The sequence below is a fragment of the Acomys minous genome, assembly GCF_964271855.1.
Source record: "Acomys minous genome assembly, chromosome: 6".
In the NCBI taxonomy this organism is placed as follows: Eukaryota; Metazoa; Chordata; class Mammalia; order Rodentia; family Muridae; genus Acomys; species Acomys minous.
The window spans coordinates 121699535-121972437 of NC_140487.1; the positions used below are offsets into that span (position 1 = coordinate 121699535).

General features: G+C 49.0%; 8 protein-coding genes and 1 pseudogene across 20 annotated transcripts; 5 read left to right on the forward strand and 4 right to left on the reverse strand.

Moving 5' to 3' along the window:
- Positions 1-57710: 57710 nt before the first annotated feature.
- UBIAD1 (UbiA prenyltransferase domain containing 1) lies at positions 57711-68821 on the reverse strand. Its single transcript, XM_084785140.1, has 2 exons — positions 67928-68821; positions 57711-59747 (listed from the first exon to the last, which is right to left on the reverse strand). Exons 1-2 carry the CDS (start codon positions 68454-68456, stop codon positions 59260-59262), a joined length of 1017 nt encoding a protein of 338 aa, XP_084641266.1. The 5' UTR covers positions 68457-68821; the 3' UTR covers positions 57711-59259.
- Positions 68822-73137: 4316 nt separating this feature from the next.
- MTOR (mechanistic target of rapamycin kinase) lies at positions 73138-191248 on the forward strand. The gene is made up of 58 exons (XM_084786680.1): positions 73138-73255; positions 75974-76149; positions 77658-77766; positions 78406-78638; positions 79596-79796; positions 80993-81127; positions 83500-83775; positions 83865-83973; positions 87695-87881; positions 88734-88862; positions 89638-89882; positions 90292-90507; positions 91060-91265; positions 93712-93834; positions 94479-94568; positions 95020-95112; positions 95884-96018; positions 96234-96363; positions 97599-97849; positions 108192-108278; positions 110428-110595; positions 111219-111331; positions 111529-111691; positions 113084-113176; positions 114631-114777; positions 119248-119390; positions 121194-121356; positions 121467-121612; positions 141585-141660; positions 144090-144229; positions 150718-150818; positions 153586-153701; positions 154793-154870; positions 155053-155160; positions 159965-160090; positions 160163-160294; positions 165766-165881; positions 166886-167003; positions 169746-169994; positions 170562-170662; positions 171465-171561; positions 171877-171975; positions 172316-172438; positions 172541-172723; positions 173692-173826; positions 174017-174191; positions 175366-175501; positions 176474-176621; positions 177572-177694; positions 178949-179031; positions 181028-181100; positions 181480-181554; positions 181839-181974; positions 182820-182885; positions 184445-184525; positions 184712-184792; positions 188302-188407; positions 190380-191248. The coding sequence occupies exons 2-58, from the start codon at positions 75988-75990 to the stop codon at positions 190393-190395; spliced, it is 7650 nt and encodes a 2549-aa protein (XP_084642806.1). The 5' UTR covers positions 73138-73255; positions 75974-75987; the 3' UTR covers positions 190396-191248.
- ANGPTL7 (angiopoietin like 7) lies at positions 123564-131467 on the reverse strand. Its single transcript, XM_084786747.1, has 5 exons — positions 130578-131467; positions 128433-128533; positions 127722-127916; positions 126939-127137; positions 123564-126745 (listed from the first exon to the last, which is right to left on the reverse strand). The coding sequence occupies exons 1-5, from the start codon at positions 130924-130926 to the stop codon at positions 126576-126578; spliced, it is 1014 nt and encodes a 337-aa protein (XP_084642873.1). The 5' UTR covers positions 130927-131467; the 3' UTR covers positions 123564-126575.
- A 1042-nt stretch (positions 191249-192290) lies between the features above and the next one.
- Positions 192291-218656, forward strand: EXOSC10 (exosome component 10). The gene is made up of 25 exons (XM_084786715.1): positions 192291-192430; positions 195228-195364; positions 196496-196619; positions 198095-198199; positions 198455-198620; positions 198799-198913; positions 199876-199951; positions 200109-200219; positions 200566-200709; positions 201194-201384; positions 202248-202404; positions 204814-204962; positions 205087-205137; positions 205871-205982; positions 209264-209314; positions 209456-209534; positions 209626-209732; positions 211957-212052; positions 212270-212344; positions 214335-214422; positions 215125-215201; positions 216447-216618; positions 217134-217195; positions 217990-218066; positions 218539-218656. Exons 1-25 carry the CDS (start codon positions 192320-192322, stop codon positions 218567-218569), a joined length of 2664 nt encoding a protein of 887 aa, XP_084642841.1. The 5' UTR covers positions 192291-192319; the 3' UTR covers positions 218570-218656.
- Positions 218657-222139: 3483 nt separating this feature from the next.
- SRM (spermidine synthase) lies at positions 222140-225258 on the forward strand. Its single transcript, XM_084785141.1, has 8 exons — positions 222140-222415; positions 222702-222822; positions 223166-223258; positions 223885-224038; positions 224389-224472; positions 224545-224690; positions 224777-224899; positions 224975-225258. Exons 1-8 carry the CDS (start codon positions 222249-222251, stop codon positions 224993-224995), a joined length of 909 nt encoding a protein of 302 aa, XP_084641267.1. The 5' UTR covers positions 222140-222248; the 3' UTR covers positions 224996-225258.
- An 11574-nt stretch (positions 225259-236832) lies between these two features.
- Positions 236833-252541, forward strand: MASP2 (MBL associated serine protease 2). 5 transcript variants are annotated; one of them, XM_084786518.1, is made up of 11 exons: positions 236833-236929; positions 237012-237234; positions 237347-237524; positions 238151-238288; positions 240666-240862; positions 241134-241281; positions 243356-243474; positions 246528-246606; positions 249574-249705; positions 250189-250263; positions 251198-252541. In XM_084786518.1, exons 1-11 carry the CDS (start codon positions 236925-236927, stop codon positions 251956-251958), a joined length of 2055 nt encoding a protein of 684 aa, XP_084642644.1. In that variant the 5' UTR covers positions 236833-236924; the 3' UTR covers positions 251959-252541. The 5 variants fall into 5 exon arrangements, with proteins under 5 accessions (XP_084642644.1, XP_084642646.1, XP_084642647.1 ...); XM_084786520.1 differs by having other exon boundaries at positions 250189-251310; XM_084786521.1 differs by lacking the exons at positions 241134-241281; positions 249574-249705; positions 250189-250263; positions 251198-252541 and having other exon boundaries at positions 246528-246605.
- Positions 252542-253489: 948 nt separating this feature from the next.
- On the reverse strand, positions 253490-265693 carry TARDBP (TAR DNA binding protein). Of its 8 annotated transcripts, none has more exons than XM_084786528.1 (8): positions 265374-265520; positions 264100-264351; positions 260665-260828; positions 259422-259562; positions 257100-257270; positions 256577-256694; positions 255485-255623; positions 253490-254764 (listed from the first exon to the last, which is right to left on the reverse strand). In XM_084786528.1, the coding sequence occupies exons 2-7, from the start codon at positions 264335-264337 to the stop codon at positions 255568-255570; spliced, it is 888 nt and encodes a 295-aa protein (XP_084642654.1). In that variant the 5' UTR covers positions 264338-264351; positions 265374-265520; the 3' UTR covers positions 253490-254764; positions 255485-255567. The 8 variants fall into 8 exon arrangements, with proteins under 8 accessions (XP_084642654.1, XP_084642652.1, XP_084642656.1 ...); XM_084786526.1 differs by having other exon boundaries at positions 256568-256694; XM_084786530.1 differs by lacking the exon at positions 253490-254764 and having other exon boundaries at positions 254785-255743.
- LOC311600153 (large ribosomal subunit protein eL33-like) lies at positions 257334-259349 on the forward strand (annotated as a pseudogene). The gene has a single exon. The product of its transcript is annotated as a large ribosomal subunit protein eL33-like (transcript).
- A 6208-nt stretch (positions 265694-271901) lies between the features above and the next one.
- Positions 271902-272629, reverse strand: LOC311599765 (large ribosomal subunit protein eL27-like). Its single transcript, XM_084785737.1, has 2 exons — positions 272493-272629; positions 271902-272198 (listed from the first exon to the last, which is right to left on the reverse strand). The coding sequence occupies exons 1-2, from the start codon at positions 272616-272618 to the stop codon at positions 271914-271916; spliced, it is 411 nt and encodes a 136-aa protein (XP_084641863.1). The 5' UTR covers positions 272619-272629; the 3' UTR covers positions 271902-271913.
- Between the last annotated feature and the right edge of the window lie 274 nt (positions 272630-272903).

Sequence of the window (272903 nt, forward strand, 5' to 3'; positions counted from 1 at the left end):
CCCTCCTCCCCTCCCCCCTCCCTCCCTCCTCCCTCCCCTCCCCCCCTCCCCCCTCCCTCCACCCCTCTCCTCCCCCCTCCTCCCCTCCCCCCTCCCTCCTCCCTCCCTTGTAGCAAGTAACCAATGACATCACAGCTATGCTAACAGAGAAAGCCTGCCGAGGTGGGGGGGGGGGACACGACTAAATTTTAAAAAGGAAGAAGAAAGAAAGAAAGAAAGAAAGAAAGAAAGAAAGAAAGAAGGAAGAAATCCAGAGCCAGCTCAGATTGCTAAGTGGCCAGCAGCTGGAGGACGCTGGTGAAAACATCTCACATAAAGAACACTAGTAGAATCATCTCACTTGGTGTAACTGACACAAGGGTCCAACTAAAACACTGATCAAAGCAAGTACTTGCTGTGTGGTGGCCACACCCTCTCTACCTCATCCCCTCAAGCTGACGCCCAAGGAGGTGCCCTCAGCCCTTTACCCTCCAGTCTTGGGGCTTCCCATCCTGCCCCTCTTCACCTCCACAGGCTCTTAGATTTCCATGATACCCACACCAACAAGCAGCAACCGAGACAGCCAGGTACCACAGAAACCTTACAGCACCTTCCCCACGTCTCATGCCAGACTGAAAGCCCCTCCATCATCCAGACTCTGTGGTAAACTGGCTTCTCCTCAGTCCTCAGTGCCCAGCTGACGCACCACCGCCTCCAGGAAGCCTTCCTGGCCTCCTTTCTCACCAAAACGAATCCTGATAAAGTTAGCTACGTCTTGCAGCGCTCCACCACTGTGTAAAGCACCTTGCTTCCAGCGTCACCAGGGTTTTCTCGTGTGTGTGCGTAGACATGCATGTGCATGGGTGTGTGGTTGAGGTGTGCAGGTGCACATGTGGAGGGGAGGGTACAGGTGCTTGTGCATATAGAGGCTACAGTCAACATCAGGTACCTTCCTCAAACATTCTCTGTCTTACTTTTGAGAAAAGGTCTCTCACTGAGCCTGGGGTTTGCAGACTCAGCTAGATTGACCAGCAAGCAAGCTCCAGGAATCCTCATGTCTCTTTGGTATGGACCACCATACCTGGATTTCACATTCGTGCTGGGGATCAGAACTTAGCTCATCGTGTTCCTGTGGCACAAACTTTACTGACTGAACCTTCTGTCTCCCCTACCTGTGCTGGGGTTTCCAGGGGGTGAGGCCTAAGCTGCGGAGCAGGAACTGGGTTCTGTTCATTTCCAGGTTCTCTGTGCAGAGCACGCGGCTCACTGAGCATTTGGAGAGCTTGGTGGATGTTGTGTACAGCGGATCGGGCTGTGAGGGAATTGCAGACAAAGGAATAAAGGTGAAATTCTAGGCTTGGGGAGCTCAGCATGTGTGTGTGTGTGTGTGTGTGTGTGTGCGCGCGCGCGCGCGCATAGGTGCGCATGCTTGTGTGTGTCTGTGTATGTGTGGTATATGTGAGTGTGTGGTGTGTGGGTGTGTAATGTGGTTTATGTGTGTGTATGTGTGCATGTGTGTGGTGTGTGATGCGTATGTGTAGTGTATGGTGTGTGTGTGTGTGTGTGTGGCATTGTGGTGTGTGTGGCATTGTGGTGTATGTGTGGGTGGGTGGTATGTGTGTGTGGTATGTGTGTGGTATATGTGTGTGTGGTGTGTGGGTGTGGGTGTATAATGTGGTTTATGTGTGTGTGTATGTATGCATATGTGTGGTGTGTGATGCATATGTGTAGTGTATGGTGTGTGTGTGTGTGTGTGTGTGTGTGTGTGTGATATTGTGGTGTGTATGTGGGTGGGTGGTATGTGTGTGTGTGTGGTATATGTGTATAGGGTGGTGTGTGGTGTGGCTTGTGGTGTGTGTGCACATGTGCGTGGGGGTGTACGTGAACTACTGAGTACCACTGCGTCCTTCTCACCACACTGCACAGGTACAAACTCCCTACCCATCTGTTTGCAATTTCCTGACAAGCCTGATGTCCTGTCCGACGGCCAAGTCACGCCCCACAGCATGTGTTCTGGTGTGGAGTTCCTACAGTCCAACCTCTGGGCTTGTAGGTAATTGAGCTTGATCATGGCAACGGACCAGATCATTTCAGGGCTAGGGTGGATGCAGAGAAGAGAGGCTGGGCTTGGGGGACCTCACCTCTCCACAAATCCTAAATGAAGACGTTAGAAGACAGCCGACGCTTGCAGCCCACTGACTGATGCCAGAGCAGCCCTCAAATGTGGGTCAGGAAATCAGCAACTGGCAAAACTGTCCAGCTACTCTGCTGTCCCAGGGGATGTCTGGGCAGGAAGACTAGGGGAGCTGAGAAGGGGAAGCCATGCAGCCACATCTTGCAGCTCAGAGCACACCCACAAGCCCCTTCCTTTTCTTGACCCTCCCCCCCCCCCACAGGGAGAAGCATCACCCCCTCCTAGGACACTCCCCTGTCTCATGCCACAGCCTCCATTCCCATCTCTCTTAACATCTTTTCACACATCCTGCCCCGCTAGCTCACAAGCCCTTTGCTTCAGGGCCTATGTCCCATCACCTGTGCACTCAGCAGTTGGCAATCAGGGTAGGATGGGAAAATTGATCTAAGCGTAGGTGTGGTAGGTATGGCCAGGAGAGAACTACTATTGGGGAACTCTCGCACTGTAAGTGCCCATCTGAGCCCTTCTCATGAGTCCATCCAGCATCCCGTAGCTAATAATCATTGCTAAATGATTTTTATGATAAAAAGAAGAGGAAGAAGAGAAGGAGGAGGAGGAAAAGAAAGAGGAAGAAGAAGTAGACATTTTTGGTGGCTCATACCAGTATTCTGATAACAAAGGCAGAAAGGTACTAAGGTTTAGGGCCAACCTGGGCTAAATGAGGCCCTGTCTCAAAAGAAGGAGCTGAGGAGACGGCTCAGTAGGTAAGTGCGCTTACCCGAGGGCCTTGGTTCAAGCCCCCCCCACCCCCCAGCACCCACATAAAAACTCAGGTATGGCCTATGGCCGCAAGTGCCGGTAACCCCAGACTGCAGAGTAGAGGTCTGAGGACCCCAGGAGCTTCCTGGCCAGCCACTTAGAGAAAATGGCATGCGTCCACTTCAGTGCTAGGCCCTGTCTCAAGGTTACAAGGTGGAGAAGAGTGGAGGCACACGCACGTGTTCAGCTCTGGCCTCCTCATATGTGTGGCCATGTAACTGCACTAACACACTCATGTGCATGCTCCACAGATGCAGGCTTTGAACTTTTCCAAACCTACTTACTTTATTTGGGGTTCTTTAATGTTTCTACCCCTTCTAACCCACTGACCCTAGGCAGGAGAGAGAAAGAGGTTAATGGCAATAGGAGATGTAGACCTTTTTAGACTCAGTTGGAGCCGTTCCACTGACATAGTCTGCAGGAGTCCAGCAGGCCAGCAATTCAGCCACGGGGACTGCAACTGCAGCGCAGCAGCGGGAACCTGGAACCTCAAAGTGTTCTCTGGAGCAGTTCTCTCTAAGAGCATCTTGAAGTGGAGCGATGAACAGCCAAACAATAGGAAGCAATGCCAAAACCCAAAGGCCCTGCCTCCTGTTTGGGGCTTATACATACATACTCTCTGTCTCTGTCTCTGTCTCTGTCTCTGTCTCTGTCTCTGTCTCTGTCTCTGTCTCTGTCTCTGTCTCTGTCTCTGTCTCTGTCTCTCTCTCTCTCTCTCTCTCTCTCTCTCTCTCTCTCTGTCTGTCTCTCTCTGTCTCTCTCTGTGTCTATCTCTCTGTCTCTCTGTCTCTCTGTCTGTCTCTGTCTCTCTCTGTCTCTTTCTGTCTCTCTCTGTGTCTATCTCTCTCTCTCTCTCTCTCTCTCTCCCAGAGTCCATACTAAGATGTTTTTCAGCTGGCAAAGACCATGCCCCTGCAAGAGGTGGTTCCTCTCCTAGTAGACAAACATCACCTGTTCTCTCACAAGTCTGTTCCCCATCCCACACTTGGGATCAAAGCAAGCACGTGCTTACATCCACTACACACAAAGAAGGAAAAAAAAAAAGAGAGGGGAGAGGACAAAGTGGTAGAGGAAGAAGGCAGCGTACCCAAGTGTCCCTGCATTCTAAACCCTTAACTCTTCTCTCTGGCTTGCAGCCTCCAGAGGGTGTGCCACACTCCGAGCCTCGGTTTCCTCACCCTTAAAATGAGGCTGGAGAGACAGTTTGGCAGTTGAGAGCATTTGCTGCTCAACCGTAAATACAAGAATCGGGATCCAGCCCTGACGTAAAACAGCAGGCGTCATACAGAAACCTATAACTCAAGCTTCAAACAGGGCTGAGGCAGGAGGATCACTGGGGCTTCCAGCCTAGCCAAGGAAACACAAATTCCAAGTTTAGGGAGAGACCCTGCCTCGAAGGACTATAGTGAGTGTAATAGAGGCCATCCACTTCTCTCTTCTGGCACAACCTCAGAGGCATGCACACACACACACACACACACACACACACACACACACACACACACGAATATGGGTGACAGCTCCACTTAACCTTGTTGTTTTAATTGAAAATCCCGGATCATTCTATTTTACCAATAAAGTCTTAGGAGTCAGATGCTGTGGTGAAAAGACAGGATGGAAGCTGTAGCTCTCAAATGCTGTTCCCAGAAGGCATCAGTTATTAAAGGAAAATCACAGTGTCAGGCATGTGATAGTTCCCTACAAGTATTTGTCAGGGGTACCTCAGAGACCCCACTCCGCCCCACCCCCCACCCCCCAAAAACAAAAGCTAATGGCTCTTGATTGCCTACCATAATGAGATAGTAAAATTCTATTGCTGAAGACATCGCACACTTTGGTTACAGGGCATAAATAAATTGATCCGGGGTGCTGGAGAGATGGCTCAGAGGCTTTTCGAGATGATATGGGTTCAGTTCCCAGCACCCACATCAGGTGGGTGAACACAACCAGCTCCAGGGGATAAAAGTCCCTCTTCTAGACTCTATGATCATGGCATAAACACTGCACACACCCACACAGACACATACACATTAAAACTATAAACCTGAAGCCAGGCATGGTGGCTCACGCCTTTAATCCCAGCACTCAGGAGGCAGAGGCAGGCAGATCACTGTGAGTTTGAGGCCAGCCTGGTCTCCAAAGTGAGTCCAGGACAGCCAAGTCTACACAGAGAAACCCTGTCTTGAAAAACCAAAAAAATAAAATAAGTAAATAAACCTGGAATTAACCAGGAAATTTCCTCCTTGCCATCTAGCAGCCCAATTGAGAAAAGACGTCAGTGGTTTTACCCAGCACTGGCCCCTGAATACTACAACACCAACCTTCCAGGAGAGATAAACCCACTAGTGCAATAGTAACGTGGCTGTAACCAACCACTTTCCCCACCCCACCCCACCCCCTTGGATTTGAGGCCTGTCTGCTCTGCAGGAAGGAACTTGTACCTGGTACTATAAACCTAGTAAAAAAACAAACAAACAAACAAACAAACAAAAAACAAACAAACCCATGACCTGGGAGTTCAGAGGCCCTAAGGGAGAACATTCTACTGTTTTTTGCTAAATGATCGTGTTGTTACGCTGCCTTCTAAATATCTGTCTACAACAATAGAGTCTTCCCTCTCAGCCTTGGTCAGAGAAAGCTTCTTCCTGCAGTGGACAGAAGTCAATGCAGTGACTCATGACTGGTCAAAGATCTGAAAATCAGTGTCTGTCAAGTGTTCCATCCTTAAAGAGATATCTTTGTTTTGTTTTGTTTTGTTTTTTTCGAGACAGGGTTTCTCTGTGTAGCCCTAGCTATCTTGGACTCACTTTGTAGACCAGGCTGGCCTCGAACTCACAGCGATCTGTTGGCCTCTGCCTCCCGAGTGCTGGGATTAAAGGCATGCGCCACCACGCCTAGCTTAAAGAGATATTTTATATCACCCCCATTCCCACCCCAGAGCATAGGGGGCATCACTTAAGGGAAGAAAGAGTGTCAAGCTGAGGGGTGGGGAGGTGTGCTGTGAAACGCTGTCTTCTGGACATGGCATGGCTACTGCACTCATGAACTCATGCTGCGGTGGCTGCCTGCCTGAGAACTGCCCAAGAGGAAGCCTGTGGGGACCCCAGCATGGAAGGGAGAGGGCTCCAAGGGCCCGCCCTTAGGGGAGGAGCTTTGGGCAGCTGATGGCTTCTGAGGAAGGACAACCAATCTTCAGGTGTGGGACCTCATGGAGATTACCTACGTGCTAGTGGAAGCCTCACATCCATGTGCCTACAGGCAAAAATAACAGGTGAGTTGTTTTTTTGTTTTTGTTTTTGTTTTGAAGTAGAGAAGTGTAGGAATGGGTATGTTGGGTGGGTCTAAAGGAAATAAGATAGGGAGTGCAAGTATATATAATCAGGGTACATACATGAAATTTAAAATATCGATTTTTTTAAAAGATTATGTTATTGGTTTTTTTTTTTTTTTAACACAAGTTGGCCTTGAAGTCTCCATCCTCCTCCCTCAGCCCCAGTGCTGAGACTATGTGTCTCCGCATTGGGCTCTGTTTTGTTTTTCTTTTGGAGGCCATTCCCTCCCCCAGCTCCCTGGGACCTAGCTCCCTTGTGCTGCAGGGATCTAATGAAAGGGTCATGCAAGAGTGCTGTCACCAACAGCCACTAAGCTCCCCCGGAGACAGTGGTGGGTCTCTTTTGGAGGCTTCAGGACTGCCTTTGCTGGACTCCCTTTAGCTCAATGGGCCTTGGGTGTGTAAAGAAGCAACTCTGCCTCTCTGTGGGCCGCAGGAGAAGCTCCAGCGCAGAGCCTAGCCGCTCTGGGAGTGCATAGGGCAGCCCTGGGGTCAGCACCGGAACCCAACTCTCCCTCACCCCCTCTGGCTCTGAGGGTGAGCAGGTTCTCACAGCTTTCCCATATCCTTTGGCAAGTGGTATCCTGGGGGTTGCGGGGACATTCTCAGTGCTTTCCCTTGCAATTCCAGTTCCAGGGGGATCTGAAGTCCTCTTCTGAAACCCATGGTCACGTACACATGTGATTACATCCACGCCAGACACCCTCAAACGCACATGAATAAAGTTAATTTTTTAAAAACTTATTTCGAAACAGAGTCTCTTTACGTAGGCCTGGCTGTCCTCAAAAGCACTATATGTAGACCAGGCTGGCCTCAAACTCACAAACTGCCTGTGTCTCCTGAGTGCTGAGATGAAAGGTCTGCACTACCACACATGGCTAAAAATAAATAAATAAATAAATAAATATTTTTAAAGGAAAGGAAAATGCTGTTTTTAGCCACATGTGGTAACACTGCCCTGAAGTTCCAGCACTAAGGCTGAGGCAGAAGGATCATAAGATCAAGGCCAGCCAGGGCTAAGTAGTAAGTTACAGGTCAGCCTAGTTCACCAAATGGGTTCCTATCTTACAAAACGAAGACTAAGAAGAGTAAACCCAGTGGGCAGAGCACAAGGCTTGGCCTTCAGTATTGCATGCGTGGGGTGCGGTGGCACACGCGTATGATCCCAGAGCTTGGGAGGGGGAGACTAGAGAGTCAGAAGTTCAAGGTCATCTGTAACTACGTAGTGAGTTTGAAGCCGACCTGGGCTACCAGAGACCCTTCCTAAATAAATAGAAGAAAAAAAAAAAAAAAGAAAAGGCAGCCTTTTATTGCACGTGGGATGAAGGGTTGGAGATGTGAGGAAAAACACCAATAGGTGGGAGGTGATGGGGGGTGTGGGTGGTGAGGGGGGTGGGGAGTGATGGGGTGTCGGGGGTGAGGGGTGATGGGGTGCAGGGGGTGCAGGGGAAGGGATGACAGACACACACTGACAGCACAGCAGGGGTCAGGGGTTTGCCTGCATACCAGACAGAACACCCCAGGAACTGCAGCATGAATCTCCTGCCAGCGGACAGAAGTGAAGAGGAGGGAGGCCAGAGGAGGCCAGGCCAGCCTACCCTGGAGAATGGCCTCTCGCTCCAGAAAGAAACAGCCAGGCCAGGGGGATGAATGGCCTTGCTAATTGGCCATTTTGTATTTTATGTATTTTCATTAGCAAGATAAAATAACAACTAATCGTGTAACTGTCTCTTGGAAAATAGATGTTCCTTAGGTACCTGTGCCTCGGGGCAGCTAACTAAGCCGATGCTGCTGGCCGGGCTCTGTGCTTTCTACAGGGTAGGGGCTAAAGTCTCAGGGTCATCTGAACTTGTAACCCAGCCAAAGAGCTGGGACCTAAACCAGCCCCTACCTGGGGTCCCACAAAACCCCCCAAAGACACTTCTGGAAGAACCATATGTTCTTGCTTGGCCAGAGAGAAGGTCTTAAACATTTGTCTCCTCATCCTGCAAACCTTGTGCTCCTTCCATCTCAACACAAGTGCTTCAGAAAGCGGGTAACTGGAGGGGAGCCGGGTCTCCATGGTGACCCATCCATCCACTTAGTGGGGCCCATCACAAAGAGGAGGCAGGGCTGAGGAGGTTTGGTTGGTTGAGGAAGTGGGGTAAGGGAGCCTGGTTACCCAGGCAACTCCCTGAGGTCCTAGCCAAGGGCTCAGGATCCCACACATGAGGACTGGGTGTTGTCATGGAGATCTCCTGGCAGCTTTGCCAAGGAGGAGGTCCTTCCAGGTCCCCTCTTGGCCCTCAGGGTCTGGGACAGGAGGTCAGAGCTCAAGATCCTTTCAGAATGATCTGCAGAAAAGAGTAACAGCTTGCTGGAATAGAAAGTTCCAGAAAAGAGAGTGTTCTCCCCCCTGCCTCCCCCTCAAGGCAGGCCCTTGCTCTTGACCTGCCTAGAGAAACCTTCCAAACTTCCTCCCAGTGACCTGCGCCTCTGTCTCTCCATCTCTTGGCCCTCTTTTCTCAGTGATGCTGAGGAGTTCAGGCAGCGAGCTTACCCATGGGTCTCCATGACGACCAACCAAGCCTTTGGTCTCCATGGAGACAAGCCCTCAAAGTTGTTCTTATTTATTGGGAATTTCAAAGGATTTCACACACTTCCTTGGCCAGGCTGGGCATTTGAGAACTAGAGGCAGAACCATTTCTTAGTCTTCAGAAAGGGGCCGAACGAAGGTCGAAAGGTGCTGACGACAGCTAAAATGTGCCTTCCAGGCAGCCAAGAGGCGGCCCTGCTTGGAGCTGCAGAGAGGAAGAGCCGTTTCTCAGCTTTCTCCTAGCCTGCCAGATGCCAGGGGGAGGCTCTCAAAAGCCACTTTGCAGCCACCATGCCCAGGGTAATTCTAACCACAGCTTCAGAAGGCCCACAGAGCAAATGAGGCACAACCTGGTTCTCATTAAAGAACTCACAGGAATATATGGAAAGCCAAAAATCGAAAAAACAGAAGACGAGGAGGAGCTTGGAGCCAAGAGAAAATAAGATAAGAGCAGCCAAAAATGATGCACATTCTACCAGATATAAACTCTGAAAAGTGACTCAAATTCAACTCTGAGCTTCCTGGTAGCCATAGCGAAGAAGGAAACAAGATGCGAAGTCTCTGAGACGACAGTTGATGTTTTGGGAAGGCATGTTGGACATTAGAAGGATCACGTGAGCTGTCTTCTCTCGGGCTGGCCCCGGCACTCTGCCTTAATATGTTCTTCTTGCCAACCCTAAGTTGTTAGTGTTCCCTTTCTCAAGTCAAATGAGCTGTTTAACTCATGCTAGGTGATTATGTGCGATTTATTCCCAGTCTAGTATATGGCACAAACCCAATAGAATCCATCAGAGTAAAGAGACCTGGGTGAGATTTATTAATACAATCATATCAACCAGGATATTTTGAGTTGCACATTATAACAGCCTTGACTCAAAATGGCCTTGCCAAATAGAGGATGTGTCATTCCATAAAACAGCAGGGGCCGGGCATGGTGGCTCACGCCTTTAATCCCAACACTCAGGAGGCAGAGACAGGTGGATCGCTGTGAGTTCAAGGCCAGCCTTGTCTACAAAGGGAGTCCAGGATAGCCAAGGCTATGCAGAGAAACCCTGTCTCAGAAAACAAAACAAAACAATCGAGTCTGAAGCAGGGCAGTCCCTGGCTGGTAAATTCTGCCCGTGTCATCCAGAATCCAGGCGCTGCCCACCTTTGAGCTAGTTAGCCACCCTCAGTGTGCTGCTAGCTCTGAACCCTCAGTGGTGGCTTTCAGGGTTCCAGGCATCACGTGTAGCAATGTGTCAATTTGGGATGTGGATTACTCCCAGCACTCAGAATGCAGAGGCAGACGGATCTCTATGAGCTCTTGGCCAGCTGAGTCTATACAGGGAGACCCTGTCTCACTGTTACCAGAAGCCCTGAGCCTATTTTCCTGGCCATGTCTAGGTTACCTGGTCCCTGTAGACTGCATCCAGAGCAAGGTGAATATGGGAACAGACCAGCCATGTTTACACTGAGTCACATGGAGTGGGAGCTTCAGGGCCAAACTGAGACTTGGCCAAGGACAAAGTGGATGAAGGGATGTTGGGAGGGGGGTTCTTTTGTTTTGGTTTGTTTTTCCAGACAAAGGTTCTCTGTGTAGCCTTGGCTGTCCTAGACTCGCTTTGTAGACCAGGCTGGCCTTGAACTCACAGTGATCTGCCTGCCTCTGCCTCCCTAGTGCTGGGATTAAAGGCATGCACCGTCACACCCAGCTGGGAGGGCGGTTCTTAAGAAGCAACCAGAAGGGATGATTTCTGACCTGCCAATCTAAGGAGGTGCCCCTGGAATCCACCACCAAGAGGCCAACCTGACAGGAAGATGGTGAAAGCTAATTGGCTGGTAGAGGCTCAAGAGGCGCTGAGCCCTTGTGAGGGCATCCCAGGTCCAGGTGAGGGGGACCTTCATCCTCCAACACTCTGTCACTGTGAGGAACTGCCTCTGAGCTGTGTTCTGGACATAAAGGCATAGCAACTCAGAGGACTGTCCTTCTCCAGAGGGAGTGTTCTGTGCAGCCAGCTGGCCATTAGAAATAAAAGGACCAAGAATCAGAGAGAAGTACACAGCTGTGATCAGGGAACCCCGGAACATGTGGCCACAGCGCCCACTGTAAAAGGGACTTTACTTCCCATCTGGCTGGCAGCAAGTACTTCGAGGGCAAGGGTTGGTCTGCCATGGGTCAAAATGTCCTGGGCTCGGGGGTGGGGGGGGGGGGGTGGGGGGTGGGGGTGGGGGTGGGGGGCCAGGGGTTCAAAGAAGACAGTGGTATGGTGGGGAGCTCTGAGCAGAGCTCAGGGCCATGAGGTAGATTTGGGGGGTGAGTAGCTATTCTTATAGGTCTCAGAGAGGGTCCAATTTCACAGTAGGAGCCTGCAGCTAGGGTGTCTTTGATTCCCTGGCTCTCCGTGGGGTGTCTGTCTCTCCGGGCATGCCAGAATCAAACTGTGAGGGCGGAAGGCTGCAATACAAGGGACCTGAGCGGCGGAGGGACCTTCGCCACAGCACACTGACTGCCCAAGCGGCCACTCAGTAGACTGGAGCTGAACAAACAAAAGGAAGCTTCGTGCCCTGGCATCTCCTGCTCAGAGGAAGCTGGAGGGTGGGGGCTCCTCTCATCCTCAAGTGGCGCAGAGGCAGCCCCCACCCCAGCCTACCCTAGAGGATTGGGGGCAGGGGGGCAGGTGTCAGGTCACTCTGTTTCTAGGGCAGAGGCAGGATTTGGGAGGCGTATCTGTAAGTCAGGTGGTGGTGGGGGGCAGAGGGTGGGGCGCCTCTCAGGAACTGTGTGTCCCTGTGAAAAGCACCTCAACCGTTATATAAAAGCTGCCAATGAATTCATAGCAACCCACACTGGGCCTCACCTCCCAAAGGCTCCTACAGACATAACCTCATGTGTTTGTCACAGCTACCCACAACTTACTGAGTGTCACCTTACTGCCTCCATCACCTCAAGTGAAGGAAAAGCACAGGGAAGTGAATTCACCTGTCTGACATCAAATGGCTCCAATGGTTCAGATCCCCTGAGGTCAGGTCCCAGTCACTCCCCTGTGTACATCAGAAGACCTCTGACTCCCTGTGGTCCGTAGGCTCCTGCACTTTGAGCTCAGTACAGTGAAAACCGGGTCCTCTTTGCTCCCTTCCAGGGCCCGATGCTTCATCAGGGGGCGTTCACACTCTTGTCACCCTCCTTCATGGTACATGGCTGGTGGTGGCGTTTGCCTACCTATCCAAAGTTAGGTATGACGAATCAGCTTTGGCCTGTGACAAAGTGATGGAAGTGACACAGGACGGCAGTGCACAAAAGTGGGGGAGGCTTCCCAGACTGGGAGTAACAGAGGCCTGGGATAAGTCATTCCAGTGGGAACAAGCTATGAGAGGGTGGAGCTGGAGGTGGGGCTTCCATGGAGACAATCCCAGCCACAGCAGGGAAGGGAGAGGAAGGGGGGGGGGGGGAAATAGGAAGGAAGGGAAGAAAGTGAAGAAGGGAAAGAAATGGCATTAGGAAAGGAGAAAGGGGGAAAGAAAGGGAAGGAAGAGGAGGAGATGAGAGAGAGAAATTAGGGGATGTTTGTTATTGCCCATGACCTGACTGGGTCCAGCACGTATTAGTAAGTGCTCAATAAATTTAATGGAATAAAATAAGAGTGCTGGTGAGATGCCGCAGAAGGTAAAAATGCTTGCCTCCAACTCTGACGATCTAGGTTCCAGACCAGAGGCCCACATGGTGGAAGGAAAGAACTGTCCTCTGACTTCACTGGGCGCTGTGATGCACACATGCCCAATAAGAAAATAAATAGAGGGGACAGGAGAGATGCCTCAGCAGTGAAGAAAACTGGTTGCTCTTTCAGAGGACCCAGCTTCAATCCCCAGTCCCACAAGGCAGCTCACAACTGTCTGCAACTCCAGTTCCAAGGGAGATCTGACGCCCTCTTCTGGCTTTTGTAGACACTGCACATACATGGTACACAGACAATTCATACAGGCAGAAACACTTGGGTACCTAAAAGTAAAAATTAAAAATAGATTTAGAGGAAAAAATAGATTTAGATATTTTTAAGAAGGAGGAGGGGAGCTAGCATGAACAAGACCTGTGCAGAACCACCCACCCATCCCCCACCCCCACCCCCACCTACCTCCACCCCACCTCCACCCCACCCCCACCCCCACCCCCACCCCCTGAGCTGGACAGGTGAGAAGTGAGACTGGCAGTTCCGAACCTGGAAAACTTCCAGAAGCCCATGAAGGCAATGCAGTGCTGAAGCAGGGAACATCCTTCCCTGCACTCTCTCCCACTCTCTAAGACAGAGACAGAATGTCCCAGAGGTGCTCCTGTTACCTCCCCAGCTATGGACAGGGTGGCCCACAGCCCAGAAGGAGAAAGGCTACTGCCCCCGCCGATGGAGGACTGTTTTCTGCCAAATGAATAATTCATTGCAAATGACTTTGAGATGAGTCGAGGCTCCATGTTGCCACCTGATTATGTGTACCATAAAAAGCAATGACAGTAATTTATCTCCTTTCCCTAGCAGGGCGGGCTGGGCAGGGGAGGAAAGGCTGCATGCCTGGTGTGGGGTCAGGAATCATTTCTCTTAGCAGTTAGGCTGCAAGCTGCTGACACCTTTACTGATTTGATATTAAATAATTCCAGCCTTGGTCTCCAAGCAGGGGGAGGGGTCTGACTTGTCTTCCCTGGGGGGAGATCTCAGGGGCACCAGAGAAGCAGGGCCAGTGGCCAGGGAAGAAGGCCCTGCGTGGTTTGACCTCATTAGCTGAGCCACGAGTTGTCTTTCTTTTCTCTACGATCTTTGGAGTGAGCCACAGCCCCGCACTGCAAGTGACAACCTCGACCTCACATCAGCTGTGTGGGCTGCACAGAGGCAGTCAGCAAGGACATACTGTCAAGGGATGTCCTCAGTCTATCAACTACAGGACATCAACTGCTAAGAGGCAGGAGCTCCCCTGACATGCCCACCACTACTGATACCCCGCCCCCCCCCCCCCGCCCCAACCCCCACCCCACCCTAAAGGCACAGGAAGTTGGTCCTCCCATCTTCATACTGGAAACATCACAAGGCCTTCACCTCCCAGATAAACTTCTGATTTTCTTTCTGTTGTTTAAATTTTTTATTCCATATGTTTTGAGTGTTTTGCCTGCACGAATGTCTCTGTGCACGTGTGTGCAGTGGCCCACAAAGTACAGAAGAGGGTGTCAGATACCCAAGAAATGGAATCACAGCTGCTTGTGAGGCGCCATGTGGATGCTGGGAACTGAATCTGGGTCCTCTGGAAGAAAACAGCTGGCGCTCTTACCCGGCACTGAGCCATCTCTCCAGCTTCAACACTGAATTTCTGAGGTAAGGTAAAAGTTTAGTAAGATCAATAAAATCATTTAGGGGAGCTTTGGGGAAATTTTTTTTAATTAAAAATTTTTATCCTGAGATAATAGGTTTGTCTGTGGTTGCCCCCTTTACTCAATGACTATCTCCCCAGTGATAATATCACAGAAAACTGTGTTGCAATATCATGAAGAGAAATTGACATCGTAATCCATCCACCTTGTTGGTTTTGCATGTACTAATCTGGGTGTCTGTGTGTGCATTTTTATGACGTGTGGCTCTTCACACACACACACACACACACACACACACACACACACACACACACACACAGAGTCGATGCACATTGAGTCCCATGTTTTATTTTGGATTCTCCCCTCCTTAGCAGATGCTCACACCGGGCTGGTGGGTTAGCAGGTAGTCTGTCCCCTCACTGGACAGACCCAGACTTTCCCAAGAGTCACCTCTGCAGCTGTAGGCCAGTTAACCAACCTCGCTAAGAGTCGACAAGAAGCACATTCACGTTGCTTGCTTTAGAGGTGGATGGAGCTAGGTGTGGCAGAGCGTACCTGTGTTCCCGGGACTTGGGAGGATGAGGCAGGAGGATGGAGAGTTTGAGCCTGGGCTATGTGGTGAGTTCAAGGCCAGATTGGTTTATATACAGACACCTCGTGTCAAAAAAAAAAAAAAAAAAGGAAAAAAAACCAACTTAAATCAATAAAATGAAATGATGGAACTTGCTAAATATTGGAGACAACGGAGGTGAGAGGTATGCATAGCAAAACGGAAGTGGCTCCTGGGGTCAAGGTGTTGTAGTTTGCTAAGTGGAGGGGAGAGAACATCAAGTCTCTGCCTTCAACCTCAGGCCCCCACTGTGCATGGGTCCCCTGCCCCCCTCACCCCCCTACCCCCACCCTTCCTCCACCCTTCCTCCCTAAACATCACTTAAGGACTTTCAAGCAGTTTCCACAACACAAGACCAAGGACAAGGGTGACCCAAGGTTGTCTGTCCCTTGAAGACTCACTGTGTGTAAAGGTGTCACATGGAAAGGAAGTTAAGGCTCCTGAATCAAAGCAGTTCATGTCTGAAGCCTACAGTGGACATTGGAGCTGACTTAAATAAGCCTGCTGTTATTTCCACTTGAGAAATCTATGGTGTCTCTCTCTGGCCATCCTCCAGTTTCCAGTACAACAACCCCAGCCTCACCGCCAGGTGTGTGGACCCATCCCTGGTTGGCAAACGCACACATGGATGGCTGCACGTGCAGGCGCGTGCACTCCAGAGCTGTGCACTCATAATCCTGTGCAGGGTGTCATCCTTTGGGAGGATGGACTGTGAATGTCAAGGCCGCCCTGTGAGTGTGGGTTCCTGCAGAGCCCATCCCTCACCTGCGTCAGGCTGGAGGGAAGCAGCAACACAGCTGGCACGCAGGCTCTTTGATTATTTATGAAGCTTTCGTTATTTCACGTATAAATAATCAATGACTGCAAAGCGTGGCCGGCGCTGCCGTGGAATATTCATGAGCAACATTTGTGGGGATTTCGGCAGCTGCCTGGGCCGCAGATGCAATGGCTTGCATGTGCAAGTGCGCACACGCCACAAATTTTGTAAAAAATCGTGATAATAAAGATTTCATCTGTCAGACTCCAGCCTTGTCTCCAGGAGAAAGGAAGCTGGTGGGTTCTGGCACTCAGTGTCTGGGCCTGGTGTTAGCTGGAGCCCCCACACCAGGCCGTAGAGAGGGGAGGCTACAAGTCCCAGCCTCTCAGTGAGGACGTCCTGTCTGAGACAGATAATCTGCTGTTACCCCCAAGTTTCACCAGCCCTGATGCTGAATCAAGTTCTCCCAGCCAAAGATGAGTGGTCCTTTCCTCCAGTGCTTCTGAGGCAGGCCTGCCAATCCTAGAAGAGGATGCTTTGAGGGTAAGGACTCCCTAGAATCCAGAACAAGGTGGAAAACTGTCCAGTGGGCAGGAGGACCGACTCCAGGTTCCCCACTAGAGGAGGTGGCCTGAGCCGATAGGACCAGGATGCTCCAAGGCTGGCCCTTGCTTAGTTCTTTGACACCCCCCCCACCCCCCCGCCCGCCGCAACAGACTTTCTGCTCTTTCCAGCCAGCACATAGCTGCTGCTGCTGTTGCTGCTACTACTCCCTAAAAGCTGGGCTAAGCCATTCCTTTGGGCTTTGGAGACGTAGACACTCTACTTCTGTCCCACCTCCCACTCTCCTCTGTCCCACACCTACATTAAGCTGTAAACTGTGACAGTGGTAGCTTAGCGCTGAAGTCCCTTCTACTCCAGCTGTGCCAGCTCCTGGCTGTGTGCCCTTGGGTAAGTTATTTAGCCTCTCTGTGTCTATGTTTCATCTTCTAGAAAGGTGAAGTAACAGAAAAACAAACAAACCCCCCCGACCTTGTAATAAGAATCAAATGTATTAGTACAGTGAACATGCATGGCCAGATGCCTGACTAGAGGCCTATCTGAAAGTGGACAGTCCCTCACGCCCCTGACATGCACAGTTCCCCATGCACTGAAGTGGGCAGTCACTTGTACTTCAAAGGGGGCAGCCTTTTGTCCCTCTATCATAATTGCAATATCCCCAACACTTTGAAAACAAACAAACAAAAGACTGTCTAAAAGCTCATTTGGCAGCAAACTCATCGCTGAACTGGCCTTCGAGGCTTTTCTATTTACCACATCGGTGAGCCTTGTCTCCTGTACTTTGCTATTGAAATAGGAGTCTGCTGGAGGGAGGCATAAATACAGAAAACATTAAGTTTCTAAAATCTGGGGAGGAAAAAGCCAACATCTGAAATGCAGTTGGCCCCAAAGGTTTCTCTCAAGAACTGGGGGGCTGACAGCAGCCACTGACTTGACCCTGGTGTATCTATCTGTTCATAGAAAGCACCTAGCACTTAGGAGGTGGAGGATGGAGGATGGAGCATTGGGGATCAGCCTGAGCTACATAGTGAGATCTTTTTGACTCAAAACAGGAAGTTGAGAAAGCGGCTCAGTTGACACAGTGCTTGCCTAACATGCACATGGCCCTGAGTTCAATCCCCAGCACCGCACAAACCAGCCCTGCAATCCCAGCCCTCGGGAGGTGGAGGAGGCAGGAGGATCAGAAGTTCAAGGTCATTCACAGCTACATGAGAGAGTATAAGGCCTGCCTGAGGCACACGGGATCCTGGGAGGAGGAGGAGAGGGAGGACAAGGGGGGTGGGGGACAGGAGAGGGTGGGAAGAGGAAACGAGGACAGAAGAAAAAATGAACAGTGTCTGGTACCTCAGACAAAGCCAGCTTTATTCAACTCCATGTCTATGACTGACACACAGCAGTGCTCCCTAAATATTGGTGGACATACTGACTGTGCCCTGCTGACTCTTCTCCAGAGAGTTCTGAGCCACAGACTCAACTTAAACCCTTGCTGTTGGTGGGAGAGCAGAGTTGAAGTCTCTCCCGGCCTCCTCTGGGCTCCCTTAGAGGATGGGGCCACAGGTTACCAGGCTGCCCCCCCCCCTTGCTCCTGGTCAAGGCACCTGGGCCTCAAGGGCAGGCCTGCTCTTCCGGGAAAGCAGGAGGTTGATCTCGCCCCCCCTCCCCCACAGCCAACCCTTCCCACAATAGAAAGGCCTGTAAGGAAGGAGCCATGCCATACAATGAATGGAGGCGTCACCTTTGCTGGATGGGGAACAGGCAAGCCTGTTCAACTACACATAGGAGACTCACACACAGTAGACGCTGGGTCCCCTCCGCCATCATCACAACCCAGGGGCAGGGCTCCTAAGGTGGGGGGCACTAGTGGCCACATCCCACTCCTCTACCCTGGAGTCAGAACCAAAGGACAGAGAGACCTGGAATCCCCCGTTGGCAAAAGTGATCCCAGCAGGTTAGCACTTACCACAGGTCAGATGACAGGGTCGGGTTAGGGCTAGGGTTAGGGTTAGGCCCAAGGCTCGGTGATTTTTTTTTTTTTTTGGTTTTTCGAGACAGGGTTTCTCTGTGGAGCCTTGGCCATCCTGGACTCACTTTGTAGACCAGGCTGGCCTCGAACTCACAACGATCCACCTGCCTCTGCCTCCCAAGTGCTGGGATTAAAGGCGTGCGCCACCACGCCCGGCCGGCTCGGTGATTATTACAGAAAAGGTGGCAGGAGCTGGGACCTGCTCCCAACAGGGTCCGCTGGGATTATACCACTGGCCCTAAGTGGTCCTGCTCTGTCCCCCTCTCCTGATCCTCACTGGTTCCCTGTCTTTATTCACTGCCCAACCCTTGCTCATCCTCTGGTTTCCTAGCCCCTGAACAAGCACCACACACACCTCCCTTACCCTGGGGTGGGGAGGGCGGTGCATATCTGACCTGCTGGACCTTGAAACCAAGCTGAGGAGAGATGACTCCCCTTGGCTAACCACTTCCATCCCAGCCCATTAAACACAAGGAGTCGCAATATGATCCTCATCTGGCAGCTACAACAAATCCAACCAGAGATTCAATCAGCCCCAGATACTCCGCTCACTTTCAAGATGGCGGGGCCTCGGCTACACAAAGGTCAGGCAGGCTCCAGGCAGCACTATTTTTGTTTGTTTGTTTGTTTGTCTTGCTTTTTAATGACAGAGTTTCTCGTCAGTCATGGACTTACTTTGGAGGCCAGGCTGGCCTTGAACTCAGAAATCTGCCTGCCTCTGTCCCCCTGTGTGCTGGGATTACAGGTGTTTGTTTTTTGTTTTGCTTGTTTGTTTTTCAAGACAGAGTTTCTCTGTAAAACAGCTCTGGCTGTTCTGGAACTCACTCTGTAGTCCCAGCTGGCCTCGAACTCACGGAGATCCACCTGTCTCTGCCTCCCAAGTGCTGGCATTAAGGGCATGTGACACCACCGCCCGGCCTCCAAGCAGCACTTCTAAGGCTACACTGATCACCGTTTGTAGGCCAGCGACATGGCTAGCCTATAAAGCAAGCGGAAAGAGAGCTGCCACAGGTTCAAGGGCAAGATATCACACTCAGAGACCAGCTTGTTCCTGCTCCCACTACCCAGAAAGGACCCAGAACCACTTGCTCCTACAGCTGAGTCAACACATGTTTTCCTCTTATAAAACCAACCCCATGCAGGCTCTCCAGAACTCCGAGGCTGCATCTGAGCTCAGCAGGAAGGAGCTCTGTGATTGATTAGGGATGTCTGCCAAGGCTGCAGTCCGGGAGACAGTGGTGCATATGCCATGTGTTTGCCTGCTCTGCATTCATCACACCTCTGGTGCTGGATTTGTTATGTTGTTTTTTTGAAGCAGGGTCTCACTATGTAGCCTGGGTTGCTCTCAAACTCACCATGATCTTCTCATAGGCATGTTCCACCATACATACTCAGTGTGGCTTTTTGGAGAAAGACTTCATCAATGGTAGAGTTAGACTCCATGTGTCTGTCTGTCTCTGTCTCTGTCATCTCTCTCTCTCTCTCTCTCTCTCTCTCTCTCTCTCTCTCTCTCTCTCTCACACACACACACACACACACACACACACACACACACACACTTGGAAAAGAAGACCTTTTACAAAGCCACTCATAAAATGGTGGTAGGCACATCCCTTTGCTCCATGCCATATGGCCTGCATGCCTCTGGCAAGCACAGACCCTGTTGAAGCTTCATGGCCACATTTACAAAGCGGAAATGAAGTCGCCAGGTTGGTACAAGGGCTCAGACTTTAATCTCCTCTCTATCCATGGCAGTAAAGAATGTTTTTAATTAAAAAAAAAAATCCAAGCTGCCTGCCATGGATCAGAAACACATAGCGAGCAGGAAGGTGCCTCTGGCGAGCTACTCGGCAGGTCCTGGGCAGGTAGCCCAGACAAGAGGGCCAAGTCATTCAGATCAGTAGAACTAAATGACCTACCATGGCAGGTGAGCCGCACTGTTAAATGCTGCTGGAGCACCACGATTCCTCGGGCAACAGATGTAATTCTAACCACAAGCTACCACTTCCTCCTTAGCTAGCATTCCTGACCACTTGCCATCCATCCATACCTCTCTTCCCTGTTCCTCACTCACCAAGCCCAGCCCTGCCTCAGGGCCTTTGCACTTGCTGGTCCCGCTGCCTTATACGACTTTCTGATGTTCTGATGCCCCTGTAGCTCCCACTGCTACTTCCGAAGGTCTCTGTTGAATTGTTATTGGATCAGAGAAGCCCTATTCCAGCAACTTATACGGATCGGACCGCTGCGGCTGGAGAAATGGGTCAGTGGTTAAGAGCACTTGCTATTCTTGCAGAAGGACTGGGGCTCAGTTCCCAGCACCCACATGGTTACTCAGAACCATCCATAGCTCCAGTTCCTAAGGATCCTTCTCCTTCTTCTAACCTTGATGGGCACCAGGCATGCTCATGGTTCACATACATACATGCGAGCAGAACACTCATATACGTAAAAAAAAATCTAAATATAAAAATAAAACAGGCCTTCCCCTGGACAACTCTGTTTGCCTGTTTGTCTGTCTGCTGTTTGTTTGTTTGTTTGTTTAAGGCAGAGCCTCAGGTACCTCACATGGTTTTTGTGGTAACTGGGATCAAACCCAGAGTTGTGTGCCTCTAGGCAAATGCTCTTCCAACTGAGCCGAATCCTAGTGCCCCTCCACTCTTTGTTTGTTTGGTTGGTTTTTGTTTTTGTTTTTTTTTTTTTTGAGACAGGGCTTCTTTGTGTAGCCTTGGCTGTCTTGGACTCGCTTTGTAGACCAGGCTGGCCTCGAACTTACAGAGACCCGCCTGCCTCTGCCTCCCAAGTGCTGGGATTAAAGGTGTGCGCCACCACGTCCGGCTCCCCTCCACTCTTGACTATCATTATTCAGCATCAGGCACTCATCCTGCCCCTCTCTCCCTAGGCAGAGTACAGGTCCCCTGAGGACACGAATCCTGTCCGTTTTATGAACTGCCCTGCCTGTATCCAGTGCCTAGAACAGCTGAGCCCTGGGCAGGCCTCCATCGCTGTGTGTTGAGTGAGGACCAGGCATTCAGTTTAATGCTGATGACACTGAGGTTGGAACAGTCCATGCCTGGCCCAACAGGAGCAGCTGTGCTTTGGGGAGTCCTCAGTGCACTCAGCCACACAGAGCCCCGTGTGACTCCTTCTGTAAACTCAGAGCAGTTCTGCCCAGCAGGACTGCCCCTGCTTTACAGACAGAGACCAGCAGGTGGGGTGACATCTCTCACATCAGTGCAGGGGGGGAAGGGGGGCTGCAATATTATACTCCATGTGTCTAAGCCCCTTTGGTAACTTCTGTGCTTTCCTGGATCTCCCCCGAAAAGCAAAGGCCTCTGTGTTGAATGGACCATTTAGACAATCCCCTTATCTCCACTGGACAGAATTCATCCAGATTTTTTATTTTATTTTATTTTATGTGTCTGTGCCTGAGTGTGTATATGTGCATCATGTGCATGTGGTGCCCAAGAAGGCCAGAAGAACGTGTCACAGGCAGTTGTGAACCGCCATGTGGGTGCTGAGACTCGTAGCTGGGGTCCTCTGCAAGAGCAGTGCTCTTAACTGATGAGCCATCTCTCCAGTCCCCAATCCATACGGATTTCGGACGCCGCAGCCTGACTCCCCCGACTTGCTTCACATGCAAGCTGTCTCTCACCATCCCACGTTCCCCAGAGCTACCCAAGGCCAACGGAGACACCTTGCTAAACCTGGAGAGAGTGTGTCCGTGGGCTTCATGCTCCATCAGCTCTCTCTGCCCTTTGTCCCTTCCCAGGTACTTGCCTTGCCATGGTGATTCATGAGCCCTGTCAGTGTGCAGCCTGAGCCACAGAGACAGCTAGAAGCGGCAAGGTTGTGAGCGGCTGTCCATCAGGCCAACGGGGGTGGGGGGGTGGGGGGGTGGGGGGGCGGGGGCTGAGGGCTGGTCAGAAACACAGGAAGGCAGGCAAGCAATCCAGACCCTCAGGGAGACAGCGGATCCTACGGAGGCACTTGCCACACTCAGTCCGAGGGCAGCGAGGGCGAAGGGGGCTGGCTTGCAGCAGAACCAGGGAGATGGGGCATGAAGACACAGGAATTGTAGCGTAATAAAGACAGTGGCAGCAGGAGCAGGAGACAGGAAGGGTTAGACGAGTCGGAAGCAGCCCTGGGGTTGCTGAGTCTCTTTATTGCAAAGACAAAAGAAAACTGCAAACGACAGGTGGACAGACTGGGTTAGTGGGATGTACTCTTTGGTAGCTGTGTTGAGGACCCAGTTGAACTCACCACCCAGGTAGCATTCCTCACCAACCCATCTGCCAGGTGCCAAGAAAGGCCAGCCTCTGTCCCTGAGGCCCCCATCTGCCCATCTTCACAGGCTTTCTCATTAAACCTTGAGGCTTCTCACCTCTTCCTCATTTCCTCAGCGCCTCCTATGAGGCCTTCTGCCTCTTGTCCTATTTGTCTCCCTGCATTTGGCTTTTTGTGGCCTTTGGTGACATCTGTCTTTACCGGCCTCTGCCTGGATGTAGATTCCCTTCCACATGATCCCATCTTTTAGGGGCGGGCTGGCCTCTCTAATGCACCCATTCACTGGCCAGAGGGGCCTCAAGCCATCAGGCTTTGCAGAGGATGAGGGAGCACCACCTTGCTCTCAGCTGTGGGAAGTTGGCACAGAGCTAAGTTACAGAAGACAGGCAATATACCTCACAGCTTTCTTTTTTTCTAGAATAGAGTTGATGTTTCAGGCCAGGCCTTGCTAAATGCTGGGACACACACACACACACACACACACACGACAGACGACAGACAGACACAAAGAAACACAGAGATGCACACACAGTGACAGACAGACATATAGACACAGACATAGTAACAGATAGACAATCAGGCAGACACAGTGACACACACAGTGACACACAGAAACACACAACAAACTCTCTCTCTCTCTCTCTCTCTCTCTCTCTCTCTCTCTCTCTCTCTCTCACACACACACACACACACACACACACACACCAGACAGACACTGTAATAGACATACCTGCTCTGAGAAGTTAAGATGGTTTTATAGCCAGACTCAAAGAGCCAGGCACAGTGGCTCACACCTTTAATCCCAGCACTGGGGAAGCAGAGGCAGGTGGATGGATCACTGTGAGTTCAAGACCAGCCTGATCTACAGAATGAGTCTAGGACCGTTAAAAGTCAAGGCTACACAGAGAGACCCTGTCTAAAAAAGAAAAAGAAAAAAATCACATCTCTCTAATGGACACCCAGAAACCAGAGACTCATTGTAGCCCCAAACCCAACCTTTCCCCACAGAGCTGCCGCCCACCAGGCTCTAGAAACTGAGCCAGGTAAGGTGCCCCTGGGAATGTCCAGCACCCCAGAGAGGACAGAGGACCCCAGACATTACCCTCCCCAGATGGCAACAGGCGGGGAGGGGCAGCTCCTTCCCTGTTCTCCAGCGATCGAAGGAGAAGATTTATTCCTGGGACACCCTGTCAGCCGGAAAGCTGTTCTCTCTCCTCTTGCTCGCCAGCCCATCTGTTTCCAGGCCCCTGTGAATCCTTTGTTTCCGACTTTCTTTGTACACCCCTTGATTTATGACACTGGGTTTGAATATCTCTTCTCATTTAACATACTTTGAAGCCCATTGGAGTTGTTTCAATAATAAATCAGTCTCAATAAAAAGCAAAGTTCCACCTGCTTATGTAGGACCTAGAAAGTGGCCTTTGTGGGACTGGTGAGGGCAGAGAGGGTGGTGCGCCCCCTAGGGGCTGGAGTGCACATGACAGTGGCCACCCTGAAATACAGACAGGGAGGGTGTCTTTAGCATACACACACCATGTGCACACCATGTGTGCATTCCATATAGTGTGGGTCACTTACTCACCACAAACGCACCACATGTTTACTGCCTGTGCATTGTTTGTATACCACATGTGCACTGTCTGTGTGTGCCACGAATGCATCGTATACACACTATGTGTACCCACCCTGACACACTCAAACAAGGTTGCATCACTGAATGAGGTCAGCAGTGTGAGTCAGCTCCCCACTAGCTGCACCTCCTGTTTCCACCTCAAGACTTCTCATGGGGAGGAGGGGTTCCTCCTCGCTGGCTGGGCCACCGCAGCTGAGGAAGGGCAGCATCATGAAGATCTTTTTTTCTGTTCTCCCAGGCCTGGGCTCTTCTCTCTCCTGGTTCCTGGCTCTGCCCACTCAAGTGATCCTCTCGTCTTCATTATTGATGAATTTTGTGTGTGTGTGTGTGTGTGTGTGTGTGTGAAGGCCAGAGACCAAGGTTGGGCGTCTTCATCTATTGTCTTTTCCCTGGTTCTTTGAGACAGCATCTTTCACTGCACCTGAAGCGCACCAACTCAGCCAGCATGGTGGGTTGAATGGTAGATGTCCCTCCATAGTCTCAGGAATTTGAAAACTCAGTCCCCAATTTGGTGCTATTTGGTAAGGCTTAGGAGGTTTGGTCTTCCGGGAGGAAGTGTGTCACTGGAGGAGGGCTTTGAGTTTTTAAAAGCCTCGCGCCATTCCTGGTTCACTCTCTGCTTCCTGTTGGTAGAGGTGTTGAGACGCGAGTCCCCCGGCTTCTTCTTCCTCTGCCGTGCCTGCCTGCTGGCACGCTTCCCCCAACCATATTGATGATGATCCCAGATCCCTCTAGAACAGAAGTTCTCAACCTGTGGGTTGCGGCCCCCTTTGGCAAACCTCTATCTCCAAAAAAAGATTTACATTACGGTCCGTAACAGTAGCAAAATCACAGTCATGAAGTAGCAGCGGAAATCACTGTATGGCTGGGAGTCACCCCAACCTGAGGAACTGTATTAAAGGGGTCGCGGCAGCAGGAAGGTTGAGAACCACGCTCTAGAACCATAGCTCCCAAATAAATGCTTCCTTCTAGAAGTTGCCTCGGTCATGGTGCTTCATTACAGCAATAGAAAAGCAACTCGGGCTGGAGAGATAGATGGCTGAGAGGTCAAGAGCACTGGCTGTTCTTCCGAAGGTCCTGAGTTCAAGTCCCAGCAACCACATGGTGGCTCACAGACATCTATAATGTGATCTGGTGCCCTCCTCTGGCCTGTAGGCAGAATACTATACAAATAATAAATAAATAAATAATTTTTTTTTTTTTAAAGAAAAGCAACTCATGCAACTGGAATGACTAGATAGCAAGTCCCAGAGACTCCCTCTGCCCCTCCCTCCTCAGCACCAGGTACCCACCCCACACCCAACTTTGTCTGTGAGTGCCAAGGATCCAGGATCAGGTCCTCATCCTTGCAGGCCAGGCACCTTGCCCACAGTTAGCTCTTCTCATCTTGAACTAGTACCCAAGGGTATGGCTGAACTTCCGCCTGCTTCCACGGGAGATCACAGCATCCAACTCCATCGCCTGCCCCAGACCCGGTTCTACCACCCCTACCCCCATGAAGGCTCTGCACTATAGAAATGCCTACTCAAAGCCTGGTGCAGTGGTGCACGCCTGTAATCTCAGCACTCGGGGAAGCAAAGGCAAGGTGGGTTGCTATGAGTTCCAGCCTGGTCTACAAAGCAAATCCAGGACAGTCAAGCCTACACAAAGAATCCCTGTCTAAAAAAAAAAAAAGAATATATATATATATATATATATATATATATATATATATATATATATATATATACACACACACACACACACACACACACACACACACACACACACACACACACATATATTAGATGTGCCCACTCAGGTGTGATGGCAGCCTACATCTGGGAAGACAGGCAGGAACCACCTAGACCCATACACAACCCTGTCAGGCTTAGCTCTGTGACCTTAGGCAAGTGGCTTGACCTCTCTGATATCCATGCCCCATCCTGTGAGGACAGAAAACTCATGTTCCGCTCAGCCTGATGCAGAGGAACTACCAGGAAGGGGTTACTGGCTCCTGCACCCAGGAGCTTCCTGGGAGGGGGAGGGAGCAGGAACTGCAACTCAGGGATCTCAATTTATGGCCAGGACCAGGAACCAACAGTGATGCTGAAGGCTACTTGGAGTGTACTACGTTCTCCTAGCAGTGGGGGATGTCAGAGAGGAGGCTGGAAGGACTTAGGGGATGTGACTTTTCACAAGGCCCCACACCAGCCCCTATAGAAAGAATGCTTTTCTCTGGCACTGGGAACTGTGGCCCAGTTAGGGATCTGCTAATGAGCTCCTCAGTTAGGGATCTGCTAATGGCCCAGTTAAGGACCTGCTAATGAAACCCTCAGTTAGCTCAGGGTTGGCTGAACGAACTGCACATCTGCAGCCTCACCCCAGGTCCCCAGAGCTGAACTTGAGAACAAGAGGTCAGAGGGACACAGAACAGGGGCCCTGTCTTCATTTCAGGCACAGAGTGGGGTGCGCTAGAACCTGAGTGACCAAGGGGCCAGAGCTTACTGCCCAGGGCTGGGTACTTGGATCTGGGGATCAGGCCAGAGGGGAAACTGGGCTGAGCAGGATCGGAGAGAGCTGAGAGGGGCAGGGGTGCCAGTCAGGGAGGGAACCCCAGGCAGACCAAGGGGTTGGGGTGGGGGCAAAAAGCAGCTGCAAGCTGGCCTATCCCAGACAGACCTTGGAGGACCACCGAGTCCCGCCAAGTATGTGGCCCAGAATCTTCTGCAGAGGCTGGTGGTAGGGCTCTTCATCTCCTCCTCTCCCTTGGCAACCCCTTGGAGATGCTCTCTGCAGGGATCAGAAGATGTTCTGAGAGGTGACGGCATGCTATGTTCCCCTAAAAATAACAGCGACAGGTTCATTGCTTGTTGAGAGAGAGAGAGCTGTTCAACTCTCTTGATGGTTCTGTTGGTGCCTCTAGGCCAGTGTTTTCTCAACCTGTGGGTCACGACCCCTCTGGGGTCATGAGACACTTCACAGAGGTTTCCTAAGACCATTGGAAAACACAGACATTTACATTTAAGGTTCTTAACAGCATCAAAATTGCAGTTATGAAGTAGCAACAAAAATAAGTTTATGGTTGGGGGGGTCACCACAACAGGAGGAACAGTATTAAAAGGTCACAGCAGTAGGAAGGTTGAGAAGCACTGCGTCAGGCCCTCTGCCCTCTAGGACCAGGGCTTGTCTGGGTGCCAGGTGAGGCGTTTCTTCTCTGACCATGGGCAGCCACTAGTGGGCCTGGGTACCATCTGCATCTCCCTTTCCTTCTTGTTTCCCTCTCCTGCAGATTCACCTTTATTTCCATCCCTAACATCCACCCTAGGGGCAGAAGGAAGAGGTGTGGGCAAAGATCTCCTTCCCTAGTCTTAGAAGCCAGACTTTGTTCCTCTTGGCTGTGGTCTTCGTGGGAGAGGCATCCTAGTGCCCTCTCCACCTGCCTTGACAGCCCACTCAGCAGAGGCTGACTGCTCCACACGCAGGAAGGCACAGGATCAGCTAAGACCCCATTTACAAGCCAGGTCTAATGGAAAGTGGCGTACTTGCCTTCCAGAAAATAAGGTATGGTTCCCCAGTGCGTGCCCACCTTGGCTTGTGACAAGGCATCCTTCTGTCTCCCTTGCCGCTGCCCTCCCCGCCTCCTGGCAGGTGTTACTGCGGTTATTAATAGAAAGCTGCTTCTGGGGCAGCCGGCTGAGCAGGTGCATCCATCTCCCTGGGAGTGGCTGTCACCCCAGGGTTCTGTGCAGTGCCTGCAGCTCAAGCAGGGCTCTTTGGTCTTATCCTCTTTCCCTCCATCTCCTAAGATTGACATATTGAGGCCTAAGGGCCAGAGGAAGCTGAGCTGCCCATCAGGGACATTCCTGGGAGAGTCTCTCGTCAAGGCAAAAGGTTCACTCCTTTCTTTTATTCATTCAGCAAGCATGTATTGAGCATCTACTATGAGGTACACAGCATTCTCAACCTTAGGGTCACAGCAGTAGATGGACACCATCCCAACCCCCTCCTGTCTCCCAAATACAAAACAAGCCAATAAGTGTAATTTAATTTTTTTTTTTTAATGATCGCCGGGTATAAGGATGCAGGCCTGTAATCCCAGCACTCAGGGAGGCAGAGGCAGAGGCAGAGGCAGATGGATCTCTGTGAGTTCAAGGCCAGCCAGGTCTACAAAGAGATCACTGTGATTTATACAGCCAAACAAAGGAGGAGGAGCTGGAGGAGAGCGGGGGGAAAGGGCTCCATATAGACAGGGCCGTCTTCATTTTGAGAGCCACTGTGAGTCTGTAGCAGGCTGAGGAGAGGAGCCTGAGGGTCTCCACACACCCCTTCATCCAATACAGTAGCCCTATTGTCCTCATCTTGCATTAGTGTGGTCATGTTCCTGATAATTTGAGCCCTAGGGCTCTGTGCTGGTTTTTCTTATCCCTCCCTGCCAGCAAAGCGTGTTCTCAGCACATAAGTGATGTGCCAGAACACCAAACAGTCGCCCAGTAGCCACTGAACCAAATAATTGAAGCGCCCAGCATCGATGTGCCAGGTAGCCGATATGTGTGCAGTCCCTTTGGGCACGCTCCACGTCCAGCTGGAGTCTCCAGCCCTCGCCACCCACAAGGATTGGTGGCTGAGAGTGAGTGTGTGGGGAGACGTGGGGACCGGGAGGTCTGCGGCCAGGTAAGTGGCGGTGCTGGAACTAGCCAGGACAGAGTGCAGAGGAGGATGCGCTGGCCTCCCTCTGGCCCCTCCAACTTCTTGTACAGAGTTAATAAAACTGCAGCAAGGATGACCCGGAGGACATGATTTACTTGGGCCGGGGAAAAGCTTTCAATAAGGTCCCTCCATAAAAGGCCATTAAGGGAGTGGAATAACCAGAGGCTAAGGGGGCAAGTGTTATGGATTCCAGAGTGGTTTAAGCAGAGGAATTAAAGAGGCATTCAGAGCGCAGTGACGTTATTAATAACCACGCGGGGCGCGTGCAAGCCTTTTCCTTCCTGACTGGCCTTGCAAGTCCTGACTCCTCAGCTGGGGTGGGCACTGAAGAGTTCTCCCCACCTACATGCTGGACTTGTATTGGGAAGGATGGTAAGGTGTGGGGGGGGGGAGCAGGGTCCTCTAGTCACATGCTTCCTTAGGGAGGAGTCTGGGGGGGGAGCGGGGAAGAGAGAAGGAAGGGTGGGAACCTTGATGAGTACGTGGCCAGCCTCCAGCTTCAAGCCTTGCTGCCAGAGAGAGTGCGTGCAGTTGTCGGCCAGGGGAGGAGGGTCCCCAAGGAAGGTGAGGCAATTGTCTCAGAGTCCCTGGGACTCTGATGAAGACAGGCTACAAGAAACCTAGTCTTCACCAATCTCCCCAGCTTGGTCACACCCATTATTCAAGGCTCAGCCCAAGCTACATCCCAGAAGCCTCTTTAAGCTACACCCCTTTTATTCCCTTCTCTACATAATAAGACAAAGACCCCACTTCCAGAAGGCTCCGGACCAGCCAAGGCCAAACAAAGCCTACCTCCAAAGCCAAGCACTTCCTGCAGGTTTCTGCCTGTATCCATGAAGGCAGGTGGGACACGGAGGCCTCTGAGAACCTTGGCCCCGATGTGAGGGGTAGCAGAGTCACCTGCCGATACTCATGCTGTGCCACCTGGCTCTGTCCTCTGCAAGGTCTGCTGTTTCCCAATGTAGCTCTCCTGCCCACATTAGCATTCCTTTGAAAACTTTTCCCACCCTTCAGTGTTCCTTAAATGTGCACGTTAACTGGCAGGATGACTTGCCTTCCTCCACACAACCTCATTACACTTAACGTGGCCATCCTCTCCGCTTAGCCTCATAAACTGAAGGCAGCTGCAGAAGAGTCCCCTAGGTCTTGGGGCTTGAAGCCGCAGAAGCCAGGTGCCCACCTGGAGGGACACAGCTAGGAGTGCTAGCCTCTTGACCTTGACCTAGCCAGGCCTCTGAGGCAGCGGTCCCTTCCCAGTTAGTACCTGCAATTTAGCCTTGAGCCAGTAACCTTCCTAGCTTACAGGTGAGCAGTGGCCACTAGCCTGCTGTAACCAGGCTCATGCCGGGATTTGAACCCAGGTATTTCAGTCCAAAGCCTGGGACACCGCTGGTCCCTCCCAGAGTGGTCTGCAGCAAGTAGGTGAGGGGCAGGAGACAGTCTCATGATGGAGGCAGCCATCGGGGACAATAGAAGGCAAGAGTGGACATTTATTATTCACAGCACTTTGTGTATAGTGTCTTTTGAGGCAGGGTCTCGTTATGTGGCCCCTGCTCTCAGGATGCTCACTATGGAGACCAGATTAGTTTCAAACTCAGAGAGACCTACCTGCCTATGCCTCTTGAGTGCTGGGGTTAAAGCCATGAGCCACTGTGCCTGGCTCTGAGAATAACACATTTGATTCTCATGGTAACCCTGTGGGTAGTTGATACACAGTGGGTGAGTCACTTGTCCAAATATCTCTCTTCCCCCCCCCCCTCTCTCTCTCTCTCTCCCCCTGCACCCCCCTCTTTTCTCATGTGTGTGCACACCATACTGGGGATTGAACCTCAGTTTTGTGAACTGCATTCTAAACTCCTTAAAAAAGTGTGTGTGTGTGTGTGTGTGTGTGTGTGTGTGTGTGCACTTGCATGTTATATGCATGTGTGGTATATGCACGTGTGCAGGTGTGCTTGGCCACAGGGGTGCATGTCACACCAGAGATTGATGTATAGATGTTCCCTCCCCCCAAATACTTCATTATCATCTTCTTGGGGTTGTTTGTTTGTTTGTTTGTCTTTGTTTCTGTTTTGAGACAGGCTTTCTGTGTGTAACAGCCCTGGCTGTCCTGGAACTCGCTCTGTAGACCAGGTTGGCCTCAAACTCACAGAGATCCTCTGCATCTCAAGTGCTGGGATTAAAGGCGTTCGCCACCACCGCCCTGCTCATCTTCTTGGGGGTTTGTTGGTTTGTTTGTTTGTTTGTTTGTTTGTTTTTCTTTTTGAGACAGGGTTTCTCTGTGTAGTCTTGGCTGTCCTGGACTCACTTTGTAGACCAGGCTGGCCTCAAATTTACAGATCCCGAGTGCTGGGATTAAAGGCGTGTGCCACCTCATCCAGTTCATCTTCTTGTTTTTTTATTTTATTTTATTTTATTAATTTATTCATATTACATCTCAATGGTTATCCCATCCCTTGTATCCTCCTATTCCTCCTTCCCTCCTATTTTCCCCTTATTCCCCTCCCCTATGACTGTGACTGAGGGGGATTTCCTCCCCCTGTATATGCTCATAGGGTATCAAGTCTCTTCTTGGTAGTCTGCTCATCTTCTTGTTTTTAACCTTGTTAGTCACCTTGATGTTGTGGCTAAATTGGCCAGTGAGACCTTGCCCCATACTCTCTTCCCTTCCCCACCCTCCCCATTCATTCTCCCCACCTCAGCACTCCCACTCAATTCCACCCTCCCTCCACCTGTCTGCCTCCTCCCCATAGTAATGGGGTTAAAGGTACAGATGACCACATCTGGCTCTTAGTTGAGTACAGATCGACAAACGGAACTCAGGTTCTCATGTAAGAGGACTCTACCCATGAACTATCTCCCCAGGCTCGCGCGCGCGCGCGCGCGCGCGCGCGCGTGTGTGTGTGTGTGTGTGTGTGTGTGTGTGTGTGTGTGTGTATGTGTGTGTGTGTATTTTTTTTTTTTTTTTTAAAGAAAAGGGACTTCACTAAGTTCTCCGGGCTGGCCTGAACTCACTCTGCAGCCAGCTAGGTCTTGAATTTTGATCCTTCTGCCTCAGCCTCCTCAAGCTGGGACTACAGGTCTACACCATCAGGCCCAGCTTACACGCTGCCCTTGTCACCCTCCTTTCTCCTCGATGGCTCCAGAGAGGCCCATTTTTTAACTCAACTCTTCCATGTGGCCTTCTAAGAAGCTTATAATTCCCTGTCCTGAGTCCAAGGTGACTTTTAGATCCTTACCCCCTTTCACATGGCTTCGGTGGAGATGTCAAAGAAAGGGTTCTCCACACTTAGCCCTGTCTGTACCCCACCCAGCCAAGCATCACTTGGTCACAGCCCCATGGGGTAATGGGTACCGGGCATTTAAGTGTTTGTGGCCAGAATCCTTTGAGCTTTTCCACCAGGATGGAGGCTCCCACCGGTCCTGCTGGGACAGCTGTTTTGAAGCAACCAATGTCTAACTGGTGAGCGAGGACGGTGTCCAGGGGCTTCAGGCTCTGTGCTCCTGTCATTAGGAAGACATCATCGGCACAGGAAACCCAGACGACTGCCTCAGCTCCCACCTCTGTTTGAAGACCTCTTTCAGACAGACCTGTAAGAATCCAGGCCAGCACAGAGACTTCTATCTCCCAAATCTGGACACTGTCCCTGTCCCTGCCTCTGTTGAGGGTCCACTGTGCAGTTTGGGGTGGCAATGACACCTGGTGCCTGAGTTTGCTGTACAACCCTCTTTCTTGGTGGCCTTGCTGACTGGGAGGGAGGCAGAGTTGTGTGGGACTGGCAGGAGGCAGGTAGCATGGGGTTGCAGGTCAGAAGCCACCTTGCTACCTCACTGGGACACAGTAGTCTTGGGACCTCCCTGATGCGATTTACCAGACAACGACAACCTTTAGTGTCTGCCTGGCTATAATCTCCTTTATCTTAATACAATCTTTCCTGTTGAACTCTCCAGAGCCCCAACCTCTATTCCCAACCTCTATGGAAGGATTTTTTTTATATTATTATTATTACGATGTGATACTGTGATTACTGTCGAAGTCTCAGTCTTTGTGGAGGGGAAATTAATAAGTTTCTCTTAAGCACTCAGCACCCGTCTGCATACCAATGAGGCTGCCCGGTTCCCCCATGGTGGGAGTCAATTACCAATCTGGCCTCTTGCCCAATAAGATCTGGTAGTTCTCACATCTGGGGGAGAGCTGGCCAATAGGACCCAGCTCCGGTCCCAGCACCTCAGGCAAGTGGAGAACATCTCCCAAGGGGTCAAGGGGCTGCCTCGCTCTGCAGCTGGTTGAGCCGCAGGGCAGGAGTTACAGATGTTGGGTCTCGGAAGCAGAAGAGACCTCAGTCGTCAGCTCGGTCAAGCCTCTGAATTACAGGCTTGGACCTGCCACCATTATATTGACAGCCAGTGTCAAGGCCGAAGCCACTGTCCCCAGCGTGACATCAGCCACTGTCCCCAGCGTGACATCAGGTTCTCTAACTCACTCCCTCCCTCTGCAGGATGTGTTTGCCCTCTTGCCTGGCTGAGATGCTTCCTGCAGCATCATTTGTCTTTGTCCTCTCCTAATTGGACTAGAGGACTGACAGGCAGAGCCCTCTATCTCCAGAGGGAGAGGAAGTGAAAACACAGCCTATCCCCAGCAAGCCTGTCCCCACCTGGTACCATCATGCTCAGCTCCCTAAAACATGCCACCGGCTGGCAGCCTGCTGGGGCAAGCAGGGCAATGAACAAACAAAACCAAAACCCATTCCTTCAAGCACCACCGCTTTCTCCAAGGCTAGTGCGAGATGCCTGGGCTCAAGGGTGCCAGGCAGCGATAGGGAGGTTGTAAGAGCTTTGGCGAACACCTGTGTGGGGAGGATGGCGCAGGCCCTAGAGTTAATCCGTGCCAACGGAGTGATCCATATTATTCTTTCAAAGTAAATTAAACCCATTCGTCACTGTAATTAGCAGAGCTGCCCAGCAGGGCTGTAGCCTGGCTATCAATACATTGGCACATGTTCTTCCCATGGCCTGGGTGACCTTCCCACAGATGGCCAGTGCAAGAAGGCTTGGGGCTGGCTGCCAGGCTCTGCTGGGAGGGAGAGAGGGAGAGGCCTGGGTACTTTGGGCAGGGCAAAGGCCACTGCTTCTTCATATGTCTCCTTGACCTTAAATTCTCTTCGGATGACCCGGATGCTCATATCCCACCATGAGGCAGGGACTTTGTCTACCAGAACGGTACTGGGCTCACAGTCAGGGCTGAGAGATACTTATTGAACGGATGGAAGGATCGGTGGGTAGATGGATGGATGGTGGGATGGGTGTGTGGATGGATGGGTAGATGGATAGAGATGGAAGATGGATGAGGAAAAGTGTCAGTCCGGGTTGGCATTACCTGGTTGCAGGGCAGGAGCCCGGCAAGCAGCGTTGGGTATATATCAGCGTCCCCTGGGTCTCTCAGCTGAAAGCCTTTGAGCCTAATCTGTGCTCCTGTGTCCCCTACCTTGGATTCAAGAGAGACAACTGGAGGCAAATGGGCCTCAAAGAGAGACAGCCAGACAGCCAGATTTCAATGCCATTTGATCCCTAGATGCAGCCCTAGACTCTCCTGCCTTGTAAACTCACTATACAGCCCAGGCTGGCCTCAGTTTCCCAGTGCTGGCATCGCAGGTACGTGCCAGCACCCTATACCTGATTTACACAGGGTACAGGGTATTCCAGGGGAAAGCTCTTTTCTCACTAAAGAATGGGAGCAAAGGGGGCAGGATGGACAGGCAGGCTCTTGGCAGGAGGGAGGGAAGGCTACACACAGAAGGAAGCCAGTGTTCTTCCAGGAACCCAAATCGTCCACTAGTTCCCTGGAATCTTTGAGCCCTGTTCTCCTACCACAGCCTGGCACATATAGGCACCTTGCTGGGAGCCCAGCCATGAGGAACTAAATCCTCATGCACATAAAAGTTCTCCTGGGACGCTGTGTTTCCCACACTGCAGAGTTCGCCTCTGACTCGCTCGCCAGTACAGTCTCTCTCTCTCTCTCTCTCTCTCTCTCTCTCTCTCTCTCTCTCTCTCTCTCTCTTCCCACCCCCCCTCCACACTGCCCTCAGTCTTCAGGGACAAGAGAAGAGAAAGGAGAGGAAATTGATTTGCAGGGGAGGTTGCGGCACTGGGGACCATGTCTGGGTTCTGAGGCATATAATCCAAACCACCAGCCAGTTCCCTAGCAGCCTTTCCCGGGCCCGTTCTTTGTAATTAGTCTGTCTGAGCCTTTAGGGCAGACCCCAGGAGATCATGCAGGAGACGGTGGGCAGGAGGCCTGAGGCTGGAGAGCAAAACAGACGGGAACCCCTGAACCAGCCCCGGGTCATCAGGGCTAGTCTGTCTTTTGCAGGGCAACCTTTGTCTCCAGTGCCTTCCTCTCTGTTCTTTCTGCTTCCTGGTCACCACAAGGTGAACAGCTTCACTCCATCACAAGCTGTGACGTTCTGCCTCCACAACAAGCCAGAACAAGAAGTAGCAGGGTCCCGTGCCCGGCATCCAGCCCTTGCTTTGCAGTCTAGCTAAGCCAGCTGCCAGTCTAAGACGCCAGGGCAAGCCAGAACCTACAGCTAGTCAGCCCACAGCCTTTACGGCTAAGTGGCTGCCAGTTAGGGCTGGGGGTGGCCGGAAGGAAGGAGTCTCCTCATCTGTCAGGGAGTAAGCATTTGTCTCCGCAGCCTGAGACATCACAGAGGCTCCAAGAGCCCTGAAGTGTGGACATCTCCCTGATGAACCATTTCCCTCATATCCTGAGCCCCTACCCTCCCCTCCCCACCCTCAGAGCTCTAAGCCAGCTTCCTGGCCAGCTGCCTCCCGTTATTCTTGAGAACCAATGATGGCCAAGGTTGACTATTTTAAAAATAAAGAAACCTAGATTCTAAAAAGGAAGGTGGCCTAGCAAAGTTAAGCCAAAGGGGGCTATAAAGTAGATTCAGGATTATGTGTCCATAATCCTAGCACAAGAGAGGCTGAGGCAAGGGGATCACAAGTTCAAGGTCAGCCTAGGCAATTTAAAGGGGAAAAAGAACTGGGGATGTGTCTCAGTTGGAGGGCTCTTGCCTAGTGTGTGTGTGTATGTGTGTGTGTGTGTGTGTGTGTGTGTGTGTGTGTGTGTGTGTGTACCTGTGTTCAGTTTCTAGCACCATAAAAACAACAACCAAGGACCATGTACGATGTGGACCTAGAACTTCTGCTCAGATGTAGTAGATAGTCACATAAAGTGAACAAGTTATAAATAAAAAATAAAATAAAATAACAGCTCCTAAGACAGGGAAGCAGGTCCCATCCTGGTCACCTTCTAGCTGTGGCAGATCACTTCTATCCCATGCCCCACTCCAAAACAAATGCTTTTAGTCTTGTTTTGTTTTGCAGTTGTAAAACTCAACCCCCCCAAAAAAAATCCCCCAATGGCTAGGATACATTTTAATATGGATGTATATCAAATATTTATTCAAGGCATAGAGCTACGATGACCAGCTCTAATTGTCCACAAAGAGCAAGCTACGATCACCTGGGAAGAGTCTCGGTGAGGACTGTGTTGAGCTGTGGGTGTGTCCGTGGGGGACTGTCTTGACTGCCTTCATTGATGTGGGAGGACCCAGCCCTGAAAGTGGGCGGTACCACCCCCTGGTTTGGGGCTGTGTAAGAGTAGAGAAAGCTAACTGAGCACTAACCACGCATGCGTGTTCATCTTCTCTCTGCTCCATGATTGCAGCCCATGTCTTACACTTCTGCTCAGTGACTTCCCCACGGAGGTGGACTAAAAGCTGCAGTTGTGAGCTAAAATAAACCCTTTTCCCCTTAAGCTGCTTTTGGCAAGGGTGTTTTTAATCACAGCAACAGAAATGAAACCAGGACAAGTGTTGACGATGTCACTCAGCGCTCAGCCTGACATAGAACTCACAAGTATGTCCTGGAACGAACCTCTTCGGCCTCGGCTTTCTTATCTGTAAAATGGTCAGGGTCGGGAGTAATGATTAGAATAATGTAAAGATGAATCCTGGATGAAGGGCATGGCACGCAGGGCGCTGCTGACCCTCTGTGGCAGGTCACTGGGCGCTGCTATTACTGTGTCTCATTAGCCAGAGAGAACCCTGCTCTGGTTTCTCACTTTCTGGCAAGCGGGGCTTGAAGGCTTTTTTCTGCCTGGCCTCCTTCTGGTGCCCAGGCTTCCTTTCCACCTCACAAAAACATCTGGAAAGCTCATTCTCGCTTCCCTTATAGCTAAGATGAACAAAGAGAGCCCATAAAGTCAGCCTAGTGCTTGCAGGTGCTCCAGTAGTGGGCAGAGCTGTGTGGCCTGCGCTGTCCCTGGAGACTGGCTCAGGAGGAAGGAACCCCTCTGAGCACCCCCCTGCACCCCCTGCTGTGGTCTCTGTGAAAGTACGAGAGAGGCTCAGAATGGGGGCTGCTGGGAAATCTTATACAAAAGCTCCCTCCATTTCCCTAATTTTCCAAGGCGACGTTTTATGGAGACATCTGTCATCCCGCCTAAATCTACTTCCGAGGACTTGAGCCGTCACTGATGTAAAACTAATGAAAGGTTTATGAGTTCCCCAGCTCCAGGTAACTGTTGTAACTCCCTTTCAAGCCGCGCTGTTCCAACAGCATCCGCAGAGCGGCTGTGGGTCTTTGAAGCGGAGAGGGAACCTCAAAGGTGGATCATTTTAACACCTTCCTTGGAGGAGGGAAGAAGCGGGTCTGGGCTGCCTCCTCCTCCTCCTCCTCCTCCTCCTCCTCCTCCTCCTCCTCCCCTCCCATCATGCCCCTGATGTGATCAGGGAGGCAGCTGCTGGGAGTCCTCAGGCGGGAGACACTTCCAGAAAAGACCACATCAAAGAGTCTGGACACAAGAGTGGTTTTGGCTGCACAATACATAGAGGTCCTTAATGCCACCGAACTGTCCCCTTAACAATGGGCACAGGAGAGAGTTTGTCTTATGGATCAGTTAACACAGTCTTTACATCTTTCACCATTAGCTGTGCTCATCGCAGTCCCCGAGAGACTCCATTTTATGAACCTGCCCAGGACAAAGCTGCTACATGGTGACCCAGAGTCTCTGCAGGTGTCTAACGCCTATCTTCTCTGCCTGCTCTGCACCCCAATCCCTATTGGGTGATTGGGGCTTCTTTTGTTGTTGATGTTCTGAAACAAGATCTCACCGGGTAGCCCAGAGAGAGTGACAGAGTGAACAAGGCTGAATGGCCATGTTGTGCTATGATCCATCCTCCGAAGTCACTATGTCGCCTGTATTCCTAACGATCAGCCTCACGGCTAGGCTGCCCGGGTCCCTCAAGTGTCTATCTGCAGCCACTGCCAGAGCTGTCTGTCCCCCAGGATCCTTTTTACAGAACCACAATTTGAGCAGCGTCTGTGTGGGAAGAAGACCCTCACTGCCCGCTTCATCCATCCCCTGTAGCAAACCTCTCTTCTCTACACCTGTTCACTGCCACACCTGTCTCCAGAGACGGTTGTCACCAGAGACTAGAATGTGGGGGCCGCGGGAAACAGAGGCCCACCTTTATGGGAAACCTGCTTTGTGTGAGGTTAGCCCCAGCAATGGGAAAACGCTGGGTCCTCCCAAAGTCTCCTTATGAAGAAGGCGCTCTCTCCCATTTTACAGGTAAGACAACTGATAACGCAGAGGGGATACGTAGTTTGCTGATGCTGCACAGCTCTGAAGCGGCAGAGCTGAGGGAAGAGCTCAGTGATCCTTCATTGCAGCTGTGAGGAGAGCCTCAATTCACTTTCCGTAAGGAAGCCACAGTTAGGCTGGTGAGATGGCTCCGAAGGGAAAGGCGCTTTCTCCCAAGCCTGACAATCGGGGGACATACGTGATAGAGGCTGAGTGTTCACACCTGCAAGTTGTCCTCTGACCTAGACACAGATGACCTGGCACACGTGTGTCCACCCATATACATGTAACTTAAAATGAGAAAAAATATATTTAATATAATAATACTAATAATTTTTAAAAGATTTATTTATTATTATGTATACGGTGTTCTGCCTGGATGTACATTTGCAGGCCAGAGGAGAGCATCAGATCTCATTATAGACGGTTGTGAGCCACCATGTGGTTGCTGGGAATTGAACTCATGACCTCTGGAGGAGCAGTCAGTGCTCTTAACCTCTGAGCCATCTCTCCAGCCCAATAATAATAATTTTTTAAAGGTCTGAATGTGGGAGTAGCAGGCTATGCATCAAAAGGTAAGGTATACAGGTGGGGAGGGAGGAGGGTGGGTGGAGCCAGGCTGACCACACCCTGCCGTGACAAGTCCATCCCTCTTATTTCTGCACCTGAAATCCCGTCTGTGTTTTTGCCCCCTTTCTAAACACACTGCCTCCCCACCTGTGTGCCTTGACCACCCTGCTGTCCCAGTGGCTCAAGGCTGGCTTGGGAGGCTCAGCTCTTGCCACTGCTGCAGCTGGCTCTGTCCAGCTGTCTAATAGAGAGATCTGAGAGATGCTTCGGAGAGAGACTCTGCAGAGCGCAGGAGCGCTGTAGATTCTAATCCTTTTCGTCTTTAATCTTTTTCTCCTCGGCGGCGGCGGGCTCACAGGTTTCACTGGCTCCGCGGAGTTCGTTCCTTCGTTCAGGGGAGATAAAGCTGGGCAGCCACCCCTCCCACTGCCTGTGACATGTGACAGGTGGAGGCTTAGGATAAACAGGATTGGCTTCCGGAGGCTGAGGAACTTGATGGGCAAGGGGTGGGGGGGGGGGGGGAGGCGGGGCCGGAAGGGGGGGGAAGCGGGTTGGAGGATCCAGACAACTCAGTCCCAGCCTTCATTTCTTCTATTTCTGGCTAGTCCTGTGGAAAGTCCACGAGGCCTCTGGAAGGACTAGGGGCTGAGAAAAGGAGAGCACTTATTACCCATAAAGTGCCCAAGCCAGGCAGGCATTCACAGACTGAGGCATTTGAGGCAGATGGTCCAGAGCAGGGCCTTAAAAATCAGACAGTGCTGGCAGCAAATCTTAGCTCTGCTCTCCCCTGCTATGGGGAGGTAGCCAGTTGTCTTGAGCTCTCAGAGCCTGCGAGGTTTTTCACAAATCAAAGCCGACTGCCATAGCAGAGGAGCCTGCGGGGGAATTCTGTGTCCCCAAATGCTCACAGACACCCCACACACACACACCAGCCTTCCTCCCCAAAAGCAAGCTGACAAAGAGGCTCTCTGGCCTCTGAGCACTGGCCAGGTTGACAAGCAAGGCGATGCGGGTCATTAAGGCATCTTTCAGGCCAAAGAATCCCCACATAACAAATTCATTGTGCGCAATAAAGAGCTCAGCTGCACCCTGCTCAGGGCATTTGAAATCCGAATTGCTGCTTTGGCACTTTGGAGGCCCAGAAAGAAGAAATGAGCTTGGGGTCTCTGGGAAAAGACCTTTAAACCTGCTTCAGAAGTCACATTTGTCTGATTGTTGCTCCCCTGTCCTTCAGGGAGGAAAGGAAGAGGCCGGATCGGATACCTGGTGAGCAGAGAAACATTGAACAAGGAATAAGAAGGTTCAGGAAGAAAGGGTGACAGAGACACGCCAACAGAGGAACCTCGAAAGTGATGTCACCAGAGCAAGGATGCACTGGGGTGGTAGGTGAACAAAATGACCTACTTGGGGCTACACGGACAGCCCCAAAACTGACCACAGGGACCAACCAGGAACTTGAGTGTCCTACCAAGCAGGCTCTGTCCTCTCCTGCCCACTGTGAAGCAACATACAGGCCCCCTGTTTCTTCCCAAGGCTGCCACACATACATACATTGAGCATCCTCTGGGTGTCAGGGAGCAAGGAAAAAGGACTGAGTTGGTGATGTAAGTCATGTCCCATGCTCTACGTAGCTCACCAGCCTCAGGTATCCATGAAGGAATAGAGGATCCTAGGGTGCCTAAAAAGATGGGAAAAAATTTAAAGATGGGGCTGGAAAAAATGGCTCTTCCTGAGGTCCTGAGTTCAATTCCCAGCTACCACATGGTGGCTCACAACCATCTATACCCTCTAATGCCCTCTTCTGGCATGCAGGTGTACATGCAGATAGAGCAATCAAATACATTAAAAAAAATTTTTTTTTTGTTTTCAACGAACCTTCAGGGGGGTTGCAGGGAGTGTTGCACAGGGGAGTCACCTCTTAAAGGAGGAATAACCTGGGGAAGCAGAGAGACAGGGAGAGCAGGAAGGCTGCTCCAGGCAGGGAAAACATCACCACCACAGGCTCGGCGGTGGTGTGGTCAGGAAGCCGCAAAATATAGAATATATCTCCCTTGGTCAGGGTAGATGGGCCAAGAAGATGCTCAAAGGGGAAAGGCTCTTGCTGCCAAGTCTGGTGACCTGAGTTCAATCTCAGGATCCCACAAGATGGAAAGAAAGAACAAACTCCACAGAGATGTCCTCTCATCTCCACAGGAGCACTGTGGGGTGCTCGTGTCATGGCCACTCCCATTAATTATTTGTAAATTAATTTTAAAAACTAAAAACCTTTATGAACACATCAAGTGGCTCCCAAGCACCTGTAACTCCAATTCCAGGGGACCTGACACCTCTGGCCTCCACAGGCGCCTGCAATCACATGTACACGTACATACTCATAGATGGACACATACAGAGAGGTTTTTTTTTTTTTTTCGTTTTTTGTTTTGTTTTGTTTTTTGAGACAGGGTTTCTCTGTGCAGCCTTGGCTGTCCTGGACCCACTTTGTAGACTAGACTAGCCTGGAACTCACAATGATCTGCCTGCCTCTGCCTCCCGAATGCAGGGATCAAAGGCGTGTGCCTTCATGCTGGGCTCTTTTCAATTTTTTTGAGACAGGCTTCTCTGTGTAGCCTTGGCTGTCCTGGAACTCATTCTGTAGACCAGGCTAGCCTCAAATTCACAGAGATCAGCCTGCCTCTGCCTCCTGAGTGCTGGGATCAAAGGCGTGTGCCACCACCACCCTGCCTGAAAATCAAAAACTTTAAAAATAAAACCAAAAGAATTGAAATCAAGGTAGGGAGCGAGAACACGGCTTAGCAGTTAAGAATGCATTACCGTTCTTGCAGAGAACCCAACTTTGATTACCAGCACTCACTATTGCCTTGACCTCCAGCTTCAAGGGGTCCTATGATCTCTCTGGCTTCCTTGGGCAACTGCACACAAATACACACACACACACACACACACACACACACACACACACAAATACACATAATAAAAAAAATCTTAAGCTGGGTGACGGTGACACACACCTTTAATCCCAGAACTCAGGAGGCAGAGGCAGGGAGATTTCTGAGTTCGAGGCCAGCCTTGTCTACAAAGTGAGTTCCCAGGACAGCCAAGGCTACACAGAGAAATCCTGTCTCGAAAAAAACCAACCAAACAAACAAACAAGCAAAAATCGACCTTTTAAAATCAAAGTGGAAATGTCGGAAAGGCATGAGGAAGGCTTTTTTTCTATTAATTTATTCATATTATATCTCACTGGTTATCCCATTCCTTGTATCCTCCCATTCCTCCCTCCCTCCCATTTTCCCCTTACTCCCCTCCCCTATGACTGTGACTGAGGGGGACCTCCTCTTTTATGAGCACACACTTCAGGATGTGGACACCCTGGCTGTGCCTGCCCGCTTCACACCTTACCAGTATTTATTCACTTTTCTGTGGAAAAACATCCTCCACATTCATCAGCAGTAGACACATAGACATCAGTAAACATCTCTAGCTTTGCCAGTCTCTTGGGGTGGGGGAGGTGTCAGAAATTGGGGCAGCATGGTCCAGGCTTCCTGTCAGAGACCTTGTCCCCCCAACAGGACTCTCCTCACACGGAGGCAAGGCTCTCCAGAGTGAGTGGAAGGGAGAACAAGGCTGGATGATTGTGTTATCTACAGCACCGGGGGATTACTAACATGAGATCGAGGTATGGCAGCCACCTTCCTAGGGCCATGTGAAAACTGGCTGCTGTTGAACCTCCACAGAAGCAGGCACATCCCCCAAGGCTGGCTCTTCTTGCAGCATCCAGCATACTTTCCAAGGCAGCTTCCAATAGTGACCTGCCCTGTGGGTAAGTGATGGGACAGAGCTGGTGTGGACTTCTTGGAGAATGGGACCTGAGGGTCCAGGAGGACCATGCTCCCAAGCCACCGATTCGGCCAGGATGTAAGATCAAGTCCTCTTTGACCGCTGCTCAACTTCCCTCATGGCCTCTACATGGTTACCCACTGTGAGCTCATGTGTTGCGTGTTTGGTCCCTCGGCTGATGGGAATCTTTAAGAGGGGTGCAGGTGGAAGATGAAAGCCACTGTGGGTGTACCTTTGAAGTTTATACCCGATCCCCACCCCCCTCTCTCTCTTTACTTCCTGTCCACCATGAAGTGAATAGCATCCTCCATGCACCACCTCCCACAATCACATTCGAAGCTCACCAAGGTCCAGAATCAAAAAAAGCCGAGCACTACGAACCGTGTCCCTTGAAACTGTGACCTAAATTAATGCTTCTGCCTTTGAGTCATTCTCTCCATTGTTGTTTGTTTGGTGAGATGGGGTCTCACTACACAGCCCTGTCTAGCCTTGAGCTCCTATGGGCCTGCCTGCTTCCATCTCGCAAATGTTGGGATTAAAGGTCTGTACCACCGTACCCAGCCCCTCACACGTGTTTTGGTGACAGCGAACATATCTCCAAAACAGACCTGAAGCGTACCCTTCAACTGATCCCTGATTCTATGCCAGCTGGGTGGTCCATGCTTGGCAGGGACCATGTACACCAGTGACATCCACTCAGGAGCCTGAAAACTGCTCCAAAGTTAGTGACAAAGTTAAAGGCGCCTCGGGAGGTTACCCATGGCCAGACTGGGTCCTGGCTTGCCCCTCGGCTGTGCCGTCTTGGTGTAATTGGAATGCCAGGCAGCACCTGCAGACAATTTTATCACACTCTGTATAATGTGTAAATACCATTAAGTTAGACAGATTTTCTCATTAATTCTCAGTCCCAGTGACAGACCAGGAATTAACACAATTGATTTTCCAGTCCCTACACATTATCAATCATCCCCCAGAACTTAGTCACATCCCGTCTGCTCCACCTGGGCCCTGGCATCTATTTGGAGGCTTCAACATATATTAAACTAATAAAGAGCAATGGGCACTGTCGTGCCAGCCCCGAAAACTAGTGAGAATGAGGAAAGAAACAAATCCTGGGGAGAAAGTTGCTTCTAAAGCTTCTAGACAGAAGAAGGGGCGGAGCCATGGGGAGGAGCCAGTGGAATGTGGCCCTGGCTAGCGAGTGCTCCAGTGTGCGTGTGTGTGTGTGTGTGTGTGTGTGTGTGTGTGTGTGTGTGTGTGTGTATGTTTTGTGAATTGCTGTGTAAATAAACCACCCCATGATTTATTGGCTTAGGATGACAGCTATTCATTTACTCATGGCCCCTGTGAGTTGTGCTCTCAGTGGCTATGGCTAGCTCACAGCTCATGGCTGGGACATGTGCAGCTCCCATGCCTGCCTCATTCTTGTGGTGCTTGGTGCTGGCATCTTCTGAGTGGCAATAGGGACCTCAGCTGGGTGGTTCATACTCTGCTTCATGTGGCCTCTCTTCCTTAGAGAGGATTGAACAGACGGTCCACTCTGTGGCTGGCTCTAGACGTTGCAAGACGGCCAGGATGAAAGCTGTAAGACTCTGAGGCCCAGGGATGGCCTGACATCACATCTTCCTGAAAGCTGTAAGACTCTGAGGCCCAGGCATGGCCTGACATCACATCCTCCTGAAAGCTGTGAGACTCTGAGGCCCAGGCATGGCCTGACATCACATCCTCCTGAAAGCTGTGAGACTCTGAGGCCCAGGCATGGCCTGACATCACATCCTCCTGAAAGCTGTAAGACTCTGAGGCCCAGGCATGGCCTGACATCACATCCTCCTAGTAAGTAAGTCAAAAGCCTGATCAGGCTCAAGAAGTAGGAAGGCTCGAACTCTTGATATGAAGAACAACAATGACAAGAGCTGGCAAGATGACGCAGTGGGTGAGGGTACTTGCCACCAAGCCTAATGACCTGAGGCCAATGCCTGGCACCCACAGTTAGAAAGACCCGAGTCCACATACATGGCATGGCACCCACACACATAAACAAACTAAACAAAAATAATCAAAATTAAAATAGAATGATGGAGGCATCTAGAACAGGGGTGTAGCCATGGGAACGGGGCGGGGCATGGGGGTCCCTGTTCTAATGTAGCATCGTGGGAATTGGTCTGGGGTCAGAGTCGGGAGCCTCCTATGCCCCGAAGTTTCCTTTTGATCCTCACACTAAGTTGTGATGGCTATTCCTAGCTGTCAACTTAACCACAGCTGGAATTAACTAAAGCCCAAGTGGCTGGCTACACCTGCGAGGGGCTTTTTTCCCCTTCATTAAACCATCTGAAGTGGGAAGACCCAGTTTCAATGCAGATCTTCTGAGGTGGAAAGATGCATCTTCAGTCTGGGCCATCCCTTCTGCTGGGAGCCTCCATAAAGGACATGGAAGGACGCGCGCTCTCTCCCTCTCTCTGCCTGCTTGCTAGCAAGTCCATTCCTTCACTGGCATTAGAGGCTCCTTCTTCAGGATTCTGACATATACTGAAGACCAGCTGAGACAGCCAGCCTCACGGACTACTGGATTCTTGGGCCTCTGCTGGTAGGCAGCCATTGTTGGGCTAGCTGGATCACAGCCTAAAAGCCATTCTAATAAATCCCATAGATATAGATATAGATATAGATATAGATATAGATATAGATATAGATACAGATACAGATACGGATATAGATATATTCCACTTGCAAGCCTGAGTGGAATTTATCTGTCCTTACTGCTCCAGGTCAGCCAGCCATGTGATACGTCAGCATGTCTTCAAATGGGTCCTACAGGGTCTAGCCACCCTCATGACCTTATTGTTCATGACCAGTGCTGAAATACAGTCTTACTTGCCTATCTACCAGCCACCTGCTGGGGACATTTTCACAATAAAAACATTAACAGACACAGAACACACACTGGGGTTGTCTTTCCTGTTAACCCTGGCTCTGTCTCTAACCGGCGGCGACTCTAAGCTGCCCAGGGAAAGACAGAAGCCACGGGTATGGCTGGACCATGGGTTATGGACTTTGGGGCACGCCTTTAATCACACCACAGAGCCCGGACCAATCTCTGTTATATATACCGGTTCTGTTCTCTAGAGAACACTGACTAACACAGCACCAGAGAGAGAAATGATGCCCAGAGCAGGAGTCTGAGCAGTGGTGGCATCGGCGAGGGAGACAATTGTGTTCCATCGTCTTCACTCCTGTATGACTTCCCTGGTGACCAGAATGTACCAGGGCCACCTCAACCTCCAAACCTGAGTAGTCCGTGCTCAGAAGTTGCCGGTGAACTTTAATATTTATTAGGAGAGCAAACACGCTGTCAAAAGCAAATCGCTCCCAAACAAGAGCACACTGTGACTGGGCGTGGTGGCACAGGCCTATTAGGAGGGTCTATGAGTTCAAAGCCAGCCTGGTCTACATGGTAAGTTCCAGGCCAGCCTGGAGCAACAGAGTTACATAGAAAGACAATGACAACAACAAAGCAGTGCACGCTGTGGCTGGGGCGTGGTGGCAACAGCTGGAATCCTAACACTGAGGAAGGATAGAGGGCTGGCAGCCACCAGCACAGCTCTAGAGCAAACCGCCTGTCCAAACAGGAAAAAAATAAAACAGCTCATGATGTAGAAGACACTGATTTCACACCCAGTGGAGAAGAAGCCATTGGGAGAGCACCCACTGCCTTCTGTTCGCTGAGACACCACTGTGACAAAGCATGCACAGTCAAGCATACGGCTCCTCGAGCAAAAGCAGCCACCTTTACCGGGGTTTTGAAAGAAACCTTTGCATGAAGGTGTCGCACACTTCTAGAAGGACACTCGCGTTTTAAGTGCACCACTCACTTTCGGCAGAGCAGTCACATTGTAAGTGTCTCATTCAGTAACAAGCAAACGCACCCGTTTAACCAATGCCCCCACGCTCCCAACAGGAGCAACTGAGGTACTGACTTCTGACACTACAGGTTAGTTCTGAGTAGGACTGTGCTCTCGGAGGCCAGTGACCCAGGCTCCAGGCTGTGGCTAAGGCACTCACCATACTAAGCTGTTGGAGCAGAAGTCCTGTTTGGGGACAAGGAGGTGGCTATCTAGTGTCTCAGGGTTCTTTAATCTTGTTTTCTTTCTTTTTTTTTTTTTTAACACATGGTTGTTCCTCCCCCCCCAAGGATTTATTTATTATTATGTATACAGTATGCATCAGATCTCATTATAGATGGTTGTGAGCCACCATGTGGTTGCTGGGAATTGAACTCAGGACCTCTGGAAGCACAGTCAGTGCTCTTAACCACTGAGCCATCTCTCCAGCCCTTTAATCTTGTTTTCACATGTCCATCCCTGACCAAAGTTCTTTGCTCCCCAGGGCACGTCTTTTGCACACAAAAGGGGATGGGAATGTGGCCCGGTGGTACGTACGTGTGAGGTCCTGGGTTCAGTCGACAGCACCACAAAAGGAACGTGGATAAAACTTACTATCCAAGCAAGGAGCCAGGGGTGGGTAAGTGGGAGGAAGAGTTGGGCGAGGAAGAGAGGACTGCCAGAAGTCAGCCAGCCTTTGAGGGCTTCTGGCCACTGGCCTTGCATTTGCTCCTAGATTGTGTTCTCCACTCAATCCCCTTGTCACTCGGGAGGTGGGAAGGAGTTATCCGACTCTTGTGTCTGCGTCAGGAAGGGCTGCTGGAGAGGACATCAGGAGGACAGGGTCTGGGAGGCTTCCGGAGATGCTCCACTGAAGTCCTCAGTGCTTTCTGGGGCAGGAGAAAGAATGTGAGCCTCAGGGACTGGAGGCGCAGGCTGCAGTCACCGCTGTACAGGCCCCTCACGCCCCACCCCACCCCCCACTACAACTCTGGCATTTAGCAGCTCAGCACCCACTGAGAATTATCCCTGATAATAACTGTCTTTATGGAATCATTTAAGGTGAATTTTAATGGACTTCACAATGTGATTTCCTCCCCCCGCCCCCCCCCTCCGGCAGAAACTCTCTAGTACAAGAAGGTAACATGGGCTCTAAATATTAAGAAGTCAGGGGTTACCAAGGGTTGTCTCTGTCTGTTGGACACCTCCCTGGTTAACTAGCTTCCTGACATCCATCAGGTGAGGGGACAACAGAAATGCCCAGTCCAATGGCAAGCTTCTATCATGGAAATTGTCTGGATGGCCACGTAACAGGGCACCTATAATCCCAGTACTCTGGAAACAGAGGCAGGGGGATTGCCGAGAGTTCAGTATTAACCTGATCTATGTTTCTAGCTCTAGCCAGCCAGGTTACACTGTGAGACCCTTATCTCAAAGCGAGAGGTAAAAAGACCAAAACCAACCCAGGGGGAGCAGCTTACTTTCTGCCCTTGGCAGCCCCTGGTGGGGACTGGGCTCATCTGCAGCCAGTCCTCTGCCCAGTGGGGAAGACAACAGACCCCAGCAGGGGCAGCGCAAGGGCAGCAGGGGTCTGGGAGGTGAACAAACAGCTTAAGCCTCTACCCCTGTTACTGGGCCCCACTGAGATCCGAGGGACAGAGTTGGATCAATTTCTGGGCATCCCAATTTTGAGGGACAGTCAAACATGACAAAATGGTCCTCCCTAGTCTTCCTTGTGCCAGATCAGTCTTAGATCTCTGCTAACCCTGAGGGTCTCCAGGCAAAAGGGGGACATCTGGTAAAGCATGGAGTTATGCTTTAGGTCCTCCTGCAGGAGACACCCCCCACCCATAAGTCCCCAGCATTCCTGGGACATCTCTCAGGTCTTCCTTCCCAAAGCAACATCCACGGCTTGATGCTTCTCATTCCCCCCCCCCCCATTTGAATCTGTTCATCTTGTGCACCAGGCCTGACCCTCTGCTCTCTACAGTGATACACTGGGTTTGAGAATTTCCTCGGTTACATACCAATATTTTTAGCACGGACCTCTGGGAAATAGGATGCTTTCCGTTCTCACGGCTGACGGATGGTGGAGCTCAGGGCACTGAGGCAGGTTGATGCAGAGCTGTTCAGGGGCAGGAAAGGCTCCAAGCTCCCATTAAATCACGGTCCTGGCTGAGCAGACATAAGGGGTGCGTAGCCTTTTTCAGGAAATGTTGTACTTGCAAACCTGCATGCTGCGGCCAGACAATGTTCTCAGTAGGTGCATGAATGATGTGTGCATGGGAGATGGGTTAGATGAATGCATGTGTGCATGGATGCATGGATGCATGGATGCACGGATGCATGGATACACGGATGCATGGATACACGGATGCATGGATACACAGATGCATGGATACACGGATGCATGGATGCATGGATACACGGATCCATGGATACACGGATGCATGGATACACGGGTGCATAGATACACAGATGCATGGATGCATGGATACACGGGTGCATGGATACATGGATGCATGGATACATGGATGCATGGATACATGGATGCATGGATGCATGGATACACGGATGCATGGATACATGGATGTATGGATACATGGATGCATGGATACACGGGTGCATGGATACATGGATGCACGGATACATGGATGCATGGATACATGGGTGCATGGATACATGGATGCATGGATGCATGGATGCATGGATGCACGGATGCATGGATGCACAGCTAGATGGATAAGGCCCAAATGAGAATGGAACACAACACCTCAACCCCGGACCCTTTCCAATACTCTAAACTCTGGGAGGCAGGAGGCCAGGAGGCCCAGCATCCCCTCTCTCTGACTTCAGCTTTGGGGCCAGTCCTGATGACAGACTGAAGGCAGTTCCTCCAGAAAACAGTAGTCCTCAGTACCCAAATGCCCACTGTCACCATGGTAGCTTCTCCCAGGGCTTTCCCAGAAGCTCTCAGGGCAGGGGCTGGTCCTCCCACACACCCATTCCCAAACCCCAAGTCTTTCAGGAGCCTAGCCTTCCAGAAAAAGCCTGACTAGTCACATGATTTCTGTCTCCGTTGCTGGCTCCCCTTCCAATGTTTAAGTGCCTATTAGGGACAAAGAGACAGGAACAGAGAACAGTAACATCTGTTTTTGCAACAAGCCAACGACAATGTGGATCTGGGGGTGGCGCACCCATCAGCACTGGGCTCAGATGCAGTCCTGCAGCTGTGGAAGCAACTGACAATCATCATTTTTCAGGGAGATTATCTCCTAACCAGTGGCTCCTCACTTGTTGCCAGTTAGCCTCACCCGGGGAGCCATCTCTAGCCACTGTTGCCTTGTGAGGCAGATCGTGCTGGCCTCTGGGTTGTATTTGGCTTTCTGGCGGGGCTGATCTCTAGTTTCAAGAGGGTCCTGGAAGCCACAAATCTCCCAGCCTCAGTCCTTGCCTTCGGGAGGCTGAGGACCAACAGAAGGACTGCTGGCCCATGCTACAGAGCATGGACGGAGCACGGAGTGGAAAGAGCACTGGTTCAGCTCTGCCGCTGCTGCTGTGCTGGATCTGAGGACAGCAGCTGCAAGGGGCTAACCCTGCTGGAAGATCCTCCATTTCCTCGTTAATAAACTGGGCCGTGGCATTGCTCAACTGTGACAATCAGCTTGCATGAACTCAATCTAGGTGACAGGGCGGAAGAACTGAAAGCCGGAGGGTGCGATGTGTCAGCACGCACTTCTGTAGGTGTCTCCACCCAAGGCTGCTGCAGCCCCGAAACTGGCTGCAGATCTCAGGGATGGCTGAGGTGACTTGCAGGGGCAGCCGCCTACTGTCATCCCTCTCTCTAGTGGGCCTCCTGTGCCCTGCCTCTTCTCCCATGCTCTTAACTCTTAGAGCAGCCAGCTTGGGAAGCTGTTTAGGTGCCAGAGAGCAAAGGGGGTTCCTGAGGGGAACTGAGAAAAGGGTTATGGAGGGGAAAGACAGATGAAGAAGGAAGAGACAATAGCAAAAGTGGCAGCTGTGGCTCTTTCAACATTTTGAAACATTTAAATTGAAAACGAGATTTATATTAGAAAAAAAAAATCATGCCTCCCCTCCTGCCTTCAAAAGGGGGAGCAGTGGCAAAGAAAAGACTTTAACCAATGAAGTGCTGCATTTAGGGTTCGGAGAACTGAGCTCTGTGTGGTACTGCCACTGGGTGGCTAGGTGACCTTGGAGGAGTCACCTAATCCCTCAGACCCGTTTTGGCTCAAATTATATAGTCTCCTCAGGACACAAGGGCACTGGGTGAGAGACCCAAGTCATCCTCCCAAACCCTGGCTTTCATGACTGGTGTGTAGCTGTGACAGGCTGCTATTACTCCACCAATAAGAGAGATGCATGTCCCCAAGTCCCGGGGCAGGCAGTAGGTTCCCAGGGCAGAGCCGAGCTTCCTCAGGAGACAGGTCCTCCTGAGGAGGCAGGGCTTTTTCTCATAGCTCTTGCTGAGCCAGCTCCATGGCATCTACCACATGGCCTGCGGCGCAGATTACACAGGCTCTGCCTCTCTTGAGAGATTTGCCTATCTTCGCCTTCATCCTGTCCCCTGCTGCAGTTTCTCTTCAGGGAGGAACGGCTCTTCTCAGCAGAGCAGCCAGGCCCTGCATCCAGCCAGCAACAGCTCTGAACTGACAGGATAAAGAACAGCTGTATCTCTCTGCCTCTGCCTAGAGATGCTCTGGGCTATCAGTTGCTCACAGCCCTGTGGTTGCTTTTCGCCACCACCCCTCCCCGCCAAACTGCATGGAGATTGGTTATCTGGTAATTGATATTGTTCTACAAGGTAGAGCTCATTGCATTCGGTTCCAAGAATCTTTGATGCTTACCAAATACCTGGGACACTGTCCTAGTTCAGACTAAGGGGGGGCCGTGCACATCCAAATGGTCTCATATGGATGTGCACATGCACAGTTAAAAGATAATACTAACAACTCTGGTAAAATGGACTCGGGCATTCTGGAGATAGTCCTGCCTTGTTGACCTCGGACTATACCCCAAGATGTGGCCTGGAACCTAGGAGATCCCAGAAGGCCCTCTGCAGGTATAGGACAGCCTCTTTACCCAGCGTTGCTCCAGGTGGGCCCCAGAACTGGGGAACATTTAGATGAGAAGCCACAGGGACAGCCTCTGGCCCTGAGGCTAGGGATCTCAATTTTCCCACCTGGACAAAAAACAAAAACAAAAAAACAGGCTTGGCTCTCTCCTGTAAGAAAAGCTCTGAATGGGTTGTCCTTGGTTGCTACAGAAAAGCGTGTGTTGATGCCAGCGTGTAGCAACCATTTGGGTGGCCTGACAAAATAGTAGAAAGCCAGGGACAACAGAAACGGACCCCACATCCACTTCTCAGTAGGTGCAGGCTCGGGAGCTTGCTTCTTGCGATGCTCTCCCCGGGCCTCATCACTCAAGGCCACGCATCTGGATTTGGCACTGGCAGCCTGGACTGATTAAATGTGCTACCATCCCCTTCTGCTTGTTTCTCAACAAGGTATCACTCATTTCTCAGGGATGTGGCACATCTTTGACCTTGGCAGGGATGAGGCACATCTGCCTCAACACAACAGTTGTCTGGCTATGTGACCAAAGAGATCGAAGGAAAACTGCCAAAGGCTGGGCTCAGCAGCAGGCAGGGGTTTTCTCCAGCTGTGAGGACAGGCCCGCCAGGCTACCAAGCACCTCTCCTGGCTAACTTTTCCTAGCAACCCTGAGCTCTACTCATGGTCATCTCTTCCCAGAAGCCCCTCCTGGTCGGCTGCAATCAGCAGCTGATGTCTACCTTCAGCGCGCCAGCTCTGGCTCTCTGCTGTATAGCTGACTATAGGACTATCTTTCCCTAATGCAAACACACTCACCTAACGGGGCAGTGTCCCCACAGCCTCCACCCACGTAACTCTCATGGGTCCAGCAAATCCTGATCCCTCCAGCTGAAGGTTTACTCAAGGGCCCCTGGTGGCTGGCTGCACTCTCACCAGGCACAGCCACTGTTTCCACCGCCCTCTGTTTCAATGGCCTGGTGAGTACTGGAAAAACGAGAAGACTGAGGGCAGATGGAAGGGCGGGAGCCCAAATTTAACTTGAGACTGGACCCTCCTCTCCAGCTGAGGTGAGCAGTCATCAAAGATGGACAGGATCTGGCTTGAAACTTTGACTCCATCGCCCAGAGTAATGTAGACTTACCTCTCTCTTATCACAGAGGGCCCCAAGGACCTCACTTTGAGGGAGGAAATACTCGTAGGCCAGTGTTAAGACAGGATCATCTCTGCCACCTGGTCTCAGGCTGTCGCTTGCCCTTCTTGGAATGTCATGTGGAAGGCAGCTTAGCTCACTCTGAGGGGAACTACCTTCCTGGCCTGTGGCTTCTGGCGACATCACTCCTACATCTGGGAGCCTTAATTGACCACTGCGGCCATGGGAAGGCTATGTGGGACTCCAGTCCTCTGAGGCCTCCACCACTGTCACACCTGTTTTGCCTTCTTCACACCTCCCATGAGTGGATGGGGTCCTCATGTTCAAGATGCTGTAAGGTAAGCAGAGACAGGACAGGAAGACATGGGGGCAGAATTCACACGGGCACAGGCTAAGGTTTGAATGAGTGACTTGGGGAAGTTTAATTATCTCCCTCTTCTCAGCTTTTTGTCTTTTGGAAAAAAAAAAGGCCTCAATATCCTATTCATGGAGCTGTTGGGAACATTAAAACAATGTATGTAAAAGCTGGGTGTGGTGGCGCACGCCTCTAATCCCAGCACTCGGGAGGCAGAGGCAGGCGGATCACTGTGAGTTCAAGGCCAGCCTGGTCTACAAAGTGAGTCCAAGATGGCCAAGGCTACACAGAGAAACCCTGTCTCGAAAAACCAAAAAAACAAAACAAAACAACAACAACAAAAACAATGTATGTAAGTTTCAGGACAACACCTGGCACACAGCAAGCTTGTAATAAACGGCAACTTTATCACTGTCACTCTCTAATTTATCCAGCACCTTCATTATTTACAGGCTTCCAGAAACATGAGCTAGGCCTTAAGAGATATTCACAGTTACTGTCGTTTTTTCCCTTCCACATCCAACCCTGATGGAATTCACCTGTCCTTACTGCTCCAGGTCAGCCAGCCATGTGACATGTCAGCACAGTCTTCAAACCTGTCCCACAGGGTCTAGCCAGTCCCATACCTGTCACTCCGTGACTAGCTGTTGAATCCCACCTCGGTCAGTTGTGCCCAGCATTGTGCACAGGCTGAAATAGTGGAGTGTGACTTTAATCACACCACAGCGCCAAGACCAATTTCCTGTTACCCTCCCTAGAGCTTGGTCCGGAGCATGTGACCAAGTCATCCCCTGGCTGCTCTAGTGTTTCTACATCTTGGGAGGTAGGAGAGTGGCTCACACTTACAACTGCCTACCTCTGCCGGTGAGCTCCCTCCTGAGCCCAGGCTCTGCCATCAGGGCCTCAGGCAGGGCCTCACCAGGTCCTTTGCCGTCTTGGCTTGGTCATTCCCCAAGGGAGGGCTGTCCCAATTTGAAAAAGAGCACATCACAAGTGTCAGCTGGCTGCGACACGAGTGCAGGTCCTTGCCAGAGGCACACTTTTTACACCAGCCTGCATGGTCTGCAGCCAGTAATGAGAGAGGTTGACAGTCCATTAGCCGTGGGCACAGAGGAGAGCAGCTGTCAGCCACCTCGCTTCAAGGGCCATTGAGGGTGAAGGCAACTACGTGGACATGCGTTTGGCTGCGTGTCCGTATATAATTTTTGAAAGACAAACAAAGCAGGGAGGGCATGTCAGTTGTCAGAGCTGCGATGACAATTAGACATTGAAACGTCAACATGTTTCTTGTGCCCTCTGTTTCCAACGCTCAGGGGCAGGTCTGAGAAGAAACTCTTAACAGAACAAGCATTTCACAGGATTAGGAGACCCCAGTTGGTTCATCCAACCTCTCTCTGATGTGACTCTTGGCAAACTCTAGTGTTCTTGCCAAAAAGCCACCTTTTTTCTTGAATACCTCTAGGTACAGGCAACTCACCACCCCACTGGGTTGTTTTGAACACACCCCAACTGCTGTTTCCACTCATGGCTAGAAAGGTTCTTTTTTAACACAAGAGCTTGAACATAGCATCTGCGTGGCCTGGCTTTACCCTTTGAACACTACATACCTAGCCCAATCCCTCTTCCCCAAGACAGGACTTTTTTTGTGTGTGTGTCTCCTTTCCAAGTCAATGTGGTTTTATGTGCCCTCATCCTCCTTCCAAATGCTTCTTGGACAAGATCTGGTTTGTCAGTAACACCTTCAAAATATGGTTCCCACATTGAGGAACTGTAAAATGTCTGCTGCAGCTGTTACCCTTGCAACACACACACACACACACACACACACACACACACACACACACACACACATACACACACACAGAGAGAGAGAGAGAGAGAGAGAGAGAGAGAGAGAGAGAGAGAGAGAGAGAGAGAGTGTGTGTGTGAGTAGTTGGCTTCCAACTCTATCTTCATTCATTTTGCATTCCATACACTGTCAAAGGTCCTTCTGAAACAAATCCAAGTGTATATTTCCACGATATGCCCTGGACCTGTCTCCACATTGACTCTCTACAAGGCAAACAAGGTGTCCAGGTTCAGACCCAGACCATGAAAAGTGGCCAGTGCAGGGATGGCCAGGACTTCTGCCTCCTTGTTCTGGACTGTCACATCCTTCCTGCTCATCTTCTGGATCACACTAACCTTCCCCAAGGTCATCACTGTGTTAGCCTGAGGCTAGGGTCGGGTCCCGGGGTGGGTTTGGTTATTAATACAGAAAGTACGACAGCATACATGGGGTTCACAGGTCCTCCCCCTCCAGCCCTGAGCATCTGAGATCTTCCAGGTGAGACATTGTGCAAGGAAGGGCTCAGCAAAGGTATGGAAGGAGGGCAGCTCTGAGCAGCAGAGGTGAACGGAGAGGCTACAGAAAGGAAAGTTCACTGAACCTGGGCAGAAATGGGTATGGGGTGGCAGGAACCAGTGTCCCCCACAGGCCCATGGTACCTGTGAGCAGGAAGGGGCATCTTGAACCCTTCAAGAGAAGCAAGTTGAGCCGGGTGTTGGCGGCGTACACCTTTAATCCCAGCACTTGGGAGGCAGAGACAGGCGGATCTCTGTGAGTTCGAGACCAGCCTGGACTACAGATCAAATTCCAGGATAGCCAGAGCCGTTACACAGAGAAATCCTGTCTTGAAAGACAAAAACAAACAAAGAAAAAACCCAACAACAACAAAGAGAAGCAAGGTGAATTCCAGGCCTGAACCCCAGCACCAGGTCACAGAGAGGTGACCTCAGCTGGTGAATGGAAGGACTATAGGCCTAGCTAAAATCTTGACTTCTGGCACCCAAGAGACTGAGGGCTCCCCATGGCCAACCCTACAGGCATAAGAAGATCCTGAGGTGTCCAGAGCTGGATTCCCTGCTACGCACTGGGTGAGCAGAATACATCTGACTCAAATGGTAAAGGTGTGTGACCTGGTAGCCTAAAGTCATTCATAAACCCACAGCTGCGTCTGCTCTCATGTCACACGCCAGCATCTGGGAGACCTGAGTATATCGCTCTGCATTTCTCCAGGCTCACTTCTCTTGACCTAACTACTCCATGAGCATCCTAATTATCAGTCCTTCCGGAAGCGCTTCCTCCGAGGTACGTGAAAGCTTCCATTTGGGCTGCCGTACTGCAGTTGTTAATAACAGATAGTCTGGCTGGGCGAAGGGCAGAGGGCAGGGCTTGTTCTAATGCGCTGCTGAAGGCTGCCTTGCCGGCCCCTGACAAGCTGAGCCCATCAGCTCTCTCCCTCTGCGCACTCAGCCTCGGGGATTTATCTAACTACAGAGATATCCATCCACATATCTCTGCCTCGTTCATAAGGATATATTGTCAAACGCCTAGTCAAAACGTAAACGCACTCCATCTACTACAGGTTCCTAATCCATCAGCACGGTGACCTAGCAGAAGAAAAATGTGGAGGGGAGAATGGAAGGAAATGAGGTTAATGTGGTCTGGCCCAGCTGCCTCTGAATGGTTCCTGCCACCTTTCCTAAGTGCCTCTGGCCTAGTTAGGGTTACCACTGCTGTGGCCAAACACATGACCAAAGCAACTTGGTGAGGAAAGGATTTACTTGTCTTACACTTAAGTTATTTTGGGTTTTTCGACACGGGGTTTCTCTGTGTAATAATAGCCCTGCCTGTCCTGGATTCTCTTTGTAGACCAGGCTGGCCTCAAACACACAAGAGATCCACCTGCTTCTCCCTCCCTGAGTGCTAGGCTTTGGCTTAGCATGTTGCTGTTCATTACTGGAAGACAAAACAGGAACAGGGCAGGAACCTGGAGGCAGGAAGGAGCTGACGCAGAGCTGATAGAGGGGTGCTGCTTACTGGCTTGCTCCTCATGGCTTTCTCAGCCTGTTTTCTTTCTTTTTTCTTTTCTTTTCTTTTTTTTTAGTTTTTTAAGACAGGGTCTCTCTGTGTAGCCTTGGCTGTCCTGGACTCATTTTATAGACCAGGCTGGCCTCGAACTCACATCGATCCACCAGCCTCTGCCTCTCAAGTGCTGGGATTAAAGGCATGCGCCACCATGCCCAGCCTTCAGCCTGCTTTCTTATAGAACCCAGGATCACCCACAATGAACTGGGCCTGCCCACAACACTCACTAATTAAGAAGATGCTATAGAGGCTTCCCACAGCCCACTCCTATGGAGGTGTCTCTCAGGTGAAGCTCCCCTCTTTCCAGTGACTCTAGCTTCTGCTCGAATTCATTGCTAGTAATAAGGCGTCCCTCCACCACTCTGCCCTGTCCCAAAGTCCTGGAGTGAGTTTTTTTTCTGGACACGGGGTCTCACTGTGTATTCCTGGCTGGCCTCAAACTCTCAGAGATCTACCAGCCTGTCTCCCAAGTGCTGAACTGCCATGCCTGGCAGTCCCTGAAGTCTCTGCGCACGCCACAATAAGAGAAGCAAGAGGAAAGCAAAGAAACTCGAAGCCACTGTGATGAACACTGTTTCTTATTTTAATTAGCCAATCTACAGGAAACCTTCATTGAATCTGGAGACAGAATACAAATTATGGTGGCATGTATACAAAATGTGGCCCCAAATATGGCCTCTTGGGATTATATATAAAAATAGACATTAAAACCTACACCTGAGCATGGTGTAGCAGCTCGCATGGTTCTGTGAGGGTAGCAATGTGTCAGGCCTGGCTTGTGCACAGTGAGAGCCATTGGTCCTCCAGGCTCTGGGTAACAATGGTCAGCCCCAAGCAGGGGTCACAGGCACTTCTCCAAAGACAGGACACTCAAAAGCACCAGATGCTACAACCCTGGCATGCTGGGGAGGACAGAGCAAGAAAGGACCACTCCTTCCCTAGGCTTCTGAGCCCCGATCCAAGCTCAGGGACCCCAGACCTCTGGTAGACAAACCGCCTTAACTTCATGAGAACTCTGGGCAATTTTAAATTATGTTTTCCCCAAGGAAGTGCGCCAGTGCTCAGTCAAGGTGGTTTTGTGCAGGCCAAGAGCCTGGATACCCTCCAGGCCAGCTGATTACTGAGTAAATCACAATAGGCTGCTGTGGTTACCTCAACACAAGATGCTACAACAGGAGACAGTGAGACACCGTTCATCGTTTGGAAGTGACCTCATGAAGCCACTCCCTGTCTGGACCAGACAACAGAGAGCAAGGAGAGGACGGACACATATTTCATAGCTCATTCACTGACAGAGCCTCTCAATGTGGCTGAGTGTGGCCAGGACTGTTGTCAATGGCTTGTACATTCAGCAGGCCATCCTGTGTCTCTGTGGACAGGGACAAGTGTCCCTTACGCATGTTGTTACTTTTGCCCACAGTCTGGACACTACCACTTCAGGTCCCAGTAATTACTGCCATCCTAATGGGTTCGAGGGAGGGGAGCAGTCCCCTGCCCCCACTGTGTTGTACCGAAAGCTTTTCTCAGCTGCCCCAGGCTTTGACTGTCTTGCTGCAGGGTGATCTGACACTTTCCTCAACAGTGGTGATGAGTGAAAGGAGAGATGAAGGGCAGAGACGTCTGAACCACCACCTCCACAAGATGCCGGGAGCCACATGGTTGTTAATGAGGGACTTTCTCTAGCAGGCAGCACGTTCATTTGGGGGACAGGTGCTCTGTGTTAATGGCACCTGGCACCAATTATTGCCATTTTCTATGTGCCAAGGTAACAGGGCAGTACTGGGCCTTATCGCTATGGCTCTTTGGGGACACACAGCTCCTTCACAAATTGTTAGGGCACACTGTCTAGAGAAAAGGGAGATGGACCTTCCGTCCTAACGTGGCCTAACAACACCCTCTAGTGGAGACTATAAATAACACAAGGAGAGTGTGTCCAATCCATCTACAGACACTACAGCAGTTTCATATCTTTATGAAGATAATCCCAACACATAAGGTCAGGAGTTCACAGGGATGCTGACCGCCCACCCTAGCCAGTGAGGCCTCTTCTCAGTCTCCGGCTTCTGCACACTCTAAGAGGGTCTGTGCTGTGGGAGGAGCGGCTGGCCTCCTCAGAGTCTGGGCAGGCTGCCTGCTGGTGCCAGGATGATGCCAAAGACATAGAAAAGCCCCAGCAGGAGGTTGAGCTTGGCTGTCCTCTGGGGCAGCTTGTTGAAAGCCTGGCTGCGGAACTGCCTCTCGAGGGAGAAGGCCATGGGGATGGTGAGCAGCGGCAGCACCAGGCTGATGCTGCAGTGCGTGGCCAGGATGCTGAAGATCAGGTAGGGCAGAAAGAGCAGCGTGTTGTAGAGCACATAGGAGAAGGTGGGCCCGATGAGGATGGCCAGCGTGACGATGCCAGCCTCCCGGTCAGATTCCATGTCCCTGGTGTTGTTGGAGTGGAGGATGGCCTCCGTGCTGAGGGCCAGAGGGATGGCGTAGACTAGAGGGAAGATGGCCAAGGACCCCACCTGGACAGCATAGGCGAACATCACAGCCAGCGGGCCGAAAGTGATGAGGATGATGAGGTCTCCCAGGGCCACATATTTGAATCCGATTCCTGCGGCCAGAAAAACCAAAGAGGCAGTGTGAATCACGGGCTGGACACTGAGGCGCTGTCTAAGAGATGGCCATGTCTGGAAAGAGGCTATGAGGGTGAGCAATCACTGGGGAACCCCAAGTTACCCAATACAGACTCAGCTTTCTAAGCCCAACTACCAGGTACCTACCAAGTTGGGCTGTTAGGATTTGTCCCAAAAACAAAAACAAAAACAAAAAACAGCTTTTGCCACAAAGTGCCCTGAACTCTGCTGCACAGAGATGACATGAGCCCAAGAACATGTAAACGGTTTTGTGATCCAGTGCATTGATTTCTTCTGCCCTTCTCCAGCCCTGAAAGGCAGAATGGACGTCTTGCCTCCCTCCCCACAAGTCTTTCTTCTGGTTTCAAAGAGGCCAGTGAAACACTGTAGCATTTCACAACCCTGTGCCCTTGAAGAGAAAGAGCCTGTTGGGCTGGAGAGATGGCTCAGCAGTTAAGAGCACTGACTGCTCCTCAGAGGTCATGAGTTGTTCAATTCCCAGCAACCACCTGGCTTGTCACAGTTGGCTGGCTCCCCAATGCTTGGCACTAGGGCTGAACTGAACAGAGAGCCACAGTGACCAACATCCCAACCTGGTATTGAGGTCGGAAGTTCTTCCCACTCGAGACTGGACCAGGTAACGCCCTGAGCAGTGGTGGGGGCTGGCCAGAGAGATGCCCCAACCTTGACTGCTACAGAAGCCTGTGGGGCCTTTGGATCTATGATGCTGTGTGGCATGGCCTCGGGTTATCTGATGACATTTTAACTAGTCCAAAATGACAGGTGACAATGGTCTGCACGGGATCAAAAACCACAGGCACCAAGGACCAAGATCTGGCCGACTTCACAGCCCCAGAAGCAGCTGTGGGTCTGCTGGCACTCAACGAGCGCCCTGTTGTTCTGAATGCAGCACCCCACAGGCATGACTCCTCAGCGACCCAGCACAGGCAGCCAACTCCTCAGAGCAGGGTCGTGTGCTGATGTCTTGGTTATCTGAGGACATGTGCCCGGGAGGACGTTCCTTTGAGAGAACAGCAGCCCTGAAGCAGGGAGCCCTTGCCGCTTGAACACACTGCAGGTACTCAGGAAGCCTCCTCCCAGGCCAGCCCAGCATGATGCTCCCCGTCCTCACTTACACTCTCTGACCGACACACCATAACAGGACTCAGGCCAGGGAGGAACTGACCTGTAGCTGGATGCTGCAAAGATCCCTCCCTCAGATCAGCAGACAAAAGTGACTTGAGGCAGCTCGTTATGGATTCTCAGGCCTGAGCATGCTCACTGAGTTCCTTTGTCTTCTTGTTATCACACACTGGCCACAGCCTGAGCAAGCTTCCCCCCACACTCTGGGCTCGCTCACTCCTTGTCTGGACCCCCCTCACTTTCCACCGCGTGACTATTTGCCTACCTCTACTACAAAAGACATGGTTTGCTTGCTTCCTCTTCCCCAGCAGCTGAGATACACGGCTTGTTTCCCCTGTTGTTCTTCTCTCTGACCTAACATAGCTGTGGTCAAGCTTCAAAACCAAACAAAACACCCAGGACAGACCTGGGTTCGGGCCGTAAGTAGGTCCTCCACCAAAGCCAAGCACAAACGCACACCAAGAATGAGAAAGGCCTGGTCATCTTGAATTTATCTGATGCAAAAAAGTGACTGAGCCTTTGGAGACAGCACTTTCTCAGTGTGAGAGACATGTCCCAGGACCACAGGTGCCCCGAGTCAGAGATGTGACCCATATGGGAGTCTCCTCTTAAGCATTCCGACCCCTCCTGGAGATGGCACAGTGAAATAATGGGCCCATTTTCCATATAGGAGCCAGAATTACTCTGTTAAGACCTACATCAAAAAGTTGGCCAGGGCCAGGTGGTAGTGCATGCCCGTCCTTCTAGCACTTAGAACACAATGGCAGGAGGGTCACTAGTTTCTGGCCAGCCTGGCTGCACACTAAGAGGCTGACTCAGAGAGGAGGCTGGCAAAGCGCAGAGCCACTGGAAGTCTCATGGCGCCGTGGGAATGTGAGCAGCAGAAGCACTTCTGAAAGGGGTTGGCAGCTCTGTAGAACTAAACGTCACCCAGCGGAGGCCACAACAGCTACACTTCCAGGCATTTACTCAAGAGAAATGAAAACAAATACTCATAAAAAGACTTGAACATGAATGTGCAGTCACAATAGAAAAAGAGATACAACCCAAAGGTCCCTGAACAGGTGAGCAGAACAAAAGTGTGGCATGTCTCTCAGCAGATGCTGCTCCACAGTGAAAGGAGCTGCTGACGAGCATGACAGCACCGTGAGCTGTGGAAACTCACACTGGGAAGAGGGGCCAGGCGTGGTAGGCACTGCTTTAATCCCAGCCCTTGGGAGGCAAAGGCAGGAGGCTCTCTGAGAGCTGGACACCAGCTTGGTCTACATAGTGAGTTCTAGGCTAGCCAGGGCAATAGAGAGAGATCCTGTCTCAAATCAAACAGAAAACAAACAAACAAACAAACAAACAAAGAGAGTTCATATTGCAATAAGCAAAGTCATAAGAAGCCCAAATGGAACTGTTCCCTCTACACAGCACCTGAATCAAAGAAACTAGAAGACAGCTGCGTGTGGGTGGGTGAGGGTACAGGGGGGCTGGTGGGAAGAGCCTGAGGAGGCTTTGGGGGTGATGGAGACGCAAGGACTACAGAGCTGTTTACATTTGTCAAGGTTCACCAAACCAAGCGTACGTAAGTGCATGTCAATTATATACCACTAAAAACCAATGTTCAAAGAAAATCTATGTGGGCCGAGGGATGGCTCAGCAGTTAAGAGCACCAGCTACTCTTCCAGAGGTTCTGAGTTCAATTCCCAGCAACCACATAGTGGCTGACTACTATCTATAATGGATCTGATGCTCATTTTCTGTCATGCAGGCATACATGCAAATAGAGCATATATATATACATATATATCATAAATAAATGAATCTTTAAAAAAAGAAAGCAATCTATCGGGTTGGAGAGATGGCTCAGTGGTTAGGATCACTGGCTGCTCTTCCAGAGAGCCAGGTTCAGTTCCCAGCACCCATAGGGCAGCTCACGACAGCCTGGAACTCCACTTCCTGGGGCCCCAATGCTCTGACTCTGGGAACCTGCAAGTACCTGGTGTGCATCCATTCATGCAGGCAAACCACATGTGCACATAAAGTAAAACCAAATATTAAAAAAAGAGAGATAAGCCAGATTATGCTCAACACATGGCAATCTTAGTTGTTCACTCCATGAGTACTTCACCTTAAGTGTGTGGCGCGTGTTACATACACATATGCATGAATGTGCTTGTGTCTTTCTCTATCACACTCCACCATTTTTTCTTTTTTATTTTCTTTTTTTAAAATTTTTTATTTTTTGGTTTTTTGAGACAGGGCTGTCCTGGACTCGCTTTGTAGGCCAGGCTGGCCTCAAACTCACAGTGATCCACCTGCCTCTGTCTCCCAAGTGCTGGGAGTAAAGGCGTGTGCCACCACGCCTGGCACTTGGCCATTTTCTTTCTTTCTTTCTTTCTTTTCTTTTCTTTTCTTTTCTTTTTTTTTTTTTTTTTTTGAGGTGGGGTTGGGTGTACCTTGAAGCCCAGCTACCGCGGCAGTGCTGGAATGACAGACATGGCACATCATCTGGCTAACTGTGTAATTTTAAATAAGATAATAATCAAGCCTCTCCAAGAAGGTGCAGAGGCGAAGGACAAGGAAGAACATCCCAAACAGAGAGACACTGGCACCTGTAAAGTGCATGCCTTGACATCCTAGGTCCAAGAGGAAAGACGAGGGCAGGGCAGGGCTGGGGAGGGCAGAGGTATGCAGACGATGCGGGGTCCTGAATGTGTCCCTAACAACTCGGCTTTACTCTGAATGGGGTGGAAGCTACTGAAGAGTGTTAAACAGAGGACGGCCAGCTGCAGTCCACTAACAGGACCAGTAGGTGGGTGATGGGCTGACAACAGCCTGAAAGGGATGAGGGCAAGATGCAAAGAGACCGTTAGGAGCTTCTGCAATACTCCAGGGAGAGGAGCTCAGAGGAGTCAGGACATGGGGAGAAATGGTCAGGTCTCAAAGAGACTTTTTTTGGGTGTGGGGGCTGTTTTTTGGGGGGGGAGTTGAGACAGGATTTCTCTGTGTAGCCTTAGCTGTCCTAGACTTGCTTTGTAGACCAGGCTGGCCTTGAACTCACAACGATCCACCTATCTCTGTCTCCCAAGTACTGGGATTAAAGGCGTGTGCCACCACGCCCGGCCCTCCAAGGGATTTTTAACAGAAACACAGCTCACTGATGTGCTAGGTGCCAGACATAAGTCTAGTCGAGCAGGGCGTGGTGGCGCAAACCTTTAGTCCAGCACTTGGAAGGCAGAGGCAGGTGGATCTCTGTGGTTTGAGGCCAGGCTGGCTTACAAAGCAAGTTCCAGGATAACAATAGCTACACAGACTAACCAGATTCCAGAGAAACAAAAAGTTAATAAGGATGCTCATGGCTTTGGGCTTGAAGAGCTAGAAGCATGAGGTTACGAGTGGGCTCAGTGCAGCTCAGTGCAGCAAAAAGCAGGGATTTGCCTTCAGACATGCTGTCAGCATGACTAGGCGCTGGGCAGGCAGGGTGTGGGTCACAGGTAAGGCACACATGCTGTACCACTGAGGAGAGCACAGCAACAGGCCAGAGCCCAGTCTCCCAACAGAAGCCGGCTGTGAGCCTGGAGTTTATAAGCCTAGAGAGAGCTTGAGAGTTACCACTTACCCAGTGAGACTGGCTATCATCACCAAAGGAGCCATGGGGGAAAAAAGAGACCCAAGGGCCCTCTGGAGGCTGAGGAGTGGGGAGAAGCCAACAAAGATGGCAATGGGCAGCCAGCCTGTTCTGGTTGCTGCCCCGCTGCCCCTCTCTCGGCACGTGCTTCAGTCTCCCCTGGACCGCAGACCTTTGCCCTTGCCAGCCCTTCATTCAGGCTGCAATCAGACAGACTATTTCTAGCCAACGGTCAGTTCTGTTTCCCTCAAGTCTTGGTTAAAATGTCACTTAAGTAAGGAGAATGCCGTGATATAGAGAATTCCGGAAGGCTCACGTACTCAGGAGTTAGTCCCTGAGCTGGCAGAATATTTTATTTTTAACATTTATTTGTTTTTATGTGTGTACATCTGTGCCTCTAACTCACAGAGTTCTGCCTGCCTCTGCCTCAAACTTTTTTCGGTTGTTTTTCTTTTCTTCCCCCCCCCCCCCCCGTTTTGTTTTGCTTTTTGGTTTTTATGAGGCAGAGTTTCTCTGTGTACCCTTGGCTGTCCTGGACTCACTTTGTAGACCAGGCTGACCTCAAACTCAGGCAGACATCGCCTGCCTCTGCCTCCTTGAGTGCTGGGATTAGGCGAGTGCAACCACACCTGGCTTGTTTTTGTTTTTCTCTTTTCTTTTCATTGGGGGGATGGGGGTGGATGTGAGACAGGGTTTCTCTGTGTGGCCTTGGCTATCCAGAAACTTGCTCTGTAGACCAGGCTGGCCTCCAACTCAAGATCTGCCTGCCTCTGCCTCCTGAGTGCTGGGATTAAATGCTTACTCCACCACCACTCTGCTGCCTCAAACGTTTTAATAGCCCTAATTTTACAAGTGCCTGCTGGGTAACTTCAGTCTCTTGCTTTTCTTCCCATTCCTTCCTATGGTCCTCATCTTCCTCTCCTCTTAGGCAGGAGGGCTATCGGGCCTGGAACTGGTCCTCCGCGCTTTCCACCAACATTCTCTCCGAAGATCTCACCAACCCTACAACTTTATCTATAAGCCAATGACTTCCCAATATCTGTCCCTCTAGCCGGCCTCTTCCATAACCTGGGCTGCTTTACCCAACTGCCCACCTCACATCTCCACTTGGGAACTCCAGCAGACATAAGATGTCAAGTTGATCTCCTTTCCTCAAAAAACTGTGCCTTTCGCCCCTGTGTGGTATGGTGACATCAACTGTACTTTTCCGGTGGCTTGGGCCAAACCTTCTGAGTAAAGTTTAATTCTGTGGTATCTCTACCTAAGATCCAATCCACTGGCAAGCACTGTCTACCTCCCAAGCCCATTCAGAACTGACTCACTGCTCCACGGCCACCACCCTGACGCAGGCCACCAAACACCTCGCCTGGAGTGTTCAAGGGCCTCTGACTTGGTCTTTGCTCTTCCACCCTTGCCCAATACCACAGCCAGAGAGAGTCTTTCAAACCATGGCATCACACTACTGTTCAAGATCCTGCAATGGCTCAGGCACTTCAGAGTAAGGAGTGCAGACGGCCTATACAGGCTGCAAGCCTCCCTCCCTCCCCAGACAGACCTCTCTTCATGTAACCCCCTGGACTACTTCCCTCATAAATAAGGTGTATTTCTTCCTGTTCCTCAAAGTTGCCAGGCGCCGTGGCATTGGCTGCTCCCATTACCTAGAGTTGTAGAACTCAGACGTCTACATGACCAACTCCATCATCTCTCACTGCCTTCAATCTAGCTCAGGCGTTCCCTCTTGAGAGAGGCCCACACCACCAAACTACTTAAAATAGTCATCAGGGTCCTCTTCCCTGCCCCATGCCATAGCACTTACCACCTCTTTCTTTTCTTTTTGTTTTTTTGTTTTTGTTTTTGTTTTTTCTGAGACAAGGTTTCTCTATGTAACAGAGCCCTGGCTTTCCTGGACTCTCTTTGTAGACTAGGCTGGTCTCGAACTTACAGAGATCCACCTGCCTCTGCCTCCCAAGTTAAAGGCATGTGGCACTTACCACTTCTTACACCCAGTTGTTATGCACTGTATTAAACTTCAGTTAATGATGGACCAGACACAAGATGGTCTCAAGAGATTAAAAGGAAAGGTTACAAAAAGAAAGATTAAATGCTTATGTTAATGGTCTACAAAGTTATTATACTATGCTATCTTACTGCATATTAACTTTTTTTTTAAGTGCATGCACATACATATGTAAGAGAGATCTGAGGGCAGCTTTTAGAAATTGGTTCGCTCCTTCTACTTTAGGGGTCCCAGAGCTCAAACTCAGGTTATCTGGCTTTGGCAGTCAGTGCTTTAACCTGCTGAGCTATTTTGCCAGCCCACACTATTTATTTATTTATTTTTGGTTGCTTTAAAGATTTTATTGATATGTGGGTGTTTTTCTGTGTGTATGTACACATGTGTGCTGAGGCTCCACTGTGTGTAGCTGGAGCCCACTGAGGCTCCAAGAGGGTGTTGGATCTCATGATGCTAAAGTTAAACGTGTTTGTGAGGCACTCAACATGAGAGCTTGGAACTGAACTTCCATCCTCTGCAAGAGCAGTAAGAGATTTTTTTTTTTTCCTCTCGAGACAGGGTCTCTCTGTATTATCCTTGGCTGTCCTGGACTCACTTTGTAGACCAGGCTGGCCTCAAACTCACAACGATCCACCTGCCCCTGCCTCCCAAGTGCTGGAATTAAAGGCGTGAGCCACCACACCTGGCACGAGTTTTGTTTAATGCATTTAAGTTTCCCACATTTGGGGAAATCGAAGGGATAAGCTCACCTGGGAAAACCACCTTTGACATCAAGGTATCCCCCCTGCCGGGTGTAGGAGTACTTTATTTACACGTACGCCTGCATGCTATAAGAAGGCATCAGACCCCATTAGAGATACTTGTGAGACACCATGTGATTGCTGGGAAACTCAAGACCTCTAGAAGAGCAGCAGTATTCTTAACCACTGTGCCATCTCTCCAGCTCTCTGCAGTAAGGGATCTTAGAGGCTAAGCTATGTCTCCAGCCAGTGAGCCACGTACATAATCCACTGCCACACCAGGATTTTCAAAACTTAAGGTTTTCAAAGTATCCATGACACACATATTTTGGATTTCCAGTCAAATGGCCCTAATTTAGAAAGGCGCCACGTGTAGGACGTGATGGCGCACGCCTTTAATCCCAGCACTCGGGAGGCAGAGGCAGGTGGATCGCTGTGAGTTCGAGGCCAGCTTGGTCTACAAAGCGAGTCCAGGACAGCCAAGGCTAACACAGAGAGACTCTGTCTCAGAAAAACAAAACAAAACAAAAAACAAGAGGGAAAAAAAAAAAAGAAAAGAAAGGCGTCTTTGACACTTCTACAATTCCTATGTAAAGTAGCAGTTTCCAGTTCAGGAAGTTGGGCAGGAAACAGGGCAATTCTTACCTCCTGTGTAGAGAAAGGAGCCAGACAGGCCTCCAAAGTAGATGAGAGCCAAGTGTTCCAGTTTTAGAGAGGACAGGTAGTAGAGGCAGGCGGCACAGACACAGCCCAGGGTGTAGAGGAAGACTCCAAATCGCACAACATCCTGGGGCTCCAAAATTCGGTCCACCAGAGTCCTGTCATCGCTCTTTTTGTGGTCAATGCCCTTGGAAAAGTCATAGTAAGTGTTGACCAAATTGCCGGCCCCGTGCACAGCCAGGACAGCCACCGCACAGCCCACCAACAGCCTAGGATCCAAGACACCCTGGGATCTGTAGGCCAAGGCACTGCCCAGCGCCACCGGGGTGAGAGAGGCACTGAAGCTCCAGGGCCTCAGGGCCAACACATAGGAGGCGCACTTCTGTCTCCAGGATCGATGTGGCAGTCTGTCCTGCTCGGCCCAGTCGCTGCCCAGCGGGTCCCTGTCCTCGACCTTGGTCGTCTCTCCTGCCTGGATATTAATCTTCTCTCCCAGGGCCTGCACCTCAGCCATGGAAGCTACACGGGGCTAAAGTCAATTCTCAAAGTGAGCCACTCCGGGGCACCGCCCCGGGACGAAGATAAGAGGGGGAACTGCCTGGCCTGACCTTTCTTTGGTTCCGCTCCGGGACAGGGTTTGGGAGGCGGTAAAAAAAAAAAAAACTGCAGACAGCAGCGAGCAGGCCATGCACCGCCACGGGGCCGACGGCTCTGCCCGACCACCTGTCTCCCCGGCCGAGGCCGCACTGGAGTCCCCTTTCCGGGGCCACAACTCAACAACCCGCCCCAGTCCGCAACCTCCAGCGGGCCACCGGCGCCGCCATCTTGTGCGTCCGCCACAGGAGGCCGGCCGGAAACCCAGGCCGGTAGCCGCCAAGGGCCCCGAAAAGACCGGAGAGGAGGGGCGTGGTGGCCGGAGAGGGGCGTGGTCAAAGGCTAGAGCCAGGGTTCAACTTCCTAAATACAAGAGTCACTGGAAACAAACTCTCCCAACTTTCAGGGGAAACTTAGCCCGCCAAGGATTTCAGGGCGTGTCGCTTTGCGATGTACTGGGCCGTTTCACTTACTGAAGTTAGAAATTAGACTCGGCCGGGCGTCGTGACCCACGCCTTTAATCCCAGCACTCGGGAGGCAGAGGCAGGTGGAGCGCAGAGTTTGAGGCCAGCCTGGTCTACAAAGCGACTCCAGGACAGCCAAGGCTATATACAGAGAAACCCTGTCTCGAAAAACCAGAGAGAGAGACAGACTCATTGTAAGGTGGAAGATTGTCCCAAGAAATCCTACATTGAAACTATTGTGCGCGCGGGTGGTGCACGCCTTTAATCCCAGCACGTGGGAGGCAGAGGCAGGAGGATCTCTTTGAGTTCGAGGCCAGTCTGGTCTACAGAGTGAGTTCCAGGACAGTCAAGGCTATACAGAGGAACGCTGTCTTGGGGAAAAAAAAAAAAAAATATATATATATATATATATATATATATATATATATATATATATTGGGGGAGTGCACATGTGCTAAGTCAGAGGACAGCTTTGCAGGGTTAGGTTCTCGCCTTCGGCCATGTGTATTCTGGGGTTTGAACTCAGGTCTTCAGGTTTGGTGGCAAGTGCCTTTATCTCTGAGCCACTGCGCTGGCCCTTTCTTACTTTTTGACACAGCATCAAATGTAGCCTGGAATTCAAAATCCTTCTCCTTCAGTTGTTTAAGTGTCAGGACTATAGATGTATAAATATTTGTTAAGGACAGCCAAGGCTACGCAGCAGAGAAACCCTGCCCCAAAAACCACAAAAACAAAAAAACAAAAAAATTAAAAAGTGGGGAGGTGAGAGATAGATTCAGGACTGCTCTCTTTAACCAGATTTAAGAGGTAATACCTGGCCAGCTTGCTTCGAACTTGGCTCAAAATTGTGGTAGTAGGTTTATTCTCACCTGATGGAATTAATAGGTCTCAGTGTGTCACTCTTTTTATTTTTATTTTATTTTATTTTATGTGCATTGCCATGAGGGTGTCAGAGCCATAGGATCTAGAGTTACAGACAGTTGTGAGCTGCCACGTGGGTGCTGGGAACTGAACCCGGGTCCTCTGGAAGAGCAGACAGTGCTCTTAACCACTGAGCTACCTCTCCAGCTTGTCACTCTTGCTGGTATGGGACTCTTAGAGATCCATTTGTTTCTGCCTCTGAGCGCTGGGTCCTAGAATATTTAAAACGATTAAAAATACAGAGTCAGGTAGGTGTGGTGGCACATGCCTTCAGGGCCAGCACTCCAGAAAGCAAGAGGGTCTCAATGCATTCAAGGCCAGCCTGGTCTACACTGTGAGTTTCAGGACACTGGGGAATACATAGTAAGACCTTGTCTCAAAATACACACACACACACACACACACACACACAAAACAATAACAACAACAACAGCAAGTTGAGGCTTGGGCGTGGAGGTGAACAAAAGCCAGCATAGTCTCAGAACCTTGACAAAAGTTCCTACTTGCTAAAAAAGTCATTCTTATTATCTCTGGCAAATGGTGTAGCTCGTCCATTAAAATCTGACTGTGGTGTCTATCAGCGAGTCTAGATTTATGTTTGCCTTTAGGCTCCCTCAGCCCCTGCTCACAAGCCCCGCCCCCGCTCACGGGCTCCTTCTCCATCCATTTGTGTTTACCTCCCATCCCCCACGCCCTGCAGCTCTTCTCTAGCCTCCCACGAGATAGCTTTGGTAGTTTGGAATAAAGTTCCTTTTTTCACCTCCTGAGCATCTATTTTGGCTTCTTTGTTGCACCCATTTCATTCATTTTGAAGCCAGCTAGCCCCACCTGGAACTCTGCATAGCAAGTTTAGGCCAGCCAGGGCTGTATAGCAAGACATTGTCTTAAAAAAAAAAAAAATTAGGCATAGTGAAGAGAAATACCTCATTTCACTGTAGTAAATTACCTTAACCAGGGTCTGGAGAGATGGCCCAGCAGCTAAGAGCACGGATTGCTCTTTTAAAAGACACAGCTCACAACTGTCTGTAATTCCAATTCCAATGAGATCCAACACCCTCACACAGACACAATTGCACATAAAAAAACAAAAAGAAATCTTTGTTTTTGTTTTGTTTGAGACAGGGTTTCTCTGTGTTTAGCATTGGCTGTCCTAGAGTTACTCTGTAGACCAGGCTGGCCTCGAACTCACAGCAATCCGCTTGCCTCTGCCTCCTGAGTGCTGGGATTAAAGGCGTGCGCCACCATGCCAGCTTTACTGATGATATGATTGGTTGAGAAGGATATACTGCCAGTCTGGAAATCTTCTGCCTTATGATGAACTCATGACCTGGCCAGAATCACCTGTGCTTACTCAGCTTGGGCAGATTTTCTAGTTTAAATGATTACCTAACCCCGACCCCCTTAGGAATTCCCCTAAAAGCGTTTAAAAAGAGCCTACAAACTCACCCAGGTTCCGCTATAGTGTCTAAATGGTGACCCCAACATATTGGATCCTGCAGAATAAGCTCTCTTTTGTTGTTTGTATACTATTTGAGTCTGGGGTCTTTTCTTTAACACCTTCTGGAGCCTAACAACAGTTTCACATGTTTCTTTTAATATTAATAACGTATTTAGTGCTTCATACAATTTATTATTTTGTTTTGTTTTGTTTTGGTTTTGGTTTTTGGAGACAGGGTTTCTCTGTGTAGCCCTGGGTGTCCTGGACTGTCTTTGTAGACCAGGCTGCCCTGGAACTCACAGCGATCCGCCTACCTCTGCCTCCCAAGTGCTGGGATTACAGGCCTGTGCCACCAGGCCTGGCTCATTCAAATTCTTAATTCAACGGGCGTGGTGGTGCACGCCTTTAATCCCAGCACTCGGGAGGCAGAGGCAGGCGGATCGCTGTGAGTTCGAGGCCAGCCAGGTCTACAAAGCGAGTCCAGAACAGCTAAGGCTACACAGAGAAAACCCTGTCTCAAAAAACAAAAAAACAAAACAAAACAAAAATCTTAATTCAAGATACTTCAGAATTTTCAGTGTTTATTACAACACTGATAAAAAATAAAGATGTAAACAAAAAAAGATGTGCCTAGCCAGGCGGTGGTGGCGCATGCCTTTGATCCCAATACTTGGGAGGCAGAGGCAGGCAGATTGCTGTGAGTTTGAGGCCAGCCTGGTCTACAAAGAGAGTCCAGGATAGTCAAAGCTACACAGAGAAACCCTGTCTTGAAAAACCAAAAAACAAAACAAAACAAAACAAAAAAACAAAAAAAAGAAAGAAAAAGAAAAAAGAAAAAGAAAGACAAATCTTAACTATTTTCAATTTATTTTTTACATTTTTATAAATTTTTAATTTTATATACTGGTATTTGCCTTGGTGTTTGCCTGCATGTGTGTTCTGTGCTGGACTTATAGGCAGTTAGTTGTGAGGCTGGGTTTCTCTGTGTAGCCTTGGCTGTCCTGGGTTAGCTTTGTAGGTCAGGCTGGCCTTGAATTCACAGTGATCTGCCTGCCTCTGCCTCCTTGAGTGCTGGGATTCATTGAAACACGTTTTTAAGGAGCGCTCCTTTAATCCCAGCACTCGGGAGGCAGAGGCAGGTGGATCTTTGTTTGAGGCCAGCCTGGTCTACAAAGCGACTCCAGGACAGTCAAGGCTACACAGAGAAACCCCTGTCTCGAAAAAACAAACAAAAGAAAAAAATTTATTTAAATTAGTTCTTGGTGATCGTCTCTCGAGAATGAACTCAATAAGTAAGGCAATTTGGGGGCAGTGGAAATAACTACAAAGTTGCAAATGCGTATTAAATTTTACAAAGGAGAAAGAATGAGTCGCTCAGTAAACCGATTCCCAGTGTGAGTTCCTGCAGTAATTCGAGGGCGTCAGACAGACAGACAGACAGACGCCAACCTCTGCCCAGCTCTCTCAACAGGTCAGCGTGGGCCCTGGACAGCAGCTCCACACAGTCACAACTCTTACGGAGGGGATCCGTAGTAGCGACGGACCGGATGTGTGCGTGGAAGTGACCGAAGTCAACTCACGACTGATTGGCTCTCTGGAATATTCCTAACCCTGCCTTTGCCTGCCACTGGCCGCGTGTTTTGTCTATTTGAACAATCCCCACCCCACCCCCCCGAGAAGCCGGTCCCGAAGCTTCACTTCTTCATGATTATTGGTCCATGATCCTGTCCATCTTCAGTCACGGGCCTCTGATTGGTTATAGGGCTTGTGAGCCCGCCCTCCCCTTCCCGGGCCTAGAGGACAGCTGGGAAGGCGGGTGGTGGGGCTTGGGGGGGCCCTGGAAGCGGCGGTACCGGCTCAGGCGGCGGCAGCTGAGGCGGTGGCCGAAGCCGCGCGGTGAGTCTGGGGCCTGGAGTCGAGCGCTTGCGCCTGGCGGGATGTCCAGACTCACGGACAGTGTGGGCCGTGCTGGGGGGGGAGGCCCGGGGAGCCGCCTGTCTTGGACCGTACAGCGCCTCCGAACCATGCCGGGCAACCCGAGCGGTGTGCACCTCGCCCTCGGGGAGACCCCTCGGGTCGCCCGATCTGCTCCGGGCCTGCCGTGGCGCAGTTTGGTCTCCTTCCCGGTCTCAGTCACCCCTCCAGAACCATCTACAGACGGTGGACCTGCCCCCCCTGGGAGATCCAGCGTTGGGACCAGCTCCCTGCACCGCACCGTGGAGACCTGTCGCGGGGCGGGGGGACCCAGACCTCCGAGCTCACGCAGGCTCGGCCCCTCTCACGCCCTCACTTGATGCTTCAACTTGAATTCCCCCTCCTTAGCCGTGACCCAAACCTTTGGGATTTGTGACTCCGAGTAGTTACTTTGAATCCAGCCTGGGGCAGCTGGCTTGTGGGTTAAACCCTAAAGTGACTCTTTCTAGTTACTTTCGTGAGAATAGAATTCCGTGTCAGCCTCCTTCCTGCTGTGTTGTGCACACACTCAGTGGTGGTGTCTACCTCCTAAAAGGGTCAGAGTCCTTTTATAGTATTCTTTTTTCCCCCCCTCAGCAGTGTAGTATTTGAAAGCTTTTCAAAACTATTCCTCGTTTTGTTTACCTGCCCCTCCCCCCTCCCCCAAGCGTGACCTTGAACTTGTGATCCTCCTGGGCTGAAAGGTGTGTGACATCATGGCTTGGTTATGTGGCGCTGGGGATTGAACCCAGGGTTCTGTGCATGTGTCTCACATTAGGCTGTGTCTCACAGACTCATTGAAAACCAAGGTGCTTCAGGAATTGTGCTTGTTTGTTTTTTGTTGTTGTTGTTGTTGTTTGTGTGTGTATTGTGACAGGATAGATTGTTACTCCCATGGCATTGTGGGCTGGCCTTTTTTTTAATGGCCACTTTCCCGAGGGAACAAACAGCACGGAATTGAGGAATGAATGGTCTTTTTTAGCTCACAATTTAAAATGTGTTGCCCCTTCCTGGGGCCTGGGGAGCTTTTGGCATACAAGCAATGGTGCACATGTCAAAGTCAAAACAAATTGTAGGAGTCAGTTCTCTTCTTCACCTTAGCAGCAAGAATCTTTAGTCACTCAGGCATCTTGCTAGCCAACCCCCCCCCCCATACTCCACCCACATTTGGTAAACTCTACAGGTTCAGAACCACTAGGTGAGAAGGGCAGCTGTGCTAGGACTGTGTACAGCCGTGCTGCACCATACCACAGCCTGTAGCCACATGGAGCTATTAGCTACTTGAGGTTTAAATCAGATTGGGATAGTTAAACAAACGCCAGGTTTTGGAAGCTTGGTCTCAGCAAAGACTAGGCAGGCCCGGAGCAGATCGGGCGACCTGAGGGGTCTCCCCGAGGGCGAGGTGCACACCGCTCGGGTTGCCCAGCATTGTTCAGAGGCACTGTACGGTCCAAGACAGACGGCTTCCTGGCACACACACCCCTCCCCCATCCCCCCCATCCCCCACCCCCCCACCCCTCCACCCCCTCCCTGCACAGCCCACACTGTCCGTGAGTCTGGACATCCCACCAGTTCAAAAAGCATCAAAATGAGTTTTTTTTAAATTACTGGGTTGAGTATAATATGTCAGTTTCACCTGTTTATCGTTTGACAACTAGAAAATTTAAAATTAGGTGGGGCTGGCAATATCTCAGCGCTTAAGAGGACTTATTACTCATCCAATGGACCCCAGTTGGTTCCCAGCGCCTTTGTCAGCCCTGTGACTCCAGCTCCAGGGGATCTGATGTCCTCTCTGGCCTTTGCAGGCATCTGCATATAGGTGGCATACACTCGGACAGGCATGCATAAGTAAATATAAAACAACAAATAGGATTGCCTGGCTTGTATTATGTTTCTGTTGGGCAGGGCCGCTGTAGAGTAGTCGTCGCTGTCCTGCAAATGGCAGCTGAGGAAAGGAGGAATCGTAGTCTTAGCTCTCTGTCTGTCTCCCCGCTTGTGGTACCTGACCCATGGCCACATCCAGTAGTCAGAATAGTGAACAAGAGCTGCACTTCCGGAAACACAAGGTAGCTACTTTCTTCCCTCATGGTGCGTTGTCATAGAAGCTGAGGACTCTAGAAGTGTCTCCCTTAAGGAATCTAACTTTGCATCAGGACTCACGCTCAGGTAGTTTCTCCAGCCCCGTACCCGGCACGAGTGAGTGGAAATCTATGTTAGGAAGTAAGATGCGTTTATCACCAAAGTTTACGGACTAGTGAAAGGACGGATATCAGTTTGGGAAGTGTGCTTGCCCAGCATGCACAAAGCTCAGCTTGGGGCCCTAGCACCCTTAAAGTCCCAGCAGTTGGCGGTGGAGGCCAGATAGCAGTTCCAGGCTGTCAGCTGCATAGTGAGTTCAAGGTCATACAGAGAATATAAGACTTACTTTAAAAAAAAAATTTTTTTTTTAAGTGGCCAGCAAGATGGCTCAGTGGACAAAGGTGCTTGCTCCCAAGGTTTGACAGCCTGAGTTTTCTCTCTGGGATCCACAGGAAATAAGGAGATAATTAACTCCTATAGGCTGTCCTCTGACCTCCTCACATTTGTCCTGTGCATACGCACACAGAAATAAATACATGTAAAAAAAGTGAAAGTAATATTGAAAGATGTTCTTCTCCAAAGAACCCCAGGTCAAGATGCTCGGGACAGGCCCCGCGGCGGCCACCGCCAGTGCTGCCACGTCCAGCAATGTGAGCGTTCTGCAGCAGTTCGCCAGCGGACTGAAGAGCCGGAATGAGGAGACCCGGGCCAAAGCGGCCAAGGAGCTCCAGCACTATGTCACCATGGAGCTTCGAGAGGTTGGTCTTGCGTGCTTTGGGGCCAGTCCTTGCTGGGTACCCGGGTTGGTGTGTGCCATCTCTGGCTTAGATCACTGCCACAGCTCAGGGAGTACTTGGGAGGCCACCAGCGTTCATGCCCCTGCAGTGGCCAGGCTCCTCTGCAGCGTTGCACAGTTCTGTCACACTGATCACACTTATCTTCCCAGGTCAGCTCTTTGTTTTATTTTGCATGATTTTTCCCCCTATCAGCAGCCCCTCGGTCCTTTGTATCTGACAGCAATCAGAGTGAGTTTGGAAAGTTGATAGTGTAGGACTCTCTAAACAGAGACACTGACCTGCTCACCTTTGTCCCACTGATATTAGGGCGACTTTTAAGACAAGCTTTTCTGGTAGAGAATCAATGTGCAGTTGCTAAGTAAACAGAGGAGTTATGTGATCAGTTGCTCTTCAGTTTAAAGCTATAGAAATAGGTGCTAGCTTTGTCTTTGGTTTGAACTGTGTCAGCCCCCACAGCCATCACAGGTGAGGGGATATGCCAGCCCCCCACAGCCATCACAGGTGAGGGGATATGCCAGCCCCCCACAGCCATCACAGGTGAGGGGATATGCCAGCCCCCCACAGCCATCACAGGTGAGGGGATATGCCAGCCCCCCACAGCCATCACAGGTGAGGGGATATGCCAGCCCCCCACAGCCATCACAGGTGAGGGGATATGCCAGCCCCCACAGCCATCACAGGTGAGGATATGTCAGCCCCCACAGCCATCACAGGTGAGGGGATATGCCAGCCCCCCACAGCCATCACAGGTGAGGATATGTCAGCCCCCACAGCCATCACAGGTGAGGATATGTCAGCCCCCCACAGCCATCACAGGTGAGGATATGCCAGCCCCCTACAGCTATCACAGGTGAGGGGATATGCCGGCCCCCCACAGCCATCACAGGTGAGGGGATATGCCAGCCCCCCCACAGCCATCACAGGTGAGGGGATATGCCAGCCCCCCACAGCCATCACAGGTGAGGGGATATGCCAGCCCCCCCACAGCCATCACAGGTGAGGGGATATGCCAGCCCCGCACAGCCATCACAGGTGAGGGGATATGCCAGCCCCCCCACAGCCATCACAGGTGAGGGGATATGCCAGCCCCCACAGCCATCACAGGTGAGGGATATGTCAGCCCCCCACAGCCATCACAGGTGAGGGGATATGCCAGCCCCCCACAGCCATCACAGGTGAGGGGATATGCCAGCCCCCCACAGCCATCACAGGTGAGGGGATATGCCAGCCCCCCACAGCCATCACAGGTGAGGGGATATGCCAGCCCCCCACAGCCATCACAGGTGAGGGATATGTCAGCCCCCCACAGCCATCACAGGTGAGGGGATATGCCAGCCCCCCACAGCCATCACAGGTGAGGGATATGTCAGCCCCCCACAGCCATCACAGGTGAGGGGATATGCCAGCCCCCTACTGTCGTCACCCATGGGAGGATAACAGGGATCTGTTCTGTGCACTCTTCCCTACAGATGAGTCAGGAGGAGTCTACTCGCTTCTACGATCAGCTGAACCATCACATTTTTGAACTGGTTTCCAGCTCAGATGCCAATGAGAGGAAAGGGGGCATCTTGGCCATCGGTAAGGATAGTGTCTGGTAGCAGCGACTGTTAGGGACACTGCACAGATCATCTCTGTGCTCACTGTACGTTTCTGCACTTGCTGAAGGAGCTATATCTAGTTCATCTTTATTTTTAAAAGATTTACGGAGCTTGTACCTTTTGGTGCTCGTAGACAAGTGCTGATTCTAGCGGAAGTCCTGGGACATGGGCAAAACATACTCTAGGATGTGACAGCCGAGTCTCTGAGCTGGTAGGTCACTCCTGTGGCCAGTTTGCCAGGGGTGAGACTAGAAGCCTGGTTTTCGTTCTTCTGGCCTATGTTGCCTGTTGCAGATCTGACTTTACTGTAGACCAGGGTTTGGCAGTAGAAATGGGTGCTGTTTGCCCAAGGGCTGGCCATGAGTCCCGTGAATTGTCACTCAGTCTTAAGTGTTTTCTATCTTAGAAAGGAGATATGCAGATGTGTTCAAATGACACCATTTTGATTTACTTACATAGTTCTGGAACAAAAGCCCAGTCTACTGGTTCAAATGAAAAACCTCCTTTTTACATGGAGAGCTGTACTGAGAATGGAGTAAGGGCTCGCTCACCAGCATTTAGTTCCAGGCCACATGCGTTCCAGAACACACCACAAGGTCACCTTTGCTTTCTTTTCTAGCCAGCCTCATAGGAGTGGAAGGTGGAAATTCCACCAGAATTGGCAGATTTGCCAACTACCTTCGGAACCTCCTCCCCTCAAGTGATCCAGTTGTCATGGAAATGGCATCCAAGGCCATTGGCCGCCTCGCAATGGCAGGGGACACTTTCACTGCTGAGTATGTGGAGTTCGAAGTGAAGCGAGCCTTGGAATGGCTGGGTGCTGACCGCAATGAGGGCCGGAGACATGCGGCCGTGAGTGTCCACAGCCAGGCCTGGGGAGCAGTGGTGCTTCCTCGTGCTTTGTGTCCTTCTGAAGTTTGTCCTGGGAAGGGACTTCAGGGTGGGAGGTGGAAGAGTCAGTCTGCTGGAGAAAGGTCTGGCAGTGGCTGCAGTGGGATGAAGCATCCCCAGCGGCTGGCCAGCCGGCCAAGGAAGTAGCATAGACATTAGCCCTGGTTAAGGCTTTGTCATTCACAGCTTTGTAGCTTGGCAGCCTTAACTGAAGACACTAGTCTTCTCTTAAATAAAAATAGTAACAAAATTGAACATCAAACATGTGTTCTCTGGGGCTGGAGATAAGAGCACTGTCTGCTCTTCCAAAGGTCCTGAGTTCAGTTCCCAGCAACCACATGATGGCTCACAGATCTGGTGCCCTCTTCTGCATGCAGGTGTACGTAATAAATAAATAAATAAATAAATAAATAAATAAATAAATCTTTTAAAAACAAAAACAAAAAAGGTGACAACAACAACAACAAAATGTGTTCTCATCCAGTAAATAATTATTGACTCTACTGGATTGCAGACATGGTTCTAGGCTGTCCATTTAGTGTTAAGAAAGCGTTGAACATCTGCCTGCCCTGATGCATTCTGCATTTGTCGGCAGCCAGGTGGTGAACACTGAGGTGCTAGGTCTGTTTTCCTTTGCCTCTTCTGGTGCCAGGCTTTCCCAGATAGGAGGGTGGGAGATGCTCTAGGATGACAGGGGTATGTTCTGAGAGAACAAAAGTCCTGGTAGGGGCTGGGTGTGGTGTGGTACACCTTTAATCCCAGCAATCAGGAAGGCAGAGGCTCTGTGAGTTCGAGGCCAGCCTGATCTACAAAGTGAGTCCAGGACAGTCAAGGCTACACAGAGAAACCCTGTCTTGAAAAACAACAAACAAACAAAGTTCTGGTAGGAATAGCGTTCTCTTTGCCCTTCTCTCCCAGGTCCTTGTTCTCCGTGAGCTGGCCATCAGCGTCCCCACTTTCTTCTTCCAGCAAGTGCAGCCCTTCTTTGACAACATTTTTGTGGCTGTGTGGGACCCCAAGCAGGCCATTCGAGAAGGGGCTGTGGCTGCCCTTCGTGCCTGTCTCATCCTCACCACCCAGCGGGAGCCGAAGGAGATGCAGAAGCCTCAGTGGTACAGGGTGAGGAGATGGCTCCACATTAGCCACTAGCAAAGCCCTTTTGCTTGGAGAATCACAGCTGGCCAGGGAGCAGGCCTCACATTTGTTTGGGCCTAGCATGGTATTCTTCTGGTCACTGTGAATCAGCAGTTTTTTATTGCATTTTCTTAGTAAAGATACATTGGTAACCACACCATTATTTTATGCATTGCTCAGCATGAAGATGTGTCAGTCAGACTGTGGTGGCCGTGGTGACTGTGGTGACTGTGGTGACTGTGGTGGCTGTGATGGCTGTGGTGGCACACTTCTGTAATCCAAGCACTTGGGAGGCTAAGGCAAGCAAAGAAGAATTGGGCCTGAGATGCACTTGAGGTTCTCCTGCCTCTACCTCCCCAGTGCTAAGATTATAGGTGCAAACCGCCATGCCCAGCTCTGTGCCATGCTGGGCGGTGAACCCCGAGCTTCATGCATGTTAGATCAACACTGCCAACCGAACTGCATCCCCAGCCTCTGCACCGAGGCCAGGTGTGGTGGCCGACACCTTTAATCCCAGTACTCGGGAGTTGGACAGGCAGGTCTCTGACTTTAAGGCCTTCCAGGTATGTAGAGTGAGACCCTATCTCTAAAACAAAACAAATAACATTTGATAATTGAAATTTTGCCAGCAGTGCCCACATCATCATCACTTCAAAATATAATTAAGCAACCAAGATTAAGTCCTGTAAACAAACAAAAACTGAGTTCAAGCCAATCTGGGATACCTGATGAAACACTGTGTCATAACGAGGATAGCAGCTGCTGTTTCTGAACCAGTGAAGTGGTTGCTCCTGACTTGCAAAGGCCTAGCTCCCTCTGCTCCGGTGTCCTGAGTCTGTGCTGAAAGCTTCTGCCAAGGAAATGCATGTCACAGAAGGAGCCTGAGTATGGGAACAAGAGACCAGGCTGCCTTTCTTGCCTTTGCTGTGTGACATTGGACAAGTCACTTAATTTCTTTGGGCTTGTTTTATGTGGCCACCAAACAGAGGTGACAATGGCATTTCCCTCAAAGGCATATTGCAGCATTGGAGCTAAGTTAAACAGAAGAGCTTCTAAGTCAGTGTTGATGATAGCACAAGGCACTTCAGCAGGCTCTGGAATGCTGCCGAATCTCTGGGTAGAGGGGGTAAGCTGTGTTTTCTCCTTGAACACTCGGTACTAAAGGCACTCTCTGTCCTTAGCATACATTTGAGGAAGCAGAGAAAGGGTTTGATGAGACCCTGGCCAAAGAGAAGGGCATGAATCGGGATGATCGAATCCACGGGGCCTTGCTGATCCTCAACGAGCTAGTCCGAATCAGCAGCATGGAGGGAGAGGTGAGAAACCGTCTGGGGGGCCCAGGCTCCTGTGCCAGCCTGTCCGCAGGCAGGGAAGCCCTGTCTTCTCGGGGCTATAGACAGCCAGTCCTGTGGAGACTGTGAAGCAGGCAGTAAGATGGAAGGGTAGGAGGAGGCTGAGGTGGCGCCATCTGAGGGAGAGCCTCATGACGTGACTGAGGGACTGTATTCTAAGCAGAGGCTTTGAGGGGGGAGAGAGTTTGGCGTGGGAAGGACAGCTGGTATATTATGAGCAAATGAGAAGAGGAGATGGTGTCAGAGAGGGAACAAGGTCCAGTCAGGCTCACTGTTGGTGGTCAGCAGTTTTATTTTAATTGCAGGCATAGACGTCAGTGGTGTGCACACGGGAATCATGGGGTGTTAGGAATTTCTGACACCTCTGAGTGCTTGTGGGGAGCAGTGTGTGGAGAGGTGGGAATGAAGTCAGGGAGTTGGGTTGTTAGGTCAGTTTAAAGGTGGAAGGACTTAGCAGCCAGTGAGAGAAAACAGGAAGGGCTGAGTCCATGACGGCCTGAATGCACAAGAGCGAAGCACTGACTGTCTCTTTGTCTTTATGTGAAGCCATTGTGAGGTCTTTACACCAAAGTGAGCCAGCAGAGGAGGCCTGTGTCACCCAGGAGCAGGCAAGCTACAGCTTCCTTGCCTTCCTTGGCCACCAGCAGCCCACGCGGCCCTGGCACAGGCTTGAGGATGGTACTCTGAGGAACACCAGACCTCTTGATCAGTTAGGCTTTTGTAGTTGAGGTCACATCCTGGTTGCTGCCGCAGGAGGCTCCTGGAATAGTCTGGCTGGCTTCAGTGAGATGTAGTGACGCAGATAGTGAGAAGACAGGAAGTCAGGATATGAGGGAGTAAAACCCCCCCATCTGTGAGACTATGTGGATCTGTTGGGGAGGAATGTCACCCCAGGGTCTAGACAGACAGTGGTTGGTTGGTAGTAGCTGTGCCTGTGTCAGGGCAACATGCGGGGTAGTAGGAGATGTGAATGCCCCTGTGCAGGGCAGGTGAGCGGGAGACGCTGTGGGCCCAGGTGGCAGCTCTCATAGGGTGTACGGAGCCATTGAGTAGTCTTGGTGTGCAGTGGTAGGCTGTTTATAAATTCTGAAGAGTAACTTAAAAAAAAAAAAGAGCGCGAGCACGCGCGCGTGTGTATGTGTGTGTATGTATATGTGTATACACGTGTGTGTTGTGTGCATAGGAGTGTGGAAGCTATAGGATTTTTTTGAGCAAGGTCTCGCACTGAACTTGGAGCTCAGTGACTCAGCAAGACTAGTTGCCCAGTGCCCCGGAGCTCCTGTCTCGGCCTCCCAGCACCGGGAGCCCAGCTGTGCTGAGAAGTCCGTGTCTGCTTCTGTGACTGGGGGAATGGAGTTGCTTTGTGCTGAGCCAGGGAAACAGGAGGAGAGAGCAGAGGTTTGGAGCCTGTTAGGTGCTTGTTGGGCACCTGCATGACCTACTGAGTAGTTTTAGGGAGAGGTCTGGCTAATGTGGGGCCAGAGCAATGTGGGGGTCACTGCTAATTCAAGTCATGACTGGGTGAGAACCACACATGACCTGGTGTAGATGGAAAGAGATGGAGTCTATGAACTTGAGTCGAGAGACGAGGAACCAGGGGCGATGGGGGCAGCTGGGAAGGAGGAGCACGGGCCAGAGGGTGTGGGGCTCAGAGGGGGAGCCGATGGTCTCATGCAAGAGATCGCGGTGTGTGAAATGCTGCAAATATTCAAGCGAGATGAGGACTCAGGGGTGGTCCCTGGATTGACAGCCAGGAGCCTTCAGTGGCACTGACAAGAGGGGCGTGACTTCTGAAGAACGTGAGTATCTGTGCCGAGAAGAGCTGCAGACTGTGGAAGGTGAGCTGGGGTGCGCACCCCTTCAACAGCCGCTAGAGCAGCACTGCCAGGCACCTTCTTCCACGCCAGGACAAGGATTCTGAGAAAAGGATTTGCCTGAGTTTCTACTCAGCTTCAGGGAAAGAGGTTAGAATGTTCTTGCAGGGTGCCAGCATAGGGCCACCTTCACCTTCGCAGGAGCAGATAGTCTCAGCAGTCTGCATTGAGCCTTCCTGAGCCTGGCAGGCAGGAGGACACCTGGTGACAACTCCGGGCAGGTGGCCTGCTGGGGTTCCCTGTGCTCGGTAGAAGGTGGTCTTCCGCCTTTGTTAGAGCTGGACCTGGTCCTCTGCAAGGCTCTAGGAAAATGGTAGTCCAGATGAAGAGCGGCCCCTCTGCTTTGCAAGGAGTTGCTCCTCAGGGCTGGGCAAGTGGATTGCTCTGCAGATTCACACTGTCCAGGGCAAAGGCCGCTCATAACCAACATGACTGTTTGCTTCCTTCCTTGTACCTGCATAGCGTCTGAGAGAAGAGATGGAAGAAATCACTCAGCAGCAGCTGGTGCACGACAAGTACTGCAAAGACCTGATGGGCTTCGGGACAAAGCCTCGGCACATCACCCCCTTCACCAGTTTCCAGGCGGTGCAGCCCCAGCAGTCGAATGCCTTGGTGGGACTGCTGGGGTACAGCTCCCACCAAGGCCTCATGGGATTTGGGGCTTCCCCCAGCCCTACCAAGTCCACTCTGGTGGAAAGCCGCTGTTGCAGAGACTTGATGGAAGAGAAATTTGATCAGGTAAATGGCAAACGGCCCTTCCTTCTACACCCCCCACCCCCACCCACAGCGCCCTCTCCCCTGCCAACGCTGTGTGCTTCCTCTCGCAGGTGTGTCAGTGGGTGCTGAAATGCAGGAGTAGCAAGAACTCACTGATCCAAATGACAATCCTTAACCTGCTGCCCCGCTTGGCTGCGTTCCGACCGTCTGCCTTCACAGGTGAGGCTGTCCTCGGAAGGCACACCCTCTCCAAGGCCTCTCAGACAGACTTGGCCGCGGTGCTCTGGGAGAGTCAAGTCCGCCTCTCCTGGAGTAGCGCTGGCATGGGGCTAGTCTCGGGCGCTTTGCCTCCTGCCCGCTTTCTCCATTCTCTATTAAGAGACCCAGTGGCAGTCAGCATGTGTAGGGAAGAGCTAGGCAGGGTGGGCACACATGTACAATTTCAGCACCTGCTGTCCTTGACACAGCAAGTTTGAGGCTAGCCTGGGACACTTGACACTGTCTCAGACGAAAACAAAATAACCACAGTGTGTAGTGGAGGGCCAGTTCTAGACCAGGACATCACGACTGAAAGCCAGCATCACTGCTTGTGCTGGGCGTGATGGCTCATGTCTGTATCACAGGCCCTGGGAGGCTGAGGTGTGGGACCATCTAAAGTTCACAGCCAGTCCAGGCCTCAGTGAGGTCAACAGAAGGGCACTACAGGTCCATGCTGACAGCAGCACCTGCCGGGAGAGCGGCTTTAGTAACCCGCTTTTCTCCATGGTGATCACCGAGCATCTCACCCCCTGTAAGGAAGAGGGGTGTGGGTGACCTAGAGGCAGGTCCACAGGTGACAGATGGTGACTTCCCGTATGCTGTGCTGTCCTCAGTGGTTACTAGAGTTGAAGCACAGGTCTTCCCGTGAGGCCTTCCCGAATGTTGCGGCCAGAGACACTGTTTTCCCTTCCATCACAGTCCTCAGCTGTAGGAAGCTTTGGTGATGGACCCAGAAGGAATCCTGCATGGGTCCATTACTTGGAGACCTTTGTGGGTGTCCCCTTCCTGACTAGTGAAAGATACAATAATAATCCCTGCCTCCCCCAGTGAACAGCATGGGAATGCCTGGCACAGAGTGGAAACCAGGATTAGGTTATCGTTGCCTCCTGGAGCTACGTCAGATCCGTGTTGGGAATGAGGAGGTACATACGATAGTGCACTAGTTGCCTATTTATTTGTATTTAATGTCCCTCCCTTACCTCCTACTGGGTGGGAGTGGACATTGTCCCAAACACTGTGGCAGGTTGCCTGTTGTAGAGGAATGTTAATTCAGAACACAGCTGTTCTGGCAAGAGATCACATCCAAAGACCTTCTAGGTCTATGTGATCTGGCTGGAATACAGAATCATGCCTTTAATCCAGGAGACAAAGGCAAACAGATCTGAGTTCAAGGCCATTCTGGTATAGAGCAAGTATCAGGTAAAGAAAAGCTTAGGTCCGGGTGTGATGATACATGCTTTTAACCCGAAACAAAAGTAAAGTTAGTTTGTAGAAGGAAACAGCCATGTTTGAAAGTGATGTCTAATTGAATGGCAGAAAAGGTGACGGGTCAGAGAAGATTTGGCAGAGTAGGATACGCCCAACTCCCATGAGCAGAGAGAGGAAAGGGAAGCTACTTAAGAGGTGTTTTTATAGAGAGAGGAGGCGGTTTTACCAGGACAGTAATAGAGAGATGGGTTGCGGAGAGAGAACTCAGGTGAAGACAGAACGAGCCAGACATCAGCAGATCACTAAGTTAGTTTGAGGCCAACTGGAGCAATTCCAGACCGAGAGAGAAGCCAGATTGAATAAGTCAGTTGGGAGAAGAGTTTGAGTTAGAACAGCTGAGTTGACCCAGCCAGCCCAGAGCTCAGAAAGAACAAGTAAGGGTGAGCTCATTCAGCAGTCTCAGGGGCTGAAACCATTCTAGGCCCAGGGTAGATTGTACAGAGGCTAGAAGCTTCCTGGACTAGGCCTAGGCTAGCACGAGGCACTAAGCCTCCCAAGCAACAATTGAGCCGGGAGAATAAAAGTTACGCTTACAGCCTGTGTTTTATAAGCGTTCAGAACCAAGTAAGAACAAGTGGATAAAGGGAAGGTCAGCCTGATCCTCAGCGTGTGCCATTTCCAACATGGGTTCTCCCAGGACAGGGAAGGCATGGAGAGGGCTAGATGGTGAGCTGTGAAGCAGGTTGGGTCTCACAAGTACAGTGTGCTGGGTAAGGACCAAGCAGTCGCCTAAACTTGCTGAGCCAAAGAAATGGTGGAATGAAAATCACCCATAATTTTTAAATGTTCCCTTCTGTCTGCTGGATACCAGCAGTGTGTCTCCTTCCTAGTGACCAGAGACACCTCTGAGCAGCAGAGCTTTAAGTATCTTGGGTTGAAAGTCTCAGGTCAAAAAGTAGGCCAAATTTGATCAAAGTCTGGCATGCTGAAAAAACAGCAGGATACATTCAGGGAACAGCCTTGCAACAATGTACAAAGACAGAGGCCTGTGTGTATATTCTTTTGATGTGGGTTTGTTGTTTGTTAAAATATATCAGGGAAATTCAGTCTGGAGAGCCACCATAATTGTGCACCTCCATGCTGACGTGTCTCTTATTAAAACTCAGTCATCTCCTGAACTTCCCAATGGTGGAAGCTCTGGGAATAGCAGAAATACCCTAAAAGAAAATCTAAAAGAGAAAATACACGCTGGGCATAATACACAAATAAATCAAAACATTACCCTAAGGGGCTGCGGGATGGCTCAGTAGTAAAGACACTGGCCACCACACTCAAGGACCAGCATCAGTGGAAGGGAAGGAGCGAGAGGAAAGAATCAGGAAAGTTCTTTGTTTTGAAAAAATAATAATAATTCCAGTGCACAGTGCCTAGAAGTAGCAGCTCCTGCATGCTGCTGATGTAAACATGGTGAGGATGCAGGTGTGCTGCCCAGACCTCAGACTTAAGTCTAACTCTAATGTATCTGCAGTAAAAAATCTTCAGCCCCTTAGCTTTTTTGTTTTTGTTTCTTGAGACAGGGCCTCACCTTGTAGCTCTGGCTGGCCTGCAACTTTATATAGACCAGGCTGGCCTTGAACTCACAAAGCTCCACTAACCTCTGGCTCTCAAGTGCTGGCTCCTTAGCAGTTTGTGAAGAGGAGCATGTACTCTTCCCCTGAGTAATACTACTGGAGGGTCCAGCAAGCTGGATCAGCAGAAAAGGTGCTTGCCACTAACCCTGGGGACCTGAATTTTACCCCTGGACCCACATGGGGCAAGGAAAGAACTCATTCCACAAGTGGTCCTCTGGCTTCCACATTCACACTGACAAACACCTCAACAACCCCTGCCCCACCCCCGCCACACACACATAAATTATAATTTCAAAAGAATTAGACTAATGGAGACGACTGTATGATACTCTCCTAAAAGACATACCTGAGGAGTGACTACCAGGTGTAGGGTGTCTTACAAAGTTCATCCTTTAAAGCCAGTGTGAAGGCACACACCTTTAAACCCAGGGAGACAAAGGCAGGCGGATCTTTGTGAGTTTGAGGCCAGTTTGGCTTACAAAGCAAGTTCCAGGACAGCCAGAACTGTTACATAGAGAAACCCAGTCTTGAAAAACCAAACAAGTTTCTCCTTTAAAAATTTAAAAAAGATTTATTTATTATGTATACAGTGCTCTGCCTACATGTGCACCTGCACACCAGAAGGGTGCACGAGATCACATTATAGATGGCTGAGAGCCACCGTGTGGTTTCTGGGAATTGAACTCAGGACCTCTGGAAGAGCAGTCAGTGCTCTTAACCTCTAAGCCTCCAGGCCTATCCTATAAAGTCTTAGTATCCTTCCACTGGGTTTCCTTAATGTAAATTTGAGTGCTGTGTAGGAACGCTGACCCTGGCCATGTGCTCTGCCTTTTCTGTACCAGATACCCAGTACCTCCAGGACACCATGAACCACGTCCTGAGCTGTGTCAAGAAGGAGAAGGAACGGACTGCAGCATTCCAGGCCCTGGGGCTGCTTTCTGTGGCAGTGAGGTCCGAGTTCAAGGTCTACTTGCCCCGCGTCCTTGACATCATCCGAGCAGCCCTGCCTCCGAAGGACTTTGCCCACAAGTAAGCGACTCTGTCAGGTTTTCACTGTGTACCCTGTTCACGTGGAGAGTAAGAGGCACCATCCGTGTGCACAGCTTTGAGCCCATTCCACACGTTGTTGTGCTCTGAGGCGTGGCAGGAGGAAGAGAGTCCCTCCTCACTTGAGTTCAGGCTCTTCAGGTGTGACTGTAAGTATTCAGAAAGGTGAAATCCCTGTAGAACGTGTCGAATGTCATGCATTCTCTAGTCTGGCTCTTTCTTTGGCATTCAAGTCTTTCATTGGTAGCACGTTTGTGGAGGAATATCCCTGATTTGACCTGAAGAGACCAGATGGTCATCTTTTCCCTCAGTTAACACACCACTGGGTAAAACAGGAGCAAAGCCTCTGGCAGCTCGCCAGATGGAGAGGCCATGACGCTCCTGGGGAGTCAGCGCCAACAGCATTGAGTTTATGTTCCCCTGGATGTTTGTTAGGAAGGGTTGCTCTAGTGGATTCAGAAGCCACGTCCTGAAACGCAACATTCTCATCATAGGGAGACATTTCTTTCCATGGTATACTTATATGCTACTCTGGTTACTGATGAGCACACACCAGTTCCTTGGTCAGCCCCACATTAAGTATGGTGCCTCTTCCTGAATTCAGAAAAAGAGAGCCCTTCTGTAAGATACGGTACTGCCATCTGCTGGAGTAGTGTTTTAAATACATACCCACAGAGACTGATGGGCTGGAGCCAGTAGAATTCTGCAATAATCTCCACCCTCACTCCTGGCTGGCCCTGCCTAAATAACTTGCCCTGCTGGCCCCAGCATGGCCTTGAGGTGGGACATTATGAATGTCTTTGTGTCTAAAGTAGCTGCTCTGTTTCTCTGCAGGAGGCAGAAAACCGTGCAGGTGGATGCCACAGTGTTCACATGCATCAGCATGCTGGCGCGGGCGATGGGGCCAGGCATCCAGCAGGACATCAAGGAGCTGCTGGAGCCCATGCTGGCCGTGGGCCTGAGGTGTGTGCCAGGGGCCTGTGACTGCCCAGCCTCAGCGGTGGGCCTGGTGTGGAAGAGAGAGGGGCAGGCTATATGTGTACTGATTGGATAGGCAGGCTAGCTCAGGGTGAACACACCGGTTAGTTATGAAGCCCAGTTTCCTCACTAGCTACTTCTCTGAGCTTAGATTTTTTTCATCTGAAAATAACAATTTATGCCCTCTAGGAGAGCTCAGGAAGTAGCCACTAACACAAGGCCTGGCATGAAGGCAGCACTTTTTTTGTTAGTTTTTGTTTTTATTTTTGTTTTTCGAGACAGGGTTTCTCTCTGTAGCCTTGGCTGTCCTGGACTCACTTTGTAGACCAGGCTGGCCTTGAACTCACATTGATCTGCCTCCCTCTGCCTCCCTCTGCCTCCCGAGTGCTGGGATTAAAGACGTGTGCCAACATATCCACCCTAGGCAGCATTTGTTAAGCATGCATGCGTACTTTTGCTGTTATTACTGGGAAGACTGCTTAGCCTCCCAAAACTTCATCCCATCCCCTTTGAAATAAGGAGGATGCTTTCCCTCTGCCTCCTGGTTATTGACTGAGACTTGGTCTCTGGTGACTTCATATTTTGTAAGGTCTCTTTGGTGAAAACCAGAAATGAGTAGATGATTCTGAAATCTGAGACAAGGCCAAGGTAGTTCATCTCTTCAGAGACATAAGCAGTGGCAGGTCCAGTAGTCCTCCTGCCTAGAGCAGATGGTGTCACGTTCTGGCTGTGTGGTGACAGATCCCCTCCTCCTCCACAGCCCTGCGCTCACTGCTGTGCTCTATGACCTGAGCCGCCAGATTCCGCAGCTGAAGAAAGATATTCAGGATGGGCTCCTGAAGATGCTGTCCTTGGTCCTTATGCACAAACCCCTCCGGCATCCAGGCATGCCCAAGGGCCTGGCCCACCAGCTGGCCTCCCCCGGCCTCACCACCCTCCCCGAGGCCAGTGACGTGGCCAGCATCACTCTTGCCCTTCGAACCCTTGGCAGCTTTGAATTTGAAGGTAAGAAGTTACAGTGGCTCTTGGCGAAGTGTAGAGGATGCAGTGGACCTGAGAAGGGGATGAGGGCACCTACATGTCTGCATCTGTAGAGTCTCCATGACAGGGTACCAGATGCATAACAGCCCCTCCTTCCCAGGCTTTTCCTGCCCTGTGCTTTGTCTCATGATGTGTTGGGGCAGATGGAGTTAGGAAGCATGCATTGCTTCAGAAAAAACACATCAGGGGTGGAAGCTCAGGATGGCATTCCTCGCCTTCCCACTGACCCGCAGCTGGGCGGGGACTTACTGCTTTAGAATGCATACATATCTGATAGTTCCGTCCTGTGACGGTGTGGTGTTCTGTGCAGTGGACCTGGAACCCTGTCCCAAGCAGCAGTGCTTATTCTTCCTCCCTTTTCCTTTGCGCCCAGGCCACTCTCTGACCCAGTTCGTCCGCCACTGTGCGGACCATTTCCTAAACAGCGAGCACAAGGAGATCCGCATGGAGGCTGCCCGCACCTGCTCCCGCCTGCTCACGCCCTCCATCCACCTCATCAGCGGCCATGCGCATGTGGTTAGCCAGACTGCGGTGCAAGTGGTGGCAGATGTGCTCAGCAAGCTGCTTGTGGTTGGGATAACAGATCCTGGTAAATCTTATGCTAGAGCGTGAGATGTTTGCATGTTCTCTAACAATAAACACCAATAATTTCATAGGTAGCCATTTCTCTGCTAACTTATTAGACTTGGCTCCTCCAGTCTGTTGGTGTAAGACAATCTATTTTCACTTTATTCCTGTGAGTAGATTAAAAAAAACAAACAAACAGGGGTGGGGCAGAAGGTTAGATGAAGAAGGTATTTTGGGGTTCTCCCACTAGGGCAGTAGTTGTCGGCCTGTGGGTCTCAATCCCCTGCTTTGGGTGGGTTGAACAGCCTTTTCACAGGGGTTGCTTAAGGCCATCAGAAAACACAGATACTTACACTGCAATTCATAGCAGCAAAATCACAGTTATGTAGTAGCAACAAAAATAATTTTATGGTTGTGGGTCACCGCACCCGAGGAGCTGTGTGAAAGGGCTACACCGTTAGGAAGGTTGAGAACCACCACCACACTGGCATGGTAGCAGCAGAGGCAGAAACTGGGAAGGGGCTGGAAGGATGGGGCCCTGAAGAGCTGTTCAAAGACTTGTTTGCTCTTGCAGACCCTGACATTCGCTACTGCGTCTTGGCATCCCTGGATGAGCGCTTTGATGCCCACCTGGCCCAGGCAGAAAACTTACAGGCTCTGTTTGTAGCTCTGAATGACCAGGTCTTTGAGATCCGAGAGCTGGCCATCTGCACTGTGGGCCGACTCAGTAGTATGAACCCAGCCTTCGTCATGCCTTTCCTGCGGAAGATGCTTATCCAGGTAATGGGTGACAGGCCGCAAGGGATGGACCTCCACAGTGAGCGGAGGAGGAGGAAGCTCTGAGGACAGGGATGGGAAAGAGAGATGGAGATACCTGACTGAGAGTGGGCGTTTCCCAGCTTGGGTTTGAGCTCCAGTGTGAGCCTCTTGTCAGCATGATGTGATGTGCCTCTGGTTCCAGCCTGACCTCTCAGGCAGCTCATCTGTCTCTCTGGCACATCATCCCCAGTGAGCCAGCATCCCGGCCTTCACTGCATCTGCTGCAGGGGTCGCAGGCCTCCTGCTCTTCCTGTCTTGCTTCTGTCATGCTTCTCTTGCTAATAGTAGCCAGGCACAGAGGCCGCCAGTCTTAATATGTGGGCGTGATTCCCACACGAGCCTGCGGTCATTGTGCTTGGTCAGGGGTCCCTGGCTTTTATTCTTACGTGACGTGAGATGTCTTGCTTCTTTCTGCTGTAACCTGGGCCCTTGAGTTTTGTCTTCAGCTGCCCTGTAAGTTCCTTGGCTTCCGCGAACGATACCTGTTCAATCCTTCCCACCTTGGCATGTCCTCCTGCCTCTTTTGAAGTAGATGGGTTGCATAACACTTGAAGAACTTAAACACAGAGTGTCAGTATGTGCCACGCACCCTAGAATAGTGTCATTTATTTGCTGTTTGCCACAGTAAGACATGGCTGCAAATGAGATCATCAGGTGACAAGTTGGAAAATTGTACTTTGTCGCCACCTGTGCTTCAGCCTGGTGACTCCTGCTTTCACTGCTGGCCCACGTTAGGGAGTGCCTGTTACTTCAAATCTTAAGACACCTAAGGCTCTGGGAAGGAAACCGCCACTACTGAGCCTACCAGGTCAGACGGTGCTAAGTTTGGCATGGAAATACCTCCTAATGAAAACAAGAGTTTGTTCATTCAGTCAGGATTGGATGCACACCTCCTCCTTCCCATATAGCACTAACTAGTAGCAGTGTGTTGGTGATGCTGAAGCAGACACAGAAGGCTCATACTCAGCCAACAGGCCAGCTCATTTTCCTGATGCTGGAGCATGTGAAACACCGTCAGATGAGTTGACCATGTGCTGCACTTAACCCTTGAAACTTAAAAAATAAATAGGGGGCTGGAGAGATGGCTCAGTGGTTAAGAGCGCCGCCTGCTCTTCCAAAGGTCCTGAGTTCAATTCCCAGCAACCACATGGTGGCTCACAACCATCTATAATGTGATCTAATGCCCTCTTCTGCAGCTAGAGCATTCATATACAATAAATAAATAAATTTTAAAAAAAAAGAAACTTAAAAAATAAATAAAATTTAAAAAAATATGTATTTGTGGGGGCTAGAGAGATAGCTCTAGTTAAGAGCACTTCCAAAGGTCCTGAATTCACTTCCCACCAACCACATGGTGGCTCACAACCATCTACAATGTTCTGCCCTCTTCTGGTGTGCAGATGTATGTGCAGGCAGAGTATTGTATACATAATAAATACATATATTTATATACTATATATGTCATATATTTAGACTATGCAGGGAGGTTGAAAACTAGGGCCTTGTATGTATAAGGAAAATGCTGTCACTGAGCTATACCTCTAGCCTTTAAACTCCGAAACAAGGGGGAAAATGTATCTTTATATTGGTGCATGCCTTGGCCTCTCCCTGAAGTCTGGTCCCTGGCCACTGGTAGATGTCACAGTGGCACAGATGGCTCTGACTCTAGCCTGGCCAGCACTATATCTGCTAGTTGTCCTCTGCTTCCTGGGGCACGTTCCCTGCAGTCACCCTGCATCCCGCTCAGCCCGTTCTTGTGTCACTAACCCTTTTTACTGCTGTCTTCTGTGACTGGAGAAAACAGGCTGTCAAGGTAATACAGAAAATCAGTTATGAGGTTGGCAACTAAGACATTTTGTTCCCTGCAGACTCTTCTGAACCGCTGACTAATTGGGCTTTGTGGTGTTATTTCAAGCATGCTTACATTTCCTTCCCTCAGCCATATCCAGAAGTCTGTGTGCATTGCTGATGTCTACTTGACCCTGAGTGCAATATGCCAATATGCTAGAGTTTTAGGAGTACGAGAAAAGGCCTGGCAGCTGTGGCCAGTGGCGCCTAAAGACCCTGCACTTCCCTCGTCTCCATGTGTCAGGTCACCTGTGAAGGTTTCACAGCTGTTGTAACAGTCCCTTGGGCCCTCTCTTTGGTCCTCTGTCTGGCTCACGGTACTCACCTCTGCTGGGTGCTCCTTTTCCAGTACTGAGGACTTGGTGCTGCTTCGGCGGGAGAAGGGACAGCCAAGGCTGTTGTGGTTTATAGATCCCCCTACCTGCTGAGTGTCCATTGGAGACGTGGCATGTTGGAAGCTGGTTCCCCCCCCCCCCCCGGATTCCTGACACATTTCCCTGCTTTACACAGCGCTCTCCATTCTGTCCTCGGCCACAGTTATTACCTTTCTTCCCTACAGATTTTGACGGAGCTAGAGCACAGTGGCATTGGCAGAATCAAGGAGCAGAGTGCCCGCATGCTGGGGCACCTGGTCTCCAATGCCCCCCGACTCATCCGCCCCTATATGGAGCCTATCCTGAAGGTAAAGTGTAACGCATGGCCAGAATGGCGCTTTCACTCTGCCTCGTCTCGGTGTTTAGGAGGGGGGTGCTTCAGCACTGCTGCGCTGAGCCCAGTAGATCATGTCTTTGGTCCAGGCTTATACATGGCACTTTGTGTTAAGGAGTGCCAAGAATCTCATCAGTTGCAGGAAAGCGTTCTCCCTTGTGCTTCAGGCTCATCATCAGATGGGCTTGGGAAGGAGAAGTAGATAAATACCACTTTCCCCAAGTGAAGAAAAATGAGCTTTGAAACACAAGCACAAGTTCAGATGTGACTATGTAGTCACGTGAAGTTTCCTGTGTCTAACACGTGCAGCTGGAGGATGATAGGCAGGCAGGGTTGAAAGGGCACACGAGAGACAGCTTCAAATTGTGCTGCTTCCTGGATTATACACTGGGCTTGTGTGTGGTTTGGAGAAAAGCTTGGAAATCCACAGTCCCGAGGGCCAACGTCCACAGAGCCTAGAAGTGACTTATGTGACTGGTCATACAAGGGCTTTTGTTTCTGGTGTCAGGGATTGAACCCAGAGCTTTGTGTGCACTGGGAGCTGTGCTGCCCTCTAGTGATGAGCTATCTCTCCTACAGCCTCCCGTCCATACTCACTTCTCACACCTTCCTCTACAGGCTTTAATTTTGAAACTGAAAGATCCAGACCCTGATCCAAACCCAGGAGTGATCAATAACGTCTTGGCCACTATAGGAGAACTGGCTCAGGTGAGGGAACAACTGTTTTCCATAGGCAGAAGGAAACTCTTTAGAGCTGGGGAAAGCCAGAATACTTCTTTTTTTTCTTAATATTTTATTTAATTTTAATTTATGTGCATTGGTGTGAGGGTGTCAGATCTTGGAGTTACAGACAGTTGTGAGCTGCCATGTGGTTGCTGGGAATTGAACTTGGGTCCTTTGGAAGAACAGGCAGTGCTCTTAACCACTGAGCCATCTCTCCAGCCCCTCAGAATACTTCTTTTCCTCTTCATTTGTTTGTTTGTTTTTATTTTTGTTTAGAGATAGGGTCTCACTTTGTTGCCCAGCCTAGCCTCAAACTCACAGTATTTCTCCTGCCTCAATTTCTAGAATTTTGGAGTCCCAGATGTGAGCCACCACCCCTGCCCAAATAATGTCTTAACACCATAGTGTCTCATCCCTGCGCTGTCTTCACTTTCAGGTTAGCGGCCTGGAAATGAGGAAGTGGGTGGACGAACTCTTCATCATCATCATGGACATGCTCCAGGACTCCTCCCTGCTGGCCAAAAGGCAGGTGAGCACCGCTATTGCCTGAGCGAGCAGGCAGACCCATGGGACCAGGGGCCTGTTCCTCTCTGTTCACAGCAGTGTTCCCAGTCAGTACTTTGCACAGAGCTTGACAGACAGTAAGTGCTTGACATGTTCTTTGAATGTGGAAAGAGAGTCTCAGAACAAGCATTGGCTTTCCCGACCAGTCACCCACAGGTCATGTTCCCTCTGTGTGGAGGAAACTGCAGTCTGGTTGTCAGAGCCTGGCTCCTGGGGGGCGGATGCAGGCTTGGACTCTGCTTGTGGAGGCAGTCGGCTTCCGCTCACCCTCCTAGCTATGGAGGTGATTAGAGCAGTCCAAAGTGAAGAGTAGTCCCCACTGCCTTCTGTGGTTCCTGTTGGTCAGTCAGTGTACAAAAGAACCGCATTTCCTCTGAGAGATGTGGGACTATTCTTTATGGGTTGTTTGTTTGTTTGTTTGATTGATTGATTTCTGAGGCAGCGTCTCACTTTGAAGTGCAGGCTGGAACTTACTGTGTGGTTAGAACTGGCCTTGAACTAAAGGCAGCCCTTCTACCTCAGGGTCCCTAGTCCTGAGAGCACAGAAGTGAGCCATTACAGCGCCTCCACCGCCGCTGGTCCGCTGATTGTAGGTTCATGATTCCTCCTCATGGTTAGTGAGCTAACAGTCTTGTAATTGGCTCTGGCATCTCATTCCTCTCTCAGTGCGAAGAATATACCTGCACGTTCTTTTTCCGTACTGAGTCAACAAACATGTGGCCTTTTGTCCATTCAGGTGGCTTTGTGGACCCTGGGACAGTTGGTGGCCAGCACCGGCTATGTAGTGGAGCCCTACAGGAAGTACCCCACTCTGCTTGAGGTGCTGCTGAATTTCCTGAAGACTGAGCAGAACCAGGGCACACGGAGAGAGGTAAACAGCCGGGGCACCCAGGCCTCAGAGGTTGACAGGACCGTGAGAGAGGAAGTGACAGTGACCTGCCCCACACTGGGCGGGGCTTCTTATCTGTCTTTGCTTTGTTGATGGAGACGGTGGTTTGGGTGGGAGGTATGGAGTCTAGAACAGGAGAGGTGTGCAGTGGATCCTGTTTAATCAAGTGTGCTCGTCTCCTTTACTTTCCTACCCAGGCTATCCGGGTGTTAGGGCTCCTCGGGGCTCTGGATCCCTACAAGCACAAAGTGAACATCGGCATGATTGACCAGTCCCGGGATGCTTCTGCTGTCAGCCTGTCAGAGTCCAAGTCAAGCCAGGACTCCAGTAAGTTAGAATGCGAGAGCTGTCAAGCTGGCCACGTTAGCGCTGGGTCAGATAACTGAAATGATAGAAACTGATTCTTGGTGCCCGTGGTCCCCAAATCCAGCAGGGTGCCGCACCCAGTAGAGCTGGAGTTCTCGTGTCTGTCTAGGGTCTTTGTCAGGGCTGACGCCAAGTCTAGATGACTTTTGCCACCAGTGAGGGAGGTGGGAGTCACCCTGACTCTGCTGTCCACCTGCCGCTCTTTGTTGGTGCCCCTTTGGGTTTTGTTTTTATTCCTTGGCACCCGTGGATGGGGAAGACAGCTCCTGTCTTCTCTGCTTTATTTGAGGGAAATCAGGACATAGAAAAATCAGTAGCCCCCATAAGCCCTGGCCTTTCTTCTCCTAGTCTGACAACACAGACCCATTGCCCGGGACAGGTAGCCTGAGAGCCTGGGAAAGAGGACGGCATACTAGTGCCTAGTCTTACCCACTGTCCACCGAGGCAAGCCTGCTTACGAAAGTGAAGGTTCAACAGTGGGTCTCCCAGCTGTTCTAGCAGAATGCGGCTTTCCCAAAATGAAACCATTTGTTCCCAAAATCTCTATAGATGTGAGAGGGGTTTGTTTGTTTGTTTCCTTCTCCATTCTGGGTTAAGGACGTGTACTATGTTGTCACCCTTTGGTGGGCCTTGACCCAGCGCCCAGGCCGAGTGCTTGTGCTCCTCAGCGGTGCCTGGTACCCAGTCTCTCCCTTGCTTCCATCTTGCCTCCTCAGTGCATGTTACAGTTCCCAGGACAGAGCCCGTGTTCAGGGTCTGGCATCTGCCTGCTAACTTGTCTGCGTTCCCTGTGGTACTAGCCAGCTGTGGAACAGATGTTTGCCTAATTCAATTCTCTTTATTTTCATTTGGAGAACTAATTATTTTTATTGATGGGTTCAGCTACGAAGCTGTGAACTGTAGTGCTGAGAAGCTACGTTAAACCTAGCAATTTAAAGAAAACTCATCTTACACTGTTTTAGGCTTTGGTAGTTTAGGTAATAGAAAAGCCAGAATGGGTTTTGCTCCTGACGGGGAGAGCCTACTCATTGGTCCCTAAAGCCCCATGCTCCATCTTCACGGCAGTCAGAGCGTAGCAGAGAGAATATGTACATGCTGATGTCTCTGAAGAGGCTTTGCTTGCTGTTAACTATGCTTAGCCTCACACCAGAGTCCTGTCACCAATACTTATGACTCTCTTTGTCACCTTGTCCTAGCTGACTACAGCACCAGTGAAATGCTGGTCAACATGGGAAACCTGCCCCTGGACGAGTTCTACCCAGCTGTGTCCATGGTGGCCCTGATGCGCATCTTCCGAGATCAGTCCCTCTCTCACCATCACACCATGGTGGTTCAGGCCATCACCTTCATCTTCAAGTCCCTGGGGCTCAAGTGTGTACAGTTCCTGCCCCAGGTCATGCCCACGTTCCTTAATGTCATCCGAGTCTGTGATGGGGCCATCCGGGAAGTAAGTGCATAACCCTTCCCTGCCTGTCTCTGCTCCGCACACAGATGCAGGCCTTCTGTGCCAGGCTCCCTAACTCTGCACACTGCCTGTCTGAGAGCAGTGCTTCTCCTCCCTTCTGGCTTGGCCAGTTCTCTACTTCATCCCCACAGGAGAGCTAGAAGATGAACAACCTAATGGAAGGGACAGCACTGTTCTCAGTCATGCTGTTCAGTGTGGAAGGGACTGCAGTCCAGATTTCTGCTTGCTTCCTCATGACTAGATTAAATCATACTGAGTTGTTTAGTCTTTAAGGTTTAATTTAATTTAATTTAATTTTTTTATTTTTTTATTTTTTTATTTTATTTTTGGTTTTTTTTGAGACAGGGTTTCTCTGTGTAGCCTTGGCTATCCTGGACTCGCTTTGTAGACCAGGCTGGCCTCGAACTCACAGTGATCCACCTGCCTCTGCCTCCTGAGTGCTGGGATTAAAGACGTGCGCCACCACGCCTGGCTTGCAGACTAAGGTTTAATTTTATAAATTTTAATTATGTGTAGGTGTACATATCTGGGGGTGGGGTGGGGAGGTGTAAATGTGCCCATCGAGACCAAGGCCACTGGATACTGCTGGAACTGGAGTTAGGCTGGTGTGAGCCTGGTGGGATTGCTGGGAATCAAACTTGGGCACTTTGGCAAAGATGTGCTCTTACTCGCTGAGCCCGTTCCCAGGCCCAGCACAACTTTTTGATTGAACTCAGGGCCTCTGACCTGCTAGACAGGAACTCTTTCTCTGGCTGCATCCCTTACCCCTTTTCAGCTTTTTATCCTGAGATGTCAGTACATTTTGAAGGATGGCTTTGAGCCCTGAGCCCAGGTCAGCCTTAATCCTAGAGTCCTGGTGCTTCAGCCTCCCTGGTAGCCGAGGTTACTGTACTGCGGGGCTCTGGGGAAGGCGAGGCAGCATCACATTTTTAGTGACAGTCCTATATAGATGGAATAGCGTAATTCTTACTCCGTCTACTGTCAGTTTGTCCCATTATTGTTGGGCCTAAGTTGGAGCATGTGATCAGTATCTGGCAGATCTCTCTCCTAAGGTTTCCCTTCTTTCTTTGTCACTGATAAGTAATCTATGAGGTCACTCTGGAGTGTGAGCATGCTGTTCCCCAGCTACCCTTCACCCCGTGGCTTTAGCGTTCCTTGGGAATCCTTGAGGTCAAGTACTAAGCTGGTGGCTGCATCATGACTTTTGAGTTCTGTGGTTTCTTCTTACTTTTACTAGCAAGTCTTTTTGTGTACTTGTGCCTTTCCTCTCTTCTTTCTCGGCTCTTTATTTTCTCTCAGGTGGAGAATATGAAAAGTGGCTCCGTGGTGTCTGGACCCATGCTTGCATTATGTGTGCACCAACAGCTCAAGGCAGCTTGTAGTTCTTGCTGGTCTTGGACTGCCCCCTGAGGCAGTGCAGCCTTGCTGTGCTTAGAGACCTTAAATTCATTATCTTTCCCTCTGCGCCCATTACCAGGTTGACTTATAGTTAGAGGTAGGTAGTAACTTTTTATAAACTGCTTTTGTGTCTGAAGTATAGAAAGGGGCTTTTTGTTTGTTTGTTTTTGTTTTTGAATCTCTTTTTGGGGTTGCCCAGTTGATCTCAAATTCCTGGGCTCAGGATCTTCCTGCTGACACAAGTAGCTGTGACTCGAGTAGTGTGCCACCATGCCTGGCCGGAGGCTCACTTTTGTGCTTTGTTCCAGTAATTGCCACCGTCATTAAATCCTTACTAACTCCGTTAGCTACAAATGCTCCCAGACTTTCATTGTAGATAATTACATATTCTGAAAAATAAAGAGAGTTTGGATATTTTTTCATTTTAAACTATAAATCATTTATTACTTTTTTTCTCTTTTTTTTTCTTTTTTTTTTTTTACTGCAATGCTGGGTCAACCCTGCAATGCTGTTTCAACCCTGCAATGCTGTTTCAATGGCCTCAGAATGCAGATCTTTAATCTTGTTTTTGATTTTCATTCTGACTTTAACTGCTGTTACAATTTTACCACTAGTTGTAACTGTTACTGAAGGGTTTGGATTAATGCTTTTCAAATTTTTTAAACATTCCTTTAGAGTCTTAAATTATTAAAAGATTTTTTTCTTTTTAACCATGAGTTGATACTTAATTTACCAAATGTCTTTCCTTTGTTTTAATAATCATCTGCTTTGTTTTATCTTTTCTCCAATATCTTGGTATGTTGTATTATGTTGAAATAAGTTCTAATATTGAAACACAGCCACATATACTTGTGTTAAAACCACTCTGGTTGCAACAGATTTTTAATCTATCTATACTGTATCTGATATTAAATTTAAATTTTTACATGAAATAGAATTGGTCTGTAGTTTTTGTAAACTACAGACTCAGAGATTTATTTAGCTTTCTTCTCATTCTTGTGAGCAGGTCTTGGGCCTGGTTCAGCCTTTTCTGTGAAACCATGGCTGTGCCTGCATAGTGACACTGTCATCATGAAGATGCTCCTGCTGTTTGCTTGCTTCTCCATATCTTGCTGGAGAGTCATCTTAAGTGGTTTTTTTTCTTTTGTTCTTTTCTTTCTGTTACATTTCTGTCTTATATCTTTGTTTTTAGTTCATGAATTTGTTCTTTATTACTTTCCTCAACCTTTTTTTCTACTTAAAGAGTTGGTACTTCTGAATTGACGACAGATAAAAATGCTTGTTACACACGCCTGATGATCTGAGTATCACTCCCAGAATCCCTTAAAGATGAAGGAAGAGAGCTGACTCCACAGTCATCCTCTGACCTCTGTGTGCATTCTGTGGCATGCTCAGACCTGTTCACTTCAGTAGTAAATAATAGTGTTTACAAAGCAATCATGTAATGGGCAGTGGTGGCACGCAAACAAACAAGCAAACAAACAAAAAGCCGGTCCGGTGAGCATGGGAGTTAGTGTGTGCCTGTAATCCCAGCAGTGAAGATGCTGGAGGATCAAGTGTGGTCCAAGGCCAGTGTGGGTCATACAGTGATTTGCAGGTTACATAGATACTCTTATATTAGACAAGTAGGTCTTTGTTACTACTTGTTTCTTTCTTATTTTGGGGTTTGTTTTTTTGAGACAGGATTTCTCTGTGTGTAGCCCTGGCTGTCCTGGAACTCACTCTGTAGATCAAGCTGGCCTGGAACTCAGAAATCCACCTGCCTCTATCAACTTGAGTGCTGGGATTAAAGGTGTGCACTACCTCCACCTAGCTTTTTTTTTTTTTTTTAATGTGTGTGACTTGGAGAGGGCAGAAGGTGCTGGATCTCCTTAAGCTGGAGTTATAGGCCTACCCGCCACTGTGAGCTGCTCTACATGGATGCTGGGAACCAGAGTGAGTCCTCTGTAAGCTTTGTGTGCCTCCTAACCCTAAGCCACCCAGCACCCCCGTTCTTCCTGTCTAAGTCAGTCTGTTAGAACTCTACATTTCTGGGAGGCAAACTCCCAAGTATTGCTTACATAGATGCATTGAGAGTGCTTGCTGTGCAAGTCTGGATCTGGGCTTGGTCCTCACCCATGTGTGACCGTTTGAACTGTAGCTCCTTCATGCCAACATCACATTGGTGTTGAGGCAGGGGAAGGATCACTGGGGCTAACTAGCCAGACCACTGAAAAGCAGCAAGCTCCAGGTTCTGAGAGATTGTGTGCGTATAGCACACTCAAAAATGGTAGATGCAAATGTGTGCGCTCACACACAGGCACAGTTTTACTGCTTAAACTGAGGTAGAGGTGAGGAAGATGCCACATTGGGTACAGTGCTTGCTGTGCAAGCATGGAGACCACATTTTGGATCATCAGAGCCCATGTAAATAAAGGCCGGGGGTCAGGGCAGCCCCTTCAGTCCCTTCAGTCTTCGTGCTTACAAGGCAGAGACAGGGAGTCCTCAGAACAAGCTTCGCTAGTGAGATCAGCAAGCTCTGGGTTTCAATGAGCAGCTTTGCTCTACTGTATAAGGTACAGAACATCCAAGGGAGACACCTCATGTCAACCTCTGACATCCACATGCACACCCACACATATGTACATGTACCCCCCACACAGGTCTTTATGTGCATGAGTGTTTCTGTTTCTATATACCTAACTTTTCCTGGAGATTTCATATAATTGATGTTATATAATATGAGGTCTTCTATGCCAAGCTTCTTTCTTTCTTTCCTTTTTTTTTTTGGTTTTTTAATTTTTGGTTTTTCTGGCTACCCTAGACTCACTTTGTAGACCAGGCTGGTCTCAAACTCGCAGTGATCTACCTGCCTCTACCTCCTGAGTGCTGGGATTAAAGGTGTGTGCCACCAACACCTGGCCTCTCTCTCTCTCTCTCTTTTTTTAAAGATTTATTTATTTATTGTATATGAGTGCTTTATCTGCAGAGGAGGGCATCAGATCACTTTGCAGATGGTTGTGTGCCACCATGTGGTTGCTGGGAATTGAACTCAGGACCTCTGGAAGAGCAGGCAGCACTCTTAACCTCTGAGCCATCTCTCTAGCCCCTCTCTTTTACTACAAGATATCTTGTAGCCCAGTCTGGCCTTGAACTTGATATGTAGTCAGGAAACCTTGATCTTAGCCCCTTGCCTCCACCTCCCTGAGTTCTGGGATCACAAGTGTGTGCCACTGGTCCCAGTTTATACAGTGCTGGGATCACAAGTGTGTGCCACCGGTCCCAGTTTATGCGGTGCTGGGATCACAAGTGTGTGCCACCGGTCCCAGTTTATGCAGTGGGGGATCACAAGTGTGTGCCACCGGCCCCAGTTCATGCAGTGTGGGATCACAAGTGTGTGCCACCAGTTCCAGTTTATGCAGTGCTGGGATCACACGTGTGTGCCACTGGTCCCAGTATATACAGTGCTGGGATGGAACCCGGGGCTGTGTGCTAACTAGACAAGCAGCTCACCAACTGAGCTATGTCTGCAGACTCAGCAGGGCACCTCTGGGGTTCATCATGCTGTGACATATAGTAGTAGCTTGCTACCACCTTGCTGAGTAACCCTGAGTTCTCACTGGTGTTCAAAAATAAGTCCATTCCGTGTTCTAACACCATGGTTTCTTCTTTCACCCTGATTATTCATAAGTGAGTTTGCAAACTTACAAGGTTTGAAAATTTTGGTATTGATTTCTAAGTTAATTGTATTGGGTTTTTCGTGTTTGCTGAAATTGTCTCAGTGGTTTAGTTGCTTCATTGATTTTTCACAGATTTCCTGTATGTTTGTTCTTGCTACTGTTATCCACAGAGTTTTACACATATCATTAAACTGTGTTTAGACTGTGTGTGTGTGTGTGTCTGTCTGTCTGTCTGTCTGTCTGTCTGTGTGGCATGTACCTGAGAAAGCCAGAAGGCACTGTGATACCCTGGAGCTAGAGTTAAAAGTAATTGTGAACCACCTGATGTGGTTGCAGGGAACTGAACATGAGTCCTCTGTGAGAACAGTGTTCTCAACCACTGAGCCATGTCTCCACCCCATCTTTTAACTATTTTTAAGATTATGTTTTTAAGTTAAGCATGGTGGTGCTTGGTTTGATTCCAGCACTCGGGAGGCAAAGGCAGGCAGATCTGAGTTCAAAGCCAGCCTGGTCAACAGAGTAAGTCCAGGACAGCCAAGGCAACACAGAGAAACCCTGTCTTGGGGAAAAAAAAAAAAAGATTATGCTTTTAAGTACATGCAAATATGTTATATTATCCTAGGAAATTGAATATTTGATCATTATGTAGTAACCCTAAAGGTCTTGAATAGTGCCCTGGATTCTGACTACTAATGCCACTATCCCGACTCCAATGATGAGAGCTTTCTCCTATCCTTTACTTCAGCTGTCTTCTGACTTTGGTTTTGTCTAGTCCCTTGTAGTATAATATAGTTAGATTAACTTCCTAGTCTTAACTTTAAAACCTAGTGTGGATTTTGTTTGTCTGTTTTTTGGTGGGAGTGGGATGGGTAAACCCAGAGTGGTCCCCAGCTCTCCATCATCCTGCCTTGGGTTCCAGAAGCTCTGGGATTACAGTAAAGCCTGCCCTGGAATCAGTGCGTCTGGTCCAGCTGCTTCCCTTGTTCTGTTGGATTTGGGTTCTTTCTGCCACCTTAGGTGTACTTCCTTCTTGTCCTATACAAGTCTGCTTACCTGGCTTTTCTTTAGTGGTGAAGTTCTTGTTTCTTTTGTTTTGTTTTATTCTGCTTTGATTTTAAGACAGGGTTTCTCTGTGTAACAGTCCAGGCTGGCCTAAACTCACTTTGTAGACCAGGCTGGCCTTGAACTCACAGAGATCCATCTGCCTTGCCTCCCAAGTGCTGAGCCATCATGTCCTGCTGAGTTCTTGTCTTTTTTTTTTTTTTAAGATTTATTTATTTATTATTATGTATGGCAGTGCTCTGGCTGCATGTACGTCTGCAGGCCAGAAGAGGGCATCAGATCACGTTATAGATGGTTGTGAGCCACCATGTGGTTGCTGGGAAGTGAACTCAGGACCTCTGGAGGAGCAGTCAGTGCCCTTAACTTCTGAGCCATCTCTCCAGCCCCGAGTTCTTGTTTCTTATATTATCTTTTGCATTCTACTTTTGGTTTCCTTTTTTGTTTGTTTGCATTTCAAGACAGGGTTTTTCTATGTAGTCCTGGCTGTCCTGGAATTCTATAGAGTAGGCTGGCCTTGAACTCACAGAGATCCACTTGCGTCTGCCTTTCAAGTGCTAGGCCTAGAGGCATGTGCCACCATCCTTGCTTGTGTTTTATATTCCTATTTTGATTTCTATAAGCATTTTTAACAGACTCACACTTTCAGTGTGATGATAGCTATTTTTCCCTAAATCATGATTGGCCTAAATCATTGCTTCTTGTTTCTCTGGGTTCTTCGTGGTGGTCTCTTTCTGGATGTTTTGTGGTTGTAAGTCGTTTTCACTTAAGCACTCCCGGAAACAGCTCTGGACCATCTGGGAACAGAGAGGAGAAATGTGCTTGTGCTTCAGCCAAGTGACCCAGAACAACTTGAAGTTAAGGTCTGGCTTGGTTCCCAGGCCACCAAAGTAGTTAGTTAGCCCATTGAGAGCAGGCCTGAAATGGCCAACTCTTCCAGGAGAGGTTTCTATCTAGACCTCACATTAAAACTGACAATTTCTTTGTCTCCTTTTGCCAGTAGAAGGGTTTTTGTTTTGTTGGAATTCAGTGTTTCTCATTGTGTCTCTCTGCCTCTTTCTCTCTCTTGTAGTTTTTCAAGACAGAATTTTTCTGTGTAGTCTTGGCTGTCCTGGAACTCACTCTGTAGATCAGGCTGCTCTTAAACTCAGAGATCCTCCTGCCTCTGCCTCCCAAGCTTTGAGATTAAAGGTGTGTGCCACTACTGCCATATTTTTCTTAAGATATATCCCATTAAAGTTCTGGGTTTACAAAAGATTCTGATAATTCTTTTTTTAATGCATTAATTTCTAGTTTTTCGCAGTGGGAGATTCCAGAGATTTATTTAGCCTGCTGTGTTTCAGAAACCCATACACAACCCGTTGTTTCAGCTCTTTCTCCAGGCCATTCGGTTCCAGGTAGCAGGTGAACTCTTATCTATGCATGACAGATATGCAGTACAAGCTGTGCTTTAAGTAAATCACTAAATAAACCAACAACATTGGTCTTTTCTCCTTTATTTTACTTGGAAAGAATCTAAGGGAGAAGAAAAGGTGGTGACTTGCGAGTCTTGCTTCTGCGTGAGGCACTCCATGCTTTTACGTGGCCACTCCTCAGGCATTGGCTGTCTGGCTTCCCTGCCCAGGCTGGCCAGGAACCAGGAGGCTCGTCCCTGTGTCTGTCTCGTGGTTTTTCCTGACCCCTGGTACTCTAGCGCCCTGCTTTGCCTCTGGCTTAGGCTTTCCATTCTTTCAGGTTCATGTAACACATTTAGCTGACAAACCATTATGTCTAGAGTTTCCTGTTCCGTGATCCTGTCCATTAAAATGCAGCAGTGACCCCATGAGGGGCTGAGATAGGTAGGATGGCTGTGCTGGGTCCAACACTTCAGCAGCCACGAGTCTCCCTGTTAGGAAACTGGGCTGCCCATGAGCCTGACTCTGTGTCTTGTTCTCATTTCTGCAAGTGATGAGACCCAAGAGTGTATAACTTAATATTTTATTTATTTGTTGTGATAGGGTCTTGCTAAATAGTATAGAGTAGCCTTGAGCTCACTATGTAGCCCAGGCTAGCTGGAACTGTTGATCTGCCTGCCTCCACCTCCTGAGTATGGTAAACACAAGCATGCTGTACTGGCTGTTCAAAGCAACACTGTTTACTCGTCCCCAAGGGACTCGGGTTTCCAAATGAAGAAAAGAATGCAGTGCATGATTCTGTCCAGCCTTGTTACTGGAGAGGAACAGAGAGGGCTGTGAAGTCCCGGGTTACCTGTCATAGTCAAAGGATGTTACAAATATGGCAAAGATGAGTGTTCAACTCAAAAGTCGCAGGGCAAGCTGGATGGTGGTGGCGCATTCCTTTAATCCCAGTAAGTGAGTCCAAGACAGCCAAGGCTACATAGAGAAACCCTGCCTCAAAAAAACAAAACAAAACAAAAAAGTCACAGGGCTTCCTTTCCATAGCCCTTCCTGGTCCCTGCTTATTTAGTGGGTAGCATCTCTTCTGACAGTTTTAGTTTGCCACCTGCTGGGTTTGGTGGTTCACACCTATGATCTCAGTACGTCACTGTTATGACAAGAGGCTAGCCTGGGCTAAGGGACTCTCTGAGTTTGTTGCTCTTTTGGGGTCATAATTTCTTTGAGCTATCTTAAGACCTAATTGAGAGCTGGATGTAGTAGTGACATGCCCAAGATCCAGCACTAGGGAAATGGAAGCAGGAGGACAGACGGTCGGGGCACCTTAGCTACAGCAAGGTCAGGGCAGCCTTAGCTACAGCAAGGTCAGGGCAGCCTTAGCTACAGCAAGGTCAGGGCAGCCTTAGCTACAGCAAGGTCAGGACCACCTTAGCTACAGCAATGTCAGGACACCTTAGCTACAGCAAGCTCAGGGCACCTTAGCTACAGCAAGGTCAGGGCAACCTTAGCTACAGCAAGGTCAGGACACCTTAGCTACAGCAAGGTCAGGGCACCTTAGCTACAGCAAGGTCAGGACACCTTAGCTACAGCAAGGTCAGGGCACCCAGCTACAGCAAGGTCAGGACCACCTTAGCTACAGCAAGGTCAGGACCACCTTAGCTACAGCAAGGTCGTCAGGGCACCTTAGCTACAGCAAGGTCAGGGCCACCTTAGCTACAGCAAGGTCAGGGCACCCAGCTACAGCAAGGTCAGGACCACCTTAGCTACAGCAAGGTCGTCAGGGCACCTTAGCTACAGCAAGGTCAGGGCCACCTTAGCTACAGCAAGGTCAGGGCCACCTTAACTACAGCAAGGTCAGGGCTACCCTAGCTACAGCAAGGTCAGGGCCACCTTAGCTACAGCAAGGTCAGGGCCACCTTAGCTACAGCAAGGTCATAACCAATCTGGGCTGCATGACAGATACTGTCTGAAAAAAAGTAATTGATTTCTTACTTATAAGTTGGTAATAATACCCACAATGAGGAGTTTATATTTAATTTTTATTTATTTACTGGGACAAAGTCTCAGTATGTAGCTCTGGCTGGACTATAACCCACTATGTAGATCAGTCTGCCCTTAAACTCTAAAACCCACCTGCCTCTGTCCCTTGAGTGCTGGGATTAAAGGTGTGTACCATTACACCCATATTTTGGAAACTAAGTAGTAGCAAAATTAGGGCCAAGTTACATTTGTAGTTGGCTAATAATTTCATGCCAGGTATTGGTTTGGTTTGTTTGTCTCTCTATGTAGTACTGTCTGTCCTGGGGTTTATTATATCAACCAGACTGGCCTCGAACTCACAGAGATTGAAGTGCCTTTGCCTCTCAAGTGCTAGAATTAAAGGTGTATGGCACATGCCTGGCCTCATGCTCATTTTTTAAAGTCTTTAATAACTAAAAATCCTATGCGCCTGACATTCATACTGGGCAGAGCACATTCAGCCCCTGCTCTGGTGCTGGGCTCGTAGGGCCTGGAGTAGCACCTGGGACAGTCTGAGAGTGCAGTGCTGCTGTCCGCAGTTTCCCACTGAGAGGCGGGGTACAGGAGGTGGCACGGCAGTGTGAACCAGCAGTTCTGGCTGTGAGCTCCTGCCGTGCAGTAACTGGCTGTCCTAGTGTGTAAGGTTCCGGCCCCTTCACCACTGCAGGTTTTAAACATACTTAAATTTCAGTGGATGGGATGCTATGGAAACCAACCCCATAGCTGCCTGCCTGTGGGTAAGCCTGTGGGCTCTGCACCCTTCAGCTGCTAACTTGTTGATCTTGTCTGTTTCAGTTTCTGTTCCAGCAGCTGGGAATGCTGGTGTCCTTTGTGAAGAGCCACATCCGTCCTTACATGGATGAAATAGTTACCCTCATGAGAGTGAGTACAAGTTACTGCTTTTCCTGCTCATCTGCAGTTGGGTCAAGGGATGCCCGGCAATGAGTTTGAATAACATGGGGATTTCTTTCTTGAGTTCCTGTGGACGTAAGGCTCTACAGTGTCTGTCAGCCACTAGATGCGCAGGAGCAGAGTAGGTGGGGACTGATGCTGCAGGCTCCCAGCTCCAAGTACAAGAACAAGTGTGAAGTCTGAAGAGAAACCCTGAAGTAGTTGTTCTGCTAGAGACATTCTGGAATATTTGCTCAACACACAACAAAGCACCATCGCGTCAGTACTGCAGCGGTGCTTTCCTATTCCCTCCAGAGCTCAGGAGGGGAGTGGGGATTGGTTTTTCCTAGGCCTGTGAAGTACCATGGTCACCTAAGGGGCACTGAGGACCAAGGTAACACTTTGCCCTGCAACCTCCAAAGACATAAATGTCGCATGATGTCAGTGGCATCTGAGGAAGGGCTGGGGCCTTGCATTTCATAGCATGCATTAAGCAGGTGCTAGAAGCACCCTAATAATAGAAACACCATTTTCTACTGTTCTGTGCAGTTTAAATGATTGCATTGGGGAGAGTTGCTTTGTAGTTAGCTTGGTAAAAGCAGCAGGGCCAATATCAAAATGGTTGACTCCCCCAGAGGAACTTCCCAGCACCTGGGTTCAGAACAGAACAGCCTTTACATGTATAAATCATTAAAAGCTGCTGTGTTCCCATTTTCTACCATGGAGGCCTCAGTACAAGGAAAAGTTAAGCCAAATGCTTAACTGCCCCATGAATGGCCTTGGGAAAGGGAAGACAGGAAGGAAACAGTGTGCTCAGGGTAGGAAGCTGAAGCCCTCTGCGTCACCACCCCCTCCAGCCTCCCTAAAAGAAGTCTGACCAATGCACAGGGGCTCAGGGAGGGGCCTCGCCTGCAGACTGCAGCTTCAGTTCCGTCCCAGCGGAGAAGATACAGCAGGTGCTCTTCCTTTGGCTGTTGATCCTGACGTGTTAATGAGCTCCCTTGAGCCCGAGAAGAGAACAGTCTGTAAGCAATGATGTAGCCTGCATCCCTAGGCAGGCTGCTGGCTTCTGAGTAAAGAAACCTCTGTGAAGAGCCCGTGGTGATATAGTTTGGAAACTTTCTCTGAAGAGCGCGCAGTGCAGTCCACGTGAATGAACATCAGACAAGCAGAGGCCTAAAACCTGCACTGTTATTATTGAGAGAAACACGGGTTTTCTAGAGAGTGTGTTTTCCAGCTGCAAGTTTAAGCAGCACTTCCTACTTTGGTTTCCCCGTGTTCTTACTGACTGCCCACGTGCAGAGGTCAGGGCCTGAGAGTGTTGATATGTATGTGCTGCCACCACGGCAGAGTGTCCGATACCATCCAGGCTCCTGCTCCAGAGGCTGTAAACAAAGCTGTAGGCCCCTGTCTTTGAGGTGACAGCTTTCATGGAGTCAGACTTGGGCCAGTTTGCAGAATCTGGAGTCATTGGCTAGGATCTTACATCAGTAATTTCTGTGGATTGTCGTTGCATGGATATGAAAGTATCTACTTTGTTGTGGTATCCAGGCCTGATGGACAGATTTTCTAGGGAACAGGTGTCACATACTGCCCAGCCAAGTAATAAATCCCGAAAGGCCATGAAATCTTGTTAATGCTTGAGTTGTCTTCCGAGAGAGCAGATAGAACCCTAGTAACATATGGGTCAAAACCACATCAGAGCTCGTTGAGTGGTGTTTTACTGTAGATAGTTTAATGACTAGAGTATTCCAAGTGCCCGGATTGGTTCTAGGGATCAGAGATGAGTTGGGCTAGTCTCTTGCCTTTAAATAGTCCAAGTCTAGCTGGAGAGACTTGCAGAGCAAATTTTCATATTGGGAAGGAAAACTAAAATGGGGTCCAAAAGAGTGACAGGCGAGGGCATAACTCAGCAAACAGTGGGGCTCTAGGCAGACAACTGAGCGAGCACAGCCTGGAGGAGTTGCCATCCACACGTGGGAAGCGCAGCTTCGTTTGTCCCGTGGCTGTGGCCATGTAGGCAGAGGATGATAGGAAGAGGTCTTCTGGGCAGGCGGCTCATTACGTTTTGCCGTCTCATTTCTAGGCTCACTTCTCAGCAAACGAGCCCCTGACTGCCCTTCTGTCTCCCCCTCTGTAGGAATTTTGGGTCATGAACACGTCAATCCAGAGCACAATCATTCTTCTCATTGAGCAGATTGTGGTGGCTCTTGGAGGGGAATTTAAGCTCTATTTGCCCCAGCTTATCCCGCACATGCTGCGTGTCTTCATGCATGACAACAGCCAGGGCCGCATCGTCTCTATCAAGGTAAGCAGGTGGGGCCCTCCAGACAGTCCATGCATGATGGCTGAGCCATGAGACCCTGTTCTGGGTGACAAGTTGATGTGTGTTCAACAAGACCAAGTCTCAGGAATACGGATACCTAGCACTTGCAGTGTCTTTCCAGAATGTTCAATCTTCACTTGACTATCCGTCTGTTTTGTCTCCTTTAATGGAGTGGTCTTAGTAAAGGCTCCTCTCCAGCCAGCTTTATTATTTGGCACCTGATACACATCCGCTGAAATAAAGCAGAGAGAGCAAAGCCGCATGTACTCATATAAAATAAGGAGAAACAATGTCATCCAGCTGGGCGTGGTGGCTCATGCCTGTAATCCTAGCACTCAGGAGGCAGAGCAGGTGGAACTCTGAGTTTCAGAACAAGCTGGTTTACAGAGCGAGTTCCAGAACATCCAAGGTTACACAGAAAAACCCTGTCTCAACAAAACAAAGCAAAACAAAAACAAAAAGAAAGAAAGAAAGATTGTAGTGGACAAAGGCTCTTTAGCATCCCTGAAGAGCTTTGAGTTTTCCATATACTGCTCCAGGCATGTCTTGGGCTACTTGGTGCCTTCTGTATTGGTTCACCACCAGGCTCTTGCTCACTTTTGCAGCTTTTGGCAGCAATCCAGCTATTTGGCGCCAACCTGGATGACTATCTGCATTTGTTGTTGCCTCCAATCGTGAAGTTGTTTGATGCTCCTGAAGTCCCACTGCCATCAAGGAAGTAAGCACCCTGTTTTGCCAGGCCATCTTCGTGGTTTTGTTTTTTTCACTGCCCATTATTTTAGTTCACAAATGACCCATATTATGGAGATCTTGTTGCTGCCCTTCTGGGCTGTATATCTGGGATTCACTCAGCACCTCACAGCCATTCCTTCCCATTCCTCGGTGCTGTTGTTACTCAGCTTGCTCTTGTTGCAGGGCAGCGTTGGAGACGGTAGACCGCCTGACAGAGTCCCTAGATTTCACTGACTATGCCTCCCGCATCATTCACCCTATTGTTCGGACACTGGACCAGAGCCCAGAGCTGCGCTCCACAGCCATGGACACACTGTCTTCACTTGTCTTCCAACTGGGGAAGAAGGTAAGATGGGACTCCTGAGTGGACCCATGTTATTGTACCTTTTTTGGGAAGAAAAAATCTGTGAACATTACCAGTTACTAGCACATAGGTCAGTGTATAAGCCTCCGCCACTAGTGGAGAATAGGAAATTGTTTTCATTTTTATTGTTCTTCTTTGTTCAATTTTAATTGAAGCACCTGCGTGGGTTAAGTGTTGTTCAAGAGATAACCTTGCAGGAAATGGCTGGGGCTGAAACTTAGGTGGTAGAGTGCTTACCTCGATAATGAAGGAAGCCCTGGGTTCCAGCCCACTGCAGCGTAAGCCTGAGTGCAAGCAGGAGGAGCAGGAATTCAAGAGTACCCTTAGCTACAGCCTGAGGCACACGAGACCCTGTTGCTGAGATTTAAATTAAAAAAAAAAAATTTTTTTTTCGAAAGGAAAGCAGAAAAACAAAAATTTGGGGGGGGGGGAGGGTTTTTTGAGACAGGATCTCTCTGTGTAGCCTTAGCTATCCTGGACTTGCTTTGTAGACCAGGCTGGCCTCGAACTCACAGAGATCCACCTGCCTCTGCCTCCCTGAGTGCTGGGATTACAGGCGTGGGCCAACACCCAGCTCAAATTCTTGTTCTTATAGCACATACATTCCCGGGAAACAAAGTGAGTACACACACACACACACACACACACACTGTGTGTGTGTGCTAGGTAAAAGTGGGGAGAAATGCTGTTCTATTCAGGGTAGATAGGAAAGACTTTTCAGATGGGCTGTCATTTAAACAGAGACCTGACTCCAGTAACCCCAGCTCCAGAGACATGCTTACCTGGAGACATGCTTACCTGGAGGCATGCTTACCTGGAGGCATGCTTACCTGGAGACATGCTTACCTGGAGGCATGCTTACCTGGAGGCATGCTTACCTGGAGGCATGCTTAGCTCCAAGTACACAGGGTGCGGTGGGCAGCAAGAGTTTGTAGCACAGCTGGAGAACAGAGTAATCCCCACAGTGATGTGGGAGTACTTTTAGCAAAGGTCTTAGAGATTAGACAGGATGTAAAGCAGAGGATCTCAAAAAGTGGTCCCAAGGTAAGCGCCATCAGAATCCTTATGCCTGGAAGCGTCTTTGGAATACAGAATCTTGGGCTCCATCTGCTGATAGCTGATAATATTTTAAATTATGATTGTCAGTGATATGTGGGGAAATGAACTGCAAAGAACCCTGGCCACCGAGGAAAGCCAAATAGAAGGCAATGGGGAACTGGCCTGGAATTATAGCTGGGGTGGTGGGAAAAGGACTTCTAGGGACTAGCAGAGAGCCAGCCAAGCACGGAAAGCTATACAGTGGTGTACAGCAGTGCACTCTATTATGTGTTCTCAGAATAATAGCTTCTGCTGTCCTGTTCCTTTCTGTCATAGTACCAAATTTTCATTCCAATGGTGAATAAAGTCCTAGTGCGACACCGGATCAACCACCAGCGCTACGATGTGCTTATCTGCAGAATCGTCAAGGTGAGCAGGTACCCTTCTGCTCCAAGGTCCTCGGCATCTCTCCTGCTTGGCATTCTTGTCATAGCGAAGGGCAGACCATGTCTAGCTTTTTAACCCTGAGTAGGACTGGCAGACATGTCAGCACTGTTTGCTGTGTGGTTTCAGTTGAAGCTTCTCATTTCTGCCTATGTGGCTGAAAAGTAGCCACACATAGCACAGAACTAAAGAGTCTGGCCTCAGTCCAGTTAGATCAGTATACGTGTTTTGCCTGCATGTCAGAAGAGGGCACCAGATCAGTTGTGAGCCACCATGTGGTTTCTGGGAATTGAACTCAGGACCTTTGGAAGAGGAGGCAGTGCTATTAACCTCTGAGCCATCTTTCCAGCCTGTGAAGGATTAAAAAAAAAAATTATATATATTTTTCAAAGCCCTGGCCTTGAACTCAAAGTGATCTGCTTGCCTCTGCCTCCCTGAGTGCTGGGAGTAAAGGTCTGCACCACTATACCCAGCTTTTGATGTGGGCTGTTTTATTAAAGCAGTGTTTTTGTTTGTTTGTTTGTTTTTGTTTTGTGTTTGTTTGCTAGTTTTGACTTTCTGCCTCCCTTTGGGCCTACTAGTTTCTAGGGACTTTATTAAAATGTTTACTCTGGTGTGGAATGTCTGAGGTCAGGCCTGGTAACTGTGTTTTAAATGAGCTCTCAGGTATGAATGTGATACTTCCGGCCCATGGACCACACTTTGAAGATCTAACTTTTGGTTGATTTTTTTTTTTTTTTTGGTTTCTCGAGACAGCATATATATATGTATCCCCAGCCTGTGAAGGATATTATTATTATTATTGTTATTATTTTTTTTAAATTATTATCATCATCATCATCATTATTATTATATGGGTGTTGCAGGCCAGAAGAGGGCATCAGATCACATTATAGATGGTTGTGAGCCACCATGTGGTTGCTGAGAATTGAACTCTTGAACTCAGGACCTCTGGAGGAGCAGTCAGTGCCCCTAACCTCTGAGCCTTCTTTCCAGCCCAGGACTTTTTGTTTGTTTCTTTGGTTGGATGGTTGGTTTTGTTTGGTTTTTCAACACAGATTTTCTCTGTATAACAGCTCTGGCTGTCCTGGAACTCGCTCTGTAGACCAGGCTGGCCTCAAACTCACGGAGTTCAGCCTGCCTCTGCCTTCCGAGTACTGGGATTAAAGGTGTGTGCCATTTGTGCTCTCAACAGTTGACCACTTTATTCTTATCACAGTTTGCCTTTGCCTGTTTTTTATGCCTTACCCATTAAAGGTTTGTCAGTGACCCACAGGGAGCTTAGGTGTGTGTGTGTGTGTGTGTGTGTGTGTGTGTGTGTGTGTGTTGCTTGTTGAAATTCTGCCTCTTCCAGGTAGAAATCTGAGGTTCAGGAATGTTTTGTAAGCTGGAAGCATCTAGTGGAGATGGAGGTGTTTTCAGTACATCTCTGCTTGCAGGGTTACACACTTGCTGATGAGGAAGAAGACCCTTTGATTTACCAGCATCGGATGCTAAGGAGTAGCCAAGGAGATGCACTGGCCAGTGGACCAGTTGAAACGGGACCCATGAAGAAGTTGCACGTCAGCACCATCAACCTCCAAAAGGCAGGTCCATTGTTTCCAAGGGGATTGGGAAGCACAGCTCTGGTTTGCTCTGTCATTCAAAATTTTCATCTCTTACTACCTTGAATTTAAACCAACCAATGAGCTTTGTTTAAAAAAAAAAATTGCGGGTGTGGTGGTGCACACCTTTAATCCCAGCACTTGGGAAGCAGAAGCAGGTGGATCATTGTGAGTTTGAGGCCAGCCTGGTCTACAAAGCAAGTCCAGGACAGCCAAGGCCAACACAGAGACACCTTGTCTCGAAAAACCAAAAAAATAAAAAATAAATAAAAATCTCAACATCATGAACTTGGGACATTGTGTCTAACTCTTCTACATTACTTGTTTGCTTTGGTTTTTTGTTTTGGGATCCTTGTTGCTGTTGCTTTGTGGCAGGGTCATACTATGCAGCCCTGGCTAGTTCTGTACTCACTATGTAGTCTATGCTGACCTTGAACTTGTAGCCATCCTCCTGCCCCATCCTGCCTCATCCTCCTGATTGGTGGCATTACAGGCATGTGCTGCCTGCCTGCTCATCAGACATGTTGTTGTTGTTGTTGTTGTTGTTGTTGTTGTTGTTGTTGTTGTTGCACAGATTGGCCTCTAATTCATGCTCCTTTTGCCTCTGCCTCCTACATGCTGGGATTGCAGCAGGAGCCACTTTTAATTTATTAGATTTACTCCTTTTATTTTATGAGTATTTGCCTGCATGTGTGTATTTGTACCACCTACTGCCTAATCACAAGAGTATGCAGAGGTCAGAAGAAAGCACTGGCTCTCCTGGAAGTGGAGCTATGGGTGGTTGTGAACCACCCTGAGGCTGCTGGGAACTAAACTCAGCTCTTCTGCAAGAGCAGTAAGTGCTCATAGCCGCTGAGCCATCTCTGCAGCCACATTTAGCTGTGATTTTTTTAAATGTAGAAAATAAAGGTACCTTTTGTGTTTCCTCAGAACTTCAGTAGGGGGACCTTTAGTTGCAAATAGCACTGCCGTGAGAATAGCTGACACCTCAGTTTCTTTTCCACAGTGCTGCTGTGGTAAAATACCCCAGCTAAAGCAACTGAGGAGATGGATGTATTTGGCTTACAGTTCCAGAGGGACATGGTCCATAATGGTGGGCAAAGGCAAGACAGAAAGCAGGAAGCTGGCTGGTCACATCGTGTCCACACTCAGCAGAGACAGACAGGAAGTGGGGCAGTGATGACACCGAAGGCCGTCGCCCAGTGACTCCTGTCCTCATGTAGGTTCTATAGCCTTCCAGGCAGCAGCACCAGCAAGGGAGCCAGGGGCCAAACACCTGAGCCTGTGGGGCGTTTCATAGTCAAAGCACAGCAGCTGGTAAGCCCTGTGGTAAGCGGCTAGCATTAAATAGACCCGGGCTAGATTAGTTTAGTTAGTTAGTTTTTTTGAGACAGAGTTTCTCTGTGGAGCCTTGGTGGGCTTGCTTTGTAGACCAGGCTGGCCCTGGCCTTGAACTCAAAGTGATCTGCTTGCCTCTGCCTCCCTGAGTGCTGGGAGTAAAGGTCTGCGCCACTATACCCAGCTTTTGATGTGGGCTGTTTTATTAAAGCAGTGTTTTTGTTTGTTTGTTTGTTTTTGTTTTGTGTTTGTTTGCTAGTTTTGACTCTCTGCCCCCCGTTGGGCCTACTAGTTTCTAGGGACTTTATTAAAATGTTTACTCTGGTGTGGAATGTCTGAGGTCAGGCCTGGTAACTGTGTTTTAAATGAGCTCTCAGGTATGAATGTGATACTTCCGGCCCATGGACCACACTTTGAAGATCTAACTTTTGGTTGATTTTTTTTTTTTTTTTTTTTTTTTTTTTTTTTTTTTTGGTTTCTCGAGACAGCATTTCTCTGTAGCCCTGGCTGTCCCGGACTCACTTTGTAGACCAGGCTGGCCTCAAACTCACAGCGAGTTTGCCTCTGCCTCCCAAGTGCTGGGATTAAAGGCGTGCGCCACCACCGCCCAGCGAAGATCTAACTTTTATAACTTTGCCGCTAATACTAAGTACGGAATTGTCTCTGCTGGCCAGCTTTTTGCCATGTATACCATCATATATTTTCCTAAAAGCAAGCCATTTTAAAGCTTCTCTGGAGAACCTGCACAGAATAACCTTAGTTATTTTACCAGTTTTCAATACGCCAGGCTGCTGATTTTCCACATGTTTTGCATCCAACATCTCTGGAGACTAAGCAGGTGCCAGGTCCCATGTCTACCTGGTGCCTTTCTCTGTCACCGTTTCTCTTACACCCAGCTTAAACAGTAGAGGTTTATCAGTAACTTTGCTCCTCCACAGAAGCTAAGAAATGCTTGCTGCTTTAAGATCAAAGGGGTCAGACGTCCATGGGCTAGTAGGAGTGCTACCTTTCCTCTGGGGACTTGCCAATTGCTACTTCAAAGGAAGACCAAGGTTATGAGTCACAGAGCACTGTCACATGGTTATCAGGACTACCTGGGAACACCTCACACAAGGGGAAACAGGCAAAGAGGCCAGAAGTATATCTGCACCCGAACAGAGGCTCAGAGCATCTGTCCAGGCAGTCCCCCCTACTCTGGAACTCTTCTCTGCTTTGTGAATGTCTCCTTAGGAATGGTTGGGGGTTTGTTTTGTTTGTTTGTTTGGGCTTTTTGAGACAGAGTTTTGTTTGTTTGCTTGCTTAGGTTTTTCGAGACAGGGTTTCTCTGTGTAGCCTTGGCTGTTCTGGACTCCTTTGTACATAGACTGGTCTTGAATTCACAGTGATGAGTTCTGCCTCTGCCTCCTGAGTGCTGGGATTAAAGGCGTGCACCACCATTCCCAGCTTTCATGAATGTTTTTAAGAAATTATTTTTTTTAAAGACTTATCTATTTATTATGTATACAGTGTTGTACCTGCGTGTACATCTGCAGGCCAGAAGAGGGCATGAGATCACATTACAGATGATTATGATCCACTATGTGACTGCTGGGAATGGAACTCAGAACCGCTGGAGGAGCAGTCAGCGCTCTAACCTCTGAGCCATCTCTCTAGCCCCAAGAAATTTTATATATATATATATATATATATGGTATTTGTGTCTGTTTGCTTGTGGGTACGTGCTTATGCGTATGGGTACCCATGAACACCAGAACAGGGCATCTGATGCCCTGTAGCTGAAGTTAAAGGTCATTGTGAGCTGCCTGATGTGAGTGCTAGGAGCCAACTCAGATCCTCTATAAGAGCAGCATATGTTCTTAACTGAAGCCATCTCCCCAGCCCCACTATCCAGGACCTAGAAAATTGACATAAACTTTTAACAACCCAACAACAGGAGGATTTCTAGTTTATCTTCCCAAGAGAACAGATGAAGTTCCAAAATCCTAAGCAAAAACCCTCCATAGTTGACTTTTTTGTGTGTGTTTGGTTTTTCATGACAGAGTTTCTCTGTGTAGCCTTGGCTGTCCTGGACTCACTTGAACTCACAGTTACCCGCCTGCCTCTGCCTCCCTGACTGCTGGGATTAAAGGAGTGCACCACCATCCTAGGTCCATAGTTGACTTTTGAATTCGTTTTGTTGAAAGTAAAAATATGCTTCCATATAGTTATGTAATAATAACTAGGGGTTAATGCATTTATCAAAAATTTTGAAGTTTCTTCTATTCTGTGTTGCTGGGAATCAAATCTCTTTATTTTTGAGGTACAGTGGTACAATGACACTCAGACACTACACTAGTGTGATAAGCACTGCTAAAGTTCTTAGGTGTATTAGTAAATCCCTAAGATGCTCTATGAAGTGGAAGCTGACACGTTCATTTTATAAAGAAGGAGACAGACATAGGCTACTAAATAGTTGCCACGATCAGAGAGCCAAAAGTTACATAACTGAGACTTAAATTCAAGGCTCTGAGTTCCTGGTGTGGCTTTGACCTTTACGCTAGACTGCTCGGGAGCCTGGAGTTCCCACTTACCTGCCCAGGCTGCCCAGGAATACTTTGTGATGCCAGGGATGGAACCGTGGGCCTCGCACATGAGGATCTCAACCACTAAGCCACACCTCAGCTCCACAGAGCCAACTTGCTGTCTGGAGAGGTTATTGCTTTGAGTAAAGCCCCTTGGTCCATCTGTTGTGGCCTTAGCTGTGACCTGGCCACTTTCCTTCTATCTGTGAGTGATTCTTCTCTGTCAGATGAGTTGTGCAGAGTGCCCAGCTCACTTCTGCACTGCAGGCGGCCTTTAGGCTTCATTGAAGGCACTCAGTGTCACAGACCTGTTCATGCTGGCTCTGCAGAGTCCAGTGCTAATGGCCCATCCTATACTCTGCTGCTTACAGAGGCCACTGCTTTTGCTTTGTGTGTTTTAATTAAATACCACTCTTGTTTATGCTCTGGAGGAGCTTTATCATACTAGGTATGATTTTACAAACCAAAGTAGAAGAGCAGTGACATAGGTGGCAGTGCTTTGCAACTGGCCCTTCAAGCTAATGGCTTCCCATTGTCACCTATGCTATTGCAGGCCTGGGGAGCTGCCAGGAGGGTCTCCAAAGACGACTGGCTGGAGTGGCTGAGACGGTTGAGTCTGGAGCTGCTGAAGGACTCCTCATCGCCTTCCCTGCGCTCATGCTGGGCCCTGGCACAGGCCTACAACCCAATGGCCAGGTGTGGTAGGATGAGCCAGAGCGCTCTCTGCCTGCCTCCACTTCTCGTGTGCAAGGCTTTCTTTTGGACATTTATTGTTTATAGTAAAGCATAAAATGGTAATTTAATTAATGGACAACCATTTTCATTAGCTGACTGCAGAAGCAGGGCATCTTACTCAGTTTTGTCAGCAGAGCTGGTTTGCTGTGTATATTTAGTAGTAGTCATGGGCTCTAAGAATACAGCTTTGATCCTCTAAATTATTTTATGGATTTGTTGTTGTTTTGTTTTTGGTTTTTTGTTTGCTTTTTAAAGATTTATTTATTATTATGTATGCAGAGTTCTGCCTGCATGTAGACCTGCATGCCAGAAAAAGACACCACATCTCATTACAGATGGTTCTAAGCATCAAGTGGTTGCTGGGAATTGAACTCGGGACTTTTGGGAGAGCAGCCAGTGCTCTTAACCTCTGAGCCATCTCTACAGCCAGTTTGGTTTTGCTTTTAATGTTTGAAAAACCATGTCTAGAAGTTCTCTGTCTCTACTGTGTGGCTTACACATGCCCAGCTGATGTCCCATGTCACTCTTCTGCCCAGGTCACCTCTGAGCACAATGTCATTCCCAGAGAAGCTATGGGTGCTTACTAACTTACTCCCAAATTTAAACATCAGGGATCCATTGTCACCTCTGAGTAGATAAGGAAAGCTTATTTCTTCTTCATTTACGCTAGACTTGTTCAGTCAGATTAGAAATTCAAATTTGGGGTGGTTTTTTTTGTTTTGTTTTGTTTTCTGTTTTTCTTACCAAATTCCAAAATTATACTCACTGGTCTAACTTAACCTTGAAATGTGTAGCATCAAGTGAAGAAGCATCAAGTTCTAACCCATCCTTTGCAGGGACAGGGTACAGTTTCCAGTCCCCTCCCCCCACAGGCCACAGTGCCCAGAAGAGTGGAGTGGAAGGCGTGGTAGAGGCTAGATGTGGGGGGAATCCATCCACATGACACTGTGGTGATTTCAAATGGTGGTGTGATCTTGGAAATAGCTCTTTTTCTGTTGGAGACTGGCCAGAAGTCTTATAAGCCTTTGTGTAGATGCTCTCTGCTGGTGCTTTGGGTTTGCTGTCATCTCTCTTGTGTAATTATCCAGTGAAACATTCTGAATATGCTTGGAAAGCAGTAACAGATGCTGCCTTTGCCATTTTTGATCTTAAGAATTTGGACATTGTCCAGGAAGTATTCCAAGGATCACGTAAGGACTGTTGCTTCCTAAATCTGCTCATTTAGAAGGGAGGAGAAACTGCCAGGAACAGAACTGTGAAGACAAGCTAGTTTGCTACGTTCTCTTCCCATCCCACAACCCCATATTTCCAGTGTACCTGCCCTAAAAGATACACTTGGCGTTGCCAGGCTTGACGATGCATGCCTGAAGTCACAGCAGTTGGGAAGTTGAAGCAGGTGGATTGCTGTGAGTTTGAAACCAGTCTGTGTTACAATGTGAGACCCTGGCTCAGACAAACAAAATGATTAATAATCAGTAGGTACATGCGGTTCTTTTAATTTAAACTTTCCTCCTTGTTCTCCATAGTCAGGTATTTAATGACCAGCAGTTACTATGCTGCTTGAGGAAGGTTAAGATAACATCCAGCAAATTCTATCAGGCAGCACTGCAGTACCACAAACAGGTTGATAGTACCTGTGGCACCAGGCAGAGGGTGTGTGTGTGTGTGTGTGTGTGTGTGTGTGTGTGTGTGTGTGTGTGTGTGTGTGTGTGTGTGTGTATGTGTGTGTGTTCTAACACCCTCCTCTGTCCCCTGTGCTTACAGGGATCTCTTCAATGCTGCGTTTGTGTCCTGCTGGTCTGAACTGAATGAAGACCAACAAGATGAGCTCATCAGAAGCATTGAGTTGGCTCTCACTTCTCAAGACATCGCCGAAGTCACGCAAACCCTCTTGAACCTGGCTGAGTTCATGGAACACAGTGACAAGGTGAGACGTCCCCTCTGTCCCAGAGGACAGTGATAGGAGCTGGTGGAAGGGGAGGGCGTCCACGCAGCCTCTGTGCTCCACCTACCACGTTCCTGTGCTTTACTCTGTAGGGCCCCCTGCCACTGAGAGATGACAATGGCATTGTGCTGTTGGGCGAGCGAGCTGCCAAGTGCCGAGCATATGCCAAAGCACTGCACTACAAAGAGCTGGAGTTCCAGAAGGGACCCACACCTGCCATCCTGGAGTCCCTCATCAGGTAGGCTGGGAGCACTGTTGTCGTCTCCCACTGCCCCACTTCACTGCAGTCAGCTGGAGAATTCAGCTATATGACATCTGCCATCATGTCTTGCTGGCGCATATGAATATATGCTTACAGGTGGCTGTCAAGCCCTAGTTGTCACATCTGTCAATCCTTACTGCCCATACTCCTGTTGTTTTCCAATCTATTTTTTCTTGTTCCACTGAAATCCATAGAAACAGCTCTTTGGCCACAGCACCTGGGAAAGGCAGGTGGGTGTCTAGGTTAGCTAATGCTCTGAGTAGGATTAGGGCGCCCTGATTCCCGGGTTGCAGGGGCCACCCAGAGGCAGGGTGAGGTTTGCAGGCTGTGTCTTTTAGTGTCTGCTCTTCCTCCTTTGTAGTCCTGTGACTATAAAGAGCAAAGTTTGAGATGCAGTGATATTTCCTCCAGATTCCTAAGATGGTGTTAGGTCTTCTGGGTATGGAAAGGAAAATTGCTTAAGTTTTGTGCTGTTAGAATTTACAAGCATCCAGGTGTAATGGCGCACGCCTTTAATCCCAGCACTTGGGAGGCAGAGGCAGGTGGATCTCTGTGAGTTCAAGGCCAGCCTGGTCTTCAAAGCAAGTTGCAGGACTACACAGAGAAAACTAAACAAACAAACAAAAAACAAAAAGGAAAGAAAGAAAGAAGGAAGGAATTGCAGGCAGCTGGACCGTCAGCCTCAGCTCCTGGAGAACTGCTCGCTTCCCCTGCTGATTAGAGAGAATGTTGACTCTGGAGTCTAACCCTCTCCATGGAGACGCTAACATGGTTCAACACTTACCTGGCGATAGCTCAGGACAGATCAACAGCTAATAAGCTGCTGGGCAGGCCGACAGACCCTGTGTTCATTCTGCCTTTAGCAGATGCCTAAAGGTCAAATGGAATCTTGCGTCTGCCCAGATCCACTGACACAGAGACTGCTGGTGTCTGAAGTACCTTGTGGGAACAGTTACAGATGTGCCATCCTTCAAAGCCTGCTTCACAGGAAACAGCGTCCTGCATTTCTCCCTTGTCCTCTCACTTGCACAACCTCATGTGGTAGCTGACAGAAGCCAGGGCTGCTGGCTGGGCGGGTAATTTAACTTCAGAGAGCTCATTTTACCCCCTGCAGCCTTGCTGACTTTTCTGAGACGTATTTGAAGCTGCTCATCCCACCCTCTGCTTTCCCTCGTATTTGAGACAATCCTAGAGACATGGAAGTTAGTGCAATGTGTAACAGAAAGATACAGTAAGAATAGAAAAATGCTCACTAGCTTTTTAAGCCAGTGTAATTGAAAGTGATCTTAATTCCCTACAAATAGCTTGTGGGTTTGAGGTGTTTTGTTTGTTTTTCAATTGTAAGTTCTGTTCTAAGGGAAGCGTGTGCTCTAAGCTACTCAGGCCTGACCAGCTGACAGCCGCTAGGGTGGCCTCCTGAGCCTCCCCAGTTCATTTCTTTGCTTCTGTCTGTAGCTTTCACGTCTGCCATCTTTACTAGGAAAAGTTGTTTTATTGCTTCTGGGGGTTGTTGGGTCCTTTTTGTTCATTTGATCTGGCTTTGGGTTTGTTTGTTTTTGAGAATGTGTCTTCCTATGTAGCACAGAGTGTACTTAGACCCCTTTTGCCTCAGTCTCCTGAAGGCTGTGATTATAGCTGGTCTCTGCTCTACTGCTGTTGAGAGCTGCCCCCGAGTGCTTCCCCACGAGGTGTGGTGAGACATCAGACTCCTCTGCAGTCCTGGCCCTGTGAGCTGTATGTCCACTGTGTGGTCTTGAGGATGTGGCTCTCAAGTCACCGACTGAATTCCTTTCTTTTTAATGGCTTCTGAGTCCCTGCCCCTCTCCCCCAGCAAACTGTAGGTGTCCTCTCTGTTTGACTGTTAACACCCTTCTCCCACACACAGTGGTTGATGATTTTTTTTTCCTGCTCATATTCCCCTAGCTAATTTTTCTATTCTCAGAGCTTATGATAATACATACACTTACATTAACCAGCTGTGTCTTTTTTTTTTTTTTCTGTTTTTAATAAACAAATTGCCCTTTGAGCCAGATGTGGTGGTGCACACCTGTAATCTCAGCACATAAGAGACTACTTTGGGAGGATTTTCTGTTCTGGTTCAATCTGTCTTTTTCCCACCTGTTGGCTTTCTTACCTATCTGTTTGAGGGCAAATTAAATCCCACATGTAACCTCCAAGCTGGGCCAACATTGAGGTAATATAAACTACTGGAAGCTCACGTAGATGAGAAAATGTAATCACTTCTCAGGGGAACAGTGGATTAGAAGGAATTGGGTTTTAGGAAACACTGTAATAGCTGCGGGACCCTGTTGGTTATCCAGTGCGTGAGGCCTGTTAGCCTGCTTCCTGTTGTTTGAGACAGGGTTTCTCTATGTAGACCAGGCTGGCCTCGGCAGAGATCTGCCAGCCCCAGACTCCCAAACGCTGAGATTAAAGGCATGCGCCCCATTGCCCAGCAGCCAGCCTTACTTTGCTCAGTAGAAGGGAGAATTTCATCAAAGCTGTGCACTCCCTGCCCTACCCAACATGTCACTTCCTTTGAATGTCTCTGATTGAGACATCTACATAATAAAAACAAAGACTGGTGCTGCTGAGTGGATTGTCAGGCTGGTTATGTACGTCCTCTGTGTAGCACGGTGCTTTTATGTACCTGACCCCTGTTCACTTCGGAAAGGGCCCTGTCAGAACAGAGTGCCCTTGTCTTCAGCAACAGCACCCTGCTCTGCTTCTGGTTCCTGCTGGTTCTGCCTTCTCTCTGGTGAGAGGCTGGGGGGCGCAATCCTTATGTCCACCCCTCAGCTGGTGCTAGAGATGTGCTCGAGAAATGGAGGAGCTAGGAATGCCTTGTTTGTTCTTCACTCTCCCTATCTCTCTCTTTGAGAAGTTTCTTGGTTATAGGGATCTTATTGATCAGCTTTTCTGTGTGGCTCCTTGCTCTGCGCACTCCTGTGAAGCCTGTCACTGATCCTTCAAGCCATGTGCTACTGGCATCTCATTTTCCTGCCCGCCTGAGGAAGTTCCTGTCTGAATAGCTCTCCTCTGGGAATCCCTACTTTATGCAGCTTCCCTTCTCACTTTAATTCTATGAAAAATCCCTATGGTTCTTGTTCATGAGGGCAAGTGGACTCCCAGCAACCAGAGAACTGTGGGCACAGAAGCTGATACATGAGAGACATGGCTTAGCTTGTACTGATGGTTCTTTTGGTAAAAGGCAACAGCCCTGGATGCCCCTGTGGTGAAGGGAGGAAGTAGAGCATTTCTGTGTAAAGTGTTCTGGTGTGGGGGCTGCCAGTGCTGGGCTCTGCATGGCTTACGCCCTTCCCCCTGCTCTTTCGCTGTCCTTTATTTTGGGGGGTTGGGTGGGGGTGTTCCTTTGGTTTCACTGAACAAACTCTAGGTTTACTGATCACTCTGACTTTTCACCTGACATTTTTACCATGTTCTCAGTGGTAATAATAAGAATTTAAAAGAACCCTACTCTGATCTACCCAATGGACTGAACATTCTGGGGAATGACTTTGACATGAACTCTGGTGCTCCATATTTGACCACCTCCCCTTGGTGAGGAGGCCTGGTGGCACTCAAAGAAAGAAGAAGCAGGATATCAAATGAGACTTGATAGCCTATGGCCATATAGTCGGGGAGGAGGTCCCCCTCGGTCATAGACCTAGGGAAGGGGAATAGGGTGAAAGCAGGAGGGAAGGAGGAATGGGAAGATACAAATGATAGGATAACAATTGAGTTGTAATCTGAATAAATTTTTTTTTGTAATCTGAATAAATTAATAAAATTTTAAAAATTAAAAATAAATTTAAAAAAGAATTTAAAAGAAAGTACTCAAGTTTTGTTAGTGTTTATTGTAATAGAAAATGATATTTTGAGTGTTTAAATCAGAAACTACAATTTTTTATTTGTACAGAAAAGATGAAGCATAAGCTTTTAACCAAAGCACCATCTACCTTCATTTTCCAGACATTTCTCTTAACCGACAGTGTTTTTAAAGGGGATTTCTTTGAGTCTATTTCTTGCAGAATGAATAAAAAATGGATATGTTTGTTGGCTGAGATTGTTTTAAGGCAGTATTGTGATAACCCAAACCCTGTGCTCACCACCCCACTGGTCTTCCCTCCCATGTCAGACCAGAAGCATGCCATGCAGTGCTGTCTCCTGAGCCAGGCTTGTGACTGCAAGGCCCATGGCCCTGGAGACTCCTTGAAGCAAGTCCAACCTGGACAGCTGGTCTTCAGCCCCCACAGTTTTGTGTCTTAAAAATCCTGTAAGCCAGCCATGGTGGTGCACGCCTTTAATCCTAACACTTGGGAAGCAGAAGCAGATAGATCTCTGTGAGTTCAAGGCCAGCCCGGTCTACATGGTGAGTTCTAGGACAGCCATACTATGTAGAAAGACCCTGTCTCCAAAAGAATAACAAAACAAATCCTATAGACAGAGGAAGTGTCTTGGGATTGAAGAATAGGAAGCAATGCTCCGCCAGCCGCTTTGATTTCTCCCATCCCCTCTGAGAATCCCAGTGGATCTTCTTACTTCTTCTTTTCCCTCGTGTCATCTAAGCCTCGGTTAGGGAAAGTGGGCAAAGTGATGTCAGGATTACTGTTTTCCACAGCTAAGTCATGTGGAAGATGAGCTGCTGCTGTGGACCATCTCAGTCCTCCCCGCTGTGGCACCTGTGCCAGGCCCCACTGGGTCTGACTGTGTCGCCATTTGCTAGTGCATACGGTTTGGGTGCGTGTGGTTCTGTTGTGTGTGCGTGTGCTCATGTTGACGGCACAGATAAAGTTCTATCATGCTGCTTAGAGAGTGGCTTTTCCTTGAAGATGATAGGCATCCCCTTCCTACCCTTTCCCACCCTCTTCCCATCCTGCTCTGCCCTCCTCAGCCTCCGTGCCTCACTTCCATAGCGCTGTTCTGCAGCAGCCTTCTCTTAGGGTTTGAAGGCTTCTGGACGGATCTTCATTTCCACCCGTTTGAGGGAGTAGTTGGCTCCGTGCCAGCCGTACCAGCTGATGCCATCCATGTGCTTCTTGTGCTCCCCCAGGCGATAGTACACCCCGTTGAGATTGGAATCCGTGCAGCAGTTATACCAGTAGCCACCTGGCATGAGAAAGAAACAGAGGAGGCTAGTAGCCTGGGATGCCCTCCCCAGATTGTGGCCGACTGATGAGGTTAAATTAAAGCTGCTAGCAAAGGGACCAAACAGCACCGCCAGAGCCCCAGCTGCACGTCTGCAACCCTGCTTTGTCCTTGGTGGGACTGTGGCCCGAGCCCTCCCGCCTCCCAGCCTCACCTTTGCGCAGCTCTGCACACTTGTCCAAGCAGTTATCGTTGTCCTTGTCCTTGGTGCTGAAGACCGTGTTGTTATGATAGAGGAGGGCGTCCTTCCCCACGTCGCCACTGTAGTTCCCCAGGGAGAGGCGGTAGCTGTTGAGCTCGTTGCCCAGTGCAAAGTGGCTGTACTCTGCATAGCGTGCATTGCCCTCCCAGTCCTGGCAAGGAAGAGCAGAGCCTTAGGGAACCATAAAGGATGTCATTTCTGTAGGCCCTGGGCCCTTCTTCTCACTAGCCTCACAACCAAACATCTCTTCACAGGTGGAACTCTGGTCAGACTATTACAGTTCACCATGTTAGCTGCAAGTCAGCAAACAAGGTCTGGACTCACCATGTGACCTGGCTTGTTCTCTGTGTACCCCTTCAGGTCTCGAAGGGGCAGATGTGTGATTTTTATTAAATCTCATTCTGAGATGCTGTAGGAATAAGTGGGGACATCATGCTTGAAGCCATCTCGAGGGCCACCACCCAATGTCACTGAGGTTTGTACTTAAAAAGATCCCAGAACAAAGATGATGGTGTTTCCATCCCAGTAACTGGGTTTACCCTGTTCTGGCTTGGGTCTTATAGTTTAACTATGCTGAGAGATAGAAAGAAAAAACTTTTTTTCCTTAACTGCACTGAAGCTTCAGGAAAACTGCTGCAGTGACTCTACACACCTATAGTGAGTAGACTAAGGTGGTGCCTCAGACCCATGTGTGCAGTGGGCCCCAGCAGTCAGGGCCTCACAGCTTGAGCTTACCTCCAGCTCCACGCGGAGCCGCGTTGGCTGCCTGGTAAGCCGGTGGATGTGTTCATTCCCCAGCCAGAAGTCCCCTCGGATGCTGCCAAACCCCTCCTTGTACTGTTTCCAGTCTTGGTAGAAGGAGACAAGGCCACTCTTGCGCCTCTGGATGATGGTCCAGCCTCCGCCTGAAGTTTCCATGTCACAGAACACCTGAAGCAGAGAGGATCCTCTGGGCAGGGGCAGGAGCTTGAGGACAGACTCCCGCACCTGCGTGCTATGCCTGCAGTGTCAGTAATCATGTGTTCCCTGCAGACTGCAGCAGAAATAATGCTCCAAGGTGGAGGGCTGGGGCCCAGTGGTGGTTAGCGTGGGAATGCATGGCCATAGGGCTTGGGGCAGTGTGAACACAACTTAACTGGGAAAGTCAGGTACCTGAGTGTGCCTCCTGCTCATGTCTCCTTCCCTAAAGAGCAGTTGCTCTAGGACTTTGAAAGAACTTGAACTAGTTATGCATTAGTAAGACTTAGGAAAGTTGATATTTTGATGATTTAAAAAAGTAGATGGCTGGAGTGGAGGGGAGAATCTCAGACAGCGTTCTCATAGCTCCATCGTGTGGTGCATTGGCTTCTCCAAAGTTCCCTTTCTGTAGACCAGACCAAGTCCTATTGTCTCTGTGCCTTCTAGGTCTGGAGGACAAAAGGTAGGATGTGGCAGTAGGGACCTCACCTCTAGCTCCGGGCTGCCCAGGAACTCATCAGGAGGCAGCTTGTATACTCCGGATATCCGGTAGTTCTTCTGGTAGAGGGAGGAGCAGTCATAGATGGCATCTGTCAGGGGAACATGCTGAGTGAGCTGAGATTTGGGCCCCAGGGCATACCTGTTACATCTGAATTGGATTAAAAGCCAAGGCTTTACTTCTACCCCAGGGTGCCCGTGGCTTTAGAGAAGTGGGCCTCAGGATTGAGGGGGCATGTTTAGGCTTCTTGGTTATGGGGCATTGGATTAGGGAAGCCCTTCCTTCACCTGTGCCGGGAAACCAATAAACAGGAAGCTTCAGGTTAAGTCTGAGTAAGATACCGTGCTGTGGTGGCCGTCCATGAACTCTAGAAATGCTGTCGTCTGCGAAGACCCTGGGGCAGCTGCCCTGTCAGTAGCGTCAGGCTAGAGGCTCAGCCCTGAGTACCTCACAGGGTTTGGTTTGTTGTTTCTCAGGTAATAGCTACTGCTGACTGGTATTGGATTTAAGGGAGACAGATTTGAAATCTTATCCCCTCTCCAGTCGCACATGGCTACATGCTCAAATGAAAACTAAACCCCCAAGGAGCCCTTTGAGACTGATCTCTGAAAGTTTTGATAAAATAAGGAAATGAGCCTTTCCCACTTCCCCGTGGGCTTGATTTAAAAGCTTCCTTGGCTGCAGCTCTGTACTGGGGCTTCAAAGAACAGCTGCTTCCAATAGAGCCTGCGGCTGTTGTCCTGGAGACGCTTCCTGCACCATTGTCAGGGACTGTTTCCTTGATGGCCGCTGGGCTGGAGTCTTAGAAAAGCACAGGTGGAAGCAGGAAGTTCCACGTGCCTGTTTCCTCTCAGAGCCTGCTGGGGAAGGGGAAATGAGGTGCACCTCACGCCCTCCCAGGCAACTTCTAGCAGCAGGAAGTGCAGTCAGCTTGGCATCTGGCCTGGTCTATGTGACCAGTTTCATCTCAGGGACCAAATGAAAGCTCGCTTTTCTGGTAAATGAGAACACCCCCCATTCTGTTCCCAAGCCAAGAGCGAGGAGGCCCATGCTTAGAAAGCGAATTGTGTTTGTTTAATTACTTAACAGATTTTTCAGGCTTAACTTCAGATAAAACTTTTCCTTTATCTGAACCAGGGGTAGCCAGGATCTTACTAGAAGCTACTCATGTCTTCTTGACTTGGTTTGTTGTGCAGCAAGCATTAATGAGAAATGCTTCATCTATAGAGTATGCTCATTCCAAATGTTTTTCAGTAACCTCAGAAAATTAGAATTTTCTCTGAGCAGCAAATTCATTTATTGTCTGACAGGTTAACCAGTAACTGAATGTTGTTTTCCCTAAGAACTCATTGCATGGGCCTTATTTTCAGCCATTAAAGATCAGCATTACAGCATTACATTTACTTGTTCTCTGTATCATCTGGGAGAGTTTTATTATCAACCATGGGAGAAAATAGATCAGCACTGTAGACTATCAAGGACTCTATCCTTTCTTGAGCACAGAGGTTTCCTTCAAATGGCTGCAGGCTATGTCTGACCTGTGGAGTGAGCTATGTGGCGTTTGCCCCATCCACACTAAGTCCTAGGGATACCAAAACACTGGGGCGGGGTGGGGGGGTGGAGACTTTGCATCTAGAGCAGCAGCTGGTACAGTCTGTAGTTTGTTCCTGTTTCCTTTATGGTCTGCCAGCTCTCAGTAAAGTAGGATAGTCGGGCCACAGCAACCGGGAGTGACTTCGGTCAGACTTCATGCTTCAGAGGGGAGTTCAGGCTCCTCAGTTGCTGAAGTTGGTGTGAGTCAGACAGACTGGAGCCAGCATGATAGTTCATGCCTTCAATTCCAGTGCTTGAGAGGCTAAGGCAGCAGGATCCAGAATCTAGGACCAGCCTGGGCTACATAGTGAGTTTGAAGCCAGCCTGGGCTATGTGAGACTTTATCTCAAAGAGAGACCTTTAGGTGCTGGCTAAACTTGCCAGATATCACTAACCCAGAGAATACAGTTATAGATAGCACCCCACCCCACCCCCAGGCCCCTTCCTTGAAGTTGCTGTGTTGAGCAGACTATGCAGAAGCAGTGCTGGGGCCAGCAGACCCTCAGCAGGAGCGTAGCGCAGAGTATGAGGACGGCACGTACCTGCCGAGGTCTGCGTGACAGTCTGTGCTGCCTGTAGCTGCATGATGTCGATCTGGTTGTTCATCTCCGAGTACTTGCTCTCTGCAGCTGTGAGCCGGGACTCCATGCGCTTGCTGCCACTCTCCAGCTCCATCACCTGCATGACCACACTGACCCAGTCGCTCTCCTGCTTCTTGCTCAGTGCGCCCAGTAGACTGCTGAGATTGGCCACCTGGGCTTTGAGCTCCTTCATCTCCTCACAGCAGGCGGCTGCTTTGAGCTGTGCCTTCCGTTTAGGAGGCTTCTGCAGCCACGCCGGGTGGCTGGCAAAGGCCACGAGGATAATGCAGAGCCAGGTTGTCCTCAGCATTGTCTGTGCGTCTGTTGGGCAGGTCTTCCTCCTAGAGTCTGTAGCTAGCGGAGGTGGGAGCTCAGCTTTTGACTCACTGTGGCAGTTTTCTCCTTCCTGGTGGTCTCCTTCCTCTGTGCACTTTCTTAGCCTCTCTCAAAGCTCGAGTTTCTGAACTGGATCTCGGTGGGTATTCGAACACTTTCCTTCCCAAGTCTGAATGTTCCACCAAGGCAGCATCTTAAATATTTTTAGTGCCTGTACCTCCACCCCTGCCATGGCCCTGTGTACTAAAGCCCCTCCCACTCATCTGGAGGGTCAGGTGCCTGTTGAGTGAAGTCAGAGTAAACTTAGGCCAGAGGAGAAGAGGAGGGGGCAGGGCTGGGGTTGGTTTCCTTGTCTGCACAGTCTCTGGGCTCCGTCGGGGGCCGTGAGTTTGTCTGCACTTGCGCCTGTTAGACGATGCCCCTGCCAGGCACTGGCTCAGCTCTGTCAGCAGACAGGCAGAGGGCAAGAATTTCCAAAGCCCTGTCTGACGCTTACATAACATACACCGAGGGGGGAGGTAGTGAGAAAGAGTTGGGGCTAAGACTGCTGAGCTAGGGAGGCCTGCTAAGGTAATCCATGCTGTTTACTCAAGGTTCTGGCTTATTTGGGCTAAGATGAGTTTTAACTGGGCTGGATACGCCTTTTTCTGGTCATCATTCAGTGTTTTACAAAATTCCTGTTGAGCCTGAATTAATAGTTTGTATCTGTGAGGCTGCTAACTTTTTACACACTTTCCTTCCAAAAAGATCACTTGATGTTTTTTACAAGGAGTTGTCATAGCTTAGGACAGAGAGCAGGACTCAGCCATGCCAGACATGGTCTGTCAGTGTCTGGGCAGCAGTGAGTAGGCCTGACCTTTGCCAGACATTCAAGCTCAGAGAAAAGACTCCCGGCACCTAATACATCCAGATCAGGAGGCTGGGTTCCCTCTCTCCATGCAGTGTGCTTTGCAGCTTGCTCTTAGTCCCCCTGTAGCTACATGTAACTTTGTCTGAGGAACGGGGTTATTACAGCTTGTATACCCTTTACTTGAAGGGCACTGCTCTTCTAAAATCATGTAAAAACATGGAATTTCTGTCCTTACGCAGGAGCTCTGTCTTTGGAACATGTGTGTGCTGTGTGTATGTTGGTGGCCACTGAGGCATGCAGTTGACCTGATACTCAGCATGGGTCCCCCACAAAACCTGACTGTGCAGCTCTGCTTACTGTAACCGTCTGAGCCTTTTCCAGCTGGGGTTTCTGGCTCCTCAGAAGGTGATTCTGTTCAGGCAGCTGGAGTTACCAAGCAGGCTCACATTTCTGAATGAAGAGGCATTAGGGGCTCAGATAGGCCACAGTTTCCTCTCATCTCCTGTCTTTTTTTTTTTTTTTTTTTTTTTTTTTTTTTTTTGGCCTCTTTGGGGATCAGGATGTTACTAACGTCTTTTAGATTACCTTCTGTGAGGTTCTGATTGGCCCTGTGCTAGTCCCTGCTCTCTTTATTTTCCTTAGTGAATACTAGTGTGATAGGGAAGTATAGTCTTCATTGGTTCCATGGAGCTTATTAGGGTTTAGCCTCATTCAAAATCCGCTAAGAGCTCTTTAACGTAATCTCATGTCTATCTAGTGATGCTGTGTTTAAGCCATGACTCACACAAGTGTTGTGTGCCATATGAATATATAAGGAACGTCCCAGAACTGCAGTGTCATGGTGCCATGGGGAGCACTGGAGACAGGTCAACCCTTCAGTACGTGTGGTGAGCCAGCTGGTGACCATCAGGCGGAGAACATTCAGATTTTGGTCCTTGCCTCACACCATAGGTAAAGTCTCAGCTCTGCATTTAAGTTCTGGCTGTGAAGGGAAGATCATAATGCGGTGGTGTAGGAGATGATCTTCAGACACCGGAACTGCCAGCACCAGGGAAACCGTGCACAGGCCTAATATCCCCGCACTCAGAGGGCAGAGGCAGGAGGATTGTAAGCTTTTGACCGTCTGAGATACACAGCAACTTCAAGACCACTCTGAGCTGCGTGGTAAAAAGAAAAGGAAATGCAGGCCTGGAGAGATGGCTCACGGTAAAAGCACTGGCTGCTCTTCTGAGGGTCCTGAGTCCAACTCCCAGCAACCACATGGTGGCTCACAGCCACCTATAGTAAGATCTGGTGCCCTCTTCTGGTGTACATGCAGACAAAGTACTGTGTACATAATAAATAAATACATCTTTAAAAAAGAAAAAAGAAAAGGAAATGCAAGAAAGTAGTCATTTCTTTTCAGAAGACAACACTGAGAAGCGTAGGAGGTCAGGCGTGTTCGCAGCATGTGCTTATGTGTATACCGGGTCCAGTGAGTATAAGCCTTCCCACACGGTGGAGCAAGCGAGTAGGCCAGAGTTCATGGTGGATGAGATCTGAAAGGCCCATAAATACACTCAAGGCTCCGACATCTTATGAATCAGCGTGGAAGTTTACATTTCAGCCATAACACGATGCCACTACACACCAGCCAGAAGGGCAAAGGTAGAAAAACTGAAAATACCAATGTCGACAGAAAAGTGGATTGTTTAGGTTTTCATGTGACTACTGAGGGAGCTGTAAACAGTGAAACCAGCATGGTGTCTTACAAGGCTGCGCATAACCTGTATCCTGGCAGTTCTAGGTATTTTTCTCTCCAGCAGACACGTTCAGGAGTGTTTGTAGAAAGGCCACTCACAATACAAGCACTGAGGGCTGGAGAGATGGCTCAGAGGTTAAGAACACTGTCTGTTCTTCCAAAGGTTCAATTCCCAGCAACCACATGGTGGCTCACAACCATCTATTACGAGGTCTGGTGCCCTCTTCTGGCCTGCAGGCACACATGTGGACAAAATACTTGCTGTACAAATAATAAATAAATCTTTACTACAAGCACTGAAATCACAGAAACATCCATCAGCAGCCACCCACCCAGGCCAGCTGCACTGTCTCACACAATGGAATTGCTGCCCCACAACAGGAAGGGAAAACTGCTGTGGCATGCAACAGCATGACATGTCTCACAAAACTTAATGTTGAGTGTTGTTCAAAACTAACAAGCAAAGAGCTGGGAGACGGCTCCGGGGTTAGCATCCCCTTTTGCTCTTGCAGAGGACCAAGGCTTGATTCTCAATATTTGTATGGTGGCTCACAACTGTCCATAACCCCAGTTCCAGAGGATCTAATGCTCTCATCTGTCTTCTGCAGGCACAGCCATGTATGCAGGCAAATCACTCATACATATAAAACAAAAATAAATAAATCTTAAAAAAGGAAAGAAAGAAAGAGCAGCAGGCTAAGTGTTAGAGATGAGTGACAGTCACCCTGGGAACGGGATGGTTGGAGGAGGAGCCGTCTGGGAGTTGCAGTGCGCTGCCCTGAGTTTTCTTGGTCTGGTAGAAGTCCTAAGTATGTCTTTCTTGGATAATCTGTCTGCCTGTGCACTTAGGGGCATTCTTTCCTATGTACCTCTTCTAGAAATTTGTTTGAAAATAGATGATGTGAGCCAGGAATGGTGGCGCACACTTTTAATCCCAGCACTCGGGAAGCAGAGGCAGACGGATCGCTGTGAGTTCGAGGCCAACCTGGTCTATAAAGAGAGTCCAGGACAGCCAGGACTATACAGAGAAACTGTCTCAGAAAGAAAAAAAAATTAAAAAGATGATGCATATAAATTATGGGGACAAGTGTCTGCCTGGGAAGTAGGCATAGTGTATTTCAAGCATTTCGTGTCATCTCCTTGGGAAAGTCCCTCCTGACCCCCAGTGTGCAGTCTGTGCTCATGCTCTTCTCTTCTCCAGTTGCTTTGTTTTCCTTTTCTTCCTGTCGCCATTATGTTCACTTTGCTCTGTCCTTTTTGATCTGCCTATGGCACTAATCTGTACCTCTGTAAAGGACAGGCCCTCTATCTGTCCACTGCAGCAGCGGCATCTGGCACTCAGCACAAAGCCAGGGGGGAGTACCTTACTGGGACCTGCCAGGTGGAAATGGGACTCCGAGGGGAGGATGTTCTTCCCCCGGTTCCTGTTCTGGGACTTATGGTCCTGCTTGTCTCTGGCCATAAAGCGCATGGGTGGTGGCACCACCGCCATCTTGAAATGCTTTGGGACATCTCACTGCCTGTCAGTCTTGCTATTCAGGTATGGTGTGTCATCTCTCCTGAGCCTCCTCATCAAAGAGATTTCTTCTTTCCTCTGACCTCAGAAGGGACATCAATATGCCTACAGTGTGGCCCTGTCCCTAAGAGAGTGCAGGGCCAGCCCACATTGCTTTTCTACAAGGTGTATTAGAAGCTGCGTGGCTACTCCATGCCATCCTGTTTGTGTTCCTCAGCTGCCTCCATATGCTAGGGAAGTCTCAGAGGCCAAGGTCAGATCTTGCCAAAATACCCAATGTGCTTTGTGTCCAAGTAGATGAAACTAGCTTCAGGATGAGCCTTTGAGCCCTCCCTGTCAGCTTCTTTCTTGGAGTCTCCCCGAGCTCTGAATATGAAGAAGCAGAAAAAGGGAGAAAAGCTTCCAGACATGATCAGAAGACGGGCATGCTCACGGCTGCAGACGAGAAAGATAACAGCCAATCTGTCAAGAAGCGCTGACAAAAAAGATAAAGTTGGAAGTAATTAACTAGCTGACATGCTGGGAGCAGTGCGCCTGCCAATAGCTCTCTAAATCAGCCAGAGCTTTGGAAATGTGACAGCCATTCATCACTTTTACAACATGCCTCTGACAGGCCCACAGTTGGAAACCTGGCCTGCACAGATTGTGTGTCTTGACACTCCAAGGCTTGAACTAACCTGTGCTGCATGCTGGGTTGTAATAGGTACGTGGCCCACATCTTTCCAGAAGATGCCTACAAGTAGTGTATGCCCAGCCTTTAGCCAGGCAGTGCTTGGCCTCCAGGAACCGTCCTTCCAACATGAGCACGAGCAATCCCTGACAGGATGCATGGAGTTGGGAGTGCATGCGCAGCTTTCCTCTTGCCTGGACCCGCCGGGTACCCCTGTCAGCCAGCTGGATTCCCTTGCTGGTCCCTTGCTGGCATAGCATTAAAAAGAATAATGAGGGCAGTTGTGGTAGTGCCCACCTGAAATCCCAGCACTACAGAGGCTGAGGCAGGAGAATAGCAAGTTTAAGGCCAACCTTGGCTGCATAGTGAGACATCTCAAAACTCACAAAACAAAACAAAAAAGGAAGTATGAAATAACTTAGTAAAGTAGAAAATGCTTGTTGTGTGCAAAAGCAGAATGCAGGAGCCTATGCTGGGTATCTACATATGAAATATATTTAATTAATATGCTAGTTAGGGATTGTTTTAAAATTAAAATAGTTTTGTAATAAACTTCTCTACCCATAACGTTTCTTTTCTTTTTTTTTTTTTTCTTTTAGATTTATTATTAGGTATACAGTGCTCTGCCTGTATGTACACCTGCAGGCCAGTAGGGGACATCAGATCACACTATCGATGGTTATGAGCCACCATATGGTTGCTGGAAATTGAACTCAGGACCTCTGGAAGAGCAGACAGGGCTCTTAACCTCTGAGCCATCTCTCCAGCCTCCATAATGTTTCTTAATTTGGGTTGGGGAGACTAGAAATAGAGTTCAGTGGAATAGCTCTTGCCAAACCCATGTGAGGTCCTGGGTTCAGTCACCAGCACTTTGTGCCACCAAAGAACATGTTTGCCTCTCTGCACCTTCCTTCTCCACCAAGTTACAAAGATGCTTTGTCAGGTGTGGTAGCTTAAGCCTGTCTTCCCAGCACTCTGGCTGACACAGAAATATTACTATTAAGTCCAAGGGCCAGCCTGGGCTACATAGGAAGACTATGTCAGAAAACCAAAAACTGAGCAAACAAAAACTTTATAGAAGACACACTCACCGTCAACAGTTTCTAGAAGGTAAAGTTTCCCTGTCCTAACCGACCATTTACTCTGCTCAGTCCTGAGGATCCTACAGTCTTACTGCACATTTAGCACATCCTCTAGACAGAACAGGCACATGGCAGCTGCCCCAAGGGATGGAGGAGGATACTGTCGGAGCTTTTCCTGCTGAGGGGACTCTGGCATCAAGACATCAGGAAATAGCCACTTGACTTGTAGTAACTTTTTAAATTTTACGATCTTTCTACCTCAGCTTCCCAAATGCTAGGATTATAATTACGTGCCACTGTACCTAACACTCAGATTTGGGTTTTGTTGTTGTTTGGTTTTTTCGAGACAAGATCTCTCTGTGTAGCCTTAGCTGTCCTGGACTGGCTTTGTAGACCAGGCTGGCCTCGAACTCAGTGATCTGCCTGCCTCTGCCTCCTGAGTGCTGGGATTACAGGCATGCAGCCCAACACCCAGACTTTTAAAAAGATTGATTTGTGTGTGTGTTGTGTTGAGAGGGAGGGAGCGAGGGAGAGCATGCACATTTGTGCACTATCACACATGTGGAAGTCAGTTTTCACCTTCCACACGTGAGTTCTGGGAATCAGCCTCAGGTCATCAGGCTTGGTGACAAGTGCCTTTACCCACTGAGCCGTCTCACATTTTTCAGGTGATTGGTTCTAAGACCTTAGAATTTCCCACCATGTTCCTTCCTGTCTGCGTTTAAATGACTCTACCTCGCCTCCTCTGTGTTACGTTTCAAACACCCCTTTGCCTGCTGTCTTACTGCAGTCCTTCCATCCTGGACTTATCTATTCCAAAAGAGACTGTTGGGGTTAATCACTGGAAGAGCGCTTGCCTAGCTAGCACAATGCCCTAGGTTTGGTTGTCAGCTCCATGGGGGGGGGGGGGAGTAGTGGGGGAGGGGAGATTCTTAAGGTCCCTAAACACACCATTCTCTTGTTCCAAGCCCGCCGAGCTGCCTAGTGGAGACCTGGCTTTGCAGGGGGCACTAGATGATCCTGTTGTTTCTCTGTGCTAGGCACAGAACTAAATTAAGACTCAGTGCTGGGAGAAGTAGCAGGGGCGCCTGAAGCAGGTCTATGCCGTGAAAACACTGTGTGATGTGGTGGTAGGGACCCAAGGCAGTGTTCCGCGCCAGCCACCGTGCCTGGTCACGACATGCCGGTCCAACCATCTCCTGCCAGCTGTGGCTCATGTGTCATCAGGCCAGGGCCAAGGGAATTCAGAGAATTCTTCCTTGACAGGGAACCAAGTGAAAGACAGACAGCAGTCTGTTCTAGAAGGAAGGCCCAGGGCCATGTAGAAGCAAGCAGTAACGTTCTCATAAATTCCTGATGGAGCACCAGGGAAGCCAGGCAATGCGGATGGAACACACATGCTCCCTGTGTGCCTGGGCCTCCGCCCTCCAGGCTTGGTGTGGAAGGCTCTCCTTCACTTGCTTTTAACTCCCCCGAGGTGAGTTCCAGGGCAGCTAGGGCTACACAGAAGAACCCTATCTTTTCTTTTTTGATTTTTCGAGACAGTGTTTCTATATGTGTAGCCTTGGCTGTCCTGGACTCACTTTGTAGGCGGGGTGGCCTCGAACTCACAGAGATCTGTCTGCCTCTGTCTCTGTCTCCCTAGAGTGTTGGGATTAAAGGCATGCGCCACCACACCGGGCTGAAAAACCCTGTCTTTAAGATAGATAGATAGACAGACAGACAGACAGATAGACAGACAAAAATGAAAAGTCACAGAGGGCCAGGCTGAGTGGGGAGGGGAGTGTCACAGGCACCAAGGAATCTCACCAAGTGGTCCCTCTTCAAAACCTGCTTTCCCAGCCTCAGGAAGCAGAAGTCTGAGAGGAGGTGCCCTGTGTGATCCGCTTGACTGGGAAGACAGAGGCAATTTATTGCCGTTACTCATTAGTCCCACTCAGCCTCAGAGAGTTGGTTTCCTCAATTAGCAAGAACATTCCCAGTCTTTAGCTCTTGAATTCAGCCCCACTTTAAAAAGAAAAGAAAACCGTCTTAGGAACAAAATGAATAGGCCTCTTTTCCAGCTGACTTTGTTTCCTAAAGGCCAGGTCTGTTTATGGACTCTGGCTTTAATTTGCAGGTAAGCAGTTTTGACTTGCTGTGTAGATTTGTAACTGTGTAGGGAAGCACCTGAGTAATCCCAGACTACAGTCACCCCTGCTGCTTCTGTTAGGACAGCTGTGAGCCTCCTACTTCTTAGCTCCTAGGCACCAGCAGAGTAGAGGTGGGAAGTCTGGCTGACCTGTTGCCTCCACCCACTTTCTCCGTGAGGGTGTGGCTACCCAGCCCTCCGTCTCTGACGTTGTTTCCTACCGTGTCTTCCACTACCTTAGTGAGAGCTGGTTTGTAGTGCGTATTCCACTGCTGTTGGGCTGAGTCTAGTGGAGAGAGACTGGAGGGCCACACATGGAGGGGTTACGGAGGGGCTTCGTGACACTCCCACGAATTCAGAAAAGTCTGAACTTGTGCACTAGATGTTGTCACTTCCTAATTCTGATTAATTGTTAAGCTCTCTTTTACTCATAGTTAGTGGTGGAATGGATTGGGCAAAGGCATTTTATGTGGTTTTGGGTTTGGTTGTTTGTTTAACCACATTGTCAGTGAGTCTCAAAGTAAGCCAAGTGGCTTATGATGTTTATAGTTTATTCTTGAAGTAGAGTGTGTTCCAGAGCACAGGATTAGAACAGTTGCTAAAGCTGGTACGGTGCTTTTCAGGTGTTTTTTCGTCGTTGTTGTTGTTGTTTTAATCTGTTTCTTAAGAGTTAGTGCTCTGGTTAGAGCACTTCACCTTCCCTGTCAGGACAGGTTCATCCTGCCAGGATCTCCTCCCACCAAGGCCACTTAGGAGTTCACCACCAAATACTGAGACCATGACATTCTCACATAGCAGGGAGTGTGTGCTGTCTTCCTTTTTCCTGTTGTTTTAGCTTCCAAAACTATTGTTAAAGAACTAGATGGTGACAGAGCTGGGCTGAGTAATGCTTGTCAGCGATGCAGTTCACCCTACCCCGTGAGAGCCAACCCCTGAGGCCAGGGGACTCACGTGCCGTGATGCGCATGTAGAGCCCACGTGCGCATGTACAACTTGCAGGAGTCCATTCTTCCCTTCTACTGTGTAGGTCCTGGGGGTCAAACTCAGAGTGTTAGGCTTGGCAGCTAGTGCCTTGAGCCATCTTGCCAGCCCATTCCCCACTTCTTAATGAGGCATCTGTTTGCTCCAGATGTTAGGGAGAACATTCTGATTCGGTCTGAGTCTAGGGACTTGTTGCCTTTCCTTGGCTTGGTGTCTTCATTAGTAAGAGGGAATAAATCCTAACCTTTCTTTCCTGATTTTTCTCAGGGAAGTGAGGCCAAAGGAGTGATGGTTAGAAGGATTGTTAGAAATGTGCTTTGTAAACATGAGGCATTTGATTATTACTTTCACAGATGTTAGCGTCTCTAGTTCATCAGCCTTCTGGGCAGTTCCTTTCAGTTTCATTGGAAAAAAAGTGGTGGAATTAAAAAAATATGTATTCATAACAGCAACCTCTTGCCGTGTTACCAAGTCCTGGAATTTCCCAAAACCATTTAAAAATTAATTCTGCTCAAGTAGACAGTTTGTACTTTGTGCAATAAACTAGATCCATGCTCGTTCAATCAGCCAGGATTCTCAAGTTAGTATGTCACATGTTGGTGTTTGCCTCCCGGTAACTGGATACAACCATTGTTGCCTGCCCCAGTGCTCTCCCCATTCCCTGCCTTCCATACCATAGCAGGCTGTGTGTAGCATTGGCGTAATTGCACAAGTTCCTCTTAGAATAAGGGACTAAGGCTTGCAGTTCTCTTGCTTCTAGGGTCATCTTGGTAGCCTCTGATTAGTTAACTGTAGGGACCAGGCCTCGCAGTGGCCCTGCGCATCAGCCGGTGTACAGTTCTCCATCCTGTGGCCCCAAGACTACCTGAAGATGACATCAGTAAAGTGGAACCCCAGGGAAAAGCATCTAGATGCTGATGGCGAGCGCTAGAAACTGTGTTCCCACAGGCTGACTGCAGAGGGAGGGGTTGTCCCCGAAGAGGGACCAAAGAAGGCCGTGGACCAGAGAATTGTGGGCTCTGGCAGATGAGCGGTCAGCATGAACAAAGAGCCTGGAGATAAAGTTATTTTTAAAAATATTTCAATGTCAGTGAGTGTTTGCCTGTATGTGTATATGTGCACCACATATGTGCAGTACCCAAAGAGGCCAGACAAAAGTATCAGATCCCCCAGAACTTGAGTTACAGTCAATTGCCAGCCATCGTGTGGGTGCTGAAAACCAAACCTGGGACTTTTGTCAAGAGCAACAACTGCTCTTAACTACTGAACCATCTCTCCAGCCCCAAAACATTCAAATGTGTGACTGAGAGTGTAGCTCAGTAGTAAAACACATGCCTTGCATGCCCAAGTGAGGCTTTGGACACACACTGCCTACCAGACAACATCGAAAGGCAACCAGTGTCTGCTGTCTAGAAAACAGGCCCAGAGCACCACATACAAGCGTTTACTTACTGTCCCTCAGACCAGAGACAGGAAATCAAAACCCTTTCTCAGAGAAAGTCATTCAGGCCAAGCTTTCCGAGTGATGACAGGTGACTGATAGCCCCTGTGTCTGTGAGAACTCATCCTCCGGATGCTAATGAGCCATCTTGCCTACAGTGTCCCCGGACCTCTCACCTCAGATACATGAGTGTAACTATTTTTCCTTTTTTTCCCCTCAGCATTAATAATAAGCTACAGCAACCTGAGGCAGCTTCTGGAGTGTTAGAGTATGCCATGAAACACTTTGGAGAGCTGGTAAGTGCCTTCTTTTTCCTGCTGGAAAGGCAAGAAGTAGAGACCACCTGGAGAAAGTTTCTTTCCTTAATTTGTGAGGCTGTAAATCCCAGCACTTGGGAGGCAGAGGCAGGTGGATTGCTGTGAGTTCGAGGCCAGCCTGGTTTACAAAGCGAGTCCAGGACAGCCAAGGCTACACAGAGAGACCCTGTCTCAAAAGAAAAAAAAAGAAAGAAAGAAAAAGGAAAACCTCATTACCCTGTGTTAGAAACTGCCTGATTCCCCAAGAGGAAAACATAAATGCATCCTCTTAATTTATGTCTGACACCGGGGGACTTCCTGTTTCATTATTACTTATATAGCTGCTTCTCTGCTGCCATCCTTGCCTGTCATAAACAAATCATTCCCATGCCTCCTTGCGGCTTAAGAGGCTGCTTTGATTATCCCTGAGTTTATAAAGCACTAGCTTAATCAGCTAAACACTGGGACCCTGGAAGGTCAGGAAACTCTGGGTCTATATATTTGATGGGAGCCTTTTATTAATTGTGTAGATCACTTACAGCGGTTTGCCTTAATCAAGAGGCAAGGGTTTCTAGCTGATTGTCTAGCATTGTGCCTCATTGGACTGAAGCATCAGGCGATCTTTCACTGTCTTAAACATATATTGCCTGTAAAAAAACCAAGGACAGCCTCTCTCTAGGTGATGACAGAACACAAAGAATGCTATCTCATCTGTCTTTGCCACAGTCCTTGTTTGCAGAAGGCAGGAAGCACACAGTGTACTCCCCAGACCATTCTGTACTCTACTGCAGTAGCCCTGGAGCTTAGGCCCCTGTAAGTCTGATTGAAACAGGGTTCTTTGCACATCTGGTGTTCAGGTGATCTGCCAACAGATGGCTCATACTCCAGTGCTCAGAGTGCCAACCATAAATGAACATCTCCGTCTTCAGGTTCTGAAGGTGGCCATTAGCTCAGGATTATTGCTAAACCGTGGCAGATTTTCTGTTATATTTAGGTAGCTGAATCATATTAAGCTTGACAATGGTTTGCCTTTTCTTGGCAGAGCCTGTGCTTTCTCAGCACAATTTATGTAACAGCAATCTCATTAGAATTTTGTGTGATTCATTGCTTAAACCTTATAGTTTCTGCAACCCATTGCAATTCAAAATGTCCTGCCCCCTGCTTGACCTGCTCCATATGCTGCTCCCTCCACTTTCCGCCAGTTCACCAAGTGTGCGCAACACATTAGTCATTGGCTGCTTGTGTAGAAATCCAGCCTGGGCATTTATCTGGGCTGCCCTTCATCTTGAGGTATTTCACTACTATGTCTCTGTAAGCCATTCTTCTCCAGGTTCTCTTTCATATGTAGGCAGAATAGAGACATTATTCTTGGCTTAAAGGATGCAGGTTAGTTTACCTTACACAGATAGGCTGATCTCAGCAACCCCACTGGTGCATGGGCAACAGGGGATGTTGGAAGGAAATGCAGTCAACATTGCACAGTAGAAATGACCTCATTGCCCAGGTTCATCAAGGAGAGGCTCCTTCATTCAGCAGAGTGGTGGTTTCTTCTGTATCTGCTGTATAAACATGAGTTTTATCTAAGAAAGGGGAGAAAGGAGCAGGGAAACTAACGTGGACCCTGTGTATATCATCTGCAAGTCTACCTCAGAGTCATGTTGGTCTTTAAGGACCCTCTAGAGAGCCAGTGGCCTGGCCTGGTACAGAAATAACCTCCTACTGAGCTGATGAAGAGACTCAAAGGCAGACAGAAAACACATAAAACAGTCTCTGATCATTCTGGTCTGGAGCTTTCAGACTGAGCGCCGTTACTCATGTGGACACCGCTCAGCATCAGCGTGGCACTCCGTCTGCCAGGATAATGGAATCCCTCCACTGGCCTGGACACTGGTAGAAGGGCCAAGTGCTACATAGAAGGGAATGTTGGATGGAGGACTGTAGAAGGATGAAAGGTTGTCCAGAGAATTTTAAGTAGTAGTGTTCTATTGTATTTTAAATTATTTCCTGAAAGTTTAGAAATGCATTAAGAATGCAGAGAATCAAGGGCTTCTAAAAAGAAGCAGCTGTGGCCTGGGCTGACAGCCCAGTGTCAGCAATGCAGCAGACTGGAGTGCAGGAGCTGTGGTTGGGGGTCCCTCTTTCCCTGCATGCTTCCCCCTATGTACTAATATTCCCCATGACCCCTGGAAGTGGCGTGGGGGGAGCTGGACCTTCCATGTGCTCTCAGTGTATCTCAGGATTCAGGATCAGTCATTAGTGTGCCCAGGAAATAGCATCTCTACCTCTGCCAAACAGCCTACCACCAGATAAATTCTTTTTCAGCCTAAGCTCAGACATGCTGATAAGGGAACTAACTGTGTATAGACTATAGTACAGCATAGGGACGAGTGTGGGCACGCAAAAGCATAACCCTTGCTCGCTCTCTGCAGGAGATCCAGGCCACCTGGTATGAGAAACTGCATGAATGGGAGGATGCTCTTGTGGCCTATGATAAGAAGATGGACACAAACAAGGATGACCCGGAGCTGATGCTGGGCCGCATGCGCTGTCTTGAGGCCTTGGGGGAATGGTGAGCTGCCCTGGGTTAACCTGAGTGGCCAGGAGAGGCTCATCTCTCCAGTGAGCCTTCCCCCAAACTGTCCTCACCTCAGACTCTTGCTCTCTGTCACTTGCTGCTTTCCTAGGAATCATCTGTAACTTAGGTGTTTGTAATCTCTGTTCTGCCTCAGCACAAGATTGGTTTTGGCTCATTTTTTGTTGTTTGAGTTACTCTCACTCTGTAGCCCATGCTGACCTGGAACTTGTTATCTAGCCCAAACTGACTTGAGCCTGCAGCAATCCTCCTGCCTCAGCCACCCTAGTGGTAGGATCACAGTTGCGATGCACTGTCCCCAGCTCCATTGTTTTATGGCTTTTTATTTTCTCACCCATATAATGCTCCAGGCAGAAGAGCTATGTGTCTCTAGCACCGCACTGTCTCCCTCCTCCTGCTCTATGCTCCTGGCCTTCGCTGATCTGCTAAAGAGCTCCTATTCTACAACTTTAATTTTGAGGCTGGAGAGATGATTCAGCAGCTAAAAGCACTGGCTGGCTACTCTTGCAGAGGACTTGGGTTCAGTTCCCAGTATCCACAGAGCATCTGACCACCTTCTGCCGGAGGATCCAGTGCCCTCTTCTGGCCTCTTCAAGCACTGCATGCACATGGTGCCCAGACATACTCATGTAGGCAGGACACCCATACACATAAAAATAGAAATAAATAAATCTTACATTTAAAAAAAATACTAGGAATTGGTTAGCTCTTGTTGGGCTGGGCTGAGTGTGGTGTTGCACACCTTTAAGGCAGGTGGATCTCTATGAGTTTAAAACTAGCCTGGTCTATAGAGTGGGTTTTAGGACAGCCAGGCTATATAGAAAAACCCTGTCTTGAAAAACAAACAACAGGGCTAGGTGTGGTGGTGCACAGCTTTAATCCCAGCACTCGGGAGGCAGAGGCAGGTGGATCGCTGTGAGTTCAAGGCCAGCCTGATCTACAAAGCAAGTCTAGGACAAGGCAACACAGAGAACCCCATCTCGGGGGAAAAAAAAGAGCCCAAAAAGAAAACAAACAAGCAAACAGCAACAGCCAAAAAAGAATTTCAGATAGACAGAGGTAGGTAGATGCCTCGGTCAGTAAAGTGCTTGCTGTACACAAGCATGGGGACCTGAGTTCAGAGAAGCCAGGCGTGGCAATGTGTATCTGGCCACGATGCTAGAGAAACAGGCAAGTGGATTCCTGGAGCTTCTGGCCACCTAGTCCTGCCAAGTTGGTGAGTTCTGGGTTCAGGAGACTGTTTGAAAAAATCAGGGGCAAGAGGGCAGGCTGGAGAGATGGTTCACAGGTAAGAGCATGTGCCGCAGAGCCTGAGGACCTGCATTCGTATCCCAGTGCCCACATAAAAAGCCGAATGTGGCACAGTTGTAGTACCAAACTGTGGAAGGTAGAGGCAAGAGGCTTCCTAGTGTTTACACTTCCAGCGTAACTCGAGGCTCAGTGGGAGACCTTTTTGGGGGCCCAAGAAAATGGCTCAGCTGTTAAGAACATTGGCTGCCCTTGCAGAAGACCCAGGTTTGATTCCCAGCACCCATATGGCAGCTCACAACTGTCTGGAACGCCAGTTCCAGGGATCTAGTACCCTGTTCTGGCATCTGTGGACACCAGGCACACATACGGTGCTCAGACACACATTCAGGCAAAGCACACACATATATCACTTTTTTGGTTTTTTGGTTGTTTGAGACAGGGTTTCTCTGTGTATCCTTGGCTATCCTGGACTCACTTTGTAGACCAGGCTGGCCTTGGACTTATAGAGATCCGCCTGCCTCTGCCTCCCGCATGCTGGGATTAAAGGCGTGCGCCACCACCACCTGGCATATATCACTTTTTTATAGTTTAAACAAAAAACCGAAAAACCGTCTCAAAGTAATTAAAGTAGAGAGTGAGAACACAGAACGCCCGACGTTCTCCACTGGCCTGCACGCATGGACACAGTGCACACCTCTGCATATGCACACACATAACCACAGGTGTACACTGTCGTTCAGTCATTAAGATGGAGAGCAGTGCAGGAAGAAACCTGACATTGTCAGTTAAAAGTAAACATATGTGGACAAAAGGCTATACTGCATGATGCACTACAGCTTCTGTGATAAGATGTCTGTCTGTTTGTTTGCTTGCTTTATATTACTGGGGAGAGTTTGCCAGGGTGGAGGGCTGTTATGAGGGGATGGGGAGAGGAGAGAAATTTTGGTACATGCCATGTAAATCATAGATATTCAATAAAAGTATAGAAAAAAAAAAATAAAAATAAAAAAAAAAAAAAAAAAGAAACCTGACATTGACCTCTGGGATCTGTACATACACATGAAGACAAATAAATTACACACAAATAGCAGGTGGAGGACAGATAAACAGACAAAAAAAAAAAAGAAAGAAAGAAAGAAAGAAAAGAAAGAAAATTGTTTGTCTAATTATCCAGAACTATGAAAAGCAAAAGTTACTTTTTTATTTATTTTCATAAAAGAATATTTTTTATCCGTTCCTCAATGAATGAAATAAACATTCTATCCAAATCTGCAGCATTTAGTTTATATAGCTCAGGGTGTTTCAAGTCCAACAGGTATTTAAAAGGTCACTGCCTGGTACAGTAGCCACTAGCCACATCTAGCTATTTTAAAATTGAATAAGACTTAAAGGCAGTTCTGCAGCCGTGCTGGACACACATCAGTACCCAGAAGCGAATGTGAGCTAGTGGCTCCTTCATCGGACAGCGCTCCAAAACTCTCCAGCTTCTTGGCAAGCTCTGCTGGACAGCTCTGGTCTGGAGGAGGAAGGGATGTTCAGAATGAGACATGTTACTTAAAATTAGGGTTTTGTTGTTTTCTACCTTCAACTCTGCATCCTACAACCATATCTTAGAAGAAAGATAAAACAGGTATAATTATTTTTAAAATTTAGATTTGATCAGTTCTGAAATGCTTTAGTTTTCTCTGTGGCCTTTGAATTGCCTGCTGTGTTGTGACTCGAAGCTACTTCTTCACCCATTTCTGGGTAGACTTGCTTGGTGTCTGAGTTGCCCAGTCCTCGCTCTTCAGAGCTTGTTCTCCTTCCTTCCTTCCTTCCTTCCTTCCTTCCTTCCTTCCTTCCTTCCCTTCTACAGCCACCCTCTTCTGCTCCTTGTCCTCCTCCCTGACCTCTCCCTGACCTCTCCGTGACCTCTCCATGGCCTCCCCTTCTCTTGCTCTCCCGTTTCAATTGGAGATGGACTTTTCCTGACAGAACCAAGTAGGAACATCTTGGATGCCTTGGAAAAGCAGAGATGTGATTGTGTGTGTTTGTTGTGTTTTCAAGACAGGGTTTTTCTGTGTAGCCTTGGCTGTCCTGGACTTACTTTGTAGACCAGGCTGGCCTTGAACTCTCAGAGATCCACCTGTCTCTGCCTCCCAAGTGCTGGGATTAAAGGCGTGCGCCACCACACCTTGCCAGAGATGTGATCTTGTCCAGTCCTCTTAAAGAACAGACACACAACCTGAGGTCTCCTGAGGGTGAGTGCCACCAGCCTCTTCCTCCACAGTTCCCACTCCCACACGCCTCCAGTTTCCTGGGTTCTTTCCAGTTTTATAATTACTTACAAAGTCTGTAGGGCTAGTAGTGCTGACCTAGGGCTTTAAGAATGTGGAAGTCTAAAAGAGACCTTAAAAGAGATGAAAGAAGCAGAATTCCTTCCTGGTCATTTGCAGGTTTCTGATAAGGCTTATTTAATCAATTCTGTTTAGAGTGCAATTTCTGAATTTCTTTCTGTGTGAGCATATATTCTGAACTGCCTGAGGCAGGCGTTCACTGAGGGCGCCATCAGAAACAACTACAGGGAATTAACAGTGAGAGTAGTAGAAACGCCCCTTCTCCATGCTCCGTGCCTTCTGGATGCTGACTAGATGTGGAGCCCAGCATCTTGGCCCTCCAGACACACTCACTTCCCCACAGTCCCTACACTGAGTCGCTGAGAACAGATCCCGTGGGGTTGCGAGCACAGGTGGCAAGCCAGTGGACTTCCTGCCACAGTGCTAGGTGGGAGGTCAGGCTCCTAGAGGGGCAAGCTTTTCCTCAAGTGGCTCAGATATAGTTTGGCACTTGCCCCATGAACTGTATCTTATTTGTTTTTGTCATGTCTCTGTCACCTGTCTTTTAGAGTTAGAACTCACTCAATGCATTCTGCCTTCCCATCTGTGCCAGCTGTTTGTAACCGAGGTGATCCCTGCCTGTTTCCCCATAGTGAAGGTGTGTCATGTGCGCTCAGGTCCTGACAGGCCCCTTGCACCGCTCTGCTTCTTTCTGCCTCTGGGTAACTATCTGTGGGAGAATTGCTGAGCTCACTTCCTTCTTGCCTCAAGTTGGAAAGGAAAGCAAAATCCCTTAGCCTATAGCACAGAAACAGTAATCCTCACACCAGTAGAGGGAAGGTGTCATGCCTGTGGCCACCAGCCATTAAAAAAGGAGTTCTGAGCCAGGAGGGTGGCCCGGTTAGTAAGTACGAGGCAGGTAAGCACGAGAACCTGATTTGAATCCCTAGTGCCCATGGGCACAGCTGAGCTGGGGAGACGAAGGGCAGATCCCTGGAGCTCCCTGGCCAGCCAGAGAAGCCAGCGAGCGAGTACAGGGCCAGTGAAACTGTCTCTGTGAACGAAGGCCAACACCATACAGAGAAGATACAGCAATAAAAAAATTTAACAAATTTTGAACATTGAAATTCTAGCCCTGGTTGGATTGTTTGCAGATAATGGAGCTTTCTTTCTTACCTTCGGGAGATCTTGGAGTTGTCTTAACAAAGATGCACCACTCAGCTGTCCTATCCTCTGACCCACTCCACACATATAAATAAACCAGATGTCAATGTTTAATTTATTTATTTAAAAAAGAAGACACTGGGCCCTCTAATAACAGTATAGCCTATGTCTCATCAGGCTTCTAGACAGGGTCCCGCGGAGCTTGTGCTGGTTTTGTTGAATTTGCAGTGTACTTTCCAGAAGGAAAGGTGAAAGAGATTCCTAGCTGTACCTTGAAACTCAGGGGCTTGTCCTAGCTCAAATTTTGTCTTTTCTGTCTTGCTCTCTCACTCTCTTTGTAGGCTGAGGTTTGAGGCCAAGACCTTACACTCTTGCCAGGGTTTACCACCAAGCTACACCTCCAGGCCCATAGTTTTACTTGGCAGTAGGAAGTCCCTCTTTTTGTCGGCATGGTGACTGACACCTGTGATGATTGAGAGTCTGGGACAAGAGAATTGCCTCAACTCTGAGGTCATCCTAGGCTGCAAATAAGTTGTAGGTCTTCTTGAGCTACACGTGAGACCCTGTCTCAATAACATGGGAATTCCTATTCCTTGGTGTGGCTCTGTTCTTTTTGTATATTGGGGCTTTTTCATTTTAGTTTAAGTTCTGCTTATGTGCGTGAGCATCTTCTCCGCATGTATGTAGGTGTACCACATTCGTGCCTTGTGCCCACAAAGGTCAGAAGAAGGCATTGGGTCCCAGGGAACCAGAATCATAGACAGTTGTGAGCCACCACGTTGGTGCTGGGAACTGAACCTGAGTCTTCTGGAAGAGCAGCCAGTGTTCCTACCCTCTAAGCCATCTCTCCAGCCCCTGGTTGAGAGATTTCTTCAGCCCTATTCATATCTCAGTAACTAGCTGTCATATGTGTATGCCAGTAATCCCAGCACTTGACGGGTAGAGACAGGAAGATCAGGATTTCAAGGCCATCCTTGGCTGCATAATGAATTTAAGACCAACCTGGGCTACATAAAACTCTATGTCAAAAACAGACAGATAGGGGGCTGAAGAGTGGCTCAGAGTCTTCCAGTGAGCCCAGGCTCAGATCACACCCACATCCAGGAGCTCACACCACCTATAGCCCCAGCTCCAGAGGATCCAGTGACCTCTTCTGGCCTCCACTGGCACTTACACTCACATGCACAATGTCACACATACAAATACTCATTGTTTGTTTAATTTAAATTAAGAATTTTAAAACCCTCCTAGTGGTTTCCTACACCCTGTATACCATTCTGAAAATAAGTGGCATCCAGATGTCTGGTTGAAAGGGACCTTTCTCTTAAACAGATTGGGTTCATCTCAGGCTGAAGTCATTCATTAGCACTTAGAAGAGCAGCCCTCAAAAATGAATGTCTGTGTCTCTTAGATTGTTTTCTCTGTAGACCTGCCAGAGAAAAAGACCCTAGACTGTACTGAAAGGAGAGGAGTTAGCATTTCTGAAGGCACCAGATGTCCAGGGTGTTTTACATCTTACAGAGTTAGACACTGCTCTGCTTGATAAGCCTGCAATTGTGGGCACTAGACCCTAGAAACAACAAGTAAGCCATTCACTTCTCCGTTTCCAGCCTTCTAAGTTGAAAGCAGACCCCTGCTGTACCAGTTTCTATGGAAGCCCAGCTAACCCAAAGGAGGGTCATAGGTTGTGGAGTGAAGTTCTACTAAGCTGACCACGTGTTTCTCTTCTTCCAGGGGGCAGCTTCACCAGCAGTGCTGTGAAAAGTGGACTCTGGTTAACGATGAGACTCAGGCTAAGATGGCCCGGATGGCTGCAGCAGCAGCATGGGGTTTAGGTGAGGCTGGGGACTCTGTCAGAGAATGAGCTGAGTGATGCAAGAGATAACAGTCTGTTGAAACGTAAAGGCCATCTGTACTGATGTGCCCATGCCCTCCAGCTGTCTGCTTTCACTGTGGTCTAGACATGAGTCAAAATGGATCTTTGTGGGAAAGCCGAGGAAGACAGTGAGCTCTGGGTAAGATATCACCTCTTACAACTCAAGGACTGCACTCACGTTAGACACCAGTGCCATGTAGCAGGCTATGCCTTGTGCTTCTGACTGACCTGCTGCAAATCAGGCTTCCCTCAGCTCTTCTTAAATGTGATATGCTAGGCCACCTTCTAGAACTCAGGTAACACCTCACTTGTGTTTGATGTAAAGAATACAGATCAGTAGGTAAATAGGGTGAGGTTCAGTAAGGTCCACAGCACAAAAGCATCTTCCTCTGAGATTGGGGTACACTGTTTCCCTGTCAGCTACTGTGTGGTACTATTCCAGGGAGACGGGAACAGGACAACAGACCAAAGTAAGGATGCCTCCAAAGTCCAACCTGATAAATCACTGTGGGGTTCCTTACAGCAATATAGGTAAAAGGGGGGGGAGGTCACTTATAAGAGCAGACATGACTCGGGGAGCGCTTGAGCTAGGAAGCAGTCATGAGGCCGGAACCTTGAGGTTCATGACACAACTTGCAGGTATGTAAGCCAGCGAAAGCCTCTTCACGCACCTCAGCTACTCTGCGTGTCGTCGCTTCTTCCTGCTTGGGGGGTTGGGGAGAGAGGGAAGGAGAGCATATGATCACTTTCAGGAACTTCCTGGAGCTTTTGAGTTTGTTTACTTCATGAGTTTCAGAGCTTCCCGGCAGGATGGAATCTTTATCTCAGAGGAAATTGCTGTAGTACAGCAGCTTGTGGATATGTTGCTGCCCTAGTGTCTTGTGCCCCACAGGAAACTCCCGGGTTTTAGGAGCTCTGTGACAGGAAATAGGGATGACTGGATAGATTTCTTTATGCCATGGTGGAATTTGACTTTGCTTTAAACAAAATGCTAGTTAATTCTTCCATGTTATAAGTAACATGTAGAAGTCGTCACATCCCCAGGCTGGCTTATAGCTTAGCCGTTCCCCTCGTGATCGTGATCACCTCATGATCATATGTTGTTAGGGCACCACCCGTCCTCCCTGTGTCTCAAGTAGGAGGGAAGGGAGCAGGTAGTTGCCTCACTGGCTTTATTTCCTAATATTTATGTAAGTCTTTCTCTACATCTGTGTAATGGAGTAGCGTACTAACGCCCCATTTCAGTGGGAGAAGTGCCCACTGTCTTCTCTAACAGTCAGAAACGTTTTAACCGTTCTGTTTTACCTGCTCTCACTGCCTGACACTCGAAAACCTCCCTGCTTCTTCCACAGTGTTTTTGTTTTTGCTTTTTAAAATACTTTAACTATGTAGCCTGGCTGTCCTGGAACTCACCTCCTGCCTCTCCCTGCCCAGTGCTGGATTTAAAGGTGTATACCACTATGCCCGGTCCAGATATGTAGATTTTTTAACACTAAGGCCCAGCCGAGGCTTGGCAATTCTTTGTTCGTTTGTTTGTTATTAATTATGTCTATGTGTTTGTAGCTGTAGGCATGTGAACGCCTGTGTCAGCAGAGGCCATAGGCTCAGCTCCTCCTGGAACTGGAGTCACGGGTGGTTGTGAGGCCCTCGGTGTGGGTTCTGGGAACCAAACTCTGGTTCTCAACAAGAGCAGTGTAAGCTCTTAACCCCTGAGCCGTTCCTCTAGCCCCCAGCTTGGCAGTTCTTGATGGGATGGGAGAGGAGACAGGATGTGGCATGTGTAACGCTTCCCCTGAGAGCCCAGGGCAAAGTAGCAGCTGCCCACTCCGTCCTCTCCCCAGTCACAGCACTTCCTTGCTTTGCTGTCGTAAGCTCTGGGCTGCGTCCAGAATATCTTTTAAAAACAAATTGCTTCCTGAGGAGTCATCTTTTGCTGTCTGCTTTTGCCCAGAGGCATTGGTAATGGATGAACCAATAGTTGGGAGTGGAATGCTGGAAAATGCCTTGTAAAAACAACAGCCCTGCAGTTTGCACCTAATGAGGCTGATATCTTTTCTACAGATGGTGTTGGCAGGTGTGACATTTGATGCCTGCTCAGCTCGGCAGGGGAAGTACATACCTCTTCCCTGTGCAGCCATTTCTCCGTTCTAACATGACACAAGAGATCACTGTGCAGTGACCCAGCCCATCTCTCTGCTGTAATGGATTGTTTTAAAATATTTGCCTCCTCACTCCTGAGGCAGGGATACTACCACAGTGAAAAGGGCAAACAGTTTATCAAAGTCTCTTCTCTAATTGTATGATGGCCACTTTCAATTGTTTAGAGGAATTTCAGTTGTTTAGAGGAAAATGTAATTTCCCAGTATTTCATTGAGCTGTGAGGTGCTCACTTGTGGGGAAGAATGTGATTTTATCTTACTGGGGAAGCTGGAGGAAATTGTCTAGATTAATAAGAGGCAGCACTGAGCCCATCTGATACACTTACTGGCTCGGCACTTAGGCCTCCTTCTTGTCTTGTGATGCTCCCTGGGGCACCAGCACAGTCCCTTGCCTGGAAGACAGACATGGTTTTGTGAAGTCACCCCCAGAATAGATTGCAGGGCTTAGCAGGTACATTGGGCTTGTGTTTCTGTCGAGCTAAATGCAAGTGTCAGCAACAAAAGTTGTTGCTGCCTGCAACTCAGCCAGCTGGCCATCCTGGTGTTTTCTTGTGTTTGTGTTCCTAGGCCAATGGGACAGCATGGAGGAGTACACCTGTATGATTCCTCGGGACACCCACGATGGAGCATTTTACAGAGCTGTGTTGGCCTTACATCAGGATCTCTTCTCCTTGGCCCAGCAGGTGAGAAATTGTGTATCTAGATCATCCAGCAAGAAATAAATTAAACAATGTTACTGTGACTTTTTGGTTTCTCAAGCACATGTCTGTGACAGTCAGCATTAAACTTCAGCTGTGCTCATGTCTCTGGCCTCTGTGGATGGCCTTGATACGTGTGTCCGCTGAGGAGACACCAGCATGCAGGCAGAGCTCGCGCCGTCTTCCTACGGCAGGTTGTAGACTGCACTGCTTGGGCAGTGGGTTCTTGGTCATTGTTGATCATTTTAAACACCTTGCCTAAGTTCTCCGTCTAGTGAGAGGATCTGTAAATTTCACCAAAGGAGGACTTGCTGCAAAGCCAATGGTCTCTACTGTGCTGGAGAAGTCTGTCTTCCGGCATTCGGGTAGCACACACTTGCAGAATGCATAATGAAATGGCTGCGTCCACCTTGTCAGACACCAGGCTGTCTTGGATGAGGCGCTCAGTAAATGATCTGAGCACTTCAGAGGTGCCAACATAGTAATTCTTCCGAAACATTCAGAAGAAGAAAAACTCCACAAGAGGGGTTTTAACTGATAGCACAGGGACAATTTGGACTGTAATCCTGTGCTGTCCCTGTGCTGAAGTGCTTGACAGGATCCCAGATCTGGGTCTTCTGGGTTGGTAACAGAGGTGCCCATTTCCAAGGAGAGCATTGCAGAGACACTGTTTGTAGGACAGGGGCAGCTTGGGAACCAGAAGTGTTGCCCACCCTGGAGCCACTGTCACATCCAGTCTGTTTTCACAGCATGACCATCGAGGAAAGTGAAAAAAAGGCAGGTCCCCAAGAGCATCCCCTTACCACGCAAGATGCAGTGATTCTGTCCCATAGCATCTGTTCCCTCCTGCCACCCAAGCTTGTGAGCGTTACCTGAGCTTCTGCGTGTGGATGACACATGCCACTGTCTTTGATGAGACGCCGAGTAGTGCCCTTCCCTGCCATCGAGATTCAGGAGAGTTTCTGCCCTTCTGTGGTGAATGCTCTGCTCCATCGCTGCAATCAAAGTGAGAGCAGTAACTTGTGTGAAGCCCCAAATGCAGAGCCCAGGCCTAGAGCTGCCCTTTTCTCTTCTAGTGCATTGACAAGGCCAGGGACCTTCTGGATGCTGAGCTGACTGCCATGGCAGGAGAGAGCTACAGCCGAGCCTACGGGGTGAGTGTTGAGTGATCTGCACTTTGTCGGCATCTGTAGTTTTAGTGAGTGGGCTGTAAAGGACACAGTAGGTTGCTGTTTCTGGGGTCAGCACATACCCTAACACTGGGAGGAATGGTTCAGGTTCTACTTGGTGGTTATTTGTGGGGTAATAAGGTTGGAATGTGATCTGCTTCCATCAGGCCATGGTTTCTTGCCACATGCTGTCCGAGCTGGAGGAGGTTATCCAGTACAAACTTGTCCCTGAGCGACGGGAGATCATCCGCCAGATCTGGTGGGAGAGACTGCAGGTAAGTTGGAGGCAGCCCCAGTTCTCCTCCCCCTGCCCAGAGCCTGCAGAAGCACTTGTACCCCCACCCTCTTTTCTACTCTCCTCTGCTACCTCTACCAAGCAGAACCTTCCAAGGCTTTATCATCTTAGCTATACTGTGAGAGAATGACCGATCAAGCAGCTTCCTTTCTAGAAATGGAAGAAAGAATGTTTAGCAAGGGACACTTGGACACTTGAGATCATCCATTTGAGGCCTCCACACAGTGCCTGGAGAGCGACTCGCTTTGCCACTTAATTTACCACGTCTGCATATACGCTTAGGATGTGCGTCTCTCCTGGCTCCCAAATGACTTTACTGTGTGATCCAAACTGAGATCCACCCCTCTGAGTGTGCCTACTGAGAGCCGCCCCTCTGAGTGTGCCCACTGAGAGCCGCCCCTCTGAGTGTGCCCACTGAGAGCCGCCCCTCTGAGTGTGCCCACTGAGAGCCGCCCCTCTGAGTGTGCCCACGAGAGCCGCCCCTCTGAGTGTGCCTACTGAGAGCCGTCCCTCTGAGTGTGCCCACTGAGAGCCGTCCCTCTGAGTGTGTCCACTGAGAGCCGCCCCTCTGAGTGTGTCCACTGAGAGCCGTCCCTCTGAGTGTGCCTACTGAGAGCCGCCCCTCTGAGTGTGTCCACTGAGAGCCACTCCTCTGAGTGTGTCCACTGAGAGCCACCCCTCTGAGTGTGTCCACTGAGAGCCACCCCTCTGAGTGTGTCCACTGAGAGCCGCCCCTCTGAGTGTGCCTACTGGCCACAGACATCCAACTTACTCAGGAGTTGCTGAATGCTCCTGCTCCTGACAACTCTTCGGGTCAGACGTGTCCTAGCACTTCCGTTCAGACCTCACAGAGACTTTCCTAAGGCTTCCACCAGCACTTTAGTGTAGCACTCTGGATCATATAGCGTTATGAGGAGCGTCACCTCTAGGCCTGGGAGGGTCTCAAGTGCCTCTGGAAAGAGCAGCCTGTCTTCCCAATCCTTGAAAGTTTGGAGGGAAAGATGTCAGCAAAGAAAAAGAGGCGAGGGGTGTGGTTCAGTGATAGAGCACTTGCCTGGCATTCCCAGGGCCCTGAGTTCCATCTCCTGCACTACACATGAGAGCACACACTGCTCAGAAACCACATGTGTATACACACACTGTTCTTAGAAACCATACACCTGTGTGCACACGCTGCTCTAAAATCCACACCTGTGTCCACACACTGCTGGAAGCACTGCCCTCCCTGTTGTCACAGTCACTTCCTTTAGTTCTAAGCAATCCCTTCTTGGCTACATCCACACTTAATTCCCACTTCTCTCTCCAGACCACTCAAAGTTTATGCCTCCAGGCTTTTTAAGTAGGCTGTGACAAACCTGTTGACTCCAGGCTGCATTCCTATCTAGGGAGCTCAGGGCACATTCCGCTGGACAGGACAGAGACTGGGCACAGTCATTCGTGGCTCTGAAGGAAGCACATACAGTTCTTCTACATGTTTATTAGTAATTATAAAATGCCCAGTGAATGTTTTGATGGAAAATTGTCTCCTGGGCACCAGAAAGAATTCCACAAGGGAAGCACTTCCTCCTGGCTTGTGCACACCCCAGTGTTTTCAGTGCCTGTCATAGGGTGTGGAGCTTCCAAATCAGGGAGCTGGTTGATCCCCAGACATTCTGACATGGAGAACTTAGAGGGACAGAGTTGGAAGGGGCATGACGGGGTGAGAAGGAAGGGGAGGCTCCTGCTGGCTTCACTGAGTTAGGGCACTGCCTTCGCCTTCCTGAGCCCTGTCTTCAGACAGCAGGATGCTTTTCAGCCCACAGAGAGCTACCTGCTGACAGCATGTGGGGGAAGGTGGCCGTTGATGAGAAATAATCAAAACAATCACTCGGTGGACTTCCTCCTGTTTTCCTAACTTTCCAAATCATTGTTGTCACCCTCTTGGGCTGGGAAGTTGTTATCCAAGCCTGGAAATAGAGTTGCCTTGCTGGAAATTTGGCTGTGGAAGATGGCATGCCGTCAAAACACTCAGTGAGCTTCTGGGGCTGGACAGCTGCCATGCTTGTGGTCAAATTGTTTCATATCCTTAAAACCACTGTTTGCCACAGGGCTATTGAAGAGGTCAGCCTTAGCTCCATGTCTTTTTGCCTCAGATTCCCAGGTCAGGCCCACTGTGCACCCTGTCACATACAAAAGCCAGAGGTCACTGTCACTGGGCTTTGGGTGTGTGGAATTCACACATGAGGTGGTAGATATCAAGAACACATCTCCCTCCTGAGTGTGAATTTTATCAGCAAGGGGAGAAAAGTTCACTGAACACTTAGCAGTCATTGATACAAAAATCAGTGTAGGGTGAGACGATGGCTCGGTTCTGAAGAGGCTTGCTACCAACCCTGTTGTCCTGAGCGGGAGTCCCTGGGGCCCATGTGATAGAAGGAGAAAACCGACTCCCTCAAGCTGTCCTGACTTACACACACACACACACCGCAGCTTAACCTCTGTGATAATGACTAAGTTGCCTGGGTTTTCTTCTAATTATAAAGAATTACATGTTAGTAAATTAATTACCTCCTTTCTTTTCTCTTGGTTTGGGGAAGGGCTTTTTGTTTAGATTGTGTGTATGAGTGTTTTGTCTCTGCACCATGTGTGTGCTAATTTCCATGGAGGCTAGAAGCAGGTCTAGATCTGCTGGAGCTAGGATTACAGATAGTTGTGAGCTGCTGTGTGGGTGCTGAGAACCAAACATAGGCCCTCTAAGAGCAGCCCGTGCTCCTAACCACTGAACCGTCCTTATAGCCCGTTTAGTTTAGTTTATTTTTGAGACATGGTCTTACTATGTCGCTCTGGCTAGCCTGAAACTTGCTGTATAGACCAGTCTCAAACGCACAAAGATACTCCTGCCTCTTTTTCCCAGGTGCTGGGGTTAGAGGCGTGTCCCACCAAGGCCATAGCTACTTCTTTTTCATTCTGTATTTTTTTATTACTTTATTTTTTATGCTACTTCCTTTTCTATATGTGGTTTTTTTTATCAGACATAATAAAAATGAGGAGAGAATCTAAGATAGCCAATGACATGCCACCGAGAAACTACAGCTATAGAGGTGCAAGCCTAGGCTTTACTAACTTTAGAAATATAAATAGCATCAACTTATCAACAATGCCATTTGAAGTTTTAATTGTTTAAATATCTTGTACACTTAGTCTTTTGAATTTTGTTTTTTGTTTTTGTTTTGTTTTTCTGGTTTTTCGAGACAGGGTTTCTCTGTGTAGCCTTGACTGCCCTGGACTTACTTTTTAGTCCAGGCTGGCCTCGAACTCAAAGCGATCCACCTGCCTCTGTCTCCCGAGTGCTGGGATTAAAGGCGTGCACCACCACGCCCGGCGTCTTTTGAATTTTGAATGATACATTTTAAATTTAACTTTTGATCAGTGATAGTCATCTTTAACCAGAGACTAAAACAAAATATTAAGACTACAAATGGTGCTGGGTGGTGGCAGCAGTGGCTCCTTTAATCCCAGCACTTGGGAAGCAGAGGCAGGCAGATCCCTGTGAGTTCAGGGCCAGCCTGGTCTGCAGAGTGAGTTTCAGGACAGCCAGGGCTACACAGAGAAACCCTGTCTAGAACCCACTCACCCAAAAAGAAAAAGAAAAAGACCACATGTGGCTGGAGAGAGGGCTCTATAGCTAAAAGCACTGGCTACAGCTGGAGAGGAGCAGGTACTGTTCTAAGCACTCATGTAGCAGCTCACAACTGTCTGTAACATAGTTTAGGGGATCCAGTGTCCCCTTCTGGCTTATCTGGGGATTAGGCACACATGTGGTACACAGACATACACTTGCAGGCAAAACACCCATACAGGTAAAATAAAATTATTAAAAGGAGGCATGAGCCCAGAGTGGTGTCACATTGTTTTAATCCCAGCATCCAGGAGGTAGAGACAGGCAGATCTTCATGAGGTCAAGGCCAGCCTGATCTACATTAAGTGAGTTTCAGGACAGCCAGGGCTACATAGTGAGACCCTGGCTAAGAAACAAAAGGGCAAGTGAAACAGAACACTAACTTTGACTTCACTACTTGGGAGCTGGAGAGATGACTCAGTTGGTAAACAGGCACTATGTAAAAATCTAGGTGTGGTAGCTTGACCTTTAATCCCTGCCCTGGGGAGGCAAGATACAAGAGCATCCATTGCTGCCAGCCAGTCTAGCTGAGTCAATGAGCTCGGGGTTAGACACTGTCTTGGGAAATAAGGTGTGAGAAGCAGTTGAGAAACGGTACCCAGAGTTGACCACACATACACACACACTACATTGGAAACAACAAAATGGCTTAACAATAAAAGTGCTTTCTGCCATGCCTGCCTGAATTCAGACCCCAGAATCTACATGGTGGCTCCCACAGACTGTCCTCTGACTTCTACGTGCATGTTGTGGCTTGTGCATGCCCGTGCACACACAAACAAATAAATGTTAAAGAAAAATATTTTTAAAGAATAGATTATTCACAACCCACAAGAAGTTTAAATAATTTAATTTGTCCTTTACCACAGTCCTGTGAAGTGATGCTATTTTCATTCTGATCCACAGATCAGGCAGAAAGGTTAAGCAACTTTCCCAAAGTCACAGGGTGATTGACAACACCGGGGCTTGGCTCCAGGCGCCATACTCTGCTGCTTCTCTGATTGTTGACAAGTCTCGGGGAGGCAGCTCATTCATCTCACTGTTTCAGAGAAGACATGGCTGTTGCTGTGGGTTTTCAGGCAGAGATGAGGACAGGTCTAATAACCTTCCCTTCTGAATGTTCCAGGGCTGCCAGCGCATTGTGGAGGACTGGCAGAAAATCCTCATGGTCCGGTCCCTTGTGGTCAGTCCTCACGAGGACATGAGAACTTGGCTCAAGTATGCAAGCCTGTGTGGCAAGAGTGGCAGACTGGTGAGTAACCCCCAGCCACAGGCGTGGTACCCTGCCCTGCTTCTGTTTGTAACTTGCCCTCTTGTTTTTAAGGCTCTTGCTCATAAAACCTTAGTGTTGCTCTTGGGAGTTGATCCATCTCGACAACTTGACCATCCTCTGCCAACGGTTCACCCTCAAGTGACCTATGCCTACATGAAAAACATGTGGAAAAGTGCTCGCAAGGTATGTTCCCTGCCCACCCAACAGAGACCACTGGGTGTTCTGTGCCAGACGGTTTCAGTGTCCTTATACCTCCCCACAGCGTGGGGGCTTCTTCCAGCTTCACATGACTCAGCCAGGTAGAGACATCCACACCTGTGGTCAAACGGTGTGAGTAGCCACAGTTGTAGCCATTAGTATCTGAAAAGCGCGGGCCCTGAGAGAAGGCCAGCCACTTGGCACTGAAGTCCCATCTTCACAAAATCAGACGAGAGCTCTTAGAAGACCAACCAGGCTTCCTTCTCAGACTTCTGGTCTCCTGTCCTGTCATCAGTTTGGACTCAAATACAGGAAGAAATGCTGTAGCAAGAGGGGCGCCTCCTGAAGCCGGCGTACGGTTCCTCCTCGTGTGCAGACAAGGAGATGGATGCGCTCTTGATTTTTGCTTTGGAACAATTTCTGGATAGTGGTGACAGTTTACAAAAACACAGGCCTTGAAGGCAAGATCATACCTGTTTGTGGTCCCTCATCATCCTTCTCAAAAGGAGAGAGAGCTCAGCCTTCTTCTCCACTGCGGTCTTGACGTGGTTCCCCTAAGGTGGTTGACTGGTGTGGCTTTGAGTGCCACCCAGAACAAAATCAGAAGCCAGGCTGCTGCTCTTAACTGGGCTCCACCTCCTCGCTAATCACCCTGTCCTCCCAGTGTGCAATTTAGGGGTTCCTTTTGTTTTTCAGTCTCTGAGCGTCTGGGTCAAAGCCTAACCTCCTGAGCAAAACAGAAGAAGCTGGCTCTGAAGCCGCTGTTTCCTCCTGGGTGTGCCCTCTAAGTGCTGTCTTCTTGAACAGAGCAGAAACCTTTTAGATACGTTACCCAAGCAGCAGTTTACTTCAGTGTAATAACCACAGCCCAAGTTAGCCACAGCATGCAGACTTTTCTCAGCTACACAAATTCTGAATTCTGATAAGATTCAAGATTTAGAAACCTACCTAAGGCCTGACATGGTGGTGCACGCCTTTAATCCCAGCACTGGGGAGGCAGAGGCAGGTGGATCTCTCTCTGTGAGTTCAAGGCCAGCCTGGTCTACAAAGCAGGTCCAGGACAGCCAAGGCTACACAGAGAAACCCTGTCTCGAAAAAACAAAACAAAACAAAACAAAAATAAAGAAACCTACCTAAAGAGTGAATTTAGACTTCAGGGCAGAGAGAGCTCTTGCTGTCACAGAACCACAGTTCAGGGTCTGCCCGAGGAGAGCGCCATCTCTGTCACTGCTGAGCCTTCCTTCCTCACTGTCCCAAGCTCCTTTCTCTCTGCCTTCCCAAAAAAAGTAGTGACTAGAGGTCCTGCCCTCAGGAAGGTGTCAAGTTCCTTGCTAAGATCCTAGGCAGAGCCTAGAGGTAGGCTGGGCTTGCTGTCATTCCTGCCCCTAGGCCACAGGAGCACTCAGACAGCTGCTGACCTCAGCTCTGAGGGCCTGAAAGAGCCACCCCTTCCTCTCTCATAACTGCTACTTCATTTGCTGAAGGGAAGAAATTACTTTTCTCCTCATTATTTCCAAAAGAATAAAGGAAATTTTTAATAGAATGTTTTGAATTTCATGCGCTGGAGAGTAGAAAGATGGTGGCTTCATCCATACTTCGTTAACTTAGGGCAACGCCCCCCCCCCACCTCACGCCTACCCCTGACACACACACACACACACACACACACACACACACACACCAACACTGTTCCAGACGTTTGTTTTTCCTCAGCTCCTTGTTAGGGCCACCACAAAGTTTAAACTGTCACCAGAGGGAAGAAAAAACTGAAGCTTCCTGGATTGCCTGTAATATACAGCGTGTGGGCCTGCGGGCTCTGGACACCTGGCACCACAGCTCCTGGTGTCTCTGGCCTGCTCAAGGACACTCGTGGATGCTGACTTAGCAGTCCTTTCAGTGGTTAGTCTGGTCGGGGCTCCCTCCCACTTTCTGTGTAGTCACGCTGAAGCCTGGTCAGTGTAGCCCTGCTAGAAAAAGACCAAGGAGACACATGGAAGAAAGATGTTGGAGTGTAGTTGAGGCCACAGTGAGCAGTGGGGCTGGGAGGGCGGTGTCTGTAGAGAGCAGGAGCCCTACCTTTTCTAGGCATGTCAGTGTGCCTGCCCCGTCCTGATTCATGGCTTACCTGTGCGTGCTGTGCTCTCGCCGACTCGCACGCGCATATGCGTGCTTTCTCTCTCTCTTACTTATTTTTTGCTTTTACTTTTTAATTTGTTCTTCAATAATTTCTCCCATGCCCCTATCACCCCACTTCACCCCCCTCCTCCCCACAAATCTCTCACATTCATGTCTATTTGTTTTGTGACCCACTGAGTTTGACCAAGGCAGTGTGCTGCTGTGCGTGGCACAACAGTGGGTGCCCAGCTGTAGACAGTGATCCCCTTCTGCAGAATCCATTACTAGCCAATAGTTCAAAACTAAAGGGAAGGGCCGGGTGAGCCCCTCCCCTTCCCACAACTAATTGTTGATGGGTCAGTCCTGTGTGGACCCGGTGGCAGTAGCCACAGCCGTTGTGAGTTGATCCTCACAATGTTTGTATCAAATCTAAAGGATGGTATTTTCGAGCTTTTCACTCTGTGTTCTTGCTCTTACATAATTCCCTACTCTTAGTCCACAATGTGCAGAGCTTAGGGGTGGAGGTGTAAAATATGTCATTTAGGGCTGGACAGTCACCTTTAGTATCTTGGGAAGCTGTGAGCCTCTGCATTTGTTGCTGTCCATCTGCAAGAGAGGTTTCTCTGATGAAGACTGAGAGCAGCTTTTGTAAGCTGTGGCTGTAAGCATAGATTCTTAGAAGGTATTTGATTGCTATGTTAGTTTTGCCCAGAAGGACAAGGACAGATGCCATATGTTTTGGTTTTTATGTGACAGTCTCACAGTGTATTCTAGACTGACCGGCCTTGAACTTTTTTTTTTTTTTTTTTTACATTTATTTAGTGTGTGTGTTTGTGCATATGTGTTTGTGGGAGTCACAGGGAAGCTTACTGGAATTAGTTCTTTCATTCTATCATGTGAGTTCTAGGAATGAAACTCACGTCGTGTGTGTGTGTGTGTGTGTGTGTGTGTGTGTGTGTGTGTGTGTGTGTGTGCGCGCGTGCGTATGTATGTAACTGCCTTTACCCTCAGATTCATCCCTAACCCTGGCTTTGCATTCCCGGTCTCTCTACTTCCAACATCCAGGGCTGGAGTTCCAGGGCTATTCCACCATGCCCAACCTCAGTATTTTTATCCACAGTTGGTTGATTCCCAGAATATGGAATCCACAGATACAGACTGGCATCTGCTTATTATCTGGCCCTTTACAAGGAGAGAGAAGATGACTCCTACATCAGAGGGGTAGACTAGAAAACTTAGGATATAATATATATAATATATATATGCAATATATATATATTATATATATATATATTTTTTTCCTTCTACCATGTGGCTCCTGGTGGTCAAACCATGGTTGTCAGACTTGGTGGAGGCACCATTCTTTACCCTTGGAGACATCTCACTGGCCAGAACATGAGTTTTCAATGTGTATACACAGAATGATGCTTGGAGGGATATAAGCCATCATCCCCGGGTTTTGTTAGTAAAGTAAGCCAGACACAGATCCACCTGGCTATGCCTCCCAAGGGCTGGGATTTAAGGGTGTGTGCCACCACCACCCAGCTAATTCATTTATTTTTAATTAATTTTGTTTGGTTTTGTTTGTTTTCTTCTGCTTTTGGCTTTTTGAGAGAGGATTTCTCTGTGTAGCCTTGACTGTCCTGGATTCACCTTATAGACCAGGCTGTTACAATAAAATATATCTGTATCTGGCCTTGAACTCACAGTGATCCACCTACCTCTGCCTCCCAAGTGCTGGGATTAAAGGCGTGCACTGCCAATGCCACCAGCACCACTGGCTTTAATTACATTTTTTTCCTTTTTTGCCCGAAATAGGGTTTTAAAGTCCTGCAGCATCCTCAGTGCAACATCATGCAGTCTGGAGCCTACATCCACCAGGATATGCTCACAGGGTACTTATTTGATGTGGGCTCCAGATTTTTTCATTTTGTTTTTGTTTTTGAGGCATAGTTTGCGACAACCAAGCTAACCCAAACTTTCAGTCCTCCTGCCTCAGCTGAGGTCAGCATGCCACCATGCATGACTCTAAAACACTATTTTAGGCAGAGCATGGTAGCGTATGCCATTAATCCCAGCCCTCAAGTAGCAGAGGCAGGTGGATCTCTGTGAGCTCAGGGCCAGCCTTGCTGAGCTTCAGGGCAGCCAGGACTGTAGAGAGGGATTCTGCCTCAAACATAAAATAAACAAAAAACCTGTTTTTTTAGTACTAGTTGATTTCTAACATTTAAAGTATAGAGGCTTAGTCATTCCTACTAACCCAGAGAGTTTTGCTTTCCATCCAGGCTGTTTTCACACTGTGGCATGCTTCTGTTATGGAAAACTTTAGAAGTTTTACGTGACTTACCAGAAGAATGCCTAATGCTTCTTGATGTTTCTGCCTTTTCCCATCCTTCTGTAGAGAAGCATGCATAACCTTGGCGGCACTCTTACATGTGTTTCTCCCCCTTGTTAGTGTTTAGACTGCACCACATTTTAATTTATACTTTATATGTTTGCACGCTCCATCTACCTTGGAAGCCTTTTAACAGTTCTAGGGCCGGGGCTCTAGCTCCATGGCAACAGTGCTTGCCTGGCATCCACAAAATCCAAGGTTTAATACCCGGCACCATTAAACAAAACCCAAAACTGTGGCCCTATGCATCAGGATGCTGGTGTTTCTGGATGCAACAGGCGTGAACAATATCTGGGTCTGGCCTCAGATCGCCCCTAATCAGTGCAGCTGTCTGCTCCTACCTCAGATTCCCACTGCTTGCCTCCTGTCAGGTCCCAGATCTAATGGCCGGAGGATGCTATAAAGACTCTGCTCCCAAGCCACCCTGCTCACATAGTGGTCTGCACAGCTAGCGTCTTTTCCCTCTTCCACTCGGGTGCATGAAAGCCTTCTCTGTTTTATTTGGGTTCCTATCTGATCTCTAAATCTATACTTTTGCCATGGTGAAGCATCCATACTAAATACTAGCACATACTAATACATATTGAAGTCTTACTAGCTAGAAACAGCTCCCATCAGCCTGCTCTGCCTTGGGGCAGTACACTGTTAGTGAAGGAGTACTTGTTTGCCATTGCGTCATATGAATTGTTACCTGGGTTGGCCGGGCATTCAGGTTTCCCAAGACTTATTAAAGTGATAATTAGAGTTGGCAGGGGAAAGCTAAAACTGGAGTAAATCATGAATGTTCTGGAATAGCCCGGCTCTTTTCCAGTGGCATGCTCTGTTTCCTGTCCAGTAGGGTCCTCACCCTGTATTTCAGGGTGCTCTTTTTGGAAAGTGCTGACTTAGGTCCCTGACGGGTTGGGCAATGTGCCAAGTGGCTCTCTGTGCCTTTGTCCTGCTCCAGATCGATGCCTTCCAGCACATGCAGCACTTTGTCCAGACTATGCAGCAGCAGGCCCAGCACGCCATTGCCACTGAGGACCAGCAGCACAAGCAGGAACTGCATAAGCTCATGGCCAGGTGAGCCCTGCCCACCACCAGTGCTTCTGCAAGGGCACACTCATGGCTCCTGGAGGAGCTTGCTGCTCACGTCTCTCACTCTCCCACGGAAAGACCTCAGGCAGCCATCAGCTTATCTGCTGCCGTCTCTGCCCTTACTTCCCAAGGCTTTGGCAGCAAGAACATGCATGTGCCGGCCTCCAACTGGTGTTCACCTGCGGGATTAAGCTCCTTATTCCCAAACACATTTTTAAATCTTATGTCTGTGTCTGTGTGTGTGTGTGCACGCATGTGCGTTCGTGCATACATGCGTGTGTGCATATGTGCGTGCGTGCGTGCTCACAAGTCACAGCATGCTTGTGGAGCTCAGAGGACATCTTGCAGAGGTCAGTTCTCTTTCCCTATCTTGAGTTCTAAGGATGGAACTCAGGCCATCAAGGTTAGTGGCAAGGGCCTTTTCCCACCAAGCCCCATAACTGACTCTGGTTCCTTGTTTTAAAATGGCACCTACACTGCTAATTCCAAGTGTAGCTATCTCTGAGTCTTGGTAGGTTAGTCTCTCTGCTCTTCATTTTCTGACGTGTAAAGGAGTACTGTCACCTATTTCCTAGGATGACGTGAGTGGTGTAGAAGCCCAGCGTCAAGCACAGAGAGCAGCGGCGAGCACTAGTGTTGGTGCTGTCTGGAATGGAGGAGAGGAGAAGGGGGAGGGGAATCAATGAGAAAAAGTGGTCAGCAGCTGTCCTCCACAAAGCGTGGGGGCGGTAGACAGATCCATGCAGGTACACCTGTACCAGGTGCCTAGCGTGTGCTGTTGTTGGAAGACATGGATCCTAAAGAAAAGACGCCTCTAAGGGGTTTTCTAGACCCCTTTCCTTCTTCTCACAGGCTTGAACATCTATCAGTTGCCCCCCTGAAAGCAAGAGTAACTGTCAGAAGTCTTTAGGGCACCCCCGCAGTCTGCTCTTCTCCTTCCGGGCCTTTGATGAGAGGGACCAGCAGGGGTCTTGCTTCTCTGTTTTCAGGTGTTTCCTAAAACTTGGGGAGTGGCAGCTGAACCTGCAAGGCATCAATGAGAGCACCATCCCCAAGGTGCTGCAGTACTACAGCGCTGCCACCGAGCACGACCGCAGCTGGTACAAGGTGAGCGAGGGCCAGAGCTGGCTCCCAGCCCCTCAGTTCTCCACACAGTGGGCCCTGCGTCCTGCACCCTGTTTGAGTTCTCCCATGTTCTCACAGGCACAGCCAGTTCCCTGGAGGGCCTGGAGTCTGTCAGAGGCCCAAGGAGCCTGTGCTTTCCTTTATGGATTCCAGAGAAGCTAACTGGGGCTTTGGTTTAAGGAACACTTCCTGTGATGCCCTTGTTCTGAGTGGCACTAGGGAGAGCCGCAGCCGTGTGACAGCCTCTCGGTGACCTGTCATCCTAGGAACATGTAGGCGCCTGTTTGACCCCTTGTCTTCCCTTGGCACTAGGGAGAGGCGTCTGTTTGATCCCTTGTCGTCCCTGGGTCATCTGTAGCGCATGCTTCTTTGTAGCTTCCACCCCTGGCTGTTTCTCTGCTGGGAATTTTGAGTTTTCGTTGGGAATATCTAACATCCTATTATATTACCAGAAGCCTTTCTAAAAGACAAACCATAGAAAATGTACGAAAGAATGGCTAGCACGCAGGTGCAGTGGTGCATGTCTGTAATCCCAGCACTCAGGAGATAGAGCCAGGTGAGGTCTACTGAGCAAGTCCAGGATAGCCCAGGATAGCCAAGGCTACACAGAGAAACTCTGTCTCAAAAACAAACAAACAAAAAAGTGACTAGCTAATAGAAGGGTTATTCCTGACTGACTAGCTGGTGCAGGGGCTATTCCTAGAAGCCTGTGTCTTTAGGGAAGCACATACAATTTTTTATTTTAATTTCAATTTATGTGCATTGGTGTGAGCATGTCAGATCTTAGAGTTACAGACAGTTGTGAGCTGCCATGTGGTTGCTGAGAATTGAACCCGGGTCCTTTGGAAGAGCCATCTTTCCAGCCCGCACATACACTTTTTAAAATTCTTTTTCTGGGGGCTGGAGAGATGGCTCAAAGGTTAAGCACACTGGCTGCTCCTCCAAAGGTCCTGAGTTCAACTCCCAGCAACCACATGGTGGCTCACAACCATCTATAAGGTGATCTGATGCCTTCTTCTGGTATGCAGATGTACATGCAGGCAGAGCACTGTATACATAATAAATAAATCTTTTTTTAATAAATAAATCTTTAAAAAAATAAAAAATAAAATAAAATTCCTTTTCTGAAGACTTCCAGTTAATATCTGCTTGTTATAGTAGTGTCATCAATTTCTTTCTAAAATCTCCACAGTTACTAGTAATTTATAAGTGACTCCCTCTTGGATCAAAGTTGACTTGAAGACCATAGAAACATTTGCAATAAAAACTATTTATCCTCTGCAAATGCTTCATGCTGATCTGAAAACTGTGCGCTTTGGCTAGGATGTAGCTCAGTGAGACAGCATCTGCATAGTGAGCCCAAAGCAGTGGGCTCTACCCCAGCAGCATACACATGCATGTGAGGGCACATGTGCATCCACATATATACAGAGCATGCTCTGTGAGAGGAACAATTTCCCCTCTCTGGATAGCTACATATCCAGGATTTGAAAATAAGTCCAGTAAAGTTTTGCTTAGTGGGAACCTTGTTGATCAGAACCGTCTATATTGCCAGTTCCAGGGGATCTGGGACCCTCTTCTGACTGTCACAAGCACCAGGCATACATGTGCTACACCAGGCGGAACACTCATCAACATAAAACAAATCTAGAAAAAACACCTCAGGAAACCCCACTTTTTTAAAAAATATTTTTATTTTTACTTTTTAAAAAAAAGATATATCTTTATTTAATTTTAGTTTATGTGCATTGGTGTGAGGGTGTCAGATCTTGGAGTTACAGGCAGTTGTAAGCTGCCATGTGGGTGCTGGGAATTGAACCCGGGTCCTTTGGAAGAACAGACAGTGCTCTTAGCTACTGAGCCAACTCTCCAGCCCCAGAAGCCCCACTTTCTCACAGACGAAATAGGCTGCCTTGGCCCAGCACACCTGCTCCACTGTCTTGTACTCTTGGCCAGCTACCCTCTCTCTGCTTTGTGGGCCTCAAGCTGCAAGCACATGTGTTTCCTTGGACTCTGAGCATGCCATCCAGGTCCCTGCCTTTTTTTCCCAGCCAGGAGGATCGACTGGCACCACCTCTTGTTCCCTTCTTTCCATCTGCAACTTCTCTTTAAGGCTTGGCCAAGCCTCTTTCTCATGGAGCCCTTCGGATCACTGGTACTCCTGTTGCCCACCTCTTCTGACCCCATCTGCCTTGCAGAGTCCATAGACCTTAAAGTTAGTGAGCAAGCGCCCTTGCCTACACTGCCCCTCTAGCCACAACCTCACAGTGCTCACCATAAAGCCTGGTGCCATCAGTGCTCGTGCTCAAAAGGTGAACACATGTCATTGGCTATAGCAATGTCCCCTTCCTGAGTGTATGTAGAAGTAGAGTCTCAATTCTGCTGATCTTGAGGCTGCATCCTAAGGGTGGACTGAGGACATTAAGACCTGCCTTGAGGGCTGGAGAGATGGCTCAGAGGTTAAGAGCACTGCCTGCTCTTCCAGAGGTCCCGAGTTCAATTCCCAGCAACCACATGGTGGCTCACAACCATCTATAATAAGATCTGGTGTCCTCTTCTGGCAGGTAGTCACACATGGAGGCAGAACATTGTATACATAATAAATAAATCTTAAAAAAAAAAAAAAAAAAAAAGACCTGCCTTGAATCCAGCCTTCTGCTCTCTGGGCCTTGCCGTAGATCAGAGCAAGCCTGTGTCTGCCTGATTCTCACCCCGTGCACCTAGGCTTGGCACGCATGGGCAGTGATGAACTTTGAAGCAGTGCTGCACTACAAACATCAGAACCAAGCCCGTGATGAGAAGAAGAAACTGCGGCATGCCAGCGGGGCCAACATCACCAGTGCCACCACTGCTGCCACCACAGCTGCCTCTGCTGCCGCAGCCACCAGCACCGAGGGCAGCAACAGTGAGAGTGAGGCTGAGAGTACCGAGAACAGCCCCACCCCATCTCCACTGCAGAAGAAGGTCACTGAGGTAATCTCCTCATTCAGAACTGGCCAGAGCATAGCTCTGAGCAATACATAGTTGTGAAGCTCGTAGACGCCTGAGACTCTCTCTGAGGCAGGACGGGCCGCACACACTGACTGGCCATCCTTACTGCATGCCGGAAGCTGTGCCCCCGGGCTGCTGGCATGTTTCTGCGTCAGAGCTGAGGAAAGGCTCCGTGTGGTGCTTCCCACAGCGGTGAGCTCATCCTCCCAGGGCGCTGCTCCCATGTGTGGGTGGCTGCTACAGCTGCAGGGCCACTCTGAGGCCAGGGCCTTGGAGATCTGACCTCTGCCCTACTCTTTCTCTGTCTACCTCTGCTTGGCCTGTCAGTCCAGACTGCAGCAGGGCAGCTGGAAAGAACAGAGCAAGCGTGGTCAGGACGCCGTAGGCCTAGGTACAATGATGAGACCTGCTGCTGTTGTGGAGTGCATCCTGGATGCCATGGGCTCCTCAGCCATAGCATTCTCACTCTTCACGACCCTTTGAGGCAGCTGCCATCGGTGTTTACAGATGAGAGAGTTGAGTGTCACTAATACACTTGTGTTTCGACAGGATTTGTCCAAAACCCTATTGTTGTACACAGTCCCTGCTGTCCAAGGCTTCTTCCGTTCTATCTCCTTGTCGAGAGGCAATAACCTCCAGGATACACTCAGGTATGTAGGAAGGGGAGGGTGTGACTCTGAACAGCCTTGTCAGTGCCAGGACAGAGAAGTGGCTGTCTGGTGTCTTCATTCCCCCATCTGCTCAGTAAGTCCAGGTCAGTGTATGGACCTTTCTCCTTCTGTGCCTGGAGACACATGACACTGAGAGCCGTGAGGATGGAGGAGGAGAAGTGAGAAGGGGGGGCTGTCTCACCTTCACCCTAGGGACTAACTGGTCTGACTCAGCAGCCTCGCCGGGGGCCGTCCTGCAGTACAGACCCTGTCTGGCTCATCTCTGCAGCTGAGTTTGTGTCTCAGTGACCGTGACAGAGAAGCGATTGGGCTAATCTTTAGAGGGCCCTCATGAGCTCTGCCACCTGTTACAGCCATTTACAGCCTTAAAGATTAGTAATGGGGGCTGGAGAGATGGCTCAGAGGTTAAGAGCACTGACTGCTCTTCCAGAGGTCCTGAGTTCAATTGCCAGCAATCACATGGTGGCTCACAACCATCTATAATGTGATCTGACACCCTCTTCTGGCCTGCAGGTGTACATTCAGGCAGAGCGCTAAACATAATAATAAATCAATAAATCTTTTTGCCAGGCGTGGTAGCGCAGGCCTTTAATCCCAGCACTTGGGAACCAGAGGCAGGTGGATCACTGTGAGTTTGAGGCCAGCCTGGTCTATAAAGCAAGTCTAGGACAGCCAAAGCTACACAGAGAAACCTTGTCTCAAAACAAAAACAAAAAATAACAATGAAAAACAAACATGATCTAGGAAACTCAATTCCCTGTGACTTCTCCTGTCTCTGCAGAGTCCTCACCTTGTGGTTTGATTATGGTCATTGGCCAGATGTCAATGAAGCCTTGGTGGAAGGGGTAAAGGCCATTCAGATTGATACTTGGTTACAGGTGAGAATCCGGTGACAGTGAGCATGGGCCACGTGGGTCATAGTAGCCATGCCATCTGTATCATAAGCTATAAGGAAGCACAGCATAGTCCCAAGGGCCAAACTGTATCTTCTCCCTTGCTTGTGCCAGGAAACTGAACGGCTGCATCATTGCAAGAGCTGCTAGACCCAAGCATACTCCTGAAGTCCCATCACGTGGGGGGAGGAGGCAAAAGGGTCATGTAGCCTAGGCTACCTGAGACCTTGTCTCAAAAGCAAAACAAATCAGCCAGCTTTCCTGTCTAACGTGCTGCATATTGTGTCTTCTACACACCAGGTTATACCACAGCTCATTGCGAGGATTGACACACCCAGACCCTTGGTGGGCCGGCTCATTCACCAGCTTCTCACAGATATTGGTCGGTACCACCCCCAGGTACGGGCAGACCCTGAGCATTTTCTCATGAAACCACTGGCCTCTGGTTTGAGGGCTAGCCTCACTGACCTCTGGTTTGGGGGCTAGCCTCACTGACCTCTGGTTTGGTGGCTAGCCTCACTGACCTCTGGTTTGAGGGCTAGCCTCACTGACCTCTGGTTTGGGGGCTAGCCTCACTGACCTCTGGTTTGGGGGCTAGCCTCACTGATCTCTGGTTTGGGGGCTAGCCTCACTGACCTCTGGTTTGGGGGCTAGCCTCACTGACCTCTGGTTTGGGGGCTAGCCTCACTGATCTCTGGTTTGGGGGCTAGCCTTTGCAAGTGTCCCTCTGTTTGCTTAGGCCCTCATCTACCCGCTCACGGTGGCTTCGAAGTCCACCACGACAGCCCGGCACAATGCAGCCAACAAGATCCTGAAGAACATGTGTGAGCACAGCAACACCCTGGTCCAGCAGGCCATGATGGTGAGTGAGCCTCCAGCCAGCAGCCTCTGTCCCCGGTCCCCAAGTCACACCTTCCCAATCATAGCTTTCCTGTGGTGCCCCTTCCTTCTCCCTTTGACCCAGGTGAGTGAGGAGCTGATTCGGGTGGCCATCCTCTGGCATGAGATGTGGCATGAAGGCCTGGAAGAGGCATCTCGCTTGTACTTCGGGGAGAGGAACGTGAAAGGCATGTTTGAGGTGCTGGAGCCCCTGCATGCTATGATGGAACGGGGACCCCAAACTCTGAAGGAAACGTCCTTTAATCAGGTACGGGATCAGAACATGACAGGACATTACGCTTTCCTCACCACACTGCTTTCTCTCTGGCCTGTCTACTGTCCTTAAAAGTTACACCCAGTACAGGTCATAGCATAGAAAAATAATCCCAGTATTTTGTGCATGAGAATTACAGAATCAGGGCCAGCCTAGACTTAGAACTCATGCCCAGGAAAAAAAGCAAAACAAAACACTAGAAACGTAATTGTTGCAGCAACCTTTCTATTTTTTAAATAAGTAAATTTATTAGCTTAAAAAAAAAATACTTGTTTATTTGTTTGTTTTTGTTTTTCAACACAAAGTTTCTCTGTGTAGTCCTGGCTGTCCTGGAACTCACTTTGTAGACCAGTCTATCCTGAAACTTAGAGATCGCCTGCCTCTGTCTCCCAAGTGCTGAGATTAAAGGTATGCGCCACCACCACCTGGCTATTTCTGTGTTTTATGTAGATGGGTGTTTTGTCTGCATCTGTGCAAACCAGAAGAGGGTATCAGATCCCATGGGAAACAGTTATAGATATGAGCTGCTGTGTGGCTGCTGAGAATTGAACTCAAAACCTGGAAGAACAGCTGTTAAGCTTAACCACTGAGCTAGCTCTCTAGCCCCCTAAGTTGCTTTCATTTTCATGACGGGCTGGAGGGATCAAACCCAGGCCCTCACACTTGCCAGGCCAGCACTACCCACCAGGCCACCCCCTCCGCTGTTGAAATTGTAACAAAGTTTTAACCAGAAACTCACAAGATTCCTCCAGGCGCTATCTTATCTCTCCCTGCCTCCCTTTTCCGGGTAGGTCACCCTCGTGCCCTGGGAGCTCAGGGTTTGGACAGCACAGTCCCTGCTGCTCAGCCGTTCCCTCATGGTACTTTCATACCCCCTCAGGCACCCTTGGAATCCGTGTGGTCTGCTTAGGGCGTTAGCCTCCTAGGCCACCGTGGTAACTTTGTTCTGCTTTCCGTCTCAGGCGTACGGCCGAGATTTAATGGAGGCACAGGAGTGGTGCAGAAAGTACATGAAATCAGGGAACGTCAAAGACCTCACCCAGGCCTGGGACCTCTATTATCACGTGTTCAGACGGATCTCCAAGCAGCTGCCCCAGGTAGGCTCTTGAGGCTCCCAACAGGGTGCCTTGTGAGCTCTTGGGCTTATCCTGCATGTCTTCTTCACTTCTGCTGGAGACACTAGGACCAGCAATTACTTCTGGCCATTTACTGAAAGAAAAATAATTAAACTGCATTTCAGTTTCCCTTGAGAGGCCGAAGTCTAAACTCTTCCCTAACTATTCACAGCTAACATCCCTGGAGCTACAGTATGTTTCCCCCAAACTTCTGATGTGCCGAGACCTTGAACTGGCTGTGCCAGGAACATATGACCCCAACCAGCCAATCATCCGCATTCAGTCCATAGCCCCATCTTTGCAAGTCATCACGTCCAAGCAGAGGCCTCGGAAGTTGACGCTGATGGGTAAGGACCCAGCCCAGCTCCTGTACCCTGCCTGCGTTCCCTCCCCTCTTCTGAAAGGGAGGACAGTGACTCTCCTCCTGTTACGTCTTACAAGGCTCCCATTTGCCCTTGCTGCACTTGGTGCAGTGAAGTAGCAGATGGTCACCCTGGTCTGACCATTTGGGTGTGGTGGGCAGGTATGGGCATCCGAAGCGAACATGGAACATGACAAGCTGCTTTGAAGACAGAGCTTCTGCGCTCTTGAGTGTTCCTGATTTACTGTCATAAAACGAGCAGACAGAACTTGGATTCTCACAGTATGTTAGAGTATGTCAAGGTGAAGCTGCCTCTAGAATTTCTTTAGGAATAGAGTGCTACCAACCCACACAGCCAAGGGAGGCCCTAGAGCTCAGAGGGCATTGTGAGGCCTCCTGCCCTTGTAGGGAGGCAGGCAAGGGGAGTGAAGCAGATTCCCGTTCTGTGTCCCTGGCTGACTTGTCCTATGTGGGACAGGCTGGCCACAAACCTGAGGCCTTCCAAGTACTTACTGTATTGCACGTGCCACCATCCACGCCTGACTTCCTTACTCGTGAGAGAGAGAGAGAGAGAGATTGTATGTGCATGTGACTACAGTGTCAAAGATAGAAGAGGGAATCAGTATCTCTATCACTCCGTGCCAGTTCCTTTTTAGCACAGGATCCCTCTCTGAATATGGGGCTCTGGAGCCCTCTTTGTTAGGCCAAAAGCAAGTAAGTCCCCGCAATCCTCCTGTCTCTGCGCCACTTGGAACTAGGATTATAGGACAGGAAGCTTATTATATGATTGATGGGATGAGGCCCCTAGTCCCTCATGATTACTCCCTTTAATGTGTATGGATATTTTGCCTGTATATGTCTGTGCACCACATACATGTCTACAAAGGCCAGAAGAGGGTGTTGGATCCCCGGGAACTGGAGTTACAAATGGTTGTGAGCTGTCCTATGGGTGCTGGGAACTGAACCTGGGTCCCAAGAGACGTTGGGACCATCAACAGAAGAGCTGTTCTTTCCTCAGTCTAGGACACGTGCTTGTCTAGGGGGACAGTGTGACTAGGAGAGGAGGGCGGATTCCCTAGGGCCTTGGGAATAGCTGGTAGTCTTGGGCAGTAGTGTGAGCATCTCTGATCTATCCCAGTGGCTCCCTCTGTTTCTCACAGGCAGCAATGGGCACGAGTTTGTTTTCCTCCTGAAAGGCCATGAGGACCTGCGGCAGGATGAGCGAGTGATGCAGCTCTTTGGCCTGGTGAACACACTCCTAGCCAATGACCCTACGTCTCTTCGGAAGAACCTCAGGTATTCAGAACACTGTGAGGATATTTGAACTCTTAGGAGCCTTGGCATTTCATGCTACAATGTCCATGTAATAATGCGTCTTTACGGTACCTGAGCCAGGTATGATGGCACATGCTGATGACCCTAGAGCCTGAGAGGTAGAAGCAGAAGGATCAAGAGTTCAAAGCTAGCCTGGGCTGCATAGAGAGCTTGAGGCACCTGAACCAAACGTGAGACGTCAGTATGGTAGCCCACACCTATAATCCCAGCGACAGAAACAGAGGCAGAGACAGGAGGATTGCTGCAAGTTCAGCAGCATGGTTGACCAGGGAGTTCCACACCAGCCAGGGCTACTTAGAAAGACCCTGTCTCAAAAAGACCAACCTAACATTAAAGTTTCTGGCAAGAGCACCAAGGTACCCAACACAAGCAGATTCTCAAGACATTTTAGGGGGTCCCACTGTGAAATGTCTTCAGTGAGCTCAAAGAACTCAGAATGGACTGGGCATGGTGACACACGCCTTTAATCCCAGCACTCAGGAGGCAGATGTCTGAGTTTGAAGCCAGCCTGGTCTACAGAGCAAATCCAGGACGGCTGGGACTACACCGAAAAGCCCTGTCTCAAAAACCAAGCAAAAAAAAGGACTCAAAGGGAATGCTTTGAGATTAGACTCAAGATTTGACACATATGGTGTTCTGCCCTGGACCAAGGCCAACAAAACCCTGCCGCGCCTCTGACCCCTAAGCCCATGGCTGTTCCACTGAGGTTACTTTAGCACTACAGTTACTCGATGCTTCTTCCACAGAGGTGAGCTTGTGAGGCAAACTGAGGACCACTACCATGCCTTGGCATCTTTCCGGGTGCCTTCACAGAGGGCACCTCAGTCCACACCTTGCAGCTGGGAGTTGAGGAAAGGCATTGTGTGTCCTAAGCTGGTTAAAGGTGCACTTCTGTTCACTGTGTAATGACACCTGCCTCCCTATGGTTGCCAGCATCCAGAGATATGCCGTCATCCCTCTGTCCACCAACTCTGGCCTCATTGGCTGGGTCCCCCACTGTGACACACTACACGCCCTCATCCGGGACTACAGGGAGAAGAAGAAGATCCTCCTGAACATTGAGCATCGCATCATGCTACGGGTACGTGCTACCGCTACACCAACACCCTTGAGCCCCGGGGGCACCCATATTCCAGGGGACCCACACCTGCCTGGTGGGGTACCACTGAGAAAGCTATCTGACGAAACCACTGTGGAAGAATGCTTAATGAAATAACTTATAACTCAGATAACTGCTGAGAAACAAGGGAAGGTCAGCAAGAAGACTCGGGGGTAAATGTACTTGCTATATAGGCCTGATGCCCCCAAGCCCACAGTGAACAGAGGAGACCAGCGTCCAGAAATTGTCCTCTAACCTCCACATGCACACAGAATAAATAATACTTTTTTTATTAAGAAAAGTCATTGAGCATAGTGATGTACACCTTTAATCCTAGTACTTGGGAGACAGAGGCAGGCAGCCTAACCAACCTGGTCTACATAGAGAATCCCAGGACATCCAGGGCTGCATAATAAGACCTTATTTTAAGAAAGAAAAAAAAAAATAGGGGCTGGAGAGATAAGCCAGTGGTTAAGAGCATTGGCTGCTCTTTGAGAGAACCTGGGTTGAATTCCCAGCACCCACATGGTGACTCGCCACTGTCTGGAATTCAAGTTCCAGAGGGTGCAACATCCTTACACAGACATGTGTGCAGGCAAAACACCAATACACATGAAATGAAAATAAAATTTTCAAAATTTGGAGCTGGAGAGATGGCTCAGCGGGTAAGAGCACTGACAGCTGTTCCAGAGGTAGCTCAGCAATTCCCAGCAACCACATGGTGGCTCACAACCACCTGTAATGTGATCTGATGCCCTCTTCTGGCCTGCAGGTGTACATGCAGCCAGAGCGTTGTATACGTAATAATAAATCTTTTGAAAAAAACATATTTTTTTCAAAATTTTAAAAAAGAAAGGGAAAGTAAAATAGAAACCACATTGTATTTCTTGCTGTTGTTTCCTTTCTCTCTTGGCTTTGTGGTCCTGATTCAGATGGCTCCTGACTATGACCACCTGACTCTGATGCAGAAAGTGGAGGTGTTTGAGCATGCTGTCAACAACACAGCTGGGGACGACCTGGCCAAGCTACTGTGGCTGAAAAGCCCCAGCTCAGAGGTATGGCCACAGATACTCACACATGACAGGATGTGTACTCCTTTTTGTTGTGGCTAAATAAGGAATTTTCACTGAGTTTAATGAAAAGTTTTTTGAAACCTGATTAGATTGAGGATGGTGGTTCATGCCTATAAACCCAGCATTTGGGAGGCAGAGGCAGGAGGATCACCATGAATTCAAGTCCATCCTTTACTACAGAGAGAGTTTTAGGACAGCCTGTGCTATGTATCAGATCCTGTAACTCCAGTGCCAATGGATTCAACATCCTCTGGCCATCTCAGACACTAGGCATGTATGTAGCGCGCATACACACATACATGCATTCATACACATATAAATAAATCTTTTTTTTTTTTAATGAAGTAAAACTGGATGGGAGAGGTAGCTTGACAGGTTAACTCACTTGTTGCCAAGCCTGACAAGCTAACTTCAGTCCCTGGGACCTGCGTGGTAAAAGGAGAGAACCGGCTCATACACGTTGTCCTCTGACCTCGGCTCCAGCACCATAGCATGTGCACATGCCTCCCAGACACTCACACACAAATAAATAGTTATGGTATTAAGAAAGTGTTCGGGGCCGGTGGTAGTGGCGCATGCCTGTAATCCCAGCACTTGGGGGGCAGAGGCAGGCAGATCTCTGTGAGTTCAACACCAGCCTGGTCTACAAACCAAGTCCAGAACAGCCAAGGCTCCACAGAGAAAACCTGCCTCAAAATATAAAACAAAACAATGTTTAATGATCAGCTACTATTTTACTGTTTACCAGAATCCATCCTCTTCCCCTGCCATAAGAGACTGCACTTTGCTTACACACTGGCCTCAGTCTCCCATGGAGATTATCCTAGAACCATCTCGTGCTCTCTGCCTATTTTTCTTGAAAATGAACCATTAATACAAGTCTCTTCACACTGACTATTTCTATTTTGTTTTGTTTTTCTACCACATAAATTTGGGGACCAAAGTTTGTTTTGCAGCATAGTTTGTAATCCTGAATCATCTATCCTAGCTGCTTCCTGGTAGAATTAAGAACAGTTGTCCTAGACCATGCTGAGACTATGGGTTATAAAATGCTGGTTCGTGCCAGGCATGGTGGCGCAAGCCTTTAATCCCAGCACTTGGGAGGCGGAGGCAGGTGGATTGCTGTGAGTTTGAGGCCAGCCTGGTGTACAAAGCAAGTCTAGGATAGCCAAGGCTACACAGAGAAGCCCTGTCTTGGGGGGAAAAAGCTGGTTCATGTGTGCTCTTGTGCTACAGGTGTGGTTTGACCGAAGAACCAACTATACCCGCTCCTTAGCTGTCATGTCAATGGTTGGATACATTTTAGGACTTGGAGACAGGTGAGTGAATTTAATTTGTTTCTTTCAGTCTCTTTCTCCAGTTGTCTTAATTGTTTCATTTTGTTTTCTAGTGAAGCATGTGACCACTGAATAAATAACTATATTTCATTTATTTATATTTTGTTTTGTTTTGTCTTTTGGTTGGTTGGTTGGTTCATTGATTGGTTGGGTTTTGGAGGGAGGTTGTTTGTTTTTGTTTTTGTTTTTTAAGACAGAGTTTTTCTTTGTAGACCTCAAACTCACAGTCATCAGGCTGTTTTTGCCTCCCAAGTGCTGGGATTAAAGGTGTGTGCCACCACACCCGGCTTATATTTTATTTTTTGAAGGACAAGCAAGCATGGTTTTACTGAGATGTAGGGTAATAATACCCTGAACCAGGCAGGGATTCCCCAAAGTAACTTACTGGCTTAACAAACTGACTAATCACACTGTTCTAAGACAGATCATTCTCCATCTATAATTGAACCCAACCAAAGCAGAAACCTTGTATTATACAAAATACACTTCTTGTTTGTTTGTTCTTGAGACAGGGTTTCTCTGTATAACGGCTCTGGCTGGCCTAGAATTCCTTCTGTAGACCAGGCTGGCCTTGAACTCACAGAGATCCACCTGCCTCTGCCTCCCAAGTGCTAGGATTAAAGGTGTGTGCCACCACCTCATGACTACAAAATACACTTCTAAGTGTAACCAAAGAGCTAATTCAGGGCTGTGGATATGATTCAGTGGGATTGCATTTGTGTACCTAATACAAAGTCCAGAGTTTGATCTCTAGTGCCTCTACCCAAAAAAGAAAGAAAGAAAGGAAGGAAGGAAGGTGGATACATGGACAAGGAATGTTCAGACATTGTCTAATAAGAATGTAAACAAAATTGGTTCTTTGATGCCTATTGCTTTTTTTCTTAGTTGTGTTTCACGCAGTTGAGAATAAAATTTGTTCTGTGCCCCCCACCTCCAAAACTGAGAGCTGAGGTGGGAATATCGCCTGAGCCCAAGACCTTTTTTTGTAGATGGGTCCTGAGCCTGAGATTTTGAGATGAGCTTGAGTATCAAAATGGGATCTCGTCTTTCAGAGACAAGACCAGTGGGCCAGCGTGGTGTGCAAGCCTTGACTCCAGCGCACAGAAAGCAGACATGGGCAGCAGAGTTCTAGGACAGCCAGGGCTACACAATGAGACCCTCTCTCAAAAAAGGCCTCATTGGCTAAAAGGGCTAGAAGTGCTGTTCCCCGGGGCCTGACAACCTGAGTTTGATCTCTGGAACCCACATGGTGGAAGGAGAGAACCAGCTCCTGCAAGTTGTCCTCTGCCAGTCAGACAAGAGCTGTGCATTGAAACACACACACACACACACACACACACACACACACACACACAGTGTAATGTAAAACAAAGTGCAGAGCTCTAGAAAGTAGTAGTTTGAAATCTCTGAAATCCTCAGAGAGATACCTTTGATGAAAGACTGACAGACTAAGAAGGGCTTACACTGACCCAGGGCTTTAAGGAGTCAGGCCCTGGTAGGAATGACGGAGCTGTGCAGCTCTTGACATAAACTACTTTCCTGGGCACCCAAGATCCCAAGAGAGTTAATGCACGGGCAGATAATAAATATTTTAGGCTTAGCCGTTAACCCAGCACTCGGGAGACAGAGGCAGGCAAATCGATGTGAGTTCGTGGCCAGCCTGGTCTACAAAGTGAGTCCAGGACAGCCAAGGCTACACAGAGAAACCCTGTCTCGAAAAACAAACATTTTAGGCTTTGTGAGCCATGTGGCCTCTGCTGCAAGCACTTCCTCTGCCTTTGTAGCTCATAAGCAGCTTGTGGCAGTGCAGAAATCTGTGAGTAAGGCTAGCTCCCACAAACCCCCGAGTCACACCGGTGTGTGGGGGCAGGGCTCACCTGAGAGTGGGCCTTGGCCAGCCCCTGGCCTGGAGCTGTTGTGGTGATTGATTCACTGGGGCTGCTTTCTTCATCCCTCCCTGCTCTGACTTGTTTCTCAGACACCCATCCAACTTGATGCTGGACCGGCTGAGTGGGAAGATCCTGCACATTGACTTTGGGGACTGCTTTGAGGTGAGCACTGAATGAAGCTGACCCTCCTGACAGTTTGGGAAACTTGCCCCAAAGACCTTCCCTTCTCTCTTAGCCTTGAAGCGCCTTGGGCAAGGACTCCCCCACACTCTCTCATAGAAGAGGGGTCTCCTGTCCTTCAGCTATGTTCTGGCCAAGGCCAGGCAGTGAGCACTTACCCTTTTTCTCTTTTTGTTTTCCTGTGTCATCTTTCAAATCTCTGTGATAAGTGCCCTCTTACTGAATTCAGTAGGAACTCTTATGTCCTTGCTGTGATGGAAACCAGTGCGCATGACGGTGAGAGGCCACCCACCTTCACTTGGCCTCAGCTAGAGGATATAACCTAACCGTGGATTTGGCTTTTCCTTTAATAACCCTATAGGTTGCTATGACCAGAGAGAAATTTCCAGAAAAGATTCCATTTAGACTCACAAGAATGTTGACCAATGCTATGGAGGTGAGTGGATCCTGGGGACACATTGATTTGAAGTGGGGCCATTATAGTTACACCCTTCTCGAAGGACAGACATGCTTGTTAGAGCGCATCTCTTCCCCTAGGTGTCCATGTAGTTTCTGTAGCAGGTCCTTGTCACTGTTAGGAATCCCTTTGAAAGTCAGCATTGCGTGTTGTATCTGCACTGGCCTGGGTCTGTGCCCCTGCAAGGGGACAGGCCTTTGGTCGTAAGGTGCCACCGAGCCACTGCTAGTACTCCTGGCTGTGTGTCTCTGACCTCTCTGCAGGTTACGGGTCTGGATGGCAACTACAGAACCACATGCCACACGGTGATGGAAGTGCTTCGGGAACACAAGGACAGTGTTATGGCGGTACTAGAAGCCTTTGTCTATGACCCTCTGCTGAACTGGAGGCTGATGGACAGTAAGTTTCAAATACATGGAATGGAGTCCTTTTTTGTTCCAAGCCACTATTTAATTTGTGGGCTATTTAAATTGTGTGTGTGTGTGTCTGTCTGTCTGTCTGTCTGTTTGTCTGTGTTTGTCCATGTGTGTCTCTGACAAGTACAGAGCAGCTCTGGGAACTGGGAAGGATTTTCAAGCATTTTTATGAGCTGCAGGACACTCCCACTTAGCTGTTTAGTGAGATAAGGATTCTGGATAAACTATACCTTGTGATTTTTGTTTGCCTGGGCTGTAGAGTAGGAAGCTAGTGTTTTAGTGAGAAACACACAGCGTTGTGACTGAGGCTGCAGCGTCGCCCCTCTTTTCTACGCCCTGGAAGATCCTGCCTAACAAGAGGCTACTGATGCTTTGAGTAAGCCAACGCTCTCCGTGTCTAAGTCAGGTGTGCAGTAGAGAGCATCCAGGTTGCACATTCACCATTATGGCTTTTGAAAAATTATGTTTTAATCCCAGCACTTGGGAGGCAGAGGCAGGCAAATTGCCGTAAGTTCCACGTCAGCCTGGTCTAGAGTGAGTTCCAGAACAGCCAGAAAAACCTTATCTCAAAGAAAAGAAAAGAAAAAAAAATTATGTTTTTGTGATCATAAGAAAATACATTTTCGCCAGGAAGTGGTAACGCACACCTTTAATCCCTGCACTCGGGAGGCAGAGGCAGGTGGATCCCTGTGAGTTTGAGGCCAGCCAAGGCTACACAGAGAGACCCTGTCTCAAAAAACCAAAAAATAAAAATAAAAAAAGAAAGAAAATACATTTTCAATGAACTTTCTTTCAAGTCTGAAGTGCTTCCTAACAATTCTTTCCTAGCCAATACCAAAGGCAATAAGCGGTCCCGGACAAGGACAGACTCCTATTCTGCAGGCCAGTCAGTAGGTGAGTACATCCTAGGGAAAATGGCAGACCTGTAACTTTGTCTAGAGGGTTTGAGGCCATTTTACCTGCATAGCAAGTTTGAGACTAGCCTGGATTACATGAAAGCCAGTCTGAAAAAAGGGAAAACGGGCCTGTCAAGATGTTTGCCCCTGAAGCCTGGTGACCTGAGTTCAATTCCTAGAACCCACAGAAAAGGTGGAAGGAGAGACTGGCCCATGAGATTGTCCTCCGACCACATAGGAGTTGTGACATTCACTCTTCCCACACATATTCATTCACATAGTAACAAATAATAAATGTTTACAATAATTAGAAACTAATTGCTTTATGTTACTCTTTCTAAAAATTCTTTATATATAGCTGGGCATGGTGGTACACGCCTTTATTCCCAGCACTCAAGAGGCAGAGACAGGTGGATCACTGTGAGTTTGAAGCCATCATGGTCTACAAAGCGAGTCCAGAACAGCCATGGCTACACAGAGAAACCTGTCTCGAAAATACCAAATATGGGCTGGAGAGATGGCTCAGTGGTTAAGAGCACTGCCTGCTCTTCCAAAGGTCCCGGGTTCAATTCCCAGCACCCACATGGCAGCTCACAACTGTCTGTAACTTCAAAATCTGACACCCTCACACCAATGCACATAAATTAAAGTTAAATTTAAAAAAAAAACCAAATATATTTATTTTTGCATGTGTATAGGGGTTTTGCCTGCCTGTGTGTATGTATATTTCATACATGCCTGGAGGAGGCCAGAAGAGTGTGTTGGATCACCCAGAACTGGAGTTACAGATGATCGTGAGCCACCATGAGGGTGCTGGGAATAAAACCAGGGCTGTTAAAAGAGCTACAGTGCTCTCAGGTACTGAGCCATCTCTCCAGCCCTATGTTATGCTTCTCTGACTTGAGTGCTGAAGATGTAGCTCAGGAGAGTGCTCATAGCATGGGTGAGCGCTGAGTATAGCCCCAGGGCAGCTCAGTGGGTCAGGCGCTGACGGCCAGCCCTGCTCACCTAAGTTTCATTCTCTGGACACACATAGTGGAAGGAGTGAACCAACTCCTACAAGCTGTGACCTCCATACATGCTCCCTCCCTCCAACACACATGCACAGAAATAAATGTAATTGTTATTTTAAAAAGAATAACAGGCTGGAGAGGTGGCTCAGCAGTTAAGAGCACATACTGTTCTTCAGAGGATTGGAGTCTGGTGCCCAGCATCGCACCAGGTGGATCACAACTGTCTGTACCTCCCACTCTAGACACCCCAGGCACCTACACCCCACATGGGCATGCTCACATGCAAACACACACACATATAGTTTAAAATGGGAATAACTTTTTAAAATAGAGTAGTAGCCAGGTGTTGTGGCACATGGAGGTAGAGGCATGAGGTTGTCTTTCCCTACATGGGGAGTGCACAGGCAGCCTTGGACACACGAGACTTGTCACAGAAGAAAAAGAAAAAGCAAGCAAGAAAGAAAGAATTAGAAACTAATGGCTCCTTACTGTTTGAATCATCTGCTAATTGAGGTTTGGATTCTTTCTCCCCCCCCCCCACTAGAAATTTTGGATGGTGTAGAGCTTGGAGAGCCAGCCCATAAGAAGACGGGGACCACAGTGCCAGAGTCCATTCACTCCTTCAGTAAGTCTATGCCAGTCCATTGCAGATAACAGCCACGCGGACCCACAAGGCGAGTAGCAAGGCTGCCTTCGAGAGGAAAGGGTCCATGCATTTTGCTGTGTGCTGAGGACAGAGGTGCATGCACAGGGTAAGTTTCCTCAAAGCAGGGCAGCCTTGGACCTGTTGTTCTACTCCTGTGTCTTTCAGTTGGAGACGGTTTGGTGAAACCAGAAGCCTTAAACAAGAAAGCTATTCAGATTATTAACAGGGTTCGAGACAAGCTGACTGGTGAGTGTTTGAGGGTTAAAGGGACACAAAGCCCAGTGAGGAGAGTGATCTCCTGGTGGATGGCCAGCCCACTGTCCTGGGACTCCTTTCCACGTGGCTCATAGGTGGCTTCAGTATCACCTGACATCTCTTAGCCTCATGAGCTCTGGGAGTGAAGAGGCTCTGTTGGAGTCTGGATGGATCCCAGAACCAGCCAACTCCAGGAGCAAGTCGCTGGCCTCCTGGTGTGATGCTGGCAGGCGCCTGGCCGCTTCAGTTGGCCTTGCAGCAGTCATGTACTACAAGGATGGAAGGGGGGCCGTGTAGGATTTGGAGAGGAAGCTACCAATCCATACTGATCCTCTTTCTTCTGTGGGGTGGGTTATTGCATGGACAATGCAGCCAGGAAGCCAGAGACCCCATTTCATACTCCCTGTGTGACCTCTGAACTCATTTCTCCATCTGAATTATGACAAGAAGCCCTGACAGAGCATATGAACATCATAGGAAACATGGGATTCCAGGCACTGGGCATCAGAGCCAGTCAGTTTTGTAGTCAGGGGTGCTTAATCAAGTGCCTATGTGTACTAGATGCTAAAGGAACCATACCAGTAGGAACAGTCCACTTCCCTGGCTGTTCAGGGCTCAGAATCTAAGGGGGAACAGTGTTGCTAAGTGGAGAAGAGGTCTCCACAGCAGTGGTGCCTTGTGATAGCAGGGTTTAATTTAATTTGGAAGTTCCCTAAGGAAACAATTAGAGCTCAAGTTTACAGGAAGAGTGTACTAGTTACACTTCTATTGCTGCTGACCAGACACATGGCCAAGGCGACTTCTAAAAGAAAGCACTTATTTGGAGCTGAAAGCTTTAGATGGTTAGTTAGGGCCCATAACCATCATGCTGGTGAGCACAGCTGCAGGCGGGCAAGCATGGCGCATGAGCAGTACCTGAAAGCTTACATCTTGGTCTACAGCTCTGAGGCAGAGAGAACTAACTGGAAATGACGTGAGCCTTTGAAACCTAAAAGCCACCCTGAGTGACTCAAGTCCTCCAACAGCACCACACCTCCTAATTCTTTCCAAGTAGTTCCACCCACTGGAGACCAAGTATTCAAATATATGAACCTGTGGGGACCGTTCCCATTCAGATCTTCACAAGGGGTAACTAGAAGGACATTGTTTCAGGCAGAGAGAGCAGTGTACACAGAAACCCTTTAATGACAGCTTTGGTAAAGAAGATTGCAGGCTGACATTCTGGCCCAGAAAAACAAAGTGTGTGATGTCTGGGCAGAGCCTGAGGCTCGCATCCTATATCCTGAGGACAGTGGAAAACCACAGAGGCAATAGGGTAGAGTTGGTGAGGAACCAGGCCTCAATTTTTGTGTTGTGATCCCACCTTCACTGGCTGGGTGGACCTTGCATCAGAAGGAGGGCATGAAGGTGCTCTAGTGTCCAAACAAGACAACCATTGGTAAAGGCCTCAGATGCGAGAGGGTGGTGGTGGTTGTTGTTGTTGTTGTTTTTCAAGACAGGGTTTCTCTGTGTAAAAGAGCTTCAGCTGTCCTTGACTCACTTTATAGACTAGGCGGGTCTCAAACGCACAGCGCTCTACCTACCTGTGCCTTTCAGTGCTGGTATTAAATAAAAGTGGTGTGCACCATCACACTTAGCTGCAAGAGATCTTGAGGAGGGCAAATCAAAGGCTGGCCTACGGCTGTGGCTAAACAGAAAGTCCTTGCCTGCTACTCATAGAAGTAGGTTAGAGCTCTAGTACCATCCAAAATAAAATAAAATTAAAAAGCCACACAGATGGCTGTGGACACAGGAGACCTGAGACGGTCAAAGATGACTCCGGATACTGATGACCATCCGAGAGCTGCGTGGAGCCCTATAGCCAGACTGAAGTTGTTGAAGAGAGTGAGGTAGAAGCAATGAAATCTGAGCTGTAGCAAGATTCTTGAGCAGCTTATGCAGGGAGGAGAGGACTAAGTGAGCAAATTAGCAGCTTTTGTGGGCAAAAGTCCTGGGTGCTGAGATCCACCTAGAGTGGCTGCCTCACGGTGTAAAGGACTCTTCCACCCAGCCATATGCGCGTGTTTCAAGTTTTTCCTCTATAAGGAGGAATGTGTATACAGAACTGAAAAGGCCATCATTGTGACACACACCTTTAATCCCAGCACTCACAAGGCAGAAGCAAGCTGATCTCAGTGAGCTCCAGGACAGCCAGGGCTACACAGACAGAGAGAGGGAGAGACCCTATCTCAAACAAAAAACCTGTGAGGAGGATGTAATCAAAAAAACTCCGAACAAAGACTTAAGTAATCAATGCTTCAAACTTGTAGGCGAGCAGGATGGTCGGACCCTGAGCATAGGGCTTGGTGTTCAGGAGAGAGGAAGGAACTCCTGGGATACAGGAGAAGAGGAATTGATGTAAAGAAGCCAGTCTGCAAACTGCCTCAGGACCCCAAACTGAACCTCAGGAGGTGGGGGCATTTGGCCAGGGTGAGAAGTGGAGAAGCTGTGGTGTTTGTGGAGATTTGGAGGACTTAACCACTTGGTCCTCGGGGTACTAGAAAGGCTAAGTGTGGTAGCTCACACCTGCAATACCAGCAGGAGACCAAGGAGGAAGATTGTTGAGAATTTGAAGCCAGGCTGGGTTGTAACAGTGAGTTCCAAGTCAAAGTGAATAAACAAACCTGTGACTAAAGCAGCTGGTTGTGGTGGTGTACTCCTGCACTTGGGAAAGCAGGAGGACCAGGCATTCAAGACCAACCTCAGCTCCATAATTCAGGCCAGCTGAGGCTGCATGCCACCCCGCCCACTCTCAAAACCCAATAACAACAAAATACTTCATCTCAAAGAAAAGAAAAAGAGGCAGGTTGGGCAGAGAGCCAGATTTGATTCCCAGCACCCATATGGTTCATGATTATAACACCTGACCCCAAGGATACATGGTAGACATACAGGCAAAACCATCTAGACACACAAAATTTTAAAACCTTAAAAAAATGAAACCAGAAGTGATGGTACACATCTTTAATCCCAGCACTTGGAAGTCAGGCAAGTAGTTCTCTGTGAGTTCAAGGCCAACCTGGTCTATAAAGTGAGTTGAGAAGCCCAGAGCTATTTCCCTAAGAAACCCTGTCTTAAGTTGGGTAGGGGGACCTTAAAAACAAAAATCAACCAATGCATCAAAGAAGCCTTGTCAGCTGGCCAGGCTTCGGAGTCTATGTAAAGGCAAGATCCTAACTGTCCAGTGGAAACGCTGATGGAAGCTTCCTCATCCACTTTTCAAATCAGATTTTGGAATAGCACCATTAGCCACAGCTTTGACATCTTCACCGTCTTTTAATTGGATCCATATTAAGAGATCAGCGTGCTTGCAGGTGACACAGGTGAATTTCTCAGTGCAGATGTGCTCTGTCCTTCCTGCTCCAGTGACTGTGTGGCCACATAGACAGCTGAGCCAAAGAAGAACATGTGCTGTGTTGATGCCAAGTGCAGTCGACAGTGTTTCTGCTTCTGCTTCCTAGGTCGGGATTTCTCTCATGACGACACCTTGGATGTTCCAACCCAAGTGGAGCTGCTTATCAAGCAAGCAACATCCCACGAGAACCTCTGCCAGTGCTACATTGGCTGGTGAGTGCCCTGGAAAGAAGCTTCATTGGCCTTGGGGGTGGGGGTGGGGGGCAGAGCTGACAGCAACAGCCCCGGGGTGGGGCATGGGGAGCAGCCCCAACATTCATACAAATCCCAGCAGAAGTAAGAAACAGGCATCCCAGCACTGGGAGCTAGGCAGAGGTAGATGGATCGCTGTGAGTTCAAGGCCAGCCTGGTCTACAAATTGAGTCCAGGACAGCCAAGGCTACACAGAGAAACCTTGTCTCAGAAAAACAAAACAAAACAAAACAAAAGTTTGAAAGCTTTCCCAGGCTGTAGTCTGACTTGTTCCATTCATTATTTTTTTTCTGTTTTTTTAGTTAAAAGACCTCATTGTGACTTAATGTGAGCCAGTCTCCCTATAATTGGCAAATTCTTTTTTTTTTTGATTGGTAAATTCTTAATTTCTTTTATAGTAATTTTATATTATCTATATATATATTACCAAAGGTTGTTTTAGGCAGACTAACTTTGTTATTAATTTTTTATTTTCTGGAGGCAATGTCCTGTAGACTACATATAGGCGGAAGCCTGCACTCTGCCTGTTGCCAAAGCTACTGTTTCTGAGTTTGCTGAGGGGCAGCTGTGTCATGAGAACTCTGGGGCTGTCTAACTTTTTTGCAATTTTCACAGTCACATGGCAAGGAAGAGCCCCAAATAGAGTCAGACAATTTACTTCTTTGAGAGGAGAAATAATTTTCTGGGGAAAAGACACAAATGAATCATAATGTTAAAAAGTCCTCTCTCCCCCCCACCCCCCAAATGCAGCATGTAGAGATCAGAAACTCAGGGTGAAAGACAGAGCGATGGTGAGAACAGCACTGACGTAGCTGTGCTGGGCTGTGCCAAGCAGCTTCATGGCTCTTGCAGCTTTTCTTTTTTTTTTTTTTTTTCCGAGACAGGGTCTCTCTGTTAGCCTTGGCCGTCCTGGACTCACTTTGTAGGCCAGGCTGGCCTCAAACTCACAGTGATCCGCCTGCCTCTGCCTCCCGAGTGCTGGGATTAAAGACGTGCACCACTACACCCGGCTTCACAGCTTTTCACTAGTCATGGCTGTGCCAAGCATAGTGGCACTGCCTTCAGTGCCAGCACTGAGGATGAAGAGGCAGGCGCATCTCTTAAGTTCCAGCCAGCCAAAACTACAAGGGTAAAATCATATCTCAAATATAATTAAGCTAGCAGTTAGGACCCTCTTGAAGCCTCAAACCCAGAGATGAAAAGATGATTTGGTGGAGTGGCCATAAAGGACAGTTAAGGGTTATGTCTCTTTAAAGGTTTGCAGTCTCTGAAACCTTTATCAAGTCTCTTCATAAAACTACTATAAGCCAGGCATGGTGGCGCCTGCCTCTAATCCCAGCACTTGGGAGGCAGAGGCTGGTGGATCACTGTGAATTCAAGACCAGCCTGGTCTATAAAACCAGTCCAGGACAACCAAGGCTATATAAAGAAACCCTGTCTTGAAAAACAAAAACAAAAAGTGTTTAGGGACTGGAGAGATGGCTCAGAGGTTAAGAGCACTGGCTGCTCTTCCAAAAGTACTGAGATCAGGTCCCAGCAACCACATGGTGACTCACAACTATCTAGAATAAGATCTGGTGCCCTCTTCTGGCCTTCAGGTGTACATGCAAGCAGGACACTGTGTACATAATAAGTCTTTTTTTTTTTTTTTTTAGTTATGGTTATAATTGGCAGGGTGCCTTATTTATCTGTAATTCTTTTGGATTTTTGTTGTCACTCCAGAGATGCAGAAGGGCACAGGAAAAGTCAGAGCAATGACTAGAGAGAGAAAGGTGAAGAGAAAGATTTATAATCCTGGATAGTTTGGGCAGACATTTGAGAGAGGGGCAGACGTGTCTCTCTGGAACATCAGGGCTTTAGCCCTGGACTGGAGATGTTGACTGAGTCCCTCGGCTCTGATGACTGACCATGCCTTTGCTGTCCACCTTCCTAGGTGTCCCTTCTGGTAACTGAGGCCTGGCAAACCACTTCATCTCTTCAGAGGCTTTTGTGCCTTGGTCTGTGCTTCCAGTGGACTGAAACCATGTTCATAAAGTTGGACTTTGTTTAATATTTTGAAATGTATATGAAAAGAACTACTGTATATTCAAAGTTGGTTTGAACCAACCTCCTAGCTGCTGTTGAAAAGATACTGTCAGAAACTCAAGGCTTGATTAGGTTCTCGGGACCGTGAAACACAGTGATCTACAGAAAGTAGATCTACAAGCCTTCATGTTTGGGAGAACAGAAGATGGATAACTGAGAAATACGGGTTTTGACTTAATGTACAAGAGAACTCATCATAAGCATTTGCTGACAGAATAATCTGGTTGATCCTCTCGCCCTGGGGCCTGGGGGCCACTGAGCAGGGGCTCCACCAGCGAGGACACAGACTTCGGCGCTCCACCTGTCCTGTTACCTCACCAGTCCCTGGACAGCAGTGGCAATGTTTGCAGGATAGGCAAAGTGAGTGAGAAGATCTGTCTCCTGCCTGACCCCGATGCTGAAACTCAGAAGACCTGGCCTTCCAGGAGGGGCGTTTGCTCAGATGCCTGGCCGCTGTGGATGAATGGCTGTGCCAAGGCTCTCGCTGGCCCTGCTGTGTTCAGTGAGGGATGGATACCTTGTGTTTGCAGCGAGGGCTCAGAGCACAGATGCTGTGGAGGTGCTGATCACAGAGGGACACACTAGAACCGGTTGTGCGTTATGAGCAAAGTAAATCTCCAGCTAAATACACAAAGTATAACGGGAAGCCGTGTCTACACACCATGTTGTATCTGAGTAATTTTTGTGCCAATAAATGACATCAGAATTTTAAGAACATGTATGCGTATGACTGGCTTTCTGTTCATTTTGTAAATTCTTTGAGTTTTGGATAAAACTTAGTGGTAAGCCACTAGCCAAAAGGCACAGGTCCTCAGGTCCCACAAAGTAAAAGGGACCCCAGGTACAGAAGCCTACACTATTTCATCCCAGCACTACAGAGGCCAGGACGTGGAAACAGGCAGGCATGGATCTTTTGAGTTTCAGGGCAGCCAAGACTACACAGGAACAGTCCTGTCTCGATAAATACACTAACAACAACATATGTATGTATGTATGTGTTTGTCTGTATGACATATGTATACAGGTGCCCATGTCAGCCAGATGAAATGATCTGCTCCCATAGCACTGGAGTTGCAGGTGGTTATAAACGTCATACCTGGGTGCTGTGGGCCTCTAGAAAAACAGCCAGGGCTCCTAACTGCTTCCAAGCCATCTGCTTGCGGGGCGTGGTGGCGACCGCCTTTAATCTTAGCACTCAAGAGGCCAGCCTGGTCTACAAAGAGTTCCAGGACACCTAGGGCTACACAGAGAAACCCTATCTCGAAAAACAAAGGCACACCATGCCATCTTCTTAAAAGCATGGTGGCACACACCTTTAAGACCAGCACTCAGGGAGAGAGGCAGCAGCGGTCGGATCACTGCGAGTTGGGACAGGCAAGATACAAAGAGAAACCCTGCCTCGAAAAAACAACAAAAATCCATATGTCCTTCCCACACACGCCCAATTATTCTAAACTTAAATTGGAAAAGCCTAACCCAAATGAACGCCTTTAATTCCAGCACTTGGAAGGCTGAGGCAGGCGGATCTCTGAGTTCAGAGTCCAGCAATTAATGGCCTAAACTACCAGGACTAGGAGTGAAGAGCTAACTTTAAATGTGATTAAAATTGTATCCTCCCTCCAGTACTACCCTAGACCACAGGCTTGTTAGGATGCTACAAAGCTACATTTCTCTATTGTGAGACTAGGAGCCAAGCGCACAAATAAAACGAGGTGCGCATGCGCATTGCGCCCATCTCGCGGGTCCGCCGGAATAATCTCGCGAGAAGAGCCGCCCTAGGACAAAAAGATGGCGCCTCCCAGTCCCCGGGAGCATCAAGCCGCGCCAGCGACCAACGCGACCAATACTGACGCCGAGATGGTGCTGCCCGGTTTCCCCGACGCAGACAGCTTCGTGAAAGTGAGTTCGCGGGCCCTGAGGCAGCCCAGGAGCTCTCTGTCTTAGCCGGAAACGGGTCGGGGGCTACAGGCTTCCGGCGCCTGTCACGGCGGCCGGACGGCGCGCAACGAGAATGGCTGCGGGGGAGCGGGGGACAGAGCGCGCCGCGCTTCCGGTGTGAGCGCGTGCTGCTTCCCGAGTAAAGCCTTGCCTTGCGCCCTTAGAAGGGTGTCCTCATATCCACGTGGCGCACCCTGCACTACCTCTCCCGAGGGGCCCCACAGCTGGACGGCTCTCCCGCCCGTTGCTCTCTTCCCCTGATGTACAGACATCTGTAGCCCCTGTCTCTTGGATTGACTGTCACCCGTCACAGCTGCCATCCACTCTCCTCCAAGTGCCAAAGCACATTTACCAGGACCTCTTGAGAAGAAGCAAGAAGTTGTTTTTTTTTTTGGGGGGGGGGGTGTTGGTTGATTGCTTGGTTGGTTTTGGTTTTTCGAGATAGGGTTTCTCTGCTTTAGCCCTGGGTGTCCTGGAATTCGCTCTGTAGACCAGGCTGGCCACGAACTCACAGAGATCCGCCTGCCTCTGCCTCCTCAGTGCTGGGATTAAACTGGTTTAGAGTTGCTATTTAAATTCTTTGTTCACAGCCGGGCGTGGTGGCGCACGCCTTTAATCCCAGCACTCGGGAGGCAGAGGCAGGTGGATCGATGTGAGTTCAAGGCCAGCCTGGTCTACAAAGTGAGTCCAGGACAGCCAAGGCTTCACAGAGAAACCCTGTCTTGAAAAACCAAAAAAAATAAATAAATAAAATAAAATAAAATAAAATAAATTCTTTGTTCACAAAATTCACAGTGCTGTCCTTAGGCCTTAACACAGTGATTCTCAACCTTCCCACTCGACTACTGCAACATTGCGACACTTTAATACAGTTCCTCATGTTGTGGTGACTTCCAACCATAAAATTATTTTCATTGCTACTTCATAATTCTAATTTTGCTGTTGTTATGAATTGTAATGTAAAAATCTGATATGAAGGATATCTGATATCCAACAGGTTGAGAACCACTGCCTTAAACATCCATCCCCCCCTTACCCCCCCCACCTTGCCCCCCAGCTTTTCAAGACAGGGTTTCTCTGTGTAGCCAGACTGGCCTCCAGTTCACAGTAATCTGCTGACTCTGCCTCCCAGTGTGCTGGGATTAAAGACATGTGCCACCACACCCCGGTAAACACCTATTTTTTTAAAAATTTTATTTATTTTATGTATGTTGGTGTTTGACTGCACGTATGTGAGGGTGTTGGATCCCCTGAAACACGAGTCACAGACAGGTGTGAGCTGCCATGTAGGTGCTGGGAATTGAACCCGGGTCATCTGGAAGAGCAGTCAGTGCTCTTAACCAGTGAGCCATCTCTCCAGCCCTAAACACCCGTTCTTTATAAATGTCAGCCGTTTCAGATGGTTTCCCATTGCATCACTACAATCTACCTAAACCACTATAAAATGGTCATCTGAAGTGTCTAAACTATGTATTGTTGGTGTGTGTGCATCAAAACCACAAAAGGACAGTAAATCATTATAAACAGCTCTTGACTCTGTACCAGGCAATGTTCTAAGTGGTTTTAGTAGCTCATTTAATCCTCATAATAACTTATGACTTGGTGCCTTTTACGATGCCCATTTTTCAGAGGAATAAACTAAATACCTTGCTTCATTCAAATCACAGTTCATAATTATCAGAACCAAGACTAAAATAAACCCAGGCCATAATAAACCCGATTCCTCTTAGGCTGGAATGTAGCTCGGTTAGTAGGTGGTTGCCTAGAGTATGTGAAGCCAGGGGTCTCATTCGTGGCACCACATACACACCTGTAATTCCAGCACTGAGGAGGCGGAGGCCAGAGGATCAGAAATTCAAAGTCATTTTCAGACTACAAATGAGGTTGAGGCCAGCCTGGTTTAAGATATTATCTCTGCAAAAAAAAAAAAAAAAAAAGACAACAGGGCTAGGGATATGGCTTAGTAGGTAGAATGCTTGTCTGTCCTGAAGTCGTGGGTTTGACTGTCAACACCACATGAACTGATGTGGCCCTGCCTGACAGGGAAGTAGAGACCAGGTTTGAAGTCATCCTTGGCTCCATTGTGAGTGATAGGTGAACCTGAAAAACATTCTTTGGTTTTTTTATTTTTATTTTTATTATGGGGGAAGGGAGAGAGAAATGTGTGCCACGCGTCTGCTGATAGTCACAGAGGCCAAAGGAGGCCGTTGGAGCCCCTGGAGCTGGGGTTGCGGGTGGTGGAGGGCAGCCCTGTGTGGGTGCTGGGAACGGAACCCATATCCTATGCAGGAGCTAAGCACTCTTAACACTGAGCCATCTCTCAGCTCCCTGGGATATTATCTTTTAAATCTGTTTTTAATTTTTGCTGGATAAATAGGAATCTATGTTTTTTTTTTTAATATATTTTATTAATTTTTCATATTACATCTCAATTGTTATCCCATCCCTTGTATCCTCCCATTCCTCCCTCCCTCCTGCTTTCCCCCTACTCCCCTCCCCTATGACTGTGACTGAGGGGGACCTTCTCCCCATGTATATGTTCATAGGGTATCAAGTCTCTTCTTGGTAGCCTGCTGTCCTTCCTCTGAGTGCCACCAGGTCTCCCCATCCAGGGGGCGTGGTCAAATATGGGGCACCAGAGTTCATGTGAAAGTCAGTCCACATTCTCCACTCAACTGTGGAGAATGTCCTGTCCATTGGATAGATCTGGGTAGGGGACTCCATGTTTAAAATGTGTCTTTTTCTCTGGATTTTTCAGTTTGCACTTGGGTCGGTAGTGGCAGTTACCAAGGCATCCGGGAGCCTGCCACAGTTTGGGGACGAGTATGATTTTTACCGAAGTTTTCCTGCCTTCCAGGCATTTTGTGAAACACAAGGAGACAGGTTGCTTCAGTGGTAAGTTTATTATGTTGATTGAAAGAAACAAACAAACAAAAAAATATTTTTTTTTTTAAAGAGTCCCATACTTCAATGGCAGAAAAATAATGAGCACAATGGGGCCCCTACGTCTAAATTCCAGTACCAACTGACAAAAAGCACTGGCTGAATGCCGGTAACCAGGATGGGCATGAGGCTGTGGGGATCGGAGACTAGCAGCTCGCCATGGAGCCCTGGCTGGCCCAGAACTTGGTGTGTGGACCAAGCTAGCCTTGAAAATCTTAGAGATCAAGCTTCCTCTACCTCCTGAGTGCTAAAGTATAAATGTGAGCCGCCACACCCACCATCATCTGTGACCCTTAAAAAAATAAATTCAGTCTGCAAGATGACTCAGTGGGAAAAGGCACCTAGTGCCCCTAACGCCAAGCCTGACAACTTGTCCCCTAGACTCATGTCTGGAGGGAGAGAACCCACTCCTGCAGGTTGTCCCCTGACCTTTACACGTGGGCAGAGGCATTCACACATACACATACAAAATGCTTATTTGTTTGCTTATTTAAAAAGTCTTTTTTTGAGCCAGGCGGTGGTAGTGCACGCCTTTAATCCCAGCACAGGGGAGGCAGAGGCAGGTGAATCACTGTAAATTCAAGGCCAGCCTGGTCTACAAAATGAGTCCAGGACAGCCAGGGCTACACAGAGAGGTCCTGTCTCAAAAAACTGCTGGCAGTGGTGGTGCACGCCTTTAATCCCAGCACTCGGGAGGCAGAGGCAGGTAGAGCTCTGAGTTCAAAGCCAGCCTGATATGTAGAGCAAATACAACAGCCACGGCTATAGTTTCTCATATATTAATTGTTCAAGGAAATTACCTTGACATTAATATTTTATTGAGAAACAGTTTAACTCAGTAAAATGCTCAGGTTGGTTTTAAACTCGGTGTGGCCCAAGCCTTCCGAGAAACCAGCGTCACAGGCCTGCACCACCAGGCCTGGTTTGGCTCCTGTCTCTTAAAGGTTGCTGTGAGGACGTGTATTTGATTAGTTTCATCCAGAGTGCTGGGAACCTTCAAGCCAAGCCCTCTGAGGTGTATTCCTGGATCGTAGACTGGTGGACCAGAAGGCACACGTGCTAAACCTCGTTTTCCTTCTTTAGCATGAGCAGGGTGATGCAGTACCATGGGTGCCGCAGCAACATCAAAGATCGCAGTAAAGTGACTGAATTGGAGGACAAGTTCGATTTACTAGTTGATACCAACGATGTGATTTTGGAGAGAGTGGTGAGTGTTTGTCCACATAGCAAACTAACAAATAAAAAACTCAAATATTAGCTAGGCGTGGTGGCACATGCCTTTAATCCCAGCCCTGGGGAGGCAGAGGGGGGTAGATCTTTATGAGTTCTAGGGCAGCTTGGTCTGCAAGGAGAGTCCAGGACAGCCAAGGCTACACAGAAGCTCTGTCTCAAAAAACCAAAAACAAACAAACAAACAAAAATAGAAAGAAAAAAAAGAAAAGCCTCAAGGAGAAATACCAGCATTGTGGGAAATGAATATAGCCAGGCCTAGTGGCGGTGCCTGTATCTCAGCACTAGGGAAACAGAGGCAGATCAGGCTTAGGGATGCCTATGAGTCCCAGGCCAGCTTGGGACTCTTACACAGTAGGAGCTTATCTCAGTATATAATTATGGGATATGGGGGCTGGAGAGATGGCTCAGAGGTTAAGAGCACTGGCTGCTCTTTCAGAGGTCCTGAGTTCAATTCCCAGTAACCACACTGTGGCTCACAACCATCTATAATGAGGTCTGATGCCCTCTTCTGGTATGCAGGCAGAACACTGTGTACATAATAGATAAATCTTAAAAGAAAAAAAAAGTTATGGGGTACGTACACCTGAATGCCAGTGTCCATGGAGACCAGAAGACTCGGGGCTCACTGGAGCTGGAGTTATAGACATAAGTCCATACATGCTGTCTCCAGCCCCCATCCATGGTTTGTTTTTTGTTTTTGTTTTTTTGTGGGTTTTTTTTTTTTTTTTTTTTTTTTTTTTTTTTTTTTTTTTTTTGAGACAGGGTCTCTCTATGTAGCCTTAGCTGTCCTGGACTTGCTTTGTAGACTAACTAGGCTGGCCTCGAACTCACAGTGATGCACCTGCCTCTGCCTCTGCCTCCTGAGTGCTGGGATTAAAGGCGTGCACCACTACACCTGGCTTTCATCCTTTATTAAGTTTTTTAGCTCTGGAGAGATGGCTCAGCAGTTAAGAGCACTGGCTGCTCTTCTAGGGGACCCAGATTCAATTCCCAGCATTCAAATGGCAGTCCACAACTATACATAACTCCTGCGCCAGGGCATCCAACACTCTCTCACAGACATACATGCAAGCAAAACACTGATACATATAACATAAAGATAAAACAAATATTTATACAAATTTAAAATTTTAATTGGCAGGTTAAAATTCTGAATCCTTACAGTATACAAATATTTTAATACATAAGTTTACTTACTCTTCAATTTATTCATTTTTATTTTATGTGCATTGGCATTTTGCCTGCATACGTATCTGTGTGGGGGTCAAATTCGTTGGAACTGGAGTTACAGACAGTTGTGAGATGCCATGTGGGTGCTGGGAATTGACCTCAGGCCCTCTAGAAGAAGAGCCAGTGCTCTTAACCACTGAGCCATCTCTCTAGCCCCTCCCTACTCTTTCATGTATGTATTAACCGCAGATCCTAACCCAGTCCCTCATCTCCTCACAGGGTATACTACTGGATGAAGCCTCGGGTGTGAACAAGCATCAACAGCCTGTGCTCCCTGCAGGGTTGCAGGTCCCCAAAACAATAGTGTCAAGCTGGAACCGGAAGGTGAGCGCTGCTCCGCAGGTGGCTGAGTAGAGCTCCCGATAAGGGTTTTACATACTGCACATAGCCGCGCACTCCCCACCCTCACATGGCCTCACCAGCACACAGCCCACTTACCCCTTCTCCATGTGGCACTTGAACCCACACGTGCAGTAACATTCCTGGGATAGTCCCATCTCGTCAGAAGACAAGTTGGAATTTCTTTTCCTACATCATCAAGTTACTGTGTTTTAGTTGATCCATATGTGTTGACTATAGGCAGGAGAATATGGCAAGAAAGCAAAATCAGAGACTTTCCGACTGCTGCATGCAAAAAACATCCTCCGGCCTCAGCTCAGATTTCGAGAGAAGATTGACAACTCCAACACACCATTTCTCCCTAAAATCTTTGTCAAGCCCAATGCACGGAAACCTCTCCCTCAGGGTAAGTGGTGGGGCGTCAAGTCCTTCCCTTTGGCACAAAAGCCTGGAAGAAATGGAGTTTCCACTTGCAGGTTTCTTTCCTCAGAGGAACCCGTCACCCCCTCCTCTTCCTAAGCTAGAAAGCTTACAAGTGTATCCTCATGTGTGTGATGGTTGCTTGTCACTGCTTGGGTCTCCAGCTCTCTCAAAAGAAAGGCGGGAGCGCCCCCAGGATCGTCCTGAGGACTTGGATGTGCCCCCTGCGCTGGCAGATTTCATCCATCAGCAGAGAACCCAGCAGGTTGAGCAGGACATGTAAGTGCTTGGGTCTGGCTTTCCTTCCCCTCGCCTTCCTGCTCCAGTGTTCTCCTTTATTGTTTGGAGACAGGGCCGTACATGATTCAGGCTGACCTTGAACTGCTGCTTTTTTCTCAAAGTACTAAGATTATGTCACCATACCTGGCCCTTTGTACCATCCCCCCCCCCAGACAGGGTTTCTCGGTGTAGCCTTGGCTGTCCTAGACTAGCTTTGTAGACCAGGCTGGCCTTGAACACACAGTGATCTACCTGCCTCTGCCTCCTGAGTGCTGGGATTAAAGGCGTGTGCCACCACACCCAGCTCTTCATATCTTTTTTTTTTTTAAAGATGTGTGTGTGTGTATGTGTGTGTGTATCATGACTTACCAAGTGATTCTGAACTATCTGACATGGGTGCTGGGAACTGAACTTCAGTCCTCTGCAAGAGCAGTGCATACTCCTAACCCCTTAGCCACCTCAGGCTTGCATGTCCCCTTGCACAGGGCCACGCTGATGTTCCATCATTCCACTTGTGGTGTGTGTGCTGCTGTGGTGTGCACCAGCCTCTCTTTATTTGAGCTAAATTTGTACCGAGCTCATTTTGTAGCACGACCTGGCCTTTAACTCACTGTCCAGGGGAGATATTTTCACAGTGTAATCTTTCCTCATTTTTTGTTGTTGAGGGTAGAGAATAGTAAGATGTGGCCTGATATATCTCAAGCTGGCCTCAAACTTACTATATCATCAAGGGCGACCCTGAACTTATGATCCGCCAGCCTTACCTCCCAGGTGCTGGGACAAGAGAGGTGTGTGTGGTACTACAGCTGGCACCGGGGCTTTGCTTGTGCTGGACAAGCACAGGTGCAGCCGAGCCCCGGCCCCAACCCCAGCGGCCTCATCATTTGCTTATGCACATTGTATCTGAGCACTGTGTCCTCCTGAATCATGGAATCAACCTAAAGACTGTTGTGTTCACTCAGGTTTGCACATCCTTACCAGTATGAACTTGATCACTTCACCCCACCTGACTCAGTGCTGCAGAAGCCACAGCCGCAGGTTAGTGCCCAGACTTGGTTCCGGAGCTGGTATTCGTTTTCCTGCAGTAGCTTTAAGGGGCTGTGATTTGGGGTCATCCCTTAGACAAGAATTCATCTTGTACCTTTGTAGGGTTGGTTTTTAACGTGATACTTTCTGTGCTCCTTCCTTGGTACAGTTATACAGACCTGTGGAGGAGACACCCTGCCACTTTGTATCCTCCCTGGATGAGCTTGTGGAGCTCAATGAAAAGCTCCTGGGTTGTCAGGAGTTTGCAGTGGACCTAGAGGTACCTTGTACTTGACCTTGAGTCAAATCCTCATTTTCCTGTGAGTTCAGCTACTGAGGTCGTCTCAAGTTAATCAACTTCTCTCTCTCTTTTTTTTTATATATGTGGGGGCCTGAGACATGTATTGCATATATGTCAGGCTGGCTTTAAAGTGTCTGTATTGCCTTGTTTTACTTTTATTTTTCTCTAAACTAGTCATGTAACTTCTATAGCTGACTTTTTAAACTGGTGGAGGAGGGTTTGGGTATAGCTCTGTGCAAGATTCTTTGGTTTCATCCCCAGAATACAAGTGAAAAGGAGAAGGAACACATGTAGCCCTCCCCTGAGCTCCCTTTCTCTGCTGCAGCATCACTCATACAGAAGCTTCCTAGGACTGACCTGCCTGATGCAGATTTCCACCCGAACGGAAGACTTCATTGTTGACACCCTAGAGCTTCGAAGTGACATGTACATTCTCAACGAGAGCCTCACAGACCCCGCCATCGTCAAGGTCAGCCATCCTGGCTCCTGCCGAGGGAGAAACCATGTCCTCTCCCCCCCCCTGAGGTCCCGCATGCTTATCTGCTTGGCTCTTGACCCCGTGGGGGCCTTTTCGATGTAGCTTGTGCTATGCACTGATATAAATCGTGTCAGTGGCTGTTCGGTGAGCCCAGTCAATTGGATTGCTTGTACTTAACGACACACTTGGAGCTAATAGGGTTCCTTACCCACACATGGCCTGAAAGCAGTTGCAGCCTTTCACAGTACAGTTCACAAGCACAACGGATCCCTGTGGCCTGAGTGAAATAAGCACTTAAAACTACACATATCCTGGGCTGGGGATGTAATCCAGTGTAGTATGATCATCTAGCATGTGCAAGTCCCAGGGTTCAATTCCTGCCAGCGTTCTGATATCCCAGAGGCGGGGCTAAGTAAGGAGACAGACAAATAGCCTGGTGTTGGTGTGAACTACATAGTCTTGAGTGTGTTTTCAGGTCTTCCATGGTGCCGACTCCGACATAGAGTGGCTACAGAAAGACTTTGGGCTCTACGTGGTGAACATGTTTGACACACACCAGGCAGCACGGCTTCTCAACCTGGCTCGTCATTCGCTTGATCATCTGCTGAGACTCTACTGCGGTGTGGAGTCAAACAAGCAGTACCAGCTGGCAGACTGGAGGATACGGTCAGTCTTCCTGTGGTAGAGAGGTGCAGGTAGCAGGAAAAGGTCTATTGACTTGGAAGCCTGGTCCAGCTTGGTCACTTTCAAGATATCCAATACTTCCCTGAGCATTTCTTCAGTTGCACATGCTGTATTTTTTGTTTCTTGAAACAGAATTTCTCTGTGTAGTTCTGACTCTCCTGGAACTCACTCTAGACCAGGAACTCACAGAGAACCGCCTGCCTCTGTCTCACAAGTGCTAAGATTAAAAGCATGCACCACCACTACCAGGCATCAGACGTAAAATATAAAAAGGAAAATGTATTTGAACTGATGTTACAGTCCCAATATGAGAAGAAAATTAGTAACATTTGAAAGCCACTTTATTATTAAGCGCGTACCCTCCTCACAGCACTTAGTGTTTGCTCACTTTCCATAGCGGAGGTAAGAAAGCACAGAGAAGCTGGGCCATGGTGACGCACACCTGTAATCCCAGCACTCAGGGAGGCAGAGGCAGGTGGATCTCTGAGTTCAAGGCCAGCCTGGTCTGCAGAGTGAGACCCAGGACAGCCAGGGCTACATACACAGAGAAACCCTGCCTTGGAAAAAAAACAGCAGAAATCACAGAGAGGGTAAGAACAGACAGGAGGAGCTGCAGGGCATCCCAGAACTATAGCGCCCTAAGTTTAACCATAACATTACTGCCTTACTGCCCCATGTTAAATAATGGTTGGTCTTTCTGAGATGAAGAAAGTGTCCATGTACTGTTGGGAAGGAAAGAATCTTTGGAATGAGAAAGGGGCCAAGAAAGTCTCACCAGTACATAGACAGTCTGGAGTGCTGTCCCTGAGACAGTCACTAAAGCTGTGCCTCTCTTGCAATTCTAGCCCTCTGCCAGAAGAAATGCTAAGCTACGCCCGGGATGACACCCATTACTTGCTCTATATCTATGACCGAATGAGGCTGGAGCTCTGGGAGAGAGGCAACGACCAGCCTGTGCAGTTGCAGGTGGTGTGGCAGCGGAGCAGGGACATCTGCCTCAAGGTACCAAGTCACCACAGCTACACAGACCCCAGCGCTCAAGCCGTTTCTGACGGAGTTCCTCTGCTTCTTTTCTCTAAGTTAGCAAGAGCAAAGAATTGGCTCTTGGGGCTGAAGGGCTGGTTCAGTGGGTAGGAGTACTTGCTGCTCTTCCAGAGACCAGGGTTCAATTCCCAGCAGCTCACAGCTGTCTACAGCTCTAATTCCAAAGGCTCCAACACCCTCACACAGACATGCACAAGCAAAACACCAGTGCACACTAAAATCCCACCACTCGGGAGGCAGGGGCAGGTGGGTCTCTGTGGTTCGAGGCCAGCCTGGTTACAGAGTGCCAGGATATAAAGAAATCCTGTCTTGTAAAAAGAGGGGGTGGGGGAGCAGGGCTCTTTTACACATATGAGTCTTTCTTCTGTCTTCTTTTTCTTCACCCTTTTCTCCCGCCCTCCTTAATTGCCCCCACCTCCTTTTTCTGAAAACCTTCTGCTTTCAGTGCAATTGTATTCCATTACTGATTTCTTTTCCCCTCAAGATCGCTTCTCCCTTCTACTGTGATGACCACACACACTGGTCTAAGTCTAGGTTTTGCATACATGGGAAGGCTTACAGTAGCTGTCCAGTATCTGGCTTATTTTAACACGATGATCTTAAGTTCCCTCTGTAATCCCACAGATGTCACAATTTCTTCATTTTCCTTTATGGCTGAATAAAATTCCATTCTGAAAGGATGGCTTAGTGGATAAAGTGCTTGCTACCAGAACCCGATTAAAAAAGCAAACAAACAAGCAGGGAGAGTGGGGGGCGGGGGGCACACACCTTAAATCCCAGTACTTGGGAGACAGGGGCAGGTGGATCTCTAAGTTTAAGGCCAGCATGGTCTGCAAAGTGAGTCTGAGACAGCCAGGGCTACACAGAGAGACCCTGTCTTGAAAGCCACCCCACCCCCCACCAAACAAACAAACTGGAGTTGGGGATTTAGCTCAGTGGTAGAGTGCTTGTTTAACAGAGCCCTGGGTTCAGTCCTCAGATGGGTGGTAGGGATGACAACATAGAAAACAATATGGGGGGGGCGGGGCTGGAGAGATGGCTCAGCAGTTAAGGGCACTGACTGCTCTTCCAGAGAACCCAGGTTCAAATCCCAGCACCCACAGGGCAGCTAACAACTGTCTGTATCTCCAAGATCTGATGGTCTCACATAGATATAAATATAGACAAAAACACCAACACACATAAAGTAAAGGGAAATTTAAAACAAGAAACAATGCTGGGCCTGGCATGGTGGTGCACGCTTTTAGTCTCAGCACTTGGGAGGCAGAGGCAGGTGGATCTCGGTGGGTTCGAGGCCAGCCTGGTCTACAGAGGTGTCCAAGACAGCCAAGGCTACAGTAGTTGCTCGGCCAGAGGGCCCTGGTTTGATTTGCAACATTTGCATGATGGTTCATGACTGTCAGTAATGCCTCCATGGGCACCAGGTACACATGTGGTACACAGACTTGGCAGGCAAAATACCCAAACACGTAAACTAAATAAATAATTTGCAAGCCATTTCCTGTTGGTGCACACCTTTTGAGAGGCAAAGCAGGTTGATCTCTGAGTTAAGGCCTGCCTGGTCTACAGTGAGTTAAAAGGACAGCCAAGGCTACACAGAAATGCTGGCTCGAAAAAACAGCAATGACAACAACAATAATAATAATTATAATTGCATTTTCCTGATGGTGAGGAATATTGAACATTTTTTTGTTTGGTTGGTTTTTGTTTTTGTTTTTGAGATACGGTTTCTCTGTGTAGCCATTATAGACAAGGCTGACCTCAAACTCACAGATATCCGTCTGCCTCTGCCTCCCAGAGTGCGGCATTTTGGTTTTTCAAGTCAGGCTTTCATTGTGTCACCTTTGTAGACCAGGCTGTCTTGAAATTAACAGAGATCTCCTGCCTCTGCCTTTGAAGTGCTGTGATTAAAGGACTTTCAGTTCTTTTTCTTTTGGTTTTTGAGACAGTTTCTGTGTAGCCTTGGCTGTCCTAGACTCTATAGACCAGGCTGGCCTCGAACTCCTAGAGATTTGCCTGCTGCCTCCCGAGTGCTGGGATTACAGGCGTGCGCAACCACGCCTGGCAGTTTGTCAGTTCTTTACGAAAAGGTCTGAGTAGGTAACTCACACTGGCTTCTGGCTTGTAGTAGTCCTGTGTTAGCTTCCCAAGTGTGCCACCAAACCCAGTTTTAACTCTTGTCCTTTAATGAAAGAGAAGAGCATTTTGAAGAGCCCGGGGCACAGTCTTTTATCCCATTGAACCTCTTTTTTTTTTTTTTTTACAATGTTGAGAATCAAACCAGGGCTTCATGCATGTTAGGCAGTGGTAACCACTGAGCCTCTCCCCAGCTCTCACTGATCTCAAATATTCTCTAACATTTTGCAGAAATTTGTCAAGCCTATCTTCACGGACGAGTCCTACCTTGAGCTGTATCGCAAGCAAAAGAAACACCTGAACTCCCAGCAGCTGACAGCCTTTCAGCTGCTCTTTGCCTGGAGGGATAAAACGGCTCGCAGGGAGGACGAGAGCTACGGGTGAGGGGCGGTGCTGATGGGCCTGTGGGTCTAGCTATGGAGGCTGGCTGCTGTCTCCTGCAGTATAGTGTTCGGTGGACCTTGCTACTCGAATTTAATGTGATCCCGTTGTGTTTTGTTCCAGATATGTTCTGCCAAATCACATGATGCTAAAGATAGCTGAGGAGCTGCCTAAGTAAGTCTCACAGCCGAATGACATGCGCTCTCAGCCCTTCACAGCGGGCACTGAGTGCCGCTGCCCAAGGCTGTGCTCAGGAGAGGGTAGTACTCCAAGCTTAGAAGGCAGCGAGGCCCAGGGAGTCACAGTCCCTGCCTGAGGGCTCCTGGAGAAGAGCTGAAACTGAACTGGCGTATCCACAGCCACTCCTGCAGTCCCTTAGAGAGGGAACTGTCCTGAGTTCTTTCCTGTGTCTCTTTCTCCAAATTAAAGCCTCATAATTTTTAAGCATTTTGTAGTATTAGTTGGAGCATAAACAGGAGTAAGAAATTGGAAATCAGCTTTTCTTGCGGCTTGTCTCCAGCTCTCACAATCTACGACAGCCAAAGGAATGAATGGGCTGGGAATTGGCACCGCAGAGATCACATGTGCAGGTGGCTGGCCTGAGCTGCTTCATGTAACCTGTTAGTCCAGCTGGCCTTTGTATGGGGGGATGGGTAGACTGGTCCTCACTCCTGACCAGGCTGGCCTGGAACTCACCACTTAGCAGAGGATGACCTTGAACTTCCGATCCTCCTGCTTCTACTTCACAAGTGCTGGGGCTGCAGGTTTGTGCTGTGCTGGGCATCAAGCCCAAGTCTTGGACACGCTAAGCAAGCCGCTGAGCTGCCACCGCTGCCCAGTCATTGCTGTCAGGAAGCTTCGAAGGGCTGTATCTCCATGATGAGCTAAGTTTTTGTCCTGCTTTCAGGGAGCCTCAAGGCATCATAGCTTGCTGCAACCCGGTACCACCTCTTGTCCGGCAGCAGATTAATGAAATGCATCTCCTGATCCAGCAGGCTCGAGAGATGCCCTTGCTCAAGGTATGTGGGGTTTGTCCAGCAGGACCTTTCTCCAGCCTCCTGTGGCCTTGGCAAGGCCTGAGCGCTCTCCTGTGCTAAATCATCCTGAGGAGTGCTGACGGCTTGGCAAGCGACTGGGTGTGTCATGTTAGATTGAGGTGCTTTTATGGTTACTGGTTTGGCTCGGGGCTTGGGGTTCTGAGGTTTTATTTTTTGATGGTAGGGTTGAAGCCCAGGTCTTCCCCGTGCTGCACAGGTACTCTTCTGCTGAGCACTCTATGTACTCCTGTGTGTGTGTGTGTGTGTGTGTGTGTGTGTGTGTGTGTGTGTGTGTGTGTACACGTACTCCATTGCCCTAGCCCATGTATTCTTTACATACCATATGTGTACACATGTGTATGTGTGTACTCCACTGCCCCAGCCCACACACTTTTTATGTGGGGGGGGGGGGGTGTCTGTGTGTATGCACGTGTGTACTCCATTGCCCCAGCCCAGTACTCTTTACATACTCTGTGTGTGCGTGCAAACATGTGTGTTCCACAGATCAGAATATATATTGCAGCGGTCAGTTCTGTCCTTCCACCATGTGAGTGCCCAGGGATAAAATTCAGGCATACTTGGAATAAAAATCCTTCTCAGGGCTGGAGAGATGGCTCAGCGGTTAAAAGCGCCACCTGCTCTTCCAAAGGTCCTGAGTTCAATTCCCAGCAACCACATGGTGGCTCACAACCATCTGTACTGTGAGCTGATGCCAACTTCTGGCCTGCAGGTATACATGCAGGCAGAACACTGTATAATTTTAATGATAGTCATAAGCTAAGCTCTATCCTACATATGCTATGGCCTTTTTGGTAATGTGATAGCTGGGCCATTTAATGGTTGCTTTAAGGCAGTTGATCCAGTGGGATGAGTTGGAGTAGAGATCTCGGTGTAGAGAGCTGGCAGTGGGAACCCCAACCCAAAGCCGTCACAGCCTGGTGCACATGTTTGGACCAGTGTGGAAAAGCCTGCTAGGGAAGCCCCAGAGAGAAAAGGTCCTGGCACTTGGTAGTGGATGGTCACAAAGGGCTGCCAGGTATTTTGGAGCCTAAGGACGACAGAGGAGCCATGCACCTGGATGGCAGTTAGATTTGCTGATCAGGGGGTAGCACCAGAACAAAAAGCTCTGCAGTGGGCCGGGGTGTGGTGGCGCACACCTTTAATCCCAGCACTTGGGAGGCAGAGGCAGGTGGATCTCCATGAGTTCAAGGGTAGCCTGGTCTACAGAGTGAGTTCCAGGACAGCCAGAGCTGTTGCACAGAGAAACCTTGTCTTGAAAAGACAAAAAACAAACAAGAGAGGAAGGGCGGAACCACGGGTGGGATGGGAATCCAGAGAAGGAAAGGAAATAGCCAATACTTTTACTCCCAGCACTTGGTACAGAGGCAGGAGGGTCAGGAGTTCAAGGTCATCCCCAGCCATCTAATAAGTTTGAGGCCAGCCTGAGCTTCATGAGACCCTGTCTCAAAAAAAGATCAAGATGAGATGGTATGGGGGCTGGAGAGATGGCTCAGTGTTAAGAGCACTGTCTGCTCTTCCAGAGGTCCTGAGTTCAATTTCCAGCAACCATGAAGTGGCTCACAACCATCTATACTGGGATCTGATGCCCTCCCTCTTCTGGCATCAGGTATACATGTAGATAGAGCGCTCATATACATATAAATAAATCTTTTTTTAAAAAATGAGATGTTGGCTGGGCGTGGTGGCGCACGCCTTTAATCCCAGCACTCGGGAGGCAGAGGCAGGTGGATCTCTGTGAGTTCGAGGCCAGCCTGGTGTACAGAGTGGGCTCCAGGACAGCCAAGGCTACACAGAGAAACCCTGTCTCGAAAAACCAAAGAGAGAGAGAGAGAGAGAGAGAGGTCACAGGCACTTACCAACAGCTTGATGATCTGAGTTTTCTTTTTTTTGTTTGTTTGTTTTTGGTTTTTTGAGACAGGGTTTCTCTGTGTAGCCATGACTGTCCTGGACTCGCTTTGTAGACCAGGCTGGCCTTGAACTCACAGCAATCCGCCTGCCTCTGCCTCCCGAGTGCTGGGATTAAAGGCGTGCGCCACCATGCCCGGCTTATGATCTGAGTTTTCAATCCCCAGGTCCCTTATGGTTAAAGATTCAACACCCTCAAGTTATCCTCTAGCCTGTGTGTCATGCTGAATGGATGGATGGTTGAATGAATGAATATAAAGAAAGAAATACAGACACGTGTCTTTGTGGGAATGCAGACAATAAAACTTGTTAAAATTCAACCTACAGTTGGAAGCCAGCCTGCTCTACAAAGTGAGTCTAAGATAGTCAAGGTTACACAGAGAAACCCTGTCAACTCATATGGATTCTTTTTGCTTAAGTTCTTTTTATTTATTTGTTTATTTTGAGGTAGGATCTTAATTTGCAGGCTCTTTCCTAGGCCAACCTGGAGTTCAGCTGTGTAACCCTGTAGCCCTGGCAGGCCTTGAACTTTGAGTCCCTCTGCCTCAGCCTCCGTAGCAGCTGGTATTACAGCCACCACACTCACCTTCCTTAGGACAGCTTTGAATGTGTCCACCTGGTAGCAATATAAATGTGTGATCAGTCATTTATTATCCTTAGAAAGCCTTGACCCACAAGACTCAAAATGAAAGAACAGGGGATGTTTGCAGCTGTCCTGCTAAGATGTCCTTCTGAGTAGCTCAGAGAAGATGGTTGCCTCTCGTCAGGGAGGCCCTGGGTGCCCCTGCGCTGCCACCCCGCCCCGCCACCCCCACCCACCCACCCCCACACACAGCCTTTCTTAGGTTCCCAGTTTGTATAAGTAGAAGCATGCTAGCTGCCAGAGAAGGCTCCTCCAGGCTGGAAGCCATTGAGTGTCACCTCACAGGAGCCACTGGTCCTTGACATAGTAGTACTTGAGTGTCTGGTGCTGACAGGGTGAGGGATGAAAGGTTATCTCTTGGCCCTTGGGAGACAGCTCTGGGTAAGCACAGTCTGCTGAGTGAATGCATGTCATTGGCTTTACACAGCTTTCCTCTCTACCACCACCACCACCACCCCCCCCCCCCCCGTTTTGCTTTCTTTCTTTTTTTTATTGTTTTATTTTATTGTTGTGTGTGTGTTTGTTTGAGACAGAGTCTCAAGTAACCAAAGATGGCCCTGAACTTGCTTCTCCTGCTCCCACCTCTGGAATCCTGGAACTGTAGGCATGTGCAGTCCCACCCAGGGCTTCGAGCATGCCAGGCAAACACTGCCAGCTGGCTATATCCCTGGCCCTACTCTCCTTTCCTCCTTAGTCTGAAACTGTAGCTGGAGTGAAGAAGAGTGGACCGCTGCCGAGCACCGAGGTACAGTGTCACGGCTGCTGTCTCACCTGTGGGAGGGGTGGAGACCACAGCCCCTGACAGGTCAGTGCTGCCCCACTGGCCAAGAGCTTCTGGCTTGCTTATGAGTTTTACATGTGATCTACTGCTTTCTCTTTGGTGCAGAGGTTGGAGACTGATCTCTTTGGACCCCATGACTGCTCCCATGCCCCTCCAGATAACTACCCGATCCCCCCAGCTGATGGTAAGAGGAGGCCCTCTGGGTTCCCAGACAGATTGAGCCAGCTTCCTGGACCAAAGCCCACAGGTCTTGACCTTGCTGATTCTGTCTTTAGGGACTGTGCCACTTCAGAAACAGCCGAGTCTCTTCGCTGAGGGCAAAGGAGAGACCTCTTTGGATGCCAGATGCCTTCTTGCTACGGCCGTCATCACTTTATTCAGTGTGAGTAACCAGAAAACTCACCAAGGTGACTCAGGCTTCCTGGTGTTGCGTGGTCTTATCACATGGCTGTCTGCCTGGAGGTTTGCATGCACATTTGAGACCGGTGCTAGAGGTAAAGCTAGAGAGGTGAGGACAGGTGAGCTCGAGGCCAGGAAGGGTGTCCCATGAGCATTGTGTGTGAAGAAACCTTAAGAGTACAAGCAGCAGCGATGGCTCAGAGCTTAAGAGCACTGGCTGCACTTCCAGAGGACCCAGATCCAATTCCACATACCACATGATGGCTTACCGCTCTCTGTAATTCGACCTTCTTTCGACCTCTGTGAGCACTTGGCACGCACATGGTACACATATATACACAGTGGCAAAACACTCATACACATGAAAAAATAAATCTCACCGGCCATGGTGGCACACGCCTTTAATCCCAGCACTTGGGAGGCAGAGGCAGGCAGATCTCTATGAGTTCAAGACCAACCTGGTCTACAAAGTGAGTTAAGGACAACCAGGGCTACAAGAGGAACCCTGTCACAAAAATCAAGCAATCAATCAAAAAAATGTCTTTTTTTTAAAAGAAAGGGGGGGGTGCGGGCGGGCAGTGGTGGCCCACACCTTAAGAGGCAGTGGATCTCTGATTTTTGGGGCCAACTTGGTCTACAGAGTGAATTTCAGGACATCCAAGGCTACACAGAGAAATCCTGTCTCAAAGAAAAAGAAAGAAAGAAACCTTAGATGGAAAAGTGCCTGAGGTGAAGGACTCTTAGGTTGGTGTGACAGACAGGAGCAGATCCATCCGTGACAGGACCAGACCAGCTGGATGGCCAGCAGGGCTCAGCAGTGCATTCTTCTGAACTTGGTGCTTGTGCCCTGTACACCTCCTGAACATGCTCATCTTCATCTGCATGTGCTTGGAGAGAACAAGAAGGAGAAAAGCCTTAGAAACACACTTTCTGCACTAGAGCTCATTAGAAGAAATGTCAGTAGCCAGGGTAGACTCTAGGCAGCGGCAGGTCCCTGCTCCCTGACCCTAGGAGGGAGTGTCCATTCTGGGACCCTGTGTGACTTGCCCGGGCCGAGCTGTGTTCTGGATTGTACCTACCTGTCATCTCCTGGCTGCTTGTTTCCACCTGTGCTGGCACCTCTAGGTTCCCTGCAAAGAATTGGAGAGATGCTCTCTGGATAAAGTGCTAGCCATTCACGTGTGAGGACTACAGCTTGGATTCCCAGAAAGCACTGGAACACACCTGTGAGATAAACAAGAGGCCCTACATCAAAGGTTGTCTTTTGACCTCTACATGCACACACCGACACACATACACATTTTTAGAAGTTGTGAATGAGCCAGACATGATGGTGCACGCCTTTAATCCCAGCACTTGGGAGGCAGAGGCAGGCAGATCTCTGAGTTTGAGGTCAGGCTGGTCTACAAAGTGAGTTCTAGGACAGCCAGGGCTACACAGAGAAACCCGGGCTTGTGGGGAGGAGGAGAATTTAGACTGAGTCTTACCATGGTGATTCATGAAAAAAAGGTGTCGGGCCTCTGACAGCCACAGACTGCCATGAAGACTCAGCGGCTAGGTATCTTAACGGGGCCGGCCTGCCTGCCTGCCTGCCTTCCTTTTTAATCAGGATCTCATTCTGTAGCCCAGTTCTCACTTGTTACTCTTGCCGAGGACCTAGGTTAGATTCCCAGCACCCACATGGTGGCCCACAACAATCCGTAGCTCCAGTGCCAGGCCTCCAACCCCTTCTGACCTCCATCGGCAGCAGGCACACATGTGGTATCATACGTGCAAACAAAATGCTCATGCACATAATTTTTTTAAAAATCAGCCAGCGGTGGTCGCACAGGTCTTTCGTCCCAGCACTTGAGAGGCAGAGGCAGGCGGATCTCTGTGTTCAAGACCAGCCTGAGTACAGAGTGAGTTCTAGGATAGTCAGGGTTACACATAGTGATGTGGCGCTTCAAGAACAGAAGGTGGTGACAATAGCACAGGCCTCATGGCTTGTGAAAATAGTAAGAATTCATTAGTTCTCATGCTGGGTGCGGCTGCTCACAAGTCTTTATCCCAGACGCAGGCAGATCCCTGTGAGTTCTCCATAACTCAAAAAAAACAAAGAATTCATCATTTCAGGAAATAAGTCCTCCCTGCTGTGGATCCAGAAGAGCATCCTGACGTTGTGGCTGGTCATGGTTAGAAGTGGTGGCTTTGGTCTGTCCCTGTAGGAACCTACTGCTGAGGAAAGTGGAAAGACTCCATTGACGGTTGCACAGAAAAAAGCCCAGAACATCATGGAGTCCTTTGAGAACCCATTCAGGATGGTGAGTCATGCATCTGCACCAGGCCAGCAGGAGCTGCAGGGAACTCTGGGAGGAAAGCAGGACCATGGAAGGGGAGCCCAAGTCCGGCGTGTCAGTCGTCCATGGTGTCCAGGTCGGGACTCTTGAGTCCCTTGTGGGACCACACTGGCAATATAGTGCCTCTGACAGGCGAGGTGCCTGCTCTTGGCATATGCAGTGACTGTTTCCCCTTCTGCAGTTCCTGCCTTCTCTGGAACACAAGGCCCACATCTCTCAAGCAGCAAAGTTTGATCCTTCTTCAAAAATCTATGAAGTAAGTAGCTTCTCAGAGTTTTGGACAGTAGCTCTGTACAGTCTCCTGAGCCAAGTGAGGGCCCCATCTCAGGCAGGCTTCAGAGCCTCTGTAGGCTGCTGAAAACAGCACAGCAGCCCTTTCCCTCAAAGCATGCTCCTAGGAAGAGGACAAACTGTAGCCCCGTCCCCGGAAGCCTTTGGGGCTCTACAGCGAAAGGTTTGGGTCTGGGAAAGGAGGTGAAGCAGTAGCGAGCTTGCCTGGCTTGTGTGGAGCCCGGGTGTGATCCGCAGCACCACATAAAGCTGGCGTGGACATGCACACCTGTAATCCCGGCACTTGGGAGGTGACAGCAGGACAATCAGAAGTTCAGAGTCATCTTCAGCTCCATAGTGTGTTCTAGAATAACCTGGGGTCTATGAGGCCCTGCCTTTTCAAAAGGAAGAAGCAGCCTGCTCTGGTTCACAGGTGTATCGAAATAGCATAGTGTTTGTCTAATGTATGGTAGCCTGGGTTCAAATCCAACACTGGAAGAAAAGAACCAAAAGTGTTTGTGTTTTTCTAATGGAGTAATTTATATGTAATAAAGTACATATAGTTTATAACATTTGTATATGTGTATATCGCTTCAAGGCTCTTACAGGGAGCAGCTTGAATCTGAAGGGGCGTCGCCTTGCACTGTGGGCAAGAGCACTCCTCACAGGTCCCTCTCTGTCTGGGAGGCAGCGTGTTGATTCGAAGCCTCCATTTTCCATATAAGGAGGATGTGCTCTGATGTCACCACCAGCACAGTCCTGTCACTAGTCAGCACAGTAACAGGCTTCAGTCCAGTTAGGGGTAACGTGCTGCTCTTAGGAGTGGGAAGTTCCAGAGCCGGTGAGATGGCTCAGCGGGTGAAGCAGCCTACCGCCCTGGCTAGAAAGCTGAGTTTGATCCCAGGGACCTAAGTGGTGGAGAGGGAGAACTGACTCCAAGTTGTGTTTTGACCTGCACACGTGCACAGTGGCACTTGAACACACACAGTGAGTGAATAAAAGGTCATGAAAATAGCTAGGTAACTGGTATGGTGGTACATACCTTCAATCTTAGCACATGGAGACAGAAGCAGGTAGTTCTCGGATTTTGAGACCAACCTGATATACATAGCAGGTTCCAGGCCAGCCATGGCTACATAGTAAGGTCCTGTCTCAAAAAAATACAACTAAAAAAGAAGAAATGGGAAATCCTGGACTTGGACTTGATTCAGTAGAAGTGTACTCACTTAGGAAGCACAGGGCCTTGGGTTCAGAGCCAAACCCGGGGGAAAAACAGGTCAGGCATAGTCCTAGCTTTAATCCTAGCGCAGAGGCAGAAACAGATCTCTGAGTTGAGCCTAGTCTACATAGCAGGTTCCAAGCTAGCCTGGGCTACATAGTGAGACCTTGTCTCAGAAAGGGGAGGGGGAGTAGGGACAGGGAGTGCACATGTGGTAGTTACCATTGGAGGCAAGAGAATGAATCTAAGGTCGTCGTTGGCTGCACAAGCGCTTGGAAGCCAGCCTTGACTCAAAACCAGAAGAGGAGGAGGAAGTGAAGTGGCTTTTCTTTTTGCCCTGCCCCCTGGATGTGGCACGCCCTTCAGCTGTCCATCCCAAGGTCACAGCAGAAAGTGGGACAGGAAGGGAAACAGGACGATGAGGAAGCCCACCTGGAATTCCACTTTGCTTACTAACTGGGCCACTGGGAAGTGACAGAGGCTTACTGATTGGGGTGGGTGACTGCTGATGTCCAGCATGATCACACGCAGCCTGGGGTTCAAACAGACTTTGCCCTCTTTAGTAAGGGTCTTACAAAGCCAGCAAAAAATGGCATTTTTAGATTTGGGCTTAGAATGTGTGTCACCATTAGATTGGCATGCTCTCCGTTGCCTCTGAAACAAGTAGGCACTCCTGAGTAGCGGGGTTTAGGCAGCTCTTTTTAAAAGTTTTGGGGTTTTTTGTTTTTGTTTTGGTCATTGTCTGCTTTCATTATAGATCAGCAATCGCTGGAAGCTGGCCAGCCAGGCCCAAGTCCAGAAAGAACCTAAAGAAGCAACCAAGAAGAAGGTAGCTGAGCAAACAGGTAGTGCTCGCATCCGTGTAAGTGCAGGGTCTTCGAAAGGATAGCCTCAGCACATCGGTCTGATCGACGACCCCGAATGACTGGTGTCTAGTAGGGATTCCAGTAAGCAGAGCAGGCCCAGTACCGGGGAGGGGGCGCTGTCACTGCCTTCGTGTTCTGCCCCTGTAAAGAAGGGGCACAGCTGTCTGGACGCTAGGTCACCTGAAGCGAAGATGCCGCCAGCGATGCCAGGGTAGAACAGTGGGCTGAAGCCGACTCCACAGTCCCGTGTGGTAGCTAGCTGGTGCGCTCAAAGGATGGCAAGGCAAGACTGCCCAGACAAGCTGGGGAAGAGAGGCAGACAAGTCAGGCAGACAAGTCAGTGGGGCCTGGCTGGTCCTTAGTGTGACTTGGCAGGATTCCAAGTCGAGGGGATCCAACTGACACGACCAAAGTAGAGGGACAGAAAGCCTGAGCCTGTCAGTAGTAACGGCTGACACAGGCCTGATGTCAGATCCTGGTGGTTAAGCTGGGTAAGGCATGGAGTGGCAGGGGTCTGTCCTGAGCAGCTGGGAGTATAGGGTTGCTGGCTGTGAGAGAAGCCCATCTTTAGAAGGCCTGACTCCTGCCCATTGACACTAAGCATGTCAGAGAAGCCACCGGCCCTTGTGCCCAGGTTAGGTGGACAAATGGCAGGAGTCTACAGACACTTCTCTCTCGCAGCTGCCCGGGAACAGACAAAGGAGGAGCCCAACACGGCTGTGCAGGAACAGGCCATCCCCGTGCGGCAGCAGGCTGCGGTACGTGCTCCCCTGCCCCTCTTCAGAAACAGGTGCTTGTGGTCATGCTCAGGATTGTTCTGGACCCTACACCCCACTTCCATGGCTTTTTCCTAGCTGATCTGTGTTTGTTGTCAGTGCCCCCCCCCCCAGCTGACATTAGCATTTGCTAAGATTTCTTTGTGTGTTTGATAAATCCTCATAGCACCGGGCTTTGGTCTGGCAGAGTACAAGCACAGGGAGATTGCTGTGCCCTAGTCTACCCTAGAGACCTCTTTGTTCTTTTGGGGCTGGGGCTCTATTTTTTTTTTTAACTGTATTTCATTTGGGGTTCCTTAAGCCTCTCCCTCCCTTCCAACCCCTCCCCGCAGCTCTAGGTAGGAGAGAAAGACAGAAGGGAAAAGGAAAGGGGGCGTAGACCTGTTCAGACTTAGTTCCGGCTGGTTAGGGTCGTCGGGTGATCTCAGTTGATATCCAGCATTCCAGCAACAGCAAATGGCAAACACAGCCGGACGAACACGCAGCCTTCTTCCTCCTCCATCATGCCCGCCAAGCCCTGAACCCCTCCCTCTCCCTCCTCTCTCCCTCACTTTCCCTCTCTCTCCTCGTATTTATAACCTCTCTGAGTCCTCAGAATTAAACTTTCTCCAGCTGGCAAAGACCACGTCCTTCTCTGAGCCACAGAAGGCAATTATCAGCTGTGGATAAACTAAGGAAATGCCATATCCCACACTTGGGATTAAAACAAATTTACTTAGAAACAAAACTTTAGCCAGGCATAGTGGTCCCAGCGCTTGAGAGGCAGAGGCAGGGGGATCTCTTGAGTTCGAGGCCAGCCTGGCCAGTGCTGGGATGGAAAGGCTTGTGCCACGGTGCCTGCCCGGCTAGAATTCCATTCTTAACCTCTGCCTTAAGTGACGCTCCCCAGCTATTACTAGCTAGGTGTGATTGGCCCTGAATTCCAGCCTCGGCCCCATCCCTGCTGTTAAAGCAGCTTGAGACCCCAGCTAAAACAGGTTAAACATCCCAGTCTGCTACCTGAAACCTGAAATGCCTGCTGTCTAAAACTTCCTAAGTGATGACGCAACACCACGTGTAATTCCATGCTGCATAAAAGTGCTTGAAGTTGCATGGAATGCCTGCAGTGTGCACGTCAGCTGGCAGAGGAATACACGTGACCTCACACTTACACCAGGGCCCTGGCCCCGGGTCCTCTGTGCTGCAGGTGGTTACCATGCTAGCCTCCCTGCTTCTTGTCACCTGCAGCTAGAAAATGCCACCAAGAAGAGAGAGCGAGCCACAAGTGACCCGAGGACCACAGGACAAAAGCAGGAGAAGAAACGACTAAAAAGCTCCAAGAAACCCAAGGACCCAGGCCCCCCAGGGAAAGAGTTCAGTCCTTACGACTACAGCCAGTCAGACTTCGGGGCCTTTGCTGGTAAGGACAGGGGGGACACCAAGGAGACGGGGAGATGGGAGGAGCTGGAGCGTGAGCCCTGCCCGGGACACCACGGCCAGACAGAAGCCCACCTGCTCACCTTGGCACATCCTCAGTAGCCATTGTCCCTAGCTCACCAAGAGGCCCTGTGTTGTGACACGTGGCTAAGTTTCCTCTCCCACATCCTTAGGACTATATTAGGTTGAAGGCACTGTTCACAAACCCACAAAGTGACCTCTTCTGAAGGGGTACGTGTGGCACTGTTAACTCTGTAGCAGCCGCTAGCATTTGGAAAAGTGAGAAAGCGGGACTAGACAGTCTACACACTGAGTGTTATCAGCAGCGTTGCCTCAGATCTTGATGCACAAGTGTCCACCTGCTTCTACCAGCCTGGGCACAGACTTGTGGGTGGCGTGGGCTCAGGACTGCTGGAGCACAGGACAGGGTGGCAGGCTGGGGCTGGCACCTCCTGAAGCCTTTGTGTTTGCTCATTGTCATGATCCCTCTTCTTTCAGGGGACAGTAAATCCAAGGCTTCCTCCCAGTTTGACCCAAATAAGCTGGCACCCTCTGGCAAGGTAAGGCTGCTGAGCGTTCCTCAGCCTGAGTCCTCTTGTCCTCTTCCTTGGCTGCAGTGACCATCCAGGATCCTTTTTTTTTTTTTTTTAGTTTTTCGAGACAGGGTGTCTCTGTGTAGCCTTGGCTCTCCTGGACCCGCTTCGTAGACCAGGCTGGCCTCGAACTCACAGCCATCCGCCTGCCTCTGCCTCCCGAGTGCTGGGATTAAAGGCGTGCGCCACCACGCCCGGCTTCCATCCAGGATCTTCACACCCTTTTTCTCACCTCCTTTCTTTTCAAGTGTAGACAGTGCTGCCTGTTCTCCCCATATTAATTTTTTTTATTTAATATTAATGTGAAGAGTGTAGAAAAGCCAGAGGACAATTGATGGGAACTTTGGCCTTCCACCGTGGGCTCTATGGCTCTAACTCCGGTCACTGGGCTTGTGGGGGCAAGACTGAGCCGTCCTGCTGGCCTCGAGCTCAGTCCTCCTTCCTCCACCATTTAAGTGCTGCGATTACACTATGCCTAGCGGGGAATACCATAGCACAGGGTTTCTTTCACTCTGCTTCCTGGGCCTAAGCTCCTGCCCCACGCAGTGAAGGGCCCGAGTGCAGCTCCTGATGGGGGCCAGTCTGCTAGCCAGGCTGAATTTGAAGTGTAGTGAGCAGTGGGCAGGACTGCAAAACCTCCTGTCCTTGTCACAGCCTCTCAGGCACAAATGCTGGGGTGAGACCTGGTTGCCCAAGCTCCGTGTCCATCCCTGGGCTGGTGGTTGAGGTTGGCGTCAGCGAACGTAACTGTTCTCTTTCAGAAATGTGTTGGAGCCAAAAAATTCAAACAGTCCATGGGAAACAAAAGCATGTCCTTTCCTACTGGGAAGTCAGACAGGTAAGTGACGTGGCCGGGCCAGCAGGAATGCCAAGCACTGTAGCTCAGGGGCTGCAGCTGGACAGAGGCAAGACTCTGTCACTCAGAAAGCAGGCGTGGGCATGGCCTGCCCCATGTCACAGGCACAGTCACATGGCCATGTCCTGCATTTCAAGCCTCAGAGCCAGTCCCTGTCCTTGCACTGCACGTTCTCCCTGGCCACTGTCACCAGGCTGCGCCTTAAGAATAGCGAGATCTCAAGTGGCCTTCACTGGTGACCGCTGTCATTAGCATGAGCTGCTTATGCTAGACGGGACTTGAGGTCAGGGTCCCCCACAGGAAGCAGCACAGGCCTGCTGCCCCAGGCCGCACACAGCTCAGCACCCAGGCCTAGTTGCCATTCTGCCCTCCTGCTTGCCTTCCTTTGCTGTGTGCTAGGTTTGCACAGCTCCTAAACCGGACACCTAACTTTGCTTCTCATCTGTCTCTGCAGAGGCTTCCGGCACAACTGGCCGAAGAGATAGTGCTGGAGAGACTCCTGGGGCTGTGGGCAAAGCTACTTTGTATAAACCCATTTTAAAATCATTAAAATCCATTCCTACTTGAAGAAAGCTGGTTCTGGCTTATTTATTTTTGTTGTTGTTTTCAAGACAGGGTTTCTCTATGTAGCCTTGGCTGTCCTGGACTCACTTTGTAGACCAGGCTGGCCTCAAATTCAGAGATCCGCCTGCCTCTGCCTCCTGAGTGTTGGGATTAAAGGCGTGCGCCACCATGCCCAGCTTTACTTGTTTGTTTGTTTATGCTTTTACACCAGCTTTGGCAGGAAGGACTCTCACCCTGTGCAGAGACAGAGAAGAGAATGCCAAGGCCAGGCACACACAAGCGCCACTCAGGAGCTGGAGTACTTGTCCTCTGCATCTTGGAGGCTCTGTGGACTGTGGATGGCCCGTGTGGGCCATGGCGTGGCTCTGCCTCAGCCTCTTAGGAAGTGCTATTGGGAGAGCCGGCTGTGCCTCTCCCTTGGGGAGACTGGGGCATGCTCTCTAGCCTCAAATGTACAATTCTCCTGCCTCAGTCTCCTACTACTAGGCTCCCAAGTGTGTGCCACTACATCTGGCAGTACTGTCTTCTTTTCTCTGAGACAAGGTCTCACTGTGTAGCCCAAGCTGACGCAAACTCATAGGCTGCCCTTCTGCCTCAGCCTCCAGAGCACTGAGATGACAGGGGGTGCTACCACACCCTACTCTCATGAGGCTAGGATTTGAACCTAGGGTCTCACACTACTGGGCAGGTGATCTACACTGAGGAGTGCTCCCAGGCTTTTCCTTTTCCCTTTTCACATTGGGTGGAATGTGCTGTCTGGGAATTAGTTCCCTCCTTCTACCTTGTGGGTCTCTGAGCTCAGGGCTAGCCTGGCCTACATACTGAGTTCCAGCACAACCAGGGCTGCACAGGGACACCTGCCTCAAAAAAGAAGAGATAGTTTACATCCCCGTGTACGTTCAGAGAGAAGTGAAGAACGCCTGTGTGTCGTATTTAGGGCTGCAGCTACACGCTGCTGCCATATTTGGGGGACAAGTGTTGGCATACTTTTAACCAACTATTATTTTGGGTCCTTTAAATCTCTTTGTCCTTTGTCTACCCCAGTCCCTTCCAACACCCTCGGTAGGGGAGAAAGGTTAGTGGGGAGAGGGCGGCGTAGTTTTCCCTAGCTGCTTCCTGCTGTTTAGGGTCTTCAGGCTCTTTGGGGCGAGTCCAGTCCTCACTTCAGGAACTCTCCAACTTCAGCCAAATTGCATCAGCAGCAACCAGGAGCAGCAGAGGGAAGGGGGAAAGCAGCAGCCTTCTTTCTTGGAGCCCCCAAGTCTCTCTTGGTCTGGCTTTTATCCCCACTGACAAAGACCACGCCCCGCATGAGGTAGTTCACAGCTGACAAACATGCTCTCAGGAGGCAATTACCAGTTGTGGACAAACTGGAGCAGCTCCCATATCCCACACCTGGGATTAAAACAAAAACATGTTCACATATAAACCAAAATTTCCACAACACAGAAGCTAGTAAGGTAGTGGCATTAGTACTCACCTTTTTTTTTTTTTTTCCCTCCTCACCTTGTCAGAGACAGTCTTCACTGCTGCATTAGCTGAGCTATTGTCCCCACCGTGTCCTGGAGACTCCTATCTTTACCTCTCTTCCCGGTAGGGACACTGGAATTTAGACACTTGCATTGTTCTGTCCAGTTCTTAGATGAGTTCTGGGCTGGGGGGGGGGGGCGGGGGGGCAGGGATCTGAACTCAGGTCAGCTCGGTTGAGTAGCAAGCATTTTTACCTATTGTCCTAGCTAATTGTAAGGCAATTTGACACAAGCTAGAATCATCTGAAAGGAAGGAACATCATATTCAGAAAGTGCTTCATAAAATCCAGCTGGAGGAGCCAGGCGGTGGTGGCACACGCCTTTAATCCCAGCAGAGGTGGGCGGATCTCTGAGTTTGAGGCCAACCTGGTCTACAAAGCAAGTCCAGGAAAGCCAAGGTACGCAGAGAAACCCTGTCTTGGGGGGGCGGGAGGGGGACCCAACTGTAGGGCATTTCCTTAATTAGCGATTGATGGGGAGGACCCAGCCCAAGTGGTGCCATACTTAGGTTGGTGGTCCTGTGTGGTTTGTTAGTTTTGGGGGGCTTGTGACAGGGTTTCTCTTTGTAGCCCTGGCTGTCCTGGAACTTACTGTATAGACCAGGCTGGTCTCAAGCTCGAGAAAACTTGCCTCTGCCTCCCTAGTGCTGGGATTACAGGTGTGTGCCACAATGCCTGACTTTACTTGAGGTTTTTTTTTGGGGCGGGGTTGTTTTTTGTTTTGTTGTTTGTTTGGGGGGTTTTTTTGGTTTTGGTTTTCCCCCAGTACCTCTGTCTTCCTAAACCTGAAAGGTGTGATCAACTTGGTCTTCTGGAAGGCACATGCTGTAACAACTTTGTTCCCCTCCCCTGTTTCCCAGGCCGCCATCAGGGTCTGACATCCGCAGGAACCCATTCCTAGCCTTCTGACAACCTGCATTGTGGATCCGGGCACCTGGCAAATAGACAGCCATAGCCCCGAGGCAGGACTACGCTAATGGCTAAGTACAGTGGCTGCCATGCCATGCGAGTACAGGCTGTCCCTGTCAAGCCTGTAAAACTAGACACAGTATCTACTCCTAGGTGCCGTGACAACTTTCTAGAACTACCTTCCTCACTCCTCCGTTTAGGAGCTTGAGGTCAGCCAAGGCACGGACAGGGCTCGGCAGGTTGGAGGCTGCACCTCCAAGCAACAGCTCGTGCCCTTCAGCTTGTGCGTTATGCCAAGGGAGCACGCTCCCACTCCAGGTGGAGGCTGCTCGTTGTCAGTCAGAAGCCATCCCCGACACCGTGTCAGGAATAGCTTATTCGGGGGTTCGTCTTCCTTCCTTGGCATTCAAACTGTGTATGGAGCAATTAGCATTTAATATTTGGTAATTAGCATGCTTAATGTGATTCTGATAAGTCACTTGACATTTTCATAAAAACAGCACGTTCCTTCCCACCCTTCAAGGAGCAAGACCCAGTTTGTCAAAAAAATAAATAAATAAAAATAAAAATGCGCCGCCAGTCTTTTTTTGGTTCTGAATATGCATGTGCCGGGCCTCTTCCTGGGCTCTGCTGGTAAATTTAGAAACTCTTTTCGGAAAGAGCCCCATTCTTATTCCGCAGCCATCCGCTCCTGACTCACAATCTAAAGCAAAATAGCCAGATGGCGCGACAATCCTCGCAAGTAAATAAAAGTCCCCTACGAGCCCGGACTAGACACAAGATCTGCTCAGACCCAGAGAAGAGCCAAGGCTTGAGGCCCCGTCCCTCGAACCCCTGCGCCGGCGCGGCCCGCCCCGGAACCCTCCCGCCGCCTGGGCCCCTTGGCCCCACGTGGCCCGGCAGCTGGACGCACTACCCTGCTGCCGCTGACAGACAGCTCGCCCCAGCCAATCACCGCTGGTCGCTGCCCGGCGGCCAATGAGTACCTGGCCAAGCCGTGGGCCCGTCCACGCCGCCATTGGAGGGCCTGGGCCCCGCCCCTCACCGTAGGCCCCGCCCCCGAGCGGGTTAGGTTGTGGCGCGGGCGGCCGGCAGAGCTGGTCCCGTTGTGCTGCGGCTCCGCGCGGCCTGCAGTCCCGGGCCCGCGACGCGCGCCGCCCGCCATGGAGCCCGGCCCCGACGGCCCAGCCGCGCCCGGCCCCGCCGCCATCCGTGAGGGCTGGTTCCGAGAGACCTGCAGCCTGTGGCCTGGCCAGGCCCTGTCGCTGCAGGTGGAGCAGCTGCTGCATCACCGGCGCTCGCGGTACCAAGACATCCTCGTCTTCCGCAGGTACCGCCAGCTGCGCGCCGGTGCAGCTGTCAGAAGTTTGCGCTAGGCCCGCCTCCCGCGCGCTATGCCCGAGCCCCGGCCCTGCGCCCACGTGTCACTCCCTGGACACGTCAGCCGAGGGGACCCCGAGGCCCACCCAGCCCCCACTCGTGGCCTGCCTGCCACGTGTCACCCTGACGGCTCACCCCGGGACCCCATGGTGGCCACGGTGCGCGCCCAGGGCGGGCTGGGACCCATTCTCCCTGGGCCCCAGGACCCACATCCCCGACTGTCACTCTGCCCGCAGTAAAACCTACGGCAACGTGCTGGTTCTGGATGGCGTCATCCAGTGTACTGAGAGGGACGAGTTCTCCTACCAGGAGATGATCGCCAACCTGCCGCTCTGCAGCCACCCCAACCCGCGGAAGGTACCGGCTGCACTGCCCGCCCCGGGTTCAGCTCTGTACCCAGGGTTCTAAAAAGCTGGTCTAGGTGACAGTAGGTGAGGATGGATGTGTGGGACCAGAAGCTACCCAGATGGCTGTCAGAAAATGCCAGTCAGAATGAGAAGAGCCCCCCCCCCCCCGGGGTGGGGAGGAGCTGGTCTCCTCAAGTCCTGAGAGGCAAAACCCGGGCTGCCAGGACCCTGAGGCACAGAAAGGTTCTCAAGACTAGAGAATGACTCAGACCTGTAACTAGGAGGAGCACTGATGGTTCCAGGTTCTGTGGGAGCCGACCTGCTCAGTCCTGCCTTGTCCTTCCCTCACCCAGGTGCTGATCATCGGGGGTGGAGATGGGGGCGTCCTGCGGGAAGTGGTGAAACACCCCTCTGTGGAGTCTGTGGTCCAGTGTGAGATCGATGAGGTGGGTGCTGTACACCAGGCCTGGGTCAGCTCCGACCCACCTTGACTCCGCACCCTGAGCCTCAGTCTTCTTCCTTGGCCTGTTTCCTCAGTCTGAAAAGATGATTCGGTAGGAAAGCCAGGTAGTCAGAGCCTGGCACAGACAGACAGCACCATGAGTGTTAACTCTTACTATGTTGAGAGCTGGTTTCTGCCTTAAAGCCCAGGCAAGAGCAGGGACATCTCCAACAACTAAAGCATCCACAATTTACACCCAGGTACAGAAAACACAGGAGGGAAGGGGCTGATAGGAAGTTTGTAGCCACACATACCTATAACCCAGCACTTAGGAGATAGAAGCAGCAAGAATTAGAGTTCGGGGTCAGCCCAGGCTACATGAGACCCTTTCTCAAAAATATAAAAGGGTCAAGAAAGCCCCACTGAGATGGGACAGTTGGTCTACACGGAAATGCAGCCTGGACACCGTGAAGGGCCAGCCAGCCCCATGAGGGGCTAAGGTGTCAGTTCCTCCTGTTTTATAGATCTGTGGAAACTGGGGTTCCCAAAGGAAAGGACTTGTCCCAAAGAGACCCAACCAGGAGTCCCCAGCCTCTGACGCAGCTCAGTTCTCCCTGTCCCCGTCCCCAGGATGTCATTGAAGTCTCTAAGAAGTTCCTGCCTGGCATGGCCGTTGGCTACTCCAGCTCAAAGCTAACCCTCCATGTGGGCGACGGCTTTGAGTTCATGAAACAGAACCAAGATGCCTTCGATGTCATCATCACCGACTCCTCAGACCCCATGGGTGAGCAAGGGCAAGCCCAGCGCCGTGCACCAGCCCCCAGAGTAGAGCTGTATTCTCCCTTGACACCACAGATGATAAAGACCTGAGGAGAGGGGGGGTCTAGCTGTGCTCTACAGTGGCCTCAGTTTCCTCTGCAGCCTCTTCACTGTTCTTGGTTGGCTAGCATCCGGGTGTGGTATGGTGCAGTGGGAGTAGGGTTAAATGTAGGGACCCCCGCCCCCCAGGTGCCAAGATAGTAGGCTCCACGTTCCACAACATGTGCTTTGCCACCGAGCAGCTGTGTGGCTCTGTTGTGGGTGGCCGTGGCCTGGAGGTCTCAGCCAGGGTGGCCACGGTCTCTACCCCTCTAGGCCCTGCTGAGAGCCTCTTCAAGGAGTCCTATTACCAGCTCATGAAGACGGCGCTCAAGGAAGACGGCATCCTCTGCTGCCAGGGTGAGCAGGGGCACAGTGGGGTGCAGGGGGAGCCCTCCCTGCGGCAAGGCTGACCCACAGTCTCCCCCGTAGGTGAGTGCCAGTGGCTGCACCTGGACCTCATCAAGGAGATGAGGCATTTCTGCAAATCTCTCTTTCCCGTGGTGGGCTACGCCTACTGCACCATCCCCACCTACCCCAGCGGCCAGATTGGCTTCATGCTGTGCAGCAAAAACCCGGTGAGCTGGGCGCTACCTGCGAGGTCGGGCACAGGCAGGCACTGAGAGCCCTGTCTTGATGCCCTTTGGTCATCCCTGGCCCCCAGAACACCAACTTCCGGGAGCCCGTGCAGCAGCTGACACAGGCCCAGGTGGAGCAGATGCAGCTGAAATACTATAACTCGGATATGCACCGTGCAGCCTTCGTATTGCCTGAGTTCACCCGCAAGGTGAGTGGCCTGCCACCCTGCTCCCTGCTGGGCCTCGTCCTGCACATCCTCCTCACTGCCTTCATGTCCCACCAGGCCCTGAATGACATAAGCTGAACCCAGGGACCGCCGAGACCTCAATCGGATTGGACCAAGGAACTTCCAAGTTGTCTGGGGACCACCAGCCCTGACCCAGACTCCCAGATGACTCTTGTCCACCAACCAAGTGTTACAGGCCCCAGAATGCTGCCTGGCCTGCCCTGGACTCAGTCTCTGGGTCTGTCTGTCTCTGTGGCGTTCAGCCCCAAGCCTATACCAGCTCTGTACAGTACCGTCTATGCCCTCTGTCACCCAACAAAAAACACGTGTATTTATAACAAGCTGTCATGACCACTCACTTTTCCTGGTCCCACCAATACTGCCAGATGCGGGGGTATTCTGTGGCCTCTGGCACGGAAGGAACCTGGTAGTCGGAATTCATCACCCCCTCGCTCAGGTGCTAAAGAGCCTCCTCTAGCGCCCAGCGCTGTGGGATGAAGGGTCCAGGTATGGCAGCCTGAAGCTGTAGCTTGAACGGCCCTGGAGTGTTCCAAGACTGGGCATCTTGCAGGGCTGAAGTACTGTGCACCCTGATGCTAGAGGCAATCCCAGCAGGGACTGGCAGGGCCGTGCCTGAGGCCGTCACCTGGAACCTGTTTCATCATGCCTGCTCAGGCAGGCAATCTGCTGTCCAATTAAACCAGAGTTCAAATCCTTCCGGGAGCTCTCCCAGGTTCCAAGAGGTTACAAGCGCAGGCCTGTCCTCTCTCCAAGGTGCTGAACCTGACCCTGCCGCAGCACCTCAGCCCCTTGCTCGGCAGAACCAAGGCTCTGGAGAGGAGCCAGGTACAGGTCTTCATGTCCGCTCCCTGCCCGGGGATGGCACAGAAAACTTGCCAGAACAGGAGTCGCCAGCCCCTTCCCCGCCCTAGCCAAGCGGCAGGTAGAGGGGAATTTGTGGGAAAATTTTAGGCTGGCAGAGGCATCGAGGTGGTTTGTCCCCTACTAGAGTGACATTACAATCTCTTCCCTCACTTGAGCAGCCACAGAGGGCTCTGTGTTGACAGTAATTCTGGGGACCCAGGGTCTGGCACACAGACCACATGCCAGTGAGCTGGTTGGTCCTTTTTTTTTTTTTTTTAATGACTTAATTTATGTGCACTCGTGTTTTGCATCTATGTATGTCTGTGTGAGCTCCCCTGGAGCTAGAGTTCCAGACAGTTGGAAGCTGCCATGTGGATGCTAGGAATTGAACCCGGGTCCTCTGGAATAGCAGACCTTGCTCCCAGCCACTGAGCCATCTTCCAGCCCTGCAGCCTAACTTCTTAGGTGCCCATTCTCAAAGCGCTCAATCCTATTCTCCTGCCTGCCTACCCAAGTAGTCGGGGACAGAACTGCTCTGCTGTGGGCCTGATGCCAGGAGGCAGGAAGACACTGCACATGACACCTGCAGCTCAGTCCAAACACTTGGGCTCCCAGCAAGAGGTCTGTGGACCACCATCTTCCAGCCTGAGGTAGAAATGCTGAAGGGAGCAAGCGGCCAGCCCCCAGGCCCCGAAGTTGGGTGTCTGGAACCAGCCTGGAGTCCAGTCTTCATCTGCCTCCCACTTGCACTGTGACCTGAGTCCTATCCCCTAGACCAAGTGTCCCAAGTAGGGTCAGAGGTAGCAGGGGCAAGAGAGACAGCTGCAGAAACCAAGGGCTTTCTCCCAGCCACCTGCCTTGCTGCTTGTTGCCTGCTTTGACTGTGAGTCTTCACCTTCAGCCGAAAAGGGAGGCCCTGGCATCTGAGCCTATTGATGGAGAGATGTGGGATTCTTGGGTAGACCAGCTTATACTGGGGAATAGGGTCTGGCTGGTTGGTTTTGGAGACAGGGTTTCTCCATAGCTCTGGCTGTCGTGGAACTCTGTAGACCTGGCTGGCTTCAAATTCCTAAGAGCTGGGATTAAAAGTGTGTGCTACCACTGCTATCTGGAAATCTTACCTAGAGTTTTAGAACTGTCCAATGAACCCGACCCTGCTTTAAGGATTCCATTAGTCCTCTGTGCTTCTCAGCAGAAGCAGTGAGTCCTGGGTTGATGTCTGGGACACCATCTGTTTCACTTATTTTTGTTGGTTTTGGTTTTTTGGGGTGTTTTGTTTTGTTTTTTGGTTTCTTGGTTTTTCGAAACAGGGTCTCTCTGTGTGGCCTTGGCTGTCCTGGACTCACTTTGTAGACCAGGCTGGCCTCAAACTGACAGCTATCCGTCTGCCTCTGCCTCCCAAGTGCTGGTATTAAAGGCATGCGCCACCATGCCCGGCTGGTTTTGGTTTTTTGAAACAGGGTTTCTCTGTGTAGTCCTGGCTGGCCTCGAGCTCACAGAGATCCTCCTGCCTCTGCACCACCATGCCTGGCTCCACATGCTTATTTTATAACTCACTCATTTGGTCTTTGTCCCTGGTTACAGCCACAGTTTCTAATACCCTTGGGATTTCCTGATAGGAGTGACTTGTGTCATTCGCTAATAAGGTGCTTTGAGTGGGACACAGAAAGCTTGCACTCAGGCCACCAGGTAATGTTAGACAGGTCTCTGGCCTCCAGGAAGGGGTCTAGACGGGTGGTGCTAGTCCTCTGCACACACTGCAAGCAGAGACCTGAGAGTCCAGGTTGCTGAAGCCTGGGACAGTGACCAGAGCAACTTAGGTTATGTGCCCGCCCACTGTCCTCTGCCCTTTGCAATGTTCTCTGATGATCCAGTACATGTTGTTTCCTTGGGTTCTGTGAATGGAACATGAGAAAGAGTTCACAGGGCCCTTGATTGAAAAGTCACAAGTAGGGGCTGGAGAGATGGCTCAGAGGTTAAGAGTACTGTCTACTCTTCCACAGGTCCTGAGCTTAATTCCCACCAACCACATAAGCAGCTAACAACCATCTATATTGAGATCTGTTGGCTCTGTTTCTTAACAATTATGGTCTGGCCTGTTCGCTGATCCTCCTCCCGATCCAAGCCCGGTCTGACCTTGCTGCTCTCTCTGTCCCCTCCTCTTGCCTGTCTGTCACGTGCAAGGGCCGGTCTCCCTCTCCCATTGAGGGTCGATTAGAAACAATAGTCTAGATGGAGTCCCCAGGCCCAGGATGACTCCACCCAGTCTATCTCAAAGTTAATCTCAGGGAGTATCCATGGTGTGTCCAAGGACAAAGCCCGCCAAGATTGCTTTCACCTGTGACGAAGCTTACAGTCCTTTCCACAGAGATCTGATGTCCTCTTGTGTGCAGGTGTACATGCAGGCAGAACACTGCATACTAAATAAATAAATAAGTTATTTGTAATAACTAACTAAATAAGTTATTTATTTATTTATTTATTTTTGAGACAGGGTCTCTCTGTGTAGCCCTGGCTGTCCTGGACTCACTTTGTAGACCAGGCTGGCCTCAAACTCACAGTGATCCACCTGCCTCTGCCTCCCCAGTGCTGGGATTAAAGGTGTGTGCCACCATGCCTGGCTTAATATAAAAAAAATTTTTTAAAGAAAAATCACAAGTAGAGATAGTGACTTTCATCCCAAATGAGGCTAGTCTTGTAGGTTTTAACTCACCCTGGATCTGCTGCTGTAGCCCACGCACCAGTCCACGGAACCATCTAGACTGTTGGTTTGGGTTCTCTAAATAAATCCACATAATGACTGTCGGCTTGGCTGTGTCTGCCATCATCGATTGGTTTTCTATGAAGATTTGGGGCTGGAGATGCCACCGCTCATGGCATATGCAAGGCCCTGGCTTCTAGCCCAGCATTGCAAAAACTAGGGCTTAACTCCTTCCTCCCATTCTGCCTGCCTGCCCACCCTGGTAAAGTTAGGCTTTCACGTACAGTATCCTTGCCACTGTACAGGAAGTGGTTTTACCTCCTACAAAGTGTGAGTTTTTCCCAGGATCTTATTTATTGACTTGTTTTTTGTTTTTGTTTGTTTGCTTTTGGTTTTTCAAGACAGGGTTTCTCTGTGTAGCCTTGGCTGTCCTGGACTCGATTTGTAGACCAGGCTGGCCTCGAACTCACAGCGATCCACCTGCCTCTGCCTCCCAAGTGCTGGGATTAAAGGCGTGTGCCACCACCGCCTAGCTGTTTGTTTGTTTGTTTGTTTGTTTGTTTGTTTTGGTCTTTCAAGACAGTGTTTCTCTGTGTTATCTTTGCCATCCTGGACTTGCTTTTTTGTTTGTTTTTTGTTTTTGTTTTTCAAGACAGGGTTTCTCTGTGTAGCCTTGACTGTCTTGGACTTGCTTTGTAGACCCAGGCTGGCCTCAAACTCACAGTGATCCACCTGCCTCTGCCTCCCAAGTGCTGGGATTAAAGGCGTGCGCCACCATGCCCAGCGAGTTTTCATAATTTTAAGGAGTTATTTCACTTGATTTTGTTTGTTTTTGTTTTTGTTTTTCGAGACAGGGTTTCTCTGTGTAACCCTGTCTGTCCTATAGACCAGGCTGGCCTCAAATTCTACAGACCTACCTGCCTCTGCCTCCCAAGTGCTGTGATTAGGGATGTGTGCCACCTGGCATAAGACCTTACTTTGTGTGTCTGGCATGTGTGTATGAGTGCCTAGAGAGGCCAAAAGAGGAGTTGTGGTCCTCTGGAAAAATAGTATGTACTTATAACCACTGAGCCATCTCCTTTCCTTATCTTTCTCATCTTATTGTAACAAACCTCTTCCTGGGAAGAAAACACTTACTTCTACTCAGCCCAGATAGGGAACCTATGACAAACCAGATACTGAGATACTCAAAGACGCCTGCATCACCAAAGCCCACCCCAGCACGGATAACAGCTCACAAAGCTAGGAATCCGGAGCATACTGCACAGCCTGAAGGCAGCTCAACAGGTTGGAGAGGGTTTTTACTAAGTGTGGCACTTGGTCTAAACCTCTTCCAGGCAGCTCAGCTGGTTTCTGCTTCTTCTGGACAGCTGGTCTGGCCTCAGAGTCTCCTTGTAGCCTGGTGTCCTTCCGTCTGAGGGGGACTCTAACCTTTTATTGTTTCACTCAGACAGGGAAGGTCCTAGTGAATCCTGTCTGTTTTGGAGACTTCCTGAAGCCATTTTGTGTAGTTTACTCTTCGTGCTTGAGCTTTCCTGCTGAAAAACTTTAAACTCAGAATCAAAATAGAGTTGCTTGGAAAAACAAAAGAATGCACGCCGGGTATGAAGCCTATTGGTCAGGATGGATGAGATTTTTGATGGGATCTTGGATTCAGTTTGCCAGAATTTTATGTATGTAGTTTGTTTTATATGTGTGCAATAAAATAAATGTATCTTAAAAAAATAAAGAAAAAGAAAACAAGAGGCTCATGGTGTACAGCTGTCACCCAAGCACTTGCTCCCAAGAGGCTAAGACAAGAGAGCCAAGTTCAGAAACAGCCTGGCCTATGGAGTAAAACACTTAACAGACAAGGGGCTGGCCAGGTGGTCCAGTGTTAGCACCACTGGGTGCTCTTGCAAAAGGCTTTGGTTGGATCCACAGGACCTACATGTTAGCTGAGAACCATCTGTAACTCCAGTTCCAGAGGCTCTGATGCCCTCTTCTGCGCTCTACAGGCACCAGGCATGCGTGTGGCACACATATACACACACAGGCAAACACTAAAATCAATTTTTAAAAGGCTCAGCAAGGCCTGGAGAGATGGCTCAGCCGTTAAGAACGCTGTCTGCTCTTCCGGAAGTCCTGAGTTCCAGCCGGGCATGTGGTGCAGGCCATTACTCCCAGCACTGGGGAGGCAGAGGCAGGCAGATCTCTGTGAGTTCCAAGCTAGCCTGGGCTACAGAGCAAGTCTAGGATAGCCAGGGTTGTTACACAGAGAAACCTTGTCTTGAAAAAACAAAAGCAGCCGGGTGTGATGGCGCACACCTTTAATCCCAGCACTTGGAAGGCAGAGGCCAGCCTGGTCCAGGACAGCCAAGGCTACACAGAGAAACCCTGTCTCAACAAACAAACAAAATCCCATGGTTTAGGAGCCAGAAGAAGAAAAGAAAAAGGAGGAGGAAGAGGGGGAGGGGAGAGAGAAAGGCATTCATTCTGTCATACCTCCTGGGAAAATGAAAAAGCCACTTGCTGGGTGGGTGTGGCTCTGTAGTTGGGTATATACTTAGCACGAGGGGGTCCAGGGCTCATTCCCCAGCACAGAAGACTGAAGCTTCGTGGCCGTCATTTGGTAAGCAGAGCCTGTCCTTACCTCTTCACTACCCCCGCCAAGAACAATGTTTTTGCTGGGCTGAGGGGTGGAAATACAATGTAATGTCCTTTTGTTTATTTGTTTATTTTTGCCAGGTTTACTTTCTACATTTTTTTAAAGTTTTATGTATACAAATGTTTTGTCTGCATTCTTGTCTGGGCACCGTGTACCCAAAGAGACCACAGAGGGTGTCAGAGCTCCTGGGGCTGGAGTTGGGGTTTGTTGGTGGCTGTGTGAGTGCAGGGGCAATGGAACCTGGGTTCTCTGCAAGAGCAGCTAGTGCTCTTTTGTTGTTTTGTTTTATTTTCTGAGACAGTGTTTCTTTGTGTAGCCCTGGCTGTGCTGTATGCAACTCTGCCTTAATTGCCGGAGGCCTCTGAGGAGCTGTAGGAAACTGAGGCAGAGAGGCAGACAGATGGGGTCTCGACAGGCTAAGACTGCTTTCTTGGAACAGTGAGGGGCCTCAGCCTTTCTAAAGAACGAGTCTTGAGTACGCTGAGAGGGGCTGGGGTCAGGTAGTACATACAGGGCTAGGGGAGCTGCCAGCTCTGTAACTATTTCGTGGCTTTACAGGAAGCAGAGTGGGTTGTTTTCAATTCCTCAACATATTGTTTCTGCAGGGGTAGCAGAAGGGTCAGACTGGAGCCAAGCAACTCTTTGTGGCTAGGGGCTATTGCCTCATATGGCCTGACTCAATTTCTCACGATGTGAGGCCGCATTCCCTTGCAAAATGATTATCCTAGCTGGGCTCGTTGACCGCTTACATCCCCCACCATGAAGGGATGGGAGGGACACAAGATCCTCAGCTGAGTGTCCAGCTGCCCGCTTCCACCTGCTGTACGCCACTCTGCCTTAAGTGCAGGTGGCCTTGGGGGGGGGGCTAAAGCAAACAGCCTGGGGAAGACTAGGGAAAGGTGCTCCCATCTCTGCTGGGTAAAGGCTTTCCACACACAGCCTGCTGGGGAAGAGCACCTGCGCCTGTAAGCCCAGCAGCTCATTAGCTCCCAGGTGAACTTTGGTCGGATCTTGTCCTTGGAAACTTAGGATGAGGTGGCTGCCCAGACTTTGTTTAGGTTTCCCACTGGGAAGGATTTTTAGCAAGAGCAACTTCCGTACTAGTGGCATGGGAACAAGTGACAATGGCTTCTTCTTCTTCTTCTTCTTCTTCTTCTTCTTCTTCTTCTTCTTCTTCTTCTTCTTCTTCTTCTTCGTTTGTTTTTGGGGACAGGGTTTCTCTGTGTAGCCCTGGCTGTCCTGGACTCGCTTTGTGGACCGGGCTGGCCTTGAACTCACAGCAATCCGCCTGCCTCTGCTTCTGGAGTGCTGGGATTAAAGGTGTGCGCCGCCGCCACACCTGGTGCAACAATGGCTCCTCCATAACTGGTGACCCACTGAGAGTCTCCTTTCTGTCTTCATGAAATACCTGTCAACAATAATGCAGGAAGCATGCAGGTCTCCTGTCTCCCCGGCACCTGATCACAAGGACAAGGGGATGTCAGCATGTCCCAAAGGCCGAACTGGCCGAAGCAGTCTCATGTAGGAGGAGCTCCCTAAGCCGTGAGCATGACCATCTTGAGAGGAGAGAAGCTATTCTTTTTGTTTTGGTTTGTTTTGTTTTTCAAGATAGGGTTTTGAAGGAGAGATAAACCTGTTTTTTAGGATCCCAAGTGTGGGATCAGAACGGTCTTGGGAGAGAACAGGTGAGGCTAATCCACTAGAAGACCAACCACCTCGTGCGGGAGCTTGATTGTTGCCAGCTGAAAAGATCCCGTGAACAGACTCTGGGAGGAGATATATAAATGAGCTGAAAAGTAGAGGCGGGACCTTTGGAGACTTGGGATGGATTTGTCTGTTCGTTGCTTCACTTCGAGAGGCTCCCAGAACTCCAGGCTCCTGCTGAGGCTCTGGGTTCTGGTTACTCCAGGTTCCAGCAGAAGAAATCCTGCAGATTATGCCAGGAGAATCGCTCCTCAGAACTGATATCCTTATGGTTTTGTTATTGTGTTCCTTAATCCTCTTTTCCTGTTGGTTCGGTTAGTCAGGTTATTAGTGACATACGCTCGGTTAATAAGTTGTAATAAAATATATTAAGAAAATCGAGAGCTGGGCGTGGTGGCGCACGCCTTTAATCCCAGCACTCGGGAGGCAGAGGCAGGCAGATCGCTGTGAGTTCGAGGCCAGCCTAGACTACAAAAGCTAGTCTAGGACAGCCAAGGCTACACAGAGAAACCCTGTCTCGAAAAAAACCAAAAAAGAAAAAAAAAAAAAGAACATCGAGCCTCCAGGTGGCAATGGTGGTCCTCCCGCAGCTGTAGGCGCTGATCTCTAGCAGGGTCGCCTGAGAACTTGACAGGCAACACGATGCCTACGGAGAGGACGCCCCATGACAACCAGCAACCCAGTGATGTGTCTTTGGAAGGACGGGTAGTGCACCGCATCGCCCCCACACGTGTCCCGGATCCCATCGTCCTTTACCCTGAAGATGGCCGTCAGCCGGGAACAGAAGCCGTTGTCCCTTTGATCAAAGTCGACGGAGCTGGAGACGGAGGTGAGACGTTCATACCGGCCATGGCTGTCCCCAAGCATAGCTGATGCCACACTGTCTGCATCGGCCATAGTCCCAGGCCACCTTCCGGAGGATAGAGAATAAAAACAGCAGGCAGGAAGCATGTGAAGTCCAGAGCCAACACGGTGGGGACGCCCCCAAAGGGCAGGCCCTGGGGGCAGTGCTGCGGATATGGGCCCTGTAGCAGTGGCCCTTGGGGCTGCTGCTGCTGAGGGTGGCCAGCAAGAAAGGCAGCACGGTTGCTACTGCTGCATGGTCCTCCCCTAGGCACAGAGTCGGCTCTGATTCCGGAGTCCTGGCTCCGGGAGGGGCGGGCTGGGGAGAGGGAGGCGGGGGAGTCGCCGAGCGGCTTGAGCTCTGGGCTCCTGCGGCGGCCGCGGCCCTCAACGGCAACAACCCCAAGGACTACTGCTACAGGGTTTCCCTGTGTAGCCCTGGCTGTCCTGGACTCGCTTTGTAGACCAGGCTGGCCTCAAACTCACACCGAGTGCTGGGATTAAAGGCGTGCGCCACCACTGCCTGGCCTTGAGGGGACATTGTGCCTTTTTATTTTTTATTTTAAATTAAACTAGCTATTGAATAGCTAATGTAAGGCAATAGACTCTCCCAGGCACTTGTGCTGGGGAAGGCAAAGGCTGAGGCCTAGCTCTGACAATCTCTGATCACCTGACAGCCATGAGACGATGATGGACCACATTTGGAGCAGTACTGCTTAGCTATCCATACCTCTCAGTCTCGAGTTAAACAGAAACCTCAGGTCAGGACCCTAAAGATAGACGGGAGGAGGAGCTCAGCAGACCCCTTTGTTCTCCCCAATGTGGCCACATTGGATAAATCTCCAGGAGGCTGGAGAGATGGCTCAGAGGTTAAGAGCGCTGGCTGTTCTTCCAGAAGTCCTGAGTTCACTGCCCAGCAACCACATGGTGGCTCACAGCCATCTATAATGAGATCTGGTGCCCTCTTCTGGCCTGCAGGTGTACATGCAGGCAGAATACTGTATAAATAATAATAAAAATCTTTTTTAAAAAAATAAAGATTAGCTGGGCATGGTGGCTCACGCCTTTAATTCCAGCACTTGGGAGGCAGAGGCAGGCGGATCACTGTGAGTTCGAGGCCAGCCTGGTCTATAAAGTGAATCGAGGACAGCCAAGGCTACACAGAGAAACCCTGTCTCAAAAAACCAAAATAAATAAATAAATAAATAAATATTAATCCTCCATTCTCTGCTTTTCACTGTTAAGTGTGTCTGCTTAATTGGCCTATTTGAGGGCTGGTAGCTAAGGCTAACTGCTCAGGTTCTCTGACCTTAACAATTTTAATATAATGAAAAGAGATTTTGTGGTGGTGCACGCCTTTAATTCCAGCACTCGAGAGGCAGAGGCAGTGGAATCGCTGTGAGTTCGAGGCCAGCCTGGTCTACAAAGCGAGTCCAGGGGAGCTAAGGCTACACAGAGAAACCCTGTCTCGAAAAACTGAAAAAGAAACCCTTTTTTTTAAAAAAAAAAAAAAGAGAAAGGAGATTTTGTTTGTTTCAATTTGTTTGAGACAAGATCTCTCTGTGTAGCCCTGGCTATCCTGGGACTCATTTGTAGACCAGGCTGGCCTCGAACTGGGAGATCCACCTGCCTCTGAGTGCTGAGATTAAAGGTGTGTGCCACTGCTGCCCAAGATTTCTTTAAATGTTATTCTTGGGGTTGGAGAGATGATTCAGCAGTTAAGAGCATTTGCTGCTCTCCCAGAAGACTCAAGTTCAATTTCCAGTACCTAGCTGCCTGTAACTCCAACTTCCGGGGACCCCGTGCTCTCTTCTAGCCTCCAAAAGCATATGAATATACATGGCTCAACACACACACACACACACACACACACACACACACACACACACACACACACACACACACACCCCTAAAAAACTACCATCCTTGTGAGTAATGAAAACAACCCCTCCAATAGTCCACTCAAAAGCCTGTTCTTTTCTCTATAGGCCAAACCTCTTCATTTCTCAATTTTTAAAAATATTTATTATTATGTATACAGTGCTCTGCCTGCATGTACACATGCCACCAGAAGAGGGCACCAGATCTCATTATAGATGGTTGGGAGCCACCATGTGGTTATTGGGAATTGAACTCAGGACCTCTGGAAAAGCAGTCAGTGCTCTTAACCTCTGAGCTATCTCTCCAGTGCCATTTCTCAATTTTTACCTACATAATTGCTGGGATGAAAGTGCCCTCCCCAGGCCAGAGAGATGGCTCAGAGGTTAAGAGCACTGGCTGCTCTTCCAAAGGTGCTGAGTTCAATTCCCAGCAACCGCATGGTGGCTCACAACCATCTATAATGTGATCTGGTGCCCTCTTCTGGCCTGCAGGTGTACATGCAGGCAGAACATTGTTTACATGATAAATTTTTTTAAAATTAAAAAAATGAAAGTCCCCTCCCCACTGGGTGTAGTGGCCCATGCCTTTATAATCCCAGCACTCAGAGGCAGAGTCAGGCAGATCTCTGAGTTCGAGGCCAGCCTGGTCTACAAAGAGAGTTCCAGGACAGCCAGGGCTACACAGAGAAACCCTGTCTCATAAAAACCAAAAGGAAAAGTCCTCCCCACCCCCTATAGCACACCAGAGGTGGGAGAATTACTACAAGTTTCAGTCCAGTCTGATGTATATGATTCAAAGCCATTCAGGGCCAAATAGAGAAACCCTGTCTTCAAATGAGTAATGTTCCCTCCAACCCAGGGCCGGGGCCAGGACCTCCAGTTCCCTGATTCTGCTTTCTCAGCCCAGGGGCTCAGAAGTCGCCTGCAAGACATTCCTTCCACCTGCCACCCACTTTTCATGTTCCCAACGGGAGCAGCATCTTGTCTTCTGCTCCATGTTCCGTCTCGGGATCATGTGTTTTTTCTCGAATTTTTCTGCCTCTCCCTGGGTTGGGGTGTGTATGTGTGTGTGTCCTAGGCTGTCCATGTTGTCAGGGAGACTGCGGCCCACCAGACCTTCTTGGTCCCACCAGGAAGGAAGCGCTGAGGGCGGGTGAGGGGAGAGTTGAAGTTTCCTGCCAGGCTGTGGCCCAAGTCAAGCCTCTGGCTCCCAGAGCCATCAAACTTTCCTGCCTGGAAGTGAGGTAGGCAGGAGCCATGGGTGGATTCCCAGAATCCTTGGGTTTGGGAGGCTGGGGGCAGGGCCAGGAGTTGGACAAACAGACCAAAGGTGAGTGGAGCTGGGCCTGCAGAGCTGGATGGCACATCATGAGGTGGGTGACGACCCATGGGCTCTGGGGGGGGGAAGGGGGCAGAAGGGTGAGCCCCTCACGTCTCCTCCCCACCTGCCCACAGGCTGCTGCTCTTCCTGGGCCTGCTGTGCAGCTTCCTGGCCACACTTTTGGGCTCAAAGTGGCCTATGTTTGGGCGCCTGGTGTCCCCTGGTTTCCCAGGGACGTATGGCAACAACCAGGACCGGACCTGGGACCTGCTTGCCCCCCCTGGCTACCGCCTGCGCCTCTACTTCACCCACTTCAACCTGGAATTGTCTTACCGCTGCGAGTATGACTTTGTCAAGGTACCTGACGGGGTGCTCGGCTGGGGCCCCTCTTATGGGGTATGACAAAGTTTTCCCAGAAGGGAGGGCAGCAGGCCAGGTTCTAATCTTCCCTCTCCCCATGACCCCACAGTTGAGCTCAGGGACCAAGGTACTAGCCACTCTGTGTGGGCAGGAGAGCACGGATACTGAGCAGGCGCCTGGCAATGACACCTTCTACTCACTGGGTCCCCACCTGGAGGTCACTTTCCACTCCGACTACTCCAATGAGCAGCCATTCACAGGATTTGAGGCCTTCTATGCTGCAGAGGGTGAGCCGTGGTGGGCCGAGGCAGCTCAGCTTGCAGCTGGGTGACCGTCCTATCTCAGCCTCGTCCTCATCTTTGGGGTCTCTTGCCTCCCACCTCTCTGGGGGGAGGGGGGGTGTGGACTCTGGATTCAGGTCAAACCAGCAGGAAGGGTAAGTCCTGCCATGGCCTGATGTCATCCACATGTGAATGCAGTGAAACAGAGCCTGGTAACCTCAGATGCTGTACTAATGCTGCAGAGCACCGGTCAGGTTTACTACGAGGTGCTTGAGCAGCCTCAGCCTGTCAGCATGTGGCCTCACACTTGACTGTACACTCTGGTTCCTTAAGGGGGGGGGACTGTCTCTGTGACCTCAGGCAAGTGGCTCAACCTCAGTTGCTGCATGGGGTCCATGGAACTTCATCTACCCTGCTGCTCCTGGGTTGATGGTGGCTGTTCCCCCCACCACCTGGGTGGCTTTGGACACGACTCTTATTAGCCCATCACCGGTTTAGCAATGGTCTTATTTGCAACTCTGGCTCCAGGCCTGTGAACTGCTAAGTGACAGGTCTCTCTATTGGGCCACCAAGGCCTGAGCCCTCTCTCTCATCTCCTTCCCTCCTGCCTGCCTGGCCCCCTCCTCCCCTAGACGAGGACGAGTGCCAAGTGACCCTGGGACACTCAGCCCGAGCCCGTTGTGACCATTATTGCCACAACTACCTAGGCGGCTACTACTGCACCTGCCGAGAGGGCTACGTTCTCCACCAGAACAAACACAGCTGCTCAGGTGAGGGGGGGAGGGGCACCCTATCTCTACCATGTTGCTCCAGCTCCCAAGGGAGGAGCTGACCTGCCCAGGAGGCTGGGCTCTTTTGTTCCAATGTTAGCAAGCCTGACTCCTCCCCTCCCTCCAGTGATGCCCCCACTCTGGGAACCCCTACCTCCACCAGCCAATTGTCTCTTCCTCCTGGGTGGTTTTTAGGTACATTTGCCATCTCTGGCTAAGCCTGCTACACCTTGAGCTTCCCCTCTACCACACAACCTCAGGGTAGAGGAGTGCGGGCAGGCTCAGAGCCACTGTTCCTCACTTCCTGACGCCAGCGGCTGACCCCCCCTTGGCCTCCTCTACCCTGCCTCTTGATCCTTTGCCTTGCCTCAGTCTTCCTGATGCCCCCCCCCCATCTCTCTTCCAGAGCACAGCCTCTAACCTCCCTCAGCTCCAGCCTGCTCACCCCAATGAGTCAGACGACAGTGCACGGCCACACAGTGCAGCTCTGTCAGGCTGGAGGGGCTGCCAGCTACAGGACCCATCACCTTACCCATGACAATAATAAACCTGCCTCCATCTTCACTGTGGCTGTGTGTCTCTTGTGGGGGAGGAATTGGAGGGCAGTAGAGCAACCTGGGTTCTACTTATTTATATATTCATCTATTTATTTTTCTTTCTTTCTTTTTTTTTTTTTGAGACAGGGTCTCTCTGTGTAGCCTTGACTGTCCCAGACTCGCTTTGTAAACCAGGCTGGCCTCAAACTCACAGTGATCCACCTGCCTCTGCCTCCCGAGTGCTGGGATTAAAGACATGAGCCACCACCACCACCGCTGCCTGGTTTAATTTTTCTCTTTTTTTTTTTAAGATTTATTTATAGCATATACAGCATTCTGCCTCCATATATGTCTGTACACCACAAGAGGGCACCAGATCTCATTATAGATGATCATGAGCCACCATGTGGTTGCTGGGAATTGAACTCAGGACCTCTGGAAGAGCAGATGGTGCTCTTAACTGCTGAGTCATCTCTCCAGCCCTATTTTTGATTTTTCAAGACAGGAGAACCTGTCCCTGAGTTCCGGGATCACAAGCATGCACCACTATGCCTTTTTGTTGTTGGGTCTTTTTTTTTTTTTTTTTAAATATTTATTTATTATTATGTATACAGTGCTCTGTCTGCATGTACACCTGCAGGGCAGAGAAGGGCATCAGATCACACGATAGATGGTTGTGAGACTCCATGTGGTTGCTGGGAATTGAACTCAGGACCTCTGGAAGAACAATCAGTGCTCTTAACCTCTAAGCCATCTCTCTAGCCCTGTTGGGTCTTTTTATCTTACTCCTCCTCCACCCCTCACAGCCTGAGTGTGGGCGCCCCCTCCAGGCCATAGGTACTTGCAAAGGGCTCGTTTTAGCCCCTTATTTTCTAGACAGGCACTGAGATGGCGCAGGTTAGTCTGAGCTCACACAGGAGACCCTCCTATCTCTACTGCGTCCTGTGAGGCTGATCTCAGGACATCTTTAGCCAGTTCTTGTTTCTAGGACAATGCAGGTCTTTGTTCCTTGACCTGGGGGAGCTTGATTCAGAGCAGAGACCAAGGGAGGTGCCACCAAGGGACCCTGTATCCAGGGGTGTCCTCTCTACCAGCTGGGAATAGCCTCAAGGAAGGAGGGCAGTCTTCACTTCCTACAAGCCTTCTTACCAGTCTCTCCCACCCTAAGCAGGCAGGTAGGGAGCACCTCCCTAAGAGATGGAGCCTGACCCCCACCTAGAGGGCAGCTTGGCCGCCCAGGAAAGGAGGGAAGACTGTGCCTACTGGTGACATAAACGTCCCTCAGCAGTCTCCAGGGCCACTTCTAAGAACAGGGAAGGCCTGGGAAAGGCCTTTTCAACCTGTACCCCACCACCCCCCACCTCTATCAAGGGCTCTAGGTTGGTCCCTGCCAGCCATGCATGGGATCCCCCTTGTGGACTCACTCGGGAACTGCTGAGGTGGGCACTGGAGTGATTTGAGAGCAGGAAGTAGCCCTCAGTTCAAGGGTCCTCCTCTTTCCTTTCACTGAATTCCTAGGGACCTTGGAGGGTGGTCTGCCTCCTGCTTCCAGGCCCCACTTCCCTCTAGCCTACCTTCCTTTGCTTTCCACCTTTTTAGCTGTGACTCTGACCCTGGAGTCAGAGCTTGTGCCTGGCAAACTCCCCATGATGCTCCCCTGCTTCAGCTAACACCTTTCAGCATCATTCTGGGAGGGAGTTTGGGTCCTCGCCTGCCTCTGCAGAGAGTCAAGTACAGGGCCTTGGCCAAGCCCAGGACATAGATGTGCCCAGTATTTCCCTACCCTCAAGGGCTGTCCCCAAGGAGCAAAGCCATGCTACCCTGCCCTTTTTCCTTCCCAGCTCTGTGTTCAGGCCAGGTGTTCACTGAGAGGTCTGGGGAGCTCAGTAGCCCCGAGTACCCGCAGCCATACCCCAAGCTCTCCAGCTGCACCTACAGCATCCGCCTGGAGGAGGGCTTCAGTGTCACCCTGGACTTTGTGGAGTCCTTCGATGTGGAGATGCACCCTGAAGCCCAGTGCCCCTATGACTCCCTCAAGGTCTGGTTCTTGCATCCCTTACCTTATCACAGCTCTTCCTCCTCAACAGTCCTGCCATATCTTTCAGCACTGCTCTCTATTATGTCTGTCCTCCAGTGACCCTCACTCAGCCGTTCTTGGGAGGTGGGGGGGGTGCCTATGCCAGGCTGTGGCTTTAGCGTGAGGGATAGGCTGCCCACCCTTTTGTCCCAGCCTGCCCCAGACATTTTGAGTTAGTGCTTCCTTCTAAACCTGTAGCATGTCTTGGGGTCTCAAGAGTCTCTTTGTTCAGATTCAAACAGACAAGGGGGAGTATGGCCCATTTTGTGGGAAGACGTTGCCCCATAGGATTGAAACAGGCAGCAACGACGTGACCATCACCTTTGCCACTGATGAGTCGGGAGACCACACAGGCTGGAAGATACATTACACAAGCACAGGTGAGCAGGTGGCTCAGGCGCAGGCAGCAAAGTTCCTGTCTCCCATGCGGCATTAAGACTGCCTAGCATCAGACTCTTCCCTGGCAGGCATAGGAAGGGAGCTCAGGTTGAGTGAGGTGGTCAGTCAAGTGATGGCCCTTGATGGGGAAGGGGAAATAGCAACAGTCTTTTCCTCCTCATGTCACTTTGCCAGCCACTTACCTAAGCAACCCCCTTCTTTCCACACCTCTGGCATTTTGAGATAGGGTCTAAGTCCTAGGGTTTGAGGGCAGGTGGCCTCAAACTTTTTGTTTGTTTGTTTGAGACAGGGTTTCTCTGTGTTAGCCTTGGCTGTCCTGGAGCCACTTTGTAGACCAGGCTGGCCTCGAACTCACAGCGATCCACCTGCCTCTGCCTCCCGAGTGCTGGGATTACAGGCGTGCACCGCCATGCCCGGCCAAACTTGTTTAATAGCACAAGCTGGCCTAAAACTCCGATCTTCTTGCCTCGGTCCAAATCCTGGGATTCCTTCTGTGTCACCCCCTCACCACCCATCCACCCAGACACCCGTCTGTTCACCCATCCGCTCGCCTGCCCATGTTCCTGCCCATCTTCACTTCCTGTGGGTAGGTCCCAGCACGGGTAAAGATGTGGCTCAGTGGCAGAGTGCCGGCCCAGACTGCACGAGGCCCTGTGCTCACTCATCAGTGTTAACACACAAATAAATGACAACGAAACTCAAAGATGTGAGCCAAGGGCACTAAATGCAGAGGCCCGAGGCTCCAACAATCTCTGCCCACAATCCCTGTGGCACAGCCTTTGAGCCAAGCACTGACACTTGGGGGGAGGGCCACAGCCAGCACGGCCAGTCTGTGTTGCTCTTTTCCTAGAAGTGACACTCTTGGTTTCACACCACATGTGCCATCTTCCTGGCATAAGGAACTCCACTGTTCTGCTTATCTAGTTTTCTTTTTTGGGGTGCTGGTGTTGATTTCACAGTTTCTCTGCAAACAGCCCTGGTATGTGTATCACCATACCTGGGGCTCCTGGTTTTCTTTTAAAAAATAAAATAGCCGGGTGTGGTGGCCCACACCTGTAATCCCAGCATTTGGGAGGCAGAGGCAGGCAGATCTCTCTGAGTTCGAGGCCAGCCTGGTGTACAAAAGCAAGCTCAGGACAGCCAAGGCTACACAGAGAAACCCTGTCTCAAAAAACTACCCCCACCCCCCCAAAAAAGTGAAGGGGCTGGAGACTTGCTCAGTGGTTAAGAGCACTGTCTGCTCTTCCAAAGATCCCGGGTTCAATTCCCAGCACCCACATGGCAGCTCACAACTGTCTGTAGCTTCATGATCTGACACCCGCACACCATGCACAGAAATTAAAATTAAATAAAGATATATCTTTTTTTTAAAGTAAAAATAAAAAAATAAGATAAGTGTTAGCACACTTCTTTAATCCCAGCACTCAGGAAACATAGGCAGATGGATCTCTAGGAGCTTGAGGCCAGCCTGGTCTACAGGGTGAGTTCCAGGATAGCCAAGGCTACTCAGGGAAACCCTGTTTCAATAAGACAAAAAATTGTCTGTAGGCCACATGTGCAGATGCCCCTGGAGGACAAATAGGTCAGATCTCTTGGATCTGGGGTTACAAGCAGTTATGAGCCACCTGAAAAGGGTACTGGGACTCAAACTGGGATCCTCTGGAAAGCAGTGTGTGTGTGTGTGTGTGTTTTGGTTTTTTTTTTTTAGTTTTTCGAGACAGGGTTTCTATGTGTAGCCTTAGCTGTCCTGGACTTGCTTTGTAGACTAGGCTGGCCTTGAACTCACAGCCATCCACCTGCCTCTGCCTCCCAAGTGCTAGGATTAAAGGCGCGTGTCACCACGCCAGCTTTATCTGGCTTTCTTATCTACCTGTAAGCTGAGTCATGAACAAAGGAACAAATCTTAATTTGTGCAAGTGAGTAGTCAACCTAATTTTGCCTTTTGAGGCCTGCTGTCTCTGCCTGTTGTTTCATTTATAAACCAAGAACGCAGATTGCTAAATTCAGACCTGGCTGTTAACAGATAACAAAAACAAGCTCTTTTCCTCTGCACAGCACAGCCCTGCCCTGATCCAGTGGCGCCACCTAATGGCTACATCTCACCAGTGCAAGCCAAGTACGTCCTGAAGGACAGCTTTTCTGTCTTCTGCGAGACTGGCTTCGAACTTCTGCAAGTGAGTTACTAAAAAATTAAGTGCCTATGATTATGATGGCTCTGAGATTAGAGATGAAAGTAGGAAGTATCTATGCAGAAAAAAATCAAAGTGTAGCCGATTGTAGTGGCGCACACATTTAATCCCAGCACTCGGAAGACAGAGGCAGGTGGATCTCTTGAGTTCGAGGCCAACCTGGTCTACAGAGGGAGTCCAGGGCAGCCAGGGCTATACAGAGAAACTCTGTCTTGAAAAAACAAAGAAAAGAAAGAACAATCAAACCAGTAAGTTTGTAGTAAACAAAGAGGAATGGCTATGGAGGAAAAAATGTAAGGGCTTGGTAATCCTGCCTTTCATTTTTTGTTTGTTTTTGTGTTTTCTTTCTTTCTTTTTTTTTTTTTTAAAGATTTATTTATTTAGTATACAGTGCACATTAGGTTACATTATAGATGGTTGTGAGCCACCATGTGGTTGCTGGGAATTGAACTCAGGACCTCTGGAAGAGCAGTCAGTGCTCTTAACGCCTGAGCCACCTCTCCAGCCCCGTTTTTGTGTTTTCAAGACATGTTTCTCCCTCTAGCTTGGCTGTCCTGGACTCGCTTTTTTTTCCCCCCTCGAACTCACAAATCATCTGTCTGCCTTTGCTGGGACTATAGGCGTATGCCACCATGCCTGGGTCCTGCCTTTCATTTTTGAGACAGTTTTGTTATGTAGTCCAGGCTGGCCTCAAGTTCAAAATCCTCCTGCTTCAGCCTCTCAAGTGTTTGAATAATTAGCATATCCACACACAGTTCTGCCTTTATTATTGGGGGCTGGACAGATGGCTCAGAGGTTAATAGCACTTCCAAAGGTCCTGAGTTCAATTCCCAGCAACCACATGGTTGCTCACAGCCATCTATAATGTAATCTGGTGCCATCTTCTGGCCTGCAGTTCCACTGGCAGACAGAGCACTGTATACATAATAAATTAATCTTTAAAAAATATATATTACTTCTGGGCGTGATGGTGCAGGCCTTTAATCTCAGAACTTGGGAGGCAGAAGCAGGTTTATCTCTGTGAGTTTGAGGACAACCTGGTCTATAAAGAGAACCCTGGTTTTTTGAGACATGGTTTCTCTGTGTAGCTGTGGCTGCCCTGGAACTCCCTTTGTATACCAAGGTAGTCTCAACCTCAGAGACCTGACTGCCTCTGCCTCCTAAGTGCTGGGATTAAAGGTGTGCATTACCATATCCAGCTGTTACTTGGTTATTTGAGACAGTGATATAAGATGTGGCCCAGGCTGGCATTGAATTCGTGACTTCCTGCATATGTGTATGTGGTGACACCCAGCTGAGAGTTTTACTTTAGGTGCTCACACACACTAAGTATGCTGTCTATCCCTTAGCCTGCACACTCCACACCCGTCTGTGGTAAATGCTCTTTTAGAAAGCTCGTCATTAAAAAAACTTCTGTTCATCTGCACACTGCAGCAGCTCTCTGTAAAGTGGCTGAAACAACAGAAAGGAGCATGCTCACCTTGCCCAAGAGCTCGGCATAGCTCCTTTTGTTAAATTAAGTCTTCCCTGCTCAGCTGACAACCTTCCCATGGTAGCTCCTGAGCCCACAAAGATTAGACAGCTCTGGAAAGAGTACATTCTGCAAAGTTATAAATAGTGACACTGTTAAGGGAGAGGGAATATAATTTTAAAAATTGCTTAGCGTGTTGTTCAGAGGCACAGGTAAGAGATTAACTCATCCTCTTAGTGTTCTTCAAAATTGTCACTGAATCCCAGTGGTAGAAAGCAATAACCCTGGAATGACAGGCAGGGATGGAGTCCAGCCCGTGGAGGGTCAAATGGGGGAGTCTCACCTCCGGTTCAGCCGCTTTTCTACTGTTCCTTGGACTGCAAGACCACAAACTTTTTGTTTGTTTGTTTTTTGAAACAGTTTCATATAGCCCAGGTTGGCCTTGAACTTGCTATGTAGTTGAGACTAACCTGATCCTCTTGTTTCCCAAGTGCTGGGATTAAGGAATGTTCCACCACGCCCAGTTCTGTGGCGCTTTGGATCAAAGCCAGGACTCTGTAGATGCTAGTAAAGCATATTAGATGTCCTATGTTTGTCATTTAACTGAAAATTCTTTGGAACATTACAGCTTTTTTAAACAGCACTCTCTTTCCCTCTCTGGACTATGTAGACCAGGCTGGCATCAAACCCCCAGAAATCCACAAGTCTTTCATTAAAGGTGTGTGCCACCACACTTGACTTAATGTTTGATTTTAGCAACTGATTTTTAACAGTTTTTCTCAAATGTTGGCACTATTTTGGGGGAGGGGGCCAGCTGAGGCAGGGTTTCTCTGTGTAGCCTTGGCTGTCCTGGGACTTACCCCGTAGACCAGGCTGGCTTTGACCTCAGAGATCCAACTGTCTCTGCCTCCCAAGTACTGGGATTAAAGGCGTGTGCCACCACACCCGGCTTCTTTTGGCACATTTGAAAAAAAATTACATTTATTTGTGTTTGTGTGGCCACACACACACCAGTGGGCAGAGGTCCTCCGACAGCTTCCAGGTCGGTTGTCTTTCTGCCATGTAGGTTCTAGGTATCAAATCCAGGTTGCCGGGCTTGACCATTAGCTACTTCATCTGGAAAAGGTTTCCTCAGACAGTGGGTGATGGTGTGCGCCTTTCACACCAGCACTCGGGAGCCAGAGGCAGGTGGATCCAGAAGCCAGCCTAGCCTACATAGAGTGGTCAGGACAGCAGGGCCGTCATAAAAATAAATGGTGGAAACAGCTGGGGGCTAAACCCGCACCGTCAGAGAAGGGAAACAACTAGAAAAGCACTAACAAGAGCTTCCAGCCAGATGTGTTCTGGGATGTGTAGGAAAGCAGTATATGGTAAGAATTACAGCGAAGTTATTTATGTATAAAATGGCACCACAGTCAAAACATAACTAAACAGTGCAAGTGACATAACTAGCAAGGCCACTGGGCCAAGTTCAGGCTTTCCATGGTTGCTCCCCTGGCTTGGAAGCACTGGTCTGGGGAGTGATCTGTTGTTAACAGGGAACTCATTTTCTGAATTTCCTCTTCAGGGTTCTGTCCCCCTGAACTCATTTGCTGCTGTCTGTCAGAAAGATGGATCTTGGGACCAGCAGATACCACAGTGCAGCAGTATGGTCATATGGTGACAACCCTCTTCCCTACTGTCTGTACCATTCCTGTGTTGTCCCTTTATGTGTGCACATATAGAACAGTGGCTCTCAACCTTCCTAGTACTGTGACCCTTTAATATAGCTTATGTTGCAGTGACCCCAACAACAAACTTTTTTGTTGCTACTTTGTAACTAATTTTGCCACTGTTATGAATTATAAATGCTTTCCATAGATCTAGGCACCCTCAAATACACTGGGTTAGACGACACCACGCCTTCTGTCAGCCCCAGGGATCCCAGTTAAGAGGCACGTTGCCATGTCTGGTTTTTACATGGGTGCTGGGGACCTTAACTCGGGTACCTATGCCTGTGCAGCAAGCACTCTCCTACTGAGCCACCCCGCCCACCTATAGCCACCCCTGTCTTAACTCGGGGACCTATGCCTACGCAGCAAGCACTCTCCTACTGAGCCACCCCGCCCACCTATAGCCACTCCTGTCTCGTCTCATTCCCCTTCCCCTGCAAAATGAACTGACTTACTAGGGCTTGGGTTCTTGATTTACTTCTACTCAAGTCTCTGGACAGAGGAGCTGAAGTACTGGGGAAAGGCAGTGTGCTCTGAAATGATACCCTAACCCCCCAAACAGGATTTCTCTTTATAGCCTTGGTGCCCTGGACTCACTTTGTAGACCAGGCTGGCCTCCTCAAACTCAGAGCGATCTGCCTGATGTTTATTATGTATACAGCATTCTGCCTGTGTACCAGAAGAGGGCACCAGATCTCATTATAGATGGTTGTGAGCCACCACGTAGTTGCTGGGAATTGAACTCAGAACCTCTGGAAGAGCAGCCAGTGCTCTTAGCCTCTGAGCCATCTCTCCAGCCCCTTGATGTTTTTTTTATTTTGGATTTCCAAGACAGGGTTTCTCTGTATAGCCTTGTCTTGGGACTCTCTTTGTAGACCAGGATGGCCTGGAACTCACAGCGATTCACCTGCCTCTGCCTCCCAAGTGCTGGGATTAAAGATGTACACCACTATGCCTGGAGCTTGATGTTATTTTTATGATTTATGTATATGAGTGCGGTGCCTTCATGCACACATAGATGGTTGTGAGCCACCATGTGGTTGCTGGGAATTGAACTCAGGACCTCTGGAAGAGCAGCCAGTGCTCTTAATTGCTGAGCCATCATCTCCAGCCCCCTGAAATAATTTCTAACTATAAAATAGATGCTCCTTGTGGATAAGAAAAGATGTAGGGAAAATGTGAGCATGTTGTTACTGTTACCCCACAGAAAACCTGCAGCTGTGCAGGCCTCTCTCCAGCTACAACCCTCTATATGCGAGCATGCCAGGTGGGGAAGAGCTCTGTAGTGTATATACCTACCTATCACACACACGCAAGGAGAATGGCAAACATATTAGCATTTTGAAAACTAAGAATAGAAAGTTCTTGAGCTGGCCAGGAGGTAGCGGCACAGGCCTTTAAATCCCAGCACTCAGGAGGCAGAGGCAGGCAGATCGCTGTGAGTTCAAGGCCAGCCTGGTCTACCAAGTGAGTCCAGGACGGCCAAGGCTACAGAGAAACCGTGTCTCAAACAAAACAAAACAAAACAAAAATCTCAAGCCACAAGTTGTTAGTACCTCCTAAATCAGACAGCGAAAACCTCTTTCTAGGGGCTGCAGAGATGGCTCAGTGGTTAAGAGCACTTCCAAAGGACCCAGGTTCAATTCCCAGCACCTACATGGCAACTCACAATTGTCTATAACTCCAGTTCCAGAGGATCTGGCACCCTCAAGAGGCAAAACACCATAGAGAAATTATAAAACAACAACAACAACAACAACAACAAAACCCAACCTTTTTTTGGTTTTCCAAACAGGGTTTCTCTGTGTGGCCTTGGCTGTCCTCGAACTCACAGCGATCCGCCTGCCTCTGCCTCCCAAGTGCTGGGATTAAAGGCGTGCGCCACCACACCCGGCTCCAAACCTCTTTTTATTTCCACAAAATACCAGTCGAGTACTGTTCAGTGGCAAGGCCTCACTTGCCTAGCATTTTCCTTTTCCCCATTTGGTGTTATTGTTAGCCTGTGCATATAGATTATACAGTAGTAGTTTTGAAAACTCCAAAAGAAATTTACATTTTGTACAAATTTATATTCTCACCAACAATTTACTAATCTTTCAGTGTGAAATGCTGAGCTGGGTTTGACAGTGTGGGCAATCAGCTGTCTGGGTCTGATCCTGCTACTATTTACTCTGCAATTGTACACACGTCGGGTGCTGTTTACCTTTCACCTGGAGCATGGCAGGGCAGCCACAAGCGTTAAGAGAATCTGAGCCTAGCAGGCTGCTGGTGGTAACGGCACACGCCTATAATCCCAGTACTCAGGGGGCACAGGCAGGTCAATCTCTTGAGTTCATAGCCAATTTGGTTTGCAGAGGAGAGTTCCAGAACAGCCAAGGATATACTGTCTCCAAAAACTAAAAACAAAACTTCCTCCTCAGGGTTTCTACTGAGCTCAAAAAGGATTATGGAAATCCGTTCCTTACACAAAGACAGTTCCATGCTCTCCTGCAGGCCATTTCTTTTGAGAGCCGCCCAACTCAATGCTTAGGAATTCCCTGCTCTCACTCCTCTTCGAGTAAAAAGCTTAAGTTATTCTTGCCACTTCTAGGTGGCATTAGTGCATGCACCACGAGGAAAGAAGGCCAGCACCACACCCGGCCAGCTCTCGACTTACTGGCACTGGCGAGCATACTGGGGGCCTCACATGTGCTATGCAAATACTCCACCAAGTATTTCTCAAGACAGGATTTCTGTGTAGCCTTGTCCTGAAAATCCCTCTGTAGGCCAAGGCTGACCCCCAAATCAGAGATCTCCTTCCCTCTGCCTCCTGAGTGCTGAGATTAAAGGCCTGTGCTACCACCACACTCTACTACTGCACAGACCTTTCCATCAAAGGGATTCCTCACCTTCCTTTACTAGTTATTGATTGTGGCCCTCCCGATGACCTGCCCAATGGCCACATGGAATATATCACAGGCCCTGAAGTGACCACCTACAAAGCAGTGGTTCAGTACAGCTGTGAGGAGACTTTCTACACAATGAGCAGTGACGGTAAGTACTTTCTTTAAGGAGGGATGGGTGGTATTTGGAACTTGAGCCCGTAAGATTGAATATAAACTTGAACCAGCCTTTTTGGCTAACAGAGACAAAGGATTAAAAGGCCTTTCTCCTATGTGCTAAGTGAAATATTACAGCTAAAATGACTTTAATGTCAATTTGCAGGAATCTGAAAACACATCATATCTGGTAAATGACTACTACAAAACACACAATATATTCCAAATGGTTTAATTTAACAAGTCAAAACCTTATCATTAAGCACTTGAGATCTTGATACATATTCAAGTTACACATCTAAAAGGTTTCCACTTTGCAAGCGAACATGGTAATGCAGACACCTATTTATGAAATCATGTAAAATGGTTATTCGCACACCTCCCCACCACGGATGCTCAAGAATCAACATTTTTCAAGGGATTATTCAAGTAAATGACAGCTACAGTTAAACATTTTTGCTTTTCCAATGATTTGCAGGTAAATATGTGTGTGAGGCTGATGGATTCTGGACGAGCTCCAAAGGAGAAAAATTCCTCCCAGTTTGTAAGCCTGGTAATGGACGCATTTATAAAAGAGATTCATAGCTGACAGAGTGGAGCTGGCAGACAATAGGCAGAGTGTAGCTGGGGAGGCAGAAATGAAGCTCAGCAGTTGGCGGAAGCGGGTTTACTACTTCCCAACAGTGTGCTCTCATCACCCTTCCCCACAGGTTAGGTGCGACTGCAGCACGCACTTGATTACTTTTGACCTTATAACTAGGCATGCATAAAAAATTAAATGATTTCTTAAATTATCTCAAACCATTTACACATTTATAAACATGAACTCTTGTTGAGTTACTTTTCTCTGTGAAAATGCTATTAAACCCCAAAGCTAATAACTTCATTATTTCCCTAAGCAATTGTTTTCTATGGCATCTAGATTTTTAAACATTAATGCAATTTTCCTTTTAATAGTACTTAAATTTTTTTTTATCAGAACTGGCTCCAACAATAATAGTTGAGAATGCTTTTTTTAATTGAAAGGTAATAATACAACCATTACCCCTGTGTTAGCTGGCTTAAATTGGTTTTCTAGCCCTGTATTTGGCTGACATGCTGCTTCTAAGTTTTAATCAAAGTGCACAACCACAATAGAAAAGATATGTTGCGTTCTTAAGTAGTAATTAGTCTGCAATAAAGACCCTGCAAAACTTAAGTGTTTGGATGACTCAACCAGACCAAAAATACACATTTTAGAACAAGACGAATCTTGGCTACTACATTTTCATTTTTAGTACGTTTTTACATTTAAAGACAACAGTAATTTTGTAAACCATAACCAGAGTTCCTAGTGAGCTCACAGAAAGCTAAAACAAGCAATGCAGGGGTTCTGCTCTTTGCTTCCTGCACACTACATTCCTGTCTGTCCCGAGCATAGGCTCCCTCATCCAGGGATATAACTTCTGACTGACACTAACGTAGACTTGTTTCTGTTCTTTCCTCAGTTTGTGGGCTGTCCACACACACTATAAGAGGCCGAATAGTTGGAGGGCAGCCTGCAAAGCCTGGTGACTTTCCATGGCAAGTCCTGTTACTGGGTGAAACTACAGCAGCAGGTGCACTTATATATGACAACTGGATCCTAACAGCAGCTCATGCTGTACACGGGAAAACAGAGGCCCTGCCCTCCCTGGACATTCGCATGGGCGTCCTTAAGAGGCTCTCCGCTCACTACACTGAAGCCTGGCCAGAGGCTGTCTTCATACACGAAGGTTACACTCATGGTGCTGGGTTTGACAACGACATAGCACTGATTAAACTCAAGAACAAAGTCACAATCAATAGAAATATTATGCCTGCTTGCCTGCCAAGAAAAGCTGCATCCTTAATGAGGCCAGGCGACATGGGAACTGTGGCTGGCTGGGGGCTAACCCAGAAGGGGTTTCTTGCTAGAAACCTAATGTCTGTGGACATACCAATTGCTGACCATCAAAAATGTACCGCTGCATATGAAAAGCAGCCCTACCCAGGAGCAAGAGTAACTGCTAACATGCTGTGTGCAGGCTTAGATGCTGGCGGCAAGGACAGCTGCAGAGGGGACAGTGGCGGAGCATTAGTGTTTCTAGACAATGAAACACAGCGATGGTTTGTAGGAGGAATAGTTTCCTGGGGTTCCATTAATTGTGGGGAGGCCAACCAATATGGGGTCTACACAAAAGTCATAAACTATCTTCCCTGGATTGAGAACATAATGAGTAATTTCTAATTTGCATCCTCTAATCAGTATCTGGGAACTTGGTGGTAGCATAACCTGAGAAGTATTAGCAGTTCACCCCAAACCAAAGCACAGTCCAGACACAAGATCACTCGCCAATGTCATTTTTTTTTTCTTCCCATGTGTTGAATATAGCTTTGCTAACCCCCACAGGTTCACCATGCGGTTGTATTTGATTCCCTACAATCTGCTTTATTTCATACTGGCTGTTCCCATTTCTGGGCAACAAAAAGCTTGCTGTTGACTCTTTTCTTTGTTTGGTTGGTTTTTTGAGACAGGGTCTCTCTGTGTAGCCTTGGCTGTCCTGGACTCACTTTGTAGACCAGGCTGGCCTCCAACTCACAGTGATCCACCTGCCTCTGCCTCCCAAGTGCTGGGATTAAAGGCGTGCGCCACCACCACCCGGCTTGCTGTTGATTCTTAATGAGCTTGAAAAAGTATAGAAGTATTCGTTCCAAAATTCCTGATAAATTAACTTCTCTTGGGGGGGGGGGAGAATTGAAAGCAGGTATGTGATTCTCCTACTAAAATCCAATACCTTAAAACAGTGGGGAAAAAAATCTGAGTCCATGTGGTGCACACCTTTAAATCCCAGCACTTGGGAGGCAGATCACTGTTGGAGGTTAGCCTGGTCTACAGAGTTCTGGACAGTCAAGGCTACTGAGAAACCCTGCCTTGACCACCAACCACCCCCATCCAAATCTGAGTCCATTCCAAATACTGGGACTATAGGCATGTTGTACCAGTTAGCAAATTAAAAACAGACCCTTTAAAAGGGCAATTGAACAAGCCATTTCAAAAGGCTTAAAAATCTTGTTTTCCTAACAGGGTCTCTCTGTGTAGTCCTGACTGGCTTCAAACTCAGATCCACCAGTTTCTGCCTCCCTGAGTGCTGGGGTGACAGGCATGTACCACCACCACTCCTGGCAACTTGTTTTTATCTGCCAAGTATTGAGATAGCCTATGTAGCCCAGGTTGGCCTCAAACTTACCATTCTGCTTCAGTATTAAGTGTGTGCCATTATACCTGGCCATGTTCTTAGGTGAGCATAGTACAGGTAAACAGACCACAACATAGAAAGCAGAATTGCATACCATACAGACTCAGGAATTACTCTATGTAACAAAACCAACTAACCATGAAATAAACTGCTTTCCCTTGCTGAAGATACAGACATTTGATTTTACTCGTCCAACAAGTTTGAGGCAGGGCCTCACTATAGAGCAACGGCTAGCCTGCAACTCTGATGCATCTGCTTCTAGGATTAAAGGAATGCACCACCACACCCAACTGGAGGCTCCCATCTTTAAAGGATGAAAATGCTATACTGCCTCTTCCCACAAAAGCCACTGTTTCTAGTATTTACTGTCATGAAATAGAAATTTTTTTCCAGTAAGATTCCAGACACTAAACTGTTGGTGGCAAGAAAATTTTTTTATTCAACTGTGGTTCAAAGAGTTTTGCTTTTTTAATTTTTTAGGATGAACGCATTTTGATGACCAAATAGACTTTCAAAAACAAATCGTTGCCAAGTAGTTTATTTCTAAAACTTCATTTAGGGCAAGTAACTAACTACAGCTATGTCATACTATATAAACACGTTAAAAGGCTACTCAACATTGAAAGCCTTCCATGACCAGTAACTCTTTTAACAAGTGCAAATAAGGGATCAAAACCATGCCATTGACAAGTAACTTACCCCAGGACTCCTGGACGGCGTGCCAATTTTAGTCTTTGGAGGTCCCCGAAAACCATTTTAATGTTACCATGTTACTGCTGCTGAGTAATAGTGCAAGTGCTAAAATGCAAAATTCAGATGTACAGGGTTTGGAAATCATGCAGGTTTAGATGCAGAGAAAAAATTTACAGTAACTCATGACCCTTTTACAGAGGATACTGAATAATGAAATGTGTTCATAACAAGTCACTAAAGGATATAAAATTTTAAAACACGAAACTTGCAAAGTGACAAGCCTATTTATCAAGCTATGTAGGTAAGGGCATTAGGGAAACTACCAACACAAAAACTGTCACATACTTCCAGTTAGAAAACGAGCCCCTCAGTTCTCAGTACAGAAAAAGTACAATAACCAATGTATTATTGCTTTTACATTCTTAACAATGCATTATGAGTCTAATCTGATTTCGTGATCATATTTATTCATCACTCTATGTTCCCCACACTCTGGAGGGGTAAAAGCCTACCTCACTTAAGACTGACACAGATAAGACAACCCACCCTACCCTATCAGGCACACGGCTTTCTTGACGACTTCTACTTCGTCCCTATTGCAATTAATTCCACTTTTCAAATCCCAAACAGAAAGGTGCTCACCATTCCCTCTTTTCCATTGATATGCTTTGCTACAAAGCACTTGAAAACAACTGTTTTGCCCCCTAACCCACCCAATCAGTATTTTTAGAAGGCATGATTTCCCAATGGAGACTTATACAGCCATGTAAATTGAAAATGACTCAAATGCACAGAGGCACTCAAAATAAGCTGGAGGGTAACGGCTTACCATTTTAGGTGTGGTCACCCAGACTTAAGAAAAACTAGATTAAAAACAAAACCCAAGGAAAAGCTTTCGCTTTGGACAATGCAAGAACAAATAGCAATTAAGTCTGGGTATCAGGTGTCAATGCATGACAGGTGATGAATCCATTTGACTTGAGACAACTTTTCAAATAAGTTTATTTGAAGCAAAATAAACTACTGCCAAGAAACTTTATGAAAGTTCCATCTCAAAAGGGTCAAAAAGGGGAATTAACTGCTATGAATTCTTTGCATTCAGGGCTGCAAAACAAAGACACATATTATTTAAATCAGTTTTATTTAAGAATTTCCAACAATGACAACTCTTATAAAAAGCATCCAAGCACAAGACACAGAACTGCAGCAAACAGCATTCTTATGAGTAGCTAACAGACATGAGACTTCCACCCTCCTCTGAGCCACCTGAGCTCACTGGAGAGCTCTGCTTCCACGTTCTCCTGCAAAGCACTCCACAAGCTCAGTCCGTGTTCACAGCCCATCAGCTTCAGCTCACGTTCCCACACCTCCAGATCAGTGACAGAGGAGAACACACACCATCCAGCATTCACAGCAGTTGACAGAGGGGGAGGGGAGTACAAGTATTTCACTTAACACATTCAACTAAAGTGGGTTTTCTAAGAACAAAGCTCAAGTCTTCCAGCAGATGTGGATGTCCTTTGATGCAAAAACATTCGTACGCATTTGCTTTCATTGCTCTCTGCACACTCTCTCACCAAAGCCACAGGATTGAGTGACACATCTCTCCAAGTTAAAAAATATCCATTTTGCACCACCAAGTCTCTGCACGCGCTCTCTCCTTTTCTCGCTCATACTAGCCTTTCATGCCTCGGCACCACCATCAATCCCACACAAGGTTTCAAAAGTTCAAACAGCCTTCTGGTTCCATATCACAGCCTTGCGTTCATAGCGTTGATACGACTCCATGAAATAAAGAGTAGCGGATAAAAATGGAACACCCACCGTCAAAGACGCAGCCTGTGCAGCGTGATGACGAGTTCTTGGATGAGAAAGCATAAGACAGAAGGGTTCCTATGGCAGAACATTTACAGCACTACTTTCAATGAAGTGCTTCTTCCATAAACACTTGAAATGAGATGAACTGCAGAGATTAAATGAAGGCTTCATATTGTATTCTCGTACATGAAGGAAGACAAGTGTTAAAAACAAAACCAAAAGAACCAAACACCATGACATCATGATCTCCCAAATGGAGATATTCCTAAGGAAAAAATTCATAGGGTGGGATTCAAATTAAAATAAGGAGAAAAGGATGTAGTTCTAACCAATGGTTTCTACTCTCAACATGCAAAGAATCCATTTAACAAGTTCAATGATAGATTAAGATTACAGAGAAACCTTCTGAGATCAATTGTAGGATTGGTTTACCAATTAGGCAAACAGCAGTTCACTTTCACCCACTCAGTATTTTAACCCTTTATCTAACAAAACTTATAAAATTCATTTAGCTTTTCCTCTTTCTAAAGAAAAATGTCAAAAATACTGCTGAATATACTCCACACCGAACAAACCAATCTGAAAATTTAGTACATATTTATTTTACAATATACTTACCATGAGTTTAGAAAAATTGAACCCAGCATTCTACACCTACCTACCAACCAACCCCCGCCACTGCCTACATTCCCCAGCCAGAGGACTTATTAGACTCCATGCTTGAGCCAAAGCCGCCATTAAAGCCACTGCCTGACCCTGCATTTGATGCTGACCCCCATCCAAGAGGGGCACCAGAATTAGAACCACTGTAGGAATTGTTTCCAGAACCGAACGCTTGATTTGGCTCCCTCTGCATGCTGCCCTGGCTTTGGTTGTTACCAGAGGGGCCTGACTGGTTCTGCTGGCTGGCTAGCATGCCCATCATACCCCAGCTGCTCTGCAAAGCTGCCTGGGCTGCAGCCATCATCGCTGGATTAATACTAAAAGCTCCAAAGTTCATCCCTCCACCCATATTACCACCCTGGTTATTTCCCAAGCCAGCTCCACCCCCTCTACTGTTACCAAACCCACCCTGATTCCCAAAGCCACCTGGATTACCACCAAATCTTCCACTTCTTTCTAACTGTCTATTGCTATTATGCTTAGGTTCAGCATTGGATATATGCACGCTGATTCCTTTAATGATCAAATCCTCTCCACAAAGAGACTGGGCAACCTATAAGAAACAAGGGATGTAAATGATGATTAAACTACCGACTCAAAACACCAACACAGCAATAAAACCCAGATCTTAGTATAATCCGACTAAGCAGGAGGATAAAATAGGCAATCAGTGCTTGTTTCACCTGAACCCCATCAGCACCCTTTAGTGTTAGAAATACTTGTAGCTTAACAGACCCACAAGTCCAAATAATGAAAACACCTAAAGGGCATCTTACAACTATCCAAAGCTACTCTGTCGTCAGAAAAGTAGAGTGGCAATCAACCTGAACAAATCCCTCTTATCATTTTTAGTGCTGGAAATTAAGCTCAACATTTGGTGTACCATGCTGGGCACATACAATAGTAGCACCGAACCAGATCCATTCCCAGCCCTGGAACAAAGTAAGAAGAAAAATACCTTATCATCTGCAAAGGTAACAAAGGCAAAAGCTCTGAATGGCTTGGGAATGAAGACGTCTACCACTTCTCCATACTGACAAAAGAACTGCTGAAGCTCCTCAGCAGTCATGTCCTCTGTACAACGTCCAACAAACACCTTTCTGCTTCTCAGAGGTTCATCTGGGCTTTGCTGGTCAAAAGGGAACAGCAGAAATAATAAATACATAAAGGCATGCTTTCTGCCTGTCTCTGCCTCCGAGTCCGCCACTGCACCCAGCCACACCCACCCCCCACCTTTTTGAGACAAGCTCTTACTGTGTACCACTGGCTGACCCGTGCCCCTGGCGCTGGGATTTTCTCAGTGTTTAGCCTTCACGCATCTATGCTCACTAAACGCATGCTTGGTGCCTTTTAAGCTCAGAAGGGATTGATGTCACTCAGAACTGTAGTATGTTGGAGTTGAAAACTGAAACAAACCCATCTCCAAAGGCTACAAGTACTACTAACCACGAGCCACCCTCATTTCATTGCACTAAGGTATGTTGCTGTGAGCCAAATGCTAACAGATTCTGGTGCTGTCGTTGCTATGTAAGAAATCTATCTCAGCTCTTTCCGCCATCTTGGCGCCTGTGGAGGCCTGCTGGGAACAGGACTTCTAAAACGCGACTATGTCTGGAAGGCTGTGGTGCAAAGCCATTTTTGCTGGCTACAAACGAGGTCTCCAGAACCAAAGAGAGCACACAGCTCTTCTTAAAATTGAAGATGTTTATGCCCGGGATGAAACTGAATTCTACTTAGGCAAGAGATGTGCTTAAGTGTATAGAGCAAAAAACAACACAGTGACTCCTGGAGGCAAACCGAACAAAACCAGAGTGATCTCCAGAGTGATCTGGGGAAAAGTAACTCGGGCCCATGGGAACAGTGGCATGGTTTGTGCCAAATTCCGAAGCAACCTTCCTGCGAAGGCCATTGGACACAGAATCCGTGTGATGCTGTACCCATCTCGGATTTAAACTAATGAAAAGTAAATAAATAATAATAATAAAAAAAAGAAATCTATCTCAATGTTGTGTAAACTTATTTCCCATCATCTGATTGGCCAATAAAGAGATGAACAGCCTATAGGTGGCAGGAGAGGCAGAGACTTTTAATCCCAGGAATCTCTAAGACGACGAAGATGGACGAGAGGGTTAGCAGGCAGGGGCATATGGCTAGGAGTAGGCCAGGCTGGCACAGTTTAGTTGAATAGACGGTAAATCTGCCCAGCTGTAGTGCCTAAGGCTTTTCATTATGATGGAGCTACAATGGACAGGGCAAAGCCGCTACACACAAAACTACAGGCCTTTACATACACCCAAGAATGGCTTTAAACTTAATACATGGGGAACCTTGAACTCCTGATCCTGTTACTATTACAGGCATGAAAGAAAACACCATGCCCACTCTTAATTTCTTTTATACAGAATAGAGATACATGCTAGATATTCTCCACCATCTTTTTTGTGGCTGAATCCCTCATGGAATCTGTAATTTGGCTAGACTGACACCAGCAAGCACCATGGATTGACCTGCCCCACCCTGCAACCAGGGGTGGGATTACAAGCACATACTACCATACCCAACTCAAACTTGGGTTCTGGCTGGGTATAGTAGCACAGGCCTTAAACCCCAGCACTTGGTGGGTAGAGGCATGGGAATCTGAGTTGAGGCCAGCCTGATCTACACAGTGAATTGCAGGACAGCCAGGGCCAAGTAGAGACCCTGCCTCAAAGTAAAATATCTCTCTGGTCCAAATAAGTCTTATTTGCTTCCTTGGATTAAGTTTGGATTGAGGATGTAGCTCAGTGGTCAAGTGCTTGCCCAGCAAAGCTCTGGACACTATGTTCCCCAGAACATTAAAACCAACATTAAGCAGGCTGGCACACACTTTTAACGCAGGACTCAGGCGGCAGAAGCAGGTGGATTTGAGTTCTGAGGCCAGCCTGGTCTACAGAGTTCCAGGACAGCTAGGGCTACAGAGAAACCCTGCTTCAAAACACTAACAAACCAAACCAATCCAACATTAAATATGCAGTACACACTAATGACTTTGGATTTCTATAAAGCAAATTGATTCCAAGAATCATATTCTGCCATTACCTTTTCTAAATACATTTGTTCTTTTTTGTTTTGTTTCAAGACAGGGTTTCTCTGTGTAGGCCTGGCTGTCCTGGACTCACCTTGTAAGACCAGGCTGGCCTCAAGCTCAGAGATCTGCCTGCCTCTGCCTAACAAGGAAGGGAAGGAAGCTTGTCAGGAAAAAAAAATCCCAAAATATACATGAAAACAAAGCACAAAATACCTTAGAATTTGGAAGTTTACAGTCACACCATCGCCCGTCTATCATATGACGTTGTGACATTACTTTCACTTGGGTATCATATTCCGTAAATCGAACAAAGCCAAACCCTTTTGAGTGACCAGTTTTAAGGTCTTTCTTGACCTATGAAAAGACAATTGAAATTTATTCCAAAGAACACCAAATCAGAGTTTTCCCACAAGAAAAACCTGAATAGTTTCAACTGGATGCAGTTGTTCAAGGCAGAGTCAACAGTAGAGTATGACTCACTTGCACAATATTTAACGCTCTAATACATTTTTTTACACCAGTCGCTCTCAACCTTCCTGACACTGCAACCTTTTAACACAGTTCATGTTTTAAAAAATAGATTTGATTAATTTATTCATATTACATCTCAATTCTTATCCCATCCCTCTCTCCCTCCCATTTTCCCCTTACTCCCTTCCCTATGACTGTGACTGAGGGGGACCTCCCCCCCCGTATATGCTCATAGGGTATCAAGTCTCTTCTTGGTAATACAGTTCATGTTATGGTGACCCCTAACCATAAATTTCCATTGCTACTTCATAGTTGTAATTTTTGATACTGTTCTGAAAAACGTAAATATCTAATATGCGATCTCTATGAAAGGTTTGACCCCCAGATTGAAAATCACTGCTTTAAACCTTCATACAACAAAGCTTAACAGTATTAAGGGCAATATATAGTATATACACAAAACCACATTTTATTTTCAACACTCTAAAAATGGCTGAACACAGCCAGGCAGTGGTGGCACCCCTTTAATCCCAGCACTAGGAAGGTAGAGTAAAAAGTAGGGGGAGGGCTGGAGAGATGGCTCAGAGGTTAAGAGCACTGTCTGTTCTTCCAAAGGTCCTGAGTTCAATTCCCAGCACCCACATGGTGGCTCACAACCATCTATAACGTGATCTGGTGCCCTCTTCTGGAGTGCAGGTGTACATGCAGGCAAAACATTGTATACATAATAATAAATAAAATTTAAAAAAAAAAAAAAAAAAAAAAAGCAGGGGGGAAATCGCATGAGCTGCGGGCCAGCTTGGTCCACACATTGAATTCCAGGACAGCCAGGGGTACAGAGAAACCCTGGTGGTTCCCAGCACCCACATGGTGGTTCCCAACTACTTAAGTCAATTCCACGAGACCTGAATGAAGCCCAACCCTCGACCTCCAAGGACACACTTAGGTAAAGCACTCATGCATACAAATAGCTTTCAAAGTTTACCTGAACCATAAGAACCTCTCCAAAAGTACTGAAGTAGTCTTTAAGATCCTGCTCTGTTGTTTTCCAGGGGAGACCCAGCACTATCAGATCAGATGTCTTTTGGACTGCTCTTTTTACTTTCACTGCTGAGGAAGCATCCGTCTCATCCATTTTCCTTTTGTTATCTAAGCAAAACAGAAAACAATAGTTAGCACTTAAAAAATGCACCACTTAGCTGGGTATGGTCATACTCTCCCATAACCACACCACTCAGGGAGGCAGAGGCAGGCTGATCTCTGTGAGTTCGAGGCCAGCCCGGTCTACAACATGAGTCCAGGACAACTAAGGCTACAGAGAAACTGTCTAAAAAACAAATGAACAAAAAAGCACTACTTCTTTAATTCCAGCACTCAGGAGGTGGGGGTAGGTGGATCTCTGTGAGTTTGAGGTCAGCCTGGTCTACAGACTGAGTTCCGGGACAGCCAAGGCTACACAAAGAAACCCTATCACAGGCTGAAGAGGTGGCTCAGAGGTTAAGAGCACTGGCTGTACTTCCATAGGTCCTGAGTTCAATTCCCAGCAACCACATGGTGGCTCACAACCATCTACAATGAGATGTGCTGTGCTCTTCTGGTCTGTTGGCTCAAATGCAGGCCAAATATTGTACAAGTAATAAAAATATAAATCTTTTTTGGGGGGCGTTTCATGACAGGGTTTCTCTGTGTAGTCTTAGCTGGCCTGGAATTGCTTTGTAGACCAGGCTGGCCTACATTGATCCACCTGCCTCTGCCTCCTGAGTGCTAGGATTAAAGGTGTAATCTTAAAAATCAAGGCCAGGCGGTGATGGTGTACATGTTTAATTCCAGCACTCTGGAGGTAGAACAGGTGGTTGTCAGGCTTGCTTTGCAAAAGCCTGGCCCAGGTTTTGTAATGATGTAACGAACTGAATTTCCCCCTCAAAATTTTATCAAAATAAAAACTTCACTTTGATTTTATAATATCAAATATATCTAATCCAGGGGATCACACCCCCGCCTTTTCTTCTTTTCCTGAGATAAGGTTTCTCTGTGTAGCCTTGGCTGTCCTAGACTCACTTTGTAGACCAGGCTGGCTTCAAACTCAAAGATCTCCCTGCCTCTGCCTCCTGAGTACTGGGATTAAAGGCGTGCGCCACCACGCCCATATTTACACACCCACTTCTTATGCCCACGGTGTACAAATACCCATAAACACAAGCTATTACACTAATATAAAGAAAATTAACAACTTTTTAAAACTTGATTTTGTAGACCAGGCCTGCCTCTGCTAGGATTAAAAGAGCATACCACTACGCCAGCTAACTGTGCCTTTATTCTTCTTTTTGGTTTTTTGAAACAGGGCTTTTATGTGTAGCCTTGACCTGGACTCACTTTGTAGACCAGACTGGCATCGAACTCACAGTGATCCACCTGCCTCTGCCTCCCGAGTGCTAGGACTAAAGGTGTGCACCACCACCGCACATACTAATTGTGCTTTTTGTGTCACCTAAACTTTCAGGTTATTTAACAGAGAACTTTTATCAGTTTGTTTACAGAGATGTGGGTCTCATTACGCCCCTAAAACTGGTCAGAGTCCATCCTCCCTGTAATTATTACAGGTGTATACTACCTCAGTGAACCAAGTATCAGATTTTGAAACAAGCCCCTATCTTTAAATCTTCCCAATTTTTTTGACATACATTAATTAGTCTTTGCATATTGACCAAACTTGGTGGGCTATTGCTATAAAAAATAACAGGGTGATTGTGCAGCCCTGGCTATCCTCAAACTCTGAGATCCTCCAGCCTCTGCCCCTCTGTATGCTGGCATCAAAGATGTGCACACCAGACCTGGCTTCCTCATACTTGGCAAGGTGGCACACACCTTTCATCCCAGCACTCAGGAGGCAGAGGCAGGTGGGTTCGAGGCCAGCCTGGTCTACAAAGGGAGTCCAGGACAGGTAAGGCCACACACAAGCACAAACAACTACATCCAACTCTAGTTTCTGAAGGCCAGATGCCCTCTGCACGAGGCACAAACGAAATATTAACATAAATTGTAAAAAGGAGACAAAAATGATGTTAAGACTACAAGGAGGGCCTTTCATTTTTTTTGTTTGTTTGTTTTTGTTTTTTCAAGACATGTTTCTCTCTCTAGCTTGGCTGTCCTGGACTCCCCTTTTTCACCCCCCCTCAAACTCACAAATCATCTGTTTGCCTTTGCTGGGACTACAGGCGTATGCCAACCATGCTTGGGTCCTGCCTTTCATTTTTGAGACAGTTTTGTTATGTAGTCCAGGCTGGCCTCAAGTTCAAAATCTTTCTGCTTCAGCCTCTCAAGTGTTTGAATAATTAGCATATCTACACACAATTCTGCCTTTATTATTGGGGGCTGGACAGATGGCTCAGAGGTTAATAGCACTGTCTGTTCTTCCAAAGGTTCTGAGTTCAACTCCTAGCGCACAACCATCGATAATGAGACCCAATGCCCTCTTCTGGTGAGCAAGCACACATGTGGGCAGAATACTGTATAAATAATAAACCTTAAAAGGCAGGGTGTGGTGGTCCAAGCCTTTAATCCCAGCACTCGGAAGGCAGAGGCAGGTTAATCAGATGCTGTTGAGTTCAAGGCCAGCCTGGTCTTCCAGGACAATCAAGGTAACAGAGAAACCCTGTCTCAAATAAATAACCAGTCTTTTTAAAAGATTGCAAGGAGCCGGGCGTTGGTGGCGCACACCTTTAATCCCAGCACTCGGGAGGCAGAGGCAGGCGGATCGATGTGAGTTGGAGGCCAGCCTGGTCTACAAAGCGAGTCCAGGACAGCCAAGGCTACACAGAGAAACCCTGTCTCGAAAAACCAAAAGATTGCAAGGAAGCAGGGTCCAATTGCCCATGCCTGTAATTCCAGCATTCCAGCACCTGAGGAGGCAGAGGCAGGTGAATTTCCATGAGTTCCAAGGCTAACCTAGTCTACAGAGTCCAGGACAGCCAGGGCCACGAAGAGAAAGCCTGTCTCAAAAAGCAACAACAACAAAAAGGCTGCAAGGAAAAGCTGGGCAGTGAAGGCACACACACTTTTACCCCAGCACTTGGGAGGAGGTAGGCAGATCTGAGCTCAAGGCCAATCTGGTCTATAGAGTGAAATTCCAGGACAGCCAGGGCTCCACAGAGAACCCTGTTTTGAAAAACAAAGAAGACAACGAAGAAAATATGCCAAATCTCACCTAATTTGAACTGCCTAAATTTGGCAGAACGGACGTTCCGATAACCTAACGTATGAAAAGGGCTGGGTTGTAGGAGACTTTCTGCCAAAAAGGCGAAAGCCTGGGTCACGTACATCCCACTTCCCTCCCACCTCACACAGAAATAACAAACTTAGGGTGGCTTACAAGCCTATAACCACAGACAACAATATGGCAAAACCAAAACGATGAACAAACCTTTGGGATAGTTGACAACATATACCAGGTTGCCCCAGCCAGCATCTGGGGCATGCAGAATTCCTTCCACCAGCCGGACACCTCGCATACACTGAGACACGGGATTCCGGTAGCGCAGGCCGCAGGCCCCTGGAAACTGGGCTGTAACTGTGGACAGCAATACCGTCCCATCATCTTCCGATGGTATTTCAATAGGCTCATCGTTTTCATCTTCCGTTACCCGAATATATTCAGACATCTTTGCTTAAAGTTCTTAAAGAAAAGAGACCAACAGAATTAGAGCAATTCTCTCTCTCTAATTAGCTATCATCAAACCACGCTATTGTTCCCACTTGCTAAAAAGATTCTTGCCACCTGAAATGTTTCATTTATCATCCCTGAAAATTGATGGGGAAAAATGGCGTTTTCTGAAAATAAAAATGTGATTCCCCCCACCCAAGCCAGTTCACTTATTAAATGCATATTTTCTCAGGGCTTAATATATGCTCCAGGTGCTAAAACCCCGACAGTGTTATCACATGGCCTGTTGTTGGCTATAAACCTAGACAAAAACAAGACGTTAAATAAGTATTTCTGTCCTGATTTTTTTTTTCCTTGTAGCCACCGTTCTCACTTGGAACGGATAGATTACAGATTACATGTTTTAGGTCATCTTTAACCAGGTCATCTTTAACCAATCTATTCTAAAGCCTGAGGAGCTAAATTGGGTTTAGCACGTGCTTTACAGGTGGGTGTAAGAAATTAGCTGTGCATTGAAATCAGGTGAAATCCTGACTGTGTTGGTGGAACACGGGAACTGACGGTCAAAACTGAGATCCAGGCCCTCAGGTCCTCATTTTTCGGAAAGGGGATCACTAAACTCGGACGTCGAGGAGAGAAAGAGACGGCTCCACCAACGACAGGCCGCCACTTCCCAGAAGGCCAAGCGCGATGGACGACGTTGATTCTCCCCCTCCACCCCCACCCCCAGCCTTTCAACTCGCCCTGGGGTGGGGCTGCGAGTGTATAAAGTCCTCGGTGACAACGAGTCTTCCCAAACCCTTAGGGACAAGCATTGCTGGAGTCCCGGGGACGTTAACAAACTTCCGCCCGCGGTTCCCCGGCCCAGCAGGCCCGGCGTCCCGCTCCGGCTGCCGCCCGCGCCAAGGCCCTTAACGACGCGGCGGCGCGAGGCCAACTAGGCCCCGCTCCATGCGCTTCCATGAGGTCACCTCGGACCTCCCCCGAAGCAACAACACCCGAAGCACGGAAGCCGCCCTCGGCGAGCAACTCACCCACTAGGCCGCTGCAACCAGGAAGCGCAAGCAAAGGAGAAGAGGCTGGCGAGCAATCCGAAATGACCAGAGCTACCGCTTTGTGCCCACAAAATGGCGGTAGGACCGCCTCCCGGCCCCGCCCGCCCTCGGCCCCTCCCACACGCTCCCGTCCAGGAGGGGAGCTCACCTCGCGCAGCCGCAGATGCTCCGCCCCCTCCCTCCTCAAAGTGGCTCGGATCCCAGCAGGCGCTCGAGCGTGCATAACTAAACGGGAGAATACAGGCAGGAGAGCGGCTGGGTCTGAAAAGCTGAACACTGGAAAGACGGCAGCGTGGCTAACGTAAGCTTCCAGATTTCCCCCCCCCCCACGTAACGTGGCAGATGGCTTCGCCCGACCAACCGCCGACCCTAGCGGAGGAGCTCGCGCCCATCGAAAGTGCGCGAGACTAGCGTAGGCGGGGAAGAGTGAGGCGGGACCGGAGCGGGAGGGGCGGGGCCAGGAAGGAAGGGGCGGAGCCAGGGGGAGTCGGCCGCGGGGGCCCTGGGCCTCCCCTGGGAATCTTAGTTTCCTGGTCTAAACGCCCAGTCTTAAACGTCCTTTGCCGTTGCTCGAGAATTTCCAAACTTGGAGACACTAACTTTGATCTGTCCGAAGTACTACTTTGTGTCAAGTACCATTTTGCACTCTCTGGCTCTAGGGGGAAAAAAAAACAAAACCAGAATCTTATGAATGGCAGGCAAATGTTCTACCATTGACCTTGGGTTTAGGGATAGTTTTTTGCCACCAAGTACTGTTGTTTTAGAGACAGTCACTGTGGAACCCAGGCTGTCCTCCTAACTCGCCACGGTTCCCCCAATTTATTGTATAGTGTGGGGGCACATGGACTGTGAGACTGGGAAGTTGGCCTGGAGGTAGAGTGAGGTCAAGTATGTGTCCGAAATTTTAAGTTCTTTTTATTTATTTATGGTTTTTGTTTGTTTGGTTGTTTGTTTTTTCGAGACAGGGTTTCTCTGTATAGTCTCGGCTCACTCTGTAGACGAGGATCTCTGCAGAGATCTGCCTGCCTCTGCCTCTCCAGTGCTGGGGTTAAAGGCGTGCACCACCACCACTCTGCAAAACTTCAGTCCTGAGACCGTCATGAGTAAGGATCGCTCCCTTCCACTAAGTCTTACAACCTTACCCCCGAAATTCTCGAGGTAGTTACGTTACCTAGCACTTGGAATTCATCCTCCGGCTCCCAAGTGTGGGTGCTGCCCTAGCAGTCTGTTACGACAGTGTTTGATACACTCCTCTTTCCATAAGTGAGGAAACTGAGGCACAGCGCAGTTAAGTATCTTGCATTAAATCACCATAAGTGTAAGCTAAGCGGTCGCCCTAGGATTTGAGTCCTTCAGCGGAAAATACTTGGAAGTTTCGGGATTTCTGTTCCAGTTGATGCCCTGGTTTAAGATTGTGAAGGCTGAAGGCGGCTGGTACCACCAAGGCGGCAGCTGTAACTATGTAGCCGGGAGTTAAATTTCTTGCTGTATACATGTATCAGATTCAAAGTTTAGCAGACAAAGGTTTACACAGCCGCTTTATCTCTGAAATTGAGTCCTGCCAGGCGGTTGGCCTTGACTTGTAGTGCTCTTCCTACCTCTGCCTCCCTCAGGGTGGGTGGCCAGTGGGGCTGGAGTTACAGACCTGCCAGCACTCCAGGCTGTGTTCCTACCTTAAATTTGTCAATGAACTTATTTCCTCCTCACAGCAGCCTAGTAAATAGGTGTCCTTGTGAGAACGGAGATTAATGTCTGGCCCTGAACTCCCATTACAGCCCAGGTTGGCCTTGAACTCCTGGACAATCCTCCTGCCTCAGCCTTCAGAATGCTGGGATTATAGGTATGAGTCCTTCCACTCAGTACTGTTTCTTTATTTTTGAGATTTATTTATTTATTATTATGTATAAAGAGCACTGCCTGCAAGTGTACATGCAGGATATCAGATCACGTTATAGATGGTTGTGAGCCACCATGTGGTTGCTGGGAATTGAACTTATGACCTCTGGAAGAGCGGTCAGTGCTCTTAACCGCTGAGCCATCTCTCCAGCCCATGTTTCTTTATTTTTGGTTTCTTTATTTTTTCTTTTCTTTTTTCTCTCTCTTTCTTTTTTCTTTTCATTTTTCTTTTTTTTTTTTTTTTTTTTTTGGTTTTTCAAGACAGGGTCTCTCTGTGTAGCCTTGGCTGTCCTAGACTCGCTTTGTAGACCAGGCTGGCCTCAAACTCACAGGGATCCGCCTGCCTCCCGAGTGCTGGGATTAAAGGCGTGCGCCACCACGCCCGGCTCTCACTTTTCTTTCTTCTTTTGGCTTCTCAAGACAGTTTCTCTGTGTAGCTTTGGCTGTCCTGGACTCACTTTGTAGACCAGGCTGGCCTAAAACTCACTGTGATCTGCCTCCCTCTGCTGTAGAGTGCTGGGATTAAAGGCGTGTACCACCACCACCTGGCTGGATTTTCTTTTTCTTTCTTTCTTCCTTTTTTTTTTTTTTTTTTTTTTTTTGGCTCTCTGTGCAGTCTTTGGCTGGCCTAGAACTTCCCTGTTGCTCCAGTGCTGGTATTACTGATGTGAGTCACTGAGCTGGTTTTCTGAGACAGGGTTTCGTGCAGCGGAAGCTGAACTTGAACTCCTGGTCCTGCAGCTCCACCTCCCTGGATCAGGGATTACAAACCTGTGCTGCTGCCCCTGGCAAACTCAAGAACTGTAACAACTTAAAACAATTATTGCACACCTGTTTATTCATTTTGTGTTCTTGCCTCTGTGTACACATGTGGGCACACGTGTGGAGGTCAGAGACAACTTTCAGGAGGTGCTTCTCTCCTCCCACAGCTGGGTCTTTGGGCCTGGCAGCTGGCAAGCTTAGCTGCTCAGCCATCTAGCTGGGACCAGCTATAATTTTTTTTTTAGACAGGATCTAAAAATCACAGTATTTCAGGCTTGGTGTTGCACGCCTGTAATCTCAGGATGCTGGATGGAGGCAGAGGCAGGTGGATCATTCTGAGTTGGGAAGCTAGCCTGGTCTGCAAAGTGAATCCAGGCAGCCAAGGCTACCCAGAGAAACCCTGTCTCAAAACAACAAAAAACCAAAACCAAAACCAAAACCAAAGAAAACTCCACACTATTTCCCCAGAGTTCTGCGAGTACAGATAGGCATCATCACCCCTGCCGTTGAGCTCAAATGGCCCTGCCTGCCTCTGCTTCCCTAGAGCTGGGATTAAAGGCATGTGCCACCATATCTGCCCAGACCCCGGGTGGTTTTTTTTGTTGTTGTTGTTGTTTTTGTTTTGTTTTGGTTTTTATTTTGTTCTAATTTAATCAGTTGTTTTGTTTTGTTTGTTTGGTTGTTTGGTTGGTTGGTTGGTTTTTGGCTTTTTGGTTTTTTGGTTTTATTTTTTGAGACAGGGTTTCTCTGTGTAGCCTTGGTTGGTCTGGGCTCTCTTTGCAGAGTTTTTTCTTTTTAAGACAGAGCCTCATCTAGCTCAAGCTGACTTCTAATTTAGTGTATAGCCTATGCTGGGCTTTATTTTATTTTTATTTTTTATTTTTTTCGAGACAGGGTTTCTCTGTGTAGCCTTGGCTGTCCTGGACTCACTTTGTAGACCATGCTGGCCTTGAACTCACAAAGATCCACTTGCCTCTGCCTCCTGCGTGCTGGGATTAAAGGCGTGAGCCACCACCGCCCAGCCCATGCTGGCCTTTATTATTTCCATACCTTGAATACTAGTATTACAAGTGTGATCCGCCACACCTGTGGGGTTGTTGTTGTTATTGTTATTGTTATTATTATTTAAAATAAAACTTTAAAAAATCCTGTGTGTGTATTTTGCATACATTTCTGTCTGTGCACTGTTGTCGTGCTTGGTGCTGAGAGAGGCCAGGAGAAAGTGTTGAATCTCTGTGTATTTCTTTATAAAAAACAACCAAACTAAAAGCAAAACAAAAAAACCCTAAAAAGGGGTCTGAGGAGACGGCTCCAGTGTTGTTCTTGCAGTGGACCCTGAGTTCAGTTCCCAGCACCCTGCATCTGGCCTCTCCCAGCTGCCTGCAACTCCAACTCCAGGGCATCTGAAACCCTTTCCGGCCAACCTGGGCATGTGCAGAACCCACACTCAACCATCCACATCTAACAAAAATAACCCTTAAAAACTTAAACAAGACAAAACAAAAAGAACACTTGAAGTAACAATATAATACTTTGCAGCATAGCCTGCCACTCATAGGCGACTTACAGGGGGCATGGAGTCATTTGTGCTCACTGATAAGCACGAGGTGAGCCTGGAATATTAGCACACAGGCTTGTTCCTTCAGGGGAAGGAATGCAGGACCGGTTGTCCACCCAGAAGGCTGAGGGCGGAAGAGCTTCTAGCCTGGTGACCTTTGCACTGTCTGTAAGACCACACCAGAGCCTACCTCAGAGACCTATGAGCTTATTTTTCTGAGTGTACTTGTAAAACCTATCTTTTTTTCTTTTGTTTTGTTTTTTGAGACAGGGTTTCTCTGTGTAGCCTTGGCTGTCCTGGACTCGCTTTGTAGACCAGACTGACCTTGAACTCACAGTGATCCACCTGCCTCTGCCTCCTGAGTGCTGGGATTAAAGGTGTGCATCACCATACCACCGCAGGAACTGTCCACAGCACCTCTAGCCCACTCTGCAGTGATGGCACCTCAGCCAAAGCCACCTGCAGCCAGGAGGATCTTCCCATCCTCACCCAGGGGCCTGACACAAGGGAAAGGGGTGAGAGCCACGAATGCCCGAGCTTCCCACAAAGCCCCACCAATCCCTGAACTCAGTACTTGAGCTCAGTACTTGAAATCCCACCAATCTTCACTCTAGAAATCTCTGCCCTGAAAGCCCCACCCCTTAAAGAAGTCCTATATAATAAGCCCTGCCCCCTTTGTTCAGGTCCCTGCTGTCTTCTCCTGGGAGAAGAGAGAGCCAGCCCTGAGGTCATCCATTCACACTCTGGACCCTCCCAGCAATTGTCTTTGAGACTTGCTGCCTGGCGTGACTCTCAGCAGAAGCAGCCAGGAAGTTAATGAAGTGAAGAAGAGAAGTGAAGAAGAGAAGGGCTCAGGCCCCTAAGCTCCTCAGCTCAGCTGGGGATAGGCTCCTCTGGGAGCTGCAACACCTCTGCTGAAGAGGCTTCCTGTCAGAGCTGTGTGGTTCCCCGGCTCCTGTGTCTCAGGATGCACTTCCATTGGGACACCTTCTCTCTTCAGAGCTGGGCGGCTCCTGGCCTTCCAAGTCCCAGGATACCTTTCTGTGCATGCAGGAAGGCCAACACTCAAGGCTTAGGCAGTGAAGTAGAAGGAGACAGAAAAGACCAACTCTTACTTAGTGTTTCACTGATTTATTTAGTGACTAGCCTAAAGCACTGTCGGTACCGCCTGCTGCCAAGCAAAACTTAACTGGCTACCTGGAACAGAATGACCTGGAAAAATAGCTGAAACAATAGGTCGTTGCCCTTAGCAACCTGACCACAAACTGTCAATTTACAATCTGTCAACTGTAGCACATGCCTTTGAAAACCAAAAGCCCCTAAGCTAACTGCTGAGTATGTTTCTGTTAGCTTGCTTGTTCACCCCACCTTGTGGTTTTAGAGTATAGATGAGCCACCGTGTGGTTGCTGGGAATTGTTCGGAGCCAACCCAGGGTCATTCAAGGCCAAAAGAGTCTACTGGCAAGATACTGATGCCCCGTTCCAAAGCTAACTTCCTCCTTTCAGCCTCTGCATGTGTTGCTTAGCAGGTTAGCTAACTTCCTCCTTTCACCCCCTGCAGATGTTATTTAGCAGGTTAGCTCGGGACTTTCCAAGAGATAGTTAGCTAAGATAAGATAGGAATTGTTCCAACATGAACCACAAGATGTTCCCCTGATGGCATCATCTGGAGGCATTCTCGGGCCCCCACCCCTGCTGCTTAGCCCCTGCCTCCACCCCATATAAGCTTTTGCTTTCTATTCAGTAAACAGACCTTGATAGGAACCCTACTTGGTCTCGGCTCTCTCTTTTTAGTCCCATCTTTCAGGTATGGCTCCCCTCGCGACCCCATAATTACTGGTCCTGCTGGACGGGACAGGGAATTGAACTCATGACCTTTGGAAGAACAGACAGTGCTTTTAACCTCTGAGCCATCTCGCCAGCCCCTGGTTTTGGAGTATAAAACGAAGCCCTTTGGGAGTTACGGTCCACTGGTGACATCTCTACGCTTCTCCTCCTTTACTTATTTATTTATTTATTCTTTCCTATATTACATCCCGAACCTTCCTTCCCTGTTTGTTTTTGTTTTGTTTTAAGACAGGGTTTCTCTGTGTAGTCCTGGTTGTCCAGAGACTTGCTCTGCAGACCAGGGTGGACTCAAGCTCATAGAGATCCACTTGCCTCTGCCTCCAGAGTGGAGTGCTGGGTTAAAGCTGGCCACCACCACCGCCTGGCTCTTCTTTGGTTTGTTTCTTTTTTCTTTTTCTTTTTTTTTTTTTATTAATTAAAAAAATTGTTTTTAAATCATGGAAATGAAAATATACCTAAAAACGAAGCTTCTGGAAAAACCATTTGTTCTTCCCTGTCTTGTATCGTTCCTCAAACTTGACCTTGGCCTCCTGCCTGGCCTTGCGTTTCAGGGCTGCATCTCTAAAGACAACCTTGTTGACAACAGTCTTGTCCAAGGGGATGTCCACAGAGTGCCTGTGGGGCATGAGGTGATTGTAGTCACCAGCTTTCACAAAGGACTTGATCTTTGATCTCTTGGTGATTTTCTTCTTGCCCGTGGCAGCTGTCAGTTTTGGGGGATAGCGGTCAATTCCAGCCACCAGGGCATGGCTGTGAGGGCTGCCTGAGGTGCCATCAGCCACCAGGGCATGGCTGTCAGGGCGGTCTGAGGTGCCATCAGCCACCAGGGCATGGCTGTCAGGGCTGCCTGAGGTGCCATCAGCCACCAGGGCATGGCTGTCAGGGCGGTCTGAGGTGCCATCAGCCACCAGGGCATGGCTGTCAGGGCTGCCTGAGGTGCCATCAGCCACCAGGGCATGGCTGTCAGGGCGGTCTGAGGTGCCATCAGCCACCAGGGCATGGCTGTGAGGGCTGCCTGAGGTGCCGTCAGCCACCAGGGCATGGCTGTCAGGGCGGTCTGAGGTGCCATCACTGATGTTCTTCACAATGACGGCTTTGCGTCCGGAGTAGCGTCCAGCCAGGACCAGTGCCACTTTCCCGGGTTTCATGAGCTTGCTCATTTTGACAGCAAGGAGCCCTGTGGAAAGGTGACTTCACTCTCTTCTTTGTTTTTGTTTTGAGACAGGGTTTCTCTCTGTAGCCCTGCTTGTCCTGAAACTCATTCTGTTGACTAGGCTAACCTCAAATTCAGATCTCTGTCTACTTCTGCCTCCTGAGTGCTGGGACTAAAAGCATGCACTGGATTCTTTCTCTCTTTAAAAAAGATTTATTTATTATTTATATAGTATTCTGCCCACATGTGTGCCTGCCCCTGCCTGCCACAAGAAAGCAATGGATCTCATTAC

Excerpts from the sequence above, each read along its gene's own strand:
- UBIAD1 (XM_084785140.1), bottom strand. The coding sequence starts at position 68,456 with ATGGCTGAGGTGCAGGCCCTGGGAGAGAAGATTAATATCCAGGCAGGA. Across the intron at positions 59,748-67,927 it reads CTCCTTTCTCTACACAGGAG|GAATCGGATTCAAATATGTG; the intron begins GTAAGAATTGCC and ends TTCTGGCCGCAG.
- MTOR (XM_084786680.1), top strand. The coding sequence starts at position 75,988 with ATGCTCGGGACAGGCCCCGCGGCGGCCACCGCCAGTGCTGCCACGTCC. Across the intron at positions 89,883-90,291 it reads TGGCAGCTTTGAATTTGAAG|GCCACTCTCTGACCCAGTTC; the intron begins GTAAGAAGTTAC and ends CTTTGCGCCCAG. Across the intron at positions 176,622-177,571 it reads AGCATCGCATCATGCTACGG|ATGGCTCCTGACTATGACCA; the intron begins GTACGTGCTACC and ends GTCCTGATTCAG.
- ANGPTL7 (XM_084786747.1), bottom strand. The coding sequence starts at position 130,926 with ATGCTGAGGACAACCTGGCTCTGCATTATCCTCGTGGCCTTTGCCAGC. Across the intron at positions 128,534-130,577 it reads TGTCACGCAGACCTCGGCAG|ATGCCATCTATGACTGCTCC; the intron begins GTACGTGCCGTC and ends TTCCCCTGACAG. Across the intron at positions 127,917-128,432 it reads TGGGCAGCCCGGAGCTAGAG|GTGTTCTGTGACATGGAAAC; the intron begins GTGAGGTCCCTA and ends TCTCTGCTTCAG.
- EXOSC10 (XM_084786715.1), top strand. The coding sequence starts at position 192,320 with ATGGCGCCTCCCAGTCCCCGGGAGCATCAAGCCGCGCCAGCGACCAAC. Across the intron at positions 200,710-201,193 it reads CAGACCCCGCCATCGTCAAG|GTCTTCCATGGTGCCGACTC; the intron begins GTCAGCCATCCT and ends GTGTGTTTTCAG. Across the intron at positions 209,315-209,455 it reads GACCGCTGCCGAGCACCGAG|AGGTTGGAGACTGATCTCTT; the intron begins GTACAGTGTCAC and ends TCTTTGGTGCAG.
- SRM (XM_084785141.1), top strand. The coding sequence starts at position 222,249 with ATGGAGCCCGGCCCCGACGGCCCAGCCGCGCCCGGCCCCGCCGCCATC. Across the intron at positions 222,823-223,165 it reads GCCACCCCAACCCGCGGAAG|GTGCTGATCATCGGGGGTGG; the intron begins GTACCGGCTGCA and ends TCCCTCACCCAG. Across the intron at positions 224,039-224,388 it reads CGACTCCTCAGACCCCATGG|GCCCTGCTGAGAGCCTCTTC; the intron begins GTGAGCAAGGGC and ends CTACCCCTCTAG.
- MASP2 (XM_084786518.1), top strand. Across the intron at positions 240,863-241,133 it reads GCCCCTATGACTCCCTCAAG|ATTCAAACAGACAAGGGGGA; the intron begins GTCTGGTTCTTG and ends CTCTTTGTTCAG. Across the intron at positions 249,706-250,188 it reads CTACACAATGAGCAGTGACG|GTAAATATGTGTGTGAGGCT; the intron begins GTAAGTACTTTC and ends AATGATTTGCAG.
- TARDBP (XM_084786525.1), bottom strand. The coding sequence starts at position 264,337 with ATGTCTGAATATATTCGGGTAACGGAAGATGAAAACGATGAGCCTATT. Across the intron at positions 259,563-260,664 it reads GAGAGGTTCTTATGGTTCAG|GTCAAGAAAGACCTTAAAAC; the intron begins GTAAACTTTGAA and ends GTCTTTTCATAG. Across the intron at positions 256,695-257,099 it reads TTACCTTTGCAGATGATAAG|GTTGCCCAGTCTCTTTGTGG; the intron begins GTATTTTTCTTC and ends TGTTTCTTATAG.
- LOC311599765 (XM_084785737.1), bottom strand. The coding sequence starts at position 272,618 with ATGAGCAAGCTCATGAAACCCGGGAAAGTGGCACTGGTCCTGGCTGGA. Across the intron at positions 272,199-272,492 it reads GCCCTGACAGCCATGCCCTG|GTGGCTGGAATTGACCGCTA; the intron begins GTGGCTGACGGC and ends AGCCATGCCCTG.